Source organism: Schistocerca cancellata, unplaced genomic scaffold (assembly GCF_023864275.1).
Source record: "Schistocerca cancellata isolate TAMUIC-IGC-003103 unplaced genomic scaffold, iqSchCanc2.1 HiC_scaffold_718, whole genome shotgun sequence".
In the NCBI taxonomy this organism is placed as follows: Eukaryota; Metazoa; Arthropoda; class Insecta; order Orthoptera; family Acrididae; genus Schistocerca; species Schistocerca cancellata.
The window spans coordinates 18498767-18787124 of record NW_026046729.1 but is presented as its reverse complement, the minus strand read 5'-3'; positions in this window follow the sequence as shown (position 1 = coordinate 18787124).

Below are 288358 nucleotides of genomic sequence, written 5' to 3'. Positions count from 1 at the left end.
TAGGTTTAAGTAGTTCTAAGTTCTAGGGGACTGATGACCATAGATGTTAAGTCCCATAGTGCTCAGAGCCAATAAGTTATTGTTACTGTAACTTTATTGAATACCATAGCACGTGCAGCAGACGTAATTCCTGGTTTGAGAATAGAGAACGTAGAATGCCTAGTAACAAATGTTAGAACCCGGTGCTACAGAGAGAGACACGTTTCTTCGTCAAATCTGTGTAGTAATGTCATTTTTCCTGATGTTTGATAGGCTAATGATACGACAATTAGTTGTTTTATCGTTAGACCAAAGAGTCTACTCTGCACTTACTTTAGGTATGCTAATAGCTCGTCTTCCGATTGTTTAGCAACATACTTTTAAATTTCCCATCTGACTTGTCAACTCTGTATTTAGGATTAGTCTCGTATTTACGATCGTCTCTTTCCAACGTTGACTTGGGTACGTGGAACTCCTTATATGCTTCCAAAATTACCATTTCAGAAGATAAAATTGCTGGAACTGCCAATTTCGTTGATTTAATATCCTACTGTTATATGAAGGAAGTCGTTCCTGGGAGGCGTAAAATATAATACGCAATTATCAGTTTAATAAGTCATGGCTGCAAAATATTAACACGAATACCTTACAAAGGAATGGGAAGGCTGGTAGAGACTTACTGACCATACGACGTATCTTAAGAGATAGGTTAACTAAAGGCAAACCTACGTAAATAAATTTGTAGATTTACAGAAAGCTTTTGACCATGTTGATTGGGATGCTGTCTTTGAAATTCTGAAGCTACTGTAATACGTCCGAAAGCAGCCACATTCGCCAAGTCGCCATGAGCGGCCATGGCGGAGGGAGGGGCCGGACTCCCTGGGCCGACCCCCAAAGATGAGGGACACTGCACATCCTGCAAGAACACAGAGGGAAGCCGAGTCGAAATCATCGCCTCGCCACGATGCCAAGGGCCAGTCTGAAACGAGAAGCGTGCCGAGAGCTAATGGACACATGCAACCATTAGGACGGAGGCGCCGAGAACGTACCAGCGAAATCATCTGAGTTCTTCTGGCCTGGTGGCAGTCACTTTACCTGCCTTAGAGAGCACAGATGTGCCGACAATTCCAGCACCCCACGGGCACAGGGAGGAGCGAACAAAATGCACGGGTAATTGGAACACGGAGGTGTGTGAAAGATGCCAGCATTCTTAAGATGTTCTTCTCGACATTGAGTACATTCTTTGTAAATAACGTACCCCAGCAGATTGTAAAATGGAGCCCAAACGTGAGTCTGTTCAGGGCTCACGCGGAGAGGTTATAAAGAAGTGTAGCCGTTCTCCCAACAGCAGTGTCATGCAGGAAAACATCTGGGACATCGTGAGAAAGATGCTCATTGACGGGCCTCACGCCAGTCCACGCCACACAAAAAACTTCCACCCTGCGCATAGAGGCGTGGCGATGAAACGGCGATCTGTCACTGGGCTACACTAAATGTTTCATCCGGGAATGACAACGCCGAAAGGAAGAATATTGCTAAGAGGAGTTGAGCGGAGAGATGGGGGAGCAGCGAGAAGGCGATTCGTGGAGACACCGCGGAAGCGAGAGGACATGGACGCTCTTCCACCAATCGAGAAAATCCGGTTTCCGACACCGTGATAGCACCGCTTTTGCCACGCAACCGACTACGTGCAGACAACGCGGAGATCGTACCTGCGACCCGCCGCAACCTTGCGATTGCTGATGAGGGCACGCAACACAGGTCCGAGGCGACGCGCCGTAACGACGCAGCGCCTGCCGCCGACAGCAGTATACGTTGAACGATAACGAAGAATGGTGAGCCGATTCGTTCCTTCTTCTTTCCCCTTAATAACTGAGTCGTGTCCACGCCCAGTCAAATCAGCCATGAGATTTATAATTTTGTTCACTTTTGTCTAAACAGCATTGGAAATAAATACATTTCTTCCGTGTTTTTATCATATAAGCAATCTTTTACATTCACACATGAACCTTTTAAATTCGTACCATTTGTGTTCCATTTCATTTAATTATTGAAACTTCCTGGCAGATCAAAACTGTGTGCCCGACCGAGACTCGAACTCGGGACCTTTGCCTTTCGCGGGCAAGAGCTCTACCTACCATGTGGTAGGGTACTTGCCCGCGAAAGGCAAAGGTCCAGAGTTCGAGTCTAGGTCGGGCACACAGTTTTGATCTGCCAGGAAGTTTCATATCAGCGCAAACTCCGCTGCAGAGTGAAAATCTCATTCTGGAAACATCCCCCAAGCTGTGGCTAAGCCATGTCTCCGCTGTATCCTTTCTTTCAGGAGTGCTAGTTCTGCAGGGTTCACAGGAGAGCTTCTGTAAAGTTTGGAAGGTGGGAGACGAGGTACTGGCAGAAGTAAAGCTGTGAGTACCGGGCGTGAGTCGTGCTTCGGTAGCTCAGATGGTAGAGCACTTGCCCGCGAAAGGCAAAGGTCCCGAGCTCGAGTCTCGGACGGGCACACAGTTTTAATCTGCCAGGAAGTTTCATATCAGCGCACACTCTGCTACAGAGTGAAAATCTCATTTTGGAAACATCCCCCAGGCTGTGGCTAAGCCATTTCTCCGCAATATCCTTTCTTTCAGGAGTGCTAGTTCTGCAGGGTTCGCAGGAGAGCTTCTGTAAAGTTTGGAAGGTAGGAGACGAGGTAGTGGCAGAAGTAAAGCTGTGAGTACCGGGTGTGAGTCGTGCTTCGGTAGCTCAGATGGTAGAGCACTTGCCCGCGAAAGGCTAAGGTCCCGAGTTCGAGTCTCGGTCGGGCACACAGTTTTAATCTGCCAGGAAGTTTCATATCAGCGCACACTCCGCTGCAGAGTGAAAATCTCATTCTGGAAACATCCCCCAGGCTGTGGCTAAGCCATGTCTTCGCAGTATCCTTTCTTTCAGGAGTGCTAGTTCTACAGGGTTCGCAGGAGAGCTTCTGTAAAGTTTGGAAGGTAGGAGACGATGTAGTGGCAGAAGTAAAGCTGTGAGTACCGGGTGTGAGTCGCGCTTCGGTAGCTCAGATGGTAGAGCACTTGCCCGCGAAAGGCAAAGGTCCCGAGTTCGAGTCTCGGTCGGGCACTCAGTTTTAATCTGCCAGGAAGTTTCATATCAGCGCACACTCCGCTGCAGAGTGAAAAACTCATTCTGGAAACATCCCCCAGGCTGTGGCTAAGCCATGTTTTTCGCAGTATCCTTTCTTTCAGGAGTGCTAGTTCTACAGGGTTCGCAGGAGAGCTTCTGTAAAGTTTGGAAGGTAGGAGACGAGGTAGTGGCAGAGGTAAAGCTGTGAGTACCGGGCCTGAGTCGTGCTTCGGTAGCTCAGCTGGTAGAGCACTTGCCCGCTAAAGGCAAAGTTCCCGAATTGGAGCCTCGGTCGGGCACACAGTTTTAATATGCCAGGAAGTTTCATATCAGCGCACACTCCGCTGCAGAGTGAAAATCTCATTCATTTAATTATTGCTATCAGCTAATTGTTGGCTCCCAACGTGCAGCAATCGCATCAGTCATCAGCTCGTCATTTCACGTCCGACAGCAGAGAGAAAAATGTCACTACTTCCCTAAATTTTTAGCACCCAGCGTGGGGCCACCTGATTGCTAATTTTCATGGTTTCTGATGTCACAAAATAATGTCACTAGTTGACTTCAGTATCAGAGGTAAAATAAAGGGAGAGAAGGACTATTTACAAATTGTAGACAAACCAGACGGCAGTCATAAGGGTTGAGAGGTATGAATGGGAAGCAGTGATTGTTATTCAATCTGTACATCGAGCAAGTTATAAAGGAATGCCAATAAAAATTTGGAATAGCAATGAAAGTCTAAGGAGAAGAAAGAGAAACTTTGAGGCTTGCCTATGACAATGTAATTCTGTCAGAAACAGTCAAGGACTTGGAAGAGCACTTAAACGAAATGGGCAGTGTCTTGAATGGATAATATAACGTGGGCATCAACAAAATCAAAATAAGGATAACGGAGTGTAGTCAGATTAAATCAGGTCACGCTGAGGAAATTTGATTAGGACGTTGAGAGCAGTAGGCGAGTTTTGCTACTTTGGCAGCAGTCTAACTGATGACAGCCGAAGTAGAGAGGATATAAAATGTAGACTGGCAACAGCAATAAAAGCATTTCTGAAGAAGATAAATTAAATTAACCTCATATATAGACTTAACTGTTAGGAACTCTTTTCTGAAGGTATTTGTTTGAATTATAGCCATGTACCGAAATCAAACATGGACGATAAACAGTTCAGATAAAAAGAGAATTGAAGCTTTCGAAATGTGGTGCTACAGAACAATGCTGAAGATTAAATGGGTTGATTACGTATCTCATGAGGAGGTACTAAACTGAATTGGGGATAAAAGAAACTTGTGGCGCAATCAGACTACTAAGGAATGCCAATTTAACACTGGAGGGAAGTGTGGGAGCAAATAATCGTAGAGGGGTATCAAGAGATGAGTACAGTAATCATATTCATAAGTATGTAGATTGCAGTAGTTTTTCCGGGTTGAAGAGACTGTCACTAGATAGAATAGCGTGGGGTGCTGCTAAATCTAGGCTTCGGGCTGAAGACCACAGCAGTGACACCATCTATCACTCATTCTAAGTTCACACCTTCAGGGAAAGTGATGAGTGAAATAAATATTTTTTTTGGAATCTATTTGCATTGAAAAATGGCTGAGCAGAACGATTCACGGTCCCATTCTCCCTTGTCCCCTTCCTCTCCAAGAGCACATTTCCGGTTAACCGCTCTCATGGGGAATAATGACTGACTGATTGAAGCGTATTATTCAGAATGTCCACAAAGTGAGGGGACATAGAGCATTTTAAAAAACAATAATAAAGAACGTTTTAGTCCCTTTAATGCTAATAACTAATATTTCCAACATAATCGCTGTGAATTCGACGCATAAACTGAGCTTTACAAGATTCAGGTGAGCTCGATGGAATAGGTCTGAATTTCCATCGATTTTAGCACACTGACTGGTAATGTGTTCTTTCAGGTGGTTTAAATTTGTAATCTTCATCTTGTAAAGATCCCCTTTCAGCATACGCCAGAAAAAGAAATGAAGGGGAGAAAGGTCTGGTGAACTAGGGGACCACTCCACATTGTCTCTTCTACCAATCCTGAGGGGATTATTGTCATTCAACCAATTTGTAATAGCTGTAGCACAATAGGCAGGGCTCCCGTCCTAACGAAACCAGTCTGGAGGTACTTCACCCAATTGCTCAGTTTAAGGCATCATGTTCATGTAAGTCTCACCCATTACATGCTCATCAAACATGAAAGCTCCTTTCACATCAACTTTCCACAAACCACACCACACCATCACCTTCTGGCAGTCCTACTGTTTTGATGGATTCATCCAACGTGACCAGTATCGCAGAATTTGTCTGTACCCTTGACCCTTGACATAAAACACAGGTTCGTTACTGAACAACACACATTGTTCGATAAAACTGAAGTATTTATCCAATTTATCTGCAAAACATTGACACATCTGCATGCGTCTGTTGAAGTCATCTTCGTTTAAGTGATGCAGTATCTTTAACTTGTAAAGGTGAAACCTCTCCTTTGTCAGGGTATTGTAGTTGGTTGACCAAGGACGTTGTGGACGTCAACGAAGCGATTTCTTTGCGCTGACAAAAACCTTGACTAAGACAGCCTCTTTCGTTTCGTGTGAAGTTGTTCGTCGTCGTGTTTGTCCAACACATGGTCTGTTTCTGTAAACTTGGTGATTAATTTTTCGACAGAAGTAAAACAAATACACTCCTGGAAATGGAAAAAAGAACACATTGACACCGGTGTGTCAGACCCACCATACTTGCTCCGGACACTGCGAGAGGTCTGTCAAGCAATGATCACACGCACGGCACAGCGGACACACCAGGAACCGCGGTGTTGGTCGTCGAATGGCGCTAGCTGCGCAGCATTTGTGCACCGCCGCCGTCAGTGTCAGCCAGTTTGCCGTGGCATACGGAGCTCCATCGCAGTCTTTAACACTGGTAGCATGCCGCGACAGCGTGGACGTGAACCGTATGTGCAGTTGACAGACTTTGAGCGAGGGCGTATAGTGGGCATGCGGGAGGCCGGGTGGACGTACCGCCGAATTGCTCAACACGTGGGGCGTGAGGTCTCCACAGTACATCGATGTTGTCGCCAGTGGTCGGCGGAAGGTGCACGTGCCCGTCGACCTGGGACCGGACCGCAGCGACGCACGGATGCACGCCAAGACCGTTGGATCCTACGCAGTGCCGTAGGGGACCGCACCGCCACTTCCCAGCAAATTAGGGACACTGTTGCTCCTGGGGTATCGGCGAGGACCATTCGCAACCGTCTCCATGAAGCTGGGCTACGGTCCCGCACACCGTTAGGCCGTCTTCCGCTCGCGCCCCAACATCGTGCAGCCCGCCTCCAGTGGTGTCGCGACAGGCGTGAATGGAGGGACGAATGGAGACGTGTCGTCTTCAGCGATGAGAGTCGCTTCTGCCTTGCTGCCAATGATGGTCGTATGCGTGTTTGGCACGGTGCAGGTGAGCGCCACAATCAGGACTGCATACGACCGAGGCACACAGGGCCAACACCCGGCATCATGGTGTGGGGAGCGATCTCCTACACTGGCCGTACACCACTGGTGATCGTCGAGGGGACACTGAATAGTGCACGGTACATCCAAACCGTCATCGAACCCATCGTTCTACCATTCCTAGACCGGCAAGGGAACTTGCTGGTTCAACAGGACAATGCACGTCCGCATGTATCCCGTGCCACCCAACGTGCTCTAGAAGGTGTAAGTCAACTACCCTGGCCAGCAAGATCTCCGGATCTGTCCCCCATTGAGCATGTTTGGGACTGGATGAAGCGTCGTCTCACGCGGTCTGCACGTCCAGCACGAACGCTGGTCCAACTGAGGCGCCAGGTGGAAATGGCATGGCAAGCCGTTACACAGGACTACATCCAGCATCTCTACGATCGTCTCCATGGGAGAATAGCAGCCTGCCTTGCTGCGAAAGGTGGATATACACTGTACTAGTGCCGACATTGTGCATGCTCTGTTGCCTGTGTCTATGTGCCTGTGGTTCTGTCAGTGTGATCATGTGATGTATCTGACCCCAGGAATGTGTCAATAAAGTTTCCCCTTCCTGGGACAATGAATTCACGGTGTTCTTATTTCAAATTCCAGGAGTGTATGTTCGGTGAGGATGTCGATGGTTAAATTCTTTCGCAATTTTGCAATACGACGATCCTTCTTGTCCCACTCTGCTCGTTCTTCTTTAGACAGATCTGGAAAAAGCTAAATTTGTTAGAATCATTAGAATTTATTTTATTATTATTTATTCATTATTCGTTAATATTTATAGAAAATATAATATTTATTAGAGTTGACTAGAATTCACTATGTACGCAGTCTTTGTGGGCACCCTGCATAACTATCGTATAGCGAGTTTGTTGTACTTTAGGATTACTTGTTATGTGACGGAGCACAATAAAAAATTAACGGCTTATCTCGCGCGGACATTCACGAAGATTTAAAAGCACACAACTGGAAACGTGAACGATAATATTTCAGTTATAAGTCGAACTCCAAACTAAGCCAGAATGACTGCTGTGTCTTTCTTTCTGTTGAGAGACATACCTGCATGTCCCTGCAGTGGGTTGCACTACTCTCCAGTCTACAAAACAGCACAGCCCCGTTTTGTCTAGCTGTCTCGTTCTGCCGCGAGTTCTCCGCTGTGCTGTTTTTAAGGACTCTGCTGAACCCGTGTCCTTTAGTGAACCAATAGTTTTTTCCGTATTTTATCTTGTGTTATTGAAGAACCATTTCACTAACTATTAATGGGAATGAACAGGTCAGCTGTAAGCAAGGTATGGTATCTACGGAGAAAATTATTGAAGCAATGATTGACACTATTAATCTAAAATTTATCCGTGGTATGTGGAAGTTATTTGAGGGCTGCGAGTGTATTGTAAGATTTATGTGAAATTATGCGTACTGCAACAGCCACTTCTATCTAACATGCCATCATCAGGTGACTTTACTGTTATTTTTGCATTGTAATTAATATGAGGTTAGCTGACTTTGCTACGCTTGATCATACGTCGAAAAAGACTTCTTTTCAGAAAGATAAAAGTGTTGCAATGTGCACATTACGTGATAAGCATGATGTAGCATTTTGTTAGTGCATTTACTTACATGTTTATTCGTAATTTCGTTGTCTCGCACACACATTACAGTAACGTGAGCACCGCAATGTAAAACTTTCACAACCATTTGTTAACTTTTGCCTATGATAAATTAGTTCTCATTGCCATTACGGTAATATACAGTGAAGATGAAACATTTATGTCTAGATGTATTTATGTCATACCGGAAATTAGGTGAGTTGTTGATAACAACAATTTTTTTAAAGTAATAAGCATTCAACGTTGGAGAAGTTTTTAAAGAAGTTAATGTTGGTAGTGTCAAGTTCATCATTTAGTAACATGTCTCAATGCACTCTGCCATGAATGAATATTTCCAGTTCTTCATATGTTCATTTTGTGGATCTTGACTATTTTATATAACATATGAAGAGCATGCATAGTATCATGGAATGGGTGGCCCATGTTTTATGTTAATGGCTATTGCTGATTTATTATAGTTGTCAGTGTGATGGGCATTTATATGTTCGTTGTATCTTTTTTGGATGTTTCGCCCAATGTCTGGCCAACATAGAGGGCCTTGCATGTACTGTGTACTACTTTATAAGTTTCTAATTATGAGTGTTTATTGATGTGTCTGTTAATATTGTATCTCAGTGCATGTTGCAGTTGGTTAGGCATTACTGAGTTGGTCTGAAAAAGTTTTCGATTTTGTAGGAGAGGTAGTTCTTGAGAGAAATGCGAGTACTGAGTTTGTTTGTTTATGAGAGAAATGCAAGTACTGAGTTTGTTTTTCATTTTATGAGTGTGAGTTTGTTTCTTATAGCTTTTTTTCTTTTTTGTGTGAGGGTGTCAATTAGTGTGTCATCGCATGCAGCTATTTGTCTGATTGTATTGTCATCAATCCATGTATATTTATCCATTGGCATACTGCTGGCTGTGTTAACCTACACTATGTAAGCAGTATGCTAGTGTGTTGCGGGACAGCAAGATGAGCTCAGTATATTGGTGCTTGTTGTTGTTGCCTCTCTCTGAACTTTTATGGTGTATTAATTGTTTTCGTTACTGACGTTAAGGTCCGAAAAGTTATTTGACTATTTGAATAAATCAGGAAATACATTACATATCTCCTATACAGCTAAATTAAAGCAACAGACGGATCAGTAATGTATTACTTTTGTTTACTTCTTCTGAAAATTCAGTCTTGTAATTCACCAAGTTGCAAGAACGAGAGAGTCAGCTTAAAAGCTGTAGTAATTGGTAGTTAAAAATTCACTCAGATATACACACATCACACGTACGTCATCTACACAACGGAAATGTTTTTCTTTATTGTTGCTTATAGTTTATAAGACGCAGCCAAACTTTCTGCAATTTGGAACAAATTTTGTAAGAAAGGTAATAACAACCAGAATGAGTCACGTAGTATCTGTGGTAAACGATTAAATCTAGAGTTACGTTACTTAAAACCAAGAGTCAGAGAGTTCTCAGATTGTTTTTCACTTTTTTGCCATCGTCTCTGAAAATATACTGATTAGGATCCCCTGCCTCTTATTTTTCGATTAGAACACGACCCTCTTACAAACCTAAAGTACCCATAGCCAAAAAAAAATGTACCTTTTTACCTTTACACCACACATACATCCTATGGACGAAAAAAGGATAAATAATTTTCTTTCACCTTTTTTACTGGGGTTCTCTCAGTCATAATTACAAACTTTTGCACAGTTTGTTTATTCGTGTGTTTTACTGTCACAGTAAAAAGAAGTGACAAACAATAAGAAATTCCTGGTTTCAGTTAAACTCTAACATAAACTGTAAAAACGAATTCCACCTGTGAGGTTTTACAGGCTCGGACAACACGGATTCACATTTGAAATTACGTCCACCACCGTTCTTTTTGATAATATTCTTCCGCTTCCTATGCTAGAGTATTACACATTTCACTTCAGTTATTATTATTACTAAACACTTCGTTGCTACAAAAACCCAATGCTCATTGTTGCATAGATTATCAGTATGTTGGGTCTAGTTGGTCTCAGAACAACAGTGAAGAGCAAGTTACATTACACTGCGACAATTTCAAGCAACAGTTACCGCAGATAATAGTTTATTTATAGTCACAATCTACGGCTTTCATTTCATTACAAATATTTTCACAGTAAAAACATCTGTTACAGGAATTCAGTTACATCTTTTTATAAATTATTAAGTGGCTGATATACTGATGCCGTGTGTAGATGAAATGGTTCAAATGGCTATGAGAACTATGCGACTCAACTGCTGAGGTCATCAGTCGCCTGGGACTGAGAACTAATTAAACCTACCTAACCTAAGGACATCACACACACCCAGGCCCAAGGCAGGATTCGAACCTGTGACCATAGCGGTCGCTCGGTTCCAGACTGCAGCGCCTAGAACCGCACGGCCACTCAGGCCGGCGTCCGTAGATCACCCACAGTTTAGAACGTGTTTATATCTACTAGGGTTTCAATTTAAATATCGTTTAACATACTCTTCTGGACTTAATTATTTCGGACTTTTAAATTTACTACGTTATTCATCATATTACAACACTTTATTTCTTAGTTTGTCAAGCTGAAAATAGAAGTGTCTGAAGAAATGCTTTTACTAATTTAAACATCTATGGAAATGGTTATTTACATACAGAATGTCACTAGATTTCACAGACGTTGTGTCTAGATTACCTGCATACAGAATGGTCCGTATGAAATATTGTCAGTTGGTGCACTAATTTTCCGCTGCCAGTGTTCTTCTTATGAGGAAAATGTAACTAACAAAATAAATCAAGAGAAAGCCCGGGAAATAATTGATATTTTATATCAGAAGACGTGATAAGTCATTGCATCTTCGTGTGTCAGAATTCCGTGACGTCGGTCTAGTACACAAGGAACGAACATAAATCCTCTGTGCTTACTGCAGCCTTGCATAACATATCTCTTATGTGCAGGACGGTTTGGATTAAATTCCTGGTACATACATTACGGATCAGGAGAATGACTTCTGTTCCATCCACGGTCGCTTATAAACTTACTACAACGGCTCAGACAATGAGTTCCCATCTCTCAACAGCAGAGACTATGTATGTTTAAAAGACCGCATTGCGTGGAATGAGTACATACTGGATAGGCCGACTTGTTGTGAATGATATTAATTACCGTTCTCAATCACATTTATTATTAGAATCTCTGCCCATTATAGCATCTGTGTTTGGTGCGGAAAGTTTAGTTTCATGACTACTTCAATAAATTAGCGAATTTGATGTTTAGCGTCTTGTACTTAAGTTACTGAGTAGCTACTTTCTCAAGTGTCGTCTTTCATCTAGTAAACGAATTCGACTACCATACACAACATTCCAAGCAAGTGCGAAACTGCAAAAAAGTTCCGTACATCTACTACCGTTAACCTCAGAATAACATCAGCGAAAGTTAATGTCTCGGAGCAAAGAGGTTGGAAGTTCCCGTTTCTCTGCACCTGTCTTGTAATATAATGTGCAACAAACCACATTGGTAAATACCAATTTTTATTGATGCACTTGAAGTTCATGATACCTCGAGTGATTTCGAGCTCCACGTTGTCTTTAACACTGTTGTAACATCTAGATATACTGTGCTGCGGTTAAAAATGTTGCTCATTCAAAGAATATGCATACTGGTAAAAATTTAATGAATTTTTCATTAGGTGGTCACCATTTCTGATAATTCATGATGAAATTGAAAGTTACCTCTAAAGGGGACATGCATTGTGCAACGAACTGACTGAGAGATGAACATAAAAACTACCGTGAAAAAGCAGGTTATTAAAACAGTTAAGGAAGATAAGAACATAAATAAGCAAATAATCTTTCCCAGAGTAGTTTTGAATGGGCTGTCGCACTCTGAGCGGGATAGCTAAGATTCAGTGACTTAATCCCTGCCTTGGATCAACTTTCGGCGACGGTGTGGTTGAGGTTGCGCCTTCCCCTCGCACGTCACGAACGGGCTGAGCGACACGTACTGTGGACAGCCGCCGGCGGTGAATAGCCTTCTCTCCGTTGCATAGACCAGTGAGAATTGGAATCACTTTGTTCGGGCTGAATACATTGTCTCTACGTTCACAAATTATTCGGTCCGAGTGCGAATTTGTTTGGCCGAGGTACGTGCAGCCGTATTTTATAACACAGGTGGCACTTCATGCATCGGAGGCAACATTCATATCAGCATTAGGAATTACGCTGCACAAGACTCTCGTGGCATATAGACTGGACTATAATCGAAATCCAACAGTGAATGGAAAATGAACTGTAATTACATAATCAGAATGTAGGTACGTAGGATAATTCATAAGGACATATTGGCTTGTTGCAGAAGTCCGTATCATTTTGTATTAGTTTAATAAACAAAATATATACACATAACAAGGGCTTTAGTGATCACTAATATATATCATCCTTCACTATTTATCATAGTCTGTCGTAGCTGGGATAACATTTCCATTTCAGGATTTCAGAAATCACGTGGTTCTTAGGCGAAGAAATCGTCGAGCCATGCTCGGAGCGAATTTTTATCCGGAATGGAAGTTCATTGACAGTTGTTCGATAGGGAGCGGAGGGGTGAAAATCTGAGGGCGCAATTGCGGTGAATAAGGCGGCTGCAGATTGACTTTCAACCCTACTCCCGTAGGGGGTGTTTTTGTCAGTTTAGCAGTATGCGGACGGCCGTTATCGTAGAGTAGCATCCATCACTTCACTTCATCTTCCTGTCGTTGTTCTCGTACTGGGTCTGTAAGACGTCACAGTTGTTGATAATAAATCTCAGTAGTGGTGGCTACACCTCCAGCAAGCAGTTCATAGTACACCACACCGTCACTGTTTCAACAGGTGCATAACATTACACAGGCAATCGAAAAAAAATTTTTTAAATAAATTTTTACTTTGATAGCTGACCTTTAAAGGTTTTTATGAGCTGAATCCAAATCTAGCCTGAGTTTTTTTGTATAACTCATAGTTTTCGAGCATTATGCTTTTTACTATATAGTATAAGAATCCTATGCTATACGGTAAACGGGGAAATTAATGGAATGCTTTGTTACAACATAAGCATGGTTTGTATTTACAGTAAGCTACTTAAAACATTGGTATGTGTTAATAGAGGTTTCACTTATCAGTTGGAATTGGTTTTTATTTTATTTCTCTATCTTCTTTGAAGCTTCTTGTGTAACATTTTCTACGATGATTCGCTTGCTGGACATCTCGGTGAGATGACCAGCAGTAGTCCATCGTCATGTTGGTGTTCCAGCGGCCTTGGTAGCGTTCTTCCATCACTTTAATGTCCTGGTGAAAACGCTCTCCTTGCTCCTCAGTAACGTCTCGCATATTGTCCAGGAAGTAATCGAGGTGACTGTTCAAAGAATGAACTTTCAGACTCATTAAATATCCTAAAATTTCAAACTTCTTTAACATTGTATCTATAATAGAAATATGTTATGGGTCTTTTTCATGTCCTAAGAACTTTGTAACGACTTGCTTGAATGATACCCATGCTTCTTTCCCATTTAAGGTCATTGTGGATTCAAAGTAAACATCAAACATCAATTTTCTAATGTCAGGTCAGACAAAGTCGCCTTCTTTTGGTTCAACTTCTGAAAGGTGTGGAAGCTTCTTGCAGAGATACTTAAAACACGGTCCATCTTCAGGCAAAGCCTTTACAAACTGTTTCATTAGCCCTAACATTATATGTAGAGATGGAAGGAGTACGTTTTATGGATCTACAAGGTTTTGTCGTAGAATGTTCTTGTCACCAAGTTTTAATGACACCCTTTCTGCACCAATGTTGATCTGTAGCCCTATTGTCCCATCAGCACAAGAAACATGGAAATTTAGTAAAGCCACATTGCTGACTAAATACCATGCATGTTACCTTTGGATCGCCACATATCATCCAAACATGAGCAAAATAGCCTATTTTATTTAGCACTATTTCTAGGTCTTCATAGCTTTCTTTCATATGTACACAATGTCCAACAGGTATAGATGCATACATGTTACCATTGTGTAACAAAACAGCCTTTAAACTAGTTTTTGATGATTCAATAAACAGCCTCCAGTATTCCTTTTTGTATTAAATACCAAACAGATTCATCAGACTGGAAATGTTTGAACAGTACACTAAATCACCTTCTTGTGGGAAAAAACTTGGAAAATGGCTGCTCTCTCTTTCTATACATGTATATGCTGGTTCGAACTGCCAAAAAGTTCTTTTCTGTTGATCTAGATCCAAGCAATTCAGCTTTTTCTTTCGTTATGCCCAGAACCCTAAACAAATCGTTAAGCTCGTTCTGAGTAAACAATCCGGGCTCTAGACTTGCTGTATTACAATGTAATACTTCATCATCTGGTTCAAGTAAATCAGATTGCACATCAGAAAATACTTCTGTTCTAATGGAATTTAAATCATATGTTGATACAGGAACCGGCAAATCTACACCATGCCCTACTGGTCGGATGGCTGACGGAAGGTCAGGGTAGCTTATTACCTTCTTGTTTTTCGAATTACGACCAGTAATATCAACACTGAAAAAGTGGTAGTCATCAGAATGATTTCTTGGCTCCCTCCAAACCATAGGAACAGCAAATATAAAAGCTTTTTCCTGGTTTTTGGACCTCTTTCTGAGATTTTCAATGCACTCATAACATACCGTATGTGGCGCCCAAGATTTATCTTGAACACTAAGTTTAGATCCTAAGTATGACAGATAAACATTTTTCAAAAACTGTGTAATGTTTCTTTGGTGGTTTAATCACAAATTCACCACAAATAGAACAAAAGCGGTCAGTAGAGTTTTTAAAACCCCTATTAGACATTGTACTAAGCACATGTACAGAAAATGGGAAACTGAGGTTAGGTTGACAGTAAACAAAAGACCATCTGTGAACAAAAAAATAGAATCGACCTTTTCTTGCCAGCAAATGTTTTTCATCAGTGCTACCAACGTCATCTACAATTATTTTAACTAGATAAAAACTGTTAAATTCTTCAAAAATAGCTTCATTTAAAAATTAATGTCTAAAGTGTGAAGAAACGGTAGGTGATACAGTTTTTTAAGTAGCATATTTTGATTTCCCACCATCAAGACATAAGAATAAGGTATTTTCAGCAAAAACATTTTTCCATCGTAGGCCTGTGTTATCTTTTGGGGATCTGCATTGGTCTTTGCAAACTTTTTAGTTGACGCTTTGTTTTAGGTCAGCTGCTACTTTTTTTTCCAGATGTTAGCATAAAGATGCTATTTTTCGTCACTGGTGACGCAACAGGAAGGGAATGGTCGGTGTTACTCACAAGCCAATTGATGAGGAGCGAGTGGAGTGATTTCTGTGGTTTTGGCTTACTGGAAACCACATATCTAATTTTTGAACATTTACTATTGCATGCAAATGACGCACGATAATAGAATGACAACAGTTCATCACATTTGCCAGTTTTCGAGTACAGTAACGTGCATCTTTACGGATTAATGCGTCTAAACGATCATCAAACCCCGAAAGCCTTCCTGAACGTGGAGCGTCATTAATGTTAAAATATATTCCTTAAGACGAGATAACCATCATCTTGTCGTGCTCTATCCAGTGGCATTATTCGCATACTCCACGTAAATACTTCTGTCTGCCTCCGTTGCTGTCACCCCTCTACTGAGCTCTAACAGAAGAATATTCCGATTTCTACACTTAGCATTGTTTCCTAGCGTCCACAGCTCCACTCACTATCTGGAAACATCGAAATGACGATATGTAAACTCAAATAGCACCAGTGAACTACAAACAAAAATGACAGGTGATAAATATTCCCTAGCAACCGGAACATTAACATGGAAAACAAAAACGATGCGGACTAATGCGCCAACCTAATAAGTGGCGGTTGTTATTCGGAGACGAAGAGGCTTCCAAAGAATAGACCAGCAGGAACTTCTGCATCAAACATACTTCTGACTGAAGACCACAACAACAACAATACGTTCATAGTCACAAAGAAACAGAAAGTTTCTTCAGAGCTAATAGCGAGCTCAGAAGATCTATTGGGGTCTGTCTTGAGAAGCTAAGACGACCAGTCTCAGGCGTCAAAAGTCCGGGACAAACCGAGCACGTCAAGAGAAGTAGTTGATGAAAATCATAAAACTTCTCCTCTCAGTTCCTGTTTTTTTTTTTTTTTTTTTTCATCGATTCCCCTGACGTGTGCTGCCAGAGGTCTGAAATTATACCTCATGTGTTTTCATTGTCTGCCGAAATTTTAGTGTCAACCAATAAAAGACTGCCACCTGGCCGCCCTTTCCCTCTCGATTCTGAGTTCCAGGAAACTGAATTTCCGTTACTGTGCACGTGCCCTGGGGTCACTGCCACGGACCCGCAAGATTCCAGCTAGCGGCCTGTTTATACAAAGCTCAACTTTTCGCAGAAAGCTCGAGGTGGTATAGCATCAGCAGCTGCCAGTATTTCCGTTACGTTTGTTGCCTTGTGCTGCGGGTCCAGCGAAGCATTCTGCTCTACTCTTGCCGGGCATGGCTTTAGTAGGCGCGTCCCTTCCGCCACTCACAACAAGGCCTAGAGGGATATACCGTTTCCACGTTATGTCTGCATTATCCTCATCGTAGGTTTCGAAGAAGCCGGACTGCACGAGTAAAACACTTACTCACTACGTGCTGGGTGGCACACCATGGAGGTGCCATGACAGGCTGCTTATAGATGATCGATATAATCAAAAATAGACGCGCATTTTACAGTCTGTTTTTCTTCATAGTAACACAGGATGCCTCTCCAGCTTCTACTACATTTCTACAAAAACAAAACAAGATATGCTACGGTCGCATTTTCGAATCCTGCCTCGGGCATGGGTGTATGAGATGTCCTTAGGTTAGTTAGGTTTAAGTAGTTAAGAGTTCTAGGGGACTGATGACTACAGCAGTTGAGTCCCATAGCGCTCAGAGCCATTTGAAACAAAACAAGATACAGCGAAGGTAGATGTCGAGAAAGATATTTACCGTAAGTGTCATTCCATTGCTCTAACGTATTTTGTGAAAATCTTCTTGTAAATTACACTTACAGCTCCAATTTGAATCTGTTTATTGTGCCATCAATCCAAGGTAACAAGATTATCATCACCCATGACAGTGATCTCCTACATCGGAACTGATCACACATTAAGTTGACAGGAGCTGTCAGTGCATATACCAAAATATCTATCATAAAAAGAGAAGGAAAACATCTACTGCTTTGCAAATGATGGTACATAAAATACATTTATTTCACAAATAAAACTAAATGCATCAAAGAATACTTCGCATTTGAAACAGATTATAGTAGCTGTCGTGTACTGAAATTTTTCAGTTGAAGATATGACAGAATATCATGCTAAGACTTATTACGTTTTATATTATGAAAATCAGTAGTGGAGATCAATACTGTGTCCAGTACACAAGCAACTACCAGGGCAGTGGGAGGCTAGCTAAGAACCATGAAGCAAAAAAGACGAGAAATAACTGGAAGCAGTGTTGGTTTGTTTTGTTTATAAGAGCCAGTGGCTAGTTGCTCCATCATAGCGACCAAAGGAAGTAAAACAGGTGAGAGCAAAACTGAAGTAAAATCTGTTAGATTTTCTCTACAGGCCACTGCATGATATTTGAAAAAGACTTGCCAATTTTACACATGAAATTTGAACAGCTACAGTGCTGTATGAATTGTAATGTTTGCATAAGACATTGCAGTGGAAATAATAGTGCATGTAGTGATGTTCAATAATATGGCTGCACAGTGACTAGACTCCCGTCACAAAGCATTGAGATGAAAGTGGTTTCTGAATTTTACTTAGCACCCTTTCTATACCTTAAATCTTAATGTAACTTTTTTAGAATGGACAGTTAGCCCAAAAGAGAAGTATTTTCAGGACTATGGAGGTGAAAAAACTACGGTTGAACACTATTAACTTTGCGTGGGAAAGCAAACATTCAGATCTAACTGACGCTCGATCACAGAAACTGGTTGTTCAAGTGATTCATCGCAGCGTGTACCAGAAGAATGTGTCATTATTACCCTGCAGCCAGCGTAAATTACAGATGTCTTGTTCTACTTGGTGTCCTCCCCACCCCTTCCTCCCTTATAAAGTCAGTGTGTGTCTTCATAGTAGTTATTCATCGTCATTGCTTTCTAAGAATTTTTTTATACTTGTTTCTTGTTGTTTTCAAATTTGTTTCACCTGTGGCTTCAAAAAATCGTTCAAATGGCTCTGAACACTATGGGACTTAACTTCTGAGGTCATCAGTTCCCCAGAACTTAGGTATACTTAAACCTAACTAACCTAGGGACACATCAAAGCCCGAGGCAGGATTCGGACCTGCGACCGTCATCTGTGGCTTCCCTGAAGAACAGATACGCCAGTCGTCCATGACGAGCAAATACAAGTTGAGCAAAAAGAGCCTGAAGAGCTTTTAATGATGTAGCAAGGTAGGTTGTCTTGAGAAATAACTGTTCAGAAAACAATTCGATACGTAGCGCTGGCATAGAGTTAATTAGCATTGAAATTAGATAGCTAGGACTTTGCATGCGTAAATTCAAGCTGCTCCCCAAAGACAGTGCCGCCAATCGTGTGGCTAAAATAGGAGAGGAGAGCGATACAAAAATTAGACGTAGGACGGTAGTAAGTGTCGAACACGATACAAGTCTGAAAATTCTCGTGTGCTGCCACTATGCCACTAAAAGAAACGACACTAATTGTATCGGGTTGAATGCTTCAGTTTGTTAGCGCAATGGTCTAACTGGCCAATATCAGTGCTAATTAACTAAGAAACGGCGCAAGGTATCTATTTTTCTCCTGAAAAATTATTTCTCAGCATATCCTGCCAGCAAGAGTCGCTTAAGATATTCAGACTATTTCTGAGTACCCTGTACATGATGCATATCGCATATAATTTCACAAAACCTCACGTTCCCATAATGGCTTTTAAAGACATACTTCTCTATAATGAGCTCAAATGCAGTATTACCAAACCACCAACGATTCAGTCTGCATACATTACGTAGTTAGCAACGGATCAGGTGTTTTCAACTTTTTGGCTGGCGAGTGCTATGGAGATAATATTTGGGCCTATGTATCACCTGCCGTGTGGAAACTGTTTTTGCAACATACATTCAGTCACACAGCCCATAATAATTACTCATTTAGATTAAAAATTATCCTAAAATACAAATCAGATAAACTTAACATCTAGACGAGTTCCACACCAGATACAACAGCAAATCGCTGGTAAAGCACCAATTAAAGTGGGACTGCAGCCCGACACAAAGTACTTGAATAATGAAAACCAAACAAGCGGCTGTATTTGAATCTAAGTCGTTTATTCTTTTTAACGCATACTACCAGTTTCGACACCAAACGGTGTGATCTTCAGCCCCATGCATTACTTGTCATCCACAACCGTTTTTGTACAATGAACAAAATCATATGCAGAGGGCCAAAATTAACTGGATTCCGTACCTTCCGTGGCAATAACAAGTCCAGCATGGTCGTCTGACGGATAGCGTTTCTGACCGGCTCAAAGGGGCAAAAATGTTGGCTTCGCCTTCCAAACAGCTGCGCGGGATTAGCCGAGCGGTCTCAGGCACTGCAGTCATGGACTGTGCGGCTTGTCCCCGCGGAGGTTCGAGTCCTCCCTCCGGCGTGGGTGTGTGTGTTTGTCCTTAGGATAATTTAGGTTAAGTAGTATGTCAGCTTAGGGATTGATGACCTTAGCAGTTAAGTCCCATAAGGTTTCACACACATTTTTGAACCTTCCAAACAAATGAATGAACTCGCCCACCGCCTTGGACGAAAACTGGTCACTGTGCATCGGACATCCTAACCTGCGCGGACCCTATACCAGTAACAACAAGGTATTGCTACAGCATTACATGTACACAAATCAAGAACTTGATCGTCATTGTTTCGGAAGTATCAGTGGACTGCAGACGATTTAATACATTTACATTGATTGGATACCTTCAAAAATAAGTCACTCTCACGATTGTCATTTTGCTGCACTCAAGAAAACTGTTTCAGACTTACACATTCTATCCTTTCTGTTCCACGTTAGTCGACTCACAGCCACATTTCTGCTGCGCACATTCTTCTCACTCGTGGACGGTATATATACTGTAACAACTACTACGGCTTCTGACATCAAATGTAACAATTGTGGTTACTAAATGTGACACTTCTGTCACTCAATGTAACTGGGTTTTCTCTTTTGATGCTGTCAATTGTCAGGATGAGCATTCTCAAGCATTCTGTCAGGGTGAAAATATTAAATAAATAAACTTTTCTCTCTTACAAAATGTGGGCAGGGTGGGTTCTTCCTTGGCTCGGGTATGAGGTCGAATGAAACATCATTTTTACATAAGATAACTTTTATTGAAAGTTTCGTACAGCTGTGATCTTACTGGACGTTCTGGTTCGGAGAGCGGCAGCCGTGTCGTTTGCGTAGCCTTCTGCTGCGGCAGCGGCAGCGGCGGCGGCGGCGGCGGCGTCTGATTACGCGTAGCGGTGTGTATCTCGTGTCGCCGTCTCGCCCAGCTGACCGGAGACGCGCAGCGCGAGGTGGCCCGTTTAATTATTGCGAGCGACGTCGTGCATCGGATGGTGATACCTTGAATGTGGCGTCCCAGTGTTTCTCTTCTCTAAGCGGCCTCGTGTGTTGTGCGTCGGCCAGCAGAGCGGCGCGGCGGGGGAAGGCCAGTGTCCCGGACTCGAACCACGGACTCCCGCTTGCCAGTCTTCGGCTGTCAGGTCTTCATCCCAGCTCACAGGTGACTGCTGAAGTGAGGCCGTCTCCTTCCCGTCCTCACGAGTCACCCGGGTATGTAAAATCAGACTTCAAAATACCTTTTAACTTCTTCTTCTGGCACTGAGGCTGCTGCTTGCTATTCCATTACAGCGGCGGACTCGGTGCGTCTGTGCATGATGTAGTCTCTTCTTGCATGACGATCTTCAGCACCGAAACTAACTTAAAACAACTGCTACGCTTCTTCTTCGTCTTCTTCGTCGCTCGTCTCCGTCTTCGTCTCCGTCTTCGCCTTCGTCTTCCTCTCGTCTTCATCTGTCGGGCCCACTGCGTCTCCGTATTTATTCACTTCAGTTTACTGGAGGTGAACGACTTCACGGCCATTGCCTCTTCTGTCACGTTGAAAAGCTTCTCGAAGAATCTTCTTAACGTCGGTCATTGGCTCTTGGGATGTAGGTGAGGGCCTTTGCTCACATGCGACAACTGAGAAACACGTGAGCCGGTCGGGCGATGCCCTGACGGCTGAATCGACAGCGCCCGCTTATGTGGAACTTGCTGACTTCACGGTCATTGTCTCTGCTGTTCGGCCCGCTGTGTGCCAGTATGTAACTCTCCAAACTAAACCAAGTTTTCCATTTATATTCTAATTTCTAGTTCACTTTGATTTCACTAATTTATTTACTTAAGTACCACTCAACAATACGTAATGAATCGTAAAAGACCTAATTGGAGAGATGCGGTACAGGGATGGGACTCCGAAATATAAATATCGAGACGAGGTATCGCCTTACTGTGGCTTGTGCCTCTCGTGAAAGTCCTTCGGCGCATTTTCTCTGTTCTTTCGGAAGATGTCACTAAATTTCACTTCTGAAGAAAAACTCTCCACCGCTTTCAAGTGACACCCAGTGTTGACGGAAGTCGTCGGTTTCTTTCCCTTTACAAATAATGGATCAAATGGCTCTGAGCACTATGAGACTTAACTTCTGTGGTCATCAGTCCCCTAGAACTTAGAACTGCCTAAACCTAACTAACCTAAGGACATCACACACATCCATGCCCGAGGCAGGATTCGAACCTGCAACCATAGCTGTCGCGCGGTTCCAGTCTGTAGCCCATAGAACCGCTCGACCACTCCGGCCGGCTTTCCATTTACAACAAAATAATTTTTAAAGCTCAATTTTATGTGCCCATTCGATAGAATGGTCACTAAATTGGTTTAATTGGTTTAGTCCGTTATTTATTTTTACCTACAGGGTGTTTCAAAAATGACCGGTATATTTGAAACGGCAATAAAAACTAAACGAGCAGCGGTAGAAATACACCGTTTGTTGCAATATGCTTGGGACAACAGTACATTTTCAGGCAGACAAATTTTCGAAATTACAGTAGTTACAATTTTCAACAACAGATGGCGCTGCGGTCTGGGAAACGCTATAGTACGATATTTTCCACATATCCACCATGCGTAGCAATAATATGGCGTAGTCTCTGAATGAAATTACCCGAAACCTTTGACAACGTGTCTGGCGGAATGGCTTCACATGCAGATGAGATGTACTGCTTCAGCTGTTCAATTGTTTCTGGATTCTGGCGGTACACCTGGTCTTTCAAGTGTCCCCACAGAAAGAAGTCACAGGGGTTCATGTCTGGCGAATAGGGAGGCCAATCCACGCCGCCTCCTGTATGTTTCGGATAACCCAAAGCAATCACACGATTATCGAAATATTCATTCAGGAAATTAAAGACGTCGGCCGTGCGATGTGGCCGGGCACCATCTTGCATAAACCACGAGGTGTTCGCAGTGTCGTCTAAGGCAGTTTGTACCGCCAAAAATTCACGAAGAATGTCCAGATAGCGTGATGCAGTAATCGTTTCGGATCTGAAAAATGGGCCAATGATTCCTTTGGAAGAAATGGCGGCCCAGACCAGTACTTTTTGAGGATGCAGGGACGATGGGAGTGCAACATGGGGCTTTTCGGTTCCCCATATGCGCCAGTTCTGTTTATTGACGAAGCCGTCCAGGTAAAAATAAGCTTCGTCAGTAAACCAAATGCTGCCGACATGCATATTGTCGTCATCAATCCTGTGCACTATATCGTTAGCGAATGTCTCTCGTGCCGCAATGGTAGCGGCGCTGAGGGGTTGCCGCGTTTGAATTTTGTACGGATAGAGGTGTAAACTCTGGCGCATGAGACGATACGTGGACGTTGGTGTCATTTGGACCGCAGCTGCAACACGGCGAACGGAAACCCGAGGCCGCTGTGGGATCACCTGCTGCACTAGCTGCGCGTTGCCCTCTGTGGTTGCCGTACGCGGTCGCCCTACCTTTCCAGCACGTTCATCCGTCACGTTCCCAGTCCGTTGAAATTTTTCAAACAGATCCTTTATTGTATCGCTTTTCGGTCGTTTGGTTACATTAAACCTCCGTTGAAAACTTCGTCTTGTTGCAACAACACTGTGTTCTAGGCGGTGGAATTCCAACACCAGAAAAATCCTCTGTTCTGAGGAATAAACCATGTTGTCTACAGCACACTTGCACGTTGTGAACAGCACACGCTTACAGCAGAAAGACGACGTACAGAATGGCGCACACACAGACTGCGTTGTCTTCTATATCTTTCACATCACTTGCAGCGCCATCTGTTGTTGAAAATTGTAACTACTGTAATTTCGAAAGTTTGTCCGCCTGAAAATGTACTGTTGTCCCAAGCATATTGCAACAAACGGTGTATTTCTATCGCTGCTCGTTTAGTTTTTATTGCCGTTTCAAATATACCGGTCATTTTTGAAACACCCTGTATATGTATTAACAGCGACAGTAAAACACGAAGAATGACCAGTAGTGCAGCAGCTACAGAGCAGCGCTGTTGTATGGCGATAACAGTCAGTGTGGGCCAGAGCAGTGATGTAGCTGCTGCAGTGCCGGTTAATCTTCGTGTTTTACTATCCCTGTTAACACGTTTCAGTAGAACACCTATCGCACTAGACTAATTTTGGGACTGCTCTGTGAAATGGGGACGTAAAATTCCTCATTAAAAATCATTTTGTTTGTAATGGGAAAGAGATCGACGACTTCGTCGACACTCGGTGCCGCATGAAAGTTGCAATGAGAAGTATTTGTTTGTGCTGACTCCATCTACAGATTGGAAAGGCGAAACTGCATACGTGTACTAAAATACCAGAGGAAATGCCCCTATCGACTCTTAGAAGAGACACTCACTATATGGAAACCGATGATTGAGCGAATGAAAAATACAGATATTACCATATGACGGTATCAAAAATTTATCTCTTAAGTTCAGATCAATTATGAATGCACGCGTTGTTTAAAACTGTGGGGAGTGGGTTTTATGAATTAATCGAAATTTAAGGAAAACCAGACTTAATTATACATTATTTTGCATATAAATATAGAAACCCAAGAAAAAAATTGTAAAGAGATACTATATAGAGCAATGAAAAAATAAACGGAAAAAATCATTCAAAACACAGATAATGTAAATGAAAAAACTTATTTTCTGAAAAACTTTAAATAATTAATTTTTTGCTATGTTCTTCTTCTAATTCACTTCTCTGGGCAGGTATAATTGTCCCACCTTTTGGGCCGGCCAGTGTAGCCGTGCGGTTCTAGGCGCTTCAGTCTGGAACCGCGTGACCGCTGTGGTCGCAGGTCCGAATCCTGCCTCGGGCATGGATGTGAGTGATGTCCTTAGGTTAGTTAGGTTTAAGTAGTTCTGTTCTAGGGGACTGATGACCTCAGATGTTAAGTCCCATAGTGCTCGCAGCCATTTTGAACCACCTTTTGGGAACAGTTTTTCTGATGGAACTGAAGTCGCTACATCAGACAAATAATTCCCAGCTGTCTGCTCAGACTGGAACTAGGATGAGAAATATCCACACAGATTGTGAACGAGTTGTCCCTTAATTGTCCAGGGAGGCGTATTTGTAAATAGAGTTACAGTTCTGGAGAGGTGTCTTCCCTGTCTAGAGTTACTCTCTTTCTTGTTAGCTTCAAATGGTTCAAATGGCTCTGAGCACTATTGGACATCTATGGTCATCAGTCCCCTAGAACTTAGAACGACTTGAACCTAACTAACCTAAGGACATCAGACACATCCATGCCCGAGGCAGGATTCGAACCTGCGACCGTAGCAGTCGCGCGGCTCCGGACTGAGCGCCTAGAACCGCTAGACCACCGCGGCCGGCTCTTGTTAGCTTCAACCGACCTAGCATTTTTGAGAACCTTACTTGCGAGTTAGAGGAGGTTACGAAAATACAAAATTGATAGAGCCAATTTGTCTCTAACAAGTTAAAATAAAAAAAAAACAGTTTAATTGTTTCGATACTAAAAGGATGTAGAGTTTAGTTTCCTCTGTTATGAGTTAGATGACGACAGTAATAAAATTAGTCGATCATATCGCCACAGGCGTTCGATGCCACCAACACACAGACTGGACAAATGTCGATTAAAAACATCGTGTAGTTGATTCCGAGAATATCGATATTTCGATATACCGGTCTCCGATAATACTACCCTTATTGAATATAAATGTGTTAGAGTGCTGATTACAAATTCGTTCTGTGGAGACGTGTAGATTTAAAGTGAGGCATAAGCAGTTACATGATATGCAGTGAAACACTTTCACACTCACAAAGAGCCTCATTGGCAGGTAAGGTGACTGAATTTCGAGTTGACGGTGATGTCTTTTGCGCGTGGAACTTCTTACCTAAACGGGGAGCCGATCTGAGTAGCAACTACGCTGCGCTCTGCTGAAAGAGAACCTCCTGGCAGAATGCGGGCGTTTTATTGGAGAGTTAGTGTCGGCACGTTGGCCAACCTGGAGCCAGTGGGGCCACCACATCGTTAGGCGCAGCTGGTGGGGCGTGAAAGCCGCCTCGGCTCTCTCGTGTGCCTACCTCGCAGCCGGTAAAGCCTAACCTGCATCTCTGCGCCTTTCCAAAGCAACCGACGCTCTCCTTGCCACCGAGCGAGGTGGCGCAGTGGTTAGCACACTGGACTCGCATTCGGGAGGACGACGGTTCAATCCCGTCTCCGGCCGTCCTGATTTAGGTTTTACGTGATTTCCCTAAATCGCTTCAGGCAAATGCCGGGATGGTTCCTTTGAAAGGGCACGGCCGATTTCCTTCCCCATCCTTTCCTCACCCGAGCTTGCGCTCCGTCTCTAATGACCTCGTTGTCGACGGGACGTTAAACACTAATGTCCTCCCCCCCCCCCCCCTCTCCTTGCCTGCGGACACACTCTTTCTACCTCCTTTTTTCCTCACCTCTCTGGGTAGTTTGATTTGACACACTACGATTTCTTTCCTGTACACTTTTCTTTTGTTTTCATCAGAATTATTTTTTGGATATATTCCAGTCTCTCTCCCCTTGCTCCACAGCTACCTCTAGTAGTGCAGTGTCGTTGTAATTAAACTGACGGTGTTCCGAGTGCTGCAGTGCATGCTGTATACATTGCAGGACGCTGAAAAATCGTAGGTGTGTTCATTAAGCTTGCGGCGTATGCTGAAAATATTTAACTGTTAAGCTTTCTAACGGCATGTGGAAATTGGGGCTGTACACCGTCAGAATATGGCGTAGATCAGGGAACAGGGCAGGAACGATCAAATACATGATAACGGTGGTTCTGTCACATTTGATATGATATGATCCAAGTCATAATGTGTCCAAAGTATGGTCTCCTGGCTTCGCAATACGCTGCCTTCATAACACGGCATAGGCGACAGTTGATTGCAGTAAGCTTGGTGTAACCAGAGAAGTATGTCACCATACGCTGTTCTTCAGATCAGGAGGAGTCCAGATACATCTTTGATAGATTCAAAAGTTGTCTAACTGGTTTCGTTTGATATACAACAATTTCGTTTGCTGTGCTTCTTAATTTTCGTAGCCCTCTTGACTGCCTGCCACAAATTCCTCTTTCAGACTGAGACTAGCTTACAAGTTATCATATTACTTGTTCCACATATTCCGATCTCTCTCTTCCCGAACAGCTATTACCCTCTACAACTACATCTAGTAGTGGAGGGTCGTTACAATAGAAACTGACCGTGTTCCGAGCGCCAGGCTATATACATATCACGGGACGCAGAACCATCGCAGTTCGTTAACTGGACCGCTTGTGGACAATGCTGAAATAATAATGCCTCAACTTTCTGCCACCAGTTGAAAATATGGCGCTGTAAGAGATCTGTATGTTGTGTGGGTGTAGGAAAAAATGTGAAAACGACGGTTCTGGAATTTTTTGCAGGATATGGTCGCAAGCTGCAGCATGTGTTCAGATGGTCCTCTGACATAGCAATATGCTGCATCCATAACATGGCATGATAGATAGTTTCTTGCAGCATGTGCAGTGTAATCAAAGCAATATGTCGTCGTATGATATGCTTCAGACTAGGCAGAGTCTGTATACGTTGCTGAGAGACACAATGCTTCATATACCTCATAGCCAGAAGTAATGTAGATAAATGTCGGGGGACATGGAAGGCCACACACCTTGAAACTGCCTAGAGATGATGCAGTCGTTACCGAAGGTTTCTCAAAACAAATTATTCACCTGGACAGCGATACGTGGTGTCGCCCATCTTGTGTGAAACCAGTGGTATGAAGACAGATGCGTCCTTGCAAAGCTCGTATGACTCGTTGGACAAGGACGTCCACTTAACGTGCTGCTATCACTATACACTTAATACTCCTCGAAGAAAAACGGACCAAGACAGAAGAAGTTTTTGAAACCTTGCCACATAGTCTCGTAAGCAAGTGCACTGGACGTTCCTGCTCAGCATGTGACGGAAATCCCATACGCGACAGTTCTGTGCGTTCACGGCACCATGCAGAGCAAAATGTGCCTCGGCCATCGAAAGAATTTTAGCGGCCACATATCATTCATTTCTATGCGTGCCAAAAAACGAAGGATAGCGTCTCTTGTGCTTCATTTTGTGCACATTCTAAATGTTGTACTTACACCAATGTAAATTTTTTAAAACATTGCCACAACATAGTTCCAGCACTGTATCCAAAATCTGTGCCACAGGTCGACTATAGCTACTGCTACTTCATCGACAGCTGCCATTGGTATACCGAGTGATCAGAAAGTCAGTATAAATTTGAAAACTGAATAATTCACGGAATAATGTAGATAGAGAGGTACAAATTGACACACATGCTTGGAATGACATGGGGTTTTATAAGAGCCAAAAAAATACAGAAGTTCAAAAAATTCCGACAGATGGCGCTTCATCTGATCAGAATAGCAATAATTAGTGCAGTGGACTGACCCGACAGCCAATCCACTATGACTTGTAGCCGAATAGCACGCGTTAAGCTCACGCAGACTGGCGTGAGGTCTGGATCAATTAAAGTAGTTGAGTCTAATTAATAAAGTACGTAGTTGATGTAATACTTAACTTTAATCCATAATTGGTGTACATCGGTCTGATGGTTCATGCTTCATTAGATACATAGCAAAGGATAAATGGCGCCTGGCTAGGTCGTAGCAAATGACGTAGCTGAAGGCTATGCTAACTATCGTCTCGGCAAATGAGAGCGCATTTGTCAGTGTAGCACAGCTAGCAAAGTCGTCTGTACAACTGGGGCGAGTGCTAGGAAGTGTCTCTAGACCTGCCGTGTGGCGGCGTTCGGTCTGCAATCACTGACAGTGGCGACACGCGGGTCCGTCGTATACTAGCGGATTGCGGCCGATTTAAAAGCATAACAAAGTAAGGCAAAGCAAAGATGATGTTCTTTACAGGAAATGCTCAATATGGCCACCATCATTCCTGTACAATAGCTGTAGTCGAGGAATAACGTTGTGAACAGCACTGCAAAGCGTGTTCGGCGTTATGGTGAGGCATTGGCGTCGGATGTTGTCTTTCAGCATCCCTAGAGATGTCGGTCGATCACGATACACTTGCGACTGCAGGTAACCCCAAAGCCAATAATCGCACGGACTCAGGTCTGGGGACCTGGGGGGCCAAGCATGACGAAAGTGGCGGCTGAGCACACGATCATCACCAAACCACGCGCGCAAGCGATCTTTCACGCGTCTGTCAAAATGGGGTAGAGCGCCATCCTGCATAAACATCGAACGTTCCAGCGGGTGTTTATCAGACAGGATGGGGATGATGCGATTCTGTAACATATCGGCGTACCTCTCAGCCGCCACGTTAGCAGTTACAAAACCAGAATCACGCACTTCCTCGAAGAGAAAAGGCCCGGTAGCGGTAGATGTGGTAAATCCAACCTATACTGTGGATTTCTCGTCGTGCAATGGAGTTTCCACGACAGTTCTAGGATGTTCAGTAGCCCAAATTCTGCAGTTGTGGGTGTTGACCGAACCTTGGAGCGTGAAATTACCTACGTCGCTCCACAACACGTTACTCAATCAATCGTCATCTTCCGCCATCTTTTGAAACGCCCACACCGCAAATGCCCTCCGCTTCACTAAATCGCCAACTAACACTGCATGATGCCTATGGATTTTGTACGGGTAGCATCGGAGGGTACGCCCCAGTGCCAACCAAACAGTAGTGTATGGAATGTCGCTGCGACGTGTGACTGCACGAGTGCTGACTTTCCCGTGCATAGACAAACCCGCTACAGTCTCCATTTCTTCCTGAACTGTCTCAGCGGCATTACGCCTTGTGCTCGGTTGGACACTACGGGGTCTATCGTCTAAACAACCAGTGGCTTCGAACTTCGAAATCATTCTCGCCACAGCTGGATTTGTCAACGGACCTTTACCCGTTCGAATCCCCTTCCTATGGCGATAGGATCGTAACGCTGAACTAGCTCGTTTCCCATTCTGATAACACAGCTTCACTAAAAGCGGCTTTTCAGGTAATGTCAACATGCTGCGACTGCTGGCGCTTCTGATTCTCTCTCTCATTACAGCTCCTTTTATTCACGATTGTCATGCGCAGTCACTGACGTTTTGCTGTCGAGCGCCATCTGTCGGACATTTTATGAACTTTGTTCTTTTTTCCGGTTCTAATAATACCCCATGTCATTCCAGCCATGTGTGTCAATTGTTACCCCTCTATCTACATTATTCCGTGGTTTATTATGTTTACAAGTTTATACTGACTTTTTATCACCCAGTAGATTGCCTCCTTCTTGCTGCAACGTCTGGTTCCCCAAATTTCTTGATCATATTGTTTACCCCATTTAGCGACGCAGGGCCTTTCCGCAGCTGTTTCTGTCCACGATAATTAAACACTGCAGCGCTGGTGTTGGTGGCGTTCTCATAAAACAACTTTAGTAGCAGTGCACGGTCTTTCTTGTCAACAGCCCTTGACCTTCGTACGGAAAACTTCATCCATCTTAATCCTTTAGGCCAATGGTCACTTCACAAAGTAAATCAACAAATGTCGGCAGGCGATAAACAACATACGAACGTCAAAAAAGGAAACATCTCACACTCTGACTGTATACGTCGCCATGTTTTCACCTGGTGGCAGAAAGCGGAACTATTATTTTTTTAACATACTCCGCAAGTGCACCGAGTAATGAACATACCTACGACGTTGCAGCATCCTGTGCTGTATGCAGGCCACAATGAGGCACTTGTGTCACTAAAGAAAACTTACCGCATTCGTCTCTTTGAAATTTAGGTGACTAAAAAATATGGTTTATAAAAATCTTAAAACTTCAAATCAGGGGTATACTCTCTGAGTTTTGGTTAGGATGAGTAAATATCTTGTTTCAAAAGTGATACAAACTGTTAAATGGGTTAGAGAATACATTGGGAGAAAGTATATTTGCTGACGAAAGCTTTAAATAAAGTCGTCACAGTTTCTCTTAATTTTATTTTATTTCTTAAATACCACAAATAACGTTGTTTGACCATGCTCTGTGATGTGTTGGCAGAAGAGCCAACACCGTATAGCTAGAGGGGGCCGAAATGCACGCGTTTAACTCACGCAGGCTGGCGTGAGGTCTGGAACATTACAATCTAATTAATATAGCAAATAAAGTACGTAGTTGATGTAATACTTAACTTTATTCCATAATTGGTGAACATCGGTGTGACGGTACAGGCTTTATAAGATAACCAGTAAAAGATAAATGGCGCCTTGCTAGGTCGTAGCAATTGACGTAGCTGAAGGCTAGGCTAACTATAGTCTCGGCAAATGAGAGCGTAATTTGTCAGTGAACCATCGCTAGCAAAGTCGGCTGTACAACTGGGAAGAGTGCTAGGACGTCTCACTAGACCTGCCGTGTGGCGGCGCTCGGTCTGCAATCACTGACAGTGGCGACACGCGGGTCCGACGTATACTAGCGGACCGCGGCCGATTTAAAGACTACCACCTAGCAAGTGTGGTGTCTGGCGGTGACACCGCACTTTGGTGAACTAGAACAGTACAGAGGTTTGTGTTGTTCACGTGAAAGCCACAGAGCCTAATCCTGGAGAATCATTAACCATGACAAATAGAATGGAGAAGCAAAGAGCAACTGATGCTACCCAATTTCCCTATTATCCACTAAATTAAGTTTATTATGGTGGCGATTCTCATCAGACACAGTGCGGTAATTGGTTATCAGTTCGCTCACAGTGGGTGCGGAATGTTACAGGGCAAGCTCCGGCATTGTTGTAATTACTGGCTGTGTCGATATTTCCGCCGGAGCGCCGAACGCTGCTGGTCTGGCTGTCAGGAAACGGTGCTACAGTAGCATCTAATATTTCAGAGCTGTGTACCACGAGGAACAGAACCCGCAGTCGTATGTGTGCGGATGCGTTTAAATCAATAGCTGCTCCCACTCGCGAAACTAATTCAACGGTTGCCGTAGTACGCAAATGACCGTCGATCGCACTTGCTGAGTGATCTGCCCACCGGCCCGTAACATAATGCAGCAGAATCAGGTGACTGTTTCACGTGCGTAATTTAACTAATCGACGAGTTGCAGTGTTCAGAGCAAAGAGCAAGTGCTTTGGCAATATTCGTCGGTGTATAAGAGAAACTGAACCCGCGTGATGAATCATGGAGTCCTTCGTATTTAAAACTATATCAGTATATGCACATTTCAAACATCTCAGAGTTCTCAAGAGTTTGAAATTTAGAAGCAAACCCTCTCAATAAACTTACCCTCTAAACCTCTCTGTTGTGATTTAAAAAAAAATCGTATCAATCTCATTTCACATTAATTCATAACTATCTACTGAAAAGTACTAAGAAAATTATTAATTAATGTACTGAAACGATGATACTTTCAATGCTTTTGAATTTTCTTCATGCCCTCTCCACTTCGTTTTCACAGTTGATTTTCTCGTGTGGACTACTCAGGTACTCTTAAGTTTGTATCCTGTCAATGATCCTCTGTCAAAACAATTACGTAACTTCGATAAGATTCCTTGTAAATTCAAGAGACGCCGCTGCTAGTTCGATGATCACTGGTGCCCTACTCTTCGTTGACTGATCCAAAACGTTCAAGATTCTCAGTTTTTAGGGGGTCTAAGTCGTGCCCCTAAGAAGTCGGTTCGCTATCTCCTCAAAGGACAAGACACACAGGAGTAAGTGCCACGATTTCTTGTCTCTGGCAGAATTTTTGAGCACATGCCTCTCGCGTACGATACCTGGGAAAAATGAAGCTTCCTTCTGTTACAAAAGCATGATCACTTATCTTGCAGTTTGCCGAGTACCTCTTGAAGTGGTCTATTAAGATAAGTATGTAGAATTAGCCTTGTATTGTTGATGTTATACGTTATTACAGATTTTTCTTGACCTAATAACGTGATTTGTAACACGATCTAAGTTCGGAAATAAGGAAAGGAAATAATCACAATAGAGCTGATTCACAAGGAAACGTGTAACTAGAAATTGGCAGCCATAGCCTGTATGTTTGAACAGCACATAGTATAAAAATCACTCGCAGATTGCTGTTAGAATTACAAAGTGTGGAAGTGATCAGCCTATAGCCAAACATAGTGGGTTAGGGCGGTTCTGACGATTCCTGTCGGCTATTAAGAGTACATCATTATAAAAATGATTAATTAAGGATCGTAAACGCTTTATCTAACCAAAAATGATGTTGTTCGAAAGACAGACCCCACATCCAGTACTGAGAGCTGCTCATGCATTAATTTCTGGCTTTGCGATAGTTATTTAATTCAAATATCAGCACATATACACTGCAAAAAACCAACAACAGCAACAGTGGAACCAGCGTTTCAAAACCTATGCTTCACAGTCTGAAAATCGTGCATGCGACACAGCGATTCATTTATCAGTATTAAGGTCTGGGAGAACTGTGTATCAACTGAACCATTTCACTGCGTACATCAGACAAAGAGTTCATCAGAACAGGTGTGGACAATATGAATTCAAATAAAGTATGTCTCATAATAGCGTACGGTGATTTAATAAATGACTTAGGAAAACATGAATGTGTAAAAAAAAAACATTTGCTTTGTCTTCTTTTAATCAAACAGTTCTCGCATGGGAGGCACAATACAAGTGGAACATGATTCGATATTCTAATAATGACAAAGATTTAAATTTTTTCGTGCATTAAATACAGTACCACACTGAATAATCAAAAGTGCACCAAAGACGGACAACACTAAGAGCGTAACACTTCAGATTAAACAACTGTGACCCGTTTCTGTAACGATTCAGTAATCAGTTTCCAAATGGCGAAAAACAAGCGATCCCTGAGACTCTGTTTCATCTCACGTCTAATTACAAGATCTCTTTTGCATTTCATCACAAATTCAACATCGGAAATAATGGTAAAAAACTGTGCAAATGCGGATAACACATTACTGAAATGACTCAAAAAGCTACCTATTAACGACCATGGCAAACATCTGAAACAATCCTTCCAAGACTATCTGCAGACACCATTTTAAATTGCAACGACGGCTCAATGCAGCGACATCGAAACACATAGTGTACTCGGATCCAATCGGCAGCATGAACAATACAGCCCGCTATTATGAATGGGTGGGAGGGACCTGAACTCGCTAGATGCACATACCCTACCACTGCGGTATCCTAAAGAGACAAAATGGTTCAAATGGCTCTGAGCACTATGGTACTTAACATCTGTGGTCATCAGTCCCCTAGAACTTATAACTACTTAAACCTAACTAACCTAAGGTCAGCACACAACACCCAGTCATCACGAGGCAGAGAAAATCCCTGACCCCGCCGGGAATCGAACCAGGGAACCCGGGCGCGGGAAGCGAGAACGCTACCGCACGACCACGAGCTGCGGCCTAAAGAGACATAAACTGAGTCTGCACAATATACCGCTACTGAATGCAGGGGTAGAATCTTGGTAAGGACGAGTTTTGCGAGTGAAAGAAACATACTGTAACAGAAATGGAACTGCCGTTTTAACGTGGCACTTTAATCATCATCCACTACTTCATTGAAAAAATAATTGTAATCTGTTCTGGTGGTCATTACAACCTGGTGTGAAAACTTGCTTGTGTAATTTTCCTAATTATATAAACTTCGTTCTGTTACCAAAACGATTAACGTCAGCATCGACGAATAAGAATTATCCTTTATTTATAGAACAATGTGGTCGTGGGATCGGTGTCCCAGAAATATCATCAGGGAAATACATTACATAAATTCTACAACACAAACTAAGTTTCACCCAAAGTAACATAAAGAAGTGAAACTTTTTCATGTGTATGAGTATATCAAGCTAAGCTATCGTTTTACCATGCTGTCTGAGAGTTAGTAGTGTTTGCGTGAAACATGAAGCAAATTAAAGGTCTCACATTTCATCAGCTGTTAAAACATTATTAGTGAAAGTGAAAGCCTTTCTGGAATGCAAAACAGAAGGGTGTTTATTTATCAAAGTGATATGTTTAAGTATTCTGTTACATTTTGAGGTTACAGCGTGCTAACATTTCTTTTCATTGTTTCTTTTGGTGAAAATACATTCTACTTTGGAAGTTGTGGACTGTTGATGAGGCATTCTGCACTGGGTGTTGTACCTGTCTGTGTTACAGTCCTTCAGTAGTACGCAATACCTTGTGATAAAGTGTACATTTGTTACACTGCACATACATTCCTTAACGTATGACAACATTTTTGTGGAGATATTGATGAAAATTTATTAATATTTTTTAAGTTTTAAAGACGTTGAACTGGTCACTAAATTATTGAAGTTATTGTGTAGGGAGTTTCCTTCAGTTTTCGGTACTTATATTGAATACGTTTCGTCTCCCTATTTTCCTGTTGTGCACATTGTTCATGAAGGTTCTGTTCTGTTTTGCATTCCAGAAATCCTAGTATTGTATGACATAACATTACATTTTGTCTCACTTTAAATAGTGCCTATTATTAACAAGACAAAGCAGTGAAATCTGTAAGCTCTCAATTAATATTATCAACACCGACTTCTCAAAATCACAAGCTACTCAGAAAAATCAAAAATTTCTTCCCATCGTCTAACAGAGACAAAGCAATGGAACCAGCTAGTGTTGTTACGCATTCACTCTATGTCATGTAATGAGAGTGGTGCATGTTTATATGTAAGAACCATAGACCACTGCCTATGTGGGCATACACATAATACCAACTTCTTGTTTTCAATGAAAAATATACTCGTACTGTTCCTTGCCAAATCCTTCACATATGTTAGCCACAGACAGCTGTTGAACCTCAAAACATGAATGTGCTACATGATGTCACTCTAACACAGAGTGAAATACATTAAATTATCATACAGTAATAGTCAATCATACCTTTCATATGAACGAAAGCTCTTGGCTGGGGGCTACAATGTGCATGGAGTCAACTATGCTATGAACTCGTCTACTAAGATAAGATGTTGAGGGTAAGCCTTGATTTATTGATAATAGGCCTTATTATAGACATTTTCATGTCCTCACAATCAATTTCGTAACGCAATGTAACTCTGAGGCAAGAAAACAAGATAATCAGAATGGAACCCAATCACAAGAATGAGAAATATTGGTCTTATGATTGAACATCAAAGCACTGAAATGAAAATGATGCCTATTACCAACCATGCTAAATAGCTGATACAATCGCACCGGATCTCCAGCTGTTACCACCGCATCCAACCTGCAATGACCCTTCGCCACAACCACCCCGAACTACAGAGCATACTCGAGCACGATCGCCAGAATGGGCCAATATCGCGGGCTGTTCTAATGGCTGGAAGCGACCAGAACTCACCAGAGGTCCATAAGCTACCACTGCCATGTACTGAGAGACACAAACTGAAACAGTCGGCACAACATGTCACTACTGAACACAGATGTCTGTGCAAGAAGTTTACAAAAGACTATTTTCTTGAGTGAAGGAAATACTTTCAAACTTGCTCATTATATTTGTTACGTAGTTTCTGATGCCGTCTGCCTCTACAGCTCCAAACGCAGATAACCTATAAAAGCATCCGGCTACAATGTTCTTTTCGATCTTAGCTTTACACAGATTACTTCTTGTTTGTGATTTGTAGTAAACTAATTTGATGTTATTAAATTCTTTTCAGCAATAAATTCGCTGTTACCATTGGTGTTTAACCTGAACTTGCCATATAAGTTTGAAATTAGGATCTGAGTGTCATTCATTTCCACTATGAAACATCATTCTGTTCCTAATTATACACTCCTGAAAAATGGAAAAAAGAACACATTGACACCGGTGTGTCAGACCCACCATACTTGCTCCGGACACTGCGAGAGGGCTGTACAAGCAATGATCATACGCACGGCACAGCGGACACACCAGGAACCGCGTTGTTGGCCGTCGAATGGCGCTAGCTGCACAGCATTTGTGCACCGCCGCCGTCAGTGTCAGCCAGTTTGCCATGGCATACGGAGCTCCATCGCAGTCTTTAACACTGGTAGCATGCCGCGGCAGCGTGGACGTGAACCGTATGTGCAGTTGACGGACTTTGAGCGAGGGCGTATAGTGGGCATGCGGGAGGCCGGGTGGACGTACCGCCGAATTGCTCAACACGTGGGGCGTGAGGTCTCCACAGTACATCGATGTTGTCGCCAGTGGTCGGCGGAAGGTGCACGTGCCCGTCGACCTGGGACCGGACCGCAGCGACGCACGGATGCACGCCAAGGCCGTAGGATCCTACGCAGTGCCGTAGGGGACCGCACCGCCACTTCCCAGCAAATTAGGGACACTGTTGCTCCTGGGGTATCGGCGAGGACCATTCGCAACCGTCTCCATGAAGCTGGGCTACGGTCCCGCACACCGTTAGGCCGTCTTCCGCTCACGCCCCAACATCGTGCAGCCCGCCTCCAGTGGTGTCGCGACAGGCGTGAATGGAGGGACGAATGGAGACGTGTCGTCTTCAGCGATGAGAGTCGCTTCTGCCTTGGTGCGAATGATGGTCGTATGCGTGTTTGGCGCCGTGCAGGTGAGCGCCACAATCAGGACTGCATACGACCGAGGCACACAGGGCCAACACCCGGCATCATGGTGTGGGGAGCGATCTCCTACACTGGCCGTACACCACTGGTGATCGTCGAGGGGACACTGAATAGTGCACGGTACATCCAAACCGTCATCGAACCCATCGTTCTACCATTCCTAGACCGGCAAGGGAACTTGCTGTTCCAACAGGACAATGCACGTCCGCATGTATCCCGTGCCACCCAACGTGCTCTAGAAGGTGTAAGTCAACTACCCTGGCCAGCAAGATCTCCTGATCTGTCCCCCATTGAGCATGTTTGGGACTGGATGAAGCGTCGTCTCACGCGGTCTGCACGTCCAGCACGAATGCTGGTCCAACTGAGGCGCCAGGTGGAAATGGTATGGCAAGCCGTTCCACAGGACTACATCCAGCATCTCTACGATCGTCTCCATGGGAGAATAGCAGCCTGCATTGCTGCGAAAGGTGGATATACACTGTACTAGTGCCGACATCGTGCATGCTCTGTTGCCTGTGTCTATGGGCCTGTGGTTCTGTCAGTATGATCATGTGATGTATCTGACCCCAGGAATGTGTCAATAAAGTTTCCCCTTCCTGGGACAATGAATTCACGGTGTTCTTATTTCAATTTCCAGGAGTGTATATGGGCACTGCACTAATAAATGATCTACTGAGAATGTAAACCTGCAACCTTGATACGAAAGATCACATATTCGAGATGGTTAGAGGATAAACACGGGGCTGTCTGCCTCTTACTTGAATAATATAGCTTTTGCGATTGACAGATTGCAGTGGCAGCGTTTAGTAAGCGACTCTAGTATTGGATCTGCGTGTCCGTACAACATAGTGCAGCGAGCACGTAGTGGTCCAGGAAGAGCTGTGATTAGCTTGCGGGCAGATCCCTACCACCTGGACCGCTGAAATGTTAATCCTGAAGTTATTTTAGTCACATTATAGAATCTTCAGTGTGACTGAGTGTTAGGATGGAAAACCCACAAAGTCAAGATTGTCTATGAAATCTTCCTTATTTCGATTAATAATTAGTTTCAGCTAACAATATACTCATCTTCAGAGCTTAAAATATGATTGATTAGTGTTGGTGCAGTGACATCTTCACACACCGTTCAAATCTTTCTTAAAATAACAATATCTGTACATTGTTTTGAGGCTATCGTTCAATTAAATTGGTCACTAAAGATGTAAAGTTGTTTTTAATTATGTCATGTATGGACTTTCCCAGAAAGATCTTAGCGATGCGTGAGTTGTAATGCCGCCAAAATTAAACAAGAATTTTATATGATTTGAAGATGGCTAGATTGTTAGCCGAAACTAGTGATCTGTGTAATTAAAGAAGCTCTTACGTATTATATTGACTTCGTAGACTTTCAGTCCCTAACACAAATAAAAAATCTAGTATGCTTCCTATCATCAAAAAGTCTAAACCATAATAATAGTGCTGCATTGCTTGTGGTATCTGCATTTAGGCTCAGTAAGTAATTACACAAGAAACATCAGTATTGCATTACGATTTACAACTTTTATGTCTGTAACTGTTTGTGGGAATCGTACAGTTTTGGTCCGTAACAGTAAGGCAGAAATGTGTAGCACGTACTGCTTGAATTAATACCAGAACAGAAAGGTGGGTTCATTTCTCGCATGAAGAAGCTGCTCAGGTGAGACTGGTTTCAATCCTGTGTATTTGTGGAAAGTGCCCAGGAGCAAATAAATGGCGAAAATTTGATCGTCCATTTGCAGTGCCAATACGTGTTGGGGTTTGAAACGTTTGCATGTGGAGAAAGCGGCAAAATACGCAAAGAAGACGAACCAACTGCCCAAGAGTTTTTCTTTCCAGAAAAAAAAATACTTGAGTAGTCTGTGGCTATAAATACATGGAAGATTTATTTGATGTATGCTATCTTGTTTTTTGTTTGCTTCTAAGATGTACACACTATGTAAAAGACATCATGTTGTGGAATAGTTTGTATGTATATGGAAAGAGGAAATGAAATCTTTTATGTGTGGATACTCTTCAGTCGACGTATGTAACCTTGTGTCCACCTGACTACAAGTAACTTTTGGTCTGTTATATTAAATTCCGTATGTCTAAGGTACGTTGTCTATTCACCTGTTCTAATTGAATCTGTTGTTATCATGAGAACAAGAAATCTCGAATTCATGTTTTCTGAAGTACAGCAAAAAATGGTTTGTTATAACGGAGGGATCTCAACAGTAAACATCAATCTGATAACAATTCACATTGCTAAGAAATACACATAGCTGTTTCTTGCCAAACTAAAAATTGTTTCTACTGCACATTTGATGTGAGATAAATAGCACACGGTTTTCACAAAGTTTTTCATGATAAAAGTGTGTAAAATTCAATGCATTAATTATGAGTTTGGTATGATTAGTTGAAGTCTTTTTACTAGTTCCTACTTGTTCAGATTTAATCTGACAAAGTCACTATTTCTTCTGAAGAAGAAAATCATTTACTGAAGTTTTCGAAGACATAGCCTGCGGTTATGTGCGCCAGCATTCTTTGTATTTGTTCAGAGTTTCCTGTCAGCAGTATTTTATGTGTCCCACGAACTCAAGACCAAGGGTCGCCTTTAATGGGCACGCATCGTCGTACATAATAGCATTCGCGAGCACCCTCTTAAAAGTCAGCGCATTTGGTGAATCGGCGGACGGGGTGTGAAAAAACGAATACGCCGTGAACACGGCACAAGGAAGTCATCGAAGCCTCGTCAAGGCAGTTACTCCACAGCTGCGGCACAATCAGTGACATGAAAAATCGTTAGTTCAACACAATAAGATAATTACTTCCTGTTATTGCTTCTGTCAGCATGGTTCCTTGCAAAATTGTAAAGAAAAGTCTGTAAGTTTTACTATTGCTACTTTACCTCTTTGTGTGTCCAAAGGTCTGCCTCGTATCCCTCTCCTAGAATAAGCAGACACAATGTCGAAGTCAAGCTAATTAATTTCACAGCGTTAGTAACGTGTCTATGGTAATGGACTTATTCACATAAAAAGACAGGATGTAGTTCTTGAAATGACTCTGTATGATTTTGACCTGACACAAACAGTTACGTGGTGTTTCCAAAATAAATTTAACTCTTGTACTGTTATTCTTCCAAAATTTTCTCTTCTTAATATTGCATAACTAGTTGAGTATGTGGCATTGTCCACGTATGTATTTATTCATATTCTATCTGTACATCTTCTCCTTACCTCTCTGTCTATTAATCTCTCCGTCCACAGTCATTCCAATTCTCCACGCCTCCCTCTCTCTGCCCATCCACTACTCCCCTCTCTTCCTACCTGCTCCTCACCTATGTCTATCTGCTCGACCCTTCTTTGTCTAACCTCTGTCTATCTCCTACTATCCTCTCACTATACATCTCCTTCTTCCTCTCTCTGTCATTCTCATTTCCCTGTCCACCTCCTCCTGCACTCTTCCTCAGTCCATCATCTCCTTCCCTATTGTCTGTCTATCTCCTCCTCTCCTCCCACTGTCCATACACTTCTTCCTCTCCCTGTCCGTTTCCTTCTCCCAACTCTCCCCACCTCCTCCTGCACTCTGACTCAATCCATCACCTCCTTCCCCATCTTGTGTCTATCTCCTCCTCTCTCTCACTGTCCATATTATTCTTCCTCTCGCTGTCCATTTCCTTCTCCTAGCTCTCGCCACCTCCTCCTGCCCTCTGCATCTCCATTTCCCCCACCGTCTGCCTATCTCCTCCTCTCCTCTCACTGTCCATAGTCTTCTTCCTCTCTCTGTCCATTTACTTCTCCTATCTCTGTCCGCTTCCTCCTGCCCTCAGCCTTAGTCCATCTCCTCCTTCCGCACCTTCTGTCTATATCATCCTCTCCTCTCACTGTCCATATTCTTCTTCCTCTCTCTGTCCGTTTCCTTCTCCTATCTCTGTGCACCTCCTCCCACTCTCTGTCTCAGTCCATCTCCAAATTCCTCACCCTCTGTCTATCTACTCCTCTCCTCTCACAGTCCATATTCTTCTTCCTCTCTCTGTCCGTTTCCTTCTCCTATCTCTGTCCCCCCACCTCCTGCCCTCTGTCTAAGATCATCCACTCATTCCCCACCCTCTTTCTATCTCCTCATCTCCTCTCACAGTCCATATACACATCTTTCTCTCTCTGTCCATTTCCGTCTCCCATTCGGTCCACATCCTCTTACCCTCTGCCTCAGTCCATCCCCTCCTTCCCCACCCTCTGTCTATCTACTCTTCTCACTGTCCATATTCCTCTCTCTGTCCGTTTCCTTCTCCTGCCTCTGTCCACCTCCTCCTGCCCTCTGTCCCAGTCCATCTCCTCTGTCCCCACCTTCTGCCTATCTCCTCCTCACCTCTCACTGTCCATTATCTTTTTCCTCTCTCGGTCCATTTCCTTCAACTGTCTCTGTCCACCTCATCCTGCCCTTTGTCTCAGTGCATCTCGCCAATGCCCCCCTTCTGTCTATCTCTTCCTCTCCTCTCACTCTCCATATTCTTCTTCCTCTCTCTGTCCGTTTCCTTCTCCTAACTCTCTCCACCTCCTCCTGCACTCTGTCTTGTTTCATCTCCTCCATCCCCACCTTCTGTATATCTACTCCTCTCCTCTCACTGTCCATATTCTTCTTCCTCTCTCTGTCCATTTCCTTCTCCTAGCTCTCTCCATCTCCTCCTGCCCTCTGTCCCAGTCCATCACCTCCTTCCCCACATTCTGCCTATTTCCTCCTCTCCTCGCAACTGTCCATATTCTCCTTCCTCTCTCGGTCTGTTTCCTTCTCCTGTCTCTGTCCACCTACTCCTGCCCTCTGTCTCAGTCTATCCCCTCCTTCCCCCCCCCCTCTTCTGCCTATCTACTCCTCTCCTCTCACTGTCTCTGTGACGTTGGCCTCCCAGAGACTGATTTGCGGGCAGTCCTCCGCCGAAAAGTTTTTGCGCTTTGGGACGCTGAATGGCGCAATCGGATCATGCCCAATAAACTCCGTGCCATCAAGGAGACGACGACTGTGTGGCGGTCATCCCTGCGAGCCAACCGCAGGGACTCTGTCGTCCTTTGTCGGCTCCGCATTGGCCACTCCCACGTGACACACAGTCATTTACTGCGCCGGGAGGACCCTCCTGCATGTCGCTGCGGGGCGGCTTTGACAGTGGCCCACATTTTGTTGGCCTACCCACTTTTAGCTGTGGTCAGGCAGACATTTGCGCTGCCTGATACGCTCCCTGCCCTCTTATGTGATGACCCTGGTATGGCTGACTTAGTTTTCCGTTTTATTCGGGCAGGGGGTTTTTATTATTTACTCTGAGTGTTTGTTCTGTTCTTTTGTGTTGATTCTGGCCATTGGCCTACGATTTTACGCTGAGTTTATAATGTGTTCTCGGTGGTTGGCTTTTCCTTTTTATCTCTATGGTCGGCCAACCACTGTCACACTCTGTGTGATTTTAATTTGTTTCGTCTGATCTCTGTAGGAGTATTTCTTGTCCTGTGTCGTCTGACGTCTTTCCTGTTGTTCGTTTTTTATTCTCTTTGGGTGGTTTTACTTTTTTTGGAAAAAGGGACCGATGACCATCGCAGTCTGGTCCCTTTAATCCCCCCCAAACCAACCAACCAACCTTCCTCTCTTTGTCTATTTCCTTCTCCTATCTCTGTCCACCTCATCCTGCGCTCTGTCTCAGTCCATCTCCTCCTTCCCCATATTCTGTCTATTTCCTCCTCTCCTCTCACTGTCCATATTCTTCAGCTCAACGTCCATTTCCTTCTCCTGTCTCTGTCTACCTCTTCCTACCAACTGTGACAATCTGTCTCCTCCATCCGCACCTTCTGTCTGTCTCCTATTCTCCTCTCACTGTCCATATTCATCTTCTTCTCTCTGTCCGTTTCCTTCTCCTACCTTGGTCCACCGCCTCCTGCCGTATCAGTCCATTTCCTCGTTCCCTACCTTCTGTCTATCTCCTACTCCCATCTCACTGTCCATATTCTTCTTCCTCTCTCTGTCCATTTCTTTCTCCTACCTCTGTCCACTTCCTCCAGCACTCTGTCTTAGTCCACCACTCCACCTTCTGTCTATTTACTGCTCTCCTCTCACTGTCCGTATTCTTCTTCCTCTCTCTGTCCGTTTCCTTCTAGTAGCTCACTCCACCTTCCCCTGCACTCTATCTATCTCCTCCTTCTCCACCTACTGTCTATCTACTCCTCTCCTCTCACTGACCATATTCTTCTTCCTCTCTCTGTACATTTCCTTCTTCTAGCTCTCTCCACCTCCACCTGATATCTGTCTCAGTCCATCTCCTCCTTGCCCACCTTCTGTCTAACTCCCACTCTCCTCTCACTCTCCATATTCTACTTCCTCTCTCTGTCCATTTCCTTCTATCTCTGTCCACCTCCTCCTTCCCCATGTCTCTGTCCATCATCTCTTTCCTTCTTTTGTCCATCTCCTCATCCCTCTTCTCTTTGTCCAACTGCTCCTCGTCCATTTCTCTGTCTATTTCCCCATCCCCTCTGTGTGCTTAACTCCCTCTTCCCCATTTCTGCGTCTGCCTCATGCATCTTTGTCTGCCCATCACTTCGTCCCCCTGTTATCCCTATATTGTATTACCCTTACCCCACAAGACTTCACTGGCTCTGACTCCACAGTATTTTTTTCGGGTAGGTAGTAAAATATGTACCACGTTTGGTTGAAACTGATAGATCAATTGTGATTTACGAATTACGAATTACGAATTCTCTTCGTAATTGCTTCGATTTTTTCTGAAAAATTTTCCACAACCATAAAGAATAAAACAAAGGAAGAGTTACCCATTTCCGCCGTTCAAATTGTACGTTATGATCTTGAGGTTATAAAAATCCATAGCAAATTGATTTGCATTTTTCTGGCTGACTTTCCCAGTTCCTGTTTCCCCAATATGCTCATTCGGGCTATAACGAACTTTACAAAAACAGCCATATTGGTGCAGCCGTTCTAATTTGATGTGCATATCAACGAACAGAATTTAATTTTTTTATATATAATTGTCGAAAAGTATCTCTCTGAGTGAGAGAACACATGATCGTTGTTTGGATAAATATGCTAGCTACAGATGTGATCTCTGGAGCAAGTCAGTCATATCATAAATGTGTATGAACTACAGTGGTAAATAATGGCAGGGGGCTGAAATTTGGATGTAAAAATATGAAAAATATCTTCTGATCTCTTCTTGTTAGCAGGTCTGAGAGCATCTAATCGGTTTGAGAACAATTAATTTGAAATTAGTCCACCCACAGGAGTTTGCATAACGATAAATGATACAGCAGCATTTTTGCGTAACAAATGCATGTCCGTCAAGTGAATGTAGCACACCTGTATGTTTTTTAGGTAGAGAGCAGACGGAAATACGCCGAGCGCCTGGCAATGACGCAATAGTACGTTCATCATATTTCAGTACAGTCCTCTCTCTCTCTTTTGAGACACGAACACTCCTTTGCTTATGATGCCGAGCGTTTGTCAAAGAGAATTTTAGATATTTCCATGCTTCCCTCTGGAACGGTAGCTCGAGCTTTGCTGATCCATGCATAACCGAAAAAGGGCCGCGTCTGAACGACTCACGTCAGTTTTCGTGCACAGGTGCTCTCGTTGAAAAGTGCTGTAGCTGTGCACTACTGCACGCGTACTGGACGCTGCACTCAAAAAGAATCTCTGTTCCCCTTCCCTGGAATAAATACGGGAAATAAAGCTTTAGAAAAAAATGTCGTGTAAATACATGTGTGCAACGCAGCTTTACGAATCGATAATTACATGGTGTGTAATATAGGAGAGTTATTCTTGTACCGTCTCTTTGCACATCCCCATCGAGACTTGCAGGTGGCTGAAACGTCATGCACCACGTCACAACTATTCACAGCTGTGTATAGGATAAGATTTTCAGCGTTTATCTTTCACCTATTAACACAAACACACTTTGCACTGTTACTCCGCATTAAATCCTTCATTTCACCGGCGGTGTAGTCAGGCGCGTAATTCTCTCTTTTTTATTACAGAACGGTGTTCGAGTTTTGTTCATCAGCCTAACACTCATAGTACTGGAGAATTTGTCTTATAGAGATTTTGCCGATTTTATTTATCAAACAAAAAAGTAATCAAATTGTTAATGCGCCTTAGTATTTAATTCATTACAGGCCTCACGTTTGAAATTACAACAGAAAAACGGTCGAAATTGCAAATTTCACTTTTACTTACTTGATGACTAGTTTCCGTTTCGGGAACCATATTTATTTCGTCGGCACTGTCAAAATGCTTTTTCACAAAATATCAGAGCCATGTCAAGATAATACTTATATATATGTGTGTGTGTGTGTGTGTGTGTTTAACAGAGTGCAAATCAATAGTTACAGAGCACATAGATAACTCGTTTGATAGCCAGTTAATCTAATGATTTGATATTTAAGTGAGACATATCCACTTGTAACAATTATATAATGACCATTTTTTTGATTTTCTGGGTAATCAAGAGATAGCGAAGTAAATTTTTAGCTAGTAATTGTGCGAGAACAAACTCGTAAGTGGACAATGCAAAAGATGAAATAAGACACATATTTAAACCAACTGTAACTGTCTTATACACTCCTGGGAATGGAAAAAAGAACACATTGACACCGGTGTGTCAGACCCACCATACTTGCTCCGGACACTGCGAGAGGGCTGCACAAGCAATGATCACACGCACGGCACAGCGGACACACCAGGAACCGCGGTGTTGGCCGTCGAATGGCGCTAGCTGCGCAGCATTTGTGCACCGCCGCCGTCAGTGTCAGCCAGTTTGCCGTGGCATACGCAGCTCCATCGCAGTCTTTAACACTGGTAGCATGCCGCGACAGCGTGGACGTGAACCGTATGTGCAGTTGACGGACTTTGAGCGAGGGCGTATAGTGGGCATGCGGGAGGCCGGGTGGACGTACCGCCGAATTGCTCAACACGTGGGGCGTGAGGTCTCCACAGTACATCGATGTTGTCGCCAGTGGTCGGCGGAAGGTGCACGTGCCCGTCGACCTGGGACCGGACCGCAGCGACGCACGGATGCACGCCAAGACCTTAGGATCCTACGCAGTGCCGTAGGGGACCGCACCGCCACTTCCCAGCAAATTAGGGACTCTGTTGCTCCTGGGGTATCGGCGAGGACCATTCGCATCCGTCTCCATGAAGCTGGGCTACGGTCCCGAACACCGTTAGGCCGTCTTCCGCTCACGCCCCAACATCGTGCAGCCCGCCTCCAGTGGTGTCGCGACAGGCGTGAATGGAGGGACGAATGGAGACGTGTCGTCTTCAGCGATGAGAGTCGCTTCTGCCTTGGTGCCAATGATGGTCGTATGCGTGTTTGGCGCCGTGCAGATGAGCGCCACAATCAGGACTGCATACGACCGAGGCACACAGGGCCAACACCCGGCATCATGGTGTGGGGAGCGATCTCCTACACTCGGCCGTACACCTCTGGTGATCGTCGAGGGGACACTGAATAGTGCACGGTACATCCAAACCGTCATCGAACCCATCGTTCTACCATTCCTAGACCGGCAAGGGAACTTGCTGCTCCAACAGGACAATGCACGTCCGCATGTATCCCGTGCCACCCAACGTGCTCTAGAAGGTGTAAGTCAACTACCCTGGCCAGCAAGATCTCCGGATCTGTCCCCCATTGAGCATGTTTGGGACTGGATGAAGCGTCGTCTCACGCGGTCTGCACGTCCAGCACGAACGCTGGTCCAACTGAGGCGCCAGGTGGAAATGGCATGGCAAGCCGTTCCACAGGACTACATCCAGCATCTCTACGATCGTCTCCATGGGAGAATAGCAGCCTGCATTGCTGCGAAAGGTGGATATACACTGTACTAGTGCCGACATTGTGCATGCTCTGTTGCCTGTGTCTATGTGCCTGTGGTTCTGTCAGTGTGATCATGTGATGTATCTGACCCCAGGAATGTGTCAATAAAGTTTCCCCTTCCTGGGACAATGAATTCACGGTGTTCTTATTTCAGTTTCCAGGAGTGTAGATACATTGTATATAGCATTATTTGGAAATCGTCATCATCGTTAGTGCGAATATACCTGTAATGTGTAGATGAGTATGATGAATGTGTTTGGAAATTACATGTCTCATTTTGCTGCTAATGGTGATACAAAGACAAGGTTGAAGATGAAACCTGGTGTGGGCTTATAGAGTTCCCCTCTGTAGTTGCGCAAAGGAAATCATCCGGCGTAAAGTCCCTGGTCATTAGCGACTGTGTCACATGTCATCATTACATGAGAGACTTTCGATAGGTTTGAAGGTTTGAAATTTAATAAAGCCACTGTTATACTGTCTAATGATCTGGAACTTTACGTCCCCACCTCTCTTTCTCTTTCGGGGCTCGAAACTGCTGACAAAATTTCCTTCCGTCACTAGCATTAAAAGTGGCTACCTCATAATCTACATCCATCGCACGATCATGGGTCACCGACCTCTTCTATAGAAGCCAGGTTGTTCACTATCGATATTTTTGTTATGCAAGCAGTTGCTGGGCCACAAAAACTTCATATGTGTACGTGATAACCTTATGTTTGCATATTAGATGTATTTTGAGTGTGAGTTCTTGAAGTAATAACTTTATCTAGACGTGCGGCGAGCAGTATACTGTACTTTGCTGTTTATAGCTCCTTTAAAACAGACACACGGTAAAGCTTTGGATAGCTTATTCGTAAAAAGCATCAGTCATGCTATTCTTGTTGGTTAACATACTGAGGCGGTCTGTTAATAAACGGTGCAAGAGTTATCGAGGTATGTAGCGACGATTAGAACTCTATTGCTCTTCAAGGTACAGAGCGCTTTCTTATTGCTCAGTAATAAAAAGTTTAGTCAGTCTTTGTCGCGTCTTTTTGCGGTTATGCGACTGTACAATACATTCAGAGTGTCTAAAATATTATATCTAGCAAAACGATAGTCTCCATTTGCATTACTGCAGGGTATTTTCTTTGTCACTGTAATGATGGTTAACTTTGCCCAATGAAGTTTATCTGCAGTTGGTTTGAGCTCATAAGGCCACCTAATGTACCTTCTTTTAGTAAGCAGTAGGGGTTGGTGAAAATTATTTCTCTAATAATCGCTGACGGTTTCCAGTAGAGTAAGCTACAAATATTGACTTCGTTTCATGACGTTATTCTGCGAATCCACGAATGTGTTCTGCTTCCTATCAGTGGCACATGATCAGAGGAGGGGAGGAAACCCGGGACCTAATCTAAACACGCCCATTCACAGCCCGACCACTGCGCCAGTGCTTGCTCACTTGGTGGGTGGACAAAAGCGACTGCTTGACGGAACATACATGCCTGCAAAGACCGAGTGGGGGCTGCCCGGAGGTCGTGCGAGGAGGCCATATACATGTCTGGCCTTCTTCAAACGCTCGGTTGCTGTGGCAACCATGACGTCACTACTACGAACGGAACAGGGAGTCAGTCAGTAGTAGCCATGTTACTGTGCACATCGGTGGCAATAGACGCCAACAGCTGTGGTTGCCGCCACCGTAGATTTCTCTTACATTAGATGTCTACTGTGCAGTTATTTTCCCATGTGCAGTGAATCTGTATGAAGCCCAGCTTTGTACAACTACTGTTGTAGCCTTTTCGAATGAGGGCAGTTACTTCCTTGCAGGAACAGCCGTTTGAAAAGAGATGTGGAACTGAACAGCATGAATTTTTGAGGAAACGACGTACAACAACGGTACTGCACCTTTCTCAGAAAGACAAAAGGATAAATATTCGCCGGCCGCGGTGGTCTAGCGGTTCTGGCGCTGCAGTCCTGAACCGCGGGACTGCTGCGGTCGCAGGTTCGAATCCTGCCTCGGGCATGGGTGTGTGTGGTGTCCTTAGGTTAGTTAGGTTTAAGTAGTTCTAAGTTCTAGGGGACTTATGACCTAAGATGTTGAGTCCCATAGTGCTCAGAGCCATTTTTTGATAAATATTCTGCTGCCAATGTTTGGTCACATATTTCGACGATGTGACGGATGGTTCTAGCAGATTAGTATGGCAAGCTTCTTCTAATGATCATCTAAGCAGTTTCATTTCATACAAGGAACTATCAGAGCAACTTAACAAGCATCAGAAATTGATGAAAATCAGACACAGCAATGAAGTGAAAGGTAGCAGAGACATCATGAAAATTCCAATTGATGTCACAAGTCTTGCGTGTAAGCAGGAGGTAGCTTTCGGAGCTAATTAAGACAGAAGTTTCACTGAATCCCAGAAATTTCAGTGCTTTCTTTAAACTAGTCCTAAACAGAAACGAAGATTTAAAAGCACTATGGATGAAAAGAACTATTTCTGCGGATTTTAAAAAGCTATATAGAAAGACAATTTGAATATACAAATATAGAGATTTGTGAATACGTTAATTCAAGTTTAGGTCGAACCTTATTTTATGGCTGCATTGTAGACCGAGCAAGAGATGATCCAGTCAAGCCATAATGCTCTATTATTTAAGGAGGAAATTCGGCAAAAAACCATGCAAATTAAGAAGTTGTTTGACTTTATTTTCGCTACCAGATTCGGCAATTCAATATGCAATCTTGAGGCCACATATGCACCTCTCAAACTTTATTGATATTGACATACTGGGGCCATCTATTTCTGTATGTCGTGATCTCTAATGTGCTTCCTTCGACGAACTGCAGTCAGATCTTCGAAGGAAGCACATATGAGATCTGGATCTTCTCATTATGGAATAAAAACTTAGTGGAGAAGATACCATATGAATTTTTTGTGGAGGCCCATTTTCCAGAGATATCTGACGAGAATCGTGAATTGATGGGTTCTGTGTGAGGAGTGGACTCCCTCTTGATGGGCTGGAAGTGAAGGTGACATTCAGATATGGGATCCTCGACACTGAACCTGGTTTATGCAGTACTGTTAGTTACAATTATGTGTAAATATATTGTTATGAAATATATTTCTGACTTAAAATATTTTGTACCTCTTTTAGTTCTTTTTTACTTGAAATACTCGATTTATCACAATTTTAAGGCATTTCCACCTGTCTCGTGGGCCCCTTCTACCAAGGCACAGAGCGTCCCCAGGTTGTGGATAGGGGACACGGCCTTCAGATATGAGGGGTAGCTGCGAATACAAAACGATAAGCAGTCGCGGTCAGCTGGTGGGGAGCAGGCGATGGCGTGATGAACCATCCCTGTTTCTTCTTCTCTTGCTATCAAATCTATTCACCAAGAATCAGCAACACTAATGGGCATGGGTCCCTTGGAAGTAAAATATTCCGGAGGTCAACTAGGTTCCCATTCGGATCTCCGGGCGGAACCTGCTTCGAAGAGATTCTGGCCGAAAGGAACTTTCAGGTTGGCAACATGGAACGTTAAAAGTTTGAACAGGTCAGGAACGTTCAAGACATTAGTAGACGAATTAGATAAATATGATGTCGACACTACAGCTATTCAAGAAACTCGGTGGCAGGGAGAGGGTAGCTTAAAGAGGGGTTACTATACATTTTTCTATGGAGGTGCGAAAGCTCACAGTTTCGGAACAAGTTACACAGTACAGAGAAAAGTGCTTCACGCAATCAGAGGTATAAGGTTCATTAGTGACCGACTATCAGCTATAGTGTTGTCCGGCAGGTGGAATAGACTAGTAGTAATTAATGTACACGCACCAACTGAGGACACTGAAGAGGTTGTTAAAGACGGCTTTTATGAAGAACTAGATCAACTGTGGGATGAGTTCTCCTCGTATGTTACAAAACTAATCATAGGTGATTTTAATGCGAAGATAGGGAAGGAGGAAGCATTCCGGCCTACAGTTGGGAAAGAAAGTTGGCATAACACTTCGAATGATAATGGCACAAGGGTGATTAATGTCCTGTTTCAAAAGACATGATTGTTGAGAGCACATATTTCAAAAGGAAGGACATTCATGAAGCAACTTGGGTCTCTCCGGATGGACACTCCCGAAACCAAATTGAACATGTTCTTGTAGATCGGAGATGGCACACCAGTATAGAAAATGTCAGGACTTTCAGGGGAGCAGACTGCGATTCTAATCATTTTCTTGTAGTTTCCAAAGTCCACCAACAGCTATCTGTAGCAACATCAAGGTGTCACAATGTAGAACATGTTAGGTTCGACACTGAGAAGCTAAATGATGAAAAATTTAGAAGAAGGTACATGATAGAAGTTTCAAATAGGTTTGATGCTCTCAGGACACACGAAGATCAAGACGAGGATGTAAATAGAAAGTCGATTACGGTGAGGAATAATATCAAAGAGGCAGCGGAGGTCACAATAAGCACAATTAAGGAGAACAGAAGGAAACCGTGGTTTGATGAGGAATGCAAGAAATTGGTAGAGGAAAGGAGAAAAGCGCGATTAGATTGGGACAGAATGGGAGACAGAAAACGAGAGGAGTACTTGAACTTGAGAAGGGAAGTTGGTCGTAGGCTATGGGCAAAGAAGAGGGATTATTTGAACAATCAAATTACAAAAATGGAAACAAACAGTAAAACAAAAAACATTAGGGAACTTTACCTAGACATAAATGGGTATAGGAAGGGCTTCAAGGCTAGGACAAATGCACTTCGAGACGATGCTGGGGGAATACTGACAAACCCCAGTGCTACATTAAGTAAATAGGGGGCGTATTTTGAGCATCAATTAAATGTACACCAGGAAGCAGGAAATGAGCAGGCGTACGAAATACATACAGCTGAACCCCAGATACCTGAGCCAACGTTAAAGGAAGTAAGAGTTGCAATCAACAAATTGAAAAACCATAAAGCAACAGGATCAGATTGCATAACAGCAGAATTAGTTAATAATGGGGGACATAAATTGGTGGAAGCAGTTCACAAAGTGGTAAACATAGAATGGAACTCAGAGATGATACCTGAAGAGTGGGAGTCGATTCTGATCCCAATTTTTAAGAAGGACGACAAAGTGGATTGTAGTAATTATAGAGGGATATCGCTATTACCAGTATGTTCCAAAATTTTCTCGAATATTCTGCTAAGCAGGCTTACACCATATGCAGATAAAACTATGGGGGATTACCAAGCCGGCTTTCGGAGGAACAGACCAATTGTAGACCAAATATACATCCTGCGTCAAATTTTGGAAAAGAAATGGTACTACAATAAACCAGTTCATAATCTTTTCATAGATTTTACAAAAGCATATGATTTAGTATTGCAATCAAAATTGTACAGAATTCTTTTGGAACTTGGAATACCAAAGAAGTATGTTAGACTTATAGAAGCGCGTTTGAGAAACACAAAAGGTAGAGTACACGTGGCGAAATTGGAGTCAGAAGGATTGGTAATAAAGAACTGACTTAAGCAAGAGATGCCCTGTCTCCGCTACTTTTTGATTTAGTCCTACAATATATAGTACGAATGTCAGCAGATAATTCAGAGGGTGTGGAGTTAAATGGAAATATTAAGATATTAGGGTATGCAGATGATCTAAACATCATTAGCGATAGGAAAGAATCTGTAACAGAAATTGCGAATGCTTTAATCAAGGCTAGTGAAGATGTAGACCTAAGGATAAGTGAAGACAAAACTAAATACCTGGTTACTACTAGAATTGCAACAGCAGTAGATCAGGAAATGTTAAGAGTTGGAGACATGCAGTTTGAAAAAGTGAACACATATAAGTATCTAGGCGTGGACATCACTTCGAGAAATGAAATTGAATCCGAACTGAAGAAGAGATTACGGGCGGGAAATGCGTGCTCCTTCTCTCTGAATAGATTACTTTCATCACAGATATTGTCTAGGATTTTTAAGATGAGAATATACAAAACTAATGTTCTACCGTTTATGGTGTATATGTGTGAGACTTGGTCTCTCACTGTGCAAAATGAAAAGCCGTTTCGAGTATTTGAATACAAAATATTGAGGAAAATTTTCGGAGCAAAAAGTGATGACATTAGCGGAGAGTGGCAAACACTGCATAACGAAGAGGTTCACGAACTCTATTCAAGCCCTGACATAATCAGTATTATTAAATCACGTAGGTTGCGATGGGCGAGTCACGTAGCTCGAATGGATGAGGGCAGGGCATCGCGCAGAGTACTGGTAGGGCACTTAGAGGGAAAACGTCCTGTGGGGAGACCGAGGCGTGGATGGGAGGACAATGTGAAGGCTGATTTGAGGAGCCTAGGTATTGAAGGTGAATGGAAGGAAATAGCCCAAGACATGGACAGATGGCGAAAATACGTTGCTGCGGTAATGGACTCTCGGGTCCGGTATGACCAGTGAGTTTTTGTATTTAGTAGTATTATATTCATTACGTTTGAATAATTACTGAAGCTGAAACGGTAGTAAACGTTTCTTTTAAACAGCTAAACCAAACGATGTCTCAGCATTTACTCCCTATTCTCTATCTGACAGCTCATGAGCTATACAATAAATGTATTCAGGGTCCCTGCTTCTTACAATATCTTCTTGCAGTGATAGTACATTCATACAGTATGGGCCAGTATCTCACCATAAAATAATTATTATGAAAAGAAAGTAATTGCGCTGTTTTCCTGCATACTATAATTAATTTTTCACAAAAAGTAATCACGGCAGTAAATTGGGAAATACGGATTAGGCAGTTCACGAGGGTTGCCTGAAGTACACTATGTAATAAAAGTATTGGGACACCTGGCTGAAAATGACTTGGAAGTTCGTGGCGTCCTCCATTGGTAATGCTTGAATTCAATATGATCTTCGCCCGCGCTTAGCCTTAATGACAGCTTCCTCTCTAGCGGGCATACGTTCAATCAGCTGCTGGAAGGTTTATTAGGAAATAGCAGTCTATTCTTCACGGAGTTCTGCACTGTGGAGAGGTATCGATGTCGGTCGGTGAGGCCTGACACGAAGTAGGTGTTCCAAAACATGCCAAAAGCGTTCTATAGGTGTTACGTCAGAGTTCTATGCGGGCCAGTCCACACAGAGATGATAATGTCGTGTAACCACTCATCCATAGACCGTGCATTATGAACAGGTGCTCGACCGTTTTGAAAGATGCAATCACCATCCCCGAATTCCTCCTCAACAGTGGGAGGCAAGAAGGTGCTTAAAACGTCAAAGTATGGCTGTGCTGTGATAGTGCCACGCGAAACAACAAGGTGTGGAAGCTCCCTCCATGAAAAGCTCGACCACACCATAACACCACCACCTCCGAATTTTACTGTTGGCACTACGCACGCTGGCAGATGAAGTTCACATGGCGTTCGCCTGACCCACACCCTGCCATCGGATCACCATGTTCTGTACCGTGATTCGTCGCTCCACACAACGTTTTTCCACTGTTCAATCGTCCAACGTTTACAATCCTTACACCAAGGGAGTGGTCATTTGTCATTTCCCTGCATGATGTGTGGCTTATGAGCAGCCGCTCGACCGTGAAATCCAAGTTTTCTCACCTCCCGCCGGTCATAGTACTTGCAGTGGATCCTGATGCAGTTTAGAATTCCTCTTTGATTGGATTGATTGTTACACATTACGACCCTCTGTAACTGTCGGCGGTCTCTGTCAGTCAACAGACAAGGTCGGCCTGTAAGCCCACGTTTCCACTTCACTATCACATCAGAGACAGTGGACGTATTGATGTTTAGGAGTGTGAACATCTCGCATACAGAGGCATGACAAAAGTGACACTCAATGACCTGACCACGTTCGAAGTCCGTAAGTTCCGCGGAGCGCCCCATTCTGCTCTCTCATGATGTCTAATGACTACTGAGGTGGCTTATATGGAGTATCTGGCAGTAGGTGGCAGCACAATGCACCAGACATGAAAAACATATATTGTTTTGGAGGTGTCCGGATACTTTTGATCACATAGTGTATTTTATCACCCAATACATGTTAACGGAAACTGTTTGACATACAATACCTGTAATTTTTGTGCTGTACTATTTTGTTATTAATAGGTTATTATAAGACATCATCCAGTATTCATTTCCACACACTACTTAGATTTTTATTTAATAAGACGAGACCTAAAGTTCAACAGTGAAGACCTTGATTATAGTCAGTGAAATTGCAGGAGCACTCTTCAGGGTGTTTACGTTGTTTACCATGGGATACTCTCTGACTTTGTTGAACTCCCTGAGTAATTCTGTCGATTATGCATAGTCTTTCGCATTTGAGCTGTCGCAATGCATCAACACGGTGTCACATATAAATTATTTCCTGCTTTATTAACTTCGAACGTTCAAATGAAGTGTATAAATATGTTGTGTATAACATTGTGATGTGTATAGTTTTAATATTTGTGCAAAATAACCAATGAATGAGAATGTAAAGAATTGCAGTAGACGCACTGGCCAAGTCAGGGATTATCGTTATGTAAGGCAAAGATGTTATTGTCATTGTCGTACTGTTGCTGGGTGCAGAAGCGCGGCGCAGTCGGCTGTGTGTGTATGTGTGTCAGGTGCGAAGGAGAGTCGGTTAGCAGCGAGCGAGGGGGTCGGCCGCGAAGGAGGAATTCTGCTGCGAGAAGAAGTAAGACTTGTTTCAGAGCAAGATACCACTACGGTACGTCCAGGCATGATGTCGAGGAGTAATTGAGCACAGCGCAAGTCATCAATGTTAACAAGTGCTTAAGAAGAACGCTGGGGGCCCAACGTTGATTGGGGAAGAGCCCGTGGCCGCATATTCTCGTGGTTTAATGGACCTCGCCGTACCGACCTCACCCCTATAAAGTAACACCCGATCTCTTCATAATTTACAATTGTAAAAGGCTTTCCGGTGATAGTTACGAATCGTCCAATAACAAAACTTAAGCGACTTATGCATGTTAAAATGTGTAATCCTCAGTACCTTACAGGTTCGTCTCCGTATCCATAACCAACCGAATGTGTAAATAATGAAATGAAAGTAAATTATAAGAAGAGAGAAGTTTATCGAACTGATTAATAATTTAAATGAAACTGAACAAAAAAGTTACTTTTATTGGAGCTACTAATTAAATACTGATTATTGACAAATAATTTGACCAAGCATTGTAGTAAACAATATTTCCTATTCAGACCATTTTTTGTGAGAGGTGACTTACGTAAAAAAAGTTTTTTGGACTTGCCAATTAAGTGCTGGTTATTGACAAGTAATATGGCAAAGCGATATATGTAAGAATACTTTATGTTCAGACAATTTTTTATGAGAAGGAATGTACGTAACATCAAGTTAAAGTAGCGAACTCGATAATAATTTTAAAAACCAGTAATTATTGTAGAACAATCAATTTACGTACTAAAATTATTCTTTTCGAAAAGTTTACCTTTCACAACACAGTTTACTAGCAGTTAACATTACAGTGCGAAACACATTTCAGTTGTTACATAACTGGAAGTGTAAAGAACTAGTAATTAATTTCATGAATCAGTTAAAAATTCGCTTTTTTCCATAACTGAAATTATCTCTGTGATCATTGTGTTTATGTTAAGAGTCTTAATCGATTTCGCTCACACCAAGTGAGCTGGCGACCGTTCATTTACAGTAATGTCCAAATAGGGTCAAAATTAATTCTTCATTTTGGAACAAAGTTTCAGTAGCTAGTTTTCGTATTATTTTGTACATTTTTTTGTTTCTACCGATGATGTTTGTGCAAACTACATCGCACTATAACGATTCCGTTATGACAGCACCTGACTTCTCCGGTAATACTTTCACTTCAGATTCGATGCCTCATCCCAAATTAATATCAAACCATCAGCAATACGGTAATTCGTTAATTAGTCTACTACCCGGAGAGGAAGGAGGTGTTATATACTCCAAACAGTCTCTTATTTCACTGAAGATTCAGGAAAACCATAATAATGGTATCTTCGTAAGTCTTATGATGCGATAGTTGATTTAAAAATAGTGCTACGATTTAACAGTGCGCGAGACAGTTGAATTTCTACCCCACTGAGTGGACGGTGCCTTCATAGGCGGCATGTATATCTGCGAAGTCAGGCATTCAACACTACTCTGAGGTAAGTCTGCTGAAAATGGACGGTATAGAGGAGTTCGGTGACCCAAACCGTAGGAGAAACACCAACTTGGAGTCAGCGCGAGGCGCAGAGGCCAGCAATGGAACAGTCTATGTGTTTGCCTCCAGTGCCAGATGCAGTGAACAGAAGGGGACGAGTGTTCCTGTTTGGCGCCAGTTCTAGGTCATGGAACAGTGGTGGGGGAATCTTCGTGTTTGGTGATAGTGCCACATGATGTACCCAGTGGTGCCACTGGGCCATGCATGGTGCACCAGCTGAGTGTCTTTATGTATCAGTTTGTAGAGACAAACAGTTTTACATGAAAGTGGCCCCTCACATGTGGGGTGTGACAGTCGCTGTCGTCCTGTGAGCACAGCCTCAGTCCAGAGGAGAGGGTATTGAGATGGCCGTCGAAGAAAAAGGCTCTATTAGAAACTTAGAGAGACAGATCAGCCAACTGGATGTGCAAAGCAGGAGCCGCGGAGAAGAGCAGCAAGGCAACCTGTTTTACCTGCAGCCAAGGTTTCAGTGGGCCGGTGTCAACATGGGGCATTGTCCTGGTCTGGAGCAGCGAACAGTGCTAGGATTCCAGGATCCAGGGAATGCAGCACTGCCAGGAGTCTGGTGTTGCTATCTGCGCTGTTATCAGCAGCGACACGTACAGGGAAGTATACCTGGACTGACAAGTGCTATGTTGTAGGGCAGATAGGTATGTCTGCCCTGGTGAAATTAAACCATCAAATGATCATGTTTGTTAAATGCAAAGGGGCACGTGTAGGCACTGAGATGTTCAAGGTGGAGAAGCAGTACTACAGTGCTTCCCAACTTCTCTCACACCATTACCCTTGAGTGATATCAGATATTAACTCATACCCCACTTCGCTTCCACTATCGTCAATGTTAATGCGTAGCTATGTTTTAGAATGAAAAAAGATATTGTTTGAACAATTTTATATTAAACATTATGAAATATGTTATTTTCCTTATGTAGGTGTTTTATTAAACCACGAAATAATGAGTCCCTAAGACAACCGTTAGATCCCCTGCTATACTCGCAGGACAGGACACATAGTTTAATTTATGGATACGGGCCAAAATGAGTGGCTGTCAGTTTCCCTCGAACATACTACTTTATTCATTTGACAAACATTGCCAGAGTAAAGAAAACATTAAAAACAGAGCAAGCCAAACATTAATTTTAAAACGTAATTCCCGGATAAATGCGCCATCCAATCTCATGCCTCAAGGGCAAAAATAATTTAAAATAGGCTGAAGGCCAGTAACTTAAGACTCAAAAAAGGAACTTGAATTTAACAGGCAGAAGGCCTTATCTTAAAGCATTTCTCTAAATTAGGCTGAAGGTCCTAACAATCTCACGCCTTAAGAGCAAAGCTACTTTAATTTATAATCAGCAGGAAGGCATACATAAACAAGTAACAAGAACAAATAAGAAAAGGCAGCACATCAAACGGCGCTCAGAACCTTCCAAGGGTCTACCTGGAATTCAAACACTAACGCTCGCTTAGATGAGACAGACAATCGGTCCAACAATTCTCAATCCACCGGCAACTCAACCGACAGACAGTCAACGGACCAAGCGACAGGATAACTCCTTCTCCACCCGACCAGCTCACAAAAGGTAGTTGAATCGAACGACGGAGAACGTATCGGCGCGCACAACAAATTACACATTCTGCTGTCAAACTCACGCCGTGCTGGACAGCCACAACACGACGAGGAAATTACGCTGCCTGAATTTACGTCAACGGGCAGGGCAGGTACCGGGAAGTTAACGGCCACAAGGCAGAAGATTCCGCTGGTGGACTTCAATTCAAACATAATCAATTTAAGTTAAACTGCACAGGAGGGCGGCTAGAATTTCGTCAACTTGAAAACACACGTTGTTGCTCGCGGGTATGTCCCAACAGCCCAACAACGACATTCAAACGATACAATGTGAACAATTGGGGCTGGTTGGTAGATTAAGTAAAGACTCAACTTTCGTGTCCAAGATTGGTGAGCCACGGACCTCGTAGCAATGGGAACAGCACCACACACTCCGACCGCGCGTGGACGCCGCCAGCGGCCCCTAGCCAGACACGCGCCACGGAGACTTCCTCGCTGCTCCACGCCAACCGACCAACCGCCCAGGCCCGGAAACTGTGAAAGGACCAATGTACGTCGTCCGACGGGACGACCGAGCGAACGACCATCCAACGGTCGTCCTACTCCAGTCTCCCTCCGTCTGACAGTACATGTGTATCGCCAGCGGTCGGCGAGCACTGGCTGTCGGCCCTTCACCGTCGCTCCGTCCCCGACTTCACAGCTGCTGCTTCCCGACAGCACTGCTGGTCCGTCCCGAACTGACTGCCAGACACACAACGATCCGAAAATACTATCGGTCGCTCCAGAGATGGCACGACAGTGCACTTATAGATACGCGCTCCTGCTGCCGCTCACGGACAAGTAAGGCAGGAAGTTAGTGACGCCAGTAAATGGAGTAAGAAAACCGAGGCGGCAGTACCGTAATAGAAGATGACTAACAATAAATGGCATGAACACGAGCCGTGAACGGCTAAATCGGTACTTACTGCGTATATCTGATAGCCTCTTTTTATGGATTGATGAAGTAATTCTCATTGTACGCCGAGTCCTAATTAAAACTCCTCCTCAGAAAAAGAAGCTGACTGATCGCGTAAGGGTAAACACTTGTTACAAAACATACTTCCTGTGCATTATTTCACCCCCTTGTGGCCCTTGTTTCACCCAAAATCAGGACTCCATATAAAATTAATCAAGTTAAAATGTTTGCACTATATTTATTCTTTGAAAGTCAATTGATTACTGGCCTCCTTACTTGCGAAGTGGAGAAAATTGAAAAATTTCCGGCTGTCTATGCTTCGTGTCAAACCATTGGTACCAATAATAATGGTAATAACAGTATGTAGACTCCAGAATGATGTAATAGCCATGAAATAGTTACTGTTGTACTGTTAATAAGTTCCTTTGGTGTTGAGAAGCGACTAATGAAGCAGTTTCTGGGTGGCTGATGGAACTACTGACAATTCTGTGGAGGAATTTTCATGGGATATTTATGCATTTGCGATATAAATGTCTCAGTTTTACTTTCGTACACGGATAGTACGAAGCATATATATTGTGAGGGAAATTCTCCATTTGTGTGGCCATGTTGTCCGCACTTGCTTTACAGTTCTTAAGCTTATTTACGTTCTGTCGCTGCAACTACAAAAATGATTGGTATTTTTCACCAGCATCGTTTCCCTTTAGTGAAATAAAGAATCATCAGTGCTGGTGATTTTCGCTTTATTTCTCGCTTGCATCATGAAATGACGTCTGCTACCTCATCGTCTTCCTCCGATTACAACAACTGCTACAAGAGACTGTTACTTTCGCAACTACAAGGCTTAAAAGTGATGCGCCATGGATGCGCACCAGACGTTGTGAACGGTCTGCATGGAATCTCGCGTTTCAGATAGACGTTGTGCAACGATCAGCAGCGTAGCCACATGGTGTGTCTCCTTTAGAGCACCCGGTTCAGAGTCTATTGTCTACGCTGTGTGCCTACCGTAAAGCGGAAGACTTGAAACTTATCCGATGTTCAACGTTATTTTACATTTAAAAGGTATATAGCCATGGGTTCCTTATTAAAACATTGTGTAATAAGTCCCCTATACAACCATGTTGCTATCATAGGAACTGTTGTAATGTTGCAAATAATTATGAGTTGCCATCTTGCATTGAAAGCGTAACGCGTGCAGTACGTTACATATACTCTCTATGAATCTGAAGAATACTATTAAATATTATTCGATCTTTTTCGTACTGGGTATACCGAATTCAATGGCTAACACAAACATACTATCAAAATTTTAAATCAAATCTTCAGTACTTTTGCAGATACAAATTTTTACCTAAAGCACATAATAACCGTGCTTGCATTGTGGAACTGAGTTAGGGATTTTAGTGTAATCATCTGTAGTATCAACTGAAACTACAATAGGGACAAATAATCAAATATTCTGGAAATTTGTGTCGATTCATTACCACAGGCTTCTGACATAATTAGAAGCATTTTGTAGCCGTATTATTTCATCGAATTTGGATGTGTTAGTATTTTGGAAAGACTGAGAGAGTGAAGGGAGGACATACGTAAAGTGAGAATGTGATATTTTATTGTAAATATGTAAATGTGTACGCGAGAAATTTGTTGCGCAATAGAGGAAACTGTGAGGTATGTCAAACTAAGCTTGGTTTCGTAAAAGGCAGACAGAAGGGGCGTTGAGCACTAAATTTACTAGTAATTTATTTTGTGGAAGGGAATCGTATCTTGCTTTCATTAAATTTCATTTAGTTTCGGAATTAAGACATTTCTGTTCTAAAGCACTGGTGGTAATGCGGTTGGCTGGCATTATAAGTACCTGCGAATATAGAAGCTCTCAAGATGATCTGACTGGTTGCTTAATATACTAGTGAATAGGAATTTAGCATTACCCGTACGTTTAAGTAGGGCTTTGTGCCTCTGATCTATGTGTCGAAATAGTCGCTCGGGAACCGTCTTCTGGTAAACACCTACGCCAAATCGCACTGATCAAATTTGTACCAAATCGAAGAAACTCACGGGTTTGATAGGTTTTCATGTCGCTAACGAAAAGCGAGTACAGTGCGAGTATTTTCTGAAACCTACAGCTTCATTAGTAGTTTATTTCATTTTTTATTTTATCTTAGGAGATATTCGTGCCTGAACATTTCATGTTGTCCATAAACTCCGCGTGGCATGTTTCTTGCGGTTTACGAGACGTTATGGCGAGCGGTTCTTTACAGGAAGCCTAATGAACGACTGACTGTGTCAATTCGCATGTAGTCGGGGGTCAATGACTGTTTAGCACGTCAAAATATGGTGTTGGACTAAATATCTTCTGGTTGCTATCGGGTGTGCAGTTGTGAAAGAGGTGTAGCGTTTGTGTAATTGATGTTGGGGTATTAAATACATACTTGATAGCCATTTTTCCTGTTATAATGACAATAAATCAACCTTACGGAAATCTTAGACATTTTTTACAAAAAAATCTTGCAAGAATCTCGAAGGAACGGTACACTAAATAATTTCAGCTACTGTTCATGGTCTGGAGTTATGTGGCCATAGTGTGGTAGGTATTTTGTCGAGATTTCGTCGACACTGCTTTTGTCAGCTCAACCAGTATCTACCATCGTAGAGCGAAGGGCCACACAACCTGAAACATAGCTAGGTGGGTGGACTGATTGTTTCGAGGATAGCGAGAGATCAACCAGCCCCGCCGCACTGTGAAACACCCAACGCATCTCATTGTACTTTTCCTGATATTTTCGAATAATGACCAGTACAAACGTTATTGAAAGTGCAAAACATTCAGAGTTCTCGAAATGTTAGGGAAATTCGTTGATATAAAATACTGTTTCGGGTCCGAGTAGTGACCCATCAATCTTACTAATATGTTGATTCGAAGGATACCATGTTCACCAGACTCTATTGCACTGTGTCCTGATGAACACCTGATCCTTTCACTTCAGTGGCGTGTAATGCCGTTCCACGTAACGCTCAAATGTTTCATGGACTGTTATGTAAGCAGAAGAATATCTTGTTATGTGGCCTGAATCATTCTAACACCTCCCTCCCCACCACCACGGTGACATTTTGGAGTGCTCTCCATTGCCAGCACTCTGAAGTCGTATGATCCATATTAGGACAATCTCCGAAGTTGGAAACTGGCAGTCGTCCCTACCAACCGTGGATGCGGCACACTTGTAGCGCTGCCGTCTCTGTCCCACAGGAGGAACGTTCAGTGCAGGTGGTTCCAAACAATCTTGAAGTTGCCCGCATTTGGACATCCATGTTGCAAACTCTCATGCTCCTGTAACTGATTACGTTTACATTGTTCAACTTTGCTTTACGTATACTGTAATGTTTTTCTTTCTGTGTAATCATAGTTCGATTGCGAGTGAAGTCATACTTACTTACACAGCCATGGCATCGTGAATAACAGTGCTCCGTCAATAACAGAATCAAACTTGCTTTTCCAACACAGCAGTGAGACATCTTAATTGTGATACTAACTTGGAGCAGCAGGCAGAGATCTACAATCAGTAAGAGGTGCAGATTAGACAAGTATTCGAATAAATGAGGAGAGACAGCACAGTATATTTCTTACTGAGATAAAAAGGTAATGAAACTCGCAAGAGTAAAACGTAATTACGATTTGATAAACGCTACTATGTCACATCATTTTATTCGTTACAGTATGCTTGTTGCGGTGAACCTCCATCGTCGGAATATCTGTTAGTAAAAGGTGTAAGATTATGGTACAATACTTCTAAGATAATAGGCAAATATTAATTAGAAAACTTATTATAAAATTTGCTACATACGTCAGATGGGTTTAACATCCATACGTTTTCCTTGTTCTATTGCTGTCTCTTTGTTTTAATTACATTTCTTTAGTGTTCTTGGAGTAATAGTGGTTGGTTGTACTACATATGAATTGTTATATGATACAATTTTATGATTTTCTTTCTCTTCCTTACGAGGATTAATTATGTGGCAGCTTCATTGACAGGTCTACCAGCGATACTGTACGGTTACAATGCGTTTTGTTTATCACGCTGTAATTTTAGTAAATTTTGCTTGCGATGTCATTGGTGGTTTGTGTAATTTCCGTTGCTTTTTGTATCTATCTGGTTTGTTGACCGATATTTTCAAAACAGTTTTCGCTCTGTTTCTTGTGTTCTAGGTCGATTTTCTCTTTAAGTACTTTTAGTGGGTAATTTTGTGTGTATAAATAGATTTCCATTTCTTCCAATACGCTCGTTACTAGTGCGTTGAATGCTACGTGCAGAATATGCATAACTTTCCTTAAATTCACTGCTGTGTGGTGATTCATTTTTAAATAGTGAAAAATGGACGAGGATAGTTGTCGCTGTATCTAACGTGTTCATGGTGTATAATTCTGAAATTTCTACTAATCTGCTTATGCACTAACGGAGCATCTGCCGCACTACGTTAGTCACGTTCTATTGATCTTGACGAGGGTCGACTATTAGGTCAAACCAGTAACCCACTTCCCCCGATTCTTTAAAGAATCGATACATAATCTGCGTAAATTGCTCTACGTCTTAAGGGAAGCTAGTTTATGAGGTATTATGTCCTGAATCAAGTGTCACACAGTGACATAATTTTGTAGGTGCATTTAGTGGTATATTTGGATACTGCCTCTAAAATGTGATACTAGTAGAATTGGTAGTAAAGAAATAATATATTAAAACGGCTTGTCTGATCCTGATGTTTTATAGAATGGAACATTGTCAGGGAGAAAAAGTTTCGAAAAGGTATGGTATTACGTCTAAGTTTCGATGGAAGTTATGTCATTCATAATTACTGGATAAAAGCATTCAGGGTAATTTGCGCGCCGTAGCTTCAAGCAAGGCGACGTACCGGTCCGATGTGAGTGCAGTCGCAAAGCCATTTTCGTCCTCCAAAAAATAAAAACAAGGGCCTATTATGCCACGTAGTGACACAGCACACCACTTAGCTTTGCTGCTGTGCAAGTGCCATTTGTGCAGCTGAGTAAGACTTTATACCCATTAACGAAAAATTTGGTTAATAACAAATCCACTAAGATCGAAATCGGATTCCTCTGACACTATAAGTTGTTAACAAACCTTATCTTTTGAAGCACTCGTTGAGAGAATCGTAGTGGCTATAGGCCATCATTTGGTTTCAATTCCTGCACGACCTAAAACTTGTGTGGATGTTAACGTAAGTCCTGTATCAATATTCTTCGACTGCGAGGACAGTGTTGTCTTGTGTACCAATAATTCACACGCCGCCTGGTGAGATGTTTTTAACTTATGAACCCGTTTTCTCGAAATTTCGTATCCATGTGTTCACTGTATGTGCTGGTAGAACGTGGGCTTGACGCCTGGAATGGAAGCGATGGCGAAATTCTCTTCATGCTGCCTCCACAGTGTCATTGGTTTTGTAAAAAGCCTTCGACAGGAAAAGCGTGAAGCACAACACTCCAAATATCCACGTTAAGTAAATGGCAGGATGACATGAACTGTTTCCATGTATTATTCAGCGTAGCCCTTGGCTACCAACACAAATTTAAAAATATCCCGTTTCGGTGAATCACCCGTTGTTATTTCTAGACATAGTGTGATGGTTGCTTTTTACATTTGCGGGGTATGAATGTACTTAGTTTTCAGCTAATTTTGACTTTGTAGCAGTACAGAGGATGAAAAAAAAGTGACGGATGTGACAAAAGGTAGTACGTCACACACAGCAACTGTAGCCGCAGCCAACAACATTTACCGAGCGAGGTGGCGTAGTGGTTAGACACTGGACTCGCATTCGAGAGGACGACAGTTCAATCCCGCGTCCGGCCATCCTGTTTTAGGTTTTCCGTGATTTCCCTAAATCGCTCCAGGCAAATGCCGGGATGGTTCCTTTGAAAGGGCACGGCCGACTTCCTTCCCCATCCTTCCCTAATCCGATGAGACCAATAACCTCGCTGTCTGGTCTCCTTCCCCAACCAACCAACCAACAAACAACGCTCGTACGAAGTTATGTAACTACCCAGTCGCTCTGAGCGGAGTCTCTAGGTTCGGGGGAAAAAAATCAAACCAATACAATTAAATGAACCAACATTATGTGACATTAGTGTATTTCATAGCTAATATTATTTATAAGCTAAAATATTAGTACGTAGGGTTCTGACTACACACTTCAATGCAGTAGAGCAGTTGATGAAATAAATAGTTCTTCATCACCAATTTCGATTAATCGACCATCATTAGGTCACATAAAGTTGCCTTTGTGCAAAGTTCTTACTGTGGCGTCAGAACATACAATTAAAATCCACCGTGTGTCAGTGAAATTGCTTCAGATAGTATGCAAGCCTATATTCAAGTTCCACTCTCATTCTGTATGCTTCTCATTACTTCCTGTGTCATTTTTGACGCCTCAATAACAGCAACACCAGATGATGTAAACAATCTGGTGTTATCTATTATCATTGTCTGAGAGAATTTTGTAGTTAATTTAGGTTCATTAAATCAGCAGCTCGTGGCGGTCTTTAAATACGACATTCTTGAAATATTTACTGGTTGCCGGCAAAACCTCCACACAAACTTTTCTGTAATTTAGTCCGAAACTCCACAAAATTACCCAAGAGTTTTTTTAATATATTACCATACACGTCTAAATACATATGTACTCCAGTTACTGACCCATCTGTGTTCTGATGCAAAGACTTTGAAGTATTTGTAGGGATTTTATTTTGTGATAATAATGCTTTGCAATACCCTTCACACTGCGAGAAATATCGATGAGCTGAAGAGCGTTAATAAATATGTAAAATGGGAATATGATACGAAAAATACAAATCTTTTCGACATCTTTGTAGGGTGTTCAAGAACTAAATTCAGATGTAATTGTAATAGCCGATAGCTTTAAACAAAATTTTTCATAAAAATTAATTCGTAAATTACCAGTGAATGCGAATGTGCTGTATAGATTACTTTCTTATTGATTTTTGATCATGGATATCGGAAATCCAGTGATGCTAAGGTATTTAATTAATTCTATGGGTTTTACAGCCAGTGGTGTGATCTATAAGAGGCCATCAAAATGGTTCCGTTCGAATGAATTGCTGTACCGGCTATGCAACCAACGTGACGCCGATGTGGATGTATAAGCAGCCATAAGGCGAAATGTGCCGGAAAACTGCGACAAGCGGCGCTGCTTCACGATAACCCACGTCACGTCGCGATATCGCAAATGTCGTAAGGAAGGAGCAGCGACACCTCAAGTGGGGGACAAACATCCACCCTATACTCCTGACCTCCCCACTTGCTATTACCAGCTTTTGGCCCCTTAAAAAATTACCCACAAGGGTCGACGGTTCCTGTAAGACAATGGTACCCGACTTTTCTTAGACGATTGTCCATGAGTCCAAACAGACATTAGCTACTACCACGTACTCCCCCACAAATTATGGTAGGTTAATGATGTTTAGTTTTTTTGTGTGTATAGGGAGGCGGGGTCGGGGAGTCAGAATAAATGACAACTCGTTCTCAGATAAGAAAGCTAGCCATCCATAGTGGGGGTGCACACTTGTAACAAAACATTCTTACCCCTCATTACTCCTCTCCATTGCGGCGGTTGCTTGACCTGCACCCTGCAACCCACTTTAAAATCAGCCAGGTTAAAATGTGTTAACTACACCTACTGTTTGTAAATCTTTTGATTGCTGTACTCCTTACTTCTGAACTGGCAAAAATGGCAAGAGTTCAGGCTGTTAATGCTCTGTGTGGCACCGCAGCCACGAGTAGCAGTAAATGTAATGCTCATAATGATAATAATAATAACAATAATAGTATCTAATACCTAAAGTCAAATTTATGGGGAAGTATCTCAGCCACTTGAAAAAAAACTGGTGTTAGACAAGGTGATGGTTTATCACCTTTGCTGTTTAGTAATTGTAATGCTGATAATGATAATAATAATAACAATATTAATATCTAATATCTAAAGTCAAATTTATGGGGAAGTATCTCAGCCACTTGAAAAAAAAAAAACTGGTGTTAGACAAGGTGATGGTTTATCACCTTTGCTGTTTAACTGTGTTCTAGAAAAAAATTGTAAGGATCTGGAATTCGGAGCTAAAAAATCACAAAACTGAACCAATAACTCTGAAAAGGAAAACAAATGGAATTAAGGTAAACTGCTTGGCTTTTGCGGATGGTTTCGCAATATTTTCAGGAAACCTGACAGAGGCAGTCATTCAGATAAACCTTCTGGAAAAAAAGCAAACAGAACTGGTCTCAAAATATTAGCTGAAAAAACTAAATCACGACTAATATAAAAAATGAGCCAAAATTCATAGAAATGCCAACAGGTAAAATACAGCGAGTAAGTAATTTTAAATGTCTTGGAGAGTCTATACAACAGAATAGACTAGAAAAATCTGCAATAGATGTAAGAATTAACAAAATGGAAAGAGAACATGATTTGACAAAAAATATTTACAACCAAAAATGTATATCTAGAAAAACAGAACATAAACACTACACCACAGTGGTACGACCAGAATGTTTGTATTAATCAGAATACCTAACGATGAAATATAAGGTGGACAGACTAGAGGTACTGGAAAGAAGGACTACTAAAAAAAATGGTGCAATAAAAACTGCAGATGGTTGGAAAATAAGAAGTAATGAGGAGATCTACAAAAATATAGAGAAAATATCTGAACTAATGGCCAAACAAAGATTTACCTTTTTCGGATACCTCTACCAAATGGATGGAAATAGACTAAAAAACAAATACTTCTATATTTCGGGAAGAAGAAATCGACAGTAGCATGGATTACAGAAGTAAGCAGAGATCTAGAAAGAAACAAAGACAAAGCTTCAGGAACAGCAGAAAAATACCAGTTTAAAAATGTAATTCTAAATTTGGAGTGCTTTCAAAGCAGAAGAAATAAAAAAATCGGGAACAACGTAGACAGATGAAAGGAAGAGACGTCATGGAGGGAAAATGAGGAATACTGGAAAAATAGGAAACAACAACAAAGGAAGAAAAGGAACTGAAGTTGTTAACGTGATCCTAGTTGGTCAATATGATTGTAAGGAATTAATACTGTGTACAGCACTACAGTAGCCCTGAAGTAGTTATGTTACAGCTGTGTCGTGCTATCAATTAATTCATTTGTCTGTTTCAAAGTCAGTAATGAAGCAATTTCTGGACTACTGCAGGTACTGTCTACAACTTGGAGAAGATATTTTCTTGAGATATTTTGCATTTTTGGTGTATATGTCTCACTTTTATTATCATCAATGTACGGGACGAAGCACAATACATGTGTGTGGTGGGTGGATTATGTATGCAACCTGCAACCTCCCAAAAATTCATGTTACTGAGAGAAAGTAATTACTGATAACGTATATAATGTTTTCCAGGCTAAAATATTAGCATCTGGAAATGCTTCAAGGCCACCGTAGTCACAGTGATTGCCCCACACTACAGCTAGTGTGAGCCATGTACTGCCTCCAAACAGAGCCTGTACATCACATGTGAAGTTAAGGCGCAGTCCACGAAACACATTGGGACCTCCAATCAGTTGTTGTTTATTGAGCTGTCCAGCCAAATCAATATCAGTAGCCTTCAATGCACGATACACAGGAACGCTGTGCCGCAAGCGACGTCGCCATGCACGTCGCCGAGGCATTGCTGTGGCACGTTAACACAAGTGCTATCAATTAATTAATTAATTATGATTATGATAATGGGAATGATCTTTTGAAAATAATTTAGTTTCATGACTGAAACAGAATTGAATAGTTAACTCTCTACACGTCAGAAAATTTATTTTACCTCTCAGAGGGTAAATACCCCAGGTTGGGAACTACTGCTGTAGGGCGGAGAAGTGCAGGAGGCACATCCTCGTCCAATAGGTACCATAAAAGTTTCTGCTTCTTGACTAGTCCCTGCGAATTGAGTTCTATGATAATTCTATAAAAATAACTGGACTGTACGTTCTGAGTCGTATTAGATTTGTCCAGTCCGTCAAATAAGACTGAATGACCAAGAGCGGAATTGCTGACATCTCTCTGCCGAGAACCGGGAATCGCAAGAGAAGTCGAGGTCTGTGGCGCTAGACGACCGCTAGATGGCAATCGAGGTGATGGTGCAAAAAGTGCAAATCAGTGATAAATCATTTCCCAGTACGTTACACGATATTTTGACTGTGACAAAGGTAGCTGCCGGCTGGACTCTGTGACTGCCCACAGCCATTCAAACAGCTCGTCGAACTGCGGCTGCAGACGTAACGTTCCAGATACGTCACACCGACACGGATGACTTCTGTAGGAACTTAATCACAATCTACAAATGCGGGGTATATCGCTATCGCCCTGAGACAAACACGCAAAGCTATTATTGGAAACCTGAAACGTCCCCTTAGAACAATTGTACACGACTGTGCTTAAACTGACACACAATATTTTTAGCGCACCGCAATCTGACTTTCAAAAATCCCTGCAAAAGAATGGCCCTGACTAATATTAATCTATACCTTTCACAAATCACTTACCTCACCAAAAATCTCCGTTACTCGAACTACTTCAATACAGCGAGCGCCACTACTGCCAGCTAAATAAAAGATTCAAACTACAGAAGGCACTACCTACTGTTTGTAAAAATGGATGTCATGAACATGTATATTATGACTGTTAAGGTAAATACAATGTTTGTTGTCTATTAAAATCTTTCATTTGCTAACTATGCTTACTAGTAGTTAGTGCCTTCCGTAGTTTGAATCTGTTATTTAGCTGGCAGTAGTGGCGCTCGCTGTATTGCAGTAGTTCGAGTAACGGAGATTTTTGGTGAGGTAAGTGATTGGTGAAAGGTATAGATTAATGTTAGTCAGAGCCATTCTTTTGTAGGGATTTTTGAAAGTCAGATTGCGTTGCGAAAAAAAAAAAAATTGTGTGTCAGTTTAAGCACAGTCATGTATAAATATTTCTAAGGGGACGTTTCATATGGTGACCCTGCCAGGATACGAACCTGGAATCTTATGTAAGTAGGCTGTTTATGTTTTCTTATTGGCAACGTTACGTAGCGCTCTGTACGAAAATCAGTGGCTGTGCTGTGTGCAGTCTGTGATTTTCGTACAGAGCGCTACGTAACGTTGCCAATAAGAAAACATAAACAGCCTACTTACAAACCTGCCGATGCACCATCGAACTTCTAAAACGAAAACTGTAACAGGACAGTGCTACCGAAGTGTCCTTGAGAGATTGTCGGAGGTTCTCAGGACGAGAGAGTGCTAAAAGCGGTCCACACCATTCTACACTGGGCACGGTCGCACGTGTTGTCCATTTGGACATTAAGATTTAGCCTCAACTCTCTTACGTCTACATACACACCCCGCAAGTCAAAGTGCAGCGTGCGGTGGAGTGCGACCGCCAGTCACTTCCGTTCCTGTTCCACATGTAAATGGAGAGGGTGGAACCCCGGCCGTGGAAACGAGCCGTAGTTTCTCGTATGTTATCCTCGTGGTGCTTACGCGAAATGTACGTTGGCGGCAGTAGAATTACTCTGCAGTCAGCTTCAAATGTCGGTTCTCTAAATTTTGCCAATAGTGTCCACGAGAAGAACGTCGCATTCCCTCGAGGGATTACATCTTAGTTCCTGATGCAGCTCCGTAAGACTTGCGTGTTGCTCGAACCTATCGATATGTCGCCGACCGCCTCTGAACTGCTTCGATCTCATCCCTTAACCCAACATAGTTGCGGATCAGAAACTCTCGAGCAGAACTAAAGACTGTCGTGCTAGTGTCCTGCATGCGGTCTCGTTTACAGATGAACCACACTTTCCTAAATTTCTCCTAATAAACCGAAGTCGACCATTCACCTTCCCTACTACAACCCTCACGCGTTAGTTGCATTTCGTATCGGTATGTAACCTTACGCCTAGATATTTGATTAATATTACTCTGTGAGGCAGCAGACTATTAATGTTCTATTCGTACTTCACATGTTTGTTTTTCCAGCTCATCAGCTTTAACTAACATTTTCCTAGTGTTAGCGCTAGCTACCATTCATCACACCGACTAGAAATTTTGTCTAAGTGTTCTTGTCTCCTCCTACAGTCAATAAACTTCGAAACTTTCCCGTAGACTACAATATCAACAGAAAACTGCCGCAGCTTACTGCTCACCCCATCCACCAGATCATTTATTTATTTATTTATTTATTTATGCATTTCTTTCACCTGGCAAGATTAGGGCCTTCAGGCCCTCTCTTACACCTAACCTGGCATACTCAGATTGAACGTATTTCAGTTTGTACAGAACATTATGGACATACCACGTGTTATACAGTATTGATGTTAAAGAAAAAAATAGAGATTATAACAGTAGTACTAGGATAATAATTACAATCAAAAATAATTATAACAATTAATAATAATAATAGTAATGACTATGTATATGAAAGTAAACATATTTTTCCTTTTCGAACGTCAGTGCTATTGCTAGTTGGGAATTTTCTCGTTATGTTCTTGCAGCTTGTGAGTTATTCACATCGAGCAGAGACATAAGACGATGGAATGGGGTGAAAGAGATATAGAAGAGGTAGGTAGGTTAGAGGAAAGGAAATAGAATGGTAAAATTCGAAGTTATGATGGAGAGGAGAAAGAAAGAGATGAGAGGGGCATTACAATGGTGGCTATACTTTCCCTAGTATGTAAGTTCTGAGTTCCCTCTTGAATGTTGAGTGGTTCTGGATAAGACGCAGATCACAGGGGAGCGCGTTCCATTGTCGTATGGCTGAGATGGAGGATGACACGGAGAAAGGTTTGGCGTTCTGTAAAGGTACAGCAAAGGTGCTAGACGTATCCGATCTGGTATTGCGGTTGTGGAATGATGATAGGTGTTGAATATGAGAAGATAAGTTTTGGGAGCACCAGTGACTAAGAAATCGATTAAATAAGCACACCGTGTGGAGACTGCATACATTATGTGGGAGTATCAAACCTAGCTGGGAGTATGAAAGACTGATATGATCATACAACCGTATATTGCATACGTATCTAACGCAAGCATTCATCACTAGCTCCAGGCATCTCGAGTTTTCACTGTTTGTGCCATGTTGAACTACATCACAGTAGTAAATATTAGGCAAGACTAGTGTTTGGACTAAATTTTGTTTAACATGGGTTCGAAATATTTTTCTAAACTTTTGGATTGCATGTAGGGAGGAGAGCGATTTCCGGCAAGTTGTGACTGTTTGTTCTTCCCAATTTAGGTGTTCATCCAAGATTATTCCAAGGTCTTTTACTGTTTTTGGTATGGTAGTTGAGTACCATTGAGGAGTATTTGAGGGACTGTTTCGCGAAAGTACCGGCTGATTAACTCTGGATGAGGTATCAGAATGACCTGGGATTTCTTGGGGTTTAGTTTCAGACCTAGGTTCTGTGCCCATCGAGAAACAGAACAAAGATCTGCGTTCACACTCGCTACTGCGTCAGCAATGTTCTTGAGGCTTGCACTTATGTACAGTTGGATGTCGTCGGCATATAGATAGTAGTTGCAGGAGTGAATCACTGAAGAAATATCATTAATTTATAGTGAGAAGAGTAATGGACCAAGGATGGAGCCATGGAGAACTCCAGAGCGCTCGTTTTTCCATGATGACTTCTCCGACCCGCAAATGACTTGTTGACTTCTGTTTTCGAGTTACCTGTCAAACCAGTTTATTGCGCTGTTTGAGAAATTCAGCTGTTTCATTTTAATTAGTAATATATCAAAAACTTTGTTAAAGTCAAGTAGTGTTAGGATGGTAGCTTCACGTCTGTCCATAGTTGTTTAATGTCATCAGTTACTTTGATTAATGAAGTTTCTATACTATGGTGCTTTCGGAAGCCAGACTGATATTTATCATGGTTATTAGGAGTTTTGAGGTAATCCGTCATCTGTTCATGGACAGTGTATTCTAGGGCTTTAGATATTGCAGGTAGTATGCTGATCGGCCTGTAGTCGCCTGGCGACTTTGGGTTGTCAGTCTTGGCTATAGGTTGAATTTAACTTCGCTTCCACTCACTAGGAAATGCACTACTGACAAGAGACAGGTTGAAGATGTCTGTGATAACTGGAATAATAGTGTCTACAACGTTGTTAGTCATACCAGTGCTCGCTCCATCATTTCCTACTGCCTCAGAAGAGATTCTCATAATTACCTTGTCTCTCGAGAGATTGATATCTTGGGGATGGCAATTTGTCGCTGCGTGACAGTTTACAGCTGTTGAGAAAAAATCGTTTAGTTCTTCTGCAGACGCTTGATAAACAGCGTCAGATCTTCGCTTCCCTATATCGAAAGTGCGCAGCTTTTTCCACAGTGCAGCAGGTTTCGATATACCGCATACGACAGAGCGGGCATGTCTGATTTTGGCATTCCTCACCCTTTGCTTGGTGCTGTTTCGGAGTTTACTGTAAGCTTCATACGCCTCGGGAGTTGGGTTACGCTTGAAGGCCCTATGTGCAGCATCACGTTTATTCATTAACTGGCGTAATGTAGAGGTGAGCCACAGAGCGGGAGCTCTCTCTACCTTGACAGTGCGTTGAGGAGCATGTTTATCATACAGTGCAATAAATTTGGGACAAAATTCCAGAAATTTTCCGTCTAAAGTCGGTTCATTGCTTATATCTTGCCAAGGGATGTCTGGCACCGTTTCGAAGAGCATCATGGTTAACATTTTTTAGGTTTCTGTAGAGATCTTTCTCTGGTAGTATGCATTGAGTAATTTAAGAATATCACGTCATGAGCAGAGGGTCCCGGAGCGGATGTCTGATTGGCGCGAATTATTTTATCTGGTCGCTTTGTTGCTATTATATCTATGAGTGTATGGCTGTGTGGCGTGTGATGAGTAGGGTCCAGCGGTGTCAAACTCATATCATTGGAGTGGAACAGTCTCCTTAGTCTTTCTGCAGAGGGAGATTTTAACTGTAAGTCGAAGTTTGTCTCGCCCATACCGATTATGTGTTCACACTGGAGGAAAGGGCAGACTGAAAGGAGGACATAGCACCGACGTTTGGAGGTGTATAGATTACTCCCATTTGCAGTTTCTGATCTGATGTATTTATTTCGAAAAACAAGATCTCTGCTTCTACAATATTGTAGAACAAAACCAAACTGGTGCTTTTCATTAATTATTATAACTCAGATTCTCCTTCGCCCTTAGCATCCGATATGTATAGTGTAATAAGTTTCAGATCAGAGCGAGCGAACATACGCACCCACACCACCCTCGCGTCGTGTTTCACGATCTGCCCTTAGGAGAGAGTAACCAGTGATTCGGATAGCGTCGGAAGAAACGTTTGGTTTCAACCAGTTTACAAAGACGAGGATAACATGGAACAGTGAGTGGCAGAACAGGTCATAGAACTCGTCGAATTGAGCCGTTAGCGTCTGCACGTTCGCGTGGACCACAAAGAGCCCGCCGCCTGAACCGGTCCGTCCCATTGTGGCCGCCTGTAGGACCGAGCGCGCTCCGTTTACCTGCTGGCCGGAAGAGGGGCAAAAGCTGGAATACGTTGGGGAAGACATATTGGCAGGTGTGTCCAAGGTCGTGGCTGACTCAAGCGTCTGTGGGGTAAAGGTGAAAAACAGGCTGGAAGTATTGGAGAAGGGAGCGAAAGGGAAGATGGAAAGTGGCAGTGGTGGTTACGAAAAAGATAATAGTAGTAGTAGTGGTAGTGACGAGGATGAAAATAATAGATAAAGAAAGGCGGATTTAAGGAGATTCGTGCTAATGGAGAATGTTAATTCCCGTTTGACTGAAAATATGAATGTACACTTACGATAGAGAAATAAAGAAGCAATATTTATGTAAATAATTGACTTATTTTAAAAAAAGAGTACGTATGGTGCTTAGAGGAGTAACGCAGTAATATTTATAATAAAAATGAAAAAAATTATAAAAAGTAACTTATATTAGACAGAGTACAATATGAGACTTTGTGTCTCACGAGATATCGCTCAGTGTGTCCGTTCGAACATGTTCTTCACCGTTTTCCTCTTTCCTTCCATCTTGACTACGATCCTGCCATGCTGGGTCCATACATTTTGAAAGCCGAACTCCGTGATCGCTGCGTTCGAAACTTTTAGTCTTTCGAGCGTCAGATCTTCCCTCAGGGTAACCCCAATCTGGGCGAATTTTCTTTTCTGAGCAAATACTTCAGCTCTTTTCCGGTAGGACACAAATTCAATTACTGCGGGCCTGGGTTTCATGGCACCTGGTATCCTGCGCCCAATACGGTGGCTTCTGTCAGTATCGGCCCCGTCGACCTGCACGCCAAGTTTCTGACGCACGAGGCTAATGACCAGGTCGTCGGAGTTTTCACGATCGTTTACGGCTACCCCGAACAAGCGCAAGCAGATCCTTCGCTGATTCTGCTCAATTTCAGCGGTGGCCGCACAGTTTAGCTTCTAGGTCGGCGGCTTTTGTCTCTTGTGCGGCCAGCGAATTTCTAAGAGAGTGGATTTCGGTGCTGTTGCGCCCGACAGACTCTTGCAGTTTTTCCATGACCGCGGCCGTCACAGAGCCCGTGACGGACTGCACGATTACGCCTAGCGTGTCTTTACTGCGCAGCGCCGCACTCACCTGGGACCGGACGAGCTCCCCGATGTCGGGAAGCGAGGCCTCACCTGCCGCCGGAGACCGGGCGCCCGCGCTGCCTGCGTCCCTGTAGCCTCGCCTGCTGCCGCTTACTCGTGCTCTTCCCACTTTTCACTCACTTATCACATTTGTCCGTAATCAACGGAGAACAATACACCACGGCAAGTGACACTTGTTTAGTCGGATGCACACGTTGTGGACTGCCGCACTGGTCTGTAACACCTTCAACGAACAGAAAAACACGCGAGCCGAAGAAACCCACGTCTCTCAGTGGCTGCCATCCTGTATAGCATCTTTACTATGTATAAAGAAAACAACAGCGGTATTATCACACTTCCCTGGGGCACTCGGCCGGAGTGGCCGAGCGGTTCTAGGCGCTACAATCTGGAACTGCTCGACCGCTACGGTCGCAGGTTCGAATCCTGCTTCGGGCATGGATGTGTGTGATGTCCTTAGGTTCGTTAGGTTTAAGTAGTTCTAAGTTCTAGGGGACTGATGACCTCAGCAGTTGAGTCCCATAGTGCCATTTGAACCATTTGATACCTGGGGCTCTACTCACGATACCCTGTCTATGATGAATACTCGACGTCGAGGACAACCTACTGGGTTCTGTTGCTGAAAGAAGTCTTAGAGTCAACCACATTGCCGAAAAACTACGAGGGCTATGCACAAAGTAGATTACGTTTTGGAATTAAAAATAAATTAAGTATTGGAATTTTTTTATTATATACAGATGAAACCCACACTTAAATACTACTTTTCTACATAGTTGCCATTAAATTAAGGCACTTATCGTAGCGATGGACGAACTTGGAAATTCCTTCGTCGTAAAATTCGGCCGCCTGCGCCTTCAACCACGTGGTTACCTCTTTTGGGACAAGTGGCTCTGAGCACTATGGGGCTTAACATCTGTGGTCATCAGTCCCCTAGAACTTAGAACTACTTAAACCTAACTAATCTTTTGGGACAGAAAAGGTGTGATTTTTTGGATTTCCGGGAAAGAGGCACTACAATATACTCTCAAAGGTATTGCAAAACTCTGCACAACCTCAGAAGAGCAATACAAAACAAGAGCAGGGGAAAGTTGGGCTCAAAGTTCTTGCTGATTCACGACAACGCCCGGGCCCTCACGGCAAATGTCCGCCGCTCGTGGTCTCGCGGTAGCGTTCTCGCTTCCCGAGCACGGGGTCCCGGGTTCGATTCCCGGCGGGGTCAGGGATTTTCACCTGCCTCGAGATGACTGGGTGTTTGTGTTGTCCTCATCATTTCATCATCATCCAGGAAAGTGGCGAAATTGGACTGAGCAAAGATTGGGAAATTGTACGGGCGCTGATAACCACGCAGTTGAGCGCCCCACAAACCAAACATCATCATCATCATCCCACACGGCAAATGCCACTCGTGAAGTTCTCGAATCTTTTAAGTGGGAGTTGTTTCCTCATCTGCCGTACAGTCCCGACCTGGCACCGAGCGACTTCCACTTATTCCCAGCAATGAAGAAGTGGTTGGCTATGCAGCGTTTGATGACGACGCACAGCTTCAAGAAGAGGTAACTACGTGGTAGAAAGCGCAGGCGGCCGAATTTTACGACGAAGGAATTTCCAAGCTCGTCCATCGCTACGGTAATTGCCTTAATTGAAATGGCAACTATGTAGAAAAGTAGTATTTAAGTGTGGCTTTCATCTGTATATAATAAAAAAAAATTCCAATACTTCAATTATTTTTAATTCCAAAACGTTATGTACTTTGTGGATAGCCCTCGTATCTCGTACGTTCGTTATGTAGGGCAGTATGTCAAACGTTTTCCGGAAAGGAAGGTATATGAAAAATGCCGGTTGCCCTTCATCCGTAATTCGCTGAATACCAATAGTAGGTTGATTTCTGCACGTTGGATGCTTTCTAAAGCCCTGCTCGTGCGAGAACAGAAGCTTTCGCGACTCAAGAAAGTTTCTTATATTCGAATTGAGAATGTATTAAGGAAATCTTCTGTAAACCAATGTTAAGGATATTGGTCTGTAATTTAGTGGACCCGTCCTTTTGCCTTCCTCAAGAGTCACTTGCACCTTTTTCCGTTCGCTAGTGCAGCTTCATTCTTTTTTGTTAGATGAAACAACATAGCGCAGCTTGCGTTTTCAGAATGGCAGCCGCTGATTCTCCTCAACAGATATAATGCAAGCTCCTGCAATTAAAGTCTTCTCCAAGCCCAATCTATCAAGTCCATGGTTGGAAAAATGTTCATGATGGGAGATTAATATGTAAAAAATGATCAATATAGTCATATAATTTTAGGATAGCTTCTTGATTTTTTTGAGGAATAATTGCCGCGTTATGACTAATCCTCGTACCATTACAGGTTCAACATTAATAAACCCGACAAATTGCAGGACCTATTCCTGTCTCGAAACATAGAAAGAAAGATCCTAAGAGCATCTGTTTAGAAATGCAGGGTTGCAAATTTAGATTCCCGCTGACGAATGACAGTTGAAGAAGGGACCAAGTCTAGATCGAGTTTGTGTATGGCCAAGCAGGAGGAAACGGTGGAGAGATGACACGCCTATAAGAACACAAGTACCCTCACACACAGAAGTCACACCACACAACATTTCAAGCCCTGTTTCGGAGTTTGTGTGATCATGGATCCTTTCAGACAGACGAATGTGCAGGGGGCGGCGGACTGTGTATACATCAGATAGAGAGGACCGGATACTACGTGATATAAAGACGAACCGTACTACAAGCTACAGCCAAGAAGTACCCCAACATAGTACATGCGAAAGTACGATTATGTGTATGGTGCATGACAACGGCTACTATCTCTGTCACCTGCAAACCCATGGAGAACACATTGAAAATCTGTTGTGACGTACGTGTGATGTAGCTCTGTATAGCACTACTCTCCATTAAAATTGCTACACCACGTAGCTGACGTGCTACAGACGATAAATATAACCGACAGGAAGAAGATGCGGTGATATGCAATTATTAGCTTTTCAGGTCTTTCACACAAGGTTGGCGCCGGTGGCGACACCTACAACGTGCTGACATGATGAATGTTTCCAATCGATTTCTCTTACGCAAACAGCAGATGACCAGCGTTGCCTGGTGAAACGTTGTTCTGATGCCTCGTGTAAGGAGGAGAAATGCGTACCATCACGTTTCCGACTTTGAGAAAGGTCGGATTACACCCTATCGCGATTGCGGTTTATCGTATCGTGACATTGCTGCTCGCGTTGGTCGAAATCCAATGACTGTTAGCAGAATATGGAATCGGTGGGTTCAGGAGGGTAATACGGAACGCCGTGCTGGATCCCAACGGCCTCGTATCACTAGCAGTCGAGATGACAGGCATCTTATCCGCATGGTTGTTACGGATCGTGCAGCCACATCTCGATCCCTGAGACAACAGATGCGGACGTTTGGAAGACAAAAACCTTCTGCACGATCAGTTCGACGAAGTTTGCAGCAGCATGGAATATCAGCTCGGAAACCATGCGCCTGCAATGGTGCACTCAACGACGAACCTGAGTGCACGAATGGCAAAACGTCATTTTTTCGGATGAATCCAGGTTCTGTTTACAGCATCATGATGGTCGCATCCGTGTTTGGTAACATCGCGGTGAACGCACATTGGATGCGTGTATTCGTCACCGCCATACTGGCGTATCACCTGACGTGATGTTATGGGATCACTTCTTGTGCGCATTGACTACACTTTGAACAGTGGACGTCACATTTCAGATGTGTTACGACCCGTGGCTCTACCGTTCATTCGATCCCTGTGAAACCCCACATTTCAGCAGGATAGTGCACGACCGCATGTTGCAGGTCTTGTTCGGGCCTTTCTGGATACAGAAAATGTTCGACTGCTGCCCTGGCCAGCACTTTCTCCAAATGTCTCACCAATTGAAAACGTCTGGTCAGTGGTGGCCGAGCAACTGGCTCGTCACAATACGCCAGTCACTTCTCTTGATGAACTGTGATATCGTGTTGAAGCTGCATGGGCAGCTGTACCTGTACACGCCATCGAACCTCTGACTGAATGCCCAGGCGTATCAAGGCCGTTATTACGGCCGGAGTTGGTTGTTCTGGTTACTGATTTCTCAGGATATATGCACCCAAATTGCGTAAAAATGTAATCACATGTCAGCTCTAGTATAATATATTTGTCCACTTAACACCCGCTTATCACCTGCCTTTCTTCTTGGTGTAGCAATTTTAATGGCCAGTAGTGTATGTTCCAGGACGGTTTGTTGTCGTTCAACGCGCTGCGTGTATTTTCGGACTTTTCGGGACTTTTTTTCCTCCATTTCCAGTCAGGAATCTATAATTTCAGACCGTCGGTTTGATTAATTTTCACCCTCTATGTTCCTTCCATAGTGATCATTGCTTAGAAAATTCATATACTTTTCTTTATAACATCCCCTCAGGGGATTCAGCATTCATTTGCTGGGTACGGGCTTGGCTAACTCGATGTCCCCGAGCTGTGGACTGGTGTGCGCCGCCAGTTCTCTGACACCGTAAGCTCTGGGCATGCTTCAGCGACCACTGTGTGGCGCAACGGTGGAAGGTTGTGTGTCGCAGGGACCGGGGATCTTGGCTTGATTGCCTGAATCGCGAGGATGGTACATACCTCTATAAACAACCCTTCAATCTTAAGGTGTGCTGCGCGCCGATAAGATGCATGGCTGTTGAAGTGGAACAGCCGCTAGCGGGCTACCTCTGAGGAACCTGCCGCACCCCAGTTGTATAAGGCTTACCCAGGCATGCGGGGCTCTGTCCCTAGCTGCTCGTGGGACGCACATGGCAACCACGTATTTCCCTTCACCAGCGTCACAATCAGTAAAGAGCATGAGGGAGACTAGTCCTCCAGATAAGCAGATAGAACAGAGTAACAGGGCTCATGGAGTCATAAATACCAATGTTTTCATCGTGATTAAGAGGAAGGAGGGCTCAATTCGAAAAAGTGTCTCCTTTCTACATACATGAAGGTTTAGAAGGACTCGCAGGTACACTGAAATCTATCAAACGCCTGAGAAATGGTACCCTGTTAGTTGAGACTACTATGGCAAAGCAAGTGGAGCTGCTTCGAAAGTCAACCAGATTAGGTGAGTATGACATTACTGCCGAGTTGCACAATTCCCTCAGCTCCAGTAAAGGCGTTGTCACCTGCCGTGATTTAATGGATATCGAGGTAGAAGAGCTGAAGCAAGAATGGGCAACACAGGCGATTGTAGACGTGGAACAACGGACACGTAGGAATAATGGAGTTGTTGAAAAATCTGCCACCTTCATTGTGACATTCAATTCGCCTGTCTTACGTGAGTACGTTCTGGCTGGTTTCCTCCGACTTAGGATTAGGCCTTATATACCTAACCCTATGCGATGTTTCAAATATCAGCGATTTGGCCATACGACAATGCGTTGTGGGGGTGAACCGACCTGCGGTATTTGTGGCAAGGCAGCTCATGAATATGGGACCAACTGCACATCTCCAGCGCTGTGTATCAACTACTCTGGGAGCCATCCCGTCTGGAGCAGAGACTGCCCCATCTTTGCGGAGGAAAGGAAAATTCAGAAGATCAAGGTGACAAAGAGGCTACCTTATGTGGAAGCCAGAAAAGAGTATAAGGCGACAAAACCCCCTGTCTTTGCCACATCCTATGCTTCCTTGGTGCACAACAGTGCGTCAAAAGTAGACGCTTCGACGCAGTCCATGCCCAGCGTAGCAGTATCCTCCACCACTACCTGTACCTGCGTATGTACCTGCCAGAGCACAACCAATAAAGATATAGCTATTCAGGCTGCTCCGACTGCACCACACGCTATTGCAGAGAAAGCTACAGTGAAGCCTTCGAAAGCCCTCCAGAAACAGAGTGCCACTCCACTTTCCCCATCCCCGACTTACACGAAGAAAACGGGACCAGGGAAAGGGGCACAACGTTTGACGTCAAACCTGCCAAAGGTATCATCGGATGTAGTCATGGCATCCCTGACTGATGAGGAGGAAATCGTCATGGAGTTTGATACCTCTTCCCCAGAACCTGGCAGCCCCTCTGCTGCCACTCGCTCCACAAATGCCTCACCAGCGCGTCGCAATGACAGGGGTAAATCTAAACCGAACGCTGATATGGCTCCAATACCTCAGTGGAATCTGAATGGAGTCAGACCTCGCGGCTGTTTGTACAGGGAAACCCCTTTTTGGGTTCAAACAAAACCTGCCCCAGAGGCCAGATGACTGTGCAGTTGATCAGGACTTCCGACATAATACTGCTGAACACAGGTCAGGCCACACATTTTAGCCCCGCTTCAGGTTCGTCCTCTGCCATAGACCTCTCTATTTGTTCGCCTGTGCTTGTGAACATTGCTCAGTGGTTCGTAGATGACGATCTTCACGGCAGCGACCATTATCCTATCTGGCTCGATCTGCCAGGTGAAATGGGTCGTGTCAAACAGCCGTCGAAATGGTTGTTCCGGAAGGGAAACTGGAAGCTCTACAGGCAGTTGGCTGTTTTTGAAGAGTTTGAAGGCGTCCAGGATTGGATGGATCACATTACGGCGGTGATGCACCATGCCGGTGCATCCATTCCAAGGTCAAAGGGAACACCTTTGAGGCAACCTGCCCCTTGCTGGAATGACGACTGTTGTACCGCAATCAGAGACAGCAGGGCGGCTTTAAGAAGATTCCATCGGTGCCCCACTGATGCGAATCTGGCAAATTTCCGCGTAGCACGGGCCCGGGCGAGAAGAATCGTTAGGGAGAGTAAACGGATGTCTTGGCGTGAGTTCCTGAACATCAATAGGCCCACATCTTCAATCAAAGTATGGGAAGCCATTAGGAGGATCTCAAGGCGATACTCTCGACCGCCAATAGCAGCTATACGTGAGCGGGGAGTCTCCTAACATCTCCAAGAGACATCGCCCGGGCGATGGCAGAATCATTTCAAACTATTACGGCCGATTCTAGCCAGGGCCCATAATTTGTTCGCTATCGTGGTACATAGGAGAGGGCTGGTTTTGATTTCCGTTCAAACAACACTGAGGAATACAACCAGCCTTTCTCTTTGTGGGAGTTGGACTCCGCACTGTCAGTATCTCAGGATACTGCACCCGGTCCAGACCTGATATCGTATTGCATGCTGCAGCAGTTGGATTTGCTGTCAAAGGAAGTCCTCCTTCAACTTCATAATGAAATTGGGAAGACGGGTGACTTTCCTAGTTCGTGGAAAGAATCGATTTTAATTCCACTTTTAAAACCAGGGAAGGATCGGACCGAACCCAGTAGTAATCGTAGCGTTAGTCTCACGAACTGCGTAGGAAAAACATTTGAGCCTGGTGTGGGTTCTCGAATACACATCCTTACTTACCCGCTGCCAGTGTGGATTCAGGAGGTATCATTCCAACCTAGATAACCTGATCCTACTCGAAACAGCGATACAAATTGCTTTCCTACGTAAGCAACACCTTATCGGGGTTTTCGACGACCTGGAGAAGGCGTACGATACTACCTGGAGGCATAACATTTTGCGGCATCTTTATGAGTGGGGTTTCCGTGGGCGTCTACCCACAGTCATCAGTCATATCTCGGACAGGTATTTTAGGTATAAGGTTGGGAATGTCCTGTCTGACCGTTTTAAGCAGGAGAACGGTGTCCCTCAAGGAAGTGTTCTCAGTGTGACAGCTTTCACAAATGCAATCAATAGTATTGCGTCCACAATACGACGGCCCGTGCAGTACTCCTGGTTTGTGGACGATTTCTCCATTTTCTGTGCGTCTTCCTCCATCACCGCTGCTACACGCCAATTACAGCTGACAATCCTGCGATTTGAGGAATGGTCTCCCCGATGTTATTCAATCTGTATATTGAGCAAGCAGTAAAGGAAACAAAAGAAATATTCCGAGTAGGTATTAAAATACATGCAGAAGAAATAAAAACTTTGAGGTTCGCCGATGACATTGTAATTCTGTCAGAGACAGCAAAGGACTTGGAAGAGCAGTTGAACGGAATGGACAGTGTGTTGAAAGGAGGATATAAGATGAACATAACAAAAGCAAAACGAGGATAATGGAATGTAGTCGGATTAAGTCGGGTGATGCTGAGGGAATTAGATTAGGAAATGAGACACTTAAAGTAGTAAAGGAGTTTTGATATCTGGGGAACAAAATAACTGATGATGGTCGAAGTAGAGAGGATATAAAATGTAGACTGGCAATGGCCAGGAAACCGTTTCTGAAGAAGAGAAATTTGTTAAGATCGAGTATAGATTTAAATGTCAGGAAGTCATTTCTGAAAGTATTTGTATGGAGTGTAGCCATGTGAAACATGGACGATAACTAATTTGGATAACAAGAGAATAGAAGCTTTCGAAATTTGGTGATACAGAAGAACGCTGAAGATTAGATGGGTAGATCATATAACTAATGAGGAGGTATTGAATAGGATTGGGTAGAAGAGAAGTTTGTGGCACAACTTGACTAGAAGAAGGGATCAGTTGGTAGAACATGTTCTGAGGCATCAAGGGATCAAAAACGTATTATTGGAGGGCAGATTGGAGGGTAAAAATCGTAGAGGGAGACCAAGAGATAAATACACTAAAGAGATTCAGAAGGATGTAGTTTTCAGTAGGTACTGGGAGATGAAGAAGCTTGCACAGGATAGAGTAGCATGGAGAGCTGCATCAAACCGGTCTCAGGACTGAAGACCACTAGAACTGAAGACGGCTTTCAAGAAATAAAATAAAAAAAAGATACCTTATTCACTCGTGATTGTGGGACAATGCTGGAATCCAGTCATTGGAAAAACTGTCGTAAATTGTAAGCATCGCAGATTACACAACTTGTTTTCATCTACGAGGAGCTTCAAAATGTAAGTTACACATGTCATCCAAAGCTAAGACCAGTCCGTACCTTTAGTGTTGTCAGAGCGCAGTCCCGTGTCCCGTGTTCTGGGTTTCCCGCTGACACATTCCTGCTGCGGTTCGGATAACATGTGCGTCACAGCGTGAAAGTAGAAATGAAGCGGCAACTGGAAACGCTCTTCAGAGTGGCAGTGCGAGACACAATACGGTTTTTATGGGCAAAGCACCTAAGCTGTACACATTTTCACAGCGAAATTCTGGCGGCAAACAAATCAAATGCAGTGTCACATCCAGACATAATGAAATGGTGCCACCAACTTGTCATGGAACGCACAGACGTGAGAGATTATGACCGGGAAGGGAAACCATTGACATCGGCAATGAACGACAGCAGCCACTAGGCATTCGAGGAACTGATTCACAGCTGTCACAGATTTTCCAACGGTGAGGACGTTCAATCAACGGATGTCGAATGGCTCCTTGACCAACAAATGGATTTCTGTAGTCGAGGAAGTGAAGGTCTGGTAGAACATTCCGTCCTTTTTCTCAGAGACTATTTTGAAATATTGTCATAAAACTGTAAAATCTTGAAGTATAGAGCAGCATTCAATGAAAGTAATCTTATCTGCCGTAACAATATGTAACCTACTTCTTGAAGTCTCGTCGTAAATATACATCGTACGAGTACGAAGCCTCTTTGATAACGGAGCACATGACCGTTTGATTCTAGTTAGCACCACTCAACTGTCTCATTGACGTCAGTCTATTGTAGTATAAAAGAACATATTTTGGTGAGGAAATTTCAACTAGAACAGATGGACCTCTTTCATGACGAGGAACATAGATTCTTGAAATGTGTGTCACCTTGGTTTTTCCACATGACATCCGAATGGATCAAGACAGTTAAATGGTTGCAGTATATCTTGAATTACCGGAAGCATTTTACTTGCTAGCACATCAACTTTTACCACAGAACGTATTATAGAAGTCATCAAACAAAATTTTTGACTCTGCTGAGGATTCCTTGATTGGGGAGGGTGCAGCAGGATATCTCGAATGGAGTCACATCGACAGAAGTCGACGCTACTTCTGCTGTTCCCCGGGGAAGTGGTTGGATCCCCTTGTTATTCATGCAGTAAACCAATGATCTGGCAGAGAATATTATTACTAATATACACTGAAGAGCTAAAGAAACTGGTACACCGTTCTGATATCGTGTAGGACGCCTGCGAGCACGCAGAAGTGCACAACATGACGTGGCATGGACTCGGCTAATGTCTGAAGTGGTGCTGGAAGGAACTGGCACCATGAGTCTTGCAGGGCTATCCATAAATCCGTAAGGGTACGTAGGGTGGGGATCTGTTCTGAACTGCAAGTTCCAAGGTGTCTCAGATATGATCAATAACGTTCATGGCTCGGGATTTTGGTGACCAGCGGAAGTGTTTAAACTCAGAAGAGAGTTTCTGGAGCTACTCTGTAGCAATTCCGGACGTGTGGGCTGTCGCAGTGTCCGGCTGGAATTGCCCAAGTCCGTCCAAATGCACAATGGACACCGATGGGTGCAGCTTAAAATGGTTCTAAGCACTAAGGGAGGTCATTAGTCCCATAGACTTAGAACTACTTAAACCTAAGTAACCTAAGGGCATCACTCACATCCATTCCCGAGACATGATTCGAACTTGCGACCGTAGCAGCAACGCGGTTCCAGACTGAAGCGCCTAGAACCGCTCGGCCACAGCGGCGAGTCATCAACACCTCAATGTCGGTGTTGACGGGCCAAGGCAGGGCGTAAAGTATTGTGTCGCCGTGTCATCAAGGATACACGAGTGGACCTGCTGCTCTGAAAGACCATATCGATGACGTTTCGCTGAATGGTTCACACGCTGACACCTGTTGATGGCCCAGCATTGAAATATGCACTAGCTTGTCGCTCGGAGTAGCCGCGTCGTCTACGGCGTCTTACCACGGTTCAGGTGGCTCTCCTCGTCGGAGGTTCGAGTCCTCCCTCAGCCTTGGGTGTGTTTGTGTTGTCATTAGCGTAAGTTAGTTTAAGTTAAATTAAGTAGTGTGTAAGCCTAGTGACCGATGACGTCTGCTGCTTGGTCCCATAGGAACTCACCACAAATTAATGCAGCAGTTTGCGGAAGGGTTTGCACTTCTGTCACGTTGAATGATTCTCTTCAGTCGTCGTTGGTTCCGTTCTTGCAGGATCTTTTCCCAGCTGCAGCGATGTCGAAGATTTCATGTCTTACCGGATTCCTGATATTCTCGGTACACTTCGTGAATTGGTCGTACGGGCAAATCCCCGCTTCATCGCTACCTTGGAGATGCCGTGTTCCATCGCTCTTGCGCCGACTGTAACACCACGTTCAAAGCCACTTATATCTTGATAACCTGACATTGTAGTAGCAGTAACCAATCTAACAGTTGCGCCAGTTGTTTTATATAGGTGTTGCCGACCGCAGCGCCATATTCTGCCTGTTTACGTGTCTCTATATTGGAATACGCATGCCTATACCAGTTTCTTTGGCTCTTCAGTGTATATGCAGACTGAAGCGACGAATGAAAGTTCGTATTAAGGCCGGGATTCGAACGCTGGTCTCCTGTTCACTAGGCATACGCACTAACCACTGCTCAACGCAGGCTCAGTGGCTTTGCACAACTGTGCTGACTGCCCTAAGACATCTCCCTCTTCAGTCGAAATTACCGTAGACACCACAGCCCACGTGATGTTCCCCTGGTACTAGAACAACATTGCAGAGGCTCTCCAACTATGTTGGAATAGCACTTCAGCATCATAGATGTTTGAGACTTGAAATATTCTCTGGAACTGTCTAACTTCATTATTAATTATCTCGGACTTCTCGTAAATCGTGGAGTTCTATATAATGAACGACTGTCTGAAATTGCTGAAGAAACATTCAGTCAGACCTTGATAAGATTTCAAAGTGGTGTAAGGACTGGGAGCTTGGATCAGTTGCACATAGATGTAAAATTTTGCACACCACAAAACTAAGAAGTTAGCATCCAGTGGCAACACTATCAATCTTTCTCACGTAGAATCAGTTAACTCTTGTAAATACCTCTGTGTAACAATATGTTGGGATGTGACCCAGAATAACGATACCGGCTCAGTCGTAGGGAAGCCAGGTCCAGACTTCGGTTCGTTAGCAGAATACCGTGAAAACGCAGTGAGTCTACAAAGGAGACTACTATCAAATCAGTTGTGGAAACCATCTTACAATATATGATGGAGGCACTCCAGATGCGATTAATGGGAGATACGGAACGTATACGAAGAAAGGCTGCTTGAGCGCTCACAGGTTTGTTTAACTTACTGGAGTGTCACGGAAATGCTGGAAGTGGTGAGGTAGTAGATTCTAGAACCATCAGCACAAACTATAAGGCTATAATCTAGAGATAGTGGACAGCCTTCCATGTATAGACCCCGTAGGGACCATGAAGAGAAGTTTAGACTAATTACTGTAGAGGCGTTTAAGCAGTCAATCTTCTCACATTCCACTCGGTATTGGAACGGGAAGAAACCATAACCATGTTAAATACCCTTTGTGTACATTCGATGAGACTGACATTGTTTTCGTTATTGTTCTGTTTTTATTTTATGGTAAAGTAACATTTTACTCGTATTGATTTTAGAAGGCATATTCGTTAATTATCTGCTCTCCTTGAATCCTTCAGATATTTAGGTGGTGTGACACTTTCCTTGGGCTCTTTATGTACGAAGCTTAGTTTCATTAGATATTTCTAATACGACAAGGATGCGGAAGATATTGAGCCATGGGAATCCGAAAGAAACTGTTTATTTACTCGGTTTAATAGATTCGGAGTACGAATGGAGTGGTGTGAAATTGGATCGAAGTATGGATTGTCTTCAATGTTCATGCACGTTAATTTTTAATTCTTCGGTAGTGTTTGTGTTCTTCCTACTCAGTAAACCACATCGAACAACACTTGGGTGTATGTGCTCGTAAAAATAGTTAAATGCTGATGAGTGCTACTGCGGCACGAAATTAGGTTTTAGTTAGCCATTTGGGCATAACCAGAAAAATGTGTATCTGAAACCAGTCAGGAGAGATCGTATTTCACTTCTGAATACATTGGCTTGGCCACTTTATGCAGTGCGCACTACTTGACGACGGAGAACGGGTTCAGAACCAACCACTGTCTCTTTTGAAAGATTATTTACCAGTCGTTCATAATTCAATGAATAAAATCTGATATATTTAATAGAGGATGCTGTTTAATGAAAAACGACAACAAAAGTAGAAACAAATTTCGAAAAGTATGATTCATGGAACTCAAAACCTTTATAGCGAGAAAATTAACTTCGATGACAGTCATAATGACTAATTTGTAAATATCTAAATCATACGGAATATCTTCGGAAATGTAAATTTCCATGGAAATACATGTCAACAATTTTTTGGAATAATATGATAGAGAACAATATCATGCCCACGCGAATAGGTCTTCTGCAATTGTTATTGTATATATATATAAATTTATCATCCTAATATTGAGGTTGAAAAAGAGAGATATATTAACCATTTCTGCACTACAGATGTAAAAATCTGCTTGAATATCCGCAACATCGCCACAGTAGTAATCTACTGCCACTGCTCCATTCCGAGAAAAAATATGTTAAAATCTTCGGGCAAAAACCGTCTAAGAAGTCTCGAACAAAGTAAGTATCAACGATCTATGAAATTATCTAATACTAAAAGAAAATGATCTTGTGGACATCAATCAATTTTGTACATGTGCACGTTATTGATTCATTATAGTTAGTTGGAGATATATGTGTATGTCTATTCAGTGCTGTATTAATAGGTTCAAAATTCTTTGAGTATAATGCATTGTCTTCAGAGAATGCGTTACAGAATGGAGTTATCTGACTTCCCCCTAAACTGCACGCAATTACACAAATTAATTAACCCTGCGAACGTAAAACGGAAACTTCGGTGGAACAGAATGCGTTTGGGAAACGGCAACTATTCTAAAGCTAATTTATTAATTCAAGTTAAAAAAAAGTTCAGAGTCGGCATAAATGAAAATTAAGTGAATTAAACCATAAAATATCTTCTGTAGTACTTGAGCGGACGCAACCTCATTTCACAGAAATATATATATGTTTTTAATTTTCATTAGCAAAAGTAATTAAATTTCTCCTATCTATTTCTGGACAACCTCCAAATGTTGCACTTTGAGTGGCCGTTTAGAGTGTTTTCATTTCTCTGTCCATTGAAATTAAATATTTTAACATCTTCAGCAGAGTCATAAAGAATAAAATTTGCCGGAGAGCACTTAGCCATCTGCTGCCCTCTGTAATCTTCCACCCACGTCGTACGATTGTGCTTAATATTTTAGCTCCAAATGCTTTACTTTCTTGTACGTTATCTCAGAGCCAGTACCTAGAAATTTACCAGTTCAGAGATAGGTTACAAGATTTCCGTCAACTGTTAGGAGTAAAATCACGATCAAGCCTTGATCAAGCTCTACTCTACATTTCTCTGAACCATAAGTCATTCTCGGTTCTACCAGTCAGCTATAAACATTCAGAAAGCCTCTTACTGTCTAGAAATTTCCATGACAAAACAACACACACACACACACACACACACACACACACACACACACACACACACACATATATATATATATATATATATATATATATATATATATATATATATATATTCGCCCGTGAAACAGTAAACAAGCATATACATACCAAAATAAGGGCCTCAGAGAGTAAAGATCTTTGGCTTCCTCTTAAAATTTTCATCAGCCAACAATTGCCACTGTATTCGAGTCTGGTGTGACACAGTTGAAAACGTCCTTGAGGAACATATTCAAGAACAATCAAATTTGCGTAATGCGTGTGGTAGTTACGAGTGTAAGATAATTTCAGTTGTAGCCACTGTTACCTGCTAGTTTGGCATTCAGTAGAATCTTATATCGACGAAAACCTGTAGGATATCGGGTTTGATGTACGAATGACAGCATACTTCCTTTTTTCATATGCAATATAAATGCAGTATTTGAATTGGGGCCTTTATTATGTGCATCAGCGTCATGTTCTCTAACGTTGTTGACGGTATGTCACTACAAACTCATTAATGTTTTTGAGGAATTTATTTCAGCGCAATTTCTCACTTCGTTTCTTGTCCGTCCTTCCGTCTTTCGTCCATATTCTGTTCTTTTCTTAAGATTTCGAGTTCATCGAATTTCTCAGTCAATTTATTTTCCATCACTTGGTGGTTCTTAGTAAGTGCCCATCCTCAATCTTTCTAACGCCTCCACATTCCGTACTTAGACTTCCTGGTCACTTTTCTTACTCAAAGCTAACATTTTTGAGGCTTGCAAGCGCTGTATTTGGCACCTTTCCGGTATCCACGTCTCCACATACTGTAGTTCACTACATAACTCTTACTGCAATAATAATTATTACAGCTGCTGACAGTGGACACAAATGATTTTTTTCTATAAATACTGGAGGTATTCTTGTTTTCACTTCTGAGCCGCGTGTCCGCAATCTTTGGCTCCAGCCGTCCATGTAGATTTTGGCGCACAATCCTGCCTTTTTGCTTTGATTGATAGTGGTCTTTAGTTTTCTCTCCACAGAGTAGCAGCTGCAGACAGGTGTGTTCTTTAGCAGCATCCTTGGTAACGACAGGGACCAGCCAGGTTGTAGAGAGTGTCTACAGATGCTGGTAAAGTCAGCCCGCCGTGAGTGTATCAAGTAAAGTGTGGATATCAGCTGTTGTGGGCCCCGCCGGTCAGCGCAGTCAGAGACATTTGGGCGGATCAGCTGCTAATCTGAAATATACATCAGAGTTGAATTCTCAGCAGTACTGTGGAACATTCTCAGCACTGTGAAAAGCCAGTCACGGGAGCTCGTGATCATAGATTCTGACTTCCGCAGTTTTCGCTACAATGTTGTTATACACTGCAGAGCCAAAGAAACTGATACAACTAATATCATGTAGGACCCCCGCGAGCAGGCAGCAACATGAGCTGGCATGGACTCGGCTAATATCTGAAGTGGCGCTTGTAATGCCACTTCCTCTGACGAGAAATTAAAATAAAAAGTTAGCTCCTAAATTCCCAAAGATTTCTCCAAAACATGTTTTAATTCCATGAAAAATGAACAAGCAAAGAAATTTCCAGTTAACATTATTATTTGGATATTAACCAGTAATTGAATCAGGAATCTAATACTTAGTAACTTATTAACATACGAAAGAAAGGCAGGATTCCAGTAAAATCAAACTCAAAATTAAAAATTATAGTAAATCGCAAAATCATTATAATTAAAGTTCGAAAAGTAGAACCTAAGTTCCCAAATAATACTCCGTGTGAGTACTTTTTGAGATTCGTGAGTAATGGCTAAAGGTAATTCAATCCATTGTCACTATCTTACGAGAGTTAGCCGAAGCAGGTCATACTCTTGACTGCTCGTATATGCAGGCGGAATTAAATTCTTTTTTTTTTTTTTTTTTTTGTTTTCAGAATTCATTATTGCGATCTACTATGACGCACTGAAACGATACTTTGACTTCAAATATTACGTTATTTAGAATTCAAATACAGTGAAAGGTCTCTGTTGGATTCCTTTCATGTTAATTTCTTAAATATGTTGTCATTTACGCCATAAATTCCTCTTCTAAATTTACTGTGGTGTTTCTGACTATCTGAGAGGAGACTGAGCAGTGGAACGTGTTACTTTTACACATAAACAAGAACGATCTGTCACACTACTACACTTTAAATACAGTTTATATGTGATTCCTGTCACACAGTCTCATACGGAACCTACATCCGCTTTCTTTTATATAGTGCATACGAGAAGATACTGTCATCCCCTTCCCTTCTGTGTGAGAGGATGAATGAGCAAATGTATTTTTAGTTGCATGTTTGATGGTAGAAGACAAACCTGTCTGCTAGAGAACAGTAGGACCAACGTCGGAACAGGTAGCTACGCTTTCTAGAAGCAAAGAGGTTTCTATCCTTAGTATGGTCCGGTCCCTTCCCTTGTCATGTTGGTACAGGAAGCTGCCCCTCTGGCCACTTCCGTTTGTCTTTGTGAGGCACCCCTCAGGAGGGGCCCACGGCAGTCTGTCTGCAGCGAGCGTCTGAAGTGATAAGATCTGCAGCTAAGCGCATGTCTGCTAAGTCCATAGGACAGTGGATTTCTTAAGTTCAGCTTAACTGAAAATTTAATCACCTTTATTTCAGGTTTAGCTCTAAAATATCTAATTTTATCTTAAATTACAACGTAGTGTAATTCGAGTGTGAAGTTCAGAATTTCTTCCAGTAGTTGCTTTGTCATTACTTTGTGAGTAAAGTGGAACCACGTGTTGATCAGTAACTCTAACTAAGATCATCAATCTTAAATGCGAATGTGCATGAGATTACAACGTCTCGTCTAGACAATATGTTTCAATATAGCAACTTTTCTTTATGTTCAATCCACGTGGGGTGTACTTTGTGAGACCAGTACCACGTGCTTATACAACTGTTTGACCCATCAGGTTAAGAGTGAGACAATAGTAACCAGTTCAATGTTTTTCTTTTGTAAAAAGCGTTTCGATGTAATTTATTTTAATCATCAAAATTATTGTGGCGTTACACTCTTCGTGTGAACCAAGTTGACCACGTGAAGCATGTGGTGTAAGCATCAAAGTAGCCCTCGGCTATTCTTTTCGGGAAGATTTCACAGAGAGTTAGTACGAATTTAGTATACCAGTGTGTGGTAATTCCACAACGGACAGGATTGCGCCACGAACGTAACTTCTTTGGGTGAAAACTGAATCGGTTGGTTGTGGTTAATTTCCTCTTGCATATGTTTTAACGTTATTCGTGTGTTATTTTATGAATGCAGTGATGTACGTAGTCTCCCAATCTTGGCTCCATATTTGATGTGTTCCGTAAGATTACAAACTCACATTTACACAATCCTAAATAAGGCATCAGTTTAGTTATGAATCAAGTTTAATATGCTGAAATTATAACAGAACAATGATGATAAGCTAGACTGGATACTGGTGAAACAGTTGCGCAGTAATCCAAGGTTAACTTCCTCAGATAGCTCACAGCTTTTAACCCACTTTTATGGTCTTGTATATCAGTTCTATATCAGCACCACTTGCACCTCAAATTAATGCGACACATTACACATGGTAGAGGAAATTAACCACAGCCAACCAATTCAGTTTTCACCCAAAGAAGTTACGTTCGTAACGCAATCCTGTCCGTCATGAAATTACCACACACTGGTATACTAAATTCATGCTAACTCTCTGTGTAATCTTCCCGAAAAGAATAACTGAGGGGTATTTTGATGTTTATACCACATGCTTCACGTGGTCAACTTGGTTTACACAAAGAGTGTAACTGCACAATAATTTTGATAATTAAAATAAATTACATCGAAACGCAATTTACAAAAGAAAAACCTTTAACTGGTTAATATCGTCTTACTCTTAACCTGATGGGTCAAACAGTTGTATAAGCACGTGGTACTGGTCTCACAAAGGACATCCCACGTGGGTTGAACATAAACAAAAGTTGCTATATTGAAACATATTGTCTAGACGAGACGTTATAATCTCATGCACATTCGCATTTAAGATTGATGATCTTAGAGTTACTGATCAACACGTGGTTCCACTTTACTCACAAAGTAGTGACAAAGAAACTACCGGAAGACATTCTGAACTTCACACTCGAATTACACTGCGTTGCAATTTAAGATAACATTAGATATTTTAGAGCTAAACCTGAAGTAAAGGTGATTAAATTTTAGGTTAATCTGAACTTAAGAAATCCATTGTCCTACGGACTTAGCAGACACGCGCTTAGCCGGAGACCTTACCGCTTCAGACGCTCGCCGCAGACAGAGTGCCGTGGGTCCCTCCTGAGGGGTGCCTCACAAATACAAATGGAAGTGACCAGAGAGTCACCTTCCAATACCAACATGACAAGGGACGGACAGGACCATACTAAGAATAGGAACCTCTTTGCTTCTAGAAAGCGTAGCTACCTGTTTCGACGTTGGTCCTACTGTTCTCTAGCAGACAGGCTTGTCTGATACCATCAAGCATGCAACTAGAAATACATTTGCTCATTCACCTTCTCTCACAGAAGGGAAGGGGGATGACAGTATCTTATCATATACAGTATATAAAAGAAAGCGGGTGTAGGCTCCTAATGAGACTGTGTGCCATGAATTACATATAAACTGTATTTAAAGTGTAGTAGTGTGACAGATCGTTCTTGTTTATGTGTAAAAGTAACACATTCCACTGCTCAGTCTCCTCCCAGATAGTCAGAAACACCTCAGTAAATTTAGAAGAGGAATTTATGGCGTAGATGACAACATATTTAAGAAATTAACATGAAAGGAATCCAACAGAGACCTTTCTACAAGACTTGCATATATTAGACAGAAGTGAATTTTAATTAGATAACCTGAATTTAACAATATTTAGGAAGTGAACAGAGATAGACAATTTCATTCGTAATAACTAATGGACTATGGAACCTGCCTATAGTTACGAAGCACAGAATTTATAATTACACCCAACACCTAGGGAAGCTTCTTCCTCACGACTCTGTTAGGAAGTGACTAATATAGTGTAATAAACCAGCATATTGTGTCAATTCACGCATTTATCATTCAAGTTTTACAATATTATTTATAGAGATAACGTGCTGCGATATTATTTGACTGAAGTACTCGGCGCTTATATAGAAACTCCTTGACGTTAGGAATTAGTAACACTGTTACTACTAATTATAGATAGTCTATAGGGAATTTGGTGTCGCTGGAACTAATTTGAACTTATCATTCATATTTAAATAGCAACTAATAACCCAACGATTATAAACTTTTTAATTACGATATTTGTTGAAGTAAATATCTCGCACAAGAAGCGAGTTCAGTTCACCAATGTTCAGTTTGTAACGTCGATAGCGATACATAAGAAAGAACAATCTCATTGCTCTGACACGCTGAGTGTTAGCCAAGACCGAAGATCCGAAGGACGTTACACGCTGGAGGGAACTGAACCACGAATCCAGCAGGGCTGTCCATAAATCCGCAAGCATACGAGGGGGTGGAGATCTCTTCTGAACAGCATCTCAGATATGCTCAATAATGTTCACGTCTGGGGAGTTTAGTGGCCAGCGGAAGTGTTTAGACTCACAGGAGTGTTTCTGGAACCTATATGTGACAATTCTGGGCGTGTGGGATGTCGCATTGTCCTGCCTGGAATTGCCCATGTTTGTCGGAATGCACAGTGGACACGATGCAAGTGATCAGTGATCATACAGGATGCTTACGTACGTGTCACTTGACAGAGTCGTCCCTAGCGGTATGAAGGGTCCCATGTCACAACTACTGCACACGTCCCACGCCATTGCAGAGCCTTCCCCAGCTTGAACACTCTCGAGCTGATATGCAGGGTCCACGGCGTCTCCATACCCGTACACGTCCATATGGTCGATACAATTGGAAACGAAATTCATCCAATCAGGTAACATCGTTACCAGTCATCAACAGTCCAATGTTGGTGTTGACGGGACCAGGCGATGCGTGAAGCCTTGTGTTGTGCAGTCATCAAGGGTACACGAGTAGGTCTTCGGCTCCGAAATACCACATCGAAGATGTTTCGTTGAATGATTCACACGGTGACCCTTGTAGATGGCCCAGCAATGATATCTGCAGGAATTTGTGGCAGAATTGCATTTCTGTCACGTTGAACGACTCTCTTCAGTTGTTGTTGGCCCTGTTCGTGCAGGATTTCCTTTCTGGTCGCAGCGATATCGGAAATTTTATGTTTTACCGGATTCTTAATATTCACGGTACGCTCGAGAAATGGTCGTACTGGGAAATCCCCGCTTCATCGCTACTTCGAAGATGCTGTGCGCCGACTATTACAGCACATTCAGACTCACTTAAATCTTGACAAGCCTCCATTGTAGCAGCAGTAACCTATCTAACAACTGCGGCGGACACTTCTTTACTTTTATAGGCGTTGCCGACCGCAACGACGTATTCTGCCTGTTTTCATTTCTCTATATCTGCATAAGCATGCCTGTACCAGTTTGTTTGGAGCTTCAGTGTAGTTACGCTCGGAGGAAACGTAATATTCGCACTGTGTACCGCGATATTGCGATCCACCATAAAGCGATGGGAATTTGTTTGATACTGACGGACTAGTTTCTAGGGCCGTGTTTACTTACTGTGTATTAATAAGAAACCTGAGGTAGGTTCATTAAATACTGAAGGAACCTGCATTGTTCTCAGTAGTGCTTAACCATACAGTTATTTGGCTACCAGTCACGTTATTTGTTGTTCTGGTGCAAACTGAACTGTTGTGCGTTCAGAAGTACGAATAACTGAATATTTCGTTTTAAACTCGTACGTCACACACCTTGTGTGTTTGTGTATACGGTTAGCTGCTTGTAATAATCACATTATGTTACAGAGATGTGTTATACACTTGTTTCGCTCGGTTCAAAATTTAGCAAATTCAGCCTGAGCTACAAGAAGTTGTAACCTGATACGATGGTGGCCACTTTCAAAGAAGGTGACTCTCGTATTATTAATGGCTGGTTACGACATCATCTGCATTAGCTGAGTGATTGGTTGTTTACTTCATTCACCCACTTGCTAGTTGCGTCGATTATTATTACGTAATTCCTAACATTTTACTATTTTCTGTTTGTTGCAAACTCAACTGATGAGCATTAAGATAGGGTTTCAAGAAGCAGACGTTTGTTAGAAACTGTGTAAGTTATTGAGAGCTACTCTCTGAATATGTTACTGGCCTATAGGCCAAATCAGGAAATAAAATTTGGCACAGTTACACCCGCATGTTCTTGTATTAGTGCTGGTTCAGGCTTTTATCAAAAACTATAAAATCGGGAAATTCTACGTAACTGCAGTTACACTTAACAACGATTGGCTGTATAGAAACATATTTCAGATTTACGTGAATTTATTGGAGGTTCATTAGTTTTCCGTGCTGTAGCCTTAAGTTCCACTCTGTGGTTGGCGACATAAGTTTCTCTATACTTTCGATAAATAGCAGCATAACCAAGGAGGAGCTCGCTGTGCGTAATACGAAAGTGTTAACCATATTAACACGTTTTCATTAGGTCGCTTTCAGCTCTGCTGTTTCGAACAAATTTTGCTACCGATCTTAAACTAATTTCCCGATAAGCTAGAGACCTTTATTTTAAAGATCGATTTAGGTCACTGTGTGGCCATCTTCAGTGCAAACTATTCGGAAGTTGTAGGCCCATATCATAAAAACACAACATTTTCCGAGAGGTGTAACATTTACTGTAAAAATTGCTTCTAACAAATATTACTGGATATAAAAATTTTGAAATACAGATGAACCAATCTTGTGACCTCAGCAGTTGCCGATCCAACACGCACTGAGTTCACTCACTGTATTATCTGCAGCTGATGAGGTCAGAAGATAGGTTTTGCTGTATTTCAAAATTATTATATGCAGTAATATTTGCTGGAAGCAATTGTCAGAGGACATGTTACACCTCTCGGAAAATGTTGTGTTATTATGGTACGGGCCTACAACGTCCGAAAAGTTTGCACTGAAGATCGTCACACAGTGACCGAAATCGACCTGTAAAATAAGAGATTTCAATATTTATGACCGATGCAACCATTTATCCAAAATATATTGCGAATAATATGGTCGTGGTGCACACGGTTCCCAATGGAATTAGACATCAATTTCTTTTTTTTAAATTTACCTTCTTAAAATGTAACTTACTTCAGGACAAACTGTCAAGTTTTCATTTACAAAGAAAATAATTTAAATATTCAGATCGATGTTCTGAATATTCTTTGATCATTTTACGTCAGTGTTCAAAGATATCATATTATCAGCTTTCGTACTTTTTTATTGTGTTTTGAAACTGAGTGTAAGAAAATCTTTGTAATAATGAAACATTTAATTTCGGCGCAGCACATTACCACTCTCTGCCCGCCCTCTAACACTGCTAGTTGTTTGTCACACTTCTGCATCCAATAGTCTTCATATTCCAGTGTCTGTAATCTACTGATTTTTTCCTGATTCGCACATTTGTGAAGTACGATCAAAGAGTTTCCGTTTTAGGACGTTTCTGCAGCGTATATACAACGTAGCACGACGCCGATGCGGGTATATGAGTACCAAAATGTAGACAGGGTATTAGTAAGGCATTCCTGTCTTTCCTACATGCGCGCGGCACATACGGAAGCGTGAAATATGGCTATGTTGTTACCAAATACGTCCAAACAGGACCAGTGTGCTATTACTCCTTAATTGGCTGCCGAAGGAGAAATATCGGTAGACAACCAAAGGAGGATGAAGAATGTATATGGAGCAGCATGACTGTTGAAAACCATTTACAGCAGGGGGTGCTGTTGCTTCATAATAACACACGTCTCCATATCGAAGATATCGTAACGCAGAAGTTACACCAGCTCAAGTATAAGACATTCGATCATCCGCAGAAGGCTTATAAGTAGCGTCTGCTTCTACATTCTTTATGCCGGTAATACGGTATGATAAACACAGAAACGTACGTGGATAAAAGTTCTGCAAGATGGGTACCGGGTGCAAAAGATCGGATACGATTCATAGGATTCTGCACTTCCAAACCGAGAGAATTTGGAAGATCCAATCCTAATACGTTTGTAGCTCCCACCGTGGTAATGACCAGAGTGCGACGCATCATGTTACCTTTATGATATTTGATTGCCGAACAAAATTGTCCCAACACGTCAAATTTTCAGCTGTTTGTAAAATCATTGAAATGACCCTGAGCCAAGACACTTGTACGTGTCTCAAGTAACGAAGGCAGCATACTAGCCCTTGTCTATTTGGAGTGTGACGGCAACTTCCGTTGTTAATAATCAGTTCAAAATGGTTCAAATGGCTCTAAGCACACTGGGACTGAGGTCATCAGTCCCCTATACTTAGAACTAAATATACCTAACTGACCTAAGGGCATCACACACATCCATGCACGAGGCAGGATTCGAACCTGTGACCGTAGCAGCAACGCGGTTCCGGACTGAAGCGCCTAGAACCGCTCGGCCACAGCAAATAATCAGTCTGAGATACGTAACAGCACTTGCAACTAGATGACATCCGGGTCTGACACAGATTCCTCAGAGTCCGAATCTGTGTTCAAGGCTGCAAAGCGCGTGCTATATGTGTTACTGTAAAAGTAAGATGATTATGAAACCCTAGCATTAACCGGTGAAACCTAACACTTACCATATAGGTGTAGTAAAAGTCAGAAATTTCTGATTATATGTGTTACTGTAAAAGTAAGATGATTTGTAAATCCTAGAATTAACTGGAGAAACCTAAAACTAACCATAACGATGTGGTAAAAGTTCGAAGCTTCTTATTATATACATAGATTTCGAAATTTTACCAAGAGACGCTGGTAAATTTTAGGATGTATCCATACCAACAAATAAAACCAAATTCATTGAAAAAAACCAGCTTACCAATATCGTGAAATAGTTTGTATTTATTGGAATTTTAGGTGTATTAAAGATTCTTGCTTTCCAATGTGATTATAATGAGCAACAATCCACATCAGTGAAAAATGATGTAAAAATGTTACCTTGTGAATGTTGATTTTTGTTACAAGGCTGACTGTTCTGGCATTTCGAGTTACATAACACGGAAGACGATTTACACATGCATTTTTAGCTGAACACTTTTTTTGAGGAAATAGCCCTTTTTAACCGTTGTCCTCCAACGAAACATTATTTGGCAACTTCTTCCCATAGACTAATTTGTTCTCTTGCTACTTCGACGTTAATAAAATTTTCCTTGCACAATGTAAATTGGTACCTAGCGTACAATGACTTCAGTTTATCAGCTTTGGTACCAAGTTGATAAAATTCGACATCCTGAGTATTTATCACTATTGCTCTTATAGATTTTGCCTCAATTTTTGCCCCGTCTACGTCCAGTGCTTAAGTTCTCAAGTTCCGTCCAACTGAAGGTTTTCGAATTTTGTTACATGAGTCGGCTTTCATTTTCTTTGCCTGCAACTGAAGACATTGTTTCTCGGTTTCGCCTATCCGTTTCACTTAACTAACATTGATGGAAGTTGTTAACTGTTGTCAAATCCTGTGTCTCTGGTGCCTCCTCACCAGCTTCAGCCGCGCTTTCTACCTCCTTTGCTTATGTTCCTGTACTTGATTCATTGGCATCAATTCCTTGCCCGTCATTTTCAAATTTCTGTGAGTCAGTGGAAGTGGTGTTTATCAATGTTTCCAATTGTTTATATTCCTTATTAAATAATGCAGAACAGCTCAGGTTGCAGTGCCCTTTTTCATTGGAACCACAAACACGGCTTCGTATGGTAAACATCTGACGCCTTCATGATAAGCCCCGTTTTTCATTGCTTGTACAAACCTAAGCCGGCCGTTACGGCCGACCGGTTCTAGGCGCTTCAGTCTGGAACCGCGCTGCTGCTACGGTCACTGATACTAATCCTCCCTCGGGAATGGATGTGTGTGCTGTCCTTAGGTTCGTTAGGTTTAAGTAGTTGTAAGTTCTAGGGGACTGATGACCTCAGATGTTAAGTCCCACAGTGCTTAGAGCCATTTAAATTGTCCTTAGGTTAGTTAGGTTTAAGTATTTCTAAGTCAATGGGACTGATGACCTCGGATGTCCCATAGTGCTCAGAGCCATTTGAACCATTTGAACAAACCTCCGACCTTCAGACCATTTTGAAGTTTCGTTCGATTCCATCCCAGTTGATAACATATTTTCGGTATTTTGATTTGCTCATTCGACTGATCGCAGATACTTACCGTGCCTCGGCTTCCTGTGGGCTGTCTAAATATCATTCCACAACCCAAATAAACTTTTGATGACTTAGTTACGAAAATCTATATAATTATCAGAATGAAGGATACTTGCGCCACCAAAGGTGCTAAAAATTTACAGTAGGTGATATGCTACTTCATCAGCCCCTTTCGAAGTTACAGCGCAGAGGATAACAAAATTTGTCAGATGATCCTGGTATGAAAGTATGAAATTCGACTTATAGCCTGGTTTCCCAGCATGTCAATTTAGACTCGGGAATTCGTTTCAATGTGTACACTGCCGGCCATTAAAATTGCTACACCACGAAGATGACGTGCTACATACGCGAAATTTAACCGACAGGAAGAAGATGCTGTGGTATGCAAATGGTTAGCTTTTCAGAGCATCCACACAAGGTTGTCACCGGTGGCGACACCTACAACGTGCTGACATGAGGAAAGTTTCCAACCGATATCTCATACACAAACGGCAGTTGACCGGCGTTGCCTTGTGAAACGTTGTTGTGATGCCTCGTGTAAGAAGGAGTAATGCGTACCATCACGTTTCCGACCTTGATAAAGGTCGGATTGTAGCCTATCGCGATTACGGTTTGTCGTATCGCGACATTGCTGCTCGCGTTGGTCGAGATCCAATGACTGTTAGCAGAATATGGGATCGGTGGGTTCAGGAGGGTAATACGGAACGCCGTGCTGGGTCCCAACGGGCTCGTATCACCAGCAGTCGAGGTGACAGGCATCTCATCCGCATGGCTGTAACGGATCGTGCAGCCACATCCCGATCCCTGAGTCAACAGGTGGGGAGTTTGCAAGACAACAACCATCTGCACGAACTGTTCGACGACGTTTACAGCAGCATGGAATATCAGCTCGGAGACCGTGGCTACGGTTACCCTTGTCGCTGCATCACAGACAGGAACGCCTGCGATGGTGAACTCAACGACGAACCTGGGTGCACGGATGGCAAAACGTAATTTTTTCGGATGAATCCAGGTTCTGTTAACAGCATCAAGATGCTCGCATCCGTGTGTGGCGACATCGCGGTGAACGCACAATGGAAGCGTGTATTCGTCATCGCCATACTGGCGTATCACCCGGCATGATGGTATGGGGTGCAATTGGTTACACGTCCCGGTCACCTCTTGTTCGCATTGACGGCACTTTGAACAGTGGACGTTACATTTCATATCTGTTATTACCCGTGGCTCTACCCTTCATTCGATCCCTGCGATACCCTACATTTCAGCAGGATAATGCACTACCGCATGTTGCAGGTCCTGTATCGGCCTTTCTGGATACAAAAAATGTTCGACTGCTGCCCTGGCCAGCACATTCTCCAGATCTCTCACTAATTGGAAACGTCTGATCAATGGTGGCCGAGCAACTGTCTCGTCACAATATGCTAGTCGCTACTGTTGATGAACTGTGGTATCGTGTTGAAGCTGCATGGGCAGCTGTACCTGTACACGCCATCCAAGTTCTGCTTGACTCAATGCCCTGACGTATCAAGACCGTTGTTACAGCCAGAGGTGGTTGTTCTGGGTACTTTATGTATAATATATTTGTCCATTGAATACCCGTTTATCTTCTGCATTTCTTCTTCGTGTAGTAATTTTAATGGCCGGTAGTGTATAATTGGTTTCATTACAACACTCCTTTTCAATGTTTTTGGTTTTTCTGATAAGGTTCATATAAATAAGTAGCGATCGATTCAACAGTCACAATCCTGTACTTATACGATACAGTACCTCAATCATCCGTGTTCGGCCGCCATGGCCTATAGCAATGTCGGTCTCACGTAGTACGTTAAACAGTCGTCAAAACTAAGGCAATAACGAGTTTCTTCTTTTCCAGCAGACACCGATGGTATGAGTTCATGCTTCACCTCCGATGTTAGAACTTCATACCGCGTCGAAGGTCTGTAGTGAATAAATTATTTTACTGTAAAAGGTTTTTGCCGTTTCCACTTATTGCTCAGCAGTTACATAAAAATTCTTTCTCCTTCTTCTTATTCACTGATTCACTTAAAAGTTCATAAAATCTGTTATGCACAACATCACTCATTCTGGTACAAAACTTCAGAAGAAACACCATTAAAATCAATCGCAAAGATGATCGTACGAACGATGCTCGATACTGACTGAAACTAACGCAGCGGTAAGCTGACGGAGAACACATAATTGCCAAGAAAGAAACTTATCTGGACACGAAATTTACAGCAATGAAACTCGTCTGAACCTGCACGAAATATTTACCAATGTCTCTTGGCAAAAGTTCAAAATCTAAGCATATAATGAGAAATTTCCAACTTCTAACAGACCGCGATGATAAATCTAGGCTTCACCGCTTATTTCTAGGGTTTACTAATTACCTTACTTTTACAGTAACACATATAACAAGAAATTTCGAACTTTTACCACACCATCACGCCAAGTCTTACATTTCACCAGTTAATACTAATATTTATCAATCATCTTACTTGTACAATAACATATACATTAATTTTGTATTTGCCTTATGTGCTGATTTACCATAGACTTTACGCTTTTCACGAAATACTTACTGCAGGATTGTAATAGCTGGTCACGTACGGGAGGCACGTTGATAATGATGGACCGTTTAGTTCCCAAACATCTATTCTGAGCCACTCATCAGGCGAATGAGCTAAAATGACGTCTTTGGCCAATTAGTCGTCATGTGTTTGCTTCCTCTTGGAATTTGTGTACTGAAACTACCAGTTCAGGAAGGTCCTTGACACTAAAGCAAAAAACTAGGAATTCAGTGTCGTGCAAGAGCGATGTTGTTTTTGTTGCGGTCTTCAGTCCAAAGACTGGTTTGATGCAGCTCTCCATGCTACTCTATCCTGTGCAAGCTTCTTCATCTCCCAGTACCTACTGCAACCTACATCGTTCTGAATCTGCTTAGTGTATTCATCTCTTGGTCCCCCCCTACGATTTTTACCCTCCACGCTGCCTTCCAATACTAAATTGATGACCCCTTGATGCCTCAGAACATGTCCTACCAACAGATCCCTTCTTGTGGTCAAGTTGTGCCACAAACTTCTCTTCTCCCCAATCCTATTCAATACTTCCTCATTAGTTATGTGATCTACCCATCTAATCTTCAGCATTCTTCTGTAGCACCACATTTTGAAAGCTTCTATTCTCATCTTGTCCAAACTATTTACCGTCATGTTTCACTTCCATAGATGGCTACACTCCATACAAATACTTTCAGAAATTGCTTCCTGACACTTAAATCTATACTCGATGTTAACAAATTTCTCTTCTTCAGAAACGCTTTCCTTGCCATTGCCAGTCTACATTTTATATCCTCTGTACTTCGACCATCATCAGTTATTTTGCTCCCCAAATAGCAAAAATCCTTTACTACTTTAAGTGTCTCATTTCCTAATCTAATACCCCCAACATCACCCGACGTAATTCGACTACATTCCATTATTATCGTTTTGTTTTTGTTGATGTTCATGCAAGAGCGATATGAATTTGAAAATCAAAGTTCTCCATCACTTTTGTTTTAAGCTGTCCATAAACACGTTTATGTGATTGTAACACTGAACTCGACTGTTGGAGAAGGAGATAGACATCAGCAGCATAGTAAGCTAGTAAAAGGGACGCTGCTTAACATCACTTGAGATTCTGTGCCGTATGAAGTACTGTTCCAGACTGGCGACGTACTTCGCCCACGGTTCTGGTTTGTGGTCAAATTCCGCAAATTGCGTCGTTGACGCCCTGACGATATCACCATTGAGTCGATGCGAAATAGTCAGTTGGCTACATCAGGCGACATTGTGATCACGGCCATCTCTTCCAATGTCAGTTCCTACACCTGCTGCATACATTGCAAGAGGAAGAACTCTTGAATGCTCACATGTGTGTTGACAAGCGAACATACAAACAAACAAACACGTTCCCAGTAGGCCTTGAAATGGCTCAAATGACTCTGAGCACTATGGCACTTAACATCTGAGGTCATCAATCCCCTAGAACTTATTCTACTTAAACCTAACTGACGTAATGACATCACACACATTCATGCCCGAGGCAGGATTCCAACCTGCGACCGTAGCTGTCACGCTGTCACGCTGTTCCAGACTGAAGCGTCTAGAACTGCTCGGTCACACCTGCCAGCGCTGGCCTTAAGACCCAACGGAATCGACAGGCCGCCACGTCACCTCAGCGCTAAGCGCTTAGCTTTAATGATCTGACGGGAACCGGTGTTTCCAATGCAGCAATGTAGCTGGAATCACTGCGAGCATACTGAAACGAAAACCGGAATTTACAGTACCATGTCCTTGTAAAGTAATCATAGAAATACCGTCTGTCTGCGGCACAGGGAAACGCCTAAGCCCGGTTGGACCATAGTTATCGACGGTTGATCAGCACCAGAACGTAGTAAAAGATCGACAAGTTCCATTGCGTTTTCCAACATATGACACATTTCGCCAACTGAAAGAACACGATCGTTCTGGTGCCCCAGGAGTTATGGTGTGGGGATGCATAATATTGCATGCGCGCACTGACCTAAAAATCTTTGAATACGGAATACTCTGTTCCGGAGGAATGAGAAGCGCCGGCGCGACGATGAAGAACGGACGAGCAGAGAGGCCTATGAGACGACGTCAGCCAATAGTACGCTGACTAAGACAACAACAAGTCAGGAGCGGCATCTAAACGAAGAGAACATAAGCGCCACACCACCGAGCCATGGACGGAGTGGAAGAAGAGCCGTCATACAAACGCTGTAGCAGTGAATTACGAACTGTTTGTTTTGCTTTAATTGAAAGTGTATATACCGAAGGACGTTGATTATTTGCCTGTCACCATTTGCTTGCGACAAAGCTTTGTGAATACGTAAAGTTAAGTACTGCCAATTTAACTTACTGTAATAAACTCCTTTAAGGCGATTTGCTTGATCTGTTAGCGACCCAATAAAATAGCTTCCTAGGCACCCTGTATCAGACGAGTGGGCGGGATACTACGCACTCACCGGCAATACTGCGGTGACATTTTACTCCTTCTGCATGTGCATATCTTCAGGAGGACATTCCACCCCGACTTCATTTTTAAGGAAGACAGCACGTGAAGGTGCTCCTACAATGAAAGAATTTTCGGCGAATGGACTGACCTGCTCGTTCTCCCAACTGAAATTCCATAAAGCGCATCTTGGTTGCGTTGGGGAGACATATTACAACACGTCTATCAGTACGCTGTTTGAGGAATGGAAAGCCCTACTAGTGGAACTCCTTGACCTTCTTGTGGCCAGTATGGGATCACGTCGCGGAGTATGCATCGCCATCCGTGCTTATCAAACACCCTCTTAAATGGCCGTGTCACGCTATTGGTAACGTTCAGAGAATGATCATGAATCGTGGTATTCGAATACGTCATTTCTGTTCCCTCTTTGCGTATTTCTTTCAGTTACCTTATCTAGTATACTGCAGTATTTATTTCTGTGTGTAATCCAAGTTTCTTCGAGCTACGTTGTTTGGTAGTGGCACATAATGCAAATGTCATTTGCGTCCTTACGTTTTGCAGGTCAGTGATTATGAAAACGCTAATTTCTTGAAACGACTCGCACGCAATCTATTGTAAGCTGAACGTTCGAATTCAGAAACTCTTACGGGTGTGCAGATAAACACTCATAAAAGTTTCGTTGTTGAAACTACTCGCTTGGTACCTAATGTAAAATGGTTGTACTAATATACAAACCTTCGTGGGCATGCGTACGTCATCTCGCCAATGTTTCATCGTAGTAGGATGAATTATGTATATGGGCGTGCGTGTGTGTGTGTGTGTGTTTGTGTGTGTGTGTGTGTGTGCGCCCTTCAATAAATATGTTCCACCTCCAGTTCAGACTTCTGTGATACTTGCTTGCCACAGCGACTCACTCTAGTGACTTGTTTTAAAAGTATTTTATTTTCCAACAGTATAACAATAATTTCAGTATCAAATTACCCGCTTCGAGTAGCACCGGCCATCTTCAGATCATGAGACGTATGCCGTTGTTTTCTTCAAACACTGAGGAAACCACAATGTCAGCCGAAAAAGTTCGTTCTGGAAGTGTAGTGTTGGTGTCTGAAAACGAGGGCCGGAGTGGGCAAGCGGTTCTAGGCGCTACAGTCTGGAACCGCACGACCCCTACGATCGCAGGTTCGAATCCTGCCTCGGGCATGGATGTGCGTGATGTCCTTAGGTTAGTTAGGTTTAAATAGTTCTAAGTTCTAGGGGACTGATGACCACAGAAGATAAGTCCCGTCGTGCTCAGAGCCATTTGAACCATTTTTGTCTAAAAATAATTTATTATCGAAACGTGTTTTGACAACCACGATCCTCTCCAGTTCAACTGAAATGTCGTTCTTGGCATTTAAGTAAATTCAGTCAATCTTGAGCAGATATTGAAATTTGACGAAGTGAAGAAATGCTAACCGGAATAGAAGGAACGAAGTCTATGGAAGGCTATTACCAGGTGAAGTGACAGGTGAACATCTTCTAAAACCCAGATCATCGAAGAATAGCTAACTAGTCTACCTGTCGCTGGAAGGGACGGTGGAGGGGAACAGTTATGTAAAAACGCAAACTCCGTCCACAGCCCCTGGGGGATACAACGGTAGCGACCGGCCGGCGTATCATCCTCAAACCACAGCCGTCACCGGATGCGGGTATGGAAGGGCATGTGGTCTTCTCTACGCTCTCCCGGCCGTATGTCAGTTGACGAGACCGGAGCTGCTACTATTCAGTCAAGAAGCTCCTCAGTTTGTCTCACAATGGCTGAGTGCACCCCGCTTGCCAGCAGCGCTCGACAGACCGGATGGTCACCCATCGAAGTGCTAGCCCAGCACGTCAGCGCTTAATATCAGTGATCTGATGGGAACCGGTGTTACCACTGCAGCAATTTCGTTGACTGGAATAATTATGTACGACAGAAAATAACTTGCACAGTATAGGACAGCATCATACCATTCAATAGAATGATTATTCAAGCAAAAAAATGAGTCTGTGCATCAAACTGAAGGTCTTCTAATTTACTTGTGCACTCCAAAACGTTGCTAAATTTAAAAATCCAGAACGAATGATCAACTATGCACGTAATTGATGATCTGTAATCAATTTACAAGATTAAAAGACTGATTAACTGACCACTTGTGGCTGTGTAGACACCGTTCTAGAACAATACGACACGGAGAGAAGGAAGGCTGCCACAGGAAATCGAAACTTTCACGCTAGGAGCCATTGATACCAAAGACAATGACACAGATGGCTTCCACATCGCTGCGAAAAAGCAAAGATGGAAAAACGACGCATAGCCGAGCCTTTCGATCATCAAATAAAGTGCTCCACTTGTGAATGAAGGCAGCTGATATTTTTATTTGCGCGTGAGAAGTTTCCTCCAGTTAGCTTGGCAGTTTGTGTATTCAGCCTCGAAAATAACAGTTTGTAACAATATTTAACTCTGTCGTGTTTGATATACCGTGGCAGCCGCAGAATGAAAGGCTAAATAAACTTATTGTTCGTTATGTAAATTCAGCTCTCCCTGCATCGCATCTCGCGACAGTCGAATTTGCATTGCAGATGGCCGTTGGAGGGTTATGGATAATAATGAGGCTATAAACAATCTAATACTATAGCACGTTAATTACGTCAGCAATTAGTATTCAAACGGTTGTTTTACACATATTGCAGTTCTTGATATTCTGAAAATACAGGCATTACTTGCCACTGCCGTTTGTGCGTCATGCTACAGATGAAAAACAACATAGATATGGTAACAAGTGTATCCGGCTTCGTGTGTGACGCACAACGTACATCCACGAGGAACCTCATCGAACCTGAAATTATATTTTGGCTATATCTCCTATCGTTCGACACATTCCCACATATAATGGTATTTTTAATTGGTTTACTAGTTGAGGATTATATGTCTACATGTGCGTAGCCCTCAGCAAAGCCTTTACGAGCTTCAGAGGTCGAATTTGTTATCGACGTTTCATGTCTTGGCTGTAATTAACAAGCCGGCCGGTGTGGCTTAGCGGTTCTAGGCGCTTCAGTCTTGAACCGCGTGACCACTACGGTCGCAGGTTCGAATCCTGCCTCGGGCATGGATGTGTGTGATGTCCTTTGGTTAGTTAGGTTTAAGTAGTTCTACGTTCTAGGGGAATGATGACCTCAGATGTTGTCCCATAGTTCTCTGAGCCATTGGAACCATAATCAACAATAATCAGTAAGAAACATTGCTAGTGAAGTTTTAACAGTTTATTGTAGTTGTTTCACTACCAGAGTGGCCGCACTTAGTTTAGAAAACACAGGCATGGCGTAGCTGTCGTGACAACGTTTACTGTAACGCATGTAAAGTATGTGATCAAAAGTATCCGGACAACCCCATAAACATACGTTTTTCATATTAGGTGCATTGTGCTGCTACCTACTGCCAGGTACTCCATATCTGCGACCTCAGTAGTGATTAGACATCGTGAGAGAGCAGAATGGAGCGCTCCGCGGAACTCACGGACTTCGAACGTGTTCAGGTGATTGGGTGTCACTTGTATCACACATCTGTACGTGAGATTTACACATTCCTAAACATCCCTACGTCCACTGTTTACGATGTGATAGCGAAGTGGAAACGTGAAGGGACACGTACAGCACAATGGCGTACAGGGAGACCTCGCCTGTTGACTGACAGAGACCGCCGACAGTTGGAGAGGGTCGTAATGTGTAATAGGCAGACATCTATCCAGAGCGTCTCACCGGAAATCTAAACTGCATCAGGACCCACTGTATGTACTACAGTTACGCGGCAGAAGAGAAAACTTGGATTTCATGGTGGAGCGGCTGCTCATAAGCCACACGTGACGCTGGTGTAAGGACGATTGAACAGTGGAAAAAAGTTGTTTGGAGTAACGAATGACTGATTCAAATGGTTCAAATGGCTCTGAGCACTATGGGACTCAACATCTTAGGTCATAAGTCCCCTAGAACTTAGAACTACTTAAACCTAACTAACCTAAGGACATCACACACACCAATGCCCAAGGCAGGATTCGAACCTGCGACCGTAGCAGTCCCGCGGTTCCGGACTGCAGCGCCAGAACCGCTAGACCACCGCGGCCGGCTAACGAATGGCTGAACACAATGTGGAGCTCCCAGGGCACGGTCTGGGTATGGGGAATGCACGGTGTGCAGTGCTAACAGTAAAATTCGGAGGCGGTGGTATTATGGTGTGGTCGTGTTTTTTATGGACGGGATTGCAGCCCTTCTTGTTTCGCGTGGCACTATTGCAGCACATTCCTACATTGATCTTTTAAGCACCTTCTCTCTTCCTACTGTTGAAGAAAAATTCGGGGATGGCGATTGTATCTTTCAACACGATCTAGCACCTATTCCTAACGTACGGCCTGTGTCGGAGTGGTTACAAAACTATAACATCCCTGTAATGGACTGGCCTCTACAGAGTCCGGACCTGAATCCTATTGAACACCTCTGGGATGTTTTGGAAAGCTGAAGTCGTAGCAGACCTCACCGAATGATATCAATACCTCTTAGTGCAGCACTCCGTGAACAATGGCCTGCCGTTCCCCAAGAAACTTTCCAGCACCTGACTCAACGTATGCCTTCGAGAGTGGAAGCCATCGCGAAGGCTAAGGGTGGGCCAACACCATCTTGAATTCCAGTATTACCTATGGAGTGTGCCAAGAACATGTAAGTCATTTTCAGCCAGGTGTCCCGATACTTTTGTTCACACTGTGTGTGATGAGTAGTGTTATTAGATTCATTAATGCTATACCTCTCCCTGACAATGGGTAGGCGAGGGGCGTTAAATAAGTAGGTCAACACACTTTTTTCTTGGCCAGTTTCCGCTGAAAAATGCAGAATTTGTTGTAGGATATAGTGGAATATTCTCGCTTCAGCACCTGTAGTTTCATGGACTTCCGATACGTGGCGGTGCTACACTTTGCCTTCAAAATGGCGTCTGTTAGAAGGGTGCATCACAAGCAGCGCCGGGTCATTGAGTTTCTTTTGGCGGAAAACTAGAGCAACATAGGCGCTCGCAGAACGTATACAGAGACGTGGCAGTCAACCAGGACGAATTGTTGGGCAAGGCGCCTGTCAGCATCGCAACAACCTCTCCCATGTGCTGGCCAGCCTCCCACACACAACTGGCCATAAAAATTGCTACACCTTGAAAATGACGTACTACAGACGCGAAATTTAACTGACAGAAAGAAGATGCTGTGATATACAAATGATTAGCTTTTCAGAGCATTCACACAAGGTTGGCGCCGGTAGCGACACCTACAACGTGCTGACATGAGGGAAGTTTGCAACCGATTTCTTAAATACAAACAGCAGTTGACCAGCGTTGCCTGGTGAAACGTTGTTGTGATGCCTCGTACCATCACGTTTCCGACTTTCATAAAGGTCTGATTTTACCCTATCGCGATGGCGGTTTATCGTATGGCGACATTGCTGCTCGCGTTGGTCGATATCCAATGACTGTTAGCAGAAGAATTGGTGGGTTCAGAAGCCTAATACGGAACGCCGTGCTGGATCCCAACGGCCTCGAATCACTAGCAGACGAGATGACAGGCATCTTATCCGCATGGCTGTAACTGATGGTGCACCAACGTCTCGATGCCTGAGTCAACGGATGCGACGTTTGCAAGACAGCAACAATCTGCACGAACAGTTCGAGGACGTTTGCAGCATGGACTATCAGCTAGGAGACCATGGCTGGGTTACCCTTGACGCTGCGTCACAGGCAGGAGCGCCTGCGATGGTGTACTCAACGACGAACCTGGGTGCACGAATGGCAAAACGTCATTTTTGCATATGGATCCAGGTTCTGTTTACAGCAGCATGATGGTCGCATCCGTGTTTGGCGACATCGCGGTGAACGCACATTGTGTATTCGTCATCGCCATACCGGCGTATCACCCGGCGTGGTGGAATAGGTGCCATTGGTTACACGTCTCGGTCACCTCTTGTTCGCATTGACGGCACTTTGGACGTTACATTTCAGATGAGCTACGACCCGTGGCTCTACCCTCCATTCAATCCCTGCAAAACCCTACATTTCAGCAGGATAATGCACGACGGCATGTTGCATGTCGGGGACCAGGCGTACGGGACTTTCTGGATACAGAAATTGTTCGACTGCTCCCCTGGCCAGCACATTCTCCAGATGTAGTCACAATACGCCAGTCACTACTCTCGATGAACTGTGGTAACGTGTTGAAGCTGCATGTTCAGCTGCACCTGTTCATGCCATCCAACCTCTTGTTCTACTCAATGCCCAGGCATATCAAGGCCGTTATTACCGCCAGGGCTGGTTGTTGTGGGTACTGATTTCTCACGATCTATGCACCCAAAATGCGTGAAAATGAGATCACATGTCAGTTCTAGTACAATATATTTGTCCAATGAATACCCTTTTATCACCTGCATTTCTTCTTGGTGTAGCAATTTTAATGGCCAGTAGTGTAGTTCTCTTGCAATGTTGGAGCGTGCAGGCATTCTTACTCGAGATGGTCGATCGACCGCAGTCAGACACCTCACTCTACAACACGATGTCTCAGTTGGTAGTGCTGACACTCTGGTCCGCTATTTAGGGAACTTCAAGGTGTGTGTCCGCCCGGTTCCTCGTCGCCTATTAGAAGACCGTAAAGACCTACGAGTCCGCACTCGTGGTCTCGCGGTAGCGTTCTCGCTTCCCGAGCACGTGGTCCCGGATTGGGTTCCCGGCGGGGTCAGGGATTTTTCCTGTCTCGAGATGACTGGGTGTTGTTGTGTCATATTGATCATCATCATTCATCCCCATTACGGTCGGAGGAAGGCAACGGCAAACCACCTCCATTACGACCATGCCTAGTAAGGCGGTGCGGGTCTCCCGCATCGTTCCCCTACGCTCTGTAAAGAAGCATGGGACTTCATTTCCATTTCCAAAGACCTACGAAGGGCTAGTTGTGTAGAACTGCTTGCTCGTTAGGAGGACGAGCGTTAGAATTTTTTGTCGAACATCGGCAAGGGCGATGAAACATGGGTTCATCACTTCGAACCGGAAACAAAAGGACAGTCCATCGAGAGGCGCCACATCACCTCTCTTCCGAAGAACAAAACTGCACCCCCTGCCACTAACGTCCTGGCGACAGTCTTCTGGGGTTTTGAAGGGGCTATACTGTTTGATATTCTCCATCATCGTGCAGCGTTGAACTCTCAGTTGTACTGTGCTACCCCCAGGAAATTGAAGCAACGGCGTCAGTGCAGCGCAGTTGCCACAAAATTGCAAAACTGACTTTTCCTTCTCTATGTAAACACAGGACCTCAGATAAGTGTTGCGGGCACGAGAGAAGCCGACACACACCTTCATTCGATTCTTCTTCCTCATCCCCACCAAACACCGGATCTCGGACCCTCCGCCTTCCATCTGTTTGGTCCAATGAAGGATACAATTCCCGTTAAGCAGTGTGTGTACGATGGGCAGGTTACTGATGGAGTAAGACGTTGGCTCCAACTTCGACCTTTGAGTGGTACCAATGCGGCCTGCAAGGTGGTGAAGGACGCCTCAGTGAACGGAGATTTTGTTGAGAAATACGGTTTTGTAGCGAAAGGTGTGAGGAGTAGCACGTTGTATTGGAATCCTGAATAGAACCTACCTGCATTCAGAAAAAAATATATTGCATTGCTTAATGATCGCTCCTTGTATGATTCACACCATCGGCAATGTGAGGTGTATTTATTTATTCTGCAAAATTCCGTAACTCTTAGGTGAAACTAAAGCATACTGGAACGCGTTTCGTTGGGAGAAACATGTATCGCTCTATTCAAGACAAGCTAATACCTGCTCCGTAGTAATTTTACTCAATTTCGAAGGAAACGTAATTAAAACTAGAAACTGGTGCATTAAGAAAGAAACCATCATTTGCAGCTAATATTTTATGGCTGTTATTCAGTGTAACATATTTCTCCCGATCACGTTAGACATATTGAGTGGATGCTACAACGATATGGATTTTGTGTTTTAATTATGAACAGATAATGCCAGAAGGGTCTTCCAGTTATATACTGACGGCAGTTTGTTTACAATTTTGAATTTACTCGCAAATAGTAAACAGAACCTGACCGGGCGCTGAAATAAAATATTTTTCACATAAAGAATAGAAAAGCTTTCAAAATAAATAAGTCTCCCTTTTCCTACGCAGCATCAAATCTTGCTGGCATTTGAAATGTGACGTGAAAAAGACAGTACGGTGAATATGTACTACGTAATCAAAATTTCTACCAAAATCTAATTCCTATTCAGATTCCTACTTTTCACGAAAAGTCGCTATGTCAACACGCCTTTTGACCTTACTCATAATTCCATTGTCACTGACGTCAAGAATTTCCAAACACCACAAGATCAGGTCATCCTATGGTTCTTAGCAGTATCTGGTAATAACTAAATTTGGAAAACGGTGTCAGAGGTAATCGTTGCAGCCATTGGAGATACATGTCAACTGAAATACATTACCTGAAATGTAACGAGCCCCGAACGGAGATGAAATCAGTGTTGATCCATTGACATTAAATGGTCCGGAAACGTTATCATTACTCGTGAGATATTCATTACATTGTGTGTCCAGCATTCCTCTCCGAATTTTCATGATGTCGTTTCGTATCATTCCATTCTCATTATCCGGCCGCTGTAGCCGAGCGGCTCTAGGTGCTTCAGTCCGGAACAGCGCTGCTGCTACGGTCGGAGGTTCAAATCCTGCATCGAGCATGGATGTTTGTTACGTCGTTACGTTAGTTAGGTTTAAGTTTTTCTAAGTCTAGGGGAATGATGACCTCAGATGTTAAGTCCCATAGTGCTTACAATGGAACCTCCCCATCGCACCCCCCTCACATTTAGTTATAAGTTGGCACAGTGGATAGGCCTTGAAAAACTTAACACAATCAATCGAGAAAACAGGAAGAAGTTGTATGGAACTATGAAAAAAATAAGCAAAATATACAAACTGAGTAGTCCATGCGATGATAGGCAACATCAAGGACACTGGGAGTCAAGGAGCGCCGTGGTCCCGTGGTTAGCGAAAGTAGCTACGGAACGAGAGGTCCTAGGTTCAAGTCTTCCCTCGAGTGAAAAGTTTAATTTTTTATTTTCAGTTCATGTGACAAAATATTATGTTTTCATCACTTTTTGGGAGTGATTATCACATCCACAAGAAAACCTAAATCGGGCAAGGTAGAAGAATCTTTTTACCCATTCGCCAAGTGTACAACTTAGGTGGGTCGACAAGATATTCCTGTCATGTGACGCACATGCCGTCACCAGTGTCGTATAGAATATATCAGACGTCTTTTCCCGTGGAGGAATCGGTTGACCTATGACCTTGCGGTCAAATGTTTTCGGTTCCCATTGGAGCGTCACGTCCTTTCGTCTACTAATCGCACGGTTTTGCGGTGCGGTCGCAAAACACAGATACTAAACTTATTGCAGTGCAATGAACGAACGGACAGATCATAACTTTGCGAAAATAGGGAAAGTAAAATTTTCAGTCGAGGGAAGGCTTGAACCAAGGACCTCTCGTTTCGTAGCTATTCACGCTAACCACGGGACCACAGCGCTCCTGAATTCACTTTCTTCTTGATGTTGCCTAACTTGGGCATGGACTACTCAGTTTGTATATTTTACTAATTTTTTCCACGGTTCCACACAACTTCTTCCTGTTTTCTCGATTGATCTGAGTTCAGTTTTTCAAGGCCTATCCACTGTGCCAACTTATCACTAAATCTGAGGGGGGTGCGATGGGGAGGTTCCCTTGTTAGAGATATTTGAACCATTATCACTGATTAAATCCGATCCGCAAAAGCTGTTCACTTCGTTTCACTAAATATAATTTATCATACCAGTATAATGAAAGAATGTCTGGAAGCATTCAGTATACCGCAGGAAAAAGCTGAAACATTCTGTATGAGCAAATAGAAGAAACTGTCGTGAACTACTGTTAGGTTCTTTCTGCAATGTAGTGAATGCCTGAAGATATTGTCTCATTATACAGGTAATTTAAAATATGTTCAATGAAACGAAGTGAATGGCTTTTGCGGATTAAATCAGAGAGAATGGAATGATATGAAACTACATCATGAAAATTCGGGCAGGACTGCTGGACACACAATGTAATGAATATGTCACGACTAATGATAATGTTTCCGGACCATTTAATGTCAATGAAACGACACTGATTTCATCACCGTCCGGACTCGTTTGATTTCAGCTGATGTGATTCAGTTGACATGTATCTCTAATGGTGCCTAAGCCACAGTCCCCTGTGACACCGTTTTGCAAATTTAGTTATTACCAGGTACTGCGAAGAACCATAGGATGATCTCATGTTGTTTTCCGAAACCTTTGATGGCAGTGAATGGGAATCTGTATTGGAACTAGATTTTGGTATAAATTTCTATAGCGTAGTGCATATTCAACGTACTGTCTTTTATACGTCACAGTTTAAATGACAGCAGGATTTGCTGCTGCGTAGATAAAGTAAATCTAATTTCTTTTGAAAGCTTTTCCATTCTTTATGTGAATAATATTTCAGACATGATTTCAGTCAGATCCTTTTATTACGCGCGCGAGCGTGTGTGTGTGTGGATTTTTATACACATTTAAAAGGAAGAGTGATTTATATATTGTTGTTGTTGTTGTTGTGGTCTTCAGTCCTGAGACTGGTTTGATGCAGCTCTCCATGCTACTCTATCCTGTGCAAGCTTTTTCATCTCCCAGTACCTACTGCAACCTACATCCTTCTGAATCTGCTTAGTGTATTCATCTCTTGGTCTCCCTCTACGATTTTTACCCTCCACTCTGCCCTCCAATACTAAATTGGTGATCCCTTGATGCCTCAGAACATGTCCTACCAACCGATCCCTTCTTCTGGTCAAGTTGTGCCACAAACTTCTCTTCTCCACAATCCTATTCAATACTTCCTCATTAGTTATGTGATCTACCCATCTAATCTTCAGCATTCTTCTGTAGCACCACATTTCGAAAGCTTCTATTTTCTTCTTGTCCAAACTATTTATCGTCAATGTTACACTTCCATACATGGCTACACTCCATACGAATACTTTCAGAAATGACTTCATGACACTTAAATCAATACTGGATGTTAACAAATTTCTCTTCTTCAGAAACGCTTTCCTTGCCATTGCCAGCCTACATTTTATATCCTCTCTACTTCGACCATCATCAGTTATTTTGCTACCCAAATAGCAAAACTCCTTTACTACTTTAAGTGCCTCATTTCCTAATCTAATTCCCTCAGCATCACCCGACTTAATTACACTACATTCCATTATCCTTGTTTTGCTTTTGTTGATGTTCATCTTATATCCTCCTTTCAAGACATTGTCCATTCCATTCAACTGCTCTTCCAAGTCCTTTGCTGTCTCTGACAGAATTACAATGTCATCGGCGAACCTCAAAGTTTTTATTTCTTCTCCCTGAATTTTAATACCCACTCCGAATTTTTCTTTTGTTTCCTTTACTGCTTGCTCAATATACAGGTTGAACAACATCGGGGAGAGGCTACAACCCTGTCTTACTCCCTTCCCAACCACTGCTTCCCTTTCATGTCCCTCGACTCTTATAACTGCCATCTGGTTTCTGTACAAATTGTAAATAGCCTTTCGCTCCCTGTATTTTACCCCTGCCACCTTTAGAATTTGAAAGAGAGTATTCCAGTCAACATTGTCAAAAGCTTTCTCTAAGTCTACAAATGCTAGAAACGTAGGTTTCCCTTTCCTTAATCTTTCTTCTAAGATAAGTCGTAAGGTCAGTATTGCCTCACGTGTTCCAGTGTTTCTACGGAATCCAAACTGATCTTCCCCGAGGTTGGCTTCTACTAGTTTTTCCATTCGTCTGTAAAGAATTCGTGTTAGTATTTTGCAGCTGTGACTTATTAAACTGATAGTTCGGTAATTTTCACATCTGTCAACACCTGCTTTCTTTGGGATTGGAATTATTATATTCTTCTTGAAGTCTGAGGTTATTTCGCCTGTTTCATACATCTTGCTCACCAGATGGTAGAGTTTTGACAGGACTGGCTCTCCCACGGCCGTCAGTAGTTCCAATGGAATATTGTCTACTCCGGGGGCCTTGTTTCGACTCAGGTCTTTCATTGCTCTGTCAAACTCTTCACGCAGTATCATATCTCCCATTTCATCTTCATCTACATCCTCTTCCATTTCCATAATATTGTCCTCAAGTACATCGCCCTTGTATAGACCCTCTATATACTCCTTCCACCTTTCAGCTTTCCCTTCTTTGCTTAGAACTGGGCTTCCATCTGAGCTCTTGATTACATTTATTTATTACATTGTGGAAAAAAATCTCGTATTCGGACTTCAGCTGCTGGCAATGCAGAAATGTCGGTCGCAAAATATCGTCCTCCGCATACTTCGGGCAGCGAATGGATGTTAAAGATTGGCAGCCTGGCAACACTGTAATCATGTGAAAGATAACTAACTCTGTCAGCTAGTGCAGCAGTGCTATGCAATTGGTGCAGTAGATAGCGTTATGGGTTAGCATCCAGGACATCGATGGTTCGATTCTGGGACGAGGTTTAACTGTTTTTATTTGCTAAAATAGACTGCGTGGTACGTTAGGAGTCGTCTTAAACGTCACACAGCGATTGCATTGGGTCTCCCACAAAAGGTTTGCAGTTATATGCTAGGAACACAGAAATGGAAACTCCACAATCGTTTTCATTGCATGCATTTGCATGTCGTGGACGCGAATTGTTTCGCACCACTACATCTACTAGATTCCAAAGCTGATTTTTGTGCACCCTCCCTCAATAATCCCATCGATTAGTAGCAACCATTATTCTTGCCACAATCAGTCCATTACATTTCGTTAGGGCCTTACATCGCCAGAAGGGCTAGCAACGAGCTTCGCAAATAATTTCGATGGAACGGTTGAAGGAGGGCACACAGTAAACAAGTTTGGGCTCGACAGATGCGGCGGAGCGTAATAATTCGCGTCCACGGCGGCAAAAGGCTTCTTTGAAAGCTGCCCAGAGAATTCTATTGTACTTCGATTTCTGTGTTCATAACACGCAATTGAAATTGTTTTGAAGGGGACCAGCTGTAATCGCTGAATGACGATGAAGATACTGTACCACGGAGACTACATTTCGTAAATAAAAACAAATAAGTCTCGATCCGGAATCTAACCCTCCTTCTCCTGCATACTAACCCAAAATGCTATCAATAGCAGTAACTACACAACACTGTTAACTCTGCTGACCAAATTAGTTACCGTATATGTGATTTCAGTGTTGTCAGATTGCCAATTTTTAACATTCATTTACTACCCGAAATATGGGCAGGACGAAAGTTTGTGAGGGATATTCTGTATTGCCAGTAGATAAGGAATCGCGCAGCGAAATCCGAATGCGGGAATATGCAGGGTGTCTTAGCTATCTTGTCCACCCAAAATATCTCTGGAACAATAACAGCTATTGGAAAACGACTTTCACCGGTATCAATGCAGGGCTGGGGCCCATGAATGTACATATTTGGAAACATTCTAAAACGAAAGCATATGTGTTTTTTAACACAAACTTATGTTTTCCTTCAGCAATCCATATCATGACAAAGCACATACACAATGGCGTTGATTGCATCGCAATATTCCCATTACATCCCGAGATATTGAGACGCGAAGTTGACGCTTGAAACACCCGACATGCGCTGCTAGCGCACGTCCTGAGGCTCAGGCGTGAACCCAATGCTCCCGTAATCGCGATGTGATTGACATGCGTAATCACACCTCTATACTTATCAAGAGGTCCGAAACGAATAATACGGTCTGCTGCCATCCTGCATGAACGTCGTACATTCCAGCAGGTATTTATCCCATAGGCTAGGGGTGATGCGGTCCTGTAACATATCTGTGTACCGCAACGTTAGTCACAAAGTTAACTTCGCTTATCATTAATCAGTTACTAAAAAGGTAATGCCGTTCAACGTTAAAACTTTACCTTACTGTAGATCTGGCGTAAGTGACAGTTAATCATTCACTCGTAACAGTAAAATTCATGTTGGTGGTTTTAGTGAAACGAGCAAGTGGACTAAAGGTTTTATCGTTGTTTAGGTAAAAATGATTTGATTTGGGAAGTTCAGGTAGGACATAGAAGATGAATGTAAACATGTTTAACCAATTAGTTTTATTATCACATAATTATCAATGTTATGTTTATCTAATTCGTTAAATGACAAATTGTTGCAAACAAATGTTTCTTAACATCACTGTGTAAAATGGCCCTGTGTAGAGACGTACACTGTCATACCAGCACTACGTACTAAACATAGCGTTCACATCTCATGCTCATAGTGATGCCCATTGGCTTGCAAACATAAGGTCACTCCGCGGATGAGGGATGCCCTACTTCGTGCTACTGTTTCCTCTGATGGCTGTACAAGCATCAATAAGGCGTTGCTTCATGTCCTCTGGTGTTGTAGGTTCATGTTGGTAAACAGCATCCTTCACTGATCCCCAAAGAAAATAATCCACCGGTTTAAGGTCCGGATATCGGACAGGCCACCTAACTGGGCCACCTCGTCTAATCCACCTACCAGGGAACTTACGGTTCAGAAGTCGTCGTGCTCGTAAGGCGTTATGTGTAGGGCATCCGTCATGCTGATACCACATGACCATTCTCCGGTTCAGAGGTACGGTGTCCAAGTGAACAGGAAGGCTGGGTCGTATAAATCTGGAGTATTGTCTGCCATTTTGGATGCCATTTATAAAGAAAGGTCCGATAATGGTATCTCCAATAATCCCACACCAAACATTAACTTACCACGGACGTTGATGCTCTACCTGACGGAGCCATTTTGGATTGTCTGCGGACCAATAATGCATATTCCTCATATTGGCAATTCCTTTGTTGGAGAATGATGCCTCGTCGGTAAAGAGAACATATCCAAAAATATTGGGATTAGTCAGAAGTTTTTGCTGAGCCCACCTACAAAATGTTACCCTATTGCGGAAGTCATTTCCATGTAGATCCTGGTGTAAATGATCATGGTAAGGATGAAATTTATGACGTTTAAGAATACGCTGTGCACTTGATTTCGACACACCAACTTCACGTTCAATTTGACGTGTGCTGATTTGAGGATTCACAGCTATGGTAGCGAGCACAGCTACTTCAGCACGTTCATCTGTGCGTGTTCTAGGACGATGTCGAGGTCTTGGATTGAAGCTTCCCGTTTCACGTAGACGAGATATGAGACGACCAAACATCCGGCGCGAAGGCGATGGCTTGTCAGGGATTCGTCTTCTGTACAGTCGTTCTGCCTAAACAGCATTTCGTCCACCTACAACAGGGTACAGTACAGGAATGTAGAGTAGGGCAGAAAACAGACATGTTAACTTAATAATCATAATGTTCGCTAACAGTACTATCAACAAACAAGCAATCTCATAACGTATTTCACGGAAACATACATTCTCCATAGATCAGCAGCATTTCTACCATATCTTCATGTGTGTACATTATACTGTACAGTATAAGTTCCACAACACAACGTTTATTTACAATGTGTACTACCTCCGTGCCGTCACTAGATTACTCTGATGCACGACTACACTGGCAAGCGGTGTACTGCACGCCAAAGCAACAACAAATGGGATGCTCGGAGGGTGGTGGAGTACAGGAGATTGCATGGGTCGCAAATCATAAACAAGGCGAAGTGGTAACTGTGGCAGTAAAGGGAACTACGTTGGACACTTGACCAGGTAGAGCCAGGCCCTGCGCGACAGGCACAATAGGTCATATAACGCATTAGATAAACCTTATTTTGGGTGTGCAGGATAAATAAAACAACCTGACGGGTGTACGCCGATCGGTACTGGTTCATATTGTGTACGTAGATACGTAAAACGTGAAAGAGGGAAACCATTATGTGCTTATGACAGATGATGGCAGCAGACCGTATCATTCGTTTCGGACCTCTTGATAAATATGGAGGTGTGATTACACATGTCAATCACATCGCGATTACTGGCCGCATGGGGTTCACGCCTGAGCCTCAGGACGTGCGCTAGCAGCGGATGTCGGGTGTTTCAAGCGTCAAATTCGCGTCTCAATATCTCGGGATGTAATGGGAATTTTGCAATGCAATCATCGCCATTGTCTATGTGCTTTGTGATGCTATGGATTGCTGAAGAAAAAATATAGGAGGCCCATTTAAAAAAACATAAGTTTGTGTTAAAAGCACATGGAATGACTTCCATGGTACTAGAGGGAGCTGTAGAGGGCAAAAACTGTAGAGGAAGACAGAGATTGGAAAACGTCAAGCAAATAATTGAGGACGTAGGTTGCAAGTGCTACTCTGAGATGAGGCGGGCCGCATCAAACCAGTCAGTAGACTGATGACAAAAAAAAAAAAAACAAAAAAAAAAACATCGTAGCTGGTGGAGTGCCAACAGCCCCATAACAATCTTACAGGGTGACAATTTTTGAACTATATGAAATAAAATAGTCAAAACTGGGAAATGGTCTGCGTTAGCACCTTCATACTGCACGGTTGCTTGCGGAACATGATTGGAATTAATATGCACACTATGGTATGGTTTAGCGCAGAAGTCCAATTTCACTTGGATGGATTCGTCAGTAGGTAAAATTGCAGCATTTTGGGTACTAAGATTCTGCATTTCGTAAGCGAGAAGTCTCTTCTACCTCACCAGGTGACTGTGGGGTGTGCAGTGTCCAGTCACGAAATAATCAGTGTGATATTCCTTGATGGCACGTTGACTACCGAACGGTACTTCGTGGTTTTGGAAGTAGATTTCATCCCCATTACCCAAAGTGACCCTGATTTCTACAAGATGCTGTTCATGCAAGACGGACCTCGATCCCATCTAAGCAGGGGAGCGCTTGTGTGCTGGAGGAGCACTTCTGGGACCGCATTCCTAGGTAGCTAAGGTACTTTTTGACACGCACGAAGACAAGCAGTAGAAACTCTCGCATGTGAGGTCGGATATTACAAGTACTTCGCTGAAATATAAACCCAGGACGGCTTGCCATTAAGACCAACATAACAGTGTATAGACTATAACTGACGTTCTGTTGTATTGTCAGCGTTCCGCGGATGACAGCTGAAACGGTCCTTATACGAAAGGAACTCACACCACAGGTCATCATAGTCGGCTGTCTGGTCGTACGACGGGCAACAGCCAGGTTGATGTTCCACCGCTAACCGGGGAGTCTTCAGCCACACCTTTGGTGATCATCTAGGCTCGATTACGAGTGAGACACTTCACTGAAGACAATTCTACTCTATTAAATGAAATTCCAGGACAAAGACGTTACTGACTTTCTTAGTGTGTGAAGATCATTTTCTTGAATAAATCACCCATATTTCTTAAGTTGCAGTCATTTCTTTGTCAGTACATGTACATCACATTTGCCGATTTCAGTCCCATTTCTATAAATGCTTTTGTGGTCAGCGTTTTTTTGCGGGGAAATTCTGAGATCTACTCCTAGACTGTTAAGTTAAATTAATTACCAATATACAGCTTATTCACGTATTTACAAATATTAGTGAAGCATGAACAAGATTAATCATTGAAGTAATCATTTCTTAATATTGGGTTACTAATTAAATTCGATTAGTAGTCAGTTCATCTAGTACAAGACGGATTTCTCCACCCGTTTACCTACTGTTAATGAAGTGCTGAAGTAAGGTGATAGTGATGGTTATATAAATCTCAAATCTGACATCTGTCATATTTCTTTAACAATTGCCTTTCCCTTTATTCAGGGGAAGGAAATCAGCTTTAGCAATAAATTTTGTGCGGAAGTACTTATATGATATTGATACGTATCTGTGACATCTGGCTTCTTACTTAAAACTTTCTTATACTTCAATAACATATTTCTTGTTTGGCCTTTTATTGGGAGTTTGTCGTTGAAGACTCTATCACTTTGTCGTTTAGGGGATCTTCGTCGGTTTTCAAATAACTACAGTCATGAAGTTGGCAAGTGATTAGGGTACTTTTCTCTCAATAAACGTAACCGGACTGACGTGAGCCAACATTGTTATTCCTGTTATGATTCACCTTGGAATCTTCAGGTATCACATCTACAGAATCTAGTATGGACATGAAGTGTTCTAAATTTATATCACTTAAGTCGAGATGTAGCTTCGCTTTCAGTTCTCGTAAAGCGTCTTTGTGTGAAATAGGATCATCCCAATATCTAGTTTTATAGAAACACTTCTCCAAATTGTTTCGAGACTGCCTTGCTGCAGTGGAATAGTTTTCGTTAAACACTTCTTTTCGAAGTCTGTTCTGTATGCAGTTTGAACGGTACTTTGATTAGAAAGCTTTTTCGAATCGTTCATAGGTATGGCACTTCTCAGCCATTTCCGTTGCCGAGCAGGCGACTACCCTTGGATGAAACTTGCAGAGAAATTAATTAGTCGTTGACCTAACGAAGAACTAACTGACACTTATAAGATTTTATGAACACGACAGGGTAAATATATTTCTTGTCACTTGTGAAAACTTTGAACTGTTGGTGTTTCAGTAAACTTCCTGATAGCAAAATGGGTGAGAAGCTGTCTCCACCCCATTCAAAAAATGGTTAAGTGAGAGACCAGCACGATATTCTCATCTCTATACATCTTGTTGTCTTTAGCCATACTATCATAGGTACTACATATCCTAGGAAATGACAGCGGCGTCTCATGTACTATCTGTTTGACAGCAGACAACTCCTACTGCATATTACTGTCCTGACGTGTGACATTTCCAAACCATTCAGATAAACCTTTAATTAAAGTAGTTCTGATTTGGTTTAATTCTCTTTTAACTGACTCCTCTGAAGTACCTCTCTCAGATTATAGTTCAGTAAATGACTACTGTATAACAAGTTGTAATTATAAATCTAATTATTCATTCATGTGGGTGTCCTTAGCGGAATTCAAATTTCAAAAATCCTGCTTGGTCCTTCTCCTCTATGCGTCAAACTGTTCCTTTACATTAATCTCCATTTTGCGCTAATATTATCTACTTTTGTACTCAGCTTCCGCGAAAATACGTTTGCATGAGCTTAATTGTCAGTTAATTTTCGTAAGGCGTCAGGGATTCCACAGTATGCAGTTTTCAAATCCAAAACTTCGGTTGTTAGGCATCCTCTTATGATGACAAATTTCTCAGTTTACATATCATTTCATTGTGTTTAGACGACATTTCGTTATCTTTAGACAACAGTTCATTTAATTTAGATGATATTTCAGATGATAAAATTTAAGCATTTGTTTTTTTATCATTGCCTCTAAACTTCGTTTTAATGCTGTAAATGGGCCTTGAGTCGAACGAATCGCTGGAATAAAAAACTTGCTCACAGTCTATAACTCCATTTCGCACGCTGAAGCATCAGTATCATCAGCAGCTATATCAGAAGGATTTGGTAGCTTCGTCGTATGATTTTACGTCATGCTTAAGATTCCACTGTTATGTTCTATCTTTACCATAACACAGAGGTAGTTGAAGATAATTAAGTAAAATTAAGTATTGTGGATTAACAACAGCACACCAATAATCGTTCTCAGCTAGTTAATGTCAGTCAGTTGAAACAATGTAAGGACTCCGGGCCGTGTCATGCACATATGACACAAAGTCTACCTTCTTGTGTGAATTAAATTCGTATTTACAACACAAAATTACTAAAAAATTAATACAAATTTTGGGTAAATTAGGGCCATGAACGATTAATTCTACTGGCAAAAATTAAGATACGCATAGGCAAAGCCGGCCGGGGTGGGCGAGCGGGTCTAGGCACTACAGTCTGGAACCGCGCAACCGCTACGGTCGCAGGTTCGAATCCTGCCTCGGGCATGGATGTGTGTGAAGTCCTTAGGTTGGTTAGGTTTGAGTAGTTCTAAGTTCAAGGAGACTGATGACCTCAGAAGTTAAGTCCCATAGTGCTCAGAGCCATTTGAACCATCTGAACCATAGACAAAGGACACTGAGTAATGTCGTCATTACGTTATATGTTGTATCGTAGAGGAGATCGTTAACGTTTAATTTTTAAAATTTGTCTTTTTTTTTTGAGTCATCAGTCTTATGACTGTATCGATATGGCAAAATTTGTCTAATTTTTTTTTTGAGTCATCAGTCTTATGACTGTATCGATATGGCCCGCCACAAATTCCTGTCCTATACCACTCTCTTTACAAGAGAGTAGCTGTTGCAACCTACGTTGTCAATTATTTGCTGGATGTTGCTGGATATATTGAAAACTCTTTCTTCCTGTACGGATTTTTCCCTGTACAGCTCCCTCTATTAGCATGGATGTCATTTCTTGATGCCTTAACAGATGTCCTATCATCCTGCCCCTTCTCCTTGTCAGTGTTTTCCACATATTTCTTTCCTCTCCGATCGTGTGCAAAACCTCCTCATTCCTTACCTTATCAGTCCTCCTAATTTTCCACATCTGCCTGTAGCATCATATGGCAAATGCTTCGATTCTCTTCTGTTCCAGTTTTACCACAGTCCTTGTTTCACTGCCATACAATTATGTGCCCCAAAGTACATTATCAGAGATTTCTTCCTCTATTTAGGACCTATTTTTTATACTAGGAGACTTCTATTTGCCAGGAATGCCTTTTTTGCCAGTGCTATTCTGCTTTTGATGTTCTCCTTACTCTGTCTGTCATTGGTTATTTTGCTGCCTAGGTGCCAGAATCCCTTAACTTCGACTACTTCGTGACCATCAGTCATATAAACTTTATCGCTGTTCTCATTTCTGGTAGTTCTCATTACTTTCGTCTTTCTTCGATTTACTCTCAATCCTTATCTTGTACCGCATTAGACTGTGCATTCTTTTTGTTATGGATTGGCAAGAGAGCCAACCCTGTATGAGAGGAAGCCGAAAGGCACGCGTTTTAGCTCACGCAGGCTGGCGTGACGTGTGGAACAGGACAAGGAAATTAGACTTAGAAAAAACTGACGTAGCTGGTGGAATACTTAATTTTAATCCATAAATGGTGAACGTCGCTCTTGACGGTACATGTTTTACAGCATCAATAATAAATGGTAATGGCGCCTTGCTAGGTCGTAGCAAATGACGTAGCTGAAGGCTATGCTAACTATCGTCTCGGCAAATGAGAGCGTATTTTGTCAGTGAACCATCCCTAGCAAAGTCGGATGTACAACTGGGTCGAGTGCTAGGAAGTCTCTCTAGACCTGCCGTGTGGCGGCGCTCGGTCTGCAATCACTGATAGTGGCGACACGCGGGTCCGACGTATACTAACGGACAGCGGCTGATTTAAAGGCTACCACCTAGGAAATGTGGTGTTTGGCGGTGACACCATACTTTTCAGCAGATCATGTAATTCTTCTTTACTTTCACTCAGGGTAGCAACGTCATCAGCGAATCGTATGGTTGTTATCCTTTCACCTTGGATTTTAATTCCACTCCTGAACATTTCTTTTATTTCCATCATTTCTTCTTAGATGTACAGATTGAGCAGTAGGAGCGGAAGACTGCATCCTCAACTCACAGCCTTTTTAACGGAGCCCTTCGTTCTCGGACTTCCACTCTTATTATTCCGTTTTGGCTCTTGTACGTATTGCATACTACCCCTTCCTCCCAGGAGCATACCCTATTTTTCTCAGAATTTCGATCATCATCTACCATTTCACATTGTCGAAAGCCTTTTCCAGGTCGGTAAATCCTATGAACGTGTCGTGAATCTCCGTTAGTTTTGCTTTCATTATCGACAGCAACTTCAGAAATTCCTCTCTCATACCTTTGCCTTTCCTAAAGCCAAACTGATCGTCATCTAACACACTCTCCATTTTCTTTTCCATTCTTCTGTACATTGTTCTTGTCAGCAACATGGATGCATGAGCTGTTAAGCTCACTCTTCGATAAATCTCGCACTTGTCAACTCTCGTAGTCTTGGGAATTGTGTGGATGAGATATTTTTTTTAAAGTCAGATGGTATGTCGCCAGACTCATACATACTACACATCTACTTGATTAATCGGTTTGTTGACACTTTCCTCAAATAACGATAGAAATTCTGATGGAATGATATCCATCCCTTCTGCCTTATTTGACTGTAAGTCCTCCAAAGCGCTCTTCAAATCTGAATCTAATACTCGATTCCCTATCTCTTCTAAATCGACTCATTCTTCTTCTTCTATCACACCAGACAAATATTTCTCCCCTTAGAGGCTTTCAATGCACACTCCACAACTATCCGCTCTCTCCTCTGCATTTAACAGTGGAATTCCCGTCGCACTCTTAATGTTACCATACTTGTTTATAATTTCAGCGAAGTTTGTTTCGACTTTCCTTCCCACAATAATTTCTTTTTCGTTTTCTTCGCATTTTTTGTGCACCCATTTCGTCTTAGCTTCCCTACTCTTCCTACTTACTTCATACGTAAGCGACTTGTATCTCTGTATTTCCCTGAACAAATTTGTACTTCCTTCTTTCGTCGATCAACTGAAGTATTTATTATGTTACTCATGATTTCTTCGCAGTTACCTTTTTTGTACCTATGTTTTCCTTTCCAAATTATGTAATTACCATTTCTAGAGATGTTCATTCCTCTTCAACTATACTGCTCATTGAGCTATTCCTCACTGCTCTACTTACAGCCTTAGAGAACTTCAAGCGTGTGTCGCCATTCCTTAGTACTTCCGCATCCCACTTCGTTGCATACTTATTATTCCTGACTGTTGTAACCTGTTGTAACCGCTTCCGGATCGGTCGCGGGGTGGCTGAGAAAGCGCGGCCCGCGAACAACCAAACGAACGGAAAGGACGGGCACGAAACAACGACGGACGATGGAGAGAGACATTACGACGACAACACACAAGAAGCAAAGGAGTGACAGAAACAACCAGATGAATCCAAGACGTCCATTAGTAATGAATACAAAGAACGATAAACACGCTGCCTGTTGTCAAGGCACCCAACGATTAGACTCGCTGGCTGAGCGAGAGGCAGGCGCTTATATACTCTATCAGGGTCGCTTATATTGGCCGCTGGAACCACGTTTTCCACTGTGGCGCCCTCACGCTAAATGCGGGCCAGGACGCGCGCGCCGCCACAGCTAACAGCACGATGGTGCCGAGACCTCTAGGGGTCTTCGACGTCCATGACGTCTGGCGGGGATTCAAATTCCGCGGCGCGTGGTACCAGAGAGACTAATGTCTTAAACTTCAGCCTATTCTTCAACACTACTGCATTTTGATGTGAGTCTATATTAGCTTCTGTGTAGGCCTTACAACCCACTATCCAACCGTAATCCCAGGCTGACCGTGATGTAACCTAAATGAAATTTTACCATACCACCCAGCCTTTTACAAGTGTGTCTTTAATCTTGAGCAGAGTATTCGCTATTACTAGTTGAAATTTATTGTGGAACTCAATTAGTGTTTGTCTTCTCTCATTTCATGTCCGAAGCCCATATTATCCTGTAAACTCTTTTTTCTACTCCTTCCCTACAGCTGCATTCCAGTACCTGATGTCTATTAGATTTTCATCTTCCATTACGTCCTGTATTACCCTTTCAATATCCTCGTATACTTTCTTTGTCTCCCCATCTTCAGCTTGCGACGTCGGCATCCATACCTGAATTATCGTTGTCAGTGTTGGATTTGACAAGAAAAGCCTTATCACTGAACTCTTCACTGTAACACGCTATCTGCCCTACCTTGCTATTCATAACGAATGCTACTCTCGTTATACCATTTTCTGCTGTTGTTGCTATCTCCCTCATCTGACCCGAAACCCTTGTCTTCTTTCTATTTATCTTTACTGACCCCCACTATATCTAGCTTGAGGCTTTGCATTTTCTTTTTCAGAATTTCTAGCTTCCCCACCGCATTCAAACTTCTGACACTTCACCCCTCGACTTGTAGAACTTTATTCTTTCGTTGGTTATTGGATCTTTTTCTCAGTCACCTCCCCTTTGGCAGATTTCTCCCGGAGATACGAATGGGGCACTATTCCATAATCTTTTAGCAATGCGGAGGTCTTCACGACCTTATTCAGTTACAGGCCACAAGTCCTGTATTGTCTTCTGTATCCTAATGTCGTTAACATTGCTGATTCTTCCGCCTTTAGAGGCAGTTCCCACCTGAAGGACAAATGTCCTGAACCTCTGTCCGCTCCTCCGCCCTCTTTGACATGGCCTTTGGCAGAATGAGGGTGAATTCTTAGGCCGAAAGTCTTCGGCTGCTAATGCACATTTTTATTCACAATTTAAGCGGGACCGATGATGTTTTGATGACGATTCAGAGACGCTACTAGCCGTAGACCATGGATTATTCTTATTTTCTATATTTTCATTAACTGCTTTCTGAATATTATTTTCGTAAAAGTAGTTTATTTTTCATCAACTTCAGTCAATGTCTGCAGCGTTTTTCAGTTTTGACTCAGTACCTGAGACAGAGTGAAACAGTTTGTTACTATGTAATGACTATGAAATTTCCACTTCAGAGTATTCATAAAGTTGTCCTGTAATATGGCCAACAGTGTAACGTGTCCATTCCGTTCTGATGTGAAATTTTGTATACTGAGATGTAAATAAGAAACTAAATTGATGACGAAGAAGTGGCACATCACGTTGTAAACAAGAAAATAAAAAATAACATACCTATGAAAATTACAGAGAAGGCACTGAACATTATACTGTTCTTGTGGCATAAAAATATTCTTTACCTGATTATTTATTTACTCATGAGAGTTTTGGTACAGGACCAGAAGCAGCAGACTTTTGTAAGACAGGACTGTATTACCGTTAATTTTTAATAAAAAGAATTAGTTTGCAACATAATAATAATAATAATAATTACAATAGAACTGCGTCGGAAACATACACTGCTGCGCCCGCATCTCGTGGTCGTGCGGTAGCGTTCTCGCTTCCCACGCCCGGGTTCCCGGGTTCGATTCCCGGCGGGGTCAGGGATTTTCTCTGCCTCGTGATGGCTGGGTGTTGTGTGCTGTCCTTAGGTTAGTTAGGTTTAATTAGTTCTAAGTTCTAGGGGACTTATGACCACAGCAGTTGAGTCCCATAGTACTCAGAGCCATACACTGCTGCAACGAGTTAAAAATGCTAAAACAGGAAAAAAACGATAGCATGCTTATGGCGCGAGATCATTGCGTTACTAAACCGACTACGTCCAACTAATTTAAAAGCCCAAGAAATATAGAAAGGATTTCATTATTTCGCGGATGCAGGGTTGTGCGCATTACTACCAAAACAAAGATTTGAATTATTGCCGGCCGGTGTGGCCGTGCGGTTATAGGCGCTTCAGTCTGGAACCGCGTGACCGCTACGGTCGCAGGTTCGAATCCTGCCTCGGGCATGGATGTGTGTGATGTCCATAGGTTAGTTAGGTTTAAGTAGTTGAAAGTTTTAGGTGACTGATGGCCACAGATGTTAAGTCCCATAGTGCTCAGAGCCATTTTTGAACTTGAATTATTTATACTGAATTGTTATTTCACAGCAGAATTCGACCTAAAAGTTTAATCCAAGCTTCTAGCAGTGATGATTGAAGAAAAAGAACAAAGAGTGAATTTCAGTTCTCCAACTTTTAGGACAAAATGATCAGAAATTTCATAGATAATCAGCTTCAAAATAAACCTCATATTCTGAGGAATAATCTTATTGTTAGTAACGTCGAAATGTGAGGGGTATTAAATAAGTAACGAAACATATATTTTGTGGTGTCACCGCCAGACACCACACTTGCAAGGTGGTAGCTTTTAAATCGGCCGCGGTCCGCTAGTATACGAAGGACCCGCGTGTCGCCACTGTCAGTGATGGCAGACCGAGCGCCGCCACGCAGCAGGTCTAGAGAGACGTACTAGCAGTCGCCACAGTTGTACAGCCGACTTGCTAGCGAAGCTACATTCACAAATACGCTCTCATTTGCCGAGACGATAGTTAGCATAGCCTTCAGCTACGTCATTTGCTACGACCTAGCAAGGCGCCATAGCATTTGATAATTAATGTTGTGAAGCCTGTACAGTAACGAGCGATGTACAACAATTATGCATTAAAGTTAAGTATTCCAGCAACTACGTTATTTTCTTACTAGACTCAACTACTTTACTGTTCCAGACCTCACGCCAGTCTGCGTAAGCTTAACGCGTGCTTTTCGGCTACCCTCGCATAGTGACTTGGCTGTCGTGCCAAATCACAACATATTTTGTCTCAGACAGTTTTGGTTGAAAAAATGGGGATTTGTTGTGAGACGTAGTGTTATGTTCCCACTTCAACCCCTAAGGTTTCATGCAGTTCCGATATGTGGCAGGGCTTTGTGTAGTCTTCAAAATGGCGTCTGTAACGGGGCCGCGTACCAGGCAGAAAGAGGAGAACGCGCCAGCAAAGTCCCTAGTTTAACTTCCCTTCGTTGGAATTATTTCCTTCGGAATAGCAATATTTGTTAATAATTTTCAGGTGAAAGTGATTTTTCGCCCACCATCTAAGATTTCGGACCTGTTGCGATCAGAGAAAGATAATTTCCTATTGCGGGAGGCGGGAATTTATAAAATACCTTACCAGTATAGTATGGCCTGTATAGGACAAACAACACGCACAGTGGAAGAACGTTGCACACAACACAAATATTGCACTCGCCTTCTGCAACCCAGCAAGGGTGCAGTTGCGGTACATTGTATCTCCAACGGACGTTCAGTGGAGTGTGACAAAACATTAATTTTGGCCACAGCAACATCTTTTTGTGACCCCGTCGTAAAAGAATGCGTTGGAATACGCATCGCAGGAAATTTAATAAACCGCGACAGCGCCCACCTGCTCGATAACGCGTGGAACCCCCTCATCTCCGATATTTGTTCCAGACGAAGACAACAGAGTACACCGAATACTGCGGCGAGCGGTACCTCCGGCGACAGCTGATCCTTGCCGTTCCCCCAGAGAAGAACAAAGCTGTCACTGAGTTTCTCTTGGCCGAAGTCCAGGACATCACAGTCATTCTTAGTCTGCTAGGATTCCACGTCGTAGCTGCCAGTTAAGTTGTCACTACGACAGACAAAGACGACAGCGCCCACTAGCATGCGCTGTTCCGCTCCACTGTATATTCAGCCCATTACATCAAGAGGAGACGGCCTGGAAACATCGCTTCAACCTCAGCTTGCTATTGAGACTGTGCACCTACGGGCCCGTCAGTTGTAAAGTTACGTATGTCATTGACTAATAATTAAATGTACTTTCGCGTAAAAAGCTGTACCGAAAACCTTACCCCACCTGCTCCTGCTCACTTCCTACACTCTGCCAACCTATCAGTTTTCAGGAGCAGACGAAGACACCAGAGTACGCCGAATGCTGCGGCGAGCGATACCGCCGACGACAGCTGATCCTTGCCGTTCCCCCAGAGAGGCACAAAGCTGTCACTGAGTTTCTCTTGGCCGAAGTCGAGAACATCACAGTCATTCTTAGTCTGCTGGGATTCCACGTTGTAGCTGCCAGTTACGATGGCACTACGACAGACAAAGACGACAGCGCCCTCTAGCAGGCACTGTTCAGCTCTACGAGCACCACTGTAGATTCAGCCCATTACATCAAGAGGAGACGGCCTGGAAACATCGCTTCAACCTCAGCTTGCTATTGAGACTGTGCACCTACGGGCCCTTCAGTTGTAAAGTTACGTATGTCATTGACTAATAATGAAATGTACTTTCGCGTAAAACGCTGTACCGACAACCTTACCCCACCTGCTCCTGCTCTCTTCCTACACTCTGCCAACCTTTCAGTTTTCAGCAGCAGACCCACGCGCCGCCTTCCAGGTGGGATAAAAAACTTAGCCGCTTACAGAAAGTCTGCGGAGACACGGCTGTGAACAAAAGCATGGTCATTGGGCGAGGTCTCTGTCTCATCGCAACGAGGTCGTCCGAAACGTGTCCAGTCTCCTGCGTCCCGGCCGATCGCACACAGCTGCGATTCCTGCCAAGTTGAAAGTCGCAGACACTCTCATTCGAGATGATCTGCGGATCACAACCACACACCTCGCAGCAGAAGTGGACGTCTCTCTTGTGTTGCTGACACACTCGTTCTACCAGTTGGTGTACTCAGAGTCCGCTGTGTTCCTCGCCTCCTAACACAAGACCGTAAAGATCAACGATGGACCATCTGTGTGGAACTGCTTGCGCATTACGAGGCTGATCGTGATTTTAATCAGACAGCGTCATAGGTGATGAAACATTGGTTCATGAGTTCGAACCGTAAACTAATCGACAATCCATGGAGTGGTGCAACACCACCTCACCTCCGAAGAAAACTTCAAAGCCGTTCACTCAGCCGGTAAAGTCATGGGGGGATTATCCCGGTTGATCTCGCCCTTCATGGTGCGAGGTTCAACTCTCAAGTGTATCGTTCGACCCTCGGGAAATTGAAAAAACTACTTCAGCGTGTTCGTCACCACAAAAGTACCAACGAACTACTCCTTCTCCGTGAGAACGCAAGGCCTCACGCAAGTCTGATCATCCGAGAGGTGCTCAAATAACTTCATCGGACTACCATTCCTTATGCACCCTACAGCCTGCATTTCGCACCTTTCATCGGTCTGGCCCAGTGAAGGATGCACTCTGCGGGAAGCAATACGTGGATAAGAGAGACGTTATTGATTCAGCAAGACCTTATCAACGACGACGACCTGTGGAATGCCACCATGCAGGCCACGAGGTGCTCCCAGTAACGTGGCTTAAAGACGTCGCAATAAACGAAGATTATGATGAAAAACATCGTGTTGTAGCCAAAAGAGTGGGGAAAAATATGTTTTCAAAAAGATATGTGTTGAATTGTTTACTGAACGACACTAGTGCAATGATTCGCTAGATATTATACTCTCGGTGCATTCGCAGTAGCCTGCTGATATTACTGAACCAATGCCCTTTCTTAGCATCCCTCGCTTTTCACCACTGTTAAGTATTGTACAAGCGGACGGAGCCTGTACTGCTCTACCTCTACCTCCTCCTTAGATCTGAATATGACTACTAAGCTATCTCTGAGGCACCTATTGTCTTCTCGTTTTCTTCCCAGAGAAATATCTTTTCCGAATCATATTTTCAAAGTCCTTTGGAGAGCACGCGTTTATTTTCTTTTCAAATAGGCGAATGAAGACTGATTTAGCAAACATCAAATTATCTTTCTACCAAAGCGAAGCATACACTAATTAATACTAATTAATACTCTGAGTTCGATTACATAGAATATCGATTCAAATACATATTCTGATTTTCCCTAAAATCCTGAAAGTGTATAAATACAGGAATGCTCGCCGGCCGGTATAGCCGAGCGGTTCGAGGCGCTTCAGTCTGGAACCGTGCGACCACTACGGTCGCAGGTTCGAATCCTGTCTCGGGTATGGATATGTGTGATGTCCTTAGGTTAGTTAGGTTTAAGTAGTTCTAAGTTCTAGGGGACTGATGACCTCAGATGTTGTGTCCCATAGGGCTCAGAGCCAGGAACGTTCCTTCGAAAAGACCGTGGCCGAATTTCAGGACCAGCGTTCCCAATCACAACCTGTGCTTCTTCTCTAATCACCTCATTATTGACGGCAAGTTAAACCCTAGTCTATATCGTCAATGAGCGACAGTACTGGCGGGCCGGTGTGGCCGAGTGGTTCTAGGCACTTCAGTCTGGAACCGCACGACCGCTGCGGTCGCAGGTTCGAATCCTGCCTCGGGCATGGATGTGTGTGATGTCCTTAGGTTAGTTAGGTTTAAGTAGTTCTAAGTTATTGGGGACAGATGGGGATAGTGCTCAGAGCCATTTGAACCATTTCTTTCTACAGTACTGCAAAATCCACAACATGTTCTTCTACTAGTGGATGGCTTTCTTTCATCTCAGGGATGAGTGAGAAATTTGTTTCGTAAAGCGATTACCAGTGCACCTGAGCTGGTAGTACGACCGGCAAGGGATGGCGCAGTCAGTCGCAAAAATTATTGTCCAGTATTCGGCATAAAATGATGCAGTTTAAAACCAGTGATGCAAATGGAATCTCGAACATTTTTACCAGATTAACATGGACAAGAAATTGCGCATTGGTACAGGTATAATATGCTAAAAAGCTACAGAACGGCAATTATAGCGACTTTTAACATGCTATGTGAAATTGTTTAGCTATTCGTGGTGGCAATGAGGACACTGATAAAATACTAGGGGCGTCTCTTTACTAAAGCAGCACATTTTTTTCTGAAAGCTGGTTGGTTTTGTTCACGATCCCAATGTTCCATATTATTCCCCACTCTTTTGGCTACAGAACACTATTTTTAACAAAGTCTCCGATCAAAGCGACGGCCTTACGCCAGCTCACTGTGAAGCTCCGTATCCCTGCATGGTACCACTCTACTGGTCGACTTTGGAGCCAACGTCTTGCTGCATCAGTTACCTCCACATAGTCGACATACTGGTTCCCGCGAAATATGTCCTACTGTGTGAAAAACAGACCAAAGTCGGGAGGTGCGAAATCCAGTCCGTAGTTTTGACGACGAAGAGCAATCCAGTGTTGTTGAGAATATAAAATACGCCTCGCCTAGCGAGTTTTGCTCACTGTCAGGCTCCCGTAGACGATGTGCAAGCACCTGTGAATATCTGCCACGCTCTGGTATTCTTCCAAAAGAAACTCAATATCACAGTATGCAACATCGCAATCTTTGAATTAAGATGCATTCAATTGCAAACAAAAGCATACACAATGCATGTAGGTAATCACTGAGAGCTGCAGGTTTGCTCATATACACTATACATGCAAGAAGGATCGAAATCAATAAAATGTATAAAAAGCAGTACCAACATAATTAATGAGTGAATGAGTTACTAATACATGCGGCAAACTTTTCTTCTTAAACTTATTGCCATACAGATAATAAAGAGCAAGAGGGCTGTTAGTAAACAAACAGTAAGAGATTAATGAATAATGCGCGACGTTGAATATATCTCATTATTGTCTCTTTTCACGGTTTTTTTGTGTTAGAATCTCTCGGAAACTTTTGGAAATATAAGTTCTATGTTAATTGTTTTCTTTTCTATTAAGGATTTTTCCGGTGATTTTAGTTTGTAATTTAAATATCTACATGTTCAAGGACATACATGTCTAACACTTTGTTCGATCCAATGTGATGCAGAATAGTTATCATGGATTATCACCATCAAAGTGTTCAAGATGGATATTGTGTGATGCAAAGCTGGACTTGTTTAACTTTTGGAGTCGAAGAGCTTCCATGTATTCTTTGTGGTGGGTCGCTAAGTTGCTCCATGTTTGTCCAACGTATAAGCAATAAAAGGGGCAGGTGAGTTCATAAATTCCATAATTTTGATTCCTCTCTCCAATGGCTTTATTGTTGTGAACAATTTTATTTTGCAGATTATTGTCTGTGTGAGAGGATATTTTTATATTATGTGTTCTGAAATGATTTGCAAGTATATACGAGGCATTTGGTTTTTCGATGATAATATCCTCTTAAGCAGTTTCCGCTTGGAGATCCAAATGGTGCTAAAAGGGGATCTATTTTTCCTGCGGAATATTTTGTCTAAGAGGATGCCATTATCAGTAAGCCATAAAGCAGAGCTAACTGCCATCGGAAACAATGGCTCTAATTCTCCTCTTCATTTCAACCATTCTCAGTAACAACACGTAATGGCCATGTCCGCTAGTGTCAAAAGACCACATGAGATGATCATCCAAATTGTTCCCGCATCTATGGAAAAGCCTGCAACCTCTCTTCGGGAGCCCTGTGTTAGTCTGGTCTGTCCATTCTAAAGGATGTAGACTGGTTGTGGGCAAGTGGTTTTCTGATGGGGAGGAGAGTAGAAGCAGAAGATGAAGGCAGCCAGAGGTGACAAATAATTTGTTGACTTACAAGTTGGACAGGAATAGGCAGGTTCTCCAAAGGAGGTAGGCAATTGTGGTGGTCGGTCAACTCTGGCCAGAATGGCAGGCGACGATGAACTGGTGTATAGTAGCAGTCAGATTGAGAAGGCGTGTGGCCGCTGTAGCAGATGGCGGGACCCATGCTCGTGACCTGGGACTGGTGACTGGAGGTCAGTGGTTGGCATTGGTGCGACCCAGAAGGTCTATCCAGATTGCCTATCCAGATTGCAAGTGAACCTCTGGCAATCGGTCCAACTGGGATAGCGAAATAACGTTAGCAGGCTCGCAGCAGAAGCCAACACACAGCAGGAGCCAATTTGAAAACCAGCTGTTTCGACATATCCAACCTGGCCGGGAGATTAACTTTTATACACAAGACAGGTCTTGTTACAGCTGAGGTCACATACATGACCGTCGAACAGCCGCCCTTTCATCTCTAAAGACTGGTTATTGCCCCAGCGACCGGACCATAGTTACAAAGTCGCCGGCATGACGTAAGTACTGAGCTAGCGAGCGTCAGCAGGAGCCTGTATTTCTGCATCAACCCCTAGCTTGAGTACGCGCCCCTCGCTATTACACATATAACCCTCAATTGTTTTTGCACCGACGGTATTGCTGTCTGTGCCATGGATGTACTGAAACCACCCCTACCTCTTTAAGGTGTATGGTACATAGGCGGATGAAAGGTATTGCGTCCTAGAAAGAAGTTATAAGATAAAGGTTGACAAAAGTTAAGGATCAGTAATGGAGTTTTATCGAACAAAAACGGGAGAAACCGAAGCAATATTATTAGCAGATGAGAAACTAAAAGTAGAAGTTATATTTGGATACCAAAATGATTGTCCAGCCAACTATTTGTGAACTAGAGTTTGGGAATATCGCGGAAAGTATTTCTGAAAAAGAGAGGTTTTTAACACTGGAAGGAAATATAGACATTAGGAAGACTTTTTATGACGTATTTGTCTGAAATGTAGTTTGTACGAAATTAGAACATCAAGATAGAAAAGTCAGACAAGAAGAAAATAAAAGCTCTTCAAATGTGGTGCATCAGTTGTAGATTGGGTGAGTAGATCCGATCTAACAAAGACGTACTGTATGGGATTTGAAAACAATGGCGTATAAGGCTGCACTTGACGAACAGAAAGACTCTACTGATAGGATGCCTTCCAGCACATAAGTAAACGAGAATTTTATACTTGGGGGCGGGGACTGAGTGAGCAGAAAGGTTACAAAGGTTTGACTAAGTAAGTTGAGGACCGCAACAAATAAGATTTCTTAAATCGGCGGTTTTTTGTTCTTTGCGTACTATATATTTGAATAAAATCTCAATACGGGTCTCGTGACTTAAATGGTTCCGAAACGGAAGCAGTTCCGAATTTTCTCGTAACATAAATTATATTAACTTAAATGAAATAATTGTACAAGGTGACAATTATTGAACTATACGAAATAAAATCGTCACAACTTCTCAACGGTTTGCATTATGGCATTAAAACTGCACGGTTGGGCCGGCCGGTGTGGCCGAGCGGTTAAAGGCGCTACAGTCTGGAACCGCACGACCGCTACGGTCGCAGGTTCAAATCCTGCCTCGGGCATGGATGTGTGTGATGTCCTTAGGTTAGTTAGGTTTAAGTAGTTCTAAGTACTAGGGGACTTATGACCACAGCAGTTGAGTCCCATGGTGCTCAGAGCCATTTGAACCATTTTTTTTTGCACGATTGGCCGCTGGGCATAATTGGAATTAGTATGCAATGTATACTTTGGTTTGACGAGGAAATCTACTTTCATTTGGATGGGTTCGTCGTTAAGCAAAATTGGCGCATTTGGGGTAGTAAGAACCCGCATTTCGCAATCGACAAATCTCTCCAACCTCAACGGATGACTCTGACGTGCGCATTGTCCAGTGTCGGAATAATCGTTGCGATATTCCTTTACGGCGCGGCGACTACTGAACGGTACGTGAAGGTTTTGGAACGTGTTTTCATCCCCATTAGACACAATGACCCTCATTTCGACAAGATGTGGTTCATGCAAGACGGAGCTCGACCCCTTCGAAGCAGGGCACCCATAGGCCGCTGGCTTAGGCCTCGACTGGCCGCCGGATTCTCGAGAACTGAAACATGCAACTCCTTTTTGTGGCGCTATGTTAAAGAAAAGCTGTATAGCAATAACACCTTAACCACTGCTGAACCCATAACAGCCATTCAGGGTGTCATCGACTGCATTGATGTTCCGACACTTCAGCGGGCCTGCGCTACATTGTCGGAAACAGCAGGCATATGGAACATGTCATGACCTAAATATGGATATCTGTATGACGTTTACATGTTGAAAAAGTCTGGGGACTCCGTATTTTGTAACTAATTTACGTTCCTTTTCATATAGTCCAATAATTGGTACCCTGCAGTTTCATATCAATGAATTCTCTTATATCATCTTCAGACACGAAATGGTCTACATTCACTGAGTTACTACTTCAGATATTAATATCAGTTATGTGGTGTCACCGCCAGACACCACACTTGCTAGGTGGTAGCTTTAAATCGGCCGCGGTCCATTAGTACATGTCGGACCCGCGTGTCGCCACTGTCAGTAATTGCAGACCGAGCGCCACCACACGGCAGGTCTAGAAAGACGTACTAGGACTCGTCCCAGTTGTACGGACGACTTTGCTAGCGACTACACTGACGAAGCCTTTCTCTCATTTGCCGAGAGACAGTTAGAATAGCCTTCAGCTAAGTCCATGGCTACGACCTAGCAAGGCGCCATTAACCATTTCTAGAGAGAGTCTCACTTGTATCATCCAGAATGCTGTATACAAATGGTGGATTAAAGTTAAGTATTCCAGCAGCTACGTACTTTTCTTTATAGCATTCATTACGTATCCTCTTTCAGACCTAACGCCAGCCGGCGTGTGTAAACGCGTGCCTTTCGGTTACCCGTCACTGTGGACTGGCTGTCTTGTCAGTCCACTACAAGTTAATTATCTGTCTTGCAGGAAAACATAAAATGGAGCTTCAAATTTATCACGAGGTGTCACAGATACGGGCTGCCATTTACTGTGTAATGAGTAATTCTGTAAACTCGTTATCATCGTTGCTATGTTTTTTCTCAGCACGATGTATTAACCACCGTCATATCGCCTTTGGATTGTTTAGAATTATTTTGCATCAAATTCTTCATAAAGGGAAAGGAAATTGTGTGGGAGGCAGCTACTTCGTAAACGTCTACCCTGGCGGCTACATATAAAGGATATCGGCTTTCGTTTATTTGTGTCACTCTGTCCACCGTTGACCAGCCAACCAGATAAAGTGGATCACATCGAGAAACCGGTTGAGCTTTGTAGCCCAAAGCCAGATTGCAACATGATACCCGACTTCCGCTTGTGTGCCTGGCGTAAGATAGCATCGCGAAACTTTTGGCCGATTTTCCATCTCATCGGCTTGCGGGCAGCCGTGAAAAGGCTCAGAGCTGTATCAACATGGCCTTATCGCCGAATACATTTCACCACCGAAAAACGCGAAACCAGAAAAAGGAAAGAGATAACCTTACCTGCAGGCAGGATAGACCGTTGCTATGGTACCGGAGGATATTTCTGCGCTGATGTGTCTAACGGATCACGTTCGTTAGCAGTGAGAGTGAGATTCGTTATTTATAAAGTATTCCTCTCCTAGGTCCTGAAATAACACCATATGCTGGAAAATGTTTTTAAACGCTTAGTCTGTGTAGTCGAAGACAGGCGCGTATGACAGGTGCACAATAAACTTTTTGCGAATGTTTGTCATCCACGATGCAACGAACGATGACAGTTAAATCGTATTTTCTTCCTCAGTCTAAAACTGGTCTGAAAATGAGACATAGGAATTAATTCATATGTAATTTCGCTATACGACTAATTTCACGTCCACTAAAGCTCGATTCGAATACTCGTTTGAAAGCCTGACATTAATTACTCGGTACCAGTCGCATGAATAAAGAAATCACGATTCCTTTGGAAATATCTTGTTTACATCGCTACAACACCCCTGTCCCAAATCAGTAAAATTCACATGCAAGATTCATAAGATATTGCAAACATAAGAAATTATCAAATTCTTCATGTAAGGAAAGGAAATTGTATGGAACGAATCTACTCGTATATAATCTTCGATATTTGTATTTGTTTAGTTTTACTGCATATAAAAAAAGCATCCATTATATAAATGAACGGCGTGTGGCTACGAACTGCTTACTGTTACCACTCGTCTATTCGACCTGGTACATTTTACACAAAAGGTTTACATTCAGCACTGTGCAGTGCAACTAACGTCAATGCCATGAGTGTTCACCGGCTAAAATAGCCTGCAAGGGAACTTGGGAAGAGAGAAACTACTTTGTGCTGCAAAAAACGAGAAAATGGTGTTTCCTGAACTAGCTAAAAAGACCGACACTCAGAAGTGATCTTAGGATATCTCAGAGAAACTCCACGTAAAAATAAAGTATGAACCAGCTTGGAGAAGGAGAAAGAAATTATATCAAACGTAGCTGAGGAGTTACATGCGCTTAGCAGACAAGGGCAGTCCGAATATAACATAATGCTGTCCTCATGAAAATCACCCTCTTTGCTAAGAGCGAATAGGCTACGAAAGCGAAGGATTGCAGTTCGCCGAGTATTAAAAGCGGTATTCATTATAGTCTGTGGTTCTCCTGAAATGACATGATGTCGCTCCAGTAAATAAGTCAATTGACATAAATACGAGGCGTGGCTATAAAATAACTAGACTATTGCTGTAAAACACCTTATTTCTAAAACATAAGTATTTATTTATTGACATATGCAATACACTCCCCTCCTCTATCCCTACAACGCTATATGCGAATTTTACATTGGTGGAAACAGCGTTGGGCGTCTTCCTCTGTGAAGTCCTTGATGATATGTACCTCAGTTCCTTTCTACCTTCAAATGACTGAAACTAAGTTTCTTTTACTGAAAGTTTGACCTCGGAAAATAGATAAAAGTCACATGTTGTTAGGCCAGGCGAATAAGGTGCGTGGTCCGACAATTTCGTTAGAAACCTGTTAACAGACAATACGGTTTGAGTTGGTGCGTTGTCGTAACACAACTCCATAAAGATCGAAAAAAAACTATCATCCATCATCGCTTTGAAGATTTTCTCATTCGAGCTTTTTACGCTCTCGGTGAAGTTTTGCTCTTCCAGTGTATAGATTGCTGCTTAGTTCCTGAATAGCAAAAAACCAAGATCCGACACAGGTTACAAGAAATTAGGATAAATTTCGAAGGTATTCAACGCGTGAATACAAACATGTTTATGAGCTTCTTTTTGTTCGATCGTGAGGATTTTCAGTATGAATTACGTACAAATTTTCCTCGTGTTAAATTGGTTACGTAAAATTTGCCTTTCGCATTCATGTCAATTTCTATAGTTTCAGCAAAGGATCGAATACTCAGGTGATGGGGAGGTCGAATCACGTTACTTACTTCTTCAATATTTCCAGTTGCTTTTGATGCTGAAGGGCGTCCCGAGCGTGAGTCAAGTCTTCTCGGCCCCTTTGGAAACTCTTGAACCACTAAAAAAATCTGGTACGTGATAAACAATCTTCGCCACACACTCTTTTTAGTAAAAGATAGGATTTAGTGACAGTTTTTCCCAGTTTCATTTGGAACTTTATGACTCGGTTGCTAACACATATAATTTTTCCGGAAAAAGAAAATAGCAGTTCAACCTTAAAGATGCCGCATTCGACCGAGAAAGCTTCATACTTTACAGCTAATAATCGTTAATCTTAGGCGTATGCGTACTTATTGTGTGACAGTAACAGTCCCGGTATTTTACAAGAAGAACACGTATTATATGTCAGATCAAATCGTGCTTTGTGGATAAGCGAGCTGCAGAGGAAAATAAAAGTTTCAGCAATATTTGTCACTTAGTAGTGGTGTAGATACTGCACAAGTGGCACCAGGCGTGACCGTCCGCTGCTGACTTAAATCATGGCATTTAAATGGTGTACATCTGCCAGACGGTTGTTTCGAAACATCACCGCGAGCGACTTGGAGACATGGCGTAACGTCTTAAAGCAGCTATCGTGGTGCAGAAGTGATTCTTGGACGATAAGTCCGATGTCGTTGTGAAACTCCTACAATATCTCATCGTCACATCTGAATGACATCCTCAGACGCGACAGATCAACTGCTAAGTTACGACTGAAGCTCCCTACCTATGGCAGTCTAACAAGAGAACAGGTGCAATCGAATTTTTGTACTTTTATATATTTATAGTACGTGAAATGTGAGTGAACCAAAGTTGGTCGATGCAGTTCTCAAAAATTCTCCAAAAAATTGATTTTCTGGTTTTCCGACTACTTTTAGTACTCTAGTGTAAGATGAATTTTCGGGAGGCAGTGTGACTGTGGAAGAATACTCGCCTGTGCTGTGGATAACATGGGTTCGTCCTTGGTTGGGAAAGTTTTTAAACAAATATGGATTTTCCACTAACATTTCCGTGATGCGTAAAATACTTTAAGATGGAAAATAGTTTAATTTGTAATGTTTTTTTTCAACAATCTTTATTAATCGTTTTTCACGAAAATAGTTTAAGTTGTAATGTTTTTTCAACAATCTTTATTAATCGTTTTTCACAAAATATCGTCACTTAATAATATGTTTTGAAATGAAACTTGCTTTCTGTGCAGTACACAGGAAGGATATTAGTAAAACCGACAAATTTCTGACTGAAAATGGAGTAGAAAATGTCCATTGAACACGTGTCCGGAAACGTTGCCGCGGTAGATGGCACTGACGAATGACAGTTCCTCTGACTACTTATCACCTCTTCCCCTTGTGTGTTCCAGGCTGTGAGATCGATGCAGCGCACTGCAGCCAGCAGAACTGTCCATTATTCATGTCGGAAACCAGCCGACGTGACGTTTATGTACGGCCAAGAAGATGAGAACGACCGAGAGGTAGCACGGCTATACCAAACCAAGTACCCTCACAGACACCAACCACGCTACACAAAATTTCAAGCTCTTCTTGGGTGTTTGTGTGATCATAGGGTCCTTTCAGAAAGTGCAGGGAAGCGTCTGACTGTGTGTACACCAGATTTGGAGGACCGAGTTCTGCCTCGGGACCGTTTTCGTCTTCTTGGCCATCCACAACTACCATCTCTGCTTGTTCCCGATTTGAATATCAGACCATTCTGCTGCTTACAGTCCACCGCGTCAATCACAGTCTATAACACACAAGCAACACACGGCACGTGGTCAGAAGTCATTCGTCAGTGCCATCTATATTCGTTACGATGCATTTCGGGCCACGTACTTACGGGACCTTTTCTTCTCCTTTTCCAGTCAGGAATCTGTCCCTACAGTTCGTCGATTTCATTAATGTTTGCCCTATACAACTGCAAACAAGAAGCGCATTTTTGGTAGTGATTATCATTAGATATGTATTAATTAGTGTACATTTGTTGAATCTTATATTCAAATGACGTAGATATTCGAACTGAACGAAAAAAGAATGAAAAAGTAATGACCAAACCATGGATCGATCAAGCGATTACAAATGTCGAGCGCTGCTGGCTTTTTCGATCTTTATGTATCTTATACTTCACGGAAACGCTCCTAGAACATAGAACTTTGATTAAAAATTTGAGTGTGCCGAGAGTCGAACTCAGACCCTCCACGTGGCACGTTATCGATTTACCATAAAGAAGATTATCAACCTTACTTCATGGTATTACAGTCACTAAGACCACTTCAAACTTAATTTTCTCGAGATTTTTGGGAGTTGCATCGAACTGCTTCGGAAAACTGATTTTCGAGTTCTGAATATTAAAAGTTATAAAATCCGACTGCTATGTTGCCTCCTTGTTAAGAAGGAAACGTTCAGGGGACGAGGCTTGTGGAAGTTGAACGTGGAACATATAAAAGACCCTGAATACCACGAAATATTCAATAACATATGGAACGCGTGTGAGAACAAATTCACTTCATATACCTCGGCACTGGCATGGTGGATGAAATGTGTGAAACCCGCGATAAGAAAATCACTGATGAATTACTCCCGCGAGAAAAGTGTTTGGCAAAAACGGACGATAGAATATTACTTCCAAGTCCTTCGTGAACTATATCAATCTGATGCGTCCGTTATCGCCAACTACGTGGAAATAAAACGGATTCGGGCTAAACTTCTCGGACTGAAGCGGAAACAGCTGGAAGGTCATCAAGTAAGAGCAGGACTTCACGATGCTGTAAAAGGAGAGCAAACATCTATATATCATGTGATTAATGAGAGGAAAGGGCAACGCAGGAAAATAATAACCGAACTAAGATCTTCTGACGGCAGGTTACTGACGCAGCAAAGTGACATCAAAAACGAAATTCACAAGTACTTCGCAGAGTTATTAGGCAAAACGACAATGGATATCCCGGTGGACAATGACATCATGACGGGATTCACACGAGGGATCGACCCGGTAGAAGGAAACAACTTGTTAACTGAAATTACAGAAGAAGAAGTCGCAGACGCTATAACACGAAGCCCGAAAAATAAGTCTCCTGGGCCTGACGGAATCCCGGCGGAGTTTTATCAAATGTTCAGAAGGCAGTTGATTCCCAAATTAGCGTGTATCTGTAACGAATTAATGAATCCCGCCAATGGCGTCCCACGCGACTTCCTAGAAGGAACCATTGTTCTAATCCCGAAACATCCTGCAGGAAAATCTGTAACAAATTTTAGGCCTATCACTCTCCTAAATTCGGACTATAAAATATTTGCCCGCATCATAAACGAAAGATTAAAATCAGTATTGAACACAGTCACTGGATCATATCAATCGAGTGTAGGAAAAGACAGATCAATTCACCAAACACTGTGCGACTACAGAGATATTATTTCCATTGCCGCAGCCTGTAAAATAAAATGCGCCATCGTATCATTGGACTTTGAGAAAGCGTTCGATAGAGTAGATCATGCTTACCTTTTTCACACCATGCGTGCCATGAACTTTCCGCAAGGTTTTATCAACATTATTACAAATCTTCTTCAGAAGTCAACATCGACAGTTATGGTAAACGGTCAGTCCAGTAGGCCCATTGTAATGAAAAGTTCGGTGCGACAAGGGTGCCCGATGTCTATGTCACTTTTTGCAATAGCAATCGAGCCATTGCTTTTTCGCCTGAGCCACAACCTACAAGGATTCACTACACGCGGCCGTAGGATTGTCTGCAGGGCATATGCCGATGACGTTGCATTTATTGTCAAAGACAACGACGAGATAGAGAAAGCACTCGACATAATAAACAAATATGAACAAGTATCTGGTGCGAAACTGAATACAAATAAGTCTGGCATAATGAATATTGGAAGCGGATTAGGAGCTCCCATTCATGGGCCAATAAAGGAAATTGTCACCATGACATGTCTCGGGGTGGAGTATACAAGGAGTATTCGGCAGACCATCGCAGTTAATTACAGAAGAATCCTCAACACCATCCGTGCTTGCATACGTCAGCATAATCTCCGTACTCTTGATGAGATACAAAGAGTGGCTCTCGTCAACATCTATTTGTCCTCTAAATTAAATTACGTGGCGCAAGCTCTGCCAATGCCGAGGGAAGTGGCGAACAGGATTTTGGCTGCCTTTGGGCACTTCGTCAGCCGCGGCCACATCTTCAAAGTCAAGTACCAAACATTGACTCTGTCGATTGAGAACGGAGGATTGAATCTGACAGACGTGTACAATAAAGCACAAGCATTGTACGTCTGTAAAACATATAAACTGTGGAAGCGGTCAGTCGACAGTGTCACCGCATTCTTGTTAAATGAAATAGCGCCGGCCAGCCAGGACGCCCCAATAGACGTTCACCACATCCCAAATGAACTTTACCACCTAAAACATTTCTTCGTAGAATATAGCTACATTGGACTGGGAACACCCGAGAAAGATGTCATCAAAGTCAAGAAAATATACCAAAACTTAATGAACTTTCAGACTAAGAACATCATAGAACAAAAATACGTCGGTCACTCTTGGCAAGATATCTGGAGGAACATACACCACCCGTATTTACCAACAAAAGTGCGGTCATTGTGGTACTACTTTGTGAATAGGAAATTTCCAACGAATTCCAGACTACATTCCATTCACCTGGCTGATTCCCCGTTGTGTACCACTTGCAACCTGATTGATACAGATGAACATCAATTCGTATGTGGAAATGCGAATAATATATGGTTGTCAATTAGAAAAAAATTAGCAACTATGCAGAGAAAACCGCCGTATTTGATAACGCCAGCGTGCCTTTTATACCCGGAAGAGGAGCTATACCCCACCTGGAAGAAAAACGCCGTCAACTGGTTGAAGGGACACGCGGTATTTTACCTGCTGTCAAGTAAAGAAAGGAGCGAAGGAGATTTTTGGACGTACATTTCCGACCAGCATCACAAGCTACTACGCATGAATAATTATTATGATACATACGCCAACTTCCTCAGAAGAACAGTCATGTGAACTCCATTTTGGATGATGCTATTTAAGAACATGAAGAAACGAGAGACAATTTGATCTTTGGAAAACAAATACGATCAAGTGACTTGTAATTAATTTTAATTTGCTTTATTACTTTTAAATGTCAGTTGAAAATTATGTACTACTGTGGAATGTTATGACTAATAAAATAATTTAACTGAAAAAAAAAAAAAAAAACAGTGCATTGACTGTGGGCTCAATTAGAGTACATAGTCTTATAAATTTGGAGAATGAGTCTACCACTACCAGGATGTATGCAACGTTCAAAACGATTTTAGGCAATGTCCCATAAAGAATGACTGCCAAAATCTGTAAAATTATTTGGTGTCACTACTTTCCACAGGACTCAATTAGACATATTTGTCACTTTTACGTTTTGATATCTGCCACATGTTTGTACGTATCCAGTCACCTTCCTCATCATATAACTTCAATTTACTTACTCTTCAATACTCATTTAGGTCCGCAGCGGCCGAAAACTATATGTAAGTAATCAACTGGGTGGCCAACATTCCTGTCACTCTTCCGCATTACCATTATTTCTCAAATGAAATTGCCTATAAATCTTGTAGTATTCTCTCAATTTATATCCATCTTTGATGTCAAATTTCTGCTAATGACACACGTTTGTAAATACATCTTCAATTTTTCTCTGTCCCTCAACATCTTTAAAGTACATTACTGTCAAAATTACAAGCACATCAGTTTTGTTGAACAAATTGTTAAGTTGTCTCGACTATGCATCATTTCTCTGCACATCTTATGTATCATTCATAATAGTCGAAATGTTGCATAAATAACGCCCGTCTAGTTACTCAGCTGTGTAGGAGACGATGTGCTCTATGATCAGTATGAACCACAACCTTGTGTCCCCACAACTATCTTTTGAATTTTTTTAAGTACGAAATAATTGGTATTGCTCCCTGTTTCGAAATAGTATACGTACTCTCGTTCTTAGGAAGAATGGGGTTCTTGAAGGCTAATGTGTAATGCTCTTATTTTCCCCTTTTTCTGCTTCTTGGAACCTGTGATGTAGTCACTTCAATTAGTTAGCATATGGAACGGAAATGTGAAACCGGGATGATATAAGCACTAAGTGTGGTGGCCCAGTGCTTAGCACACTGGACTCGCGTTTGGGAGAATTAAGGTTCAAGCCCATGTTCGGCGATATTTAAGTTTTCTGTGATTTCCCTAAATCGCTAAAGGTAAATGCCAGGACCGACTTCCTTCCCCATCCTTACCTTATCCGAGGGGACCGGTGACCTTGCTGTTTGGTTCCCTCCCTCCAAATTAAACAGCCAGCCGATGCACTGAACCCTTTATTATTCCGAAGATATATCTGAAACTTTGTCTACTGTTTCAAGTTCGTTCTCAGAATAGTGAAACCCAATCGGAATTCAAAGGTGAGAGCACTCTGTCCCATTATATAATCCATCACAAGTAGTAAGGTAATCAGTCACGGTTGTGTGTATTTGTTGACATAATTTTCATCAAATTCATTAAAATTTACTTTGATTTTCTTATTTTCGACTGAAGAAGTTATCATTTTTTCAATTACAGTTGATAATCGCTTTTTTTGTAACACCCAGTCTATTCCTACAATGATTTATGTGCGCAATTGAGATACCCCTGAAAGTTTGTGTGCAAAGGCAATACATCTTAGTAAAAAATACAGGAAAACTTAATTCTTAATATGTTGACCTCAGACACCCGTAGCATGTACTAATTTCTCAGCCACAACAGGCATTTCAACGCCATAAAATTTTCTCTTAATCTGTTCGTAAAATTACCGAGACAGAACGCTCAGTTGACTTTCACGGTCTGCCAAAACTTCGGTTTCACATATCTCGACAGGAATTACAATTTGTTTACACTGATCTGATTAACTATAATTATTCTACCATAGCAAGTCTTACTCTGCTTCTAGGTTGTTTTTAAAATGCCATCCTGTTCCAATTATTTCTCTGGAGCTTTCTTCAGAATTTCTGTGCCTATGTAACTGCTGCAGGTTGGACTGTCTTTCGGCATATTGTATTTGTTACATTTTCTACCGCGCTGCACTTTTCCACTAGCTTAATTATGTATGAGAGAGGCGTTAATTATACGTGACGTTGTTTTTAACTCTCGTACACCCTCCTCGACATACTCAACAATTTCATTGTCCTCGCGTTGCATGTTTCTGAAACTGTTAGTCCCCTAGTTTCACAAACTTCGTAATTATTGAAGGGCGTCACATTCCGCCCGCTATGTTTGCAAAATCTCATTCTTCACTCTTTATTACACTGCGCTAACCCATGGTATATCTGAGTGAGTTGCATTAGCCATTAGCCACGCCATAAGTCTACCGCTTTATTGTTATTATTTACTTTGACAGTTTGTTCTGTCGTTAATGGATACTGTAATATTAGTAGCAGATTTTCAATATTTGTGCACGCCAGACTCTTTATTTCGTCACCATATTGTGAATATCTCTTCTACAGGTATCGCAGAAGGGTATTTTAAAAATCTGGAGACAGTAAGAGACGTAATTCAGAACAATTGGCAGTGAGAAACCTACAGGTGGATATGTGAAATAAAGTTTGTACAATAATATACACTTTGTGTGAATTCAGTAGGGTAAATGAAATACTGTTCGGAAAACACTTATTGACAGTAGAGAACAAATACTTTAAACCGAATATTTGGCTTCACTAGAGAAAACGTTCCGTGTGACGACCGCCAGCTTCGTTACCTGGGTAACGGCGAACCATGGTTTGTGTGATTCTCTGTAAAATATTGTTGTCCCTTCTGATGCCATCAGACGCTGTAAAGATGCGTTCACTGGGCTTAGGTACTGTTAATATTAGTGTTTCGTACACAAGGGACTTTACATCACCGCAGAAGAAAATGTCAACAGGGGTGAGGTAAGTGAAGTGCAAACGCCAAGGGACTGAGCGTTCACTAGCAATTCGTCTCTGCCTAAAGTAGTCTGAGACATAAGCACTGGCTTGGCGATCAGACTGCGCTGGAGCACTATCGTTCTGAAACCACAAAACAGCAAAAAGTTGCAACTGAACATCCTCCAGAAGTTCGGGCACGTCATACTCCGGAAAGACCAAATACCATGCATCATTCAAGCGATCCGGTAAGATGTGTCGTCCAGTCAAGTGATTTCCGACACTTCCAGCCCAATTGTTTTCTGAGAATTTCATCTAGAACTTCCCACGCAGGTAGTGCTTGGATGTTCAACAGACCAGTAATGTGTGCATAATTTTTATTTCACACTTCCGGATGTAGGTTCCTGATATCACAAAATTCCGGCCGGCCGCGGCGGTCTCGCGGTTAAGGCGCTCAGTCCGGAACCCCGCGACTGCTACGGTCGCAGGTTCGGATCCTGCCTCGGGCATGGATGTGTGTGATGTCCTTAGCTTAGTTCGGTTTAAGTAGCTCTAAGTTCTAGGGGACTGATGACCACAGATGTTAAGACCCATAGTGCTCAGAGCCATTGAACAAAGTTCCGAATCTCGCCCTCTCCAATCTCTCAGATTTTTAAAGTTATCTTAGTTACTCCCAGTATATCACATTTCACTTGTTTTGCATAGGAGATTATCTGCCACTCAATGATCTTTGCGCACATTCTTTCCATGTGAAACTGCTCGCGATTAAGCACAGCATTTCTCTTGCTGCTAATTATTCTTTGTTACTGCGGTAATAACGATATCGTTGTTGAGGGGACCACTCGCTTCTATCGGCTCCAGTTCGCTTCGTTCTGGCGGGGGAATGGGGGGGGGGGGTCTTCGTTTCCCAATAATTCTCCGCTTGAAGCGGTCAATTACTGTCTCCTATTCTAAAGCAAGACACTCCTTCTCCTCTTCAACTTCTGTCTATCGACTTCTGTAAATCGCACGTCGTATTTGATATTTCTGTTATTGTTGTTGTTACTATGATTCGGTGTATTTTAACAATTAATAGTATAATACGGATTTTCGTTGTCTAGGTACCAAATCTCGAACTTACCCACTCTTGTCACAAATGTAGTTCTATTGTATTCCCGTAAGTTAATATAATCCTGGACATTCGAAAACTATTTTGCTGTGATAAGATGTAACACGTGACCTTCTGTTTCGTGCTCTTGGGTATGTTAAATTTTTCTGCACAGTTGTTTGCAGTAAGACCTAATAATCTTTTCTCCCTCTGCCGCAGTCGGAGGGCTGTTTAGTAATTCTGATGCATTTAATCCTGTTTACTATTTAACTAGAATTCGGCTTCAAATCTATTCAAATTCGTTCGAATGTTCTGCAATCTTCTGTACAGTGAACTGCCCAATTACGCAGATCACAACTAAATTTTGTTTGTACATTTAAAACATAGTTTCAGGATGTTCCGGAGGGATTAATTTCCTACACAATTCCGTCATTGATACCGGCTGAATTTTAACTTTCGGGTCGAACTTCTCTATTTCGGCATTCTGTTGGCTTTGGCGTCCACGCCCCAATGGGAAACTCTTAAATTTTCTAAATTTTCGGTACGGGCGTTATTTCTTTACGTTACTGATTTAAACATATCTGCCTCGTTATCATTACAGTCCGTGATCGGTTGGTTTAAGTTAGCATCCCAGAATTTATATATAACAGCAACATCCGGTTTAACTGTTTGTACTGCTTCGATCTCTTTTCTCTAAGTCTTGTAACAGCGTGTTTGTAATGGTTTGAACAAGGACAATATGATTCTTTAGAATTTAGATTGTCTACGGATTGACTAAGTTCTGTGCAAATTACATTATTTATAACAATCTCATGCTTTTCTTTCTCCGTTTTAAATTCACGATCGATTTTTTCAACAAGGTGTATATAACGCCAGGTTTTCGTTTAGCTTCTTAACTTTACTGTTCTCTGATTCTCTCAGGAGTCTATATTACTATCGAATTTAGTGCTTATTGATTGCTTCACAGAATCTGTTTTACTATTTATCTCACTCTTCACTGACTTGCCCAGTGAATTTATTTTACTTTTATCGCACTGATCATTGGTTAGTTCATGTTTCTCATCTTACTGGTTAAGTATTTACTAATTTTGTATTTGTAGTATGAAATATCCTCCTCATTATTCTCTGGTCGTAGATCTGATTTGATATTAACTCTATTTTGTCTCCGCTCATCTGTATAATTTGTAACTATCTGTACCAAATTTTGGTGATCGGACTTTATGATCTGTTGTGGTTCTCTCATACATAGCTGCCAAATTGTTTCTATTGCGACTACTAGTTTGCTCTCCGCCAAACATTGCTGCACTTTCTGTGTGCCTTTGTGGTGACCTGTCCACCTCCATTGGCTAGTGCGCAAACTCATTAACCAGATCTGAAGTTGAAGTTTCCAAGGATCAGATATGATGTCCAGAGTACCGACGAATGCCAGGTGTAACCTTCCTAGAAACTTTCAGTATTCGTGCAGCGACCCCTTTGCCACCCTTACTTGCGCTGTCTAAAATCACTCGACATTAATTTAGGATCTTGAATGGGCACGTAGTTCATCTTTAAAATTATTCTGTTTTGACGAAATTTTCAGTGGTGAGGCTACCTTCATTTGAACGATGCAGCAAATCGACGCAAGATGCGACCATAGGGGAGGAAGAGATCTCGACATTGTTGTGGAACTCAATCGTGGGTCACAGAGCTTAACGTCCTTTTTCAAGGTAAAAATGGACACAGACCCTCCATCATTTCAGAGGCGACAATCGAATTACATTCATGCCTGGAAATGCTTCTACTGCGGTTGATGTCGTAATTGTAGTACGACTGTGGTAATGTCATTTTTCAACAGGATGGTGCAGCGCATTACTTGGATATTAACGGTCGTGTGTCTTTGGATACAGAACTGGTACGATGATGAAACTGTCGGGCATCAATTATCAGTCTGGAGTTACTGACAAGGCCCCCAGGTTCGCCGGACTTGATCCCGTGTAACTTTTCCCCTGTATGGTTGCATCAGAAACACTGTTTTCACACGACCAAATCCTAACAACATCCGTGACTTAAGTGAACATGGCGCAAAAATCTTATAGAGTGGCTGTTTCCATACCTATAAATCATACATAATATTTTACCTTAGAAAAACCATTTTTAGAATCACTTGAAAGTGCCTAGATTAATTTGAATAACCCTGGGTATTACCCCTTATGTCAGATAATTTGTCCAGTAGTTGCTTCTTAATTAATAGGTGAGAGAACTTGGTGCAGTCTGATGATTCACTTAAATACGCAATGTAGTGTATTTTTAGCAATGAACATAGGAACAGACCTCTACATCGTTTAAAGTGATGGTCTGCTACATAAGGCAACACAGTTTTCCGTAAGCGGAAAACACCTTTCTGCGACGAACGAAAACAGGCAGACTAAACATGTAAAGTTATAAAAGAAATGTTCATAAGAAAGAGTTTGGAACGGGAGTTCCGCTGCGCATCTGTGGCGCACCTCCCAGTGCAAGGCTCGGGCCGCTCACAGCCTCCAGAGAAGATTAAGCGCGCCCGCCACCTTCACTAAATTTCACTTTCAATGAGAAAAGTTCTTTAGAAATTTCTGAAAAGGACCTCCACGTTCGTCTTCTCCGGAGTTTCGCAGGAGTTCGCTCTTAAAGATATTGCACTGTGGCTGCTATTTCTTAGCGCTGTTGCAGTTTTCTTTCAAATTTAAATATGCCAGTTGACTAAGTTCGATAAACAAGACTGGGGATTCCTGACATCTACGGACACATTTCTTCAAAAGTAACCGAATCATAACTATTGAACTAAATAATATGTAACCCGTAGTATAAGACATTTCAAATACTACAAAAGGAGACGTAAGGATCTTATAATATTTCGTCATCTCTTTTTTATAAAAAATTTGACGATAATGAAACCCAGAAGATGCTCACCTTTTCGTTATACGCTGACTGGCAAGAAAATGCAACACATAATTAATTATGTGTAGTTATCCGTTCAGACAAACTTTATCTCTTTATCCCACAGTTTTATGCGTGGTGTGTTATTGGTGTGTTACTGGTGATGCTGTTCAATGAAGCGTCGATGTAACACTTATAGTGCAAATTGCATGAGAAGGAAAGAAGACTGGGTTTAACGTACGGTCGGCAAAGAGGTCATTAGAGACGGGGCAAAAGCTCGGATTCTGTCAAGAATGGGGAAGGAAATCGGCCGTGCCCTTCCGACAGAACCATCGTGGCATTTGCCTGGAGCAATTTAGGGAAATCGTGGGGAACCCAAATCTGGATAGCTGGGCCGGGTCTACCCCATCGTTCTCCCAGAGTGGAGTCCAGGGTGTTATCCATTGCGTGCACATTATATAGTTCACTTTCAAATGACACGTTTTTTGTAGGATATTTCTGTGGTTGTCGTAATCAGCTTTACGGAGCAAACATGCCGTCAAGCCCTAAAGATGATTGAAAAGACATTGGTTTGGTAAACGATGGTCACAGAATTCATTTCGTTGCAGTTCTGTTGAGAAATACACTTTCCACGATTCCCATTATCATAAGAAAATACATTCAAGAAGATCAACAGCTTACAGCCTGAAATTCGCGGAAGCCATCATACCACAGTATTGTATGCACGCAATCGATGCACTTAAGTTACAGGGATCAGTTTAAGATCGGTTAGAAAGCGACTGGAAGAATCCAATGTTCCATGCAGGAGACCTGTTACAGCCCCAGAAATCCCCTTAGAGCATCACACAGCTCTACTATGTTTCGTAAACAATATCGCCGCTGGAGAGTACAACAATGGGAGCGAGTGTTCCTCACCGATGAGTCGTGATTTGCGATGGCGTAACGGTAGAGAGAGGATTTAGAAAAGGCCTGAGGAATGGTGTGGCTCGCACATTCTCGTGAAGACGCCTTTTGCGGGTTGGTTCTATTATTATGTGTTGAGGAATCAGGATAATAGTAAGGACGAATTTGGTTTTTGTGGAACATAGGAGCCTTACAGTAGTGCACATGAGTATGTGAAGCAAGTACTTTTGGTGCGTGTTGTGCCTTTCGCTCCATTTAATTACAATGGCTTTACGCTGATGTACTTCAATGCCACCCATATGATGGTGGAATTGTGCAAGAGTTCTTGGATGAAGTGGAGATTCGTGGAATGACGTGGTCTTCTCGATGCTCTGACTTCAATGCTCAATGCTCTGACTTCAATCCTATCGAGCATGTATAGGACAATTTTCGTATCATATTGGATGCCGTGAGTGCTGCAAGAGGTAATAACACACGTTTTTAAGAATACGAAGACGGGTCTGTGAAGTGAAGTGAGTAAAACCAAAACGGAGGTGCATTGCCTTCATGTGCTTCCTCAAAACATGACTGAAGTGTGAACCGTTCTTGCTACTTCTGCATCTATGGCTTAATTTCCTCATAACCGTCTTCTTATTATCGTTAGACGCCTAGATCGGACGGTACCTCAATATTTTACCATAAGACCACAGATCAGTGTCATAGAAGTGGTAACAAATTTAAAATACCTCTCCTAAGAAATTGTAGTGTTGTGTTTTTTGTCCTAGTCAGAGTAATTTATATGTAAAAAAGGATAACACAGGACACTATCAAAGGATCTGTCAACAGTGATATGTTAATAGCCTGCTGAAAACTATACTTGGAGGTTTAGTAGCACGTGAGTCAGGTATTAGATGTAGAGCAAGGCTCAACTTAAATGTATCGACGTAATTTCCATCGTCTCTTATTCATAACTGGTCAGAATGTTGTATGTCTTCACAAACTTAAATTGAGACACAAACATTAATAATATTGCCACTGGAATCTGGAATCTGCTGAAGAATTTCACACTGAGAATTGGAATGTTGAAGGCTTCTAGTTAGGTGAGTACAGTGTCACCAGCACAAATACAAGGAATTAGAGTTAATAAAGAATAAGAACTGAGGAACTTTGATAAATTACCACAGCTACCACAATAGTAGACGTTTGTGTGCCTGTATATTCCGCAGATGCTGAGGAAACTCAAAGAATTTACGATGAAATACAACAAATTATTAAGATCAATAAAGGTAACGAAATTTTCATTGTTATGGTGCACTGGAATTCGAATGTACGAAAACGAACAGAATGGAAAATAGTAGGAGACTATTGACTGAAGGAGAGGAGTGAATGGATGAGCTGTATGGTTTAATTTTAACACACAGAAGAAGTTAATCTATATCAACTCTTGCGTTACAAATCATGAAAGAAACATATTGATGAAAGCTGCCATCTTCACATATTCCCTGACACTCACAGTTCACAGTTCAACTGACTGCCCATACTGACAACAGGTCCCACTACACAAACGCTTACGATTCTAATTCCCAACATATATATCACAAAGGCCACCATCATGACACATAACGGAAACTACCCCAATATTAATTTACAAAAAGTCTGTTTTTCCATATCTGCTTTTCATATTAATATTTTCATCCTTGCTTAAAACTTTTGTTCTCTTACCGTTTCTGTTCATGTAAAACTCGCAACACATTTAATCGATTTATATCTTTTCTCAGGAACAGGTAATTGTATGGCGGTTGTAAAGTCCCAGTAGACAATACTCTAGCCAGCCTGAAGGGATAATGCTAGGAATAAAATCAAAAAATTGGACTGTCATCGTCTGATTTATTTATAATGGAGTACCTCAGAATTGAGTGTGATTCAAAATTTATCAGTTTATCAATGAATTACCTGTTTAAAATTAATATAATAACACATTTACATGCCGTATTTCTTAACTATTTACGTTATTCGTTAGGTTCCGCCACATACGTACATGGTTGGCAGAAATTCAAACTGAGGTTAATTTTAAATCTGCTTCATTGTTGAACAATCAAACCAAAATTATAATTACTACATAGGCATCTATGATATGCTATGCTTCCAAAGCCAGATTCCACTTACACTCCTGGAAATTGAAATAAGAACACCGTGAATTCATTGTCCCAGGAAGGGGAAACTTTATTGACACATTCCTGGGGTCAGATACATCACATGATCACACTGACAGAACCACAGGCACATAGACACAGGCAACAGAGCATGCACAATGTCGGCACTAGTACAGTGTATATCCACCTTTCGCAGCAATGCAGGCTGCTATTCTCCCATGGATACGATCGTAGAGATGCTGGATGTAGTCCTGTGGAACAGCTTGCCATGCCATTTCCACCTGGCGCCTCAGTTGGACCAGCGTTCGTGCTGGACGTGCAGACCGCGTGAGACGACGCTTCATCCAGTCCCAAACATGCTCAATGGGGGACAGATCCGGAGATCTTGCTGGCCAGGGTAGTTGACTTACACCTTCTAGAGCACGTTGGGTGGCACGCGATACATGCGGACGTGCATTGTCCTGTTGGAACAGCAAGTTCTCTTGCCGGTCTAGGAATGGTAGAACGATGGGTTCGATGACGGTTTGGATGTACCGTGCACTATTCAGTGTCCCGTCGACGATCACCAGTGGTGTACGGCCAGTGTAGGAGATCGCTCCCCACACCATGATGCCGGGTGTTGGCCCTGTGTGCCTCGGTCGTATGCAGTCCTGATTGTGGCGCTCACCTGCACGGCGCCAAACACGCATACGACCATCATTGGCACCAAGGCAGAAGCGACTCTCATCGCTGAAGACGACACGTCTCCATTCGTCCCTCCATTCACGCGTGTCGCGACACCACTGGAGGCGGGCTGCACGATGTTGGGGCGTGAGGGGAAGACGGCCTAACGGTGTGCGGGACCGTAGCCCAGCTTCATGGAGACGGTTGCGAATGGTCCTCGCCGATACCCCAGGAGCAACAGTGTCCCTAATTTGCTGGGAAGTGGCGGTGCGGTCCCCTACGGCACTGCGTAGGATCCTACGGTCTTGGCGTGCATCCGTGCGTCGCTGCGGTCCGGTCCCAGGTCGACGGGCACGTGCACCTTCCGCCGACCACTGGCGACAACATCGATGTACTGTGGAGACCTCACGCTCCACGTGTTGAGCAATTCGGCGGTACGTCCACCCGGCCTCCCGCATGCCCACTATACGCCCTCGCTCAAAGTCCGTCAACTGCACATACGGTTCACGTCCACGCTGTCGCGGCATGCTACCAGTGTTAAAAACTGCGATGGAGCTCCGTATGCCACGGCAAACTGGCTGACACTGACGGCGGCGGTGCACAAATGCTGCGCAGCTAGCGCCATTCGACGGCCAACACCGCGGTTCCTGGTGTGTTCGCTGTGCCGTGCGTGTGATCATTGCTTGTACAGCCCTCTCGCAGTGTCCGGAGCAAGTATGGTGGGTCTGACACACCGGTGTCAATGTGTTCTTTTTTCCATTTCCAGGAGTGTATTTCAAAATGAGGGCGTCATTTTTCTTACAGACTAAATTAACAATTATAAAAAGTAAGATATGCAGTTATTGATATTCACATACTTAATTACAGATACATTGTTCATAGAGGAATAAAAAATTCATAAATCTCCATACTGATGTCGAAACAAAATTATATAAAAAATATCTGAAAGAAGTTTCTGCTTCTTGTGAGTGAATTCACTAAAAATATTTTTTAGTATTTTTTTGCGTACATTCCTTTGACTCACTGCACATCATGACATACAAAAATTATGCGCAACCATGGTTTGTCAATAGTGACATAGGGGCCTGAGTGTAGAAACTACAATTTCTTTTTGCATTTATATAACACAGAAGATTAATTATACCTTCGTAAAATAACCTTCTGCCCTACCTCAAATTCTCGTACCATCTTCAGCTTTGAGTCGAATTATAATTTACCTTTCTCTGATTTCAACGTATTTTAATCAGAGATTGTCTAACCTGTTCTTCTAAAGTGGACGCCTCTCAAGGGCTCCTGAGCTACGGCTTGAGCCACTCGTTCTTCTCTTTCCTGTGCAACATTACCTCGTTTGGGGTGCACCATGTGAAGGCATCGGTAAGTTTTTAAAAATTTACTCGAATAATGGGAAATAATCTGTCCATGCAGTCTGTTTACTTGACCAACAGCCGTACGTGAACCTACTTAATTTCGTGAATACCTAACCTATAGCATTCACTTTGATGTAGTAACGTGATTTAACAGATTGCTACCATATGCAATAGTAAACAGTCCCCAAACGTCTGTGGCAATAATATGTAGAGGTTTCGTAACAATAATAGCGTATAATTCTCCTTTTGAGCCTCAGTTTGAAGGTTTCGACTGACGACACAGCGAACATTTCTGTATCAGTTGTTGCACATTCCGGCATATGCTAAGAAAGTAGGCGTTCTTAGTAATCTGTAAACAGTTAGTCATCCCAAAATACCACCACATTATGTGGCTATACCAGATCAGATGTTTATGGTTGCTTCCAGAATGTAAGCACATCTTTCGTTGTTCTGTGGGTCACGGCGATAAAACAATACGCCATTATGCATAATGTGATTACTGCTTAGCACCTCTACAGGTTTTGTCACGAGCTGTCTTTCTAGTTCACTCATCAAGCATCATCGTCTTGTACCTGTTCCGTGTTTCTACATAGATCTAGAGAATAATGCCAGTAAATACTATTCTTCATTACTAAAACGTTCAATCTGGTGTTTTGTCTCTCACATGTCTGGACAACAGGCAATCCTTCTGACAGATGTGAAAGCATGTCAGCTGCTACATTAATTTCACATTGTACAAAAATTATCTGGAAATCATATTCCTGGAAAGCCAATGACCATCGAAGTAACCTGACATGCAACAATTAGCAATCCAGGAAAAAGCTTAGAGCTCCAAGATTACAATAGACCCCAGTGCTGCTACCAGCTAATTAATAATGGAACTTGTAAAAATCCCAAAAAATAGTGAGAGCTTCTAATTCTGTTGTCACGTAAGCAAGTTTGCAATCAGTCAACGTATGACTGGTAAGCGCAACAGTACAAACTGTAAGTTTCTTATCAGTGCCTCTAATATGAGAAAGATAAGCCCTCAGACCAAAAGACAAAGCATCTGTAGGAAAGCAAAAGTCTTGTGACACATCTGGATGGTACAACATTTGTGAACTTACTAGAGCATCCTTGAAGTTTTCGAAAACTGGCTGGTACTTGGCTCACTAAATCCACGTTACATACGTCCTCGACAAACTCAGAAGTGTTCCGAATTAAAGACCTGGTCAGAGCCAAAACGCCAATAAAATGTGGCGATACCTAGGCAAGCTTACAGTTGTTTCTTCGTTGGGAGCAAAAATAAATTTGCTTTTTTACATTCCTTGGTGTGTAATCATATGTCCCAAAAATTTAATTCTCTTACTTCTGAACTTAGACTTTTGTAATTTAAAGATCACATCAGATTACTGAAATCTGTTTGTCATTTTTCTTACTAATTGAAAACATTCCTCCCAACTTCAGGTGGTAATTAACAAGTCGCCCACTTAGATTTTATCTAATAAGTCTGGACTTAGCACGTGATACAATACTACTGTAGAAATATACTGCCACTCACATTCAGTTTTAATGACTTAAACCTGAAGTGGTAGTTGTGGCCAGCAAAGATAAGAGCTATATATTTTCTTGTGGGCTGATATAACCATACTTGCCAACAGCAAGATCTGAGTTCTATCACTGTTAAGCATTTGACGCAGAGTACTTGTTGTATTTGATCTTCCACGTTTTCAGAACGTGGTCTTACTGGGATAAAAATGATTAACGGCGCGGGCATCCACTACCAATGGAATAACACCATCAGCTTCTGCTATTAAAGATCATGTGTTGTAAAACGGACTTTATAGTGGTTCAATAACCTTCCAGTCTAGCATCATTCTAATCTCTCTTGACACAGCAGCGTGCTTTGACTACGGAATGGGGCAGAATGACAAAAAAAATGATTAATGTGACACTGCATTTAGATGATAAGAAAATTCCTTGATCACTGCTGGTTACTCTTTAGTAATGTTACACATTCCATAAAAAATTAATAAAATCTGCCTGTTGTTCCTTAGTAAGGTATCGTGACTAAGAATTTGCTGAATTTGTTGCTCAATGTTTAACTTCTTAATGAGTCCAGGATGCTGTGGGTATGAATAATCCGTTTCACTTCCTATGAATCATATTTTGATTTCCTGACTTTAGTTGTCACGTCCTAAAAGTACAGTTGCCACCTCTTGCCTATTAACCAAAAATATACACTTTTTAGTGACCAGGTGTACTGTATCTTTCCTCTCATGAAGAAAACCAGTCTCAAGTATGTAGTTTGCAAATAACATTATTACAGCTAGGAGTGGGCTCACAATCGCTACACTTCCTGTTGTTAATGGTTAACGATACTGCCAATTAACATTTTGGCATCATGTACCATTGGCTCCTACAATCCGATAATCATCGAACAGCAAGGCAGGTAGGCGCATTCATTGTCTGACATAAACTTTCATACAACCCAAAGGTGATAACATTAGCTGCCGCACCTGTATTAGCAGTAACCTCCAAACGACTATTTTCTGTTCTACCAAATATCGATGAATGACTAATTCCGACAACATACGTTACCAGAACATAAATCTTATGGTATATCTTGTGCACAGTGAAATGGATTAGTGTAATGTTTTTTGAGCATACCAGTTCCATTCTCTGACCAACCGCTTGGGGATAGACTTTGCCAAAGTTAATTTTCGGAATAAGAGACCGATGATGAAGTCCTCTACACTTCCTTATTTTCGTTTGAGCTATTGTCTTCCAGCCTCTTCTTGTATGATAACTACCAGATTGTTGCTGCTACAGTTGATTGTTAATTATGTTGGCATAGCAAAATGAAATCGGTAGTTTTGTTTCCCCCAACTTACACCTGTGAAAATGAATGTAATTCTGATAACAACTAGTCTTATTATCATTGCTATTATTATTATTATTGTTAATATTATTATTATTCCCACAGTCTCCAGTGCCATTACCTTGACTGCAGTTATTACCAGCACAATTTCTGTGCTGCTCATCATGATTAGGATTGTTAGCATTTTAAAAATTTTTATAATATGCCTTGACATCTTCACTCATCTGGCCAACAGAATCTAATGCTAATACGAACTCCTCCGTATCCGATTCTAACACATTAGCACTAATTGTTGTCAAATATATGTAGGTAGTGCGCCTTCTTTATTTGGGTAAAATCTCGCTGTGTGATGGGATTGTCCCAATATTTTGTGTTTTTCAAATACTTTCCGAAATATTTTCGTAGATTTTCCTGTTTGCCTAGAAAAGTTCGCACATTAAAAACCTCCTCCCTTAAACTCTCTTCCACAACTAGTACTTAGCAAGGAATGCATGTGTCACACATTACAACTATTATAATATTCAGCAACACTTAGTTGCCAATAATGACCCATTTCCCTTGGGTTTAGGTGAGCCTTTTCAGAACAGGAAAGTTAGTTCAAAGCTCATGTCCGAGGACCTGATGCCTGTCGTTTTTTTACTAATAATGCAACCCTTGTGTTGAACCTTCACTCTGTGCACCAGATCTTACGCATTGTGACCTTTTTCTGTTCCTGAAAGGGAAATCTGTAACGAAAGGAACAATATGTGAGACAGATGAATCCCTAAAAGGAAAAGCAGTGGAGGCGATGAACGTGCTTTCAGAAGATAGCGCAAACACTACTCTGAGCAGTGCGAAATTCGTATAATGCGTTGTAAGACTCGCGAAGGACAATATTTCAAAGACGACAATGTAAAATGGTTCAAAAGGCTCTGAGCACTATGGGTCATAACGTCTGAGCTCAACAGTCCCCTAGAACGTCGAACTACTTAAACCTAAATAACCTAAAGCCATCACACACATTCATGCACGAGGGAGGCCCGGCTGGCAACAATGTAAAATATATGAAAATGTAAATATGAAGAATTTTATGTTCCTAGTCAGGTTAATTTTTAGCCAGAAGCCGTAAGAATCAAATAGCCAGCAGTGTTACACAACCCTCTCAGATCGAAGCACACACTTCAGTTACACTGTACCTGCTGATCTGAAGTGGCCTACAGGTAAACATGTGTCCAGGGGCAGCTTCAGTGGTGTCCATTTGTCCTCAGGGTCTCCTAGCGAATCATTAGAATATTCATGGACTCGCAAATAGAAATCTTTGCAGAATGCAAGGAGAGGGACCTTCCTTGTGCATTAAGTATTGTGAGATGACATAGTAGGCACGTGATTGCTAGTCTTCATTGTGAAGACATCCTTTCTAACCTTACTCGGAGATCTCTCGAGCCACTCCCTGTGAAACTAGCTTCTGCACCTGCTACCCCACATAGAAGATACGAAGGGTGAGCCGCCTGCGAATTATGCCGTTTGGCATCTACAGCCACAAGTCTCACGTCGTAGAATTGGGGAAAAAAGAAATTTGTAGCTGAACTTGGGTAAAAGAAGGAATCGGTAGATTCTACACATACTGAAGCGTCACGAAGTCTGGGCGGTAAAATTTACTACGGTGGCCACGGCCTGAATGCTGTATCCAGATGCAAATGGATGTACGTTACAGTGGTTATACGGAGACGAAGAAGCTCGCACACGAGTCAAAAGCGCGGAGAGTTGCATCAAACTGTCTGAACGCCGCAGCAACAGCAGCAGCCCACAGTGGAAGAAAATAAGAGCAACATGTTTGTGCAATGAATTCATGTAATTTACGGCGTAAGCTCAACAATAATCCTGGCTTACCTTGTACTTGATTAACTTGCTGGTAGGAAGTTCGGTCATTCTGTCAGCAGGTTAGTTCTTGACGCTTAATGAGTGTGGTTACGCGCTGAAATACAGGTGGCGAGAGGGCAAGGTGGGGGGGGGGGGAGGGGTGCGCAGGAACTCACGCTAAATACGAGTAAGGTATTTCTAATTTACAGACTTTTACAGCTCATGCAAAATAATGATATCGAACTGAGAGAGTTTATTTTCAGGAGGTAGCAGAACACTGATATGAAATCGAATTGTATTGTATCATAAGATTTCTATGTTTTGTTTAAATCGGAGTAGCTATTGTCTCAGTGTATGCAGTAAAATGCACTGTGCGCTTACTGTAATCGTTGCTACACTTCAACGGCTTTGAAATTTCTTACATAAAAAGAAATATGTGGAATACTCTTTGTCTTTAAATAGAGGTAGCAGTGTTCGTGAGTTGTTGAAATGCATTCGATGTATCGGCACGATTAATATTGACGTGCTGCTTGTGTATGAATGAAAGACTGTTGCAATAAATACTGTGGTGAGACTACCTCACATAATTAATTGTTTTTCCTTAGATTTACTATCCTGAACATTAATGTTTTGTCTGTTGTATGAAATTGCTTCTGCGTATGGTTTTAGTTGCCGGCTCATGGGTGTAAAACTCACTAGAGCCAGCTGCTTGCTTTTGTTTTTTCTACTAAAGATGCAAAGGTTATTGCGGCTAACCCTTAGTTGAACACCGATACACGGAAGGTAACGTGCGTAAAAAAAGTCAGCCTCCTAGCGTAATAAGATATGCCCCCAGATTAAAAAATGATAATAACTTAAATTCATGATTTTGGTTAAAACGATATTATGAGAGAGTTTGAAGAGGGACATACTTTAGTAGGCGCCCAGTTTCAAAGAATCGTTTTAAGTAAGCTGTCAGTAGTAGAGTTAGTAATAAACTGTCGGCTTCCGCGTCCGTTGTCGCTGTCAATAAAATTCTACTTAGCTATTGACCGCACTGTCAATACATAAAATCGTCTGGCGTTCCAAGTGACAAAATCGTCAGAGAATTTAATGTATTGACAATCTTTGATTAGTTACAAAAGGTAGTTTAGTTTTATTATGTGCAACGTGTTACGAAATTTGTTTAACGATATCGAGCCTGCAGGATTTAGCTGATGAGATTTCCGAGAGCCAAGTTTTTTAAAGATTGAATTCAGCAGTCATAATCTAGCTTGGCTAAGGAAGTTAATGAAATATAGCAAGTTTAGTAAAGTCTACAGGAAACAATAACCAATTTAACTGTTCATATTGGTGGCACCATACAAGCTCAAGAGTCGGTTTGAAAATGTTAGACAGTTATCTGTTCTAATTAGTATCAAAACTCTTGGGCAGGAGAAATAGAGCAGTGAAAGGTTCACATTGCACAGAAAGTTCATGTTTGCACCGAGTTAGCAACTTGGATGTCACAAACGATGTACAGATTGCTAGAAGTAATAATGAGAAACGTTAGGACGCAATTAACTGCAAAATATGGGCGGAAAATGTCATTAGATAAAGATAACAAGACATTAAAGAAAATTTGGCAATGATTCTTTTTTGCAGTGGCGTGCTATTATTAGCGAGCATGGTGAATCATTAAATAAACAACTAGACCTGTTCAGGCAAGTTGTGCAGCACAATCAGTCTGTATTTCACGAATCAGAATAGGTCAAGACAGGGAAATTTGTACACCATAATGAGCCTGTAATCGAAGAAAATAAATGGATGCTGCTCTGTTGTCAGATCGTACGCAGTGTAAAAAATATTACCCCGCTCCTAATTTGTCGACTCAAATGCGGTATGTACTGGGGCTCCATCGAATTAGATCGCTATGTTCATGGAAGAAAAGTTAATCCAACGTCAGCAATTTCATTTTTTCTCGACAGACAAGATAAGTATCCTCCCAGTACTATTTATCTGAGCATTCTGCAGTGTACTGTTATGCAACCGTTTTAATCAACCTGCCACGTAACACGTGAAAAACCGTCAGAGATAGTCAATTTAAATTGGAATAATTAATTAGTTATTAATTACTAGTTAACTATGAATCCCAACTGGGAAATAAAACACGAATTAATACTTGTGATTCACATTGCCATGGTTGGTGAAAGTCGCTTCATCAGTAAAAATCACCCGTTGAAGAAACATTGGATCATTTTCTAGGCACTGCAGAGCAAACCGGAAAAATTCCTGGCGCCGCTCTAAATCCACACCGGAGAGTGCTTGAAGTAATGAGAGGTGAAACGGGTGAAATCTATGCCTGTGCAATATGGGTAGAACACTTCTCTGACTTATACCACAGTCCGAGGCGTTACGTCGCGACGAAACAGTAGGGTCGTTATGTGCCAACGCTAGAACGCCCTCTTCATGTACCTCGCCAGCCGCAGTTTTCTGCCTTGTCCTACGTATGGCGTTCCATGATACCGATTCAAGTAGTTTCTTGCAAATACGTGCAAGAAGCTGGCGCGTAGGACGATCACGATCAGTGTACAGCTCTCCATATCGCTTTATTGCTCTAACAGCATTTCTTCTGCTTTCACCATACATTAGAAGCATATCTAACTTTTCTTCGTTGGGGTACATGTCTGTTCCAAGAAACTGTGACGGAAATGGGAAGTCCCATTACGCCAGCAGCACATGTATACCCTTCTCTCCAGCTACCCCGTGCGTCACCTTGCCGCATTATTGAGAAGCAGGAAAACCACGCCTTCCCTGTTAAGTTCCTTATTGGTCAACAGGAAAGGTCACATTGGACAAGGCCGCTTTGAAGGAAGAATACGATACGGGAACATATCTGAGTCTCAAAAACTATTTGCCTAAATATTATGATATACACATATTTGGAACCGTCTTTTTAAGCCCATCATGTTACGCTAAAATTTAACATAGGGCTCCATTAAAAAAAACAAAGATGGCCTCATATCTCTGTGATAAAAAATAGCACAAACATGACATGTGATGTATTCGAGTAGCCCCCGTCCCTGCAATTCACTGTCCTAACAGTATCTTTGTATATATTGCGGTTGGGGAGGTACAAGGGGTGTTATGACTTAGCTGCTTCACCCTGTACAGTAAAGACTTATTTTACTTTCCCAGATTTTACACTTTCCTGCCATTTACGTTTTTTTTTCCGTTGGTGCCAACGTAAGCCCAGCTCTCTCAATAAATTGTTTTCCTACTGTTCAAATCTGTTTGAACACATAACAACAAATCTCAGTGTTTCTACTGCACAATGTCCACTGTTCATGTTGTGAACGTACTTATATTTAAATTCACAGTTTTAAAAGCACAGGAACTTTAATTCTAACTCTTCGAAGTTGGTCAAATTTACTTTCATTTCAGTGAAAATTCGTTGAACAACCCTAACAATAATTTTCTACAATCACGTTGTTTAGTAACTTCGAATGATTGTTTCAAGTGGTATTGCACCATTTCGGCACAGGTGTGTCCCGGTTGGGCCTACGCTGCTTCAGACAAGAACAGTGTGTTTTACAGAACATAGTCTTGAGGCGAGCGTTACGTGCCCCACATTTTGTTAGCGTCGCTGAGTTGTACCTCGAAACGGGCATCCCAGCCTTCGTCTGGGGATACAGGACGCTGGCCACTAATTTTTATCTTTCCTGGTTTACAGCCTCAAAAGGAGAATATTCGGAACCTCTGGACATACGACAGAGACGAAGCCTAGATACAAAGACGGCCCTTTTGGCTGCTAAAGGATTGAGGTCACATGTTTCCTGGTCATAATCATTTCAAACCAATCACATCTAAGCCATCGTTATATTGCTAATCATCAGTCACTAATCAATAACCGTCATTCCCTATCGATCAGTGCACTGGATAATTAACTCTTTACCATGATGTACAATCTTTACATGACGTCTGACAGTGCCATTTGAGGTTTATGAAATTGTGAGCACCGAGTGAATTAGGAACTTTCGAGGGAGGGGGGACTTCCTAGTTCTGTAGAAAGCCTATGTTTGTGAGAGGGAACTCTCATCATGGATAGCCGCCTTAGTGCGACCACGTACACGGGTGGTAGTTGTGTCACATAATAGTTCTACAGCTACTTTTCATTTTATTACGGCTTATTAATAATGCCAAGTGTTTGCTGACATGTAATGTTTCTTTCCTTACGAGCTACGCATTGTTCAAAATTAATAATATCCTGAATATTCTGGCTACACAGATGCAAATCCATTTTCCGACTTTGCTTCATATAGACACCGTAATGGTTATTGTTTCTCAAGCATCATGTCTTTTTAAGATTGTAGTTAATTTCTTACGTGTACGTGTTTAACGTTCATTTCTTACACAACAATTCATTCTGTTGATCTTGCAAAGAGCGAGAAACAATGTTGCTCAAGGAGGTATTGATACATGTAGGAATTAAAATGATTTGCTAATTGTCATGGTAGTGTCACCTACTTCTGGTAACTTCTACCAGTTTTAGTATGGCTGTAGTAGCTAAAACATCGACATTTTCTATCGATATCGTACCAAGCATAATGACCAATTGAGGAATATTGATGTTCATGTCTCGATTTGTTACATTCGTTCCTTAAACTAAAGCAAAAATTATCAAAATGCACACTCTAACTGTTTTATTAGAAGCAGGAATGTCTTCTAACATCAAGCTCGTACTGTATGGAAACAGACGTGTTCTCACTTTCGGGTACCTGTGCATGGTGTACATCAGTTTTCATAAATCCTCAAAGAATGAGATTCCTTAAAGAGAAGCACAGTAATCTTAAATGAATTATATTTTTCATAATTTCAGTTCCAAACTCCTGTAAGGTTTTCCAGCTCACTAATTACTTTTCTAACTGACAGTAAACATATACTTTGATTCTTTACAACTTCTTGCACAACGGTAAGGAGAGGTAGGTTTCATTGTGGTGCAGCAACTGTAGTTGTAGGAAAGATGGAAAGGGATAGAAATGATTAGCGAACAAGTTAACACAACAAACGGAAGAGTTACAGAGTCCAGCACATATAACAGCAGCCAGGATAAAGTACGACCGAATATGTCATAGCATATTGGCTCCAAGAGCAGGTGGGTTGAGTGGCTGCCACTGGACGTCCTCTATCACTGCAGCAGAGGGTGCTCGTGCACTGCCGGAGGTGTGGCAAGGTTGGTTGGTTCATTGGTTCCAGAAGAACCTGTGAGACGGCTGGACACATGCTACTTCGTTACCAACCCTGATACACTGTGGAGCGGTATTGATATGTGATGCAACAGTTTTAAATCATTTTATCGTTATTTTCTTGTTATTTTCCAGGAATTTTAGGTCATAAAATAGTGGTTCCAGGTGTATTTTAACATTCGTAAACTAAATGATGTTTCATTAGGAGTAATGGTCTCCACACCTACTTCCCCAGACCCCCTTCCCAATCCCCATGTGGATGTCCCTAAAACATACGCATAGAACATAGTTTAGCCATAATCATAGAGCATAAAAATAATAGTTCATCACAATTTTGAACAGTGAGATCACATGGATTATGTTGATCTATTAGATACTCCTCTTGCCTAGCAAATGTGCTAGTGTGTGGGTATAAGGGATGGTTGTCTTTATTAAGATACGCTATGTGATCAAAAGTATCCGGACACCTCCAAAAATATATGTTTTTCCTGTTAGGTGCAATGTGCTGCCACCTACTGCCAGGTACTCCATATCAGCGACCTCAGTAGTCATCGTGAGAGAGCAGAATGGGGCGCTCAGCGGAACTCACGGACTGGGAAAGTGGTCAGGTGCTTGGGTGTCCCTTGGGGCATAAGTCTGTTCGCGAGATTTCCACACTCCTAAACGTCCCTAGGCCTACACTGATGTTTTAAGCAACTTCTTGCTTCCCACTGTTAAAGAGCTCTTCAGTGATGACGATTGGATCTCTCAACACGATCGAGCACCTGTTCATATTGCACGGGCTGTGGCGGAGTGGTTAAAAGACAATAACATCCCTATAATGGACTGGCCGTAACAGAGGTCTGGCATGAATCTTATAGAACACCTTTGGAATGTTCTGGAACGCCGAGTTCGTGCCAGACATTGCCCAACGACATCGATACCCCTCTACAGAGCAGCATTCCGTGAAAAATGGGCTGCATTTCCCCAAGAAACATTCCAACACCTGACTGAACGTATGCCCGCGAGAGTGGAATCTGTAATAATTCCAGCATTACCGATGGAGGGCGCAACGAACTTGTAAGTCATTTTCAGCAAGAAGTCCGGAGACTTTTGATCACATAGTGTACTTCCCAAGAGTAGAGAATTCAGGTGTTTATCTGAGAGTATATAGTCAACCAAGCTATAGTAAGTAGGCTGTCATTAGTACCTAAGTTCACACACGTGATCTGGATTCCTGAATGATTTTGGGTGCATTCCGAATTGATCGTTTAAAAGTTAGAAGAGTTTGTAACTGACAATTGATTTGCAAATATGGCACAAATAGCCTTCTTCAACTTCGTAACGAGGGAGCGAATCGGTGGTGCATAAAGTGCAAGAGGAAATCGGTATGGAAGAATCTGCAGAGTGAAGCCTAGAATCATGAACGTTCACTTACTGTGGACGGCAGAAGTGCTAAGGTAAGCCAGTGACTGTCGAGTGTAAGATGTTAAGCTGAATCACGAACACTAAGTATTAAATTGTCATGATGATCAGTTAACGTTCATCAGGGCACGAACTTCGGCGAAGTTCACCACTTTATTCAACTGAACTGCTAATCGACAATCGTTCTGCACTAGATAGTATTGTGGATACAGCAGGTAGGTGAGTAATTTAAGCAAAACTATATGTAGTGTTACACAAAAGACGGTCAGTGACTGCACTGTGATGCATCAACAGATTTTCAGACTCAAGTGGGAACAGACTTGTGATTAATCCTATGGGGGGTTTACTGCTGTGCATTGATTAATATTGATGCAGACCAAACGCCTCTGCCTACTCGATCATATAAATCGTATGTACTAAACCAGTCTTCTCACGAATGTTATCCTCGAATTTTTTCGTTTACTTGCTATTTTACAACTGCTTGTACCCTATCATCGGTTGCTGTATAGCGTTTATCAAGAGCTGTTCCCGCCTCCATACTCAGGGGCACCGATGTGTCCGTAACCCCACACCGCCGTTCGCAATTCGAAAACGGCTCAAACAACCGCTCCACCGACCAGTGAGCCAACAATCACACCTGCAACCTTGCCGGCGTCAAGCGACGTCACACTTGCACCGTTATCATCAATACAATAACAGTTTTCCGATGAAGAAATTTAGTTTCCATTGCTTACGTTGTAAATACTACATCCTGCTTCTTTATTTTGCTTGAAAATGAGACATTAATCAGTCGACACAAAGCGTAATTATGGAAATATGTATTACGTGTTTCTGTAGACAATATCAAATCAGTTAACAGTAACTTAGATCATTTTGTGTGTAACTAACTTGCTAAATAATATGCTTGGATTTCAAAAATATACAGTAACAAACCCTACCCTATATGTAACAAAATTGTAATATAAACAATCATGAGCTTCAGTGATACGTGATGAGGGATGCAACAGATATGTAACACGATGTTGAACTTGGGCTTTTCCTATAATTATCCTCAGGACTTGTTCGGGCGGGGAAGTACAGCAAATAAATGAATCCTTAGTAACGTGATCATCCAGTCTTGAGCGAAGTACTAGTAGAAATAACATTGTAGCCATTACCACACGTCATATGGTCTGCCAACGGTGAAACACTCATCCAGTCCTGAACTTAGAATTCAATGTACCATCTCGTAATAGTGAAATGAAGTCAATCATTTACCGGAAAATATGATTAGCATGATTGTAAGTTGGCAGCGCTATAGACTGTGTTAACATCGCTGACTGTGCGATGCGCCCTCTGCAAGATTTTCTGTGGTTGGACGGACTAGCAGTTAGCGAGCTGACGGGGAAATGAATTGATATGATTTCCTTAGTGGAGACTCTGTGTTGGTAGGACACTCAGTGTAAAGTGAGATGAAATGATGTGTTTACGAGAAAACATGCTAGGAAATGTACGATGATGAATGTTGTTGATAATGTTTGGGTAGTGGAGTTATTGGCAACTATATAATTTTAGGAACTGAATGTCACATGAGTAAGGTAAAATTTTCTAAATACGTTGTTTGCTCTCAACAACATCTTTCTTTTGCTAACCATATGTATCAAAGTAGTTAGAGTCTATAGTAATTAGTATCTTTTTATTTAGCCGGCTGTTGTTGCTACTTGCTGTAAATGGTGTAGTTCCTCTTATGAAGATTTTCTGTGAGGTAAGTAACTTTTGAAAAAGTATGGGGTTTCCGCTATCGGGATTCGTGACTCAAATGAGTTTAGGCAATTAACAGAGCTGGGGGTAGTTTTATATTTCTTTAATTTCATATGTTTTGGTTGCGTGTTACTGTTAGGATTTCTTGCAATTCAGGGACATTCTTTTGTGTTAATTATTGGAAGTATTGTTGTCAATGTAAAGCAGTCAATTTCGTTGGGCTAGTATATTGTGCGTAATAAATGAATACGTTAAGTTTGAGCTGTCTTTGTCAGGGAAAATTCTGTAGGTCAGTGTATAATAAAACAAAAAAAGAATAGCAAGAGTTTCAGAAAGTACTTCTACAATCTGAAATTTTTTAACTAAAAAAGGAATAGCAATAAACATTGCAACCTTACATTCTGAGTACGGAGCAATGCCAATCACGATTGTTAAAGCTATAATTTGAAGCTAATTTATTGAATACTGCTAATCGCCTAACGATGCAATATTGACTCTATATGTGTATTTTGTAATACGATATACACGGGAAAGAAAAGTAATTCAGTCCGTACTCTAAATCGAAGCTGATCAAAAACAAATCATCCTACAAAAATCTTTTTCCACTTACAGAAAAAAATCGCAATAAAAAATCAAAGAAATTGTGCACATTGCTGGATGCTAATCGATAGCAGAAATATTTAATTCTTGAATATTTCAGCTACCACTGTGAGCTCTGTAATGTCTCACAAGATGTCACCTTCCGCAAAAGTCAGAAAAGCTATTGTGTCACTGGGTGTAGTAAGGAGGGCTATGCGCATTTTATTACCGCTGCCACACTTCAGCTCCTCAGCAATTTCTAATCAAAACAGAAAGATATCAAATACTCACTTTGACTTTTCCTTAAGACAGAGAGAGACGTTATATAAAAGCGTGGTGTCTGTTCTTTGTGACATATCCGAAAGAACATACACCACGCATTCGTGTAACTGACTCGCCTCGATGGGCAAATGAATCCCCAACCTTCAGTGCGGATGCGTATTTACGTTCCAGCATCAGTGGAAGTCTAAAATTAGCAAGCATGCAGGACACGGACGGGACTGCAGATACATGGCTCTACCTGGGAATCTGGGTTGGCTGGAGAGCGTGCCGAGATTGTTTCCGCATTTGCGATAAACACTGTATCCGGATGGCGCTTCGGATATCGCAGCAAATGGTTCAAATGGCTCTGAGCACTATGGGACTCAACTTCTGTGGTCATCAGTCCCCTAGAACTTCGAACTACTTAAATCTAACTAACCTAAGGACATCACACACATCCATGCCCGAGGCAGGATTCGAACCTGCGACCGTAGCGGTCGTGCGGTTCCAGACTGTAGCGCCTTTAACCGCTCGGCCACTCATTCCGGCATATCGCAGCAGACTATTAAACGGGAGGGTTGAAGTCCCTATCTGGCACACATTTTCACTCGTCACTGCTGAGACCGCGTAACGCCCCGATGCAGCTGATGTTATTAGTTCATTCCCTTTTCTTTCCTTTCTCCCTCCTCCACCTTCAATTTACACAACAAGTCATAGACGTGTTCAAAATTAAAGCTATATATGGCTATTTTGTTGAAAGACATTTAGTGCATCTACATGATTAATACTGGGATGATATTTGTTAACATATATGGAAGATCGTTGGAATGAGTACGGTACTATGGCAAGACTGCCTCACGTATCTCTTTCTTCTTCAAATTTATTAACCTGAATATCAGTCTTTTCTTCTGTTGTATTGGATGACTTGTGTGGTAAGGCATTAGCTGCCAACTCATGGTAAAGCAAACCATAGCCTGCAGCCTCGGAGGCTACATCATTTTATTTTCTGCTGCTAACGACTTAAAACTTAACGTCGCCAACCATTAGCAGAGCTACAAAACACGCATTGCGCCAGCCACAAACCGTAATATCTTCCCTGCCCTCATATTGAAAAGTAGCAGTTACTGAAATTCATATCTTTGGTGGAAAGTGACTTCATAAGTCAACTAAATTTAGGAGAGAGATAGTTTGGAATATTTTACAGATGACTTTTATTGGGACAGTGTCCGATAATGAAGACCGGTATTAAAAACCTGTATTTTTTATTAATAGAATTTCAAAGCTACTGTTTAGGTCAGTAGTGCATAATCTGGGAGTAGTTACCCCCTCAGAGATAAAACACAAATTTCTGAAGGCTGAAAAGAAAAGGATTCAGCTGTGCTTCGGGTACGAAAATAATTTATTTTTAATAGCTCACTACTATTATTTCTGTTTCGTGGGACTCTAATACATACGTAACTGTGCGGTGGACGTTATAGGTTGTTGAACGAATGTATGGACAGCATCTTCCTGTCACGGCCCACCGAAAATACGTGTACTTTGCGCTTTCTGCAGTTCATCTATGACAGTAAAACTGTTACATATACATCACATATGGTTAAATACATCACGAGAATTCCTTCTCCTACTTCTAGGTGTTCCCCACAATAGACTCAGAATTTCTTGATTATTCACTTCACAACAGACAGCGGACTAATTGGCACCAGAACACAACATTAAGTACTTACTGGCTACCTCGGGGCCATTGGGTCTACTGTATTTACTACTATTATTATTGATATTACTATTAGCGACAGTTGTCAGACACAAAAAATTGTTAACCTGAAGTCTTCCAATTTTTGCCAATTCCGAAGCCAGGAGACCAGCAGTCAAATTACTTAGAAACAGTAGGACCAAGTATATTGCAAACATTTTAATCTGGATGATTTTTAAAAGTAGATGCCTGGTGTGGTCGAAACAAGTACCGCAAGGGAAAGGGATGGTGCATGGGATGCATAGTTTGTAACAAGTGTCTGCCCTCAACGTCAGTTCTTTCTTTTCTCAGGCGGACAAACAGGTAGCACTTGCCATGCACTAAAAATTGCTTCACCACTCTATAAAAAAAAGATTTATAGGAATAAGCACTTCCAATTGTCTCATTGACTCTTTGTTTCATGGTTCCATAAGGCAATTAAAAATTAATTATTATATATATTTCGTCATTTTAATAATTTAAGTGTTCAAAGAAAATTCTTTCTCTTTCTAAAGTTTAGTGAGACGCTAATGATGTTCGCACTCAGGCGTAAAGGTCCCAGAAATATTGATAACCAATGGATTAGGCAAATTCAGTAAACATGATTAGCGTTCTTACATTGAAATTGTCCCAAAAACTAACCATTTCTGACCTCGCGAGTATTAGGTTACTGCTCTGAACTTACTCTCAGATTTTAAAGATGTTTCTAATGTTTTGTGATCTCGTCATCGACAGCATAACGTGCGATTATAGAATAACAGTTGATTCGTAAACTAAAGTGCAACCGTCCTGTTGACGTAGTTCAAAAATACCTGTGATAAAGATAAGTATTAGACTCTTGGGATGGTGATCTCAGTTCCAGTACATTATAAGCGATTTTCTACTTAGTAGTACAGAGTGAAAGAGGTAACATTTTCAAGAAACCAGTCTGCTTCTGAATTAATAAAAAGAGCTCTTCTTTTGTGTGTATTAACGTGACTTCGTCACAAAGAATTTCCACGAATTCTGCGACTGTGCTCTGCGCGAGGACATTCATTAGCCTGACACATCCTCGTTAATTTTATTCCGCGTACAGCTGCTTCATGCGAAGAGCTTTCTTTTCCAATTTACCTTTGCGAGCAAAAATAATAGCGATACTGAGAATTTCTTTAGATTCTTCAGTGCGAAAAAGTAAAAATAAACGAAAACGAGCAAACCAGGCAGTACTCTCAGCATGCAAAGAGGTCATTCCCTCCACTGTCCAAACATCTGCTAAATTCGTATCTACTGAGAAATTCATACTTGTTGACAACTGCCGTAAAAGTGCAAGAAATTTCTGTTCTGATAGCTTTAAGCCTGTCAGTATGAAAGAAACACGTTGTGTTATGTTGAAACTACTATGAAGTAAGGTGGCAGAAATCATAGAGATGTGAGTGGTCTATGACGAATACTTTTCGATGAGCAGTTGCATGCCTGAATTACGACTCCAAAACATTAGTTTACAGCTGCCATCAACTCTTCATCCGGCTGAAAGCGATTCTAGCAGTAGTATCTTTATACTTGAGATTAACTGGAATTTATATGGTTCCAGGTAGATCAAACACGATGAGTGTCCCAGAAATTCAAACATTAATACCATTACAAAGGCATTCCTCACTGCACTTAAAATATTTTTATTGGCAGTACAGTCGTCTTCTCGCAGGTGTCTTCCATCGATTTGGTCTACAACACTTTAGTCACACTCGTCACTTGTTTCTTTACCATCTTCAAGGTAATCAATAAGGCCACTCATTTTCTGTTCTCTACTGGCAGATTAAATTTTTCATTTTTATCTCGTTTCTGGCGCTGATTTCAATCCGCAGCAACTAATCGGCCGACAAAACCGTTCGGATCATTTCTGAAACCGTATATAAATCGCTTTTCACCATTCAGCACATTCATAACACTGAAGTTGTTCCACTACAAAAGTCAGGAACATTATCAACTATCGAACAGGCGCTACTGTGATTGTGATCCCTCTTTCGTCCTCAAAGAATTAAGGAGCCATCACAACTCGCATTGTTATGGTACAAAGATGTAAATTTTATACCGTGTGGTGGCCGTTCGAGCTATTGAAAAGTGGTTCCACATGCCGAATACCTATAATCATTCTTGTTTACTTATCCGCTGGTTTGAAAATGAGCCTCATCCAACATGAAACGAGTTTCAAATGTTGGCGGCGTCATTAATGCGTTGCCCAATTTTTTACAGATATGGTGTCATGTCATGTGGCCGATGTTTTCAGTTACGGCACAACATGAATTTTGTACGAGTGGTACTTGAAGTCACTGTGGAGTAGTGTACGGTCAGTTCCTCGGCTTAGGTTTCATAAATTTCACGTAATTCTTCGCCCATCGCCGTGGGCGCCTTCCGTCTGACGCCCGAGGTACTTCAAGGTGTTGAGTTATTTTCTAGATCTGAATCCATTTCCTCAAAATTATCAACCTAGATGCTAACGACATGACCATGATGACTGTCGGGTGTCAGTGATCCATCATTACTGTAAAATTACCCATGGCAAATCCACGCTGTGAACTGACCCAATGGTTCATGTTCACTAACGGCCAGGAGTTCAGGTAGTCTCTTTAATAGACCAATTGTATCTCCTGTGAGTTTTCCCATAAAATGCAGACTTTCGTTAGCCTTACCCACAACATCATCCATGTGATAGTTGCTATTTAAGTTTTTCTTAATGGCAGTTCCTTGGTATTTAGTTGAACTGAGTGTCTTTGAAGTTGTGTGATTTATCGTGTAACCGAAATGTACGGATTCCTGTTAGTACGCAAGTAAATGACCTCACAATTTTTTTATTATTTGTAGTCAATTGCCACATTTCGCACCATACAGATATCCTTTCTAAATCATTTTGAGATTGGTTTTTATTTTCTGATGACTTTACTACACGGTAGAGGACAGCATTATATGACAGCAATCAAAGACTGATACTCAGACTGTATGCTAAATCATTTATTCGTATTATCTACAGCAGAGGGACTATAACGATTCCTTGGGGAAGGTCAGATATCACTTAGTCGATTATTTTCCTTCAGTTACTACGAACTGTGACATTTCATACAGGAAATCGCAAATCCAGTCTTATAACTGAGACGATATTCCATAAACACGTAATTTCACTGGAATTCGCTCGTGAGGAACGGTGGCACACGCCCACTAGAAACCTAAATATATGGAATCCATTTGATATCCCCTATCGAAGGCACTCATAATTTTTAGTAAATAAAGAGTCAGCTGCTTTTGACAAGAGCGATAGCTTCTGAGTAAGTGTTGACTACTATCAATAAATAGTTTTCATCGAAGTACTTCATGTTCGAACACCGTACGTGTGCCAAAATCCTACTGAAAATCGCCGTTAGTGATATGGATCCGCAATTCAACGAATTATTCGTATGTCCTTTCTTGAGTATTAGTGTAACTCCGCAGCATTCCAGGCTTCAGATACGAACCACTCTTCGAGCTAGCAGTAGTATATGATTGCTAAGTATGGAGTTATTGTATCGCCGTACTCCGAATGGAACCTAATTGGTATACGATCTGGACTGTAGGACTTCACTTTATTAAGTGATGTAATTTGTCTCGTTACACTGGGAATACCTACTTCTAAGTTACTCACGTTGGTAGCTGATTTGGATCCGAATTCTCTTATATTTAAATCGTCATCTTTGATGAGGCAATTACGGAAAACCATTTTTAGTAACTCCGTTTCAAAGCATTGTAATTGGTAACATTACGATAGCTGTCGTGCACTGAAGGTATTGCAATGTGTCTTGCGACTTACGTACTTCGATTTGTATTTTGTGCCAGATTTCGAGGCGGAATTTCGTTGTGGAAACTAACAGAAGAACATGGCAGTGAATCAGAGCTAAGTTTTGAGCTACAGTGCAACATGGGCAATACTTCAGATTAAATTTAGCATACTTTTTTGTTACTTCCGTGGCAGTACTATGATCCTTTTTGGGTATCATGGGGGATCTGTTCCGTCTCTTATGGATCTGTTTGTTAAAGGGTGATTCAGCTTTCTGTAGCGCTGTCGTTTTATGCAACCCGCAGTATTCTAGATGGCCTTCATAAACCAAGCGCGAGTTTTTCCTATTAAGTCCTACTGGAAAAATCTGCAGGTCCTTTTTGTGTGGAAATTTACTGTAGTCTAATTTTGTAGTGAGGGATGTTTTCGCTGGAGGCTATGGTTTTTGCGTTATTCAAGAAAAACGTACAAAAGTAACCTTCAAACGCACCTTCACCCCACACTCATCCCTCGCCAGTTAAGATTTCCAATATGGCGTTCTTCGAACTCGCTCCTACCACTGTTCAAATATTTCTGACTTGACTAATTATTCCGGATATTCGTGTTTTTGGTCTCTATTGACAGGGCTGTTCCAATGAAAGGAAAACGACGTTTGTTAACGTTACGCTATAACAGATTACGTTGACCACTCGATCCAAACTTAACCCCTACAATCACAGCCTTAGTCAGAAAGCTTGACGAATATAACGATGTAAGTATTTATTTTATACTGTTCAAACTCACAAAATTGCTAGCTAAAATTTTCACAAACTGGATTTTTTCAATTTTTAAATGCTCGAGTAAGTCTATGTTGTAATAAAGCCAGACAATGAAGACGTAAAAGATCGAATGTGACAAATAATTTGTGACATCGCGAATATTTGTACAGCTGTTGGTAGTTCTAACGGTTATAATGGCTCTGAGTCCTTTACAGCTTAGAGCTACTTAAACCTAACTAACCTAAGGACATCACCTACCTCCATGCCCGTGGCAGGATTCAAACCTGCGACCGTAGCAGTCTCCTGGTTCCGGACTGAAGCGCCTAGAACCGCTAGGCCACCGCGGCCGGCGCTGAAGATGGGAGAGCTATGAACAGCGAACTGCAAAACCTGACCGGCGGGAACGAAGGGTGGGTGTGGGGTTGCGATTGAAGCTCACTTTTGTGCGTTTTTCTTGAATAACTCCATTACCATGCCCTCTAGCGAAGACGTGTCCCAGTGCAAAATTTAACTAAATCAAATATCCCACAAAAAAGGATCCTGCTCATTTATTCTGTAGCACTAACATTTTGAGCGTAGCGAATGAGAGAATATGAAATTCTAGCTCGTGGTTTCTGAAGGAGAGTTATAGCATTGCGGGTTACATAAAACTTCGGTAGGAGCATGGAATCGCCTCGTATATCTCTCAGATCCCGTCGATAAACTTCTTTAAACTGACGCCGCGTCTGGTGCACACTTACATGGTCAGGACCGGGGACTCTATCTTAAGGAAGGCCTGAAGTTAATTTTTTTTTATCTGCTTTCTTCAATAACTATATTATGTGTTGCTTTTAGGTGGCTTTGGATGTTACGGTATTCAGTTTTGCTAAACGACCTAGTGGTCACTAACACACTTCTTAATGTTCGTGTTTTAATCATGCACCTAAAGGTGATGTTAGCTCGTATGGAGCTATTTTTGAGAGTATGACTTATACTTACAGCACTTCTCTGATTTAACTTTCATATTCAGTGTTCCTAGCACAAAATTCACAACATTTAATGATCAGAATCAGTTCATGACTTACATTTCGTTTTCCAGCATCTGTACAGATCTGAAATCAGCTGCCCAAGTTTTCAGTGAGACCATTACAGCTAAAATTACACTTAAATCGATGGCTAATTAGGTCTTCAATTTCCACGATAGTCCACTCTCTGCAAAATATCTTGAGATAACACTTTTGGGTAATGTTACTGAAATGTGTGTAATTATTTCTTTGTTCGTTACTGCACTGAGGCAGTGACTCCTCCAAATTGTTCCGCAAGCAGTATATTAATGCACGTACTGCCTTTCTCTTCAGTTCCTCCTCCACTCGACAAACATCAGAAGACTCCTAGAAAAGAACGGACCTGCGTTAGTAACCTCCAGTTTTTTCAATGAAACGCCAGCCGTTATGGCCGAGCGGTTCTAGGCGCTTCAGTCCAGAAACGCGCCTGCTGCTACAGTCGCAGGTTTGAATCCTGCCTCGGGCATGGATGTGAGAGATGTCCTTAGGTTAGTTAGGTTTAAGTAGTTCTAAGTCTAGGGGACTGATGACCTCAGATGTTAAGGCCCATAGTCCTTAGAGCACTTTGGATGTTTACAATGAAACAATTTTTTTCCCTATATCAAAAATGGTTCAAATGTCACTGAGCACTATGGGAGGTCATCAGTCCCCTAGAACTGTGAACTACTTAAATCTAACCAACTATGGACATCACACACATCCATGCCCGAGGCAGGATTCGAACCTGCAACCGTAGCGGTCGGTCAGTTCCAGATTGAAGCGCCTAGAACCGCTCGACCACACCGGCCGGCCTCCCTATAGCAGCTGCTGTTATTGGTATTGTGTATTTTCACTTCGTTATTGCGTGTGCATCTTCCAGTTAATTATATACTAGCTGAAGTATGCATTTATTCATCACGGAAATTCATCCGTTTTCGCTTTTAGAATACTCGCATATCGCGTAAACAGCTCAGTTTCCACTTGCTTCGTTAGCAACCGAGTTTCAAAACCGTCTAAATAACTTACTTAACTTACTCAACACTGATTATTCCCAATTACCCATCTTGCAACTCTTTCTTTCCTAGTGTTTCTCATGTCGCGCAGTTCCCACTGTTTTCATCATCTGACATATCTATTTCATTTTTGCTTTGCGATCGGATGCCATCTTGTCGCCACAATCGTCGGTTGATTTGAGGAAAGGAATTCCTCTGCGCCAAGTGTCTGTGATTCGTGCAATCATTTCTCTGTATGTGATGCTGGTTTTAACTGCTTGCATGTGGAACATCCTGAGGCCTAGCCTAGATTTTCTCAAAAGAAGGCTCGAAAAATAATTTCGATATGGCCTGTGTACCTGACCAAAGGCTGTTAAACATCTGCACATATTCGATGCACGTCTGGGTGGTCTCTCTGTGGTAGAGACTAGCGCACATTGCGGTAAACAGTACGAGAAGAAGTCGCAAGGCACTTAACAAGGTTCTTAAGACAAGATAATATTCGAATTCACGAGACTGTGTAATGGGACCTAATTAGGTTTCAGAATCAAATTTATTCATCATTTATTTCGATTCTTGAAAACATCCCTTTATGTGCACATATGAAAGTCTTATGTTCCTTTGGTGGCATAAAAATCGTACACGTCTGGCTCAATGCAATCACAATATACTGAAACACGATTACGCGTATCAATATTACCTAATGTGGTCTTATCTAAATATTTTTTTCTGTTTTTACCTAATGTAACATTTGGATCGCTATTCTCTTTGATATAACACAGATGTAAATGTTTAATTCTTCATTTATTATGATTTATACAACTGTAATGAATGTCTGAACATAATTCCAAAAGTAATGAACTGTAAAAGAATGTAAAAGCTAAAAATGTAATTGCAATATCTGTTCATGCATAGGGAAAGTAAATCTGTAATCATGTAAAACATGGAGGTAAGTCCTTCCACAACGGAACTGGCTTGGCAAAAAAAATTGTTCAAATGGCTCTGAGTACTATGCGACTTAACTTCTGAGGTCATCAGTTGCCTAGAACTTAGAACTAATTAAACGTAACTAACCTAAGGCCATCACACACATCCATGCTTGAGGCAGGATTCGAACCTGCGACCGTACCGGTCACGCGGTTCCGGACTGAAGCGCCTTTAACCGCACGGCCACACCGGCCGGCACTGGCTTGGCGGTCGTACTGCAAAGCCCCTGTGTGGCATGAGTCATTGGTGGCTAGTGGGCATTGGGTAAGGCATCTTGTGAACTGAAAGAAGCGTGAACTGCAAGATTCCGAAAATATAGCCTCAGACGTGGAAGTAACGCTGCTTATTATTCATGACATCCTTTGATTAGCTCTGTACAATGAAAATCCGCCACATCAGCGATCCTACACTGATCGCAGCAGGTAAGAGGTCAAATAAGACCCACCTTAAGCAATTAAGTGGTGGATCGTAAAACCAGGGCGGCAAGTGAAAAAAAAAAAAACTCCACTACTTTGTTGCATATCCCACAACAACGTCATACTCAAAAAACCCATCTACGCTGTGCTTTGCGCTTTGTCATATGTCCACCAGAGTTTCCTTCCCTCCAACGCCTGGACAACAGGGTAGATGTAGCATGTGGAAAATTCTCCACAAATCAACTTATTCATGGAATCGGATTGTCGGACACTCCGCTTTGTAGAATTTGCACCTCATGGAAGACGACAACTAACTTAAGGACATCACACACAGCCATGCCCTAGGCAGGATTCGAACCTTTGACCTAGCGGTCGCGCAGTTCCAGGCTGAAGCGCCTAGAACCGCTCGGCCACACTGGCTGTCCGGTCGGGGGTCATGTGTAGGAAAATGGAAGGAAGGCATGGACTTTTGTTCCGATGAGTACAGCGTAATATCAATAGCAACAGCGAAAGGTGTAATGGGAGAAGGATTCGTTATTAATATGAAGGTCGGGCAGAGAATGAGTTATTGTAAACAGTTCAGTGATAAAATTGTTCTCATCAGAATCGACAGCAAACCAATTTCGATAACAATAGTTCAGGTAGACATGGTGACGACACAAGCGGAAGATGAAGAGACAAGAAAGTATTTGAGAATACTGAACAGGTAATTCCGTACATAAAATGAGATGGAAATCCAATAGTCATGGGGGATCGGAATGTGGTTGCAGGGGAAGAAATAAAAGACAGAGTTACGGGAGAATGTGAAGTTCTGCAAGAAATTTCAGCTAATAATATCTAATGCTCTGTTCAAGAATCACAAAACTAGGCTGGGAGATACCGAAAGACTTCAGTGATATTACATCGTGGTCAGGCAGAGATTCCGAAATCAGATATTGGATTGTAAGGCGTATTCAGGATTACATTTTAAATCACATTTTAGGAATAATGAAGAGCAGGCTGAAGTCTAAGAGACTAGTCACTAAGAAACAATGTGCAAAGAAGTAGGATACGGATATACTAAGGAATAGGGAAAGACGAAGTTCCCTGAAGCTATAGATATTGTGATAATCAATAGCTCAGTAGCATTTCATTTGAAGACATATGGACATCTCTAAAAACGAACAATCACAGTAGTTTGAATAAACAATATAGGTACAAGGAAGTTAACGGCTAGGAAGCTATGCGTAACAGAAGGAACAATTCAGCTGCTCTACGAAAGAAGGAAGTACGAAAATGTTAAGGGAAACTCAGAAATACAGAGATAGAAGTCACTTGGAAATAAAGCAAACAGGAAGCGCAGCGAAGGTAAGACAAAGTGGGTGTTTGAAGTATGTGAAGAAATCGAAAAATGGTTCAAATGGCTCAGCACTATGCGACTTAACTTCTAAGGCCATCAGTCGCCTAGAACTTAGAACTAATTAAACCTAACTAACCTAAGGACATCACACACATCCATGCCCGAGGCAGGATTCGAACCTGCGACCGTAGCGGTCACGCGGTTCCAGACTGAAGCGCCTTTAACCGCACGGCCACACCGGCCGGCGAAGAAATCGAAAACAATCTGACTGTCGAAATTAGCGACTCAGCACGTAGGATGAAACGTCCCCTTAGATAAATTAATGAATTACTGTGCTGATAAACCTCTACGTTAATTGATTTTCAAACAGCTGAGCAAAACTGAACTACTGATAGGCATAGTCGGCAAATGAAAGATTTTGATAGAGAACAAACAATGCATTTACCTTAATAATGTTCAAAAGGCATAATATATATATCAGTTCATGACATCCATTCTCACAAATTTACTGACTCTGACGGACACACATCCAGATCATCCGCTCTCAAGACTCCGCCATCACTCTCCCCACATCCAACACTGCTGGCGGCTCACCTCCAGCTACGCAACGCTACGCGCTGTTAACAGCCAACTGCCCAACAGAACAATAGCAAATTCCAACAATGCAAACCAGCCACAGGCTGCACACAGCACAGTCAGTGATCTTCATACAGAGCGCTACGTGGCGTTACCAACATAAAAACCTAAACAGCCTACTTACAAGAGAAGTCAAGAAAACCTTCGGCGAAATTGAAACCAATGGTGTTAACTTTAAGAATGCAATCGTACTTACACTGTCAAATGCAGAAGAGAGAGCGGATTGGTGGATAGATTACACTGAATTGCTCTATCATGGGGACGACTGGGCTGATGACATGACAGAAGAAGAAACGGGAGTCGCTAGGGATCTGGAAGTGGATCCAGTACTAGAGTCATAAATGAAAAAGTTTTGGAGGACTTAAGATCAAATAAGAGGGCAGGCATAGATAACACACGATACTTTCTAAAATCATCGGTGGAAGTGCTACAAAACGACTATTAACATTGGTGTGTAGAATATGTGAGACTAGCGACATAGAATCAGATTTTCGGAAAAATATCGCCTCCAAAATTCAGAAGATTGCAAGAATGACAAGGGCGAGAATTATTGCTCAGTGAGCTTAACAGCTCATGCATCTAAGTTGTGACGAGAATAATATACAGACGAATGGAAAAGAAAATTGAAGATCTGTTAGGCGACGAGCAGTCTGGTTTTAGGGAAAGTAAAAGCACAGGAGGGCAGTTCTGACGTTGCTGTCGGTAATCAAAGCAAGCCTGAAGAAAAATGAAGAGACGTTCGTAGGAGCTGTACACTTGGAAAAAGCGTTAGACACTGTAAAGTAGTGCAAGATATTTGAAATTCTGGGAAAAGTAGGGGTAACCTGTAGGCAAAGACGGGCAATATATACAATGTATAAGAACTAAGAATGAATAATAAGAGTGAGAGACCAAGAACGAAGAGCTCAGATTAAAACATGTGTAAGACAAGGATGCCGTTTTTGGCCCCACCTGTTCAATAAATACATTGAACAACCAATGGCGGAAATAAAGGAGAAATTCAAGCACGGGTTAAAATTCGAGATAAAAGAGTATGATCAGATTCGGTGATGACATTGCTACCCTTAGTGAAAATTAAGAGGAATTACAATATCTGTTTAATGGAATGAACAGCTTAATGGGTGCATAATATGGCTTGAGAGTAAATAGAAGAAATACGAAACTAACGAGAAGTAGCAGACATGAAAACAGTGAGAAACTTTACATTAGAACTGCCAGGAAATTGACCCATGACGGTACAACGAAGACATAGAACGCAGACTAGCTCTGGCAAGAAGTGCATTCGTGGCCAAGAGAAGTATACTAGTATCATACATAGGCCTTTATTTGAGCAAGAAATTTCGAGAATAGGCGTTTCGATCACAGAACTGTATGGTAGTGAAACACTGTGGGAAAATCGGAACGGAAGGGAATCGAAGCTTTTCAGATGTGGTGCTACAGAAGAATGTAGAAGATCGGATTGACTGATATGGTAAGGACCGAGGAGTTCCTTCGCAAAATCGTCAACAAAAGGGATATGTGGAAACTTCTGACAAGTAAAATGGGCAGGTTGATAGGAGATCTACTAAGACACCAAGCAATAACTTCCATGGTAATGGAGGAGTTTAGAGGGTAAACACTGCAGATGAAGACAGAGATTGGAATACTTGCATAGAACTTCTGAGTTTGTAGATTTCCAGTGCTACTCTGTGATGGAAAGGTAGAAACAGAGGAGTAACGGTCAGAAAACTGACGACTCAATTAAAAAGGTCAATGCAGTCAAAAGTTTCGGTTATTTCTGTCGCATATTTTGATACTCAGAAAATCTCTCATGGAAATGTATTGGGTACTTCCCGTTCAAATCATGAAATTCGGCAAGAATCAAAGTTTCACAATACAAATAAAGCAAAAATATTGACTACGTGAGCGTAAGACTGGAGCACTGAGAGTTGCTTACATACTTAATTATGTGTATACGAATAGACCGTTATTTTCATGTATAGCTCATACTGGGAATCGAGAATCTCTAGTATTTTGGCCTGCAGTCAATATCAGTACTAGGAATATCCAGACCGTATCAAAATCTATACACAAGTCCTTCAGACTGCAGCGCCAAAGAAACTGGTATAGGCATGCGTATTCAAATACAGAGACATGTAAAACAAGGAGGGTACGGCGCTGCGGTCGGCAATGCCTGTATAAGACAACAAGTGTCTGGCGCAGTTGTTAGATCGGCTACTGCTGCTACAGGGGCGGGTAATCAAGATTTAAATACGTTTGAACGTGGTGTTACGGTCGGCGCATGAGCGACGGGACACAGTATCTCCGAGGTAGCGGTGAAGTGGACATTTTCCTTACCATTCCACGAGTGTACCGTGAATATCAGGCATCCGGTAAAAAATCAAACCTCTGACATCGCTGCGGGCGGAAAAAGATCCTGCAAGAACGGAACCAACGACGACTGAAGAGAATCCTTCAACGTGACTGAAGTGCAACCCTTCCGCAGATTGCTGCAGATTTCATAGCTGCGACATCAACAAATGTCAGTGTGTGAACCATCCAAAGAAACATCAACGATATGGGCTTTTGGAGACGAAGGCCCACTTGTTCACCCCTGATGATAGCTCGACACAAAAGCTGTACGCCTCGCCTGGGCCCTCCAACATCGACATTGGACTGTTGATGACTGGAAACATATTGCCTGGTCGAACGAGTCTCGTTTCAAATTGTATCGAGCGGATGGAAGTGCACGGGTATGGAGGCAACCTCATGAATTCACCGACCCTGAATGTGAGCAGGGGACTGTTCATGCTGGTTTAGGCTGTGTAAGGGTGTAGGACGATTGCAGTGGGAGTGATGTGAAACCCCTGACACGTCTAGATACTACTCTGACAGGTGACACGTACGTAAGCATCTTGTCTGATCACCTGCATCCATTGACGTCCATAGCACATTCAGACGGACTTTAACAATTCAAGCAGGACCATGCGACACCCCACGCGTCCAGAATTGCTACACAGATGCTCCCGGAACACTCATCTGAGTTTGAACACTTCCGTTGGCCACCAAACAGCCCTGTCTTGAACACTATTGAACATATCTAGGATTGCTTCCAGTCTGCTTTTCAGAAGAGATCTCCACCCCCTCGTACTCTAAAGGATTTCTGGACAACGCTGGAAGATTAATGGTGCCAGTCCCCTCCAGCACTACTTCAGACATTATGCGAGTCCATGGCACGTCGTGTTGTGGCACTTCTACCTGATCGCGAGGGTCCTACACGATATTAGGGAGGTGTAACAGCTTTTATAGCTTTTCTGTGTATTTACTTACCCAAACACGACTACAGGTTACATCAATGTTTGCATAGAGTAATGTCCTATGCTTTCGACCTACTATGAATGCAATGTACAGTCAAATCACAGACACATATCATTTATGTGAATTACATACTGTTTAATAAGTTTGTTTTACTTATACTGTGATACCTTTCTCCTTGCCAAATGCCATGATCCGCGGCCAAGAGGAAGTAGCCTATAGATTTTGATGAGCGACTTTTCGAGTATTAAAATATATGACAAAAATGGCGGTATGTTTTCATCGCATTGACTTAAAAGCCTAAAAGTTTTACTCCGGCAAGAGATCATATGACTTATTATCTGGTATAAACTTGATATCAATGCGTGTACCTGTTCCTGAGAAAAAGCTCCTTAACCGTCGGACAGACAGACCGACAGACAGACAGACGGACAACAAACCGATCCTAAGGCGTTCCGGTTTTACAGATAGAGGCACAGAAGCCTAAAAACTTGAAACTTTGTAAAACGTGATTATTTCTCCTAAGAAAATATCTTTTGCCAAACATATATTGCATTCACAATCCGTTAAAAGCGTAACTGACGAACAAAACTGCATTAAAACGTAAAATGTTAAGTAGTAATCAAGTTGTAGTAACTAAATAAAAAATCTTTAACTACATGTTATAAATATAGAAAAGCGAATTTTCCTGCTCGCTTGTGTTTGCAGGTCCTGGCTTGTCTGAGGAACTATTGTAGAGATTTCGATTTGGTCTTGGAATTCCTGAGACCCACATCTTTCCGGTATCGATATCGATAACAAACAAAAATCGTTGAGTTACTCGATTCCAAGGAAGTGTGAACAAAGTTTGTAAGGATTACCCAGAGCAGAAGTCCTACTCGCACGTGGCCAATTAATGAAAGAAAAATCTCTGGTATTTACTTAGATATTCCATACTTCAGCTTTTCCGGATATAATGAGTTATAATATATGAAATGTTCTCCCGAATTTATCCAACGGGTGTTTAGAGCCCAGGCATTATTTGCTACTGACGCTAATAATCACGTAGTACAACGTATTATGTGACCCACCTTACGAATACCAGCATTGTTTGTGACATCATTAAACGTCAGCTCTTTGTAGTGGGTGTGTTTCGCGTGGGCATGTGGGACATCTCAGTCAGCGATAATCTCATGACCGTAGTAGAGACGACCAGACGCCTCAGGTACAGCCACAAGAAAGTGAGGCTGTTGCTCGTACGTCACAGTACGTCACACTGCAGATCTTACGGGGTGCCAGCAGCCTCTCCGGCGCGGAGCGAGTACTGTTTCCGACGAGTTTAATAATTCTTGACTGCGTGTTTAAACGCATAGAAGCTCTCGATAGCGCACAGCAAAATTGAGAACTTCAGAGGACATCTTTCTAATTAAATATTGATTAACCGTTGGCACTGCACGGGGCCGAGCTTTCGCGAAGTGTGGCGTGCAAGCCGACTAGTGGGACGTTGTAAGTACGTTGCGAAGCTCGTATATCTCGTCGGCCCCGGTTAAAGCAGTGTCAGTAGGTTGTTTAGGTTTTTATATTGGTAACGCCACGTAGCGCTCTGTATGAAAAATCACTGACTGTGCTGTGTGCAGTCCGTGGCTGGTTTGCATTGTTGTTTGCTATTGTAGTGTTGGGCAGTTGGCTGTTAACAGCGCGTAGCGTTGCGCAGTTGGAGGTGAGCCGCCAGCAGTGGTGGATGTGGGGAGAGAGATGGCGGAATTTTGAGAGCGGATGATCTGGACGTGTGTCCATCAGAGACACTACATTTGTAAGACTGTATGTCATGACCTGCTATATATATTATGACTTTTGCACACTATTAAGGTAAATACATTGTTTGTTCTTTATCAAAATCTTTCATTTGCTAACTATGCCTATCAGTAGATAGTGCCTTCAGGAGTTTGAATCTTTTATTTAGCTGGCAGTAGTGGGGCTCGCTGTATTGCAGTAGTTCGAGTAACGAAGATTTTTGTGAGGTAAGTGATTTATGAAACATATAGGTTATTGTTAGTCAGGGCCATTCTTTTGCAGGGATTTTTTAAAGTCAGATTGCGTTGCCCTAACAAATATTGTGTGTCAGTTTAGTGTTGATCAGAATAGGTAAAGAGCGAATTGTCTGGGTACGTTCAGTTTTGTTCAGCTATTTGAAAATCAAATAATTTAAGAGATTTATCAGCACAGTAATTCAATAATTTTTCTAAGGGGACGTTTCAGCAGTGGGGCGTCATGCGGTGCTTCGTGGGGTGCAACGTGAGATACAGGCTCTGCATCGAACTTGAAAAGTCGCACTACTTGGTTTGTCCGCCACACTTTGTGAATGAATGTCTCTGGGCAGGGCCTACGGAAATTCAGTATTTAATTGGAAAGGTACCCACTAATAGTCTTATTTTCACCGTGTGCTTTCGACTTCTTGCATTCGTTTAAATACGCAGTCAAGATTAAGTTTCCTTTAATTTACGTCTATGGTCACAATCTTTTTGTTTAACAGATTACCGGTTTCGGTCTTTAATGACCATCATCAGATCTGTTTCATAAAATCAAAGTCCTATGAAACAGATCTGATGATGGTCGTTAAAGACCGAAACCGGTAATCTGTTAAACAAAAAAGATTGTGACCATAGACGTAATTTAAAGGAAACTTATTACATATACGGGTGACTGTGTACTTTTGCGACGATGTCGCAGCTTGTGAAACGCAGTCAAGAATTATTAAACTCATCTGAAATAGCTACTCGCTCCCCGCCAGAGACAACTGCTGGATTTCATAAGACTTGTAGTATGACGTGCTGCGACGTACGCGCCACAGCCTGTGTTTCTCACGGGTCTCTGTATTTCAGGTGACCTAATATCTTAGGGTGATTGGCTACAAGCCAGGCTAGCAAACGGGAAACCTGCACATTAGCTGCATGAGCGACTATAAGAAACCAAGAAGCGCAAGATCCACACTTTCAATAGAAACTCCCCATCGCAACCTCCCCCCCTCCTCCCCCCCCCCCGGATTTAGTGGTAAAATGGACCACTGGATAACCCGTCCAGAAAAAACTGAACACAGATCACAGATCAAGCGTGAAAAAAATAAATAACGTGTACTGTGTGAAAAATGAATCAAAATAGAAACAATGAACGGTCGAAGCTGAACAAAAGATATGTAACATTGACCGACTTGGTAGGAAAAAAAATTGTTCAAATGGCTCTGAGCACTATGGGACTAATTGCTGAGGTCATCAGCCCCCTAGAACATAGAACTACTTAAACCTAACTAACCTAAGGACATCACACAAATCCATACCCGAGGCAGGATTCGAACCTGCGACCGTAGCGGTCGCGCGGTTGCAGACTGAAACGTCTCGAACCGTTCGGCCGCAACGGCCAGCGACTTGGTAGAAGCACAATTTTCAGGTTGTATGGTCACGGTGTTACACTGCAACGCAGAAAATTATCGTACAAATCTCTTTCGTACCATATATATATATATATATATATATATGTTTTTCACAAAAGTTCAGAAATGTCATTGACGTGTCTCTTCTCTTTCTGTAGTCTTGGCCATTGTCGTTCTATACATTGTTCATAGAATATAAGTCAAATGATAATTAAATGTCATGAATAGCGAGAACATGCGAGATGCCTTATAGACGTCTCACAGAAATGAAAACAACAACCGGTGTGAACTATGTTACAACAAAGCAATTCAAGAGTGAAGACTTGCAAAACGAAATGCAGGGGTCATTAACATGTGGTAAATGCATAGAAAAAGTAGGATATACGTACGTGTGGAGGTCCTTTCCTTAGGTTTCACTATGGCGAAACGGACATTACACCACGACACCGGCAAAAATTTGAATGCAACTAAAAAGACACATCAATGGTCAGCCGGACAGGTCTTAATTTTGAAGGAAAAAAATTACAGTTCATTAGAAAGATTTGAAGACGGATCTCCCCCACCGGCCGTTGTGGCCGAGCGTTTCCAGGAGCTTCAATCTGGAACCGCGCGACCGCTACGGTCGCAGGTTCGAATCCTGCCTTGGGCGTGGAGGTGTGTGATGTCCCTAGGCTAGTTCGGTTTAAGTAGCTCTAAGTTCTAGGTGACTGATGACCTCAGGTGTTAAGTCCCATAGTGCTCAGAGCCATTTCAACAATTTGAGCGGATCTCCCCCTGCGCAGTCTAACACTGTGACCACATAACGACGACGCTGTGGCGGTTCAGATTCGCTCGACATTGTACATCAGCGTGGACTTCGGTTTTGCTTTTCTTTTTTTCACAGTTCGGTACAATTTCTTCCTGTTTTCAATGTTGAACTATGTTCAGTTTTTGTCGCGATATCCACAGGGCCTTCTTACTACTAAATCTGATTGGGCTGCGATGGGGATATTCCCTATTAGCAGCCACTACAGAAGATTAGCATTTTAGAGTTAACATAAGGTCGATTCTGTCGGCACAAAAAGTGAACGCGGCAGCCGACGAACCGAGGTATTACAGGTGGCTAAACTGTTCTGTTTATACAAAACATAATTTCAAGATTTCTCAAGAAAACAGGATCTGAGCACCTTAAGTACGCTGCCATATGGATGCACTTGAGAAGATATTTAGATTGCAGAATGAATATTTCACACTGTAGTATTTGTTGAATTTTTCTGAAACTCTTTGGCAAATTAAAACTGTGTGCCACACCGTGACTCCAACCTGGTACCTTGACATTTGCGTTCAGTGGTCTTCCTGATTGAGCTGTCTGGTCACGACGCACCACTCAATTCTACAACATCAATTATGCACTTTACATTTACAATAATGATTATATCTGGGCAAGTGTAAATTTTTCCCAATTACTCTGGGCGTAATTAACTGTATATCCACCAAAACACAGCAGCAGAATGTGTACTCTTCTGAAACTTCTGGGTATATTAAAACTGTGCGCCAAACCGGGAATCGAGCACGCAACCTGCCCCTTTCACGGGCAATGCTCTTACAGTGTTTGCTATCCACGCACGATTCACGACGCGACCTCACATTGTAGCTTCTGAACTTTACATTTGTAGTGTAGCAAGTGATCTAGTGGCTAGCGCCGTTACCTTTAGACTGCCGGTACCCGGATTCGATTTTTTCGGAGGGGGGGGGGGGATTTTTTTCTTTCTGTGACTAGTTGTGTGCGTGTTTTCCTAATCTATTTCGTTTCACCATCATCAACGTGCAGGTCGCCAAAGTGACGTCAGCTAGAACTGAACCAGGCGGTGGAGCCACCATAGACGTGGTATTCTGGCGAAGCATGCTACGCGATCATTCCATTCCAGTTTCCTTTGCCATAACGTTTGAATATTCACATCATAGTACTTGAAAATGCAAATAAATGCTCACTAATTTTTATGTGCATAATTAACCGTAACCTCATCAACATGAGTTAAGATTGAGACAAATACGGAACAAAACAGTACAATGTGATACTATTCACACAGCGCTGAGCGTTTAAGTTAGATATTTGTAAATTTGCTATATATTAGTGGCGACCAAAACCTTTCTGTTTGACGATGTTGCTGCTGGGTATATGCAAAGTCTCGCGATTCCGATGTGGATATGTAAGCACCGAGATGTGGGCAAGGGTATAGAGTGGCATTCGTGTCTATCCGACGTGCGTGAGGGAAATATGGAAGCGTAAACTGTGGCGACGTTATTACTATTGTGGCTGTGCCCTCTTGTTATGTTCTGTGATTCCTGGCTGGACGAAAAGAGGGTTGTATGACAGGTGAGTGGGCAGTTTCCACTCACTACAACGCAATATGCACACTTGGTTAAAATATACTTTATTACAGGAACCAATTGATTACGTAACGTCAGTGATGTCCACTCTGAAGTTCTGTGTTTAACAGCAATCAAATAACATGTTCTAATTCTTGAATCTTGTTCTTGAGCATATCACAATCATATACGATGACTAGCGTTTCCTCACAGCTAGCTAAGGTGTGAGGCGACGACTGTCACTGCGTGAGACTAGAGCACAGTGCTACGTATTGAGATGAAATACGAACTGAGTCCCGATGCGACACACTGAGGGACAGAGATCGAGACAGCTCGGTCGGCTGCAGTGGCCTATATGCACGCTGCCCAGAGGTCGTTATCATCACGTAGCCTGGGGGTTGTCTAGTTGTTCTCTTGTCATAGGCGCGGCTAGTTCAGCACCTGCTGTAAAACGTTTTCTAGTGCCGACCGGTGTGCTGGCGAAGGTGTAGGCCAGCATAATTACCAAATGCGTCCAAAACAGGATCAACGTGCTGTTACTCCGTTCTTTGTTGCCTCTGGACAGAAGCTGGTTGATGTCCATTGGAGGGTGAACTATATGTGTGGTGTGGTACGTCATTCGAAATCCACCGTTGTGGAATGATGTGTCAGGCTTTGTACTGCTTCATGAGAACGGTCGTCCACATCTCAGGAATGTCGTAACACACAGGTCATGCCAACTCAAATGGGAGACAATCGAACACCAGCCCAATAGTCCTGATCTCTCCGCGTGTGATTAGAAAGACTTCTGTTCCTCAACAAATGCCTGGAAGGATCGATGATTCCTGACGAACGAGGGCTTGCAGCAGGCAGTTACAGACGTTTTCACGATGCTGGGCACTATGTTTTATAGAACGTTTATCTTCAACATGATGAATCGGTGGGATAACAGTCTCAATGCTCACAGTGATTTTGCCTGATTGGCATACTGATCCGGGAGTGTACAGCCTTCGAACGGAAACTTTTTGATCGGTCCTTATATTACTTCGTTTGTCTCTCATGTGCACTGATATAGTCATCAACGATGTGTCACCTAATAAAAGTACAGACTGATATGTCGCATGTGATATAAAAGCTTCTTTTTCCCTTCTGGGGATAGTTTGCGTTCAAAGCGTGGCGTAGCGCCTTACTTTGTGCATAAGATAGCACCGGAAGTGAACACACGTGATGTATGAACCACAAGCAGGACACGCGGCGTCAGATGCCCGTGTGTATGTGGTTTCTGTGCAATCTAGTAGAGGTCACTGGCTGATGCACACAGTTTGAGTCCCAGTCAAAATACTGTCATTTATATTTGCAGTTCTGTTTGTTGAATTTTCTAATTGTTGATTAATTACTACTATAATAGTCCTTAGTTAAAACAGTGAATGATGGTATGAATGTGAAATAATGTTTCATGTAAAGTTTTTACACTATAAATTGAAATATGTAGCTTCTTGGGGAATGCTCGGGAATTATGTGTGTGTCCTCATTCGTACCGGGTAATGCGTTGTAAATCATTTCGGGAGTTTATGGTAGTGGGGATATGAGACTATGATTTCGGTAAAGTAGTTTCGTGAAGAGGGAGTTGATTTTATATTTGTGAGGTCTCAAAATTTATTAATGTTAACTTTTTGTACTGATACCGTGTAAAATTTTGATTGGTTCTGTGTATATGCGTGGGACTGATGCTGCTTTCCGATTGTCTGTGATGTTTCTGTGCCTTTCAGAAATTAGCATATTCATAAGTATTTTGGGAACTAGAGACTTCTTTTGTGTAGAGACAGTAGAGTCGAGGCTTGTATTTCGTAAACATCAGACGTATTGATACGGGCTCCGTTGAAAATTATTAATATTCGGTACCAAAATATTTTAGAAGTCCCATAAATTGTGGAAGGAGTTCGATTTACACCATAGTGTGGAATTCAGAACTTTTGGTATCATTATAAATAAGTAAATTCCGCGTGGCGGTTTGCTTACTCGCGAACGTGAACATTTTGTTACATGAGACTGATTAATAGCAAAATTTTAGCGAGCTATTCTCAAAGAAACAATTCGTTTGTAAACCTCCAGAGAAGTATTACTAACAGTTACCATGAACTGGTTACGGCTATGAATGATTTGAGTTTGTGGACTTTTCAGGCGTTGTACCTTAGAGTAATGTTTGGTAGTGACTCGTGTCGGCAAACTTACTGTAACTGGGTGAAATAAATAAATACTTTCATTTAACTATTTCTTCGGTCGATAAAACAATTTTTAGCACTACTTATGGTCACGAGGCGTAAAGCTGTTTCTTCTGTGGCTTCTACCGGCTGAGAACTGCATTTCAGTAACTTCAAGGAGGTTTACGTGTGAGAAGAGACCCACGCAAGGTGAGCGGAACTTTGCAACGCACCGCTCCGTCGCAAAACGTATCCACTATATGGAGTATACCTCATTGGTAGTTTTGATGCCAGTACTAACAAGTTAATAGTAGTATACACTACTAATATCACACTGACGGAAACAGCATACACTCTTGAATGAGATTTTCACTCTGCAGCGGAGTGTGCGCTGATATGAAACTTCCTGGCAGATTAAAACTGTGTGCCCGACCGAGACTCGAACTCGGGACCTTTGCCTTTCGCGGGCAAGTGCTCTCGCAGGAGAGCTTCTGTAAAGTTTGGAAGGTAGGAGACGAGGTACTGGCAGAAGTAAAGCTGTGAGTACCGGGCGTGAGTCGTGCTTTGGTAGAGCACTTGCCCGCGAAAGGCAAAGGTCCCGAGTTCGAGTTTCGGTCGGCACACAGTTTTAATCTGCCAGGAAGTTTCAGCATACACTCTTATTTTACACTATGAATACTTATTTGCAAACACAGGTGGTAATTTTGTCTTATGGCAACACTTCCGTTCTGATGTCGAGCGATACAGAGCATAGAGCCCTCGCACAATAACGAGAAGGAACTATAAAACTGAGAAAAGTATTCTTATCTCCCAATAAGACAATGTATACGTCAAGGACGACATAGAGAGGTGGGACAGTGGTTAACACACCCGACTCGAATTCGGGAGGAGGAAGGTTCAAACCCGCGTCCGGCCACCTAGATTTAGTTTTTCCGTTATTTCCTTAAATCGCTTCAAGCAATCTACGGGATGGTTCCTCTGATGGGGCACAGCCGACTTCCTTCCCCATCCTACCTTCATCCGATGGGACCGATTACCTCGCTGTTTGGTCCACACACCAGAATCAATCAATCAACCGACGTCACGGATGAATTCACGTAGTTGTTAGTCGATCAGAGTGTATTTTTCGGGGGAGGAAATCGGTTATTTCTAATATTTTATTGTTTTCGATTATGGAGCTTAGAAAATTTATCATATACAGTTTCATATGCGACTTTTCGGGATTTATTACTTTACTATTCTGCAAGCTGTTGAAACTGTAGTGTTTTAATGAGTCCACATGGAATTTAAAATAATCTTGTGTAAGTGCATATTGTCAGTAGCTGTCCCAAAGGGCTACCATTTTCCTTGTTAGTTAATGCTGCGGGTGTGTTTTGACGATTTGCGATCTCCACTTGCGACACATTATTGCTAGATTATGTCTCACAATTATCCTAGTATTACAAAATGTTAATAGTCCCATTTGTGTATGGTATATTTCATTGCTGTTATAACAAAGTCTTTTTTACGGTTGTTAGACTTAAATATGGTTTAATTGCTCACGCAAAAGCTGCAACTAAAGCTTCACTTAAAAGTTTGCATTTCCTAGAGTTCAGATCAAGCAAGTGGAATGTAAGCAACCGAAATGTAAAATTCGAAATTTCTACATTAAAGACTGGGCGATTCTTGTAACTTGTTACTAAAATGTCTAAAGTGTACAGTAATTATTTTTCATGAGAGACATAGTCCGAATAATATAGCTACCATCACTGCAACTTCAATTACAGATAATGGTATATTTTCTTGTTCTATAAAAGAAGCGGTCGTAATAGGCGCCTCGTCTTCTGTGTGTCTTACTTTTGTTCTCACTGTTCTTGGAGAAAGAGTTATTCACCTTGAGGAGGTGAGTATGTTGTAATTGTTAATATATGTATGGAACGTTAGCCATATTATTAATTAAAGTAAGCTTCCGCTACCTCATGTCAATGTTTTGAACATTTAAACAATTTCTAGCAATTTATAGCTGCACCCCCCTCCCCCACACAGGATTCAGGACGCTGCTGGTGTGCAACAGTTAGCCACCGTTACGCAGCAAATTCAAATATTACAAAATATTTCATATCACTTTCCACAGCAGCAGCCACATAGCAGTTTAAAGCATTTCGTTTAATAATAGCTTTCATGTCAAAGAGTCTATTTCACTACAGCGTCGGTAGTTACAATATTTTGGATCCAAGTTAGATACAGCAGCTTCGTCCTTGATTACGAATGAGACATGTTAAAATACATAAATTGTTTTGGCTACTCTTACTATAAATGTGACCTACCAACAAAACGTAAATGCAAAGCCAGTACTTTATTATCTTTACGTGTTCTTATTTCAGTGGCTTGTCTACGGAAGTCTCACCTCTTTCATATGCAAGGTTACTTCATTTGTAGCTCGGATTGGTGACGGAATGTAAACAACGACGAAATGAAATAATACCTTAAGACTTAAGTGGTCCAAGAAACATTGCACAATCGTGATTGGCACAGTGGATTACCTACTAGTTATGTCTATCTATTCCTGCTATTATTAAAACATTATACTAATATTCAGTATTACAAATAACTAGGTAAGTCGGCAAGTGTGAGTGATTTGATACGTTTTAACTGATTTCGTTATTATTAGAGAAAATAATTTGCTTTGGACTGCAGCTGCGTTTTTATTTATTATTGATGACTATCTGAGTCGATACAGAATAAATTAAAGTTTTAAATGCCTCACAACACACTATGAAACAGATTAAAGAACAGAGATGAATCGGACCAGAGCCTACGGATTAAATGTGCTAATCGCATTAAAAGACCTGAAGCTACAATGTTTTCCAAGAGATGAATCAATAAGTATGCTCTTCAACCTTCCGTCAACAAAAAAAGTGATAACAACCGTCAGAAAGAGTTATATTCGTTCTGACCATACAGAATTTTATATAATCTTAGACGATGCATCAAAGTGTTTTCGTATACTGAAACGGTTATTATTTTCTTCATTAACCTTTGACATTTCGGATTGTGAGGGATGGTGACTCATTGACAAAGCCCGGCGAAGATGGTAATGTGTACGAAATTCTCCGCGACCTTAAAGACAATCCTAGAACAGACTCGGTATCTTGCAACACCACTTGTGCCAGGTATAATGAATCTTCCATAACGTCGCGCCACCGGACTTCTGAAAAGAGAGAAAGGTGAGAGCTCTCCATTCATGACCCAAAATCTTTGCTAAGAGCAGTTCACACAATGGGAAACCAATAAAATTACTGTCAATCGATGCCGGTTCTTTAGTAAGTACGTATTTCCTTGTTCTCTTCGTACAACGACTTTTTGCACAAAATTGGGGAAACTGGGGGCTTCGAAAATTAGTGCCGAAACATCACAGTTCCAATTTATTCTTCAAAATAATATTTCAGTTCTCTTTACATCAGGTGTCTGTAACACTTCTCACAAAGTAATGAAAGGAGAGACAGGAGTCTAAAGTCCTCGGCACACGGCACGTGCATTCCAACGTCTGCGTTGAGCGTGCCGAGTTTCTGACGCCATAGTATGGGGAATCGTTGCGAACGTGAAGAGGAATTTGAAGTACGATAGATATTCTGAACGCGCGTTTGAAAGTATGAAAACACCATATCTCCCTAAAAGTAGTCGTTTATGGGTGCAATGTATTTTGGTAGAATGGGCAACATCATATTCTTCGTTAAATAATTTTCGACTCGTAATTAGGGTGCATTTACGAGGCAAAGAAACACTGAAAATCAACCAATAATTATATGTCATTTAATAACACATATGCCACTGAACCCTTCAGTAGACAGTAACGTAAAAAGACCACGTCGCATGTTATGGAAGCGATGTGTAGCATAGTAAACAGAAATTTCGTATCTCTAAGTGATGCGTCATGTGCTGCAGATTCACGGATCACTACTCCCCAATGGCTTTTACTCATCTTCTAAGATTTTCTAAGACTTTGTCATTATTTAGTACTAAAATATTCTATAATATTCTATTTTACGCAAACGTAAGTGCTCTCTCTCCGGAGTGTCTTTTTAACTGGCTTTATCGGCATGAGAACTTGCAGTACCGCACTTGCAGCAACATATTTTGCAGATTATTGTTTGATCTTGTATTTCACATGGGTAAAGATTCTATTATGAAACTGTTATAAGGTTTTACTAAAAAGTGAGAATGATGAAATAATTTTTGTCTGATCTGGAATAACGTTGTAAATTTGTATCGCGCTGTTTGTAACGGAATTTTCGTAAGCTGATGTCATTACTGACTGTATATGGACCTATCCCTTTTGTTTTACGAGACAACGGCCTTGTCGCAGTGGTAACACCGGTTCCCGTAACAATACCGAAGTTGAGCGCTGTCGGGCTGGCTAACCCTTGGATGGGTGACCAGCAGGTCTGCCGTGCGCTGTTGGCAAGCGGGGTGCACTCAGCCCTTGTGAGGCTAACTGAGGAGCTACTTGATTGAAAAGTAGCGGCTCCGGTCTCGTAAACTGATATACGGCCGTGAAAGCTGTGTGCTGACCACGAGACCCTCCATATTCGCATCCAGTGACGCCTGTGGTCTGCGGATGACACAGCTGCCGGTCGGTAACGCTGGCCCTTCATCGCCTGTTCGAGAGGACTTTTTGTGCCTTATAACTTGTTCGTAGATACTGAAGCTTCTATTAAGGGGCTCCGGAAAGGCTCAAAATCATGAAAAGTTCAATTTTTACTTTCTTGCGTTTTCTGAATCTGCAGACTATTACCTTTTAATAGATATATAATTTATTCAATTCCGAAGACTACAACAATTTTTAAATTTTTTTTGAAATGTGTTCTACATGGGCGTGACCCACTGTAGCACTGTTAAACTGCTGTCAAATGGTGTTATTATTAACGTCCGTGTTCATCAGGTACATTTTAATGATGTGAGATAAAGTATGTGTTGTGGCTAACCTGTGATGGTTCAATATATATCGCTGGTGTGATTGTCGATTGTTTCATGTTTATTTACTCTGTCGTTAACTCGAAAATATTGGTAATTAATTCTGTTTCTTGCGTCTCTGTTCTGTTGAAGTATAATAATGAGTAAAAGTAAAGTTGCTGTTGCGACTTTCAATGATGGCCACATTGTAAGGTGCAAGGTATTTAGAAATATGGGAATGAAGATTGGTTCTAACATGGTACGAGCGATGCTTGCTTTAGACAAGGAACGCCTTCGGGCTGCAGACAGGGCTATAAAGAGTCTAGAAATACAAGCAAGAGTAAACAGGAGGAGCAACAAGAGGAAGCTGGTGGAGGAGTTTGCACAGGATGAAGATAATCCATCCTATGGACCTGGAATGCACTAAAAAGTTAATCCAATCTTTGTCGCTCGATTCCCAAAACTTTTATTTTCTCATACTAATTACATGTTTTCTAAGGATCTTCCATACATATTTGTTTCAAACTTTCAGTAAATGTTACACAGTACCTTCTGCATAATTTAACACAGCCTTTTTCCAAAAAACTGTATATTTTTGAATATATAAATAAAAAATTGCAAAAAAATGTTGTGAATTTTCATTAAAATTGAAAAAAAAATCATCTTTAATAACTGAACTAAAAATTTGTAAAATCCCTGTGTTAAGTAGTAGCCCATATTCCAATAAATAATCTGTAAAAAGTTCAACTTCCTACCTCAAATACTTTGTGAGGAAAGATGTAATTTATAAGCGTTATTTTAACATTGCAAGTATAGGGCGTTCCGGAGCCCCTTAATGTATTACAACAGACACAACAACAGCTTCAGCATGTGGACAAGTGAGGAAATTTACGTTTTAACAGGGCTGTCGTAGGATTTTCACGCCCGTCTACTTCGTAAACAAAGTGTGTGACTCGCGAGCCGTATGCAGCCGACAACAGCTACAGGGAAGCGCTGCGATCGCGTATAGCACGTTCAGACATGCGTACTGTATGCACAAGACGCTTTTTTTTTGCGTCATGCTGAGTTAGACATGCTCACTGTCAACGTTCGGGTGTAATGTTCCTGTTCGGACGGATTAAGGAATTGAACAGCTTCTGAAATGTGCTACACAGTGAGAATTTTTCTTTTAAATTTTTACGTCTGTACCACATGTGATCATCTGAATCAAAGTATTAAACAAAATACTGTGCAAGTATGACAATGTAAGTTACGACGGTGCCAACAACAGCAACAAACAAGTCCAGATGTACGTCGAAGAAGCTGGCAGCAGAGAACGTGAGCCTCTCCACTGACAGGTGCAGGACACGTGGCGCCGGAGAAGGTAGCGGGAGCGCGAGGATCCGGTGTACCAGCCTGCCCACCGTTGCGGCACGGTCCGCTGCGGAGAAACAGGCCCAGCACAGGGTCAGATGGTTACCCGCCGCGACCACCAGCTTCGTGCTGGCCACACTCCCGGCGACGATAAGCACGCTCTAGAGGAACTGCACCCGCGTCACCATCAGCACGATGCCGTACGTGAGCAGGACCATGCGGATCGAGATGATGACCACGGACAGCACCAGCGCGATCCCGAAGTTTCGTCCGATGAGGCGGGCGACGCGGTGCAGCGCCAGCCCGGCGCGCTGCAGGCGCCGCAGGTCACCCTCCGCCCCCCACCGCCGCCCACCGGAGGCTGCCGCCTCCTCCAGCTGGGCCTCCCCATCCAGCGGCGGTCGCACATTCCTCACCAGCAATGTACAGACGACGCCCATCCGGTCGCGCACTGTCAGCACTATACTGAAGAACTGCATTCGCCACAGGTGAGAATACGGTACGACGAAGTAGGTAATATTTACTCCCCCATCCGCCAGTTAAGTCAAAGATACTGGATGCTAGCACAGATACCAAGCCTATCGTAACTCTAGCAAGCAAAAGAAGAGACACCATTCTCGTTTTTTTGAAAGTTTGCTTACTAATACTGCCATCCTGATGTGCAAGTAAAATGTCCACAGTTTCTAACAGATCTGTAAGTTCACGTATAAACCGCTTCTTGGTAACAAGACACGTGATTAACAGTGATGTGGTTTCCAGCCACATCAACACAGACATGACCGTTAGGGGAAACTGTGTTGCTTGCACATCATTTGGGACTGAATATACGTGCAGGTGGTAGTAGCTCCAGTACGAACCGACACCCGTCATGACAATTAACCACTACACAGTCATAGTCGCACCTAGAATTCGTCCGAGCCGACCGCTACATAGCACGTTTCCGTCGCCACTGAGACCGCAGATCTGAATCACTAAGTACAGTGGTCTGAAAGCATTTTTGAAACTGTATGTTTCCATCACAAAGTACGAACACTTGAGATGCAACATGAATAGTTACCTCAGTTTGGTAGTGAGAAAAATTTGAAACATATGCTCTACACCTAATCACACAACATATTGATCATATATGTTGCACATATCTGACGTTAACAAAAAGTGTTTGTACAGTACCAAGCATTCAGTTATTTGTTCACACTGTTACCAGTAGTGACCAGCAACTCAGATGACTACAGACTGACGGAAATTTCGTGTAGAGTAAGCTACTTTTGTCAGCACTGCGGGCGAAGTAAGGACTACATGGCATCCCGTTTACTTTTCTGTGGAACTGAGTTTGAGGCCACTATCATTAATTGCTCGTAAGTAACTTTACCTTACTGATCCATCGCAATTATTTAATTGCATTCCTGATTTCGATCGTGTCGACTGCTTTATTAATTCTAACAGCGTCCATCACTCCAAGTTCTTCTAATTAATTGCCATTGTCAGTACCGATGGTGCAGTATTGCAATCTGATAGGACATCTGTGCTGTTTTTATGACTACATTTAAGTAGTGTTTTCTGTTTCCAGGCAGCCATATTTGTCGGTTACCCTCTGTTCACAATCCTGTAAGCGCCAAAATCGTGTAACAAATAATTCATGAATCATTGAAGAGAACAATGAGCACAAAATAATCGTCAGTTTTACAAAATACATATGACCATTTTGAACGTAAAATGATACATACGACAGTACAAAATCGAAATAATGTCCAAAAATCCCGTCAGAACGATCCAAGACAGCACATAACATACTGCACTGTAGTAATGTCGACATCAAACAAGGCTATTGCTTTAAGAATTTGTACAGTGTACTCAACTAAGTTATAATGGAACATAATATCACGATTGTCTCCCAACAGTGTCCCATCTTGGAAACATGACAATAAGCAGTGCCTTGGTCATTGAGTCAATTAATGTCGCTGACTTTTCCTTGGCAACTGGCTCTGCAGGACAAGCGGTAAATAAACCTCTCTTTCCAGCGGATGACACAATATCCGTTGAAGAGGGTAGTACAGTAGTCTCCTTTGGTATCTGTGGTACATGACTTTTGGCATTTCTCCCAATACATCCCTTCGAAGCAGATTCCAGTCGCATGAGAGCAGTCAGAGAGATTTTCAGTCCATACTAAAAACAATCAACTCATCCCGTACTCGAGAGCACCATTCACAGTACCGTTGCTTTGTGTTAACCTTAACATTAAACATCCCAGATTCATTTAGCCTTGTTGATATTTTTTAATGTATCTATCGCGATCCAAGTACTGCATTTCCCTCAAAATGGTTCAAATGGCTCTATGCACTATGGGACATAACATCTGAGGTCAGCAATCCCCTAGACTTAGAACTACTTGAACCGAACTAACCTAAGGACATCACAACATCCATGCCCGAGGCAGGATTCGAACCTGCGACCGCAGCAGCAGCGAGGTTCTGGACTGAAGCGCCTCGGACCACTCGGTCACAACGGACGGCGCAAATCCCTCATTAAGATCCGAAGATACAAGAGGTTTCTAAACATAACGCGAGAATAACCTGTGATAATCGTTATCGATTTCTCTAAGGTAACTCTATGTTCCAAACTTTTGTCGAGCCTATACTCACCAGAAAAAGCGTGTAACCAGAACAATGTCGAAAACATTACCTTAGGAAATGACTCAATAGATAGTGAAGAAACTGAGAAAGCTACAAAGCAATAAATATTCGAAAATTTGTGAATTTCCTTGTTCCGAATTCAGTTGTCAACATGACAGTTATTCGTATTTACATGTGTTTTTAGTAAGATAAAGTTTCCTTGCACTGAATTTGTTTTCATTACATGCCACAATGTAGTCGAAATATTCGCTCTTCGCATGCTTTTCAAAAGAAAAACTTGTTTGCATTAGAAAGTCTGACTTGATCACTCCTGTTCGTTACGATTTCATCTACCTTAACAGTTTTAAATTTATATCATGCGTTATTATAACAACCATAAATGATAAATCTGGCAGCCATTCATTAAGCAAAAATTGTTTGTGAATCTTAGAGCACGTTTTCTTGTGCGGGTGTCGTATGGAATCTCTCAAACGGCGTCGATGACAACTTCAGGTTGCTATTATTACAATTATTATTATTATTATTATTATTATTATTATTACAGGGAGTGGTAAGCCGTTGACTAAGCACGCTTAGCTACAGTATCAACAAAATACCCTGTCCCTGAGTGAAGGAAACCTCCAATTCGATCCTGCGTCCGGCCATCCTGATTAAGGTTTTCATGGATTTCCCTAAATCGCTCAAGGCAAATGCCAGATTGGTTACTTTGAAAGGACACGGCCTTCGTCCTTCTCCGTCCTTCCTTAATCCGATGAGACCGATGACTTCGCTGTCAGGACTCCTTCCCCAAACAACACAACATTACAAATTCATCTAGGTGTCGAACTTCGGACCCCATCATTTACAGGCACCGACGGTAATCACTAGACAACAACATACTGACGTATATGGCACCATGCTGGAGCGATGTGGCACTTGGAGAAAATTATTCACAATTGGTGTATGCGACAGGTGCCGCGACTAGACCAAGAGCTTTTCACATCCAAGGCTGAATGGGTCTCAAATGATACATCTACCAATTATTCTAAACATAAGTCGCCACAAAACCTATTTCCAGGAAAGGTCGAAAATATATGGATACTTTAAGCTATTCAGTTTCCCACTGTGGTGTATATGGCATCATGCTCGAGCATTCTGGCACTTGGTGAAAGTTATTCGTAAATGGTGTGGTGCGACAAGTGCCGCTACTACACCACCAGCATTTCACTTCTAAGGCAGAAGGAGTCTCAAATGATACACCTACCCACTATTCTAGACATAAGTTACAACAAAAAATATTTTCAGGAAAGGTGAAAGATATATGGATACGTTTAAGCTATTCAGTTTCCCACTGTGGAGTATATGGCACCGTGCTGGAGCATTGTGGCACATGGTCAAAGTTATTCACAATTGGTGTGCGACAGGTGGCCGCCACTAGACCTAGAGCTTTGCACTTCTAAGGCAGAATGAGTCTCAAATGATACAAACTATTCTAGACATAAGTCACTTCTAAACCTATCTTCAGGAAAGGTAGAATAATATATTTATACGTTTAAGCAATTCAGTTTCCCACTGTGGCGTATATGGCACCACGCTGGAGAATTGTGGCACTTGGTGAAAGTTATTCACAATTGGTGAGTTGCGACAGGTGCCGCCACTAAACCTAGAGCTTTGCAATTCTGGCAGAAACTGGCACATATGATACACCTACCAACTATTCTAGACATAAGTCACAAGAAACCTATTTTCAATGAAGGTGGGAGGTAAATGGATTCTTTTAAGCTATTCAGTTTCCCACTGTGGGGTATATGGCACCATGCTGGGAAATTGTGGAACTTGGAGAAAGTTATTCACAATAGGTGTGGTGTCACAGGTCCCGCCACAAGACCTTAAGCTTTGCACTACTAGCACACTATGGGTCTCAAATGATTCATCTTCCAACTATTCTAGACATAAGTCACAACAAAACCGATATTCAGGGAAGGTCGTATGATATATTGATACCTTTAAGATCCTCCGTTTCCCACTGTGGCGTATATGGCACCATGCTGGAGCATTCTGGCACCTGGTGATAGTTATTCACAATTAGTGTGGTGCGACAGGTGCCGCCACACGTCCTAGAGGTTTACACTTCTAACGCAGCTTGGGTCTCAGATTATACATCTACCAACTATTCTCGACATAAGTCACAACAAAGCCTATTTTCAGGAAAAGGTCGAATAATATATGGATATGTTAAAGTTATTCAGTTTACCACTGTGGATTATATGCCACCATGCTGGAGCATTGTGGCACTTGGTGAAAGATATTCACAATTAGTGTGGCGTGACAGGTGCCGCCACTAGACCTAGAGCTTTGCACTTCTGGCAGAAAGATTCGCATATGATAGACCTACCAACAATTCGAGACATAAGTCACAACAAAACCTATTTTCAGGAAGGGTGGAAATTATATGGATAATTTTAAGCTATTCAGCTTCCCACTGTGGCGGATATGGCACCATGCTGGGGAATTCTGGCACTTTGTGAAAGTTATTCACAATTGGTGTGGTGTCACAGGTGCCGAAACAAGACCTAGAGCTTTGCACTTTTAAGACACAATGGGTCTCAAATGATTGATCTACCAACTATTCTAGACACATGTCACAACAAAACCTATTTTCAGGAAAGGTCGAATAATATATGGATATGTTTAAGCTATTCAGTTTCCAACTGTGGCGTACATGGCACCATCTTGGAGCATTGTGGCACTTGGTGAAAGTTATTCACAACTAGTGTGATGCGACATGTGCCGAAACTAGACCTAGGGCTTTGCACTTGTAAGGCAGATTGGGTCTCAAATGATGCATCTGCGAACTATTCTAGACATAAGTCACAACAAAACCTATGTTCAGGAGAGGTAGAGGATATGTGGATACATTAAAGCTATTCAGTTACTCACTGTGGCGTATATGGCACCATGCTTGTGAATTCCAGCACTTGGTGAAAGTTATTCACAGTTTGTGTCGTGTCACTGGTGCCGCCACAAGACCTAGAGCTTTGCACTTTTAAGACACAATGGGTCTCAAATGATTGATCTACCATCTATGGTAGACACAAGTTACAACAAAACCTATATTCCGGAAATGACTAATGATATATTAATACGTTCAAGCTATTTCATTTCCCACTGTGGCGTATATGGCACCATGATGGAATATTGTCGCACTTGGTGAATGTTATTCACAATTGGTGAGTTGTGACAGATAGCGCCACTAGATCTAGAGCTTTGCACTTCTGGCAGAAAGGGTCAAATGTGATACACCTACCAACTATTCTAGACACAAGTCACAACAAAACCTATTTTCAGGAAAGGTCGAAGAAATATAGATACGATTAAGCTATTTATTATCCCATTGTGACGTATATGGCACAATACTGGTGAATTCCAGCACTTGGTGAAAGTTATTCACAGTTGGTGTCGTGTCACTGGTGCCGCCACAAGACCTAGTGCTTTGCACATTTAAGACACAATGGGTCTCAAATGATTCATCTAGCAACTATTCAAGTCCTAAGTCACATCAACTCCTATTTTCAGGAAATGTCGAATGATATATTGATTCGCTTAAGCTATTCAGTTTCCCACTGTGGCGTATATGGCACCACGGAGGAGCATTACGACACTTGGTGAAAATTATTCACAATTGGATGAGGTGCGACGGGTGCCGCCACTAGACCTAGAGCTTTGCCCTTCTAAGGCAGGATGGGTCTCAAATGATACAAACTATTCTAGACATAAGTCAAAACAAAACCTATTTTAAAGAAAGGAGGAAGATATATGGATACGTTTAGGTTATTCAGGTTCCCAATGTGGCGTTTATGGCACCATGATGGAGGATTGTGGCACGTAGTGAAAGCTATTCACAATTGGTTCAATTGCGACAGTTGCCGCCACTAGACCTAGATCTTTGCCCTTCTAAGGCAGAATGGGTCTCAAATGATACATCTACCAACTATTGTAGACATAAGTCACAACAACACCTATTATCAGGAAAGTTCGAATGAATTACTAATATGTTTAAGCTATTCAGTTTCCCACTGTAGCGAATATAGCACCGTGCTGGAGTATTGTGGCACTTGGTGAAAGTTATTCACAATTGGTGAAATGCGACAGGTGCCAGCACTAGACCAAGAACTTTGCACTTTGGCAGAAAGGGACGCATTTCATACACCTACCAACAATTCTAGACATAAGTTACAACAAAACCTTATTTCAGGAAAGGTCGAAGAATTATGGATACGTTTAAGCTATTCAGTTTCCCACTGTGGCATTTATGGCACCATGCTGGAGGATTGTGGCAAATGGTGAAAGTTATTCACAATTGGTGTTGTGCAGCATGTGCCGCCACTTGACTTAGTGCTTTGCACTTCTAATTTAGAATTGGTCTCAAATGATACAAATTATGACAAATTATATATTGATACGTTTAAGCTATTTAATATCCCTTTGTGGCGTATATTGCACCACGCTGGAGCATTGTGACACTTGGTGAAAGTTATTCACAATTGGTGAGGTGCGACAGGTGCAGCCACTAGACATAGAGCTTTGCACTTCTGGGAGAAACAGTCACATATGGTACACCTACCAACTATTCTAGACGTAAGTCACAACAAAACCTATTTTCACAAAAAATGGAAGATATGGGGATACTTTTATACTATTGTTGTTATCCCACTGAGGCGTATATGGCACCATGCTGGGGAATTGTGGAACTTGGTGATAGTTATTCACAATCGGTGTGGTGTCACAGGTGCCGCCACAAGACCTAGAGCTTCACACTTCTAACACACAATGGTTCTCAAATGATTCATTTACCAATTATTCTAGCCACAAGTCACAACAAAACCTATTTTTAGGGAAGGTTGTATGATATATTGATACGTTTAAGCTAATCAGTTTCCCACTGTGGCATATATGGCACCATGCTGGAGCATTCTGGCACTTGGGAAAAATTATTCACAATTGGTGTGGTGCGACAGGTGCCGCCACTAGACTTAGTGCTTTGCACTTCGAAGGCAGATTGGGTCTCAAATGATACATCTGCCAACTATTCAAGACCCAAGTCACTACAAAACCTATTTTCAGGAAAGGTCTAATAATTTATGGATATGTTTAAGGTATTCAGTTTCCCATTGTGGCATATACGGCACCATGTTGGAACATTGTGGCACTTGGTGAAAGTTATTCACAACTGGGGTTGTGCGACAGGTGCCGCCACTAGACCTAGAGCATTGCACTTCTAAGGCAGAATGGGTCTCAAATGATTGATCTACCAACAATTCTAGACACAAGTCACAACAAAACCTATTTTCAGGAAAGGTCGAATAATATATGGATATGTTTAAACAATTCAGTTCCCAACTGTGGCGTATATTGCACCATGCTGGAGCATTGTGGCACTTGGTGAAATTTATTCACAATTAGTGTGATGCGACAGGTGCCGCCACTAGATCTAGAGCTTTCCACTTCTAAGGCAGAATGGGTCTCAAATGATACATCTACAAACTATTCCAGACATAAGTCACAACAAAACCCATTTTCAGGAAAGGTGGCAGAAATTTTGATACGGTTAAACTATTCAGATTCCTACTGTGGCATATATGGCACCATGCTCGGGCGTTGTGGCACATGGCGAAAGTTATTCACAACTGATGTCGTGCGACAGATGCCGCCACTGAACTTAGTGCTTTGCGCATCAATGGCAGAATATGTCTCAAATAATCCAAACTAATCTAGACATAAGTCGCAACAAAACCTATTTTCAGTAAAGGTCGAATGATATATTGATACGCTTAAGTTACTCAGATTCCCGCTGTGGCGTATATGGCACCACCCTGGAGCATTGTGGCACTTGGTGGAAGTTATTCACAATTGGAGAGATGTGACAAGTGCCGTTACTAGACCTAGAGCTTGGCACATCTGTCATTAAGGGTCGCATATGATACACCTACCAACTATTCTAGACATAAGTCACAACAAAACCTATTTTCCGGAAAGGTCGAAGATACATGGGTACACTGAAGCTATTCAGTTTCCTATTGTGGCGTCTATGACTCCACGCTGGGGAATTGTGGCACTTGCTGTAAGTAATTCACAAGTATTGTGGTGTCACAGGTGCCGCCACTAGGCCTAGTACATTGCACTTCTAAGACACAATGGGTCTCAAATGATTCATCTACCAACTATTCTGGACACAAGTCACAACAAAACCTATTTTCTGGAAAGTTCGAATGATATATTGATTCGCTTAAGCGATTCAGTTTCCCACTGTGGCGTATATGCCACTACGCTTGAGCATTGTGGCACTTGGGGAAAATTACTCACAATTGGTTGAGGTGCGACAGGTGCCGCCACTAGACCTAGAGCTTTGCACTTTTGGCTGAAAGGGTCGCATATGATACACCTACCAACCATCCGAGACAGAAGTCACAACAAAACCTATTTTCATGAAAGGTGGAAGATATATGGATACGTTTAAGCTATACAGTTTCCCACTGCTGCGTATATGGCATCATGCTGGTGCATTGTGGCGCATGTTCAAAGTTATTCACAATTGGTGCGGTGCGACAGGTGCCACCACTAGGCTTAGTGCTTTGCACTTCTATTGCAGAATGGGTCTAAAATGATACAAACTATTCTAGACATAAGTCACAACAAAACCAATTATCAGGAAAGTTTCCCACTGTGGCGTATATGGCAGCACTCTGGAGCATTGTGACACTTGGTGAAAGTTATTCGCAATTGGTGAGTTGCGACAGGTACCGACACTTGACCACGAGCTTTGCACTTCTAAGGCAGAATGGCTTGCAAATGGTACACCTACCAACTATTCTAGACATAAATCGCAACACGATCTATTTTCAGGAAGGGACGAATGATATATGACATTGTGGCGTTGTAAAGAAAGTAAACCTGAAAACAGGACTGTTTGAGAGAACATAGGTGTAAATGTACTTTTCCATATGGAACATACACGACACTCGTTTACGAGCAGCACATGTTGATGTGTAAAATAAGATCAGAAACGAATGTCATCGAAAATACCACGAGCCTTAACTGCAAATGGAAATGACGGAAGGGTTGAACTGAAGACCATCTTGTACGGCATGACACTGCCACGTATACAAAGGGGTGACTGGGAGTGATACTATGCAGTGTCTCAATAATAGTATAGTCTTAGACTTTCCATTCCAAATTACCTTAAAATGAGATTCAAAGTGACCACATGATTGTCACATGGCAATGAAGTTTCGGCATAAAGTGAGGAATAACCTTGAACTCATAACATCATCACTATTACCTGTTATGTCATCCCTATGAATGACAAGCCGCGTCCCTCTCCATTCGCCTCTCCTGCCCCTTCGTTTTCCGTCAACTTCAACCTCCTCTCCACTCCTCATCCTCTTATTATCAATCAATCTCAATATGTTATTAAAAACGAAATAGCCAGTCAAAAAGTGAAAAATGTCTTGATTAACCCAGATGTGTTAATGGGAAATTAATAAAATAATAAACTTCTCCCCTCCCCTCGTCTTTTCTCCCCTCCCCTTCTCTTCCCCTATCACAACACAGTCAATAAATCCAAGATGACATAACTAAATGAGTTGTGGTTTATGCTCCACCACATCCTTCTCTTTACAAACCAATCTACCGTAGAGCACTTGCCCGCGAAAGGCAAAGGTCCCGAGTTCGAGTCTCGGTCGGGCACACAGTTTTAATCTGCCAGGAAGTTTCAAAAAGGTTGTACTTCTTGACTCTCATAGCTCCCTCCGAACCAGATTCCACTTCTCAATACGTACATGTAGCATCTATATTTAACAGTAACGTCGCTCTGCGGATTTGGAGTTACCTCTTGTTTTTAAAATAGTCTGTTTCGATCCTCACTTACCCCATACAATCGAGATGACTGTGTCCGGCTACAGCGCACTTATTCCGTTGAGGCTGCTGGCTTAGCCTCTGGCTATGTTCCTCCACATATATAGAACTTCACACTAGCGGCAAAAGCCCGCTCATAACGTATTCCTTTTCTGTTATCAACTACCTGCAATGTCTGGTCTAATTTTAGTGCGTAATATCGCAAGTGATTTATATGCCTTAAAGACTAATGACAACTGCCCGGGACAGATTACCACCGACTCGTGATACAAAAACTCTGTGGATATAATTTGGAACATTACGTATACGCCGTCCTAAGTGACCGAGCGGTTCTAGGTGCTTCAGTCTGGAACCGCACGACCGCTACGGTCACAGGTTCGAATCCTGCCTCGGGCATGGATGTGTGTCGTGTCCTTAGGTTAGTTAGGTTTAAGCAGTCCTAAGTTCTAGGTGACTGATGACCTCAGAAGTTAAGTCCCGTAGTGCTCAGAGCCATCACTTATACAATGGACTGACTACTTTTGATTGAGAACTGTGGAGAGTAGGATCGCAGTGAAATTGTATTAGCGGCATTGTTGTAAGCTTCACTAATGAATAGCGAATGTAATTTGATGAATTATGATAACATTGCATCTTATACAGAGGATGATGTATTGAATACTGAAGTGTAGCAAGGAACATCACTTATGGAAAAATATAATTTCATGAATGGAGAAAATACGTTCACTTCATTCGTTACTTGAAATTCTCCCTTGTCTGAGACTAGGAACTATATTTGGTGCGTCACAAGTTGTAGCGAACTTTGTACCCCGGGAAATCAGCAGAGCCTGCACCACGGTCGTTTACGTTCTACTTTAAGAGATTAAATTCTGCACTTTATGTAAAGTGATACCCAACTTTGACTCCTATTCCCATGCAGCAGTGTGAGTACGTCATAACAAACAAGACGGCTTCCGCACGGCGTACAATTATGCCTGTGATTATTTAAAGAATCTTCAAAGTCGACGATCGGCGGAATTCTGTAGAGCCACAGAGATTTTATTCCAGGTGCTGACTTTGAGGAGGGTCAGACAGAGTATGATTATGACCTGTAGATTTGAGAATTTAAAATAGTAACAAAATTTCTACCTGGAAGTGTGGAAGATAATTGTGTAAAAATATTGGGGAAGCAACTCGCGCAAAAGTTTCCATTCAGATAACTAGATATTATTCAGTCACAATAATTTAAATTAAATTTAATTGGGAGGGTACTTATTTACCTCACACTCTTTAACCAGCCACACAACGGTGTACAAGTCTTTCGGAGTACCTTTCCTAATCCTTCTAGACATATCTGGTGGCAATACCCTCAGACATGTATCTAATGCCCTATGTTCAGCTTAGCTTCCTTGAATATAGCTCTGCTTGCCTAATACACTGACCGAAAAAAAAAAATTAATCAGCACCGAGAGGGAGTTGCACGACATAAACGAAAGTTGGTAGGAGTGTTTTTACATGTGTGTGGAGATGCGTATTAAAATTCCGCTCCAGGCGCATTAAGAGTAGTGCTACTGGCAATACTATGAGGTTTTATTTAAATACACGCTGTGGCGGTCGTGAGTGTTAATTTCCTTTGAGATTGCATGTGATGATTTGATCTTAGTCAATAATGCCTTTAAGGCAGCAAAGACGCGATTATCAACTCCTCATTGATTTATTATGGGATCGTGTAATATGGCTACGAGAAGATGAATGTTATTTCGGTGATACTGCAGCAGTAGTTGCCAGGAATGCAGCAACTGTACGTAATTGAGGGCGGCGGTGGTCGTGAGAATGTGAGGTCGTGTGAAGACCGGGCTCGTTCACGGCCAGGTGGCACTACCAGAGAATGGCTCAGGCGCAGCGTACTGCATCTGTAGCAGCAATCTGAGCAGCAGCTGACACTACAGTGATATATCGACTTGTTACAAATCGGTTACAACAAGTACAGCTCCGAGCCAGACGCCCTGTTGCGTGAATTCTACTGATCCCACACCACCGCTGTTTCCGACTTCAGTGGTAATAAATGTTGTGTGACGAGGGCCTCCCGTCGGGTAGACCGTTCGCCGGGTGCAAGTCTTTCGTTTTGACGTGACCTGCGCGTCGATGGGGATGAAATGATGGTTATTAGGACAACACCTAGTCCCCGAGCGCAGAAAATCTCCGACCCAGCCGGGAATCGAACCCGGGCCTTTAGGATTGACATTCAGTCGCACTGACAACTCAGCCACCGGGGGCGGACACTTCAGTGGCGTCAAGCTAGAGTTGATTTGAGGGCAGGGTGGAGGTATGCTGTGTTTCCTGACGAAAGCTGCTTCTGCGTTGGTGGCAGTAAAGAGCGCTAGAGGGACAAAAGTTGAGGGCTTGCTGCAAATTTTTCTGCGTGCTTGTCTGGGGTGTGATTTCGTAAGACAGCATAAGTATTCTTGTGTTGTCTCGCGCACCACCCTGACAGGGATTTTGTAAGGCAGTCTAGTGATTTGGCCTGTTGTGCTGCTGTCCATGAACAGCATTCCAGGGTTTGTTTTCCAACAGAATAACGCTCGCCCACAAGCCGCTGTTGTAACCGACCATGCTGTACGGAGTGTCGACATGTTGTCTTGGCCTGCTCGATTACTATATCTGTTTCAAATCGAGCACAAATAGGCCTTCATTGGACGACATCTCCAACGTCGTTTACAAACAGCATTAACTCTCTCTGTATTGATCGACCAAGCGAAGCAGCCATGGAACTCTTGCCCACAAACTGACATCCAGCACCGGCACAACACAATGGATTCACGTTTGCGTGCTTGCTTCAACTTTCTGGCCGTTACACCGCTTATTAATGTATCAGCATTTCACATTTTCAATAGGTTATATTGCGCTTATATTAACCTATGATCTTGCAATCTTTGTCACTTAAATATGTTTCTAGACAAATACATCCCAGAAATTTCATCACTCTGCATTTGTTATTTTTTGTGTTATGATTTTTTCCGCCAGTATAATTCTCCCATGTCATATGTTGACACATTAATGTTATGTATTCTGCCCGCAAAATTTTCCGCTGGCTCACAGTCACACATCGTTAAAATACTCAACTGCTGGAGGAAACCCCTAGCGCAATTTATATTTTTGGCAGAGGCCTGTTTCCAACCCACGAAACGTCTGAATGTCTTTTAGATGCTCTGCACAGCTGATGTTAGTCTTTTCTTCCCCAATCAGCGGTGACGTTACAATCTGCAGTTACCAACCTCCCATCGTAGCTGCTAATCCCATATCGCCCAATAAATGGGCTATACTCTCAGTCGACTTTCCAGAGACCATAGTGGTCAAATTGATAGTGGATGGATCTACTGGAGATCTAGTTTGTTTGGCTGATGCTAATTGTTTATCCTTAGCTGAAAACTGCTCAGTTAAGTCTGTTTTACCTGCAATTATTTGTGCTTCGCCATTATGTAGTTACTGTATAGTCTTTGTCCGCCCAGATAGCTGAGAGGTCAGCGCGGTGGTGTGTCACGCCAGGGGGCCCAGGTTCGATTCCCAGCTGGGTCAGGGATTTTCTCCACTCAGGGACTGGGTGTTGTCCTCATTATAATTTCAACATCACCAGTGGAAGGCAATGGGAAGCCACCACTGGAGGCCGGCCGGAGTGGCCGAGCGGTTCTAGGCTCTACGGTATGGAACCGCCCAAGTGCTACGGTCGCAGGTTCGAATCCCGCCTCGGGAATGGATGTGTGTGATGTCCTTAGGTTAGTTACGTTTAAGTTTTAGGGGCTTGATGACCTCAGAAGCTAATTTCCATAGTGCTCAGAGCCATTTGAACCACCACTGGAATCACTTCCCTAGATGCTCATGCGGTGGACCTCCCTGACGAGGTTTCCCCCATTACAAGACCTGCCGTAAGGCAAAACACAAAGTACAAGCTTTTGACCAGTGACACTCCGTGTTGTAGACTCTGATGTCAATCTCCCAATCAGCCACAATCACACCAACTAAAAAAGAGGAGCACTGAGTGCTAGCTTATACACCAGACCTATGTCTCCTTTCAAGCTATTTCGTCTCCGTGCATTGTCTAGGCACATAATCACACCTACGACAGTTAAAACAAAGAACTGCTTCTGAATCATCGCACAGTGCAGAATGACCTAGACAATTACAACGAGTACAACTCACAGGTTGCAAATATTTCTGTCTGGTATCACCATGGAACTGAGAAATTACATCCGTTTCAGATGGTTGCCTTAATGTTACCATCAAATTCCGGTGAATTCCACTCTTAGAAAATATTTTCTGTGCACACGAAACAGGGAGAGCCATCAAAAGAACAGGTAGCCGTTCACAAGCCTACTCTGTGACGATACTGTCTACTGTCGTTGTGCTGTCACGCTGTGTGGAGGTGAAGTCTGCTGGCACCACCTGCCATCTTGCGCCTGACTGTACTGTATACACTAACGAGTAGTGGCGAATGGGCGGCGGGGGATCGAGATTCCAGCTACTGGTAACTAGGAAAGCACAGCTGGAAAGTAAAACATAAACAATTTCACTCAACTCGCTTTACGACATTCGTAATTCTGTGATGCTGGAGCCAACCCCTTCAGGAGTGCGGCAGGAAGAATCCGCTGACAGCTGCGGAATACGGCTGCCAGCGGCGTGGATGGCTATTACGTTGGTGCCCAGCGATTCTGACACTTGTTTTGCCCGCCAAGGAACACGTGCGCCAGTTTGCGCAATGCGATGTCATCTGGCAAGTGCCAGCGGCGCATACCAATGCCAGAATTCTCGTGGAGACTGTCAGAACATGGGATAAGAGCTCGCTCCCGGTGTTGGTGAGCAGGCAGCCGCACCGAACTTCCCGGGAATCATTGTCATCCAATGCACAAGTTCCGCTGCTACTGCAGGGAGCCTGGAAACGGCTCATCAGTCACACATCGCGAAATGCCCAAGACCTGGGCTAGTACAGGGAGATGGTCTGGCGGAGATGTAGGCCGACACCGGTGTCAGCTGCTTGTTAGCCGATAACCTGGTACTAACAGGCATGGCTCTCTCGCAATTGTAGGTGCTAACGGAGGGATCATATCTCTGCTAAATTCATCTACACTCCTGGAAATTGAAATAAGAACACCGTGAATTCATTGTCCCAGGAAGGGGAAACTTTATTGACACATTCCTGGGGTCAGATACATCACATGATCACACTGACAGAAGCACAGGCACATAGACACAGGCAACAGAGCATGCACAATGTCAGCACTAGTACAGTGTATTTCCACCTTTCGCAGCAATGCAGGCTGCTATTCTCCCATGGAGACGATCGTAGAGATGCTGGATGTAGTCCTGTGGAACGGATTCCCATGCCTTTTCCACCTGGCGCCTCAGTTGGACCAGCGTTCGTGCTGGACGTGCAGACCGCGTGAGACGACGCTTCATCCAGTCCCAAACATGCTCAATGGGGGACAGATCCGGAGATCTTGCTGGCCAGGGTAGTTGACTTACACCTTCTAGAGCACGTTGGGTGGCACGGGATACATGCGTACGTGCATTGTCCTGTTGGAACAGCAATTTCCCTTGCCGGTCTAGGAATGGTAGAACGATGGGTTCGATCACGGTTTGGATGTACCGTGCACTATTCAGTGTCCCCTCGACGATCACCAGTGGTGTACGGCCAGTGTAGGAGATCGCTCCCCACACCATGATGCCGGGTGTTGGCCCTGTGTGCCTCGGTCGTATGCAGTCCTGATTGTGGCGCTCACCTGCACGGCGCCAAACACGCATACGACCACCATTGGCACCAAGGCAGAAGCGACTCTCATCGCTGTAGACGACACGTCTCCATTCGTCCCTTCATTCACGCCTGTCGCGACACCTTTGGAGGCAGGCTGCACGATGTTGGGGCGTGATCGGAAGACGGCCTAACGGTGTGCGGGACCGTAGCCCAGCTTCATGGAGACGGTTGCGAATGGTCCTCGCCGATACCCCAGGAGCAACAGTGCCCCTAATTTGCTGGGAAGTGGCGGTGCGGTCCCCTACGGCACTGCGTAGGATCCTACGGTCTTGGCGTGCATCCGTGCGTCGCTGCGGTCCGGTCCCAGGTCGACGGGCACGTGCACCTTCCGCCGACCACTGGCGACAACATCGATGTACTGTGGAGACCTCACGCCCCACGTGTTGAGCAATTCGGCGGTACGTCCACCCGGCCTCCCGCATGCCCACTATACGCCCTCGCTCAAAGTCCGTCAACTGCACATACGGTTCACGTCCACGGTGTCGCGGCATGCTACCAGTGTTAAAGACTGCGATTTAGCTCCGTATGCCACGGCAAACTGGCTGACACTGACGGCGGCGGTGCACAAATGCTGCGCAGCTAGCGCCATTCGACGGCCAACACCGCGGTTCCTGGTGTGTCCGCCGTGCCGTGCGTGTGATCATTGCTTGTACAGCCCTCTCGCAGTGTCCGGAGCAAGTATGGTGGGTCTGACACACCGGTGTCAATGTGTTCTTTTATCCATTTCCAGGTGTGTATGTCATTTCATTATTAATAAAATCCAAATACACGCATGTTAAAAAGAAACAGAACACCTTGAAAGACTACAGATAGGCCGTTCATATTCACAAGACAAATGCATTAGTATCTTCTGCAGAAACAATTAATATTTCAATCTTACTGGCTCGCAGGTTCATGGATATTTGGGTGCAACACCACCTACCGATAAAATTTGTCTGCAGCTCTCGTTGTTGCCATAAACCGAAGGTAATGGATTAGTGTGACTCGAGCAGACGTTCAGGATGCCTCACAGACGTATGCACCATCGGCACTGTCAAATCAGTGAATTTGAAAGAGGGCGCATTATTGACATGAGAGAATGTGATGCATTCATCGTGGAAATTGCTGCTCGTGTGGGACGAAGTTACTCGACAGTGAAACAGGTGTGTGCCGAATGGTTCACAAAAAGCCATAGAACATGCCCGTGGACATGGTTCAGGTCGCACCACCCAAACCACCCCCTGAGAAAATCGCTACCTCAGCCGAATGGTACTGCGGGGCAGATCAGCGTCTTCCACGGTTCTGCCGCAACTGTGTAATACATTGTACACTACCAGGGGTACAGTCCGTCGCCGTTTATTACGGCATGTGTTACGTGCGCGTCACCCAATACTCCCGCTACCTTTGACGGAAGTGCATAAACGTGTTAGACGGTTATGGTGCATGTACCGTCACTGTGGATGTGAATGGCACCAGATAATGTTTTCGGACGAAACAGGTTCTGTTTATTTGACAATGACGGCCGCATCTTTGTTCGCAGCAGACAGTGGGAGAGGAATCACAGTGACCACATTCGCACAAGATCTACAGCGCCAACTTCAAGCCATACGGTGTTGTGTGCTATCGAGTACACCCACAAACCACAGTTGGGGCGTGTCTAATGCACAGTGACCAGTGTGACCAACGTGAATGACATCCGGCGGCTCGTAGCCATATCCTTTCCGCAAGACAATGCACGACCACATGTTGCAGCACGAAAACATTCCTTCCTGGTGTCACAGTACGTCTGCCCTTTGTCCTGGTCCGCCATATCACCCGACTTGTCGACAATCAAAGTGTGTGAGACATGGTGAAACGACGGGTACAGCGCTGTGAGCAACGCCAAACGCCATAGATAAACTTTGGAGTCAGGTGAATCAAGCATGGATGGCTGTAGCCGTATACACGTCGATTCCATCGAGAATGGAACAAGTTACTAGAGCTGGTGGCGAACCCTGATCCTATTAGGCAACAGGACACATGCTGAGCTGATGTAGCAAAAATATTAATGAATTATGCGAAACTTACTGAAGTTCATATGCTCTGAATATCTCTAGTCGCTCAAGGTGTTCTGTTTCGTCTAAACATGAGCCTACATTTATGGTGTATGTTTTTACAGTGAGTGTAGATATAAACACTGTTAGTGCTAGTTGTTTTACGCAGGATGAATGTGTTAATATAGCTAGTAGTTCTGATGTGGAAAGTATGTCGTGTGAGGAGAGGATGGTCAGATGAAACTACGCTCGTCCCAGAATACGTACAGTGTGAAATGAATGTTACATTATAGCTGGTGATGCTCTGAGTGAGGTAGTAAGATGCGTTTCATAGTTTCAGACTACGACCACGAAAATATTTTTCTGAGAGACGAGAGAGGACGAAAAGTACAGCTTTCGATCACACGAAATATTCGCGTATCATTCCGATTTTAGTACCGATAAAGATTTGAGTTGGCGCAAAATTCTTCAGTACTTAACTCTGCGAGGACGGTGTACGGCTGACGATGTTCACTTGTTTCCTAAAGCCTTCACAATTGAACCTCAGGCGTGCAGTGCTGGCTCCAATGTTGCTCCATTGTTGACAGGCGTCACTCTAGTAACTAGCGGGTATGAAACTATTTATTGTGTGGAACCGTAGGTCTTCCCTTAGCTCAAGGAAACCCCGGTCATTCTTTGTTCCGCAATTACTGGTACACATAGAGGCTTTGATAATCATGCTTACACACTACGTGTCGTTAAAACTGCTACAACAAGAAGAAATGCAGATGTTAAACGGGTACTCATTGGACAAATATATTATACTAGAACTGAGATGTGATTACATTTTCACGCAATTTGGGTGCATAGATCCTGAGAAATGAGTACCCACAACAACCACCTCTGGCCGTAATAACGGCCTTGATTCGCCTGGGGATTGAGTCAAACAGAGCTTGCATGGCGTGTACAGGTACAGCTGCCCATTTAGCTTCAACACGATACCACAGTTCAAGAGTAGTGACTGGCGTATCGTGACGAGCCAGTTCTTCGGCCACCATTGATCAGACGTTTTCAATTAGTGAGAGATCTGGAGAATGTGCTGGCCTGGGCAGCAGTCGAACATTTGCGGTTGGTAGCCCTGCGCCTGCTATACGGACGTCTGAGTCACAGCTCTCGTACAATATAAGTAATTTAAGTAGCAATAAACTGTTTTTAACTCTTTAAACTAATTAAAGGTTTTTGTCTTAATCGCGTATTTTCACAGTAATCACGTAAAGTTCGTTTTGTTTACATATCGCGGCCAGGCCGAACTTTTGAGCTTTCAGATTGAACTTCATACCGCAATTTTAAGTGCATTTACTGGTAGTTTAGTGTGCTAAATACGTTTTCTGCCCCTTTATATCTGTAGAGTAAAGTCATCTCTTAAGTAATTTCCAGCAAAAAGCTTCTGAACCACTGTTTACATAATCGCGAGTTGGCCTAACTTTTCGTACACGCATTTTCATTGTTTTCCGGTACCTTCATTGTCTTTCTGTCACTAAAATCGATTTGTACCATGAGTGTAAAGTGCCTGACGTGCCGTAGAATCGTTACCTCCGGGATCTGGTGTGATGGATGTAGTAACTTTTTTCATTGGGGCGATTGTAGTGGCGTGGGAATTGGGAAAATGAGCGATACTCATCAGTGGTTCTGTAGGCTATGCAGTAGATATAGAAAGATTGTGGAACAGGAGGGGAAAATTGCTGCCCTTCAAGCTGAGTTAGATGAGGCTAGGCGAGAACTGGGCAGGTATGTAGGGATAAGGGTAAACAGGGATGGGAAGTGGCAACAGCCATAAGGAACAGGACAAGAAATTCTTCTGACAGCTATGTTATTAATGTACAAAATAGGTTTGTCCTGTTGCCACAGTCAGAAACTGATGAGCCTCTCACAGAAGTAGATGTAGACAATGCTCAACAAGCTCTCAGCAGCAAATTGAATAAGAATGTAGGGAAGTCTGCAAAGAGAAAGAAAGTCTTGTTGCTAGGTAGTTCGCATGCTAGGGGTGTGGGCCAACTTGTGCAGGATGAATTAGGGTCAGAATACCTGGTCACAAGTTTTTTCAAACCTAGTGCAGGATGCAGAGGATTTTGTTTCACTATGTAGAGGCTTTACTAAGGAAGATACCTTGGTTATTGTGGGTGGGCCGGGCAACAGTATTGAAAGAGACCCAGGGTACAGCATAGAAGGTGACCTGGCAAAGATTGCATGAACATAGAGTCATAACAGTGTTGGGTTTGTGTCGGTTCTGGAGCGCCACGACCGACCTCATTTGAGCTCTTCTGTGAGGAGAGCTAATTTGGAGTTGGAACGGCTACTTGGATCTGGTGCAGGGTCACACATTCGTTTGGTTCCTGTTGATTCACTCTGTAGGTGGGACTATACTAGACATGGCCTACACATCAACACGAAAGGGAAGGGTGCACTGGCTGGGCTGATGGCAGGAAATTTAAAGGGGAGAGGAACTACATCTCATGGTGGAAACTCTTTTTTTGCGTAAGATCAGTGTCCAGTGGGAAACTCGGCCAGGCAAGTACTAAAGATGTTAAAAAAGTTCTAGATACTCACAAAAGTAAAGTGAAAAATAATGTTAGTATATTTCATCAAAATATTGGGAGATTGAAGAATAAAACTGATGAGCTTCTGCTTTGTTTAGAAGATATAGAAACTGAGAATGTAATAGATGTACTATGCCTGTCTGAGCTCACATTGTCACTGATATGCAAAAGGTTAGCATCAATGGGTACAAATTAGCTCCACTTGTAAGTAGAGATAATATGATGAGAGGAGGAGTTGCCATATATGTCAAAAGCTTCCACAGTGTAAAAAAATTTAGAAACTAAAAATTTTGGTGTAGAGCAACATATGGACGTATGTGCCACTGAACTTAAACTAAATGATGGCACTTTCATAACTGTAACAGTGTATATGTCCCCCTCACGGAATTTCCAGCTATTTCTAGAAAACGTGATGCTTTGTTGTGCTATTTGTCAGACAGCGGGAAGCAAATTACCATTTGTGGGGATTTCAATGTTGATTCCCTGAAAGAGTGTAATAGGAAGAATGACCTTGTAGTATTACACAGTTCTTTCAATTTGAGCTCCATCATTGATTTTCCTACTCGGATAACAAAGAACAGCAGTACATTGATTGATAATTTTCTTATAGACCAAGATAAGTTTAAGGACATAAATGCTTATCGTGTTGAGAATGGTCTTTCAGGTCATGGTGCACAGCTAGTTACAGTACATGATATAGCTCCATGCAGAGTATCAAATCAGACTTTCAAAGCAGTGCATTCAGTTAACAATATAAATATTGCAAACTTTAGGGTAAGCCTACAGCAGCTAGACTGGTATGAAGTGTATAAGGAACACGATGCAATCTTGAAATATAACTTCACGAAAGCAGTGAATGAAAGTAGGCATAGTAAACGAATTTACTGAGATTCTTATCACCAAAATTTGCAAAACCCTAATAACATACGTAGCTGAACTCAGACGTTTCAGCAGACCATCAATGTGTTGTGTCCAGTTTAACCTCTCATCAATGGACACACCTAAAAATTTAGAAAATTCTACCTCAGCTACAGACTTCTGTTCAAAGTCCATATTTATTACTGGAGTTGTGCCATTTACTGTATGGAACTGTATATACTGTGTTTTATCAAAATTTAAAGAGCTCCAAATTCGACTGTCCTCCACTTTATCACATTTATGGGGGTGCTTATTCAATGTATTACAATTATGTAAAGCGGTCAACCCTTGAGCTGTCAGGAAGACAGGGCCAGTCAGTCTTTTGCATACAGACATTCTTGCATGGAAGAGGGAGAGTGACAATTATTGGGTGTAGTGTGCATCTTCACAACACTGAGGAATAGGTTTCACTCAAATCTAAGGACTAGTTTCACCTTTCCACCAGGCATTTGTTCAAATGTGGCGACCCTCCCAGGACAAGAACTTTAAGAGGAAGAGGCTGAGAGGCAATCAGTAATTAATTCAAATTTCACAATGTTTTTCCGTTTTCCTATTTCTGCAGTAGAGTAATTTGTTTCTTCTAATTTATTAATTCATGTGTTTCTATCATTCTGATTTAGCTGTTTTTTTTATCTACTTGTTATTTTGTTTATTGCACATCTCTATGTTTTGTGGTTTCTGCACCACATCCGACCTTGTGGCTCATAAATGGCGTCGATAACCGCGCTCTTGATTAGTTTGAATGAGTTTACAAGTGTGAAGCGTAATTTTTGGGCTCATTTCTATAGCGTCACGCGCAAACTGTAAAGTTTGTAATGTTAAACAGGAGTAAGCCTAGAGTAGAGGAAAGTGGGAGTCGGTTAGTATGCAAGAAGACAATGGAGAATGCTCGGGATAGGGACAAAAATTTATCTGGGGATGAGACAGTACACTATCCCACTGAGCAGAAAGCCGTGAGTGCGAATGGGAGCCGAAGATTACGAAAAATTGGAGGTTTTGGAGGAAATTAATGAACTGAACGAGGAAGAAGACATGGGTGAGGTTAATAGACATATTGATGCTACTGTGCTTTTCCGGAACGATACAGCCAATTGCGTGAATAAGTCTATCTTCTCCCATGAATGCAATAGCGCACTGGAATCTCGTGCTGCGTCACCTGTAGGAGCGACATAGCACCAGTTAGAACCAAATTTATTCTTTCAGATACTGAAGGGAACAAAAGAGAAGAGACAACACGAGCACAAGGAATTAGAGGAGGCAAAACAGAAGGGAGAACCCGAATCCAAGGACTTGCAAAGCAAGTGCGAACGAGAAGGGTACGAATTAGAGCAGAACATTGAGGCAAGATTGGTATAAAAGCTAACCAAAATGCATTAAGGCCGAGGAAAGAAGCTGGCTTGGCCAGAATAGAAGCGGTAGGCGCTACGAAATTAGCTAAAGTTTGAAATTATAGAGCCAGACAAGCTAGGCGCGCGGCAAGTGCTAATAGTGTAGCTTGGTCATCACATCAACCGAAGGGTCTCGGTGTAACTGCCAGGATCTTACAAAGGTTCTAGCTTGTGGACGAGCGCTTAGCTCAGATCGAACAGTAACTGCGAACTGGTACAGCACGTTCTGATTTAATGGAAGAGGCGCAGAGAATCGCGTCTCCGGCAGTATGCTCGGCGCACACGGGGTCGCCACATGGGAGCAGGGCCCAGGCCACGCGCCAAAGAACGGAGAGCGAACATACGCAGAATTGCATACTTATTAGGGAGTGCAGTGCCTCTCTCCTACATCATATTACTCTGTAGCCATATCGTAGGACCAGCAGTAGAGAAAAAGTGTGGAATAGTAGTCACTTGCCGTACGTACATGGAATTTAATGACACCTTTCTTGGGATCTGTTGAATCGATGAAATGCTAGAAAGGATAAAAGGGGAAATCATTTTGGGCTTGAATTTCGAAACATTTCACTGCACATTTTTCTGTTGGTCATAGTATATGGACAATATGTGAGAAGTAGGGACTGTTAGTGTTTGCACGTGTGTTAATAATTCAGCAAGGGACTGGATAACAGCATTGCTGGTTCTAAGGACAATTCAAAAAACTTTGTAAGTGCACAAGTGGTGGTTTATGGACTTGCTATATTATCCGCAAGACTCTTCAGTGGTGATTGTGCACCTGCACAGTCACAACAGATGGCTGCTGGCCATCTCTACAAGGACTACAGTGGGTCTGCATCTTTGATGACCCACCAATACCATTATTTCTACAAGGACTACAGTGGGTCTGCATCTTTGATGACCCACCAATACCATTATTTCTACAAGGACTACTGTGGCTCTACACCTTCGCTGACTCACCAGTACCATTATTTCTACAAATACTGCAGTGAGTCTGCACCTATGGTGGCCCACCAATACCATACTCTCTACCAGGACTACAGTGGCTCTGCTCTATGATGACCTACCTATCAATCTTCTTCAAAACGTCGAATGACTCTGCTGTGGGTTTGCTCTGTTGTGGCCCATTACCTGTCTGCATGTCAAGAGTCAGAACTGTCTTTCCGTTGGAAGGACAACACTACTTTTTCAAGACTGCATGGAAATCCACTACTTCTGTGTGCAATTTCTTTTACTAATGAGACTTTGTGAAAAAAAAACTGTAATTACTATTATGATGAATGATCAGGACTGTCTTTATGGACTGTGAGAAAATTTTAGCTTTTGACCAACATTGTATAAATAAGTGTGTGCTTTTGTATCTTTGTTATTGTAATTATGAAAATTTTTTTCAAATCATTACTGGCCACTGCCCAAAAATATTTGTAAAATTTTTTGTGGGGAGCATGGGGGCTATGTAAGTAGGCTGTTTATGTTTTCTTTATGTAAGTAGGCTGCTTATGTTTTCTTATTGGCAACGTTACGTAGCGCTCTATATGAAAATCATTGGCTGTGCTGTGTGCAGTCTGTGGCTAGTTTGCATTGTTGTCTGCCATTGTAGCGTTGGGCAGCGGCAGCTGGATGTGAACAGCACGTAGCGTTGCGCAGTTGGAGGTGAGCCGCCAGCAGTGGTGGATGTGGGGAGAGAGATGGCGGAGTTTTGAAATTTGTTATACTGGATATTATGAACTGCTATGTATATTATGGTTTTTCAACACTATTAAGGTAAATACATTGTTTGTTCTCTATTAAAATCTTTCATTTGCTAACTATGCTTATTAGTAGTTAGTGCCTTCCGTAGTTTGAATCTTTCATTTAGCTGGAGGTAGTGGCGCTCGCTGTATTGCAGTAGTTCGAGTAACGAAGATTTTTGTGAGGTAAGTGATTTGTGAAAGGTTTTTAGGTTAATGATAATCAGGGCCATTCTTTTGTAGGGATTTTTGAAAGTCAGATTGCGTTGCGCTAAAGATATTGTGTGTCAGTTTAAGCACAGTCGTGTATAAATTGTTCAAAGGGGACGTTTCAATGAGAGCGAACTACCAGCGGGCTCTGGCAGGCAGATGCAGAAACTGCGTCGAAATACCTAAAAGCCTACTACGCGAACTTGAATTGATATTTGAAGAGCAGAACGCGAGATAAATAAAACGGAACAAAAATGAGAACTTCCAACATAAGCGCAGAAAAAATGAGAACATAAGCGAGCACGGCATCGAAGACAAAAATGGACAGAGGAGCGTACTCTGACAGTCAATTCGATGGTGGCAATAACGGGCGACAATATGATCACAACTGGCGTGAGAGCAACATAGAGCACCAGGGAGGAGAGGGGGTGGAGGTCTGTGGACCAAATCCTACCCGTGAACGACAGGATCAAACCCACTGATAAACTGACGCCAAGCATACGCAGAAGGGTCTCAGAGTAATCCCGTGATGAAGAACACGCACTTCAAGCACAACTTCCTGTCAGTTGCTCGAGACTACATTGTACCAACTACAACAACTGGGGCGAACGAGAGGAGGGAGAAGTGTTGAGAGAAATCACTCATATTACGCAGGAGAAAGTGAAGAGAGTACCCGGTGCAAAGTATGGAGAAAGTCACGAGCTTCGGGACATGTTTCTGCAGAACAGTAAGTTTCTCTGCCTAAACCAAGGACCGCAAAAAGTTCTTTGTTGCACCCTTCGCTATTCCGCTTGTCTACAGGGATAAACTAGCGATGAAAATCTCGAGGATGCTGGGAGGTGGTGAAATTGGGCCTGCAAGATCGTTGTACAACAACGACTTATAGTAGAAAAGAAGGAAGGATTGATCCAGCTAGTGTTAGACTCTCATCAGATCAATACGATAATTGATCTAGAAACTGACAGACCTGAGGAGCTATAGGAACTTCTGCAGAATTTTCACCGGGTCTCTGTTTTCTCATCAGTAGACCACGAGTCCAGTGTCTGGCAAATTGAGCTCCATAAAAACTGCATACAGTACACGGCCTTGTTTGTGTTTGGTAAATACTACCAGTTCTGAAGACCGCCGGTTGGACTAAACATTTCATCTGCCGCAATTTACGCGGGGTCTTCGTAGTATCCTGTCTCACTCTCTCAAATCGTGAGCGACTTGTTGCGTGGACGAGGTTCTTATACGTTGTAGCAGAAAAGACGTGGCACGAAAACACTGCAGTTTTGCGGAAGCTACTTCTCATTTTTAACGAGAACGGCATGATCGCAAATATCGAAAAATACTGCTTTGGAACGGCGAATGCGAAATTTCTGGTCCACGTCGTTACCACAGGTGGTATAAGACACAACCCCTAGGAGATCGAGGTCATGGGAATGCTCGAACGAACGACGAGCAGAAGATAACATGAGTTTCTAGGAATCGTTAATTTCTACAACCGATTTATCCGTGTAGATACACAGAGCAGTCCAAGTTTCAGACATCTTACTGGAAAAGAAACTGCGTGGCTCTGGGACGACAATGCGGAAAACGAATTCAGGCTTTGAAGTAGGCACTACTTGAAAAGTCGATTCTCTCCCATCCCAATTTAGCAGAAGATCTTGCATGGTCACAGACAGTTCATATTCCGGTCTAGGCGTCATGGCTTATTGCAGAACTACGTGAACGATGGAAACTGAGGGCGACAAACTATTGATCTCATGAGCAGGGAACTTACGAAAAGTTAAAGGATGTATTCATTAATGGAACTTGGAGCACTGTCAGTTTAGTGCGGGTTCGAAAACTTCAGATTCTTCCTTTATGGAAGAAAGACTATAATGTATACACACCACAAGGCCCTAGAATTCCTACTCTCTGCAAAATTGTAGCAGAAGAGACCAGCGAGATGGGTAGTCTACCTGCAGCACAATGATTTCGCTACCACGCACATAGAGGGAAGCAATATTGTATTATAAGATGCCTTGCTACGCTCGCCAGTGGAAGTTGGGGGAAGCTGCTTTAGACATTACTGTATGCGGAAGGTTGCCTGCGAAAGGTAGATATACTGCAGCATGACGGATACGAAAAGAAGGCTCTTAAGATTAAAGGAGTAGTAAAAACATCAGACACAAGCTACCATTCGTCAGTTCTGTCTGTTCCGTAAACGTATCCTGCTCCATAGGAACAATGTGTGGGAAACACTGTGGCGCCTTAGTCTTCTTGAGGATCTGATCAACAAAGTTATATGACATCCTCTTTTGAACTGTGGGCATTTTGACACATGGATATGCTGCCTAAAACTTAGGACCCGCTGTCACTTCGGGAACGTGAAAGTGAGAATTCGGCGAGTGTTAACTGTATGTAAGGACTGCCAACAAGTACTTGATGTTAACATGCAGGCACCATTGTTCCCCATAGTACCGAATAAATTAAAACATTTACCTGCAACCAATTTCTTCGGACCATTGGCCCAGACACAGAAAGGATTCATCTATATTATTTTGTTTGTAGAACTACTTCACAAGTTCGTCATGCTTACGCCACTTAGGAGAGCCAAGAGACTGAATGTGTCGCGTTCTCTTTGCAAAGACTTCTTACTGCAGGTGGAACATGCAGAGAACATCATTTCTGATAATTGACCACTGCTCACATCAAGGAATAGGACAGTGACTCTCAGAAAGCATAGCATTGAGCTACTCAGTGTTTTATCACATCACCTGAGTTCGAACAGGGCTGAATGCGTGATGAAAGAACAAGAAAATCTCTGGAGGCTCTACTGTAGCAGGCAGCATACTTGGTGCCATATTTTCTTAAAAGAGTTTCAGGATATCACGAATTAGGCGCCACAGTTAGACACAAAATTTGCACTTGCTACAGTACTGCATAATCGATAACAACATGACCTCCACCGGCCGGTGTGGCCCAGCGGTTCTAGGCTCTTCATTCTGGAACCGCGTGACAGCTACGGTCGCAGGTTGGAATCCTGCTCGGGCATGAATGTGTGTGATGTCCTTAGGTTAGTTAGGTTTAAGTAGCTCTAAGTTCAAGGGGACTGATGACCTCAGATGTTAAGTCCCACAGTGCTCAGAGCCATTTGAACCATTTTTGAACCGGGACCTCATAGGTAAACTATAGAGTTTTCTTCGAAGACCATGGAGCAGTACAGGAAAATTGTGCTTCAAAGGATTCACGTACCATGCTGTAACAGGAAACAACAAAGTGATATGGAAGCTTGTGAGCGACAGTTTTCCGTAGGTCAAAAGGTGTTAGCAGAATCCTTTTGGTTATTCAAGAAGGAAACACAAATGTTTCACATGCTGTTTTCAGTGTACAACGGGTCATTCCGAGTGCGGAGTAGTGAACCAGAATGCGTTCGAACTGCAGACAGTGAAGTCCGCTCATCGACTCCTCCTCACTCATCATCCATCTCTATGTTCAACGACTCCTCGAAATTTTCCTGCTCTCGACGTTGTCATTGCGGACTAATTTTTCAGTGCCGGACAATGACTGATCACCGTTTCATGACGACGCCACCAAGTGGAGAGTGCAAATTTTCTCGTTTATGTGGGCTGTTGTGCTACTCGAGAATTGCCATCGACCTCGTGATATCACTGTCAAGGCTGCTCCCAGCGCTGGTCATACATTATTTCGCTGTTTACCTGTATTCCTAAGTTGCTGTATAAGCAGTCACACAACATTTCTTTGTAACGGATTTCTCTGCACTATGCTTGCACAGTCTCTTGTTTGGGATTCGTCTAAAACCTGCTGCTTTCATGATTTACAGGGAGCGTTCTTAATACAGACTTACTTCTATCGCAGTTCTTTAGTGTTACATGCCTACGCGTGCAAATTATTGGCGCTATTGTGTCTGCTGGGGTGCTGGAATTGTGGATACGTTCATGGTTTCTAATGTAGGTAAAACGCCTGCTGACAGGCCAGAAAAATTCCCATGCTTTCATGTGCGCATTCTTGACGTTCTGCCCCTATGGATACACGAGTAGATTAGTTTTCGGCACACTTTCAGTTGTCCTCGAGACAGCCTCTTCGCAAGCTGTCCATTGTTAGGTGAGGTGAGGGCGTCTGCCCGCCTACACACAATTGCGTTTGCCAGTGTCCACGTTTCAGGCGCTCGCCGCATGGGGACCGCATGTTCCCTCGTCCCAGGCGTCTGGCGCTTTGAGATGGTGGAAGTGGGCCCGAGTGGAAGTATCACACTGTGTTGTACGACTGCTTCAGGGTCCTTATAGACTAATACTAATGTGTACACAGACTTATGAAAGTTACACTTTTACAATCATTACCGCCAAACGAAAGAGGAAAATGAACTAAAGTGATGTGATCGCATATTCTAAAATGAAAGTTGATTATAGTGTCAACAAGTACATATAACTGCATACGGGTCAATTACTGAAAATGATAGGTAACTCTGTGCGTCACCAAAACTTATGTCTAACTACTAAAATTAAATCTGATTAACTACTGTGCTATGTCTGTCCTTCATGGCGACGAACGTCCTTGAGAATTTCCTGCATGTCAGCCTGTGAACACTATGAAACCAAACACAAAAACACTAAAAGTAATGTGACAGGATTATAAATGTGGATTCTTGGAAGACAGACGTTATTTACTATAGATTTTCCTCTTTTCAGTGGCTGGCCGTGTGTTGCATCACAGGACTTGCGGCAGCAGTCAGTGGGGAAGTTGGGTTTGGATCACCCTCTTACATCTAAACGACAATTACTGAAAGTTTCGGACATGTGTCAGGCGAAGTGTGCTGATCGCCAGGCTTTTATAAAGTATCGCATGCTCTCCTTATTAACGTAACTGCCTTCGGGCGAATTTACATCGAGGTAATGTTTTATCTTGTACCTTTTATTTACTCGACCCTTAGTCACGACGCTGTTGAGGAGTTGCATCTCATACACCCACACAGCTCATACACCCACGCGCTGTGTTTCCAATGACACTCGATCAAATGGACACGTCTGCAGACATGGCACTTTTACTAAAAATTCCTGACTCGAACGAGGATGGAACTAACGCTACAGTCGCCTGGGCGGGCTCAGAAACCATGTTAGCATCACATTGGCACCACGAAATAGGAGCCGAACGATACTCAGGCGTAGTCATACTCAACCGAAACTAACACGAAAATTGGGGGGAAGACAACTAAGGCTTAACCAGACTCCCACGAAAATCTCTCGAAAACTGGCGCAATGCAAGTGATGTGTGCTCAACCTCACTCGAAAGAGCAAGCTGCACGGACGTCATCAATATCACAAAGTCAGCTAGGATTCGACACACATTACAAATCTGAAACCTCAGCACTCGGATAACATGGCCACGCTCCTGCATAACAGCAAGCGTCTGTTGTGAGCTGTAAGCATACCATAGATGCCTATACGCATCCACGCTCACTCATGGAAGTCGTGAATAGCAATATACTGAGGACGATCATTACTGTCAGTCATCCATACAACAACATTGTCAAAGTACTTACCTGACAAAAAGACCAAAAAACGGAAAGCAGTACTTCCTATACTTCAATATTATATTCATCTACTAGGAACCTTGCCAACCTAAACCCTAACAGAATTAAGCTTGAAAACAGAAAGGAAATAAATCTTGTTTTAGGAAAGGTTCTATGTGAGAATTGTGCTGGATATCAATTGAGGAAAGAAGAGGACATGGAGTCTCTTCCATCTGCCTTCCGACACCGTGACAACGCTGCTTCTACTGCGGAAAGACACGGCGACCTGTCGACGCAGACATCGTTCTGCGACCACGCCGCACAGATGCAAACCACTGACCAGGACGGCCTACTCGCGCCGCACAGCACCGCACAGTGCCGTCCCGAGCCAGCATCCACGGAGAATGGTCAGATGATTGATTTCCCCCCCCCCCCCGGCTCGCCTCCTTCCACTTAGTACCAGAGTCGTGTCCAAGCCGGCTCAAATCGACCCTGAGAAAAGTAATGTTTGTTTCGGTTTGTGTTCAAAAGTTACTAAAATATATAAATTTCATATTTTATTCATCTAAGTTGTCTGTTCCATTGGATTATCAATCCTCTAATCATACAGTCTTTTGTGCTTGATTTCATTTTATTACTGATATCTGTTATTGAATCCAAATGTGGGAGTCATTTGCAATTCCTTTCATGTCAAGGAACAGAGAAGACTTCCCAATTTGGCTCTCAACGTAGGGCCATCTGATTGGTAATTTACATGGTATGTGTTATCACAAACATTTCTCGATACAATAGGTAGATTGTAAGACTATTCATAGTTTATAAATAGATATCTATCCTGTGTGTCATACTGTAAGAGTTTTAGGTGTAGCATACCTTTCAGAATGTGTAATTCCGTAGTTTTTTTGTGTAAACTAGTGGAAGGTATTATAAAGTTATAGAAAACTCATATATGTCTTTGTAACAACAATTTTTTAGCAATACTGTTCAACAGTAGTTGAGCAACGCTTTGTGAACGACAACCGGAAAGGCTGCCAATGGTAACGTACAGATGGTGAAATGAGGCTCCCAGACAAACGTGAGGGAACCGTTTTCGGCACTCGCCTGCAGCAGTTCGACGCAGATGCAGATCCAGATGACGCTGGTACACGGGTGGTGGAGCACCCCATATTCTCGCGAATCTCACTTGGGTGTGGCTCTACAGCGTTTCGTAAGCGGGGCAGCCACCTCTGCCTACCTGTTTGTGGGACCGAGGCAGTCTACAGGGTAAGGACTTGCCACTGCGGCAGACGGCTAGAGTACAAGCACTCGAGGTACAGACTACCTGGCGCCTGTTTATGCGCTCAATCCAGAGACACCCGTCACTGTGACGGAAAAGGATGGACACAAGAGGCTCTTTTATGGTAATCTCACATGCGTCACCTGCGATGACTCCATGAGTCGTGTCACGCAAAGACGAATGCATCAAACATTATCTTTTCATGTCAACGAATTCAGGAAAGCGGCCCAATGCCGAGCAGTTATGGGCGCCATGTTTAATTGTTTTTTTCCTCTCCTAGAGAGAGAGCACCCATGTCCTATCCGCTAAGAACATGAGGCAATCTGCTGGTCTGCTTCTGTGGGTTCTGAACGACAGCGACAGGACAATTGTACCACTTCATTTATAACTACGCATTTCTTTGCTTGTCCGTGGCTGAGTCCAGTCTCACAGCATTATGACAGCTGACTAAGGGTACTAAGGGAGTGGCTAAAACGATGTGGTCCACTGTAGGAGGGGCACACGCACCGACCCAACTACCAGAAAGAGTCACCCCTGTATGCTTCTATCGCTGGTGGTCGATGTGTCCACGTCGAGCCGACGTGCAGCCACCTGCAAATACCTACTGTGAGAGCCACCTGTTCTCCACTAAATGGCCATGATGGAGGGATGTCGGGTGATACCCACTGCAGATAGCTGCTCAAGTCGTGTCCTGTGATACACCTGTTGGGGACTGTCATGCCCCTGCCCATTTCAGCACTCAACAAACACAGTGACTCCAATACGCTTCCGTGTCAGTGCAGTCTAACACAGAAATCCTGCGTTAGATAAGTGTTAGCGAGATACTCCATGCTTGAATATGACTCTCTACTGATTCAACGCCTTCCATGTTAGACTACGTTTGTGTCCACTTACTACCTTCTGGGACAACACAATCAGTTCCTACCAAAATATTAACTCTTGGGGCAGCGCCACAAAGAACCATGTTCCTGGTTGAAGACTACCGTTATCATTGCCTTGTGTGTGTGTGTGTGTGTGTGTGTGTGTGTGTGTGTGTGTGTGTGTGTGTATTTGCCACACCTGTGCCTACACGACATACTTTTGAAGTCTTTGCACTGATCATAATTTGTTTCAGTCAAAACACCACAATTCTGTCACAATTATTGCAGTTCCTAACTGTCCCCTATCTACACTCCTGGAAATTGAAATAAGAACACCGTGAATTCATTGTCCCAGGAAGGGGAAACTTTATTGACACATTCCTGGGGTCAGATACATCACATGATCACACTGACAGAACCACAGGCACATAGACACAGGCAACAGAGCATGCACAATGTCGGCACTAGTCCACCTTTCGCAGCAATGCAGGCTGCTATTCTCCCATGGAGACGATCGTAGAGATGCTGGATGTAGTCCTGTGGAACGGCTTGCCATGCCATTTCCACCTGGCGCCTCAGTTGGACCAGCGTTCGTGCTGGACGTGCAGACCGCGTGAGACGACGCTTCATCCAGTCCCAAACATGCTCAATGGGGGACAGATCCGGAGATCTTGCTGGCCAGGGTAGTTGACTTACACCTTCTAGAGCACGTTGGGTGGCACGGGATACATGCGGACGCGCATTGTCCTGTTGGAACAGCAAGTTCCCTTGCCGGTCTAGGAATGGTAGAACGATGGGTTCGATGACGGTTTGGATGTACCGTGCACTATTCAGTGTCCCCTCGACGATCACCAGTGGTGTACGGCCAGTGTAAGAGATCGCTCCCCACACCATGATGCCGGGTGTTGGCCCTGTGTGCCTCGGTCGTATGCAGTCCTGATTGTGGCGCTCACCTGCACGGCGCCAAACACGCATACGACCATCATTGGCACCAAGGCAGAAGCGACTCTCATCGCTGAAGACGACACGTCTCCATTCGTCCCTCCATTCACGCCTGTCGCGACACCACTGGAGGCGGGCTGCACGATGTTGGGGCGTGAGCGGAAGACGGCCTAACGGTGTGCGGGACCGTAGCCCAGCTTCATGGAGACGGTTGCGAATGGTCCTCGCCGATACCCCAGGAGCAACAGTGTCCCTAATTTGCTGGGAAGTGGCGGTGCGGTCTCGTACGGCACTGCGTAGGATCCTACGGTCTTGGCGTGCATCCGTGCGTCGCTGCGCTCCGGTCCCAGGTCGACGGGCACGTGCACCTTCCGCCGACCACTGGCGACAACATCGATGTACTGTGGAGACCTCACGCCCCACGTGTTGAGCAATTCGGCGGTACGTCCACCCGGCCTCCCGCATGCCCACTATACGCCCTCGCTCAAAGTCCGTCAACTGCACATACGGTTCACGTCCACGCTGTCGCGGCATGCTACCAGTGTTAAAGACTGCGATGGAGCTCCGTATGCCACGGCAAACTGGCTGACACTGACGGCGGCGGTGCACAAATGCTGCGCAGCTAGCGCCATTCGACGGCCAACACCGCGGTTCCTGGTGTGTCCGCTGTGCCGTGCGTGTGATCATTGCTTGTACAGCCCTCTCGCAGTGTCCGGAGCAAGTATGGTGGGTCTGATACACCGGTGTCAATGTGTTCTTTTTTCCATTTCCAGGAGTGTAAGTTGTCAATGTGACATGAAAATGGTTCAAATGGCTCTGAGCACTATGGGACTCAACTGCTGAGGTCATTAGTCCCCTAGAACTTAGAACTAGGTTAACCTAACTAACCTAAGGACAACACAAACATCCATGCCCGAGGCAGGATTCGAACCTGCGACCGTCGCGGTCCTGCGGTTCCAGGCTGCAGCGCCTTTAACCGCACGACCACTTCGGCCGGCAATGTGACGTGAATTTTATCTGTATTGTTCTTGTAACACTCAGTCTTGATGGTAGTACACTATTCAAAATATTATCATTTCTTTTTAATGTCACCATTCTGGTAAGATACACAACTCAGGATCGACATTTCTCTTGCGACTGTCACAATGTATACGAAAATTATTGTTTGTATTTCCTGCACTGTTGAAATTTTCAGGTACTCAGTGACACATGGTTCAAGCCGTCACTTGCTGTTACAGGAGGATTCTGCCCACAACTTCATCACGTAAAAAAGTCATAATCAACACATACCAAATGTGGTACTGGGGAACACTGAGGTCATGACCTAAAATCTGACTGACTGACAGTGTTCTTGAACTGAGCGAGTGGTGTGCCGCCTCCTAGTGGCTACAGTAATCAGAGTTTAATTCAACATCCACAGTTTCATGTTTCCTACTCTGTATTTATACATATGTTCCTGTTTGTAAAGTGTTACACAGTTTTTTGCTTTTACACGGCAATTTCAACAATATGACTGTGTAATTCAGATGCACAATATCTTTTCACAGCCCATTTGTATAAGAGTGCAGTGAGAATGTCGCATTTACCAAGTGTCAAAGGACAAATGTCAGTTGAGTGGACTATCTATTATTTTTCTCATTATGTATGAGCTTTGTTTAGACCAAGGCTACAATATACGTGAGAGCCACTAATTACTTTTTGCGTAAACCATTGTATTAGGATTCCTTATTTTATAGACAAGTGAAAATGTGGCTGTGTGGGCAACTGTTAGTAAATTTTTGATTGTTTTAGGTGGTAACAGAGTTTGGAGAGACCAATAGGTCACATTAAAAGTAACTTCCAGTACAGCCACCACACGTGTGCCTACATTTCCATTGAATGAGTAGGAACTGCATGGACGACTGTGGTTGTAGCTGAGTTTGATTCCGTGCTTGACAAGATCTATCAGTTTTAGTGAACATAAGAAGTCGGCATGGTTGAAAGCAGCCCACCTTTTCATATGCTTTACTTTAGTGTTTGATGTCGCAATCAGAGTTTTCTCCGTGTTTACGACACACTAACCGAACGCTAAGTGAGTCATTCACTGAGAGGAGAAGCCTAAAGTAAGTAGGTGCTTATGAGAGACACCAAACGCTTTTGGCTTGTCAACTCTTATTTATTTTCTTTAATAACCATCTCGGGGAATGATGATAGAAGGGTGATCAGGTATCAAGAGCTTTAATTACTCTTTGGTCGAATTATATCAGGTGATAGGTCTTTCTCCATTTGCTATATTTACTAAGACCTGTTAACGGACGTTCTGTGTGCGAGAGGCACGCTGGACAGCCGGTTTGTGTGTGGCTGTGACCGTCAGGTTCTAGGAAGGAAGGGCCCAGGTAACAATACCGGTGGTCGCTGAAGCTCTCTTTCAAAGGTGCCCTCAGCTTTCTCTCAGCTGGAGCGGCGGCAAAGAAGATTGCATGGGATGCATCAACTCAGTGCCATGGCGCTTGGACCAGGGCCGTCGAGTTTTGTATTGTAGCATTCTTAGAATCGAGGCTCAATGACAGAGAGGCGTCCGCTAAGTTGGTGCCTCACACAGGAACAGTATTTTGCTACGTCCTTTATTCTTCCTACGCTACGTTCTTCCCGCGTGTATCCTGGAAACAGCTACTTTCAGATTCACAGTAACGTGGTAGGTAACTTGTTAAAAGTTTCACTGTATCACGGACAACCTATCACAGTTGCGCTGTAGTATGGAGGCTAACTTGTATCAGTTTCACTGTAAGACCAGCAGCTGACACCCCTCCTCCTCAGTATGTGATGGCCCGGTTAGCTGACTACTCGAGCAGCTGAAACTTCAATCCCTCACTAGCTGATACCCACTGCATCCTCATACCATCGACTGATGGAATTATAATACAAATTTAAGGTCTAAGAGCTGACCCCCTGTTGTAAAATTAGGGCACATGTGCTGTTAGCTTCTGGCTTCCGAATATTATTTCGGTTGTATAAGTTAGCATTTATCACTCTTGATGACAAACTCATTGTCCTGCAAGGTAAAGTTGATGTGCTAGTAGCGAGTAGCTATTATATTAGATTCACTTTGGAAGAGGGCAGCTGAAAGCATAGCAACCCGCATTTCTTATATTCACAAATCTGTATTATTAGTGTCGAGTTTCCTATTTAACTGATAATACTACTAGGCGACATGAAGTGTTTATATAAATAATAATGGAATTACTGCACTGAGCCAGCACTTCAATCAAAACTTCTTAAGATGATGATATTTTGAAAAATGTTTTCACATCTCCATCTTCACAAATGGCTATGTTACTGGCATGATGTGACAACATAGTAATTTGCTTGTGTTAGACATTCTGATCATATAGCTGTGCTAAATAATTCTAAGCATCTGAACACGTGCTAATTGATAGTGGACTAGCTTAAATTGTTTTTTGTTAGCATAAGATGTTGTCGGTACCAGTGTCATGTGGTTGACACAGTTTACCTGAATAATTGTGATCGAGAAGTGCACTTTAAACTGTTCAAAATGTCAGCATTGATGATGATGTGTTGTTTTGTAATGCCATAGAACCTGTAATATGTATTTTGTTGATTTGAAAGCATGGGACAAATATCGAACTATGCTCGTTGACTAAACTATAAATTGTTACAGTAGTGCCACTAATCAAGATGCGTGTATTTTGATAAGGAATACAGACAACTGAGATGCAGAAATGAGGGTTCACAAATGCTGCCTAAGCTACAAATTAAATCAGTGCTGCCAATATACAAGCTATGTGTATTTATTCAAATGGTACTGGAACTTTATATTGTGGTGGTAATGCTGCACATGTATTGCACTCGACATCTTACCTATTTTGAAAAATAATAATATTTTATTTTGGTGCAATGTTGAAATATTTCCTTTGTAACTGCAGTTGTAGATGACAATAATCAACCTGTCAATGTGTGTGTGTACTCGAAACTATCAAGTATTTTCCGAATTAATTTTATTTCTTTTTCCAAGTTTATATTTTCGATATACTGACATATCCTCACGGCTTTTTGCGTCACTGACTTTGGTTATGTTTCATGTTGCATGTAAACATTATCAACGTTGTGGATATACTCTGCCGATGAAAGGGATACAGACCATGCTCATGTGCTGTGCGTATCACTCGTGTTTGTGGAATATCAAGTTGGACAGCAATTCTTCTACAGTTTGTAGTGGGGTGGCGTTCCACTACTTAGAGAATGTTCTCCGTTTCGTTAAGAGTGTTTTGTACGGGACGTTGAGAGACAGTATTTACTCTGGGAAGCGTACCACGCTCACGCAATCCGTGAGACACCCTGATAAACACTGCGATTCGAAAATCGGTATTGTCGCGCAGCAGCTCTGGAATTGCCACTGGACAAACCATAGATAAACACCATGTCAGCATACTCTGCATGTGTGAATATCCCAGGCATTTTCAGTACACAAAACAGTATTCGTTGTTCATGTAACAACACAGTAGTACCGTGACTGAGACTTGAGGTAAGCAACTGCACCATGAGCAAGTGAACTGCGTACTGAAACGGTTAGTAAGGACGACGCTACACGTTTCCCGTTGCTAGTAGTTTTCTTTGGTTTATTTGGGAACGGTTAAGAGAAAGGCATATGTTTATTACGAGACTTTTGTCCACAATCACCACAAATATCAACCTTCAAAGCATGTGTCTTCCTCCTGACTCACCCTGTATAACAGCTCATGCACATACACACACACACACACACACATACACACACACACACAAACACACAATGATTATGGCATGAACTTACAGCTTATGCACCATTTGTGGAATTAAAACGATCGATCACTCTACCATAAATTGTCCAAAGTAGAGAGAGTACTCAGATTACATAATTCCACATATAAATTGTTCTGGAATGCTTGTCACGTGAAGCAGCATTACTTTATCATCTAAAGTGTCTGCAAAAAAAAGTGAGCAGTACAAAAATGCGATGTTTATATCATGTGTCACTACATTATTTTCCACACACACACACGCACACACACAATCTATCAATGGACCACCCTGTATATAATTGGGTCACCCAACTAAACATCAAGGTGAGGCGGAGACAACGACTCTGCGCTATACAAGGTGGTCCATTGATAATGAACGGGCCAAATATCTCACGAAGTAAGCATCAAACGAAAAATCTACAAAGAACGAAACTCGTCTAGCTTGAAGGGGGAAACCAGATGGCGCTATGGTTAGCCTGCTAGATGTCACTGCCATAGGTCAAACGGATATCAACTGCCTTTTTTTTTAAATCGGAAGCCACATATTTTACTACATATTCATGTAATACGTAAAGAAATGTGAATATATTCGTTGGACAACTTTTTTTGCTTTGTGATAGATGGCGCTGTAATAGTCACAAACGTATAAGTACGTGGTATCACCTAACATTCCGCTAGTGCCGACGGTATTTGTTTCGTGGTATATTAGCCATGAAACATGGGCCGTTTACCAATTGCGGAAAAGGTTGATATCGTATTGTTGTGTGGCTATTGTGATCAAAATGCCCAACGGGCGTGTGCTACGTATGCTGATCGGTATCCTGGACCACATCTTCCAAGTGACCGGACCATTCGCCGGATATTTACGTTATTTAAGAAAGCAGGAAGTGTTCAGCCGCATGTGCAACGTCAACCACGACCTGCAATAAATGATGATGCCAAAGTAGGTGTTTTACCTGCTGTCGCGGCTAATCCGCACATCAGTAGCAGACAAATTGCGTGAGAATCGAGAATCTCAAAAACCTTGTTGTTCAGAATGCTACATCAACATCGATTGCACCTGTACCATATTTATATGTACCAGGAATTACATGGCGACAACTTTGAACGTCGTGTAAAGTTCTGCCACTGGACACGAGAAATTACGGGACGGTATCAGATTATTTGCACGCTTTCTACTTTACTGGCCAAAAAAATTGCTACACCACGAAAATGACGTGCTACTGACGCGAAATTTAACCCACAGGATGAAGAAGCTGTGATTTGCAAACGATTAGCTTTTCAGAGCATTCACACAAGGTTGGCGCCGGTGCCGACACCTACAACGTGCTGACATGAGGAAAGTTTCCAACCGATTTGACATACACAAACAGCAGTTAACCGGCGTTGCCTGGTGAGACGTTGTTGTGATGCCTCGTGTAAGGATGAGAAATGCGTACCATCACGTTTCCGACTTTGATAAAGGTCGGATTGTAGCCTATCGCGAATGCGGGCTATCGTAACGCGAAATTGCTGCTCGCGTTCGTCGAGATCCAATGACTGTTAGCAAAATATGGAAACGGTGGGTTCTAGAACGCCGTCCAGGATCCCAACTGCCTCGTATCACTAGCAGTCGAGATGACACGCGTCTTATTCGCATTGCTGTAACGGATCGTGCAGCCACGTCTCGATCCCTGAGTCAACCGATGGGGACGTTTGCAATACAACAACCATCAGGATAAACAGTTCAACGACGTTTGCAGCAGCATGGAGTACAAGCTCGGAGACCATGGCTGCGGTTACCCTTGACGCTGCATCACAGACAGGAGCGCCTGCGATGGTGTACTGCCGGCCGCGGTGGTCTAGCGGTTCTGGCGCTGCAGTCCGGAACCGCGGGACTGCTACGGTCACAGGTTCGAATCCTGCCTCGGGCATGGCTGTGTGTGATGTCCTTAGGTTAGTTAGGTTTAAGTAGTTCTAAGTTATAGGGGACTAATGACCTAAGATGTTGAGTCCCATAGTGCTCAGAGCCATTCGAACCATTTTTTTCGATGGTGTACCCAACGACGAACCTGAGTGCACGAATGGCAAAACGTCATTTTTTTCATATGAATCCAGGTTCTGTGTACAGCCTCATGATGGTCGCATCATTGTTTGGCGACATCGCGGTGAACGCACATCGAGTATTCGTCATCGTCATACTGGCGTATCACCTGGCGTGATTGTATGGGTTGCCATTGTTACACGTCTCGGTCACCTCTTGTTGGCACTGACGGCACTTTGAACAGCGGACGTTACATTTTAGATGTGTTACGACTCGTGGCTCTACCCTTCATTCGATCCCTGTGAAACCCTACATTCCAGCAGGATAATGCACAATCGCTTGTTGCAGGTCCAGTACGGGCCTTTCTGGGTACAGAAAATGTTCGACTGCTGCATTGGCCAGCACATTCTCCAGATCTCTCACCAATTGAAAACGTCTGGTCAATGGTGGCCGAGCAACTGGCACGTCACAATACGCCAATCACTACTCTCGATGAAATGTGTTATCGTGTTGAAGCTGCTTGTGCAGCTGTGCGGTACACGCCATCCAAGCTCTGTTTGACTCAATGCCCTGGCGTATCAAGGCCGTTATGGAGACCACTGGTGGTTCTTGTGGATACTAATCTGTCAGGACCTATGCACCAAAAATGCGTGAAATTGTAATCACATGCCAGTTCTAGTATAACATATTTGTGCAGTGAATACCCGTTTATCATCTGAATTTCTTTTTGCTGTAGCAATTTTGAAGACCAGTAGTGTATTTAGCGTCGAAGCATCATTCATTAACAGCGGTAACGAAACCGGCATAATATGCACTACTGGGCAACGGAAAATCCACGATGCCTGCGACAGGTGGAACATTAGCGACTTTGGCGGGTTAATGTATGGTGCGGCACTATGACAGGAAGGATAATTTGCCCCCATTTTATCGATGGCAATTTAAATGGTGCAGTGTATGCTGAATTCCTACTTAATGTTCTATCGATGTTGCTACAACATGTTTCACTGCATGACAGAATGACGATGTACTTCAAATATGATGGATGTCCGGCACATAGCTCGCATGCGGTTGAAGTGGTATCGAATAGCATATTTCTTGACAGGTGGATTGGTCGTCGAAGCACAATACCATGGCCGGCCCGTTCACCGGATCTCACGTCCCCGGATATCTTTCTGTGGGGAGAGTTGAAGGATATTTGCTATCGTGATCCACCGACAACGCCTGACGACACGCGTTAGGGCATTGTCAATGTATGTTCGAACATTACGGAAGGCGAACTACTCACTGTTGAGAGGAATGTCGTTACATAAATTGCCAAATGCATTGAGGTTGACAAACATCATTTTGAGCATAATTTGCATTAATGTGGTATTTACAGGTACTCACGCTGTAACAGCATGCGTTCTCAGAAATGATAAGTTCACAAAGGTAGATGTATCACATTGACACAACCGAAATAAAATGTTGAAACGTACCTACGTTCTGTATTTCAATTTAAAAAACCTACGTGTCACCAACTGTTCGTCTAAAATTGTGAGCCATATGTTTGTGAATATTACAGCTCCATCTACAATAAAGCGAAAAATGTGATCGAAATAAATCATTCATATTTCTTTATGTACTACACGAATATGTAATAAAGATTGGGTGTTTCTATTTAAAAAAACCTAGTTGATATTCGTTTGACCTAGGGCAGCGCCATATAGTGGGCCAACTATAGCGCCATCAAGCTACACAAGATTCGTTCTTCTTAGTTTTTTTTTGTTTGACGCTTATTTAGTGACATATTTTGCCTGGTGACGATCAATGGAGCACCCTTTATATATATACGCCTATCATTCTAGTAAGTACTTGGAACAAACCGTTCAGCTGAAGGAACCATAACTATGACTTGTATTATAATAACCATAACTGCCAGGTGCTTTTGTAGCTTTTAATAACAGGGTCCAGCAAGGCTGTATGAGTGATGAAGTTGTAAGTAGGCTGTTTAGGTTTTCTTATTGGTATTGCCACGTGGTGCTCTGTTTGAAAATCACTGGCTGTGCTGTGTGCAGTCTGTGGCTAGTTTGCATTGTTGTCTAACTTTTGAAGAATTTGTTCCATTGTGTCTAACTGTTGCTGTGTTTGTCTCTGGTGTTGTTCCACTGTGTCTAACTTTTGAAGATTTTGTTCCATTGTGTCTAACTTTTGAAGCTTTTGCTGTGTTTGTCCCGTTTGTTGTATTAATTGTAATAACAATGCACTGTTGTCTGAAACATGTTCCTCAGTGCTTTTCGGCAGTGAATTTGCACCGGCAACATTCACATTTTGACAAGCAGTAAATGTGTCTTGACTTATTTGTGGAAACGGTGAGGACCCAAAACCTGAATCTACAGTATTTGCGAGATTGTGTCCTGTCATTTCGGATTCCTGAGGCGAGCTATTGCCGACCGATCGATCGATAATGCTTCCCTATTCACTAATTGTTTCACTGCCTACACCATTATTGGCAGCCTGCTCCATTTCCCTATGCACAATTACCAAATTACTAGTTTGAAAATTAGTTAATTCATTACACGGTGGCGCTAACACACTGCTTTCGTCTTCACTGTCATTTCTCAGTTTACTTTGGAGCCTAGCATTACGTTTTTCATACGCCATTTTTGTCACAACATTTCACACGAAAACACAGAGAAGCACAATTTGAAGAGCAAAAATAAGAGAACCTAAACAGCCTACTTACATATACAAATTTCAAAACTCCGCCATCTCTTTCCCCACATCCACCACTGCTGGCGGCTCACCTCCAACTGCGCAACGCTACGCGCTGTTAACATCTAGCTGCCCAAAACTACAATGGCAGACAACAATGCAAACTAGCCACAGACTGCACACAGCACAGCCAGTGATTTTTATACAGAGCACTACGTGGCATTACCAATAAGAAAACCTAAACAGCCTACTTACAAAGTATAGTATAATGTCCATCGATGAGGTGTATATTGTATTTAGAGGTCGCCTATTTAATGGCTTCCAGGGGCTACAAAAACTTTATTTTCAATACTTCGGATCACTGTTGTCCGAAATGAACGATTTAAAAGGCTTTCTTAATCTATTCCTTATGAGGAACAACCGATTGTTAAAACTTTTAACACAGTCAATCAGGAATTTAAGTTAGAAAGTGTGTACATATCTGAGGCAGTTTAAGTCATGGCGCGCTTATTACCCACATTATATTACCCAGCATTTATGAATCAGACTACACTTAGCACCACCCAAAAACTTTATATAATTTAAAATCTTTTAAAAACTTTTTCTTGCTGACACCCCCCACTAATTATTGAAAGGGGGAAGCTTAGTTTATCGTTTACTACATTTTCGCTCCTCATTCACTAGACCTTCAGCATCAAGCTGAATATATTACGTCTACATTACTAGTTCTGTTCGCATCTACCACTGAACGTACATACGAAATTGTATCATTCTATGGTTCATGGTATGTGATACACGGCGACATAAGCGCTGAGATGTGTAAATTGCCCAATATTTGACGGAGAGAGCTATTAGCCTCTTCCAATCAACTTTATACATAATTTTCTAATCTTTCTCGAGCTTCCAGCCCGACAAAGCAATGACGGGCCAACAGTTTTCATTTTGACTTCATCATATGTCTATGGGTTAATAAACCAAAAACAATAACACCATCATAATTAGCATTTTGCATCATCAACCATAAAAGCTTTACACGCTTATTGACATATCTTTAACGCACTAATTCATTTGTAAAGCAATCATACGACTAGAGCTGTTTTAGACTTACAAGATCAGTTCTGTAAACAATCTGGTTGCGGTGTTAACTGTTTTCATACAGCTTATGATATTTTAGCAACGTGATTCTTGTGGTGTCACCGCCAGATACCAAGCATACACCGCATGTTGGCGTGCACCCTGGAGCAGGTTTTCAGGCGTTTTCTAGCTCCCCGCGGTCCGAATGGCAGGGTGTGGGTGGCACAGCCTCGCCTGTTGTTAGGCTCCCCACCTCGTCGCATACGTCAACATGGGGTCCTCCCCACGGCGGGCGGAGGCCTTGTGCCACAACCGTGCGCCGATTTGCGGGGGAGGAATGTGGTGTCACCGCCAGACACCACACTTGCTAGGTGGTAGCCTTTAAATCGGTCGCGGTCCGTTAGTATACGTCGGACATGTGTGTCGCCACTATCAGTGTTTGTAGACCGAGCGCCGCCACTCGGCAGGTCTAGAGACACTTCCTAGCACTCGCCACAGTTGTACAGCCGACTTTGCTAGCGATGGATCACTGACAAAATACGCTCTCATTTGCCAAGACGATAGTTAGCATAGCCTTCAGCTACGTCATTTGCTACGACCTAGCAAGGCGCCATTACCAGTTACTATTGATGCTGTAAAACATGTACCGTCAAGAGCGATGTTCACCATTTATGGATTAAAGATAAGTATTCCGCAGCTACGTCCTTTTTATACTAGTCTAATTTCCTTGTCCTGTTCCAGACCTCACGCCAGACTGAGTGAGCTTAAACGCGTGCCTTTCGGCTTCCTCTCAAAACCGGGTTGGCTCTCTTGCAAATCCACAACAATTCTGAGAGCAGGATTTTGTGTAACATGTAACTATTTAACAGCACATATTTGACGCTATTGCACAGAAATATATGGGAACAACTACATCACAAATCTTTACTAAAGAGCTGTAGAATGGAGTAACAACATTCTACAACTATGAAACACGATTTCTCTAACCAGTTTCTAAAAAATTGCGGCATTTAGTGTTAGAGATCTAATAGTCATGTAAATAGTCAAAAATACATGATTGATTACACAAATCTGTAGTTATAATATGACTGTGTTTTGTTTCGAGTCGTTCATTAAGAACAAGTTGTCTCCATTTAGTCTATTAACTACACTGGGATGGACATGATCACCCATGATGGCCACATAGCTTTCCATAGTAATTTGATGCTGCAAAGTAACAGTGGGGCCCATGGAATACCACCACATGGCTGTCCAAATCACCGTCGAACTCACGCCAAGTTTCATTTTTGGGCCGTTATCTTGGCCAGGAGTTGGAAACAGCTTGCAACAAGACTCATCAAACCAAATGTCTTTCTTCCATTGCTCTATCGTACAGGTTTGATGGCCTCAGCATCTACGTTTATGTTAATGGCATTTGCATCACTGATGACTGGTATAAAAACTGCAGCTTGTCCTGCAATTTCCTGCGTATGGTGACACTTAGGCATTGCTTTGGTGCTGCCAGTGTTGGCGAGTGCGATAATCAGTACTACAGTGACTTTTTAAGATGCCGCCCTCTTATTTTTCGGCACGATCATCTTCAATAACCATATATCACTATCACTTAACACAGACTTTCGTCAGCTTTGTGACTTAGCAGTTCACCTTTTCCCACTTATCGTATTTGCGATATAAATCTTGGACACGCTGTCTCTTGAAACATGACTTACTTCAGGTGCCTTGGTTATGGAAGCACTCAACACAAGAGGACCAACTATATTCCCACGTTCGAATTCACTTAGCTCAGACAAAATACACTCACAACTACGCAGAACACTGTTATAATCGCTACTGATATTTGCAACATATTAAGAACATGGTCCAAGTGCCATAGTGGCCAGTTGCAAAGGTGCAGACTGCAGGCTTGATTAGCGTCTTCATTTATGTTCACGCATGCACTGCTCTCGGTGTTTCCACATTTGCATCCAACTTCTGTTATACACTGAAGACCCAAAGAAATTGGTACATCTGCATAATATCGTGTAGGGTTCCGCGACCATGCCCAAGTGCCACAACACCACGTGGCTACGACTCGACTAATGTCTCAAGTAATGCCGGAGGGATTGAAACAATGAATCCTGCATGACCGTCCAGAAATCTGTAAGATACGAGGTGGTGGAGATCTCTTCTGAACAGCACGTCACAAGGTATCTCCGATATCCTCAATAATGTCTATGTCTGGGGATTTAGTGGCCAGCGGATGTGCTTAAACTCAGAGAAGCGTTCCTGGAGCCACTCTGTAGCAATTTTGGACGTGTGTGGTGTTGCAATGCCCTGCTGGAATTGTCCAAGTCCGTCGCAATGCACAGTGGACACGAATGGATGCAGGTGATCAGACAGCGGGTTTGCATACGTGTCACCTATCACAGTCGTTCCTAGGTGTATCAGCAGTCCCATGTCATTCCAACTGCACACACCCCACACCATTACAGACCCTCCATCAACTTTAACAGTTCCCTGCTGACATGGAGAGTCCATGGATTCATGAGGTTGTCTCCATACCCGAACACAACCATCTGCTCGATAGAGCTTGAAACGAGAGTTGCCCGACCAGGCAACGTGTTTCTAGCCACAACAGTCCAATGTCCCTGTTGACGGGCTCAGGCCATGCATAAAGCTTTGTGTCATGCAGTCATCAAGGATACAGGAATGGGCCTCAGGCTCCAAAAGCCCATATCCGTTATGGTTCATTGAATGGTTCGCACGCTGATCAGCACTGAAATCTGTAGTAATTTGAGGAAGGGTTGCACTTCTGTCACGTTGAACGATTCTCTTCAGTCCTCCTTGGTTCCGTTCATTCAGGATATTTTTTCGTTTGCGGCGATGTCGGAGATTTAATGTTTTACCGGATTTCTAATATACACTCGTGAAATGGTCGTATGGGAAATTTCCCACTCCATCATTACCTTGGAAATGTTGTGTCCCATCGCCTGTGCACCGACTATAGCACCACATTCCAACTCACCTATATCTTGATGACCTGACACTGTAGCAGTAGTAGCTGGTCTAAGAACTGTGCCAGGCACTTCTTGTTTTATATTGGTGTTGTCGACTGTAGCGTTGTATTCTGCCCGTTTACATATCTCTGTATTTGAATACGTATGCCTATACCAGTTTCTTTAACGCTTCATTGTAGTACACCCATGGAACAAAGGCGATCAGTCTCTTCCCGCTAACGCAGCTGCTGTGTGGTCTCTGACCTGGCAGTATCGACTACCGTCAAAGTGGCCACATACTGACCAGCCCTAGGTGGCCCGGTCTGCCCCTTGTTGCAGGTAGCAGTGTGGAGCAGCTCTTGGCACTGGTCTCTCGGCACAGAGTGTGTCAACTGTCAGCACCAGGCCGTGCTCTGATTTCTGCGAACTGCCAGCCTGTTCGGCGAACAGTGGTGTGTGGCATCGGCTGCCAGTCGGAAGCTAAGCGTTGTGGCGTTGCTGCAGTAACTGGAGCGCTTAGGCTGTATTGCGGGACTGCCTATCTCTGCCAGTCTGACCTGTGAGAAGGCTGTATTGCGGTACTGCCTATCTCTGCCAGTCTGACCAGAGAGAAGGCTGTATTGCGGGACTGCCTATCTCTGCCAGTCTGACCAGAGAGAAGGCTGTATTGCGGGACTGCCTATCTCTGCCAGTCTGACCGGAGAGAAGGCTGTATTGCGGGACTGCCAATCTCTGCCAGTCTGACCAGAGAGAAGGCTGTATAGCGGGACTGCCTATCTCTGCCAGTCAGACCAGAGAGTAGGCTGTATTGCGGGGCTGCCTACCTGTGCTGTCAGACCAGAGTGAGCAGCTCCAATATCACTCTCAGTTACAGGGTGATCAAAACAAAACTGGATGGAAATATTTCATGTACGCTAAGGGAGTCCACTGAACTCATATCACCCACACACAGAGAAGCCTCCACGCCCTATTCTGCATCCCCACTTCCACAAACCGTCTCTAGGAAAATAAATCTACCCAAATCTAATATCGTTGTCCATCAGACATAGTAAATAAATATCAGTTTGAGAAAAAAACCGAGACATGTAACGGAAATTGACTAGTACCAGGTACGTCCACTGCTCAAACTAGTTCAGTATTAACCGCAAAACGATAATGGGTTGCCACTCATACAACCTGTAGCTAACATCCTGATTAGGATCTTGTGTAGTGCTGTCGAAAGCAGTAAGAGGGACTTGTTCTCATTAAAAGCTTCGTTTTCAACGATTTTTCCTGGATGCAAATGGGAGAATGCAGGCTAGTTGTATGAGGTAACGATCCTTATAATGAGTATTTTATAAATATTTCAGCTGTTTTCATCTTCTACATGAATCAAAATCTGAACCATGCATACAGTTTTTATTCATGTGATTAAAACCAAGTTCTACCTAGCCGCCAGCTGTAAGTTGCTCAAGATGTAGAACGCATTAATAGAGTTTAGCCCTAAGTTCAAATAAGTCTCTACCGTGTTTCATGGCGATGTTTGTGTATCTAACAATACAGGATTAAATTGCTATGTTCAACTACATGGAGAGTTCTGTGAATTCTTACATGGCTTGAGAGTGAAGTATAACAATTTCTTTTACGTTTACTTTCATGTACAGTGCAGAGACTTCGTGACATTTAAGTCCAAAAGTGAACCCTTACAAAGTACGAATTTAGGGAACACAGAAGCCAAGCACCCCTGCCACGCTACAGAAGGATTTGATGAATCTTAAAATATTTTAGCGGAAATGGAATCATGTTTGTGAATATGTTGCAGATGTGGTTTGGTCTCCAGTTGTGATAACGGGCAAAAAATGTCATTATTCAGTAGAACAGAGCGCGATAGCATTGTAAGTCCTACACTTAAGATCCATTCTTGATAGTTATCTACCTACACGTCTGACTGGCCCTTAAACGCGTACATATCTCGCGTTGCGCCATTGGCCTCGTGAGTGTGGTATTGTGCTACATTATTAACTGCCTGTTTGTGAAAGACTCCGTCAATGGGCCTCCTTTCCACACAACTATACTTGAACTGCGGCTCTGCATTGCAACAACAGTAAATGCTATTCCATAGATCCTCATAATATAGTGTGACGTGTCTTTGCGAATTTTTCGTGAGTTGATGGAGCTCACAATAAATAAATTCAAATTTTGACCCTAAACATGACTGTAAAACGAACCCCAAAGTCGTACATGCACACAGTTGATCTGTACATGTACCCAAATAAAATATATGATCCTTTTTAAAATAAAATCTTTACAGTCCTTAGGGTAAGTTGATACTACTCCGAAATTTATATCATCATTTATGCAGAAGACATAATTTTATGAAATAGATTCAATAATACATAGTAGAGATATTGAAAGGCGATGTTTGTTGAATGGTGGCACTCAAGGTGCCAAAAAACTCCGTTTTAGGATAATAGCTATTAACTCTTGAGTCAGAAATTAGGGTTGAATAAACAGCATTCGAAATCCCCCGAGATGATAATTTACGAATGGCCTACGTCGAATCCACAATCAAGTACAAATCGTAAAGAGAGGTCATGAATGAAGTACCTCACTTCGTAATGGAGTCATTTTTATCATGAAGAGCAATGTACACGCAGAACAGAACTCACCTTACGCGCAAAGAGTTCAGCTATTTATCCAGACATTTTACCCTCCTGAATATATAAACATTACACACATAAGATACTTCGGAAACCTTCTGTAATAGCTAAATATTAGATAACTGGGCCAGTGCTGCTGACCGTGAAGTAACACTGCATGCAGCACAGCTTCTAACATTCTGCATGATGCCTGTTTCTTCTAAGTCGTGTCTCCCTATCACTTTCGCGCAACGACGCTCTGAGCGTGTTTTTTAGGGAATTGACTAGTTTGAACCTGGGACCTGTTGCTGGTAAGGAGACGCCAGACCACACATGACATGTAGAGTTTAGAAGAGGTCAGTGAGCCTAGCAATAATATAACCAAATACTTAATGATTTCAGCATCAGCTCCACTGCACTCCCTGTAAAAGAATCTTAATACTAACTAAATTTAGTGGAAGGGGTTCAAGGCTTCCTTATTTTTAGTTAGCTGGTAAAATAACTGTTATGTTTACCAGTGGAAAATTTATTCTACTCAAAAAACATTGTTCATAAATTGCACTATTGATAAAAGGAAATATTTTAGTACAGGATGATAAAAACTAAGTGCGTTCAACAAAAATGTGAACGAATATCCACTGAGTGGGTTTACAAGTTCTACAATGGATCGAAGGATGGCCTATGCCATATCACATCTATAATCTAGGTTTAAATTAACTTTCACAAAAGAGAAAACTATCAAAATGGTCTACAGTGAACCTCAATTATCTTTAATTACTTATTTAACTTGTCATACATTACAGTGGCTGATGTGGCTTCTAAATAATTATATAACAGAAAAATCATCGCGTTTCAGATTTTAACTTATGTAGCAAATGTGAAAACCATGAGCTTCAATTGATGATTGACACTAGTATTACGTAAAAATGGGATGTAACAGATGAGACTTCTGCAGTTCGGAATGAAGCCTTATGCGCTCAGAAATGCGGGATCGCGTGTGTTCATTACCTTGGCGGTGTTCGTCAGGGGGCGGCGGCCAGCGCAGCTCCATACAGCTCGCCGTCTTGGAAGCAACTCTCTCCTAACTTCTCCTTACTACAAATTACCGAAGTTGGTTAAAACAAAACTATGTGGCTATGTTTTCATCTGACCTATCAGGGTCTCAATGTTAACCTTAAGCTCCGCCTACAAAAGTTCTGTCTATCCAATGAGAAACGTTGTACTATTGGTAGTGGGGCAATGTTTTTAATGTTTGTAACGTAAGAGAGAGACGAAAAAGTCTCACGGTAAAACTTGCAGCTGGTGTGGCCCTGTTAGTGTTATCGTAAGATCTTATACTGTTCTTCTGGAGGGCTACATCTTTTAACATGGGATGGAGGGTAGTCCTGGCGGTTACGTTTCGTGGTGGGGCAATGTTTTTAGCGTTTGCAACGTAACAGAGATGTGAAAAAGTCTCACGCTACAACTTGCAGCTGGTGTGCCCCTTTTAGTGTTATCGTAAGATCTATACTGTTCTTCTGGAGGGCTCTATCTTTTAACATCGGCTGGTGGGTGGTCCTGATGTAACAGAGACGCGACAAAGTCTCACGCTAAAACTTGGGGCTGGTGTGGCCCTTTTAGTGTTATTGTAAGATCTATACTGTTCTTCTGGAGGGCTGTAGCTTTTAACATGGGCTGGGGGTGGTCCTGGCTGTTAGCCGAAACCGTGGGTGTCCGTCCCTTATCGTAGGGCCTTCTAGCTTAACACGGTTCTGCTCTCGGCTTCTGTTCTCGTTTCTCCCCTCGGAACTGCATCTGTCTCATGGTGGGAAGGTATGACATGCATTTAGGCATTCTTGTGTTAGTCTGTGGTATTCCATTTGCTCACTCGTTTCTCGTATTACTTTGGTTAATTTAATGTCACAATTTATTCAGAGCTATGTGACATACTACTCGATTTGCTTATCATGTCAGGGTTTTCATGGAAGGTGTTGGATTTGCCTGACACCTTACAAGCTCGCAGCATTATCTCAGTCCATACAACAGTTATTAGCTTCTATCGTATCCCTCTGTTTATTATTGTTTCCTTATTGGGCTCTTCAGAAGGTAAGAGGTGTTGCATCATACGAGTTTTACCTTTTACCTTAATGTTGTATTATACACCTGTTTCCACAGGTAACTACGGAAAATATTATCAGACTGTATGGGTATAAAAGTTTCCCTAAACGAGATAACACTAGTGGACGAGCGAGGCGAGAATGAAGTCTCATAAGAAAAATCCAGAAACTGACAAAGAGAGCTCTCAGAAATATGGTACATGTGCTGTCTTCGATATCAAGGTATCCGCTGTCACTTCAGTACCGAACCACTTCTAGTGAAACAATGCAGGAAGGTGCTTTGTAATGAGATAGTATTCTCACTGTGGGAGACATCGAGTAGCCTCCATTGCATCCGAGGCACCACAACACATTAAAAACTGCTTAAACTGTGCAATCTGAGAGAAATCCTAGTTGGCCCAAAACAGTGATTCACAGTTGTACGATGAAGCTTTATTCTTACGAGTGCATGAATTGCACAATAAATTTAGTTTTTTGTCACTTCGATTCAGTACCTTCACCCTTCTGAAGCATTGCGTGTCAGAAGCTTCTATTCTCTTCCTGTCTGAGCTGCTTATCATCCATGACTTATTTCCACAAATGGTTACAGTCGACATGACACTTCATAACAATTATGTTAATGTTAGATGTTAACCAATTTCTATTTTCCATGAGTAATTTTTCTTGCTGTAGTATTTCTACATTTTATATCTTCTCTACTTCAACCATCTTCATTTATTTTGCTTCCCCAATAGTAATCTATCTAATTTTTAAGCATCTTCCGATTTCATTTGATTATATTCTATTACAGTTGTTTTACTCTTATCGGTGTTCACCCTTTAACATCTTTCCTAAGCACTATCCATTCCATTCAGTTTCTCTTCCAAGTCCTTTGCTGTCGTTGACAGAATTACCATGTCGTTGGCTATTTTAAATTTTCTGTTTTCCTGAGCTGGGGTTCCCTTCCGAAATTTCTCCATAGTGTCCCTTAGTGCTTGTTCAGTGTACACATTGAATAATATCAGAGATTGCAAACAAACCTATTTTAAGCCTACTTATCGACTACACTTTCCGAATTATATCTTTCTACTCAAATAACTGTAGTCTGTTTCAGTACGGGTTATCAGCATCCTTTCAGTTCTTGTGTTTTATCCCAAATACCTTCCTAACTTCGAACAGTCTTTTCTAGTCAACTTTGTCATAAGTTCTCTCTAAGTATATAATACCTATTATCGTAGATTTGCCGTTGTTATACTGGTCTTCTGATATACGTCATAAGGTCAGTATTGCCTAGTACGTTCCTACTTTATCGCCTAGTACGTTTCCACTTTTTTATGAACTCCGAAAGACCTTATCCGAAGCATGCTTCTACCATTTCAAGGCCTTTTACTCAAATGGGGAAGAGTCCGTAGAAAACATGAAACATGAAAGCGATCATTTTAACTTCTAACGACATTTCATTAATCTAGACTCTAAACTTTATGGACTGTCTCTTACCTTTCGACTTGTAATGTCTCTTGCAGCGGTCTCTCCGCGATATTTTCAGAAATTTTATAAATTACATAACTCAGTACATATCTCGAAATATCTCTTCTTATCTTACCAATTATCAATGCAAAGTAGTTTCAAGCCAAATTATTCCTTGGAGCGTCCATTTACTCCATGGAATAGCTTCTCTGCTATCTACGTTTTCTCTTATGAAAAGAATAGAGGACTTCTTGCCGATGAGTCGTGAAAGAGGGATGTATATGTATGTATTGTTGAGCTAGTCGCCATCTTGATGAGATTCTGTATGAGATGGAATTTAATACATGAACTAAACTAAAGTAAGTGTGTTCGTGTATTATTTAACTGATTATTATTGACAGTGTCTGCCTACTACGCTGTGTTGCACGGGATCAGTGGGGAACGTCTCATCTACACTGGACGATCCTGCCGTTTTGTATGCTCAAGATATCCAGTTACTTCAAATAAATAGGCTAACACGGTCTTACCAGCAGATCTCCGGTCTTCCCCATGTGATTACCGAAAGTTAATAATTATTACAAATAGTTCACAGGAGATCGACTGACAATTTTCGTCGCACCGAGACTTCGAAATTGCTTCACTGCCTTATGGAATTTAAGTTAAGCTCAATTTAATCAGTACAGAACAATATTGAATTGTGTGAATGAGATAAGCCTGCTTTGTCAATGAAAATTCCCTTAATATACGCATGTTTTTACTATCCTGATCAGTGCAGCTAAATCAGGCCGGTGTGAAAGAGGTTTTTAAATTTTAGATCCCACACAAAATGATATTAAATTTGGCTTCACTCTGACAGGACTCATTTTTCAGCATTACTTAAACATTGTGTGAATTTTATGTTGCATTTGCACGAGAGAAAAGAAGACGAGCCCTGATCCAGAAGTCACATTTTCGCCACAACCTACGAGAACGTCGTTCAGGTCAGACAATATACAATGAAAATTTTGTAGATAGAAATTTATAATAACTAGTTAAATGTCTGTCGGTTTGAATGAGATTGATTGGGTAGAACTTTAGATAGGAAGTGTTGACTATAAGTGAGTATTATGCAAAGTTTAGGTCAGTGACATTATTAACTCAGATGCGAGTGACTTTATATATTTGTTGTTCTGTGTATTAATGGCTCTTACTAGGGCGGCTTATAAAATGGCAAAGCAACAGCAGAGCGAATCACAACAGCCCTCAGCTGTTTCTGAGGTTAGTGAAACATTAGACGCTAGCTTAACTGAAGTAGTGCCTAGCGGCAGCATTAGTCAGGCCCCACAACAAAGCTTAAGTGTTTCGATGTCATCTGAGCAGGACGAAATAAACCCATTGACTGTAATCATGCAGCAGTTAACACTGTTAGCCAAAAATGTAACAGACTTAACTAAAGCGCAAATAGAGACTAAAAGGGAATTAACTAAAGCGCAAATAGAGACTAAAAGGGAATTAACTAATGCGCAAATAGAGACCAAAAGGGAAATAACTAAAGCGCAAATAGAGATTAAAATGGAAGTGAATGAACAATTAGCAGCCAATCAAGTGAATGTCCAGGAGCAATTAGAAGCTAATCAAGCGGAATTAAATAATAAATTAGTAGAGAGTTTTTAGAATCTTGATGATAAATTAAATAAAACTGCGGAAGGATTGAAAATTCAGAATGAAGAGACAGAATTAAAATTAGCTGCTCAAGTTGAGCTAGTCACTCAGCAGTGTGATGAAAATGCGAAGAAGTTATGCCTAGAGCTAACTGAGTATGTTGCTACTAAGCTTGATACTATTAAAGAGCAGGTCGATTCAATCCCACAGTTATTTCAAGCACAAGAACAGATGCAATGTTCTATCGCGGTAATTCTGGTATTAGGTGAAGTTCAAGATGAATTAAAGCAACAAGTAAAAGAGATGTCAGCAGATATGCAGGTTTGAGACAATCACAAGACAAGATCCCCAAGGACATCCAAAATTTGGATAAATCCATAAATAACATAAAGGAGAGACAAGACGAAGTTGATCATAAGGAAACATTCTCGCGGGGAAATTCTCGCAGTTAAGTTTAGAAAGGCAAAGCATTTCTTCAGACAATATTGAACATACGGTCAGAGCAGCTATTCAAACTATGACCGACAGGTCTGAAGAAAATTTATTTAATAAAGGTTTTCGGGAAGCCAAAGAACAACTAGGCGAAGAACTTGAACCCATAACAAGATCTATCAATGAAGCTACATTATTTACCCGATCAAGTACAGAAAGGGACATTAATGCACACCTTCGTTTTTGCAATCAACATCAATCACAACACTATGAGGGTAGTCATAAAGACTGTAACTGTAAAAGCAATACTGAGGAGAAAATGTTGAAACAACGTCAATTCCCGATCTACAACCCAGACAAGAAAAATGTTCATCCCGTAGTGTTTATAAGAAGTTTTAGGGGAGTATTGCCAAAAAACTGGAGTGAGTGGCAAAAGGTTAGTTTCGTGACCGGTTATATTCAGGGGTCAGGAGCTATATGGGCATCTGATATGATATCAACTTGGGACACATATGAAGATTTGGAACGAGCATTTTTATCCAAATACTGGTCTGAAGGAGTACAAGAACGTTTAAGACAAGAGGTATTATACCCGGTACTTTTTTCCTTTTCACGTGCGTCTTTAAAGAAATACTTTGAGAAATATATAAACAAATCGCGGTATTGGGATAAGCCTATGCCTCTACAAGACGTGATTGGCATATTAAAATCTCGACTTCCGGCCAGCATCAGAAATAGAATGCTGTATATTAATGAGCATGACCTTGAATCTTTCATGACTACGCTTGACACTATAGATATGATCGAGGAAGATGAACATCGGCCAAGACAACTGGTTATGCAGAGGAGAGCGATTGAGGCGCCAAACGCAAACCGGAATGGAAACGGATTTAATAATTATTATGCTAGGAATAGTCAGAGATTCAATGGAAACAATTGCAACGGAAATGGAAATATCAATAACTGTGCTGCGAGGGGCAGATTCAGAGGCAATCGAACAGGTCGCAGCTACAACCCAATGTTTGGAAATACAAGAGATTATCAGAACCAGCAGTCTTCAAATAATAATTATGCGTACAGAAATTCGGACCCTTGATTTGAAGCAAATAACACAACCAGTCAACAACAACAACTAGTCATAACAGAAGTAGCTGATGATTCAAGAGGAAATAATAATCGACATTTAAACTGAAGAGGGCCGCTTTATGCTCCGTAAAGTCGGCCGGGGAATACAAAATGGGCAAACCTGTTTTAAACGAAATTAATTCCGTGGCAATGTTGAGATATAATGAAGGCGAATTAATGACAGATGAATTGACGAGAGACTTAGAGGCCTGTGTAGTCGAAGATAAAAGGATTCCTGTGTCTGAGATCATCACAGAAGTGGGAGGAATTTTAACCAATGTAGTATTGGACACAGCTTCATCTACAGACGTAGTATCCGGAACTTTGTTTCGCAGAATTAGTAAAATTAAGAAAATCCCTGTCCTATCAGTACAAAATTGCCGAGTTATAGTTGCAGTGAGAGCAAAATCCCGGAACGTCAAGATACAAACGCTTATAGAGATAAAATTGGGAAATGTAGCTAAACAATGCACGTTCCTTGTAGTGGAAAAGTTGTTAGTAGATTGTATTCTTGGCATTGGAACTTTGCAAGCCTGCAATTGCAAGTTGGACATGGTAGAAGGAAAGGTGCATTTTAAAATCGAAGATCAATTTGTTACACTGATCTTACTGAGAAAGGAGGCAGTGTATGAGCGATATTTCCGTGGTGCTGCTGTGCAGTTGATTTGTGCTGAAATTAATAATAGGTGCCGACTACCGATGAAGTCAATTCAAGAAGAGGATTTCAGACAAACAGTCGAACAGAAGATTGCTGAGTCAGATTGCCTAACGGATAGTCAGAGGGAACAATTATTCAATATATGAACAGAACGTGAGTCAGTTTTCGATGAAAAGCCCGGAATTATTAGAGGATATGTATGTACATTCCAGATTAAGCCCCATAAGACATTTTGCCGCACACACTATCCCAATCCCTGGCGATTAAAACAACCAGTTCAGGAAGAGATACGAAAAATGTTAAACTGGAATCTTATTGAACCGTCGAACAGCCCATATTGTTCTCCGTTGCTTGTTGTACTAAAGCCAGGAGGAAAAGTTCGATTGGTATTAGATGCAAGGGAAATTAACAAAATTATAGTATCTGTGCGCACACATCCGGAGAACATAGATGAGTTAATACAGAAATTTCAAGATGTATCTTATTTAACCAGTATTGATTTGAGAAGTTCGTTCTGGCAAGTCCAGTTAGACAAGGACTCAAGAAAATGTACTGCTTTTATATATGGAGGGAGAAGCTATCAGTTCAAGGTCGTTCCGTTAGGTCTCAATATCAGCTCTGGAGTTTTTATTTCTGCGTTGGATTATGCCCTAGGACCAGAACTACGTAGTCGAATAACAATTTTTGTGGACGATATATTAATTGCCTTTAAAACTTGGGAGGAACATGTACAACTTATTAGGAGGATTTTTGCTGTGTTCAAACAAACTGGTATAACTGCAAATCTAAAAAAATCCCAATTTTCTCTACAGAGAATTAAATTCTTAGGACATATGATTAATGCAAAAGGCATTCTTACTACAGAAGCGAGGATTAGTGCGATAAAAAATTTTCCAACTCCAAGAAACAGAAGACAACTGAAAGGCTTTATAGGATTGGCTTCATTTTTTCGTCGATTCATTTAAACTCAAGCAATGAACTCTGAAGCACTAAACCGGCTCCTGAGGAAAGATGTACCATGGCAATGGTCTAATGATTGTGAAAAGGCTTTTTGTGAAAATAAGGATCAACTGATAAATGCTCCGTTATTATACCACCATGATATGAATGTCGGATTCTGTTTAGCCACTGATTCATCAGATGTCGGATTAGGATCTTGTTTATTTCAAATTAGGTACATCGATGGTGTAAAAATCTTTTGTCCAATTGCATTTGCTAGCAGAGTTTTATCCACCTGTGAAAGAGCATATACCACTACGGAATTGGAAGCTTTAGCAGTTATTTGGTCTTTGAAAAGGTTTAATTATTATGTATATGGCTCAAGGATAGCCGTTTATTGTGACCACCAATCACTAGCCTTTTTACAAACTTGTACGTTGCTGCATCCCCGCTTGTCAAGGTGGACGCTGGCGCTGCAAGAATATCATTTTCAAAATATTCATGTAGCCAGAAAAGAAAATATTATAGCTGACGCGTTGTCAAGATCTGCAGAAGGAATAACACCTGAACTGGATGTAAATAATAAGGCAGAATTTCCAGTGCTTCTTTTCCAAAAAAATAATTAGAAGTTATATTATATTCATTTATGTAAGACAATGGCTCAGCTTCAGAAGAAGGATCGACGATGGAATGCTATAATACGACAATTCAATCAACATAATCCTATGGTCCATTTGGAATACTACCGGCTTGTGAATAATATTTTATTTTTTAAATCTGGGAAGGCTGAGAAACCAAAGTGGTGTGTCTGCATACCCGAAGAATATGAAGAAAGATTTATTTGGTTTACACATTTGACCTGGGGTCATGTTGGTGTTGTAAACTGTGCAAATAAGATTAGATATTATTGTTACTTCCCAAATATAAGGCGAAAAGTGCACAAAGTCATACAGAAATGTGTTCTCTGTCAAAAGCAAAGCCGGACAACAAGGGAAATAAAATTGCGCTTCACTCAACAAAACCTGAAGCACCAAGATCACTTATGTCATGTGATACTTGTGGACCACTTCCCACAGCCAGAGGTGGTGTTAAGTACATTATTGGATTCTGTGATGTGTTTACAAAATATATTAAACTATATCCTATAAAATCAGCAACTGCAAGAGCTGCCGCAGTAAAGTTTGTAAATTACTACATTCCTCATGCATGGATTCCAAAATCTATAATCTCCGACAATGCGAAGATATTTACCGGATATTTATGGAGGAAATTAGTATCACAACTAGGAATAAAACAGATATTTACATCTTGCTATCATCCACAAGGGAATTTAATTGGTTGGGTTTTTCGAGAACTAAACAGATTCATGAGAACGTACTGTCATGATAAACAAACTACCTGGATAAACTATTTGAGCGAGTTTGAGCAGATTTATAATAATTTACCTCATAGTTCTACAAACTTTATCCCGAATTAACTGATGTTCAGAGATAACGAAAGAAACTTTTGGGTAGATAACTTGCCTAAACTCGAGGACACCAAAATGTCACGGGAAGAAAAAATTCGCAATGCTCTCATTAATATTACGGAGAAAGCAAGACAGGGAAAGGAAATCCATGACAGAAACATCAAATTGATTCAGACTTTCAATATAGGACAGTAAATTCTTTAAAGGAGACACTTCAAGTCATCAAGGTCGAAGAAGACCATCAGAAAATGGAATCTAATTTATACAGGTCCATATATAATAGTTGATATACCGAATCCTGGTGCGTATTTATTAGCATATCCGGATTCTGGAAGAATAAAAGGATTATTTCCCCATGTAGACCTAAAGAGGTACTTTATAGGAAAGTGTTTCAAATTAAATGAAATGTTTGTATGAAGTAATTGAGTGTTAAAAAAAATAATAATTGAAGTGCGAAGGACAGTATGCCTCAGCTACTGTGATAGGTTAAATGACAGCATGCCAAACATCTGTGATAGTTTAATGAACAGTAAGCGATTGCTTCTGTGATAGTATAGGAATATTTAGAAAAGTTAGTGGAACTGTAGCTATTGCTGCTGTGAAGACTTACAAATTATCTGTCTACACGATGATCACCAAAGAAGCTTACGCATGTGAATAATATACATTCAGGGAGTGTTAATCTCCAGTGAGAAGAAGTTTACTGAAACTGCACTCCTGGAAATGGAAAAAAGAACACATTGACACCGGTGTGTCAGACCCACCATACTTGCTCCGGACACTGCGAGAGGGCTGTACAAGCAATGATCACACGCACGGCACAGCGGACACAACAGGAACCGCGGTGTTGGCCGTCGAATGGCGCTAGCTGCGCAGCATTTGTGCACCGCCGCCGTCAGTGTCAGCCAGTTTGCCGTGGCATACGGAGCTCCATCGCAGTCTTTAACACTGGTAGCATGCCGCGAATGCGTGGACGTGAACCGTATGTGCAGTTGACGGACTTTGAGCGAGGGCGTATAGTGGGCATGCGGGAGGCCGGGTGGACGTACCGCCGAATTGCTCAACACGTGGGGCGTGAGGTCTCCACAGTACATCGATGTTGTCGCCAGTGGTCGGCGGAAGGTGCACGTGCCCGTCGACCTGGAGCCGGACCGCAGCGACGCACGGATGCACGCCAAGACTGTAGGATCCTACGCAGTGCCGTAGGGGACCGCACCGCCACTTCCCAGCAAATTAGGCACACTGTTGCTCTTGGGGTATCGGCGAGGACCATTCGCAACCGTCTCCATGAAGCTGGGCTACGGTCCCGCACACCGTTAGGCCGTCTTCCGCTCACGCCCCAACATCGTGCAGCCCGCCTCCAGTGGTGCCGCGACAGGCGTGAATGGAGGGACGAATGGAGACGTGTCGACTTCAGCGATGAGAGTCGCTTCTGCCTTGGTGCCAATGATGGTCGTATGCGTGTTTGGCGCCGTGCAGGTGAGCGCCACAATCAGGACTGCATACGACCGAGGCACACAGGGCCAACACCCGGCATCATGGTGTGGGGAGCGATCTCCTACACTGGCCGTACACCACTGGTGATCGTCGAGGGGACACTGAATAGTGCACAGTACATCCAAACCGTCATCGAACCCATCGTTCTACCATTCCTAGACCGGCAAGGGAACTTGCTGTTTCAACAGGACAATGCACGTCCGCATGTATCCCGTGCCACCCAACGTGCTCTAGAAGGTGTAAGTCAACTACCCTGGCCAGCAAGATCTCCGGATCTGTCCCCCATTGAGCATGTTTGGGACTGGATGAAGCGTCGTCTCACGCGGTCTGCACGTCCAGCACGAACGCTGGTCCAACTGAGGCGCCATCCGGAAATGGCATGGCAAGCCGTTGCACAGGGCTACATCCAGCATCTCTACGATCGTCTCCATGGGAGAATAGCAGCCTGCATTGCTGCGAAAGGTATATATACACTGTACTAGTGCCGACATTGTGCATGCTCTGTTGCCTGTGTCTATGTGCCTGTGGTTCTGTCAGTGTGATCATGTGATGTATCTGACCCCAGGAATGTGTCAATAAAGTTTCCCCTTCCTGGGACAATGAATTCACGGTGTTCTTATTTCAATTTCCAGGAGTGTATATGATCGCATACGGCGCTTGCGTGTGAAGTTAGTGTTTGTAAACTGACAGTTCACAGGAGAACAAATGAACCGCGAATCCTTAATAGTTGACCATTCCTTAGACGAATTTCGATTGTTTCATGCCACAATCCTGAGTGCCTGTTCCTGAGGTTCCTTCTAGTCTCTCAAATCCGTTACGTCTCCTGTCCGGTACGCCAATGGTCGGCCTGTCCTCCGTGCCGTTTCCCATGTTCCTGTTCGATCAGTTTCACCGCAGTTCAGCAAGACATCGGTGAAGAAAACTTTTCAGAAGATTGTTAAAAAAATTTGCATGTGTAAAGTTCTTTTTTTTTTTTTGCTATGTGGCATATTTTATCTTTCCTATGAATTCTAGATAACTCTCAAATTTCTATATTATTCTGTCTTTCCTATCATCTGTGATACCTAGTTGGGGTCTAAGCCTCCAGGTTTTCCGAGGTTTCCCTGTGAAGGCCAGTTCCTGAATAGGTAGACCTGATAAACAACTATATAAGTCCATCTTCCCTGGTTGTGTACGTGAGATGCGGGTATGCCCCAGTACACGTGAAGCAACATCTAGGTATTCAGTAACGAAGATACAAAATCTCTTTCAATTCTTGTAATCAAAAAATTCATACTAACTTCTTAAAATTTATAGGAACGTATGTTCCACAAATTCTAACGAGTTAGCTAAGCCAATAGTTAGCTCGCAAAGTGGATACATATCAACTTTCCTCGCTGTGAGGGGCGATGTAATGTCTCTTGCAGCGGTCTCTCCGCGATATTTTCAGAAATTTTATAAATTATATAACTCGTTACTTATCTCGAAATATCTCTTCTTATCTTACCGATTATCAATGCAAAGTAGTTTCAAGCCCAATTAATCCTTGGAGCGTCCATTTACTCCATGGAATAGCTTCTCTGCTATCTACACTACTGCAAATTGAAATAAGAACACCGTGAATTCATTGTCCCAGGAAGGGGAAACTTTATTGACACATTCCTGGGGTCAGATACATCACATGATCACACTGACAAAACCACAGGCAGGAGTGTATGTTTTCTCTTATGAAAAGAATAGAAGACTTCTTGCCGATGAGTCGTGATAGAGGGATGTATATGTATGTATTGTTGACCTAGTCGCCATCTCGATGAGATTCTGTATGAGAAGGAATGTAATACATGAACGAAACTAAAGTAAGTGTGTTCGCGTATTATTTAACTGATTATTATTGACAGTGTCTGCTTACTACGCTGATCTACACTGGACGAACCCGCCGTTTTGTATGCTCAAGATATCCAGTTACTTCAAATAAATAGGCTAACACGGTCTTACCAGCAGATCTCCGGTCTTCCCCATGTGATCACCGAAAGTTAATAATTGTTAGAAATATTTCACAGGAGATCGACTGACAATTTTCGTCGCACCGAGACTTCGAAATTGCTTCACTTCCTTATGGAATTTAAGTTAAGCTCAATTTCATCAGGATAAAACAATATTGAATTGTGTGAATGAGATAAGCCTGCTTTGTCAATGATAATTCCCTTAATATACGCATGTTTTTACTGTCCTGATCAGTGCAGCTAAATCAGGCCGGTGTGAGAGGGTTTTAAAATTTTAGATCCCACACAAAAAGAGATTAAAGACTGTCCCCCATTTATTTAGCAATGGTTTGCCGTCTGAGCTCTTGGAATTTATACAGGTATTAGACTTTTCTTCAGCGGTCTCTTTAATTTTCTAAAGGTGGCAACAATCTTTTCCTATTTATGCCTGCTCCTACAACCCTGATTTTGTCTTCTAGCTATTCATCCACAACCATTTTCTAACTTCGGTCAATATCTTGTATAATACTACTATATCATCTTTCGCATGTTTCATTTGCTGCATTTTTAAATTTTCTCCTTTCGTCAATTATATTCATTATCTCCTGTGCTATCCAAAGACCTCCACAAGGCCTTGTTGTTTGACCTGTTTGATCTGCCACTGCTTTCGCTGTATCATCTCTCTAAGTTTACAATTTATCTTTCACTACATAGTCTTCTACAGTTTCAGTGAGTTGTTGCCTAATGCCTGATATTCTCACCAATTTCTGGTTCTTTCAATTGATTAAGGACCCACATCCCTAACAACCTGCCTTTTACGAATTTCCTCAAGTTTCATCTACATTTCATAACCAATAAATGAAGGTCAAAAACCACATCTGCGCCTTGAAATATTGTAGTATCTGAAACCCACTAGTGTCTTCAGTTTCCCACTAGTTAGCTTCTACTTCCACACTTTTCTCCCAGTCCTGGTCCTTCTAACATTTATTCTTCCTTTTCCTGCTGTCCAACACAATTTCTTCCTGTTTAACTACCTCAGTAGCTTTCTTCGTCTCACCATGCATATCTCCAGTCTCATCTGCACCTGCCGAGATTGTTGGCATAAAACGTATACTACTGTGGTGGATGTTGCATTTGTATCCATCTTGGTCACGATAATGCGTTCACTAAACAGTTAATAGTGGCTTACCTGTATTCCTACACCCACCTGCCAGAAGACCTGCTTTTCTGTCAGAGCACTTCATTAATTCCAACTACATTTTCCTCAATCTATAAATTTTTGTCTTTAAATTCCTTAACTTACGCATCCCATTAAGTGGTCAAAGATTGCAAACTCCAATTTATAGATACCAGTTTAGTTTCTTCAGTTACGATATCTTCTGAGTACTCTCCTGCCTGAGATCCGGACGAGGGATATTTAACTTCTGGAATATTTAATCCCGAAAATTTGCATCACCATTTTAACATACTGGAGAGCTGCAGTTCGTCGGGAAAAACAACGGCTGTAGTTTGCCCTTGCTGTCAGCCGCACGCATCATCAGCACACAAGGGATACATTTGCTAATGTTGTAAGGTTAGGCAATCATCCTGATTTTTTCCCTGCAACTGCTGAAAAGCTGCAGTTACCCTTCTGGAACCGCACGCTTGCGCGGCCTCTCTACACATACCCCTCCGTTGTGGTTGAACCTGTGGTACGCCTGTCTATATCCTTGCGGAATACAGGTTACCTCACTTCAGCAAAGACCAATGGTTCGTAGAAAACCGGAGAAATTAAATAATTCTCGAAGAGAACTAATCATGGCTTCCTGTCAGATAGTTTGCAATGCATATTAACTCATGGTAATCATGTAGTGGAACAGAAGTGCTACCTCAGTTCCCCAAGAAACTGTTATAGTCTCTAAGCCGTCCTTAATTTATATAGGGTGGTCCATTGATGTTTGTTTCCTGAGATATCTTTCCCTGTCACTATCAATCGAAAAAACTGCAAAGAACGAAACTCGTCTAGCTTCAAGGGGGAAACCAGATAGCGGTATGGTTGGCCCGCTAGATGGCGCTGCCATAGGTCAAACGGATATCAACAGCGTTTTTTTTTTAAATAGGAACCCCCATTTTTATCACATATTCGTGTAGTACGTAAGGAAACATAAATGTTTTAGTCGGACCACATTTTTTAGCTTTGTGATAGATGGCGCTGTAATAATCTCAAACCTACAAGTACGTGGTATCACATAACATTCCGCCAGTGCGGACGGTATTTGCTTCGTGATACATTACCGGTGTCGAAATGGACCGTTTACCAATTGCGGAAATGGTCGATATTGTGTTGATGTATGGCTATTGTGATCAAAATGCTCAACGGGCGTGTATTATGTATGCTGCTCGGTATCCTGGACGACATCATCCAAGTGTTCGGACCGTTCGCCAGATAGTAACGTTATTTAAGGAAACAGGAAGTGTTCAGCCACATGTGAAACGTCAACCACGACCTGCAACAAATGCTGATGCCCAAGAAGGTGTTCTAGCTGCTGTCGCGGCTAATTCGCACATCAGTCGCAGATAAACTGCGTGAGAATCGGGAATCTCAAAAGCGTCGGTGTTGAGAATCCTACATCAACATCGATTGCACCCGTACCGTATTTCTGTGCACCAGGAATTGCATGGCGACGACTTTGCACGTCGTGTACAGTTCTGCCACCGGGGACAAGAGAAATTACGGGACGATGAAAGATTTTTTGCACACGTTCCATTTAGCGACGAAGCTTTATTTACCAACAGCGGTAAGTAAACCGGCATAATAGGCACTATTGGGCAACGGAAAATGCACGATGTCGGCGACAAGTGGAACATCAGTGTCCTTGGCGGGTTAATGCATGGTGCGGCATTATGGGAGAAAAGATAATTGGCCCACTTTTTATCGATGGCAATCTAAATGGTGCAATATGAGCTGATTTCCTACGTAATGTTCTACCGATGTTACCAGATGATGGTTCACTGCATGACAGAATGGCGATGTACTACTAACATGATGGATGTCTGCGTGCGGTTGAAGCGGTATTGAATACCATATTTCATGACAGGTGGATTCGTCGTCGAAGCACCATACCATGGCCCGCACGTTCACCGGATCGTGACGCAAGATGCTTGAAATTAATTGTGACCAAGTAAAGAATAACGTTGGTTGCATCTGAGAAAATCGCCTTTCAAGTGCGCACAGAATCAGCACGTCATAGTTATGGAACATTGACTCTCAGCTGCCTCTCGTCTCATCCGTGCCCAGGTAACTTGTGACCATAATCCATAACTGTCACACTTTTGCTAACAGAGGGAAAACACTGACCAATCATCAAGATGACTGTGCCAGCAACAGCAGAAGACGACGGAGAGAATGCCAGGTTCTTTCGCTTCAAAGTTTCCCAGTCAGTTCGACGTCCGAAATTCAGACGAAACCGTCCCTATCCAACGGTGTAGGAGAACCAATCATGAGAGTCTCTGTCACGAAAAACTGTGCAGATAACGCTTTCACACCCACAAGGCTTGCGCCTGGAGTAAAGTTCGAAATTTAAACTATTGTTCTCTGACATCTACTTCCAAGTTAAAGCAACAACTTTCACCCGAAATCACCTAGTCGCATGTTTTTAATCACACCATCATTCATTCAGACCAGTGACCATCTCTGTTTAGGACAAGTGGCTAAAGTAATACAATGCTCTGAATACCAAATGTAGTAAAATGAGAATAGATTACAGTGAGTTTTGGTTCCCAGCGTAAATCGCTCCCTGACCTGTAATGTAAGAGAAAACACAAGCAGAGAAAAGAGTTCTGCCTACTTGACAAAGCCGCGAAATTATAAAATCAGAAAATTAGATGGAGTGAGGATTGACTGGTGTCATAAACCTCTCAATATATGTTACAAACAACAGGCAGTTCGGATTCTATGTTAAACTGTAGGTCTTGCTTCTCCGGCAGGCTTAGAGATAGACTGAGAGTGTGCAAATCACGAGAGTGGTGATCAATTAAAAGAGCTTGGAAGCGGGTTGCTGAACTATCCTCTTAAGTGATTCATAGCCAATCGTGACGTAAAAATTATTTTTGCAGCTCTAATAGTTTGAAAGTTTGACCTTGCTTTGAATATCATGTTTCATTATCGTGAGCTTACGTCCCTACCCTACCAGTTTTTACGCGAAATGCGTACTTCTTCATACCAAAATATCCCTCCAAACGTTTGTAGTATGTAGTAAGAATCACTGTCCACAATGTGCTTACTGAGATGACAGTTTCATTATCAGGTCATCAAATAGGACTTAACATTTCTTGCATTTAGTGACATAACACCATTGGTGGGTAAGTGTACCATGTACAAAGATGTGGAAGTCAGTAACCCACGCAAGATTATAACTCCCCACTTCATAACACCTGAACCACCAAAACATACACATTCGATAATGACCCTGGGTGTATTACGTGTTCCCACGTCTCGCCATGGGAGGGTACGTTACCGTGTCACTGGTCTCTTTCACCAGGTGCGTCTTTTCAGCGGTGCATTCGGTCCTGACTTTATTTTGATGGATGAAAATACGCGACCGCATCGAACGGCGCAGGTAGAGGAGCGAATGGACGGCCTGTCCGCTCTTACGACTTATACCCTAACGATCACGTGTCTGATGCGTTGGAGAGACGTACTGCAGCACGTCCGATATAGCCAAGCGTATTCAAATGCAAAGATACGCAAACAGACAGAGTACGGCGCTGATGTCAGAAACACCTATACAAGGTAACAAGTGTCTGCCACAGTTGTTAGATCGGCTACTGCTGCTAAAATGGCATGTTGTCAAGATCGAAGTCAGCTTGCACGTGGTGTTACAGTCGGCGCGCAAATGATGGGACACAGCATCTCCGAGGTAGCGATGAAATGAGAATTTTGCCGTACGACCGTTTCACGAGTCTACCGTGAATATCAGGAAACCGGCGAAACGTAAAATCTACGACATCGCTGCGATCGGAAAAGATCCTGCAAGAACGGGATCAACGACGACTGAAGAGAATAATTCGACGTGACATAAGTGCAACCCTTCGGCAAATTGCTGTGGATTTCAATGCTGGGTCATCAACAAGTGTCAGCGTGCGAACCATTCAACGAAACATTATCGACATGGGCTTTCGAACCGAAGGCCCGCTAGTGTACCATTGCTGACTGCACAACACAAAGCTTTACGCCTCACCTAGGCCAGTCAACATCGACATTGGATTTTGATCATTGGAAACATATTTTGTTTCAAATTATATGGACGTGTACGGGTTTGGAGACAACCTCATGAATCTATGGACACTGCATGTCAGTAGGGGACCGTTCAAGCTGGTGGAGGCTCTGTAATAGTATGGGGCGTGTGCACTTGGAGTGATACGGGACCCCCTGAAACGTCTAGATACGACTCTGTGACACCTGTGTAAGCATCCTGTCTGATAAGGTAGATCCATTCATGTCCACTGTGCATTCCGACGGACATGGGTAATTCCAGCAGGCCAGTGCGACACTCAAAACGTCCAGAATGGCTACAGAGTGACTCCAGGAACACTGTTCCGAGTTTAAACACATCCGCTGGCCACCACACTCCCCAGACTCGTATATTATTGAGCATATCTGGGATGCCTTGCAACGTGCTGTTCAGAAGAGTTCTCCACTCTCTCGATCTCTTACGAATATGTGGTCCACCCTGCATGATACATGGTGTCAGTTCCCTCTAGCACTACTTCAGACATGGACTCGACGTCCATGTCACGCCGTGCTGCGGCACTTCTGCGTGTTCGCGGGGCCCCACTCGTTATTACGCAGGTGTATCAGGTTATTTGGCTCTTCAGCGTATGACGATAGTGCGACTAATATTATACCCAGTTTTTTTACATCATTTTACTGTGGAACTGTTACTTTTGCATCGTTAAAGAATTTGGAATATGAGTGATGTAGAACCACCAAAAGTTAAGGGAAGGCGTTCGCAGCAAACGCAAGTGTGATATTATGAAGAAAGCGAGACTGATAAGGAGAAAATACACAAACTACAAGTGCTAGGAAGTTCCATCCAAAGCTCATGTTTTACAATGCAGCACATATTGTGCACTATTGTGTTATTGATGCTAAAATACCATTTGTTGAAGTGCATTTCATGCTGAAATCCTCATGTCCATCTGTCGGAACAGAAACACACAAGCCCAGTAGTTGCACATATTAATATTTCAGTTAATATAATAGGTATGCCCGAAACTTTGGGTCTAGAATAACATACCGCGTGGTAGAAAATGTCGGATTTTTCTCAACAACCTTCATTTATTGATCCTTCCGGTAAGGCCGTTTTTCCTCCTCCTGAAAAATTTGTGGTACTGGACAGAGGGATTTCTGAATTTACCAATTCATCTTGTGGAAAATAGCCTCTAATAAATGGTGATCTGACTCGCCATCTTCTCAATAGCTGTTAAAATTATATTTTGGTACGCTACTAATATCGTATCATTTGTCACCGGGTGTGAATCGTCTAGAGATCAGAAAGTTTGGATGCAATCGTTTGAAGAAGTGTCCAGTGCAGTCGACATGGTAGAAGTCACACATTATTTCACACTACATATTATTATACATATACCTGTAACTCCAGGAAATGATTGTCTGTTTATCATAACAGATCCAATTATATGTATGATAACAAAAGTATTCAGCACCGACCTGCTAGTATTCGAGATGCTAGATTTACAAATTAAAGAAAAATAAGTGCTTTAATTGAAATATGGTTTCTGATAGGAACTCTACGTGTCTCAAGCGAAAATGTTGCTCAGCTTTGGGATAACTCAAATAGTAGCGGTTTGAGGCTTGATAGCTTTCAATGAGCGAAAAAAGAGATTTCGCTTTTCACTAAGACGTCTAACAAGATTTGATGGTATAAGAGATCGTACTGAAAGGTAGGACTCTGATAAACGTGCACCAATAAAGGAAATTGTTGTCCTGTTTCTAAAAAATTTTCAAAAAATCTGTATTGCGAGCTAATGTCTTACAATCGATGAACATCTTCTAACATTCAGAGGAAGCTGTTAATTCCGGCATTATATCTGCAATAAACAAGCCAAGTAAGAATTAAAATTACTCGCGTTGGTTGATGCAGAGACTGCATATACGTACACTCTTGATTTATACATAGTAAAAAAAACCGAAGTCTCGCACAATTTCAAGAATACTGTCCAAGATATTGTTCTCCGACTAATGGAGCCAGTTAAAGGCACCAGCTGGGGTATCACAACGGCTAACTTGTTTACAAGAATCGAAATATTTTTCAATGAACCGAATACGTGACCAATTATTCACTAAAAATGGATCAGTATAATCAATAGCATTCGTACGTTTGGCCCATCTACACAACCGAACACTGAATGGCAAGGCCGAGTCATTACAATTGGAAATAGATCGACAATCATACTTAGTAACATAAATGAGGGCTGACTTCCGACTCCTACAATTCTGCTCATCGGATGAGGATGTACAAGTTTGCCACTGATGGAAACCTTGGAAAAGGAAAATTATTTGACGCTAGCTGGTACCCTGAAGAAAAACAAATGGAAGATATCTCCCGAACTTTTACAAAAGAAAACAAGGAAAGAGAAAAGTTTCCATTTGGATTTCGGCACGACTGAATTTTGATGTCTTATTGTCCAAGGAAAAAGAAAGCTGCATTAATTCCAACCAGTATGCACCATGACGATGCTATTGAAGCAGAAACGAAAGAAGTGACAAAACCAGAAATGATAACCTTCTACAATGAAACAAAAATAGGCGTAGTCTTAGTAGATCATATGCGACAAAGCTGTATAGTTGCAAGGAATTTTAGATAGTGCCCTCAAGTAATTCACTGAACATCTCTGCAACAAACAGCATTTTGTGTGTAAAACAAAAATAATTAAAAGGCGCCGTTTTATTGAATATTTCGAATGGGGATTAATACAGTCACAAATTGAATTTAGATCCACAGTGAAAGAATAGCTGTGGAACTTAGAAGACGTGCAAGTATTCTGTTAGATCTTCCCAAACGTTTGGCAAGCTATGGAATAACCTAAGTGGGAAAATTATATGGGACGTTGCCCAAGAAGTCTAAATGAGTCGTCCAGTTAACACTGCTGCAAATGCCACCAGTTTGTAGGTAAGAAATAGAATGTTGTTATCTGTGTATTGTGTTTGAATAACTGAAAATCCGAAACATTGTTCAATGGTTCAGAGTGTTATGTTTTATTAAGTACAAATGATTATTGTAAGCATTATATGTTTATATAAACTTAGACCTCAAAAATTTAATTTTTGTTTGCTTTTGTTGTTTTTCTATTAGCTTTCCCTTTGTATGTACAACAATAATTGAAAAATAACAACAAATTTGCATTGCTCCAAACAACTGCTGGATATGCGATTAAATCTACTTCAGTTCTATTATTTACGCTTAAAAAATTTCAAAGAAGAATTTTGTTTTGTTGTGAATTTCAAACACTAACTACTCCTGCTCTACGAATATAGTCCACGCGCCTAACTACATTATTAAATGGCATGCACCTAAAAGACGTTTAAGAACCTTGTACCGCCTTTTGTAATGTCCAAAGGACCATCAGGAGTCGGTCGACTTCAGTGGGATTGTGGATTTTCGAAAAAAGCGTCGTTTCTGTTCGTCTAATTATGTATTTCATTTAGTTAACTTCTGTTATATAACGCAGCACTTTTCCTAATGTATGGTCGAAGGTTCATCAATCTATGTTGCTGGTCAGTGATACGTGATGCATAGATTATTTTCTTCCATAAGTTTTGTAAGTTAACGTATTTGTATCCTCACCATAGAATTCTGGTCAAAATTCTATGTAATTTCAGTATCAGTCTTTATTTGATTATTGAAGAAACACGAAAATCAGGGATGAGTGGGACAGGAAATTGAGATGGAGTCACATGCCAATCAAATTTTCTGGTCCACGTGGCTGCGTGAAGCAACTGTATGTGAAATTATGAAGCATCACTTCATGGAACGACTGCAGGTGTTATTATCAGAGTGGGAAAAGATGGTACAGAGTCTAAATTTTAAATCAGAATATTTTGAAAAGTGAAATGATTTGTACAAAAATAAGGTTTGTTTCGTAGTTTCTCTAAGAACTGGAAGGGTAGACTTCACACATAGCTAACAGATTAGAAGTTTAACTTTCCATTGTCAGCAACTGAAGGAAAACACACATAGCTCCAAAATTTCTGAACAGTGTAACGCACTTACATATTTTTAGGTTTCTGTTGCTGTATACTCAATAGGTAGCACTGACACATTCTTAAGAGAATCAGAGCACTACCTAGCTACTTAACAACGCAGGTTTTTTTTGGGTGTATAGATGAGAGCTCGGGAGCAAAGGCAGGGTGTGTGAGCGCCTCGATTTCTATACAGGCCGAGTATAAATGACATTTTTATGAATAGCTAATTTCTTATGAAAACATAGCAGTTAAGATACATGAATATGTTAGACTGTTAAGTTTACAGTTATGATTAGTACAGTAACGAGAACTCCACCCCCCCCCCCCAAGTCGAAACAGATCTTCGAGGAACACAGTATGTAAGTTGTCAGGCAAATCCAACACCTTCCATGAAAACCCTGACATAATAAGCAAATCCAGTAGTATGTCACATAGCTCGAATAAATCGTGACATTCAATTAACCAAAGTAATACGAGTAACGAGTGAGCAAATGGAATACCACAGACTAACACAAGAATGCCTAAATGCATGTCATTCCTTCCCGCCGTGAGACAGACGCAGTTCCGAGGGGAGAAACGAGAACAGAGGCTGAGAGCAGAACCGTGTTGGGCTGGAAGGCCCTACGATATGGGAGGACACCCACGTCGCCAGCTAACCGCTAGGACAACCCCCCCAGCCCATGTTAAAAGCTAGAGCCCTCCAGAAGAACAGTATAGATCTTACGATAACACTAAAATGGGCCACTCCAGCTGCACGTTTGAGCGTGAGACTTTGTCGCGCTCTGTTACGTCAGGACCACCCACCAGCCCATGTTAAAAGATAGAGCCCTCCAGAAGAACAGTATAGATCTTACGATAACACTAAAAGGACCACATGAGCTGCAAGTTTTAGCGTGAGAATTTCTCGCGTTTCTGTTACATTGCAAACTTTTAAAACATTGCCCCACCACGAAAAGTATAACGTTTCTCATTGGATACACAGAATTTTTGTAGGTGGAGGCTAAGGTTAACATTGAGACCCTGATTGGTCAGATGAAAACACAGCCAGATAGTTTTTTCAAACCAACTTCAGTAAATTGTAGTAAGCGGAAGTTAGGAGGGAGTTGCTTCCGAGATGGCGAGGTGAGCAGAGCTGTGCTGCCCGCCACCCCCTGACGAACACCGACAAGGTAATGAATACACGCAATGCAACATAACAGCGCATAAAGCTTCACTCAGAACTGCAGAAGTCTCATCTGTTACACCCCCTTTTTGCATAATACTAGTGTCGATCGTCAATTAAAGCTCATGGTGTTCACATTTGCCACTTGAAGTAAAAATCTAAATCGCGATGAATTTTAGGTTATATTGTTATTGAGAAGCCACATCAGCCACTGTAATTTATGACAAGTTAGATAAGTAATTAAAGATAATTGAGGGTCACTGTAGAACATTTTGATAGTTTTCTCTTTTGTGAAACGTAATTTAAACCAACACTCCTGGAAATTGAAATAAGAACACCGTGAATTCATTGTCCCAGGAAGGGGAAACTTTATTGACACATTCCTGGGGTCAGATACATCACATGATCACACTGACAGAACCACAGGCACATAGACACAGGCAACAGAGCATGCACAATGTCGGCACTAGTACAGTGTATATCCACCTTTCGCAGCAATGCAGGCTGCTATTCTCCCATGGAGACGATCGTAGAGATGCTGGATGTAGTCCTGTGGAACGGCTTGCCATGTCATTTCCACCTGGCGCCTCAGTTGGACCAGCGTTCGTGCTGGACGTGCAGACCGCGTGAGACGACGCTTCATCCAGTCCCAAACATGCTCAATGGGGGACAGATCCGGAGATCTTGCTAGCCAGGGTAGTTGACTTACACCTTCTAGAGCACGTTGGGTGGCATGGGATACATGCGGACGTGCATTGTCCTGTTGGAACAGCAAGTTCCCTTGCCGGTCTAGGAATGGTGGAACGATGGGTTCGATGATGGTTTGGATGTACCGTGCACTATTCAGTGTCCCCTCGACGATCACCAGTGGTGTACGGCCAGTGTAGGAGATCGCTCCCCACACCATGATGCCGGGTGTTGGCCCTGTGTGCCTCAGTCGTATGCAGTCCTGATTGTGGCGCTCACCTGCACGGCGCCAAACATGCATACGACCATCATTGGCACCAAGGCAGAAGCGACTCTCATCGCTGAAGACGACATGTCTCCATTCGTCCCTCCATTCACGCCTGTCGCGACACCACTGGAGGCGGGCTGCACGATGTTGGGGCGTGAGCGGAAGACGGCCTAACGGTGTGCGGGACCGTAGCCCAGCTTCATGGAGACGGTTGCGAATGGTCCTCGCCGATACCCCAGGAGCAACAGTGTCCCTAATTCGCTGGGAAGTGGCGGTGCGGTCCCCTACGGCACTGCGTAGGATCCTACGGTCTTGGCGTGCATACGTGCGTCGCTGCGGTCCGGTCCCAGGTCGATGGGCACGTGCAACTTCCGCCGACCACTGGCGACAACATCGATGTACAGTGGAGACCTCACGCCCCACGTGTTGAGCAATTCGGCGGTACGTCCACCCGGCCTCCCGCATGCCCACTATACGCCCTCGCTCAAAGTCCGTCAACTGCACATACGTTTCACGTCCACGCTGTCGCGGCATGCTACCAGTGTTAAAGACTGCGATGGAGCTCCGTATGCCACGGCAAACTGGCTGACACTGACGGCGGCGGTGCACAAATGCTGCGCAGCTAGCGCCATTCGACGGCCAACACCGCGGTTCCTGGTGTGTCCGCTGTGCCGTGCGTGTGATCATTGCTTGTACAGCCCTCTCGCAGTGTCCGGAGCAAGTATGGTGGGTCTGACACACCGGTGTCAATGTGTTCTTTTTTCCATTTCCAGGAGTGTAGATTATAGATGTGATATGGCATACGTCATCCTTCGATCCATTGTAGAAGTTGGAAACCCATTCAGGGAATATTCTTTCACATTTTTGGCGAACGCAGTATGTTTTTACCATCCTGTATTAAAACATTTCCTTTTATCAATAGTGCAATTTATAAACAATGTTTTGTGAGTAGAACAAAATTTCCGATGGTAAACTTAACTGCTTTATGGACGTTATTTTACCAGCTAACTAAAACTAGGACAGCCTTGAACCCCTTCCACTAAATTTAGTTAGTATTAAGATTCTTTTACAGGGAGTGCAGTGGGGTAGACGCTGAAATCATTAAGTATTTCGTTATATCATCGCTAGCCTCACTGAACTCTTCTGAAATCTACATGTCATGTGTGGTCTGGCGTCTCCTTACCAGCAACAGGTCCCAGGTTCAAACTAGTCAATTCCCTAAAAAACACGCTCAGAGCGTCGTTGTGCGAAAGTGGTAGGGAGACACGACTTAGAACAGGCACCATGCAGAAAGTTAGAGAATGGCGACCCTGCCAGAATGGTAAAATACCATGATTGAAGGTCGACCACATACCTAACTAGGTCAGAAAAATATCCTGTTAAAAATTTCGTAATAAAAAAAATTGTTTGAAAGGCATAAATAGTTGAAAACAGTAGCTGCAGCGACAGATAGTGAGACATTCTAGCAGAGACAATAGCATAATTAAGTTATGAATTTTTAAAATCGTTAGAATTAAATTATCTTCTCAATGCAAGCGCACAGGTGGCGTATACATGGTTGACTAGTTGGTTCTGACCCAACAAGTAAGTGAATGGATTGTCAGTCTTGGGTATAATAAGTGTCAAGCCGTGTGAACAAAAAGATTATGAGGCGCGTGAGTTCGTATGAGCACATGTTGACTCGTGTAGGGCGCGTGAATTGCTTTTAAAACAGAAGATAAGGGATTCGGAAAGATAAGCAATGGCAGATCGAGACCTTGATCGAATTGCGGTAGAGACCCAGCATGAAAATGGACAGAGAATAGAGGACAGTACAACAGACGATTCTGTATCGCGAGAAATAGGACAAATAACGCACCATAACGAGGATAATGTACGTCCAGGCATAGAAAACGTAAGTCAGCATACGAAAGAGGAGCAGGAAAGAAGAGAAACAGTCAAGGAGGATTCTAACTTGCGTCTTGAATACGTAGAACCCATAGTACAAGTAATCAGAGCTCCCTCACCACAGAGTACTAGGAATGCGAGCAGAAACGTGTCACAGCACAGTTCAATGCAATCGGTTGCGAACCAACTGTTGGGCGAAAACACAGAGCGTAGGACGTCCAAAGAAAACGCAATAGGGCCCACCAATCTGGCAGAATTATTACAACAAATTACGGAAACCATGACAAGGCAAAATAAAGACATAGCGAACCAAATTCAAATTCAGAATGCAGAAACCACGAGACAAATGCGTGCAATTAAAGAACATAACAAAAAAATTCAGTTACACCTAAGTCATATTGAAGACGAGGCAAAAGAATCTCGAGAAGTGATAGGAAACTTAATAACAGGTCACAATGAATTGAGAACAGACACTGACAAGGTACAAGCGGACGTACAAGCATTGCGTAATGACATTCAGGACGAGATCAAAACATTACGTGGCAACACCCAGGGAGAAGTCAAGAAACTAGAGAAACAGATAAACGAAATTACTAGACAAGCAGCAGCTACAGCGCGTGAAGTTGTTGAAAACAGTGTGTTACACACACGTATCACAACAGCAGCGCTGAAAAGATATGATAACCGCATAGTAAAAATAGAAGGGAAAACGAAGCGACAATTTCAGAAATTGCGAACAGAGTTGTTGCAAATCATTGAAGAGCGTAGTGAACAGGATCGAACAAGCACAGAGTCTGCAACCACATCCGTATCTGTAACAGCACCGGAAAAACAAGCAATTAACGAAGACATTACGCATTTGAGATTCCAATGACAGGCGGAAAGTAACATACGTGAAATGAGACAGCCTGCACAGCAACAAACACGTTTCGAAATTCTTGATGAAAAAACGTCATCACAAACACATGCGGAACCACAAATCTATGTTTCAAGACAGTTTTGATCCTGCAATGAAGCAGGAAGTTTAGCCAGACAAGATACCTAACCAATACCTGACAATGGAAAGCCAGATCGCGAAGAGTACAGTGCAATGCATTCAGCTACACGTTCACAACCGATGGAAGGAATTTATTGCGTACCACTCCGTCGATACTACGCAAGGGTAGGCGAAAGTTACAGTGCACAATATCCAATGGATCTACCACAACCAGAAAGAACGACGGGAGAAATGATCAGAAACAAAAGTGGCGAAGAATCGCGAATTTCATATGGAACTATGACGAAGTACGACAACGATCATCTCCTCACAGTCAAAAAATTTCAACACTTTCGGGAAGGAAACTCATTTCATCCACGAACTTTTATTGATCAATTCCGAGTAGTATTACCAGAACACTGGATGCTAGCACACAAATAGGCTTTATATGTGCACACATGCCAGGAACAGTCGCAGAAACCATGCAGAACGTGGCAGCGACATGCCGATCGTACGAAGATTTCAGAGTGAAGTTTCTCTCACTATGTTCGTCCAGCGAAGCACAGAACAGAGTGAAGTACGAATTATTTCAGAACCCATATTTTGAAAATTGAGGAGGGGAGAGTCCCGTGAAATTTTTCCAATTAATGGCAAAGAAAATTCAATGCTTAGATGTACCATACAGTGACGGAGAGTTGATTAAATTATGCGCGATGAATCTACCATTGAAATATCATTAGTAGGTCGCGGAGGCAATGACGTCGAAGCATTTAAAGGTATTCTAAGGGAACTAGAGTTCATATTTTCGGAAGATGGCGCAAGAAAAAGACGAAGCGCACGTGAAAACGAAAGCAAAAAGCAGTGGAATCCACAAGACATAGTAAGAATAAACAATAATTACGAACCATGTGATAACTTCACACCAAGAAACGACAATAGATTTCAACAAAGAATCGGTTATGGATTTGAAGAGAATATGGCAATAACTATAATTCACCCAGGAACGGCAACAACTATTACAGAGGTAATAACGACAACCGGAGCGGGTACTGGAGGATCAATAGACCGATAAATTATCAACAAAGAAACCACTATCAACAAGCTGAACAAGAAAAGAGAATATAGACAGAAGAGGTGGAGGCAAGACCATCAAACCCAGATAAACGTTCGAATTGAAAGCTAAGCGCCCATGCCAAAGAGAATGATGCACTGACCCAGGACAATTGCAGCACCTTGAACAGAGAAGTAAAAATCTTATCACTAGAAGAGAAGAAGGAAGAAACAAATCAGCGGGGGCGAGATGAAAACGAAGAAAATAAAATAACAATATCGTGTTGGGACGAAATTAATTGGGAGAATACTGACGAGGAAGATAAATTACCAGAGGCATGCACAACGAATGTATGACGAAAGGACGAAGTAATGAGTGTTGCAGAGCTATTTGAGATGGAAACCAGGAAAGCGAATTCAATGAGGATAATGCGCAGTCGACAGAAATTGAAAATAAGTTACGAGCGGGCACACAACCCAGCGTGTATAATGAAGGAAATTATGAAGCGATAATTAGAGCATTTAGATGCGATTATGTGGAAGTAGCGACGAAGAAGGAGAAGATAGACTAGGATGAGGAAAAAGTATAGGATTTTGAAGAAAGCGTAAATGATGGAAGAAATAGGGAAGAGGAAATAGAAGGGAGAGAAGTAGCAGTCGAAGCATATCCTACAGAAAGTTTGAATTTACAAGGGAAATTCCTAAACAGACTCATGTATGATTCAGTGGAGGATTCGTTGATGCAAGAAGAAGAGGAAGAACAGAACCAACCCTTTCAAATTCAACCAATTGTGAAGGCCATGGTAAAGCATATCCCAGCCAATACTGTAATTGATAGCGGAAGTGAACTGACTGCGATCTCAGAAAATTTATCCATGCAGTGTAATGCCAATGAGGAATTGCCAGTTCTGAAAACATGTAAGACTAAAGTAAGAGGTCCTATTAGAAACAATAGTGCGGAAGTTACGAGACAAACAAGGATAACTCTTTCGTGTCAATGTCAAAAGATCGAAGCCAACTTCGTGATTATACCTAAACTAACTGTAGATTTGATTATAGGTGCAGATTTTTTAAATGAGAGACGAGCGATAATAGATATGGGGAAAGGTAGCGTAACTTTCGGGAATGTCACACTTCTCTTTGAGCAAAAGCTAAAATTAGAAGAAATACCAGTTATAAACAAACAATTAAGAATGACGCGAGATAAAGAGGATGAAGAATTAGAATGGTATGCACAAAAGGGGGAATCGCCTCAACTCATGTTAGAAGTCCATAAAGAAATCGACGAAAAATTGCAAGAAGTTCAAGGTATTTCGGAACACAGTAAATAAGAATTACAGGGTATTTTACTTGATAAAGCAGAGGTATTTTTACCTAAAACTGGCAATATTTAACACTTTCAGTACAAGTTTGAAGTAAAACAGCACAAACCATTTAGAGTCCCACCCTATACAATACCATTAAACTACAGGAATAAAGTATTCCAGGAGATATCTAAAATGTTAGATGACGATAATATTGAACCAGCTACCTCCACATATAACAGCCCGCTCCATATTGTACAAAAACGAGATGGGAGCATCAGGTTAGTGCTTGATTCCAGACAGATCAACACAATCATAATCACTGAGACAGATCGCCCAAAAAAATTAGAGGAATTGATACAAAACTTCCACAGTGCTAAGATATTTTCATCAATTGATTTATGGAGTAGTTTCTGGCAAATAGAATTGGCCCCAGAATGTAGAAAATTTACAGCATTTATCGTATTCGGTAGGTGTTACCAGTTTAAACGATTGCCATTTGGTTTAAACATATCATCAGCAGCGTTTATTAGAGGATTTAATACTATACTCAGTCCTGAAATTTTACAAAAAATTACTTGTTATGTTGATGATGTGATTGTAGCAGAACCCTCTTGGGAACATCACAACGACATATTAAATCAGTTTTTACAGATCATGAAAGGGCATGGGGTCACAGTAAATATAACAAAATCCAAATTTGGAAGGCGAGATGTCAAATTTCTAGGACACATAATTTCTGAGCAAAGGGTAATGCCCGACCCAGAAAAACTAACGGCAATCAAAGAATTGTGTACTCCATATAATAAGAAAACTCTCAGAGGATTTCTAGGTCTCACCGGATTCTATAAAAAATTTATTTGGATCGACTCTCTCGCAACACCACGCCTATGTGCATTGACTGGAAAAAACACGCCATGGGTATGGGATCAACAAGCCAATAAAGAATTTTTAAAAGTGAAAACGCACTAACAACAGCACCGATTTTAGCACATCCTGATTTAACACAAAATGTGTGTATGGCCACTGGTAGCGCGAAAACAGGTTTAGGAGTTGTTTTATTCCAAGAATACGAACAGGCAGGGCTAAGATCATATAGAACAATTGCATTTGCCAGTCGCGTACTCACAAAAAGCGAGAAAAACTACACTCCTGGAAATTGAAATAAGAACACCGCGAATTCATTGTCCCAGGAAGGGGAAACTTTATTGACACATTCCTGGGGTCAGATACATCACATGATCACACTGACAGAACCACAGGCACATAGACACAGGCAACAGAGCATGCACAATGTCGGCACTAGTACAGTGTATATCCAACTTTCGCAGCTATGCAGGCTGCTATTCTCCCATGGAGACGATCGTAGATATGCTGGATGTAGTCCTGTGGAACGGCTTGCCATGCCATTTCCACCTGGCGCCTCAGTTGGACCAGCGTTCGTGCTGGACGTGCAGACCGCGTGAGACGACGCTTCATCCAGTCCCAAACATGCTCAATGGGGGACAGATCCGGAGATCTTGCTGGCCAGGGTAGTTGACTTACACCTTCTAGAGCACGTTGGGTGGCACGGGATACATGCGGACGTGCATTGTCCTGTTGGAACAGCAAGTTCCCTTGCCGGTCTAGGAATGGTAGAACGATGGGTTCGATGACGGTTTGGATGTACCGTGCACTATTCAGTGTCCCCTCGACGATCACCATTGGTGTACGGCCAGTGTAGGAGATCGCTGCCCACACCATGATGCCGGGTGTTGGCCCTGTGTGCCTCGGTCGTATGCAGTCCTGATTGTGGCGCTCACCTGCACGGCGCCAAACACGCATACGACCATCATTGGCACCAAGGCAGAAGCGACTCTCATCGCTGGAGACGACACGTCTCCACTCGTCCCTCCATTCACGCCTGTCGCGACACCACTGGAGGCGGGCTGCACGATGTTGGGGCGTGAGCGGAAGACGGCCTAACGGTGTGCGGTACCGTAGCCCAGCTTCATGGAGACGATTGCGAATGGTTCTCGCCGATACCCCAGGAGCAACAGTGTCCCTAATTTGCTGGGAAGTGGCGGTGCGGTCCCCTACGGCACTGCGTAGGATCCTACGGTCTTGGCGTGCATCCGTGCGTCGCTGCGGTCCGGTCCCAGGTCGACGGGCACGTGCACCTTCCGCCGACCACTGGCGACAACATCGATGTACTGTGGAGACCTCACGCCCCACGTGTTGAGCAATTCGGCGGTACGTCCACCCGGCCTCCCGCATGCCCACTATACGCCCTCGCTCAAAGTCCGTCAACTGCACATACGGTTCACGTCCACGCTGTCGCGGCATGCTACCAGTGTTAAAGACTGCGATGGAGCTCCGTATGCCACGGCAAACTGGCTGACACTGACGGCGGCGGTGCACAAATGCTGCGCAGCTAGCGCCATTCGACGGCCAACACCGCGGTTCCTGGTGTGTCCGCTGTGCCGTGCGTGTGATCATTGCTTGTACAGCCCTCTCGCAGTGTCCGGAGCAAGTATGGTGGGTCTGACACACCGGTGTCAATGTGTTCTTTTTTCCATTTCCAGGAGTGTATTCAGTCATGGAGCTGGAAGCGTTGGCCATTGTATGGGGCTTCCAACGTTTTCGATACTTCCAATTTGGAAGAAAAAAAAAGTATACACTGACCACAAAGCATTAGAATTTCTGTTATCCGCCAAACTAACTCATGGGAGGTTAGCCAGATGGATGTTAATACTACAAGAATTTGACTACACTATTACACACATACCAGGACCAGCGAATGTATTAGCAGATGCCTTATCACGATGTCCACAGGGTGCATCCAAAAAAATAGGTTTGGAAGCAGCAGAAGACCAGTTTACAATGTACTATATGAAACAAAAACCTTTCGAAAATCCAGCAGAACGATCTATGAAGGACATAGGCACTTTATGCCGATTATATGCAGGCAAGAGAGCAACACTTGGGATATATACCTTAAAGATTTTCCAGAAGTAATAAATGAAATGCCACATGACACTACACTACTACCTCCAGTTACTGTACTTAAGAATATTGAACCCCCCAAAAATAACCAGAGAAAATGTTAGATTTCCTATTGTACCACGTAGACAGCACAAACAAGTCATAGCAACAGCACTCTCCAACATCACAAAGGCAGCCATTAAAAGAAAAGAAAGAGACGACATAACAACAATTAAAAGAACATTCTCAGTAAGCCATAAAGTATTTGTAAAAACACACCATCTCTCCAGCAAACAGAAACACAAAATACATAAGTTTTACGCTGCATACAATGGACCTGTCATAATTAGTCGAATTGCTCATGATAATGCCGTGGAACTAATGAACCCAAAAACAGGCAAAACCTTAGGACTTCACCATGCGAGCCATATCAAAACGTTCGAAGATTAATTTTATTACTGGTAAATAATCAGCACAATATTTCAAGATTATGTTGCAGATAAGATCGTTAGGAGAAAGAAGAATGAAGAGAGAGGAATGTGGGAAAAAAAAGTATTTTCAATAAAAACAAAAACAAAAATAACCACAATAGTACCATAGATTAAGGTGAAGGGATAAAGCGTGGGTAGTCTAACAGCATGAAATACTAAAATGCTATACACCATGACACTACACAAAAATAAAAAACGAATTTGAGGATTCTTGTTGACGTTAAGACTCAAAATATCTTAGAATTGTATTATGGAAAGGGCACTGAAATTTGTAAATCTTGTAAGAAGGCGTAACACAATGTAGGTACTAGACATATGTTAGATGATTATAAGTAAAACTTTTTGTAAGAACCATTGTAGAAACTCCAACAAGGACAAGATGCAACGACCCACAAGTTGCAATGCGAGAAGTATCAAGAGAGGAAAGGACGTAATTAGCAAGACACG